Source organism: Lithobates pipiens, unplaced genomic scaffold (genome assembly GCF_037356315.1).
Source record: "Lithobates pipiens isolate NorthernLeopardFrog02 unplaced genomic scaffold, aLitPip1_a1.2 Scaffold_18, whole genome shotgun sequence".
In the NCBI taxonomy this organism is placed as follows: domain Eukaryota; kingdom Metazoa; phylum Chordata; class Amphibia; order Anura; family Ranidae; genus Lithobates; species Lithobates pipiens.
Genome location: NW_027507758.1, coordinates 156,389,219 through 156,677,576, shown reverse-complemented (window position 1 = coordinate 156,677,576; position 288,358 = coordinate 156,389,219). Strand labels below are relative to the sequence as shown.

The 288,358-nt window shown below is 42.1% G+C and overlaps 1 protein-coding gene across 1 annotated transcript; it reads right to left on the bottom strand.

Moving 5' to 3' along the window:
- Nucleotides 1–74,599: 74,599 nt before the first annotated feature.
- Nucleotides 74,600–260,971, bottom strand: OPRM1 (opioid receptor mu 1). Its single transcript, XM_077486290.1, has 3 exons — nt 260,574–260,971; nt 105,443–105,795; nt 74,600–80,214 (listed from the first exon to the last, which is right to left on the bottom strand). Exons 1-3 carry the CDS (start codon nt 260,858–260,860, stop codon nt 79,688–79,690), a joined length of 1,167 nt encoding a protein of 388 aa, XP_077342416.1. The 5' UTR covers nt 260,861–260,971; the 3' UTR covers nt 74,600–79,687.
- Between the last annotated feature and the right edge of the window lie 27,387 nt (nt 260,972–288,358).

Here is a 288,358-nt window from a genome sequence, read left to right as displayed (position 1 = left end):
AAAATATAAGAAGGTGTGAGGTCATAATGTCTTCAAGCCATTTGAGGTGTGGCTGAGGACAGGGGCAATTACAGTTATAAAGTGTGCCTTAAGGACAATCCAATACCCCTGCTTGGTTGCATTGTTGAATGTTGAATTGTTTTAATTAATGGTATTTCTTCATTTTTCTAATAAAAGGTCTGCTGTGGCCATTTAAACCCATGTCACGCATTGTGGTGTCTTCATTTAGCCCATGCCATTTTTTTATTTAAAATTTGGTGTCGAGTTCCCCCTCAAGATTCATTCCAAACACAGTGCCTGATATTGGCGGGGATCCAAGTCAGATCCCTGTACACCGAAGTCGGATGCATCTCTGACTTCAAGTCGCAGGGCAAAGTCAGATCCAAAGTAGGACGAGTGTTTTGTCACACCAGTGTGAACCCAACCTCATGGGAGCACAGACAGCAATACAATCTCTCAGGCCGCGTACACACGGGCGGACTGTTCGCCCAACCTTGTCCGCTGAACAGTGTTTGGGCGGACAGTCCGCTCGTGTGTGGGGCTTCAGCGGACAGTTTCAGCGGACAGTTGGACGAACAAGGTCTTACGGAAATTCCGAAAAACTGTCCGCTGAAACAAGGTTTCAGCGGACTGTTCGCTCGTGTGTAGGCTTGTTCGGCCAACTAAGTCTCGCGCATGCTCAGAAAGGATTTTCACGCCGAAAGCTATAATGCAGTGTATAGGACGTCGTATTTTTCGTCCCGTCGTACGTGGCGTTCACGTCATCGCGCACGGTTTCAGCAAACTGTTCGTCCGTCGTGTGTGGCCATGTCCGTCCATGCTAAGTTTGAGCGGACTGTTTGCCGAAACTGTTGGACGGACAAAGTTGGGCGAACAGTCCGCGCGTGTGTACGCGGCCTCAGGTGTTCTAATCTCTCTCCACTCCATCCTAATTTAAAAAAAAGAAAAAACTAAGTTTTGCCTTTAGTTACACTTAAAGTCAATGACAGACACATTTATGGCCAGCTTTATTTTCTTAACTACTTCCTTCTTCTTTAGAAAAAAAAAACCTTAATTCATATATAATATAGTAGTCATCTTGCAGCTTTTTGCTGTTTATCTCTTCATTTGTCCTTGCTGTAGGTAGTATCCAGATACTTGAAACTCTTCACCTTTCTCTTGCAATTTACTTTGATTGCTTATTGAGTGCTTTCTCCTGTCCTTACCAGTTATTTTAATTGTTGTTTTTTTGTTTTCTTGCTCCTGGCCGTGTTTCTCTTTTAATGTTTCTTTTCTCATTTGTCAAGGATTTCCTCTATGGGTTTTTGTGTGTTAACATCTTCAGAAAGGACCATCTAAGTGATGTGTAAAAGTCTCATTTACAAGGCCATCTGTAAATTTCCTGATCTGGTTTCACAGCTTTAGTTAATATAATTTATTAGCACTATGAACTGCAATGACAGTAGACAATGGGATTGATTTACTAAAGGCAAATCCATTCCACTACAAGTGCACTTGGAAGTGCAGTCATTGCAGATGTGAGGGGAAGATCTGAAATGAGAGGAAGCTCTGCTGATTTTATTATTCAATCATATACATGCAAAAATGATGTTTTTTATTTTCTTTGCATGTTCCCCTTGGATCTACTTGCAGTTCACTTGTAGTGCAAAGTGGATTTGCCTTTAGTAAATAAACCTTAATGTTTCCATTCCAGATGTTGTGAAATTAGAAACACTGGATTTTTTTATGTCATGTCTCTGGATACCTGAAATTAGGCCCTGAGTGATTCTTTTTCTTTTGATAAATTTCCAGAGCTCTTATACGAAGCTTACAGTGTATTAATATTTCTATTGTGTTCTACTACCTACTCTGAGGTTACCTGAATGAAAAAGATGAGGTCCCATGTCCGTAACATTTAAACCTGCATTGGTCCTTTCCTAGAGGCTGTCCTATTTTTTTCCTTGTGTCTGCTTTGTGGTGTTCTTGAGTAAATATTAACCAGTACACTGAGAAAGTAAAGACCACAGTGATTTTCACATTGTCTGCTGTCTACCTTTGATGCCTACACACACATACTATTGACTTGTCTCTGCTTGATTCGCAGTATACTACAATGTTCAATTTCAGATTCTCTCTCTTCTTCTCCTTTACCTTTTGTACAATGCACTGTGTTATTTCCTACTACAGAGCTAACAGAATATAAGTGCAGGTGATTGAAAGGTGGGAAGTAAGAGTAAAATAAAAAAAAATGGCTATTGCAGAACTAATAGAATAAAAGTGCAAGTGATTTAAAGGCTGAAAGGCAGAAAAAGAATAAGAGTAAAATATAAATGTCTAGATGTAATAACTAACCAATTTACCTCCTGTTCTGCAGACACAGTCCCTGTAAGTAACATTTTTGTAAAATAATAAATATTATTTTCTTATATATATTATTTTTTTCAGTGCATACAAAGCATCATGCAAATCCCTCACATTAGTGTATGCTCGTGTCAAACCACTGTACTACAGTTTTCTCCCTTTTCCCTTTATTTAAGTAAAATACAATACTGATATCTTGTCTTATTTGGAATAATTCCCTTGGCTCCTATTCAAGCTGAGGAAAGATATAAAAAGCACCCATAGATCTTGGTAATTTTGTTACTTTGAAGATTTTCTTTCTTGTGTTCTATTGCAGCATGTCTCTTTCTTTTCTACTTTATTTTACCACACTTTTATATACTTATCACATCAAAGACTAAAAGCAATCAAGCAATTCTGACACATGCTTGAGGCTTTCCCTGTAACTTATATTTTATTATGGTTTTACCTAAATATAGTTTTCCCCTATAACGGGGGAAAATGAAATAGTAACATTAATTGCAATTACTCTGTTTTATCTACCGTCTTACATTTAAAGATGTATTTATTAATCAGAAAGAGTACCATTAATTGTTATTATTTTTTCCACTGCTAATATTAAAGTGTTACATAACCTAGGACCCTGCATTCATTATATCTGGTCTCCCACAGTACATAGAACATGGAAATACAATCATTTTAGTAAATATAAACAGCTAAATACCTTTTCTCATCAGCATTTTGAACATTCTTCTGATTTCTATCAGTGTTCAACAGAGCACAGGTTAATGCTTGTAGGAGGAGTTTTCATTCTCCCCTGATTGTCCCATGAGGCTACAGGACCCCTGACCCCTGTCTAGGCAGTGCTGAGTGGCCCTATGCTGATGACATGCACACGCCCAAGAAAATAAGAAAAAACATGCAAAGACATACCTGCATGCAAAGTGCCTTAGGTATTACAGCTTTACTGGCTTTTCTAACACTCCAGGTTCCCTTTATGCCACCCCAGATTTAACATACTAGTTCTTTATCACCACCTTTGCTTAGCTGGATATAACCTTAGTTTGTCTTACTACTCCATGTTTCCTGGTGTGCCCAATCTGAGGAACCTGTTTGTTAAGACCAGATAGTCCAGTGTTTCCTGAGCACAAATGAATACTAACACATACATAAAAATGTATTAAAGCTTAAGTAAGCTGAACCAGCCATAACCTGGTCTAAACAGATGACCTGACTCTCCATTGTTTTTTAAAGCATTTTTTTTTTAAATAAGCATTTGTCCTATTGATATTTTGCATTAGAAATAGGTACATTTGCAAATTTGTAGAAAATCTAAAGAAAGTAAAACATGAGATTTACCAAATTATTCAGAGTCACCAAACTGTAAAAGGATTTAGTCAACTCACTAGAACATACTGTACATGGCCATGTTTGATATAAAGATGCAAATGAATGCTGCACTTTATTCATAAATATACAGGTAAATATAATACTAATATACATTTTTGAGCGCTCAGGTCAAACTATATACAGTATACAGTCATTCCCAATGGGTACCTAGCAGCTGGGTACTCCCAGGCAAGGCTCTTGGAAATGAATATATATATATATATATATATATATATATATATATATATATATATATATATATATATATATATATATATATATATATATATATATATGTATACCAGCACTCCATAAAGATAGTCCTCAACATAAAATACAATGTCTGAACATAAAATTCAAAGCAAAAAGCCCTATTATGAATAAATCAGTAATATGGAGCCTGATAAAACAACAAGTGGCTTTAAATCTTCCTTTCAATCTGTGCTCCTCCCCTTCACTCCTCTTATGGCAGCTACATAAAAGGTTATGTATGGAGGTAAGATGAGGGTGGGAGGGAGGCCTCTTCAGTACCCAGAATGGGTACCCTTTTTTTCAAAGGGAAAATGGGCAAAATTGAAAACTCATTACACATTGCATAAACTAGCTCACATTTCAATGGTAGAACATAACAGAAACTAGAAGCATCACCTCTGGCATTTTCCCTGTCCAGCCTAATTGATACAATCTAGAAATGCCTGGGGTTTCACACCTCTCCTCCTCCCCTCCCCCCTCTCCCACTCTACTCCTCTACCACTCTGCCCTTTCCCCCTTCCTTATCCTACTCTCTTCCATGTCACCTTCCCCTCATTTCTCCACGAGCTCCCCTTTTTTTCCCCTTTTCTGTATGTCCTACCTCCCTTTTTAGGTAGTTACCATCTTTTTAATCGCCTGTATCTTTAAACCTGCTGCCAGGTCAGACTCACAACGTTGCTAAGACTTACTTATCTGTTTATTCATTATTCTGTTCCACTGTAGTCTTGAAATGTAGAATGCATGATAAGTTACTAGATCTCTGGGTTTACACCCCTAGGTCAAATAACCGCTCTGTATCTCCCTGTGTACATAATCCTTTTATTGCTCATTGACACTGGCTATTCTACCATTTCTAATTCATGTTTAGTCCATACTTGGACCATTGTTTACCTACACTTTACCTTATAGTTTTTAATTAAATTGTTTGAACAAGAAAAACTATTGAAATTAAATGTTGGTTGTGTTGTCTTCCTCTCACGACGCAGTTTGTTCCCAGATAGGGTGTCTGGGGGTGTTGGACAATACTCCTTACCTTCTTAAATTTAGCTCTTGGAATAGATTACATTGTTCACGTATGTTTGTAATTACTGTTTTGTCATGTGTACCTATTCATGCAATCCTATTTCCTGATGTATGGCATATACTATTCACTTTTTTTTGTACATGCATGTTATTTGAGTATACTGTATCGTTTTCTAGTAATCTAGGGGAAAGTATCACAGGGGAATACAAAGTGCTGGACCTACCCACTGCACAGGCTATTCAGACAGCTGAGAAAGCCTAATGCCTCGTACACACGATCAAACAATCCAGCGTGGCCCCCCCACCCCAAAGCACCTTGTCCCCATGTTGATGAGGACAAGGGCCTCTTCCCGACAACCCTGGCCGTTGGTTGTCGGGGTCTGCGGGCGGGGGGCTTATCGGAATCTGGGAGCCCCCTTTAATAAGGAGGCCCCCGGATACCGGCCCCCCACCCTATGTGAATTAGTATTCTTTTGCCCCTACGCGGCATTAGACACCCAGAGCATATGCACAAGTGGTGACAACACAGGACATAGGTTATGCACATCATCCATGCTGCTCAGAGAGCAAAGTAAGCAGTAGACACCTGGAACACATGCACACTCAGTGCCAAGGAAGATAGAAGAGGGTAGAAGAGCCTGCAGATCATTACCATTGCCAACAAGTAGGAGGAAGTCACTGGAATAATTAACAAGTATTTTAATATAAAGCAAATGTAAAAAAAAAAAGTGACACATTTACTGTAGAGAAAATCAAGATTTTTTTTTTTTTTTTTGGAGGGAGGAAGGAGTTTACTGGCACCTTAAATATTTAAACAGCCATGGCATTTAAAACTGTAGAATTGGTTGTTTGGACAGGATTTTTGATTTCTCCAATTTTAGTCATCCATTAAAGAAAATGTTAATATGCTGTATATCTTCTGAAGGTTAAAGCTGATGATGATAATGAAGGCAATATTAATTTGCAGGTGTAACACCTTCTGTGTAAATGAACAAGGTCGTGGAAATGCTGTCACAAAAGGAGAGGAAGAATTTTGTTGTATTAACACTCCTGTCAATGCCATCACTCGTTCTGTCTTATACAATTTGGCAAGTCCATTCAAATGAAGGAAGATTTTCAACTACCCAAGGGCAAAATAAGAAAACGTAATGTATACGTTCAGCTTTTGTCATTGTTATAAATGAACTGTAAAGAAATGCCAGCCATGTTTTTTTTTTGTATTTCATGTTTTAGATTCAGATAATACATTTAATCACACGTTTTACATTTCAAACAATTTTTTTCTGAAAATATGTATACATTACCAAGTAGCAAATAGTGTGGCGCTAAATTTATATAGCAGAATCATACATAAAAAATTATGTGATTGTGAAAAAACTGAATATCGATATACAAAAATGTGACATAAAAATGTGAATACTGAAAACCATTAATAATTAAATTAGCGAGTCCCAGTGAACAAGTCCACATATATTAGGTGGTGCACAAATGTTGTGGTAGGTATTCCTCACAAACAAATCAGGGAATCCACAGATCAGGTGAAATCAAGTATGTCAACTTGTCTGAAGTGATATATAAGATAGGTAGAATACTCTTACCAGAGGAGATGGACTCATCAGTCTTACGACAGTTGAGTCAACAGCGCTTGGGGTCCAAACATGGAACCAAATGATGGATTGTGGGTAATCCAAATAGGTGCTGGGGAGGCTGGAGAAGTTATAAGCCCATGATACACGTCTCTCAAAGTGTCCCTCTGAATATCAGGATTGAATGTGTCGCATTTGGGGTTCCGACCCCAAATGTGGAAGGAGGTCCACAAAAAAATATAATAAAGGAAAAAGAAAGCTCCAAATGGTGCAGGTCAGAGAGTAACCATTGGGTTTTATTTAAAAAGTCATAAAAATAAACACAAATTATGACATGTGATCACAAAAAAAGTTCGAAGTAAAAGCAATGTTGGGTGCCAGATGCAAGCCCGACGCGTTTCGACAAAATGTGTCTTCAACAGGGGCATATTGGAACCCACCACATTGCTATCCAATTTATAAAATCCCCATAGCTGGCCCGCCTATAAAAGCGGCAGAGTCAGTAATCAAAGACAGAATGTGTGCGGAATGGTTGCCCAATGAAATTAAACAGTGGGTAGGTCACTCTAAACTTAACTGCCAATGAGCTTAGCCGATTCAGCACACACACGCCTATGTATTTATCAATCAACTAAATATATTGTCAAAATATCCATAAAAACATTCCAAAAATATGATAAAAAATTGCCCGTGTATATTTACTTATCACAAATAGACCATTGATCAATATGTCTAATGTTAATCATTCAATATACCTGAAGGGACTGATAAACATAATTAAGTCAACACCCAGATGGCTCTATTGCAGAGTGACAGAAAGTATGTTCATTAAGAAATCATTAGTATGAAAGTGAAGTATTCACATAACTAAGGTGGCAAACAGTTTTTCTAATAAACTAGTCAAGCAGCAAAGCAGTGATCGCTTGTATGCTTGATCAATAGTTGACCATTTATAAGACTGCAAGGTACTCACACTATGAGGGTAACTTTCATTTTCACAAATAAATCCACACGTGTAATCCTGGTCATTGAATAGACGGCATAGCGTCTATACATTCAAAAATCCCGGTTACCAGTTACCACTGCAACCGCTGGGACGCTGTATTGACTCCGCACTACGTTCAGGATCACGTGGCGTAGTCACGTCATCGCGAACGGTGCGTTACTAAGCCCTCGTCCTATCCCATGGCATACGTCGTACGTTGCCATGGTACCCGGACGAGGCATACTGTGCGCATTTGATAATTCGCGCCACAAGGCCCGCGGCCTTTCTAACTCTGTTTGATGTGACATCTAAATATGACATTAAAGGAATTGTAAGTGGTATTTCTGGGGGATTTTTTGAGGTTTTTGAAATTTGTTAGCACTGTATACTATATATTGAATGCGCTATACCGTGGGCTACATTGGTGCAGTTTATTTCTGCACTCATTGGCCCTGTGTACATAAGATGCGCTATATATCTTTTTTCCGTCTTCCTCCTGTCCGGATTTGTATATGTGGACACGAGCTACGGCCACACCCCCTGGGTAGTGATCACTTCCGGTTAACGTCTGTGTGTTTCTCTACCAGCGTCGCCACTGCTATCTTACATTTGGAGGAGGAGATGGGGCGCGTCACGCGAATTATCAAATGCGCACAGTATGCCTCGTCCGGGTACCCCCCCTTCTGAGCCATACCAGGCCGCGTGCCCTCAACATGGGGGGGTGCCTTGGGGAAGGGGGGACGTGCGGCCTTCCGTTCTTCCGCCGCCACCTTCCGTTCTTCTTCTTCTTCTTCTTCTCCTTCTTCTCCTGGAGATGTTGACTCAAAGCTCTCTCCGGCCGCAATGCCAGGGACGCGCTGCGTGGCAACTTATATAGGGACAAGGGGCGGGGTCATCGGTTGATGTCACATGTGTTGATGTCACATGGCGACAGTCCCAGCATCCTCCTGGACTGTGACATCGTAAGGGGGCGGGGTCACCATGCGACATCAACCGATGACCCCACCCCTTGTCCCTATATAAGTCGCAGCGCGTCCCTGGCATTGCGGCCGGAGAGAGCGTCGAGTCGACATCTTCAGGAGAAGAAGGAGAAGAAGAAGAAGAACGGAAGGCGGCGGCGGTGGCGACAGAAGACCGGGCCACCGCCTGTAAAAGAGCTATAAGAAGGCGCGGTGGCCCGGCAGAAGAACCGAAGAGGGGGACAAGACCCCCGAAGTTGGAAGAAGAGGCCACGGCGAGGAAGAAAGCCGGACTCCTCCGCTAGCAAAAGAGCTAGAAGAAGATAGTGGAGGAGTCCCGCGAGAAGACCCCCGAAGACGGAAGACCCCCGGAGCTGTGCAATAAACTATTTTATCTTGTGTGTTGTGTTTTTTTTGTACTTTATTTTACAGGTGAATGGGTATGGGTACATTGTACCCCATACTCATTCACATAGGGTGGGGGGGCCGGTATCCGGGGGCCCCCTTATTAAAGGGGCTCCCGGATTCCGATAATCCCCCGCCCGCAGACCCCGACAACCAACAGCCAGGGTTGTCGGGAAGAGGCCCTTGTCCTCATCAACATGGGGACAAAGTGCTTTGGGGTGGGGGGGAACGTGTCCCCCCTTCCCCAAGACACCCCCCATGTTGAGGGCACGCGGCCTGGTACGGCTCAGAGGGGGGCGCTCGCTCGTCCCCCCCTTTCCTGGCCGGCCGGGTAGCGTGCTCGGACAAGGGTCTGATGTGGACCTGGGGGGACCCCCACGCCAATTTTTTTCGGCGTTGGGGTTCCCCTTTAAGTCCATACCAGGTGGCGGGGCCTGCGATGTCTCCTTCGCGGGCCCCGCCTACCTGGAGACACGCTCGAAATGAGCGGACTTTCCTCCGCGTGTGTGGGCGAGTCCGTTCATTTCAAAAGTAGGGCGGATAGTACGACGGACTTAGTACACCGTATTAGTCCGCTGAAAAAGTGCCGTGTGTGGGCAAGTAGCTCGTTCGGAAAGTCCGACGGACAGTCTGGCGGGAAGTCCGCCAGACTAAGTCCGTCAGATAGTCGGCTACGTGTGTACGCGGCATAAGAGGGACTTCTGATTGTCCTTTTTGGAAAGACTGTACTAATATTCACCAAGGGACTCTAATTTTTGCATATTTTCTTCTTTTATGTACAGTGGTATGAAAAAGTGTTTGCAACCCTTCCTCATTTCCTGTTCCTTTGCATGTTTGTCACACTTAAGTGTTTCGGAACATCAAACCAATTTAAACAATAGTCAAGGACAACACAAGTAAACACAAAATGCAATTTGTAAATGAAGGTGTTTATTATTAAAGGTGAAAAAAAATCCAAACCATCATGGCCCTGTGTGAAAAAGTGATTGCCCCCCTTGTTAAAACATACTATAACTGTGGTTGTCCACACCTGAGTTCAATTTCTCTAGCCACACCCAGGCCTGATTATTGCCACACCTGTTCACAATCAAGGCATCACTTAAATAGGAGCTGCTTGACACAGTAAGGTCCACCAGAAGATCCTTAAAAGCTACACATCATGCCGAGACCCAAAGAAATTCAGGAACAATTGAGAAAGAAAGTAATTGAGATCTATCAGTCTGGAAAGGGTTATAAAGCCATTTCCAAAGCTTTGGGAATCCAGTGAACCACAGTGAGAGCCATTATCCACAAATGGCGAAGACATGGAACAGTGGTGAACCTTCCCAGGAGTGGCCGGCCGCCCAAAATTACCCCAAGAGCGCAGCGACGACTCATCCAAGAGGTCACAAAAGACCCCACAACAACGTCCAAGGAACTGCAGGCCTCACTTGCCTCAGTTAAGGTCAGCGTTCATGCCTCCACCATCAGGAAAAGACTGGGCAAAAATGGCCTGCATGGCAGAGTTCCAAGGAGAAAACCACTGCTGAGCAAAAAGAACATCAAAGCTCGTCTCAATTTCTCCACAACACATCTTGATGATCCCCAAGACTTTTGGGACAACATTCTGTGGACTGATGAGACAAAAGTGGAACTCTTTGGAAGGTGTGTGTCCAAGTATATCTGGCGTAGAAGGAACACTGCATTTCATAAAAAGAACATTATACCAACAGTAAAATATGGTGGTGGTAGTGAGATGGTCTGGGGCTGTTTTGCTGCTTCAGGACCTGGAAGACTTGCCGTGATAAAAGGAACCATGAATTCTGCTGTCTACCAAGAGATCCTGAAGGAGAATGTCCGACCATCTGTTCGTGTACTCAAGCTGAAACGAACTTGGGTTCTGCAGCAGGACAATGATCCTAAACACACCAGCAAGTCCACCACCGAATGGCTGAAGAAAAACAAAATGAAGACTTTGGAGTGGCCTAGCCAAAGTCCTGACCTGAATCCTATTGAGATGTTGTGGTATGACCTTAAAAAGGCCGTTCATGCTCGAAAACCCTCTAATGTAACTGAATTAGGACAATTCTGCAAAGATGAGTGGGCCAAAATTCCTCCAGGAAGCTGTAAAAGCCTCATTGCACGTTATCGCAAACGCTTGGTTGCAGTTGTTGCTGCTAAGGGTGGCCCAACCAGTTTCACACAGGGCCATGATGGTTTGGATTTTTTTTCACCTTTAATAATAAACACCTTCATTTACAAATTGCATTTTGTGTTTACTTGTGTTGTCCTTGACTATTGTTTAAATTGGTTTGATGTTCCGAAACACTTAAGTGTGACAAACATGCAAAGGAACAGGAAATGAGGAAGGGGGCAAACACTTTTTCACACCACTGTATATATGCACAATGGAAATGGTTTAATTATTATGTGGGTTGTATGTTGTTAATTCCATACTCACACAGGTTATACAGGAGACAGATACCACTCTGGATCTGTAAACATTTATTTTCAATCTTTAGCGCAACACTTTTTCTTATATACTGTTTGAACAAAAATATCCATGTTTAGTGTGTTAGCGGCTTGTTTGTTTAACCACTTTCAGACCGGACCATTTTGCTGGTAAATGACCAGAGGTCTTTTTACAATTTGGCACTGCGCTGCTTTAACTGGTAATTGCGCGGTCATGCAATGTTGTACCCAAACAAAATTTGCGTCCTTTTCTTCCCACAAATAGAGCTTTCTTTTGATGGTATTTGATTGCCTCTGCGATTTTTATTTTTTGCGATATAAACGTAAAAAGACCGCAAATTTTGAAAAAAAATGATATTTTCTACTTTTTGTTATTAGAAAAATCCAATAAACTCAATTTTAGTCATACATTTAGGCCAAAATGTATTCAGCCACATGTCTTTGGTAAAAAAAAAGTCAATAATTGTATATTTATTGGTTTGCGCAAAAGTTGTCACATCTACAAACTAAGGTACGTAGGTAGGTTCTGGAATTTACGCAGCTTTTAGTTTACGACTGCCTATCTCATTTCTTGAGGTGCTAAAATGGCAGGGCAGTACAAAACCCCCCCAAATGACCCCATTTTGGAAAGTAGACACCCTAAGGAAATTGATAAGTGGCATGTTGAGCCCATTGAATATTTTATTTTTTTGCCTCAAGCGATTGAATAATGACAAAAAAATTTTTTTTTTTTTTTTTTTACACAAAGTTGTCACTAAATGATATATTGCTCACACATGCTATGGGCATATGTGAAATGACACCCCTAAATTCTGCTGCTTCTCCTGAGTACGGGGATACCACATATGTGGGACTTTTTGGGAGCCTAGCCGCGTACGGGGCCCCGAAAACCAAGCACCGCCTTCAGGCTTTCTAAGGGCGTAAATGTTTGATTTCACTTCTCACTACCTATTACAGTTTTGAAGGCCATAAAATGCCAAGATGGCACAAAACCCCCACAAATGACCCCATTTTAGAAAGTAGACACCCCAAGCTATTTGCTGAGAGGCATTTTGAGTCCATGGAATATTTTATATTTTGCCACAAGTTGCGGGAAAATTACAAACTTTAATTTTTTTTTTTTTTTTTTCACAAAGTTGTCACTAAATGATATATTGCTCACACATGCTATGGGCATATGTGAAATGACACCCCAAAATAAATTTTGCTGCTTCTCCTGAGTACGGGGATACCACATATGTGGGACTTTTTGGGAGCTTAGCCGCGTACGGGGCCCCGAAAACCAAGAACCGCCTTCAGGTTTTCTAAGGGCGTAAATATTTGACTTCACTCCTCACTACCTATTACAGTTTTGAAGGCCATAAAATGCCAAGATGGCACAAAACCCCCACAAATGACCCCATTTTAGAAAGTAGACACCCCAAGCTATTTGCTGAGAGGCATTTTGAGTCCATGGAATATTTTATATTTTGCCACAAGTTGCGGGAAAATTACAAACTTTTTTTTTTTTTTCACAAAGTTGTCACTAAATGATATATTGCTCACGCATGCCATGGGCATATGTGAAATGACACCCCAAAATAAATTCTGCTGCTTCTCCTGAGTACGGAGATACCACATATGTGGGACTTTTTGGGAGCCTAGCCGCGTACGGGGCCCCGAAAACCAAGCACCGCCTTCAGGCTTTCTAAGGGCGTAAATGTTTGATTTCACTTCTCACTACCTATTACAGTTTTGAAGGCCATAAAATGCCAAGATGGCACAAAACCCCCACAAATGACCCCATTTTAGAAAGTAGACACCCCAAGCTATTTGCTGAGAGGCATTTTGAGTCCATGGAATATTTTATATTTTGCCACAAGTTGCGGGAAAATTACAAACTTTAATTTTTTTTAATTTTTTTTTCACAAAGTTGTCACTAAATGATATATTGCTCACACATGCTATGGGCATATGTGAAATGACACCCCAAAATAAATTCTGCTGCTTCTCCTGAGTACGGGGATACCACATATGTGGGACTTTTTGGGAGCCTAGCCGCGTATGGGGCCCCGAAAACCAAGCACCGCCTTCAGGATTTCTAAGGGCGTTACAGATTTGAAAGCCATAAAATGCCAAGATGGCACAAACCCCCCCCCCAAATGACCCCATTTTGGAAAGTAGACACCCCTAAATTTAGGGGTACACTAGTGAGACTAGGTAATAAATGGCGGGTGCCCTGAAACTATAAAAAAAAATAACTAACCAACCAGCGTCACCTGTAACAGTTATATGGTGATCACTGGTGAAAGGGTTAACTAGGGGGCAATCAGGGGGCTTTATGCGGTAGTATATGGGGGTCCCTGGCGCTATAAAAAGCTGCGGCAAACCTAAATACCTACCTGCCTAACTAGCGCCACCTGTGACACTAATACAGCGATCAGAAAAACGAACTGGGTTCACACTGGAGCGATGTGGGAACGCCACGAATGCGCGGCGGGTTCCCGCATCACATGCCTCCCGGCGGCAGTTCACACTGCCCTATGCGAACTGCTGGGAGTGTCAGTGAAATGTTAATGACACCCCCAGATCAGTTCGCATATCGCAGTGCGATCTGCAAACTCGGATCGCATGGTGTGAACACCCATGCGATCCGATTCTGCTGCGGACCAAAAAAAGGGTCCCGTGCGAGTTTGCGGCGGGTGCGGCGGGTGCGACACGAATTCAGCCATACTATCTGTATGGCTGAACTCGAATCGCACAGAGATCGGATGTGATTTGCACTGCAGTGCGGTGCGAATCACATCCGTTCTCATAAACCGCTGCAATGTGAACCCAGCCTTAGTGACACTGGCGACGGGGGGTGATCACGGGGTTAAACCTTTATTGGGGGGGTTAGGAGGGTACCTTAGAACTAAAGGGGGCTAACCCTAACTGCCCTAACAGTTATTACAGTCACAAATGACACCCGCCGGGTGATCAGGGGGTTAAACCTTTATTAGGTAATAAATGGCGGGTGCCCTGAAACTATAAAAAAAATAACTAACCAACCAGCGTCACCTGTAACAGTTATGTGGTGATCACTGGTGAAAGGGTTCACTAGGGGGAAATCAGGGGGCTTTATGCGGTAGTATATGGGGGTCCCTGGCGCTATAAAAAGCTGCGGCGAACCTAAATACCTACCTGCCTAACTAGCGTCACCTGTGACACTAATACAGCGATCAGAAAAATGATCGCTTATTAGGCTGGGTTCACACTGGAGCGATGCATGAAGGCCACGAATCCGCGGCGGGTTCCCGCATTGCATGCCTCCCGGCGGCAGTTCACACTGCCCTATGCGAACTGCTGGGAGTGTCAGTGAAATGTTAATGACACCCCCAGATCAGTTCGCATATCGCAGTGCGATCTGCAAACTCAGATCGCATGGTGTGAACACCCATGCGATCCGATTCTGCTGCGGGCCAAAAAAAGGGTCCCGTGCGAGTTTGCGGCGTGTGCGGCGGGTGCGGCGAGTGCGACACGAATTCAGCCATACTATCTGTATGGCTGAACTCGAATCGCACAGAGATCAGATGTGATTTGCACTGCAGTGCGGTGCGAATCACATTCGTTCTCATAAACCGCTGCAATGTGAACCCAGCCTTAGTGACACTGGCGACGGGGGGTGATTACGGGGTTAAACCTTTATTGGGGGGGTTAGGGGGGCACATTAGAACTAAAGGGGGCTAACCCTAACTGCCCTAACAGTTATTACAGTCACAAATGACACCAATGCAAAAAAAAAAAAAGCAATTGGTGTCACTGTGACTGGGGGGGCAGGGGTAATTGGGGGGTGATCGGGGGGTAAAGGGGGGGTGTGAGTGTGCCTGGCATGTTCTACTGTGTAGTGTAGTGCTTGTGCAACTCACCGATGCTCTCTCCTCGGTGCCGGAACGAAAAATACCGACACGGAGGAGAGAATACATCACTTCCTCTCCTGTGTTTACATTACAGGAGAGGAAGTGATGTCACCGGACATTTTCATTCGTCGGGAGCGATCGCGAGGGGGTGGCCATGAATGAATGGCCGTCCCCTCGTCCGGGATAGCTCCCGAACGAATACCGACCGCCGCAGGCACCGGGCGGGGGCCCGATCGGGCCCCCGACCCGCGGGCAGGCAAGGACGTACATGTAAGCCCTTATGCCTGCCCGTGCCATTCTGTCGACGTACATCGTCGTGCGGCGGTCGGCAAGTGGTTAAGATAGCGCAGTGTTTTAGGTTTTGTTTTATAATTTTCTGTCTGTGACCAATTATGGCTCTCTTTGCTGCCGGCGCTGTGATTGGCCAAGCATGGGGGTCACAGTGCATGCTTGGCCAATCATGAGCTAGCAATGCACTGCGATGGTGCAGTGCATTGTGGGCCGTCAGCACCACACAAATTTGGCGCAAATGGCCCATAACGTTCGATATTCGCCAAACGTGCGAACAGCCAATGTTCGAGTCGAACATACGTCGAACACCAAGCTCATCACTAGTGGTCAGTATAAATCCCCCTTTACATTGGTGGTCAGTAAGGATGGGCCGAACACCCCCCGGTTCGGTTCGCACCAGAACCTGCGAACAGACATAAACTTCTTGTGAACTTTAAAACCCTATTAAAGTCTAAGGGACTCGAACGTTCAAAATCTAAAGTGCTAATTTTAAAGGCTAATATGCAAGTTATTGTCCTAAAAAGTGTTTGGGGACCTGGGCCCTGCCCCAGGGGACATGTATCAATGCAAAAAAAAGTTTTAAAAACTGACATTTTTTCGGGAGCAGTGATTTTAATAATGCATAAAGTGACACAATAAAAGCATAGTATTTAATATAAGCAGGTTTCCGTTACATCAGAGGGGTGCGGGGTCACCCACACGTCAATGGGGAAGCTAGGCTTTCCCACTTGCGCCAGAGGGGGGCAGGGTCCTTATATAAGAAATGTCAGGCTGCCGGGATCCCCGCAGTGTCTCCGCCAGTGGAGACAGAGGATGGATGGACTGCGCTGCGCTGGAGGGAGAGATCATCCGTCGCTGGATCAGATTAGCCATCGCTGGACTCCGGAGAGATGATCATCCGTCGCTGGATAGCAAGAGTGAATTACCACCGCTGGAATCTTTTTTACATTTTTTTATTTTTAATAAAGGACTTTTTCAACGGCGTGTGTCTTTTTTAACATTCTTTTACACTTTCTTTGTGAAATGGTAGGGGTAGTTTTGTTCCCCTTTACCATTTCAAACAGGGAGAGCCGTGATCTGGGGGTCTCCTTGTTAAAGGTGCTTCCAGATTCTGATAAGCCCCCCACCTGCAGACCCCCACAACCACCAGCCAGGGTTGTGTGGATGAGGCCCTTGTCCTCGTCAACATGGGGATAAGGTGCTTTGAGGGGTCACAGACTCCCAAAGCATCCTCCCATTATTGAGAGCATGTGGCCTGGTTACGGTCCAGGAGGAGGGGGCGCTCTCTCGTCCTCCCTCCTTTCCTGCGGCCTGCCAGGTTGCGTGCTAGGATAAAGGGTCTGGTATGGATTTTTAGGGGGAACGCCATGCCATTTTTTTAAAATTTGGTGTGGAGTTCCCCTTAAAATCCATACCAGACCTGAAGGGTCTAATATGGATATTTAGGGGGAACCCCACGTAATTTTTTTTTTAAATTTGATGCAGGGTTCCCCTTAATAACCATACCAGACCTGAAGGGCCTGGTAATTGAATTTGGGGGAACCCCACGCTTTTTTTTTTTTTTTTATCAATGACTTTCAATGACTGTCCTCTGTATTACGGGGAGCCGACAATTCATTATTACAGAAATGACACTTTGTGCAGGGACAGTTCTAAGCACGGGAAACATGTGCCCCTTCACAGGCATACTATAGACACCCCCCAGGTACCAAATGTTAAGGAATATTACACTTTTATTGTTTTACTTTAAGCATTATTAACCACCTCAATACAGTGCAGTTACACCCCCTTCCTGACCAGACCAATTTTCAGCTTTCAGCGCTCTCACAGTTTGAATGACAATTACTTAGTCATGAAACACTGTACCCATATGAAACTTGCGTCCTTTTTTCCACACAAATGGAGCTTTCTTTTTAGTGGTATTTAATCACTAGTGAGTTTTTTATTTTTTGTGCTATAAATAAAATAAAACGTAAATTTTGTGGAAAAAATGCTTTTTTCTTTGTTTTTGTCATACATTTTTGCTAATTAGTAATTTTTCTTCATACATTTTGGCCAAAATTTATACTGCTACATAGCTTTGGTAAAAATAACCCACATTAGTATATATTATTTGGTTTTTGTGAAAGTTATAGAGTCTACAAACTATGGTGCCAATCGCTGAAAATTGATCACATCTGATCAGGCCTTCAGTACATCAGGTGAGTCTCATTTCTTGAGACACTAACAAGTCAGGAAAGTACAAATACCCCCCAAATGACCCCTTTTTACAAAGTAGACATTCCAAGGTATTAAGTAAGTAGCATGATGAGTTTTTTTAAGTTGTAATTTTTTCCCACAATTCTTTGCAAAATTAAGATTTTTTTTTATTATTTTTTTTTTTTTTTTACAAAATTGTCATATTATCAGGTTATTTCTCACACACAACATATGCATACAACAAATTACACCCCAAAATACATTCTGCTACTCTTCCCGAGTACGGTGATACCACATGTGTGAGACTTTTACACAGCCTGGCCACATACAGAGCACCAACATTGATGTAGTACCTTCAGACGTTCTACGAGCAAAAATGATGCATCTAATTTCTCAACCACCTATTACACTTTTGAAGGGCCTGGAGTACCAGGACAATGGAATTGCTCATAAAATTACCCCATTTTGGAAAGCAAACACCCCAACGTATAATCTGTGAGGCATAATGAGTCTTTTGAATGGTTAATTTTTTTCCAGAAGTTTTTGGAATATGTGGAAAAAAATTAAAATGCATTTTTTTTACACAAAATTGACAATTTATGAGATATTTCTAACACATAGCATGTATATAGCAAAAATTACACCCCAAAACACATTCTGCTACTCCTCCTGAGTATGGCGATACCACATGTGTAGGACTTTTACACAGCATGGCCACATAGAGAGGCCGAACATTGAAGTAGTACGTTCAGGCGTTCTAGGAGCATAAATGACACATCTCATTTCATTCCTACCTATCACACTTTTGAAGGTCCTGGACTACCAGGACAGTGCAATTACCCACAAAATGACCACATTTTGGAAAGCAAACATCCCAACGTATATTCTATGAGACATGGGCTGCAAATAGGTACTGGGATACTCTGATGGGCTGGAGATAGGTACTCTGGTACTCTGATGGCCTGGTGACAGGTACTCGGGTACTCTGATGGCCTGGTGACAGGTACTTGGGTACTCTGATGGCCTGGTGACAGGTACTCGGGTACTCTGATGGCTTGGTGACAGGTACTCGGGTACTCTGATGGCCTGGTAAAAGGTACTCGGGTACTTTGATGGCCTGGTGACAGGTACTCTGATGGCTTGGTGACTGGTATTTGGGTACTCTGAAGGGCAGTGACAGGTACTCATATGGACTGTGACAGGTACTCGGGTACTCAGATGAACTGTGACAGGTACTCAGATGAACTGTGACTGGTACTCGGGTACTCAGATGAACTGTGACAGGTACTTGGGTACTCAGATGAACTGTGACAGGTACTCGGGTACTCAGATGGACTGGGACAGGTACTCGGGTACTCAGATGGACTGGGACAGGTACTCGGGTACTCTGATGGGCTGTGACAGCTACTCGGGTACTCTGATGGGCTGTGACAGGTACTCGGGTACTTTGATGGGCTGTGACAGGTACTCGGGTACTTTTATGGGCTGTGACAGGTACTCGGGTACACTGTTAAACCGTGACAGGTACTCGGGTACCCTGATGGACTGTGACAGGTACTCGGGTACCCTGATGGACTGTGACAGGTACTCGGGTACCCTGATGGACTGTGACAGGTACTCGGGTACTCTGATGGACTGTGACAGGTACTCAGGTACTCTGATGGACTGTGACAGGTACTCGGGTACCCTGATGTGCTGTGACAGGTACTCGGGTACCCTGATGTGCTGTGACAGGTACTCGGGTACTCTGATGGCCCGTGATAGGTACTCAGGTACTCTGATGGGCCGTGACAGGTACTCGGGTACTCTGATGTGCCGTGACAGGTACTCGGGTACTCTGATGGGCTGGGACAGGTACTCGGGTACTCAGATGGACTCGGACAGGTACTCGGGTACTCTGATTGGCTGTGACAGGTACTCAAATACTCTGATGGACTGTGACAGGTACTCAAATACTCTGATGGAGTGTGACAGGTACTCTGATGGACTGTGATTGACAGGTACTATGAGGGGTGGTGACAGGTCCTCTTTATTGGGGAGGGGCGCAATCAGTGTGATTGGTGTACACTAGGCGGTAACGAGATGTTACCGCAGTCTCCTCCTCACACACGATCGGTGTGTGAGGAGGAGAACAACCCGGTAACATCTCGTTACCGCGGTTTGTTTACATTTTAGTGATCGACTGTGATCCTTTCACAGCCGATCACATGGGTAAACAGCCGGCCAATGGCTGTTTACCAGCATCGGTGATGAGCAGTGTTCCCGGGGAACACGCCGCCACCGACGTGCATGTGCAGCGCGCTCGCGATCGCGCGCATGCGCCGTGCACATCACGGCCGATCACGTGGTAAACATCTATAACCAATGGCTGTTCACCCCCTTCGTGATACGCCGCCACCGAAGAAACAGGGATGCGCGCGCCCGATCGCGCGCATTCCCTGTTTAAACAGGAGGCCGTCATATGATGGCCTCCCGCCCCAATAGGTGCGCCGCCTGGCCGTCATTTGACGGCCGGCGGTCAGCATCTAGTTAAAGTCACTGCTCCCGAAAAAACTGCAGTTTTTAAAACTTTTTTTTGCATTGATACATGCCCCCTGGGGCAGGACCCAGGTCCCCAAACACTTTTTAGGACAATAACTTGCATATTAGCCTTTAAAATGAGCACTTTAGATTTCTCCCATAGACTTGTACAGGGTGTTCCGCGGCTTTTCGAATTGGCTGCGAACACCCCAAATTGTTCACTGTTCGCTGAACAGGCGAACAGGCAATGTTCGAGTCGAACATGAGTTTGACTCGAACTGGAAGCTCATCCCTAGTGGTCAGTGCAGATGTATCACCTTACATTGGAGGTCAGTAAAAATCTTCTCCACAATGGTCGCTAGTGTAAATTCCCACTACGTAGAAGTCATTGTATATTCCCCCTTACACTGGGGGTTGGTGTAAATGTTCCTATTACATTGGTGTCAGTGTAAAAATCCCTCTTTATATTGGTGGGTTACATAAAATCCCTGTTACATGGTGGTCAATGCAAATTCCCCCTCATATTGGTGATCATTGTAAATTCCCTATTACATTGGTGGTCAGTGTAGAATTCCCTACTATATACTTGCCAAAGATTTCCAGCTTCACTCAACATGATTCACAATTTTCCACAGTGTACTGCCTCCTAAATAATCCCCTCCTCCCACCACTGCTACTGATACCATCAACCCCCCAGCATTTCCACCTCCCCCATGACTGGCACTTATCCCCGGAGTCCTAGGATCCCTAGGAGTTTTCTGTCTGTTGATGGGTCCCTTCACCTCCCCAGGCCACGAGGTGCAGGCAGTGAGGAGATGATGTGCAGTAACCTCTAGCAACCAGTCAATGAGCAGTAATAATGTGCAGTAACCTCTAGCAACCAATTTGTGAGTGGTAAGGATGTCCAGTAACCTCTGGAAACCAATCAGTGAACAGTATTTATGTACAGTAATCTCTGACAACCAATCAACAAGCAGAAGTCACATGCTGTAACCTCTAGCAAATAATCAGTGAGCTGTAATGTGTGCTGAAACCTCTAGCAGCCAGTCAATGAGCGGTAGTGATACCCTGTAACCTCTGGCAACCAATCGCAATCGCTATCTGATCTGATTGAGTAAACTGATTTTGTGTCTGGTTGCTATATATTGTATGTCTCAGAGCATGGGGAGAGAGAAATTGCATGGGGGGGAAGGGTCCAACAAAATGTTTTCCCAGGTTCCAGTCAATATTAAAGATGGCCCTGAGTGGAGCTATTCTTACCTGAAGAATAATTCCACTTTTATTGTGACAACAGCAATCCCCTCAGAGAAATAAATGTTTATTGCAAGGATTTTAACAAACATTGTTGCAGATTCCTACCCGTTTTCCCTTGGAAGGAAATAACAGTTTGTTCCTCTATGTCTTTTGGATACTGATTCTGTATGAGAGTGAATTTTTTCATTATTGATCAGCTGATGCACTTGCAGTGCTCTAATGAGGAAAGCTGAAAGGTCTGCCTTTAGAAGCGATTAACTCTTTAGGAGCATTCCACCAAAAGTATATTTTTGTTGCAGAAGATGCCTAAAATCTGATTTGTATTCTAATGCAGAATTCTGGGAAAATCAGTGAGCTAATCAAACAAACAGGAAATTATATTTCTGGAGGCATTCCACACACCAACTTTGTACAGAATGCTTCCAGGTTTCCATATTACATTTTACAGAAAATTACAGCACTGCAGTTTGGAAAAGAGAGGTAATGTTTAATAACTTTAAATTACAATGTGGCTTGTGTTGCAATTATACATGCTATATTATTATTATTTTTTTAACTTGCTATATGTTTTTTCCCACTAAAGTGGAGTTACCCTTCACAGCAGAAGTTCACAGCAGAAACAGTAAAGTCACCCAAGGCATACTTCCAGCAGCTAGACTCACCACTTAAAGGAGCGTTCCGACCAAGAAATTATTTTCTGTAGCTGCTGACTTTTAAAAAGGGCACTTACCTGTCCAGCGATCCTGCGATGCTGGCCCCCCCCAAGGCCGATTCGTCCATCAGATCGGCTGCTGGCGCCTCCATCTTAATGAAGGGAAACAGGCAGTGGAGTCTTGCGGCCTCCCCGGCCATTACCTACTGCGCATGCGCGAGTCGTGCGCCCCTTTGTGAATGGCCCTGTTGTTTTCTGGGACACACATTTGTAATTATTTTTTCATTTTTTTAAGATTATTAATGCTTTTTTTTTGAGTGGCCCTCCACTTTAATTACCTTTCAGTCTTTTAATCCCTAATGTACACAGGGAGTCAGTGTTCTTGGGGGAAAGTGTTGGGTCTGCTGAGCTGCCTAAAAAAATGAATATTCCAATTCAGATTAAATTGTTTCAGTGGGGTTGATTTACTAAAACTGGAGCGTTCAAAATCTGGATGAAAACCAATCAGCTTCCAGGTTTTTTGTCAAAGCATAATTGAACAAGCTGAAATTAGAAGCTGATTGACTACCAATCAGAAATGCACCAGATTTTAGACTCTCCAGTTTTAATAAATTGACCCCACAGTGTCTGCAGCTAAAAGTTGAGTAAAGGCTTATTTAAAGCTTATTCACTTCCTGTGAAGAATGTGTGAATACTTGAATGCTCATAGACTGGCTATTGGTTCACTTTAGAGCAAAGCCATGGTTTGCTCATATAATGCAATGGGTGAAGCCGCGTACACACGTAGCCGTCTGTCCGACGTACTTAGTCTGGCGGACTTCCCGCCAGACTGTCCGTCGGACTTTCCGAACGGGCTACTTGCCCACACACGGCACTTTTTGAGCGGACTAATACGGCGTACTAAGTCCGCCGTACTATCCGCCCTACTTTTGAAATGAATGGACTCGCCCACACACGCGGAGGAAAGTCCGCTCATTTCAAGCGGGTCTCCAGGTAGGCGGGGCCCGCGAAGGAGACGTTGCTGGCCCCGCCGCCTGGTATGGACTTAAAGGGGAACCCCAACGCTGAAAAAAATCGGCGTGGGGGTCCTCCCCAAGTCCACAACAGACCCTTGTCCGAGCACGCTACCCGGCCGCCCAGGAAAGGGGGGGATGAGTGAGCGCCCCCCCCTCCGAGCCGTACCAGGCCGCGTGCCCTCAACATGGGGGGTGCCTTGGGGAAGGGGTCACGCGGCCCCCCCACCCCAAAGCACCTTGTCCCCATGTTGATGAGGACAAGGGCCTCTTCCCGACAACCCTGGCCGTTGGTTGTCGGGGTCTGCGGGCGGGGGGCTTATCGGAATCCGGGAGCCCCCTTTAATAAGGGGGCCCCCGGATACCGGCCCCCCACCCTATGTGAATGAGTATGGGGTACAATGTACCCCTACCCATTCACCTGTAAAATAAAAGTACAAAAAAAACACAACACACAAGATAAAATACTTTATTGCACAGCTCCGTGGGTCTTCCGTCTTCGGGGGTCTTCTCGCCGGACTCCTCCGCTATCTTCTTGTAGCTCTTTTGCTAGCGGAGGAGTCCGGCTTTCTTCCTCGCCGCCGGCCTCTTCTTCCGACTTCGGGGGTCTTGTCCCCCTCTTCGGTTCTTCTGCCGGGCCACCGCGCCTTCTTATAGCTCTTTTACAGGCGGTGGCCCGGTCTTCTGTCGCCGCCGCTGCCTTCCGTTCTTCTGTTTTTCTCTTCTTCTTCTTCAGATGTTGCCTCGCCGAGTCCTCCGCTCACAATGACAGGGAACGGGCACGCGGCGACTTATATAGGGACAAGGGGTGGGGTCTTCGGTGGATGTCACATGGGTTCATGTCACATGGTGACCCCGCCCCTTACGATGTCACAGTCCCGGAGGATGCTGGGAGTGTCGCCATGTGACATCAACCCACTTCAATACAGGGCACTTTCGCCCCCTTCCTTCCCAGTCCAATTTTCAGCTTTCATCGCTCTAGCGCTTTCAGTGACAATTGCGCGGCCATGCTACACTGTACCCAAATAAAATTTTTTATCATTTTGTTTGCACAAATAGAGCTTTATTTTGGTGGTATTTATTCACGACTCCATTTTTTATTTTTTGCGATATAAGCGCAAAAAAAGCGGAAATTTGGAAAAAAAAACTATATTTTCTTTTTTCTATTTTAAAAGAAATCCAATAAAATCAAATTTTGTCATAAATTTAAGCCAAAATGTATTCTGCTACATGTTTTTGGTAAAAAAAATTCCGTTAAGTGTATAATAGTTGGTTTGTGTGATCACGGACATATGTACGCAAATGATCATGTACATATGTGTGCAGGTGATCACGTACATATGTGTGCAGATAATCATTGGGACATGTGATTTTAGTGGGACATATGTGGGGGACATGTTTTAATTATTAGGGACATGTGTATTTATTATTTGAGGACATGTATGTTTTGGGGACATGTGTGGGGACATTGTGTTTATACTGTGTGGTGTGTTTACACTGTGTGGTGATTTGTGTTTACACTAGACTGGTGATCAGTGAGTAAAAAGCTGTAAAAAACAGCTCATACTCACTGATCATCAGCCGGCTGCAGCGATCTGCTCTCCTCTCCTCAGCGATGACTTCTGTGTGAGGAGAGGAGGAGCCGATTGCCTAGCAACCGGCTGTTTGTTTACATCACATGACGGCCGTGATTGGACACGGCCGTCATGTGATCAGGAGGGCCAATCACAGAGCCCTCCTGCCGATCTGAGATGCGCCGTGTCTGGGTGACACTGGCGCATCGGGTTAGCGCCGCTGCACGGGCACGCGCGCGCGCGATCCCGCTCCTTCTGATGGACGTTCCTGAACGTCCTATCAGAAGTAGACGGCTCCCACCCGGCCGTATATGTGCATTGGTCGGGTGGGAAGTGGTTAAGCTTATCCCTAGTTGTGAGTTATTGCAATTTTTATGTGTTAAAAAAAATCTCTGCTTGAAAATGATTTAAATATTTTAGTAGATTACAGCCCAATTGTACTGCTTTAACAAAAAAAAATAATAATACTGACTATTATGTTTGATTTAAATTCATTGACCTATTGATTGTTGTTTCCTGCTGAGTGTTAGTTACAATATGGAGAACAAGCCATAAAATAGTTCACTAAGCAATTATGCATAGCAGCATGAGCTAGCAGGGCACACGACACAATCATACACCAATAACATCTTAAATAGTGATGGACGAACTTCCGACGGGACGTTTCGCGAAAGCGAAATGCGAACGGACTCAAACGTTCGCGAAACCGAACGTTCGCCGCGGGCCCCATTGACTTCAATGGGAGGCGAACTTTGCAAACCTTCATGTCGAATTTGCGGCCACGTGGTAATTATTAGGGGGTAAAACGTAGTCCCACCATCTGGACAATGACATAATACATGTATGAGGTGAATTTGGGATCGATAACTACAAGCATTTTTATTTTATTTGGGAAATTGTTCTAACAATTCAGGACTATGGAGCTAATGAAGGCAATGGAGGAGAGGGAAGGTCAGGGACCAGGGTAGGCAAAGAAGAGGGTGCAGGAGATGATCACCAGCAGCGTGACATACCGGAATGACACATGCACCGTGATAGAGGCATCTGACAGCAGCACCGTAATACAGAGCACTGACAGCAGCACCGTGACATACAGCGCTGACAGCAGCACCGTGACATACAGCGCTGACAGCAGCACCGTGACATACAGCGCTGACAGCAGCACCGTGACATACAGCGCTGACAGCAGCACCGTGACATACAGCGCTGACAGCAGCACCGTGACATACAGCGCTGACAGCAGCACCGTGACATACAGCGCTGACAGCAGCACCGTGACATACAGCGCTGACAGCAGCACCGTGACATACAGCGCTGACAGCAGCACCGTGACATACAGCACTGACAGCAGCACCGTAAGCAGCCCCAGGAGGAAGTCAGCACAGCACAGGGATGGTGTGATCCCCTCATAATAAGAACCCCCAGGAGGAAGTCAGCACAGCACAGGGATAGTGTGATCCCTTCATAATAAGAACCCCCAGGAGGAAGTCAGCACAGCACAGGGATATCATAAGCAGCCCCAGTAGAAATATGACACCGCTCAACCTCTTCAAAGAGGAGGGTAGGGGCATATAGTACGGTGTGCTTTTTTGGGTCAAGGAAGTGAGCCAAATGAATTAAGAAGGTCTGTGTGCTTGATTAAAAAAATAGTTTATAGACATATACATGGTCTACTGGTCACATGTGTTGAATTCCTCCGAGATCCATGCCTCATTCATTTTTAGAAATGTGAGGTAGTTAACACTGTCGTGAGCTAGGCGAGTACGCTTATCGGTCACAATCCCCCCTGCTGCGCTGAACGTCCTTTCGGACAGGACACTGGATGAGGGGCAAGCCAACAGTTCGATTGCAAATTGGGCAAGCTCTGGCCAGAGGTCAAGCCTGCCCACCCAGTAGTCTAGGGGTTCATCACTCCTCAGAGCGTCCACATCGGCCGTTAACCCAATGTAGTCGGACACCTGACGGTCTAGGCGTTCCCTGATGCTGGATCCGGATGACACCTGTCGATGGGTCGGCTGAAAGAATGACCTCATATCCGAAGTCACCAACACATCTTCAAACCGGCCTCTTCTTGCAGGCGCTGTTGGATTGGTACCCGCAAATCCTTCTCTGGGAGTGGGAATTGCTCCTCTGCCAGCGCACGCAAAAGCAGAATGCAGCATTTCTCGAAGCAAGGCCTGGAAGTGCTGCATTCTGACAGCCCTCTGCGACGGCGGTAACATTTCCGCCATTTTGTGTTTGTACCGGGGGTCTAAGTACGTTGCCACCCAGTACTGGTCCTTGACCCTCATGCTTTTTATACGGGGGTCCCTATTAAAACACTGGAGCATGAAGGCCCCCATTTGCACTAAAGTGGAAGCGGTGTGGTGGCCTGGCTCCTGCTCATCATCCAGGATAATGTCGTCCTCTTCATTCTCCTCTCCCCATCCTCGCACAACAGGGATCCCAGAAAGGTTTAAAGCATGCTCTTCTTGCTCCTGCTCATCCGCCCCGGCACCATCCTCCTCTGACTCCTCATCAGACTCCTGTTGTTGACTTGTCTCAGATAGAGTAGCCCCCCCTGGGAATTCATCCAGCATTGCGACTTCCTCATCTTCCCGCTCCTGCTCCTCCACAGCCTGATCAATGACACGACGCAATGCACGCTCCAGAAAGAAGGCATAAGGTACCATGTCACTGATGGCGCCATGGCTGCGACTGACCAGTTTGGTGATCTCCTCAAATGGCCGCAGAAGTCTGCATGTGTCGCGCATGAGCAGCCACTGGCGCGGTGAAAAAAAACCCAGCTCCCCAGAACCGTTTCTTTCGCAGAGTTCATACAGGTAGACGTTAACTGCACGTTTCTGCTGGAGCAGCCTATCAAGCATATAGAAGGTTGAGTTCCATCGCGTCGGGCAATCGCAAATAAGACGTCTGACCGGCAGATGGTGTCGCCGCTGAATGTCAGCAAGGCGAGCCATGGCCGTGTAAGATCTTCTGAAATGGGCCGAGATTTTCCTTGCCTGCCGCAAGATGTCCTGGACCCCAGGGTATTTGACAAGGAATCGCTGCACGACCAAGTTTAAGACGTGTGCCATGCACGGCACGTGCGTGATTTTGCCCTGTTTCAATGCGCTAAGCAGATTGGCACCGTTGTCACACACCACTTTACCAACTGTCAAATTGAGCGGTGTTAGCCACTCATCTGCCTGTGAACGCAAAGCTGAAAGGAGTGCCGGGCCAGTGTGGCTCTTTGCTTCCAGGCACAACAGACGCAGCACGGCATGGCAACGTCTCACCTGGCATGTGGAATAGGTTCTGGGGAGCTTGGGCGGTGCAGCGGAAGAGACGCTAGCAGCGGAAAAGGAGGAGGCAGCTGAGGAGGAGAGGGAGGAGGATGGAGTAGGAGGAGGAGAAGAAGAGTCAGGCCTGCATGCAATCCGTGGCGGTAAAACCAAATCTACACGGGTGCCACGGGTTACATGCTTGACGGCCGTCAGAAGGTTCACCCAGTGGGCAGTAAAACTGATATACCTTCCCTGCCCGTGTTTGCTAGACCACGTGTCTGTGGTCAGATGTATCTTGGCACCGACACTGTGTGCCAGAGATACATTCACTTGCCGCTGAACATGGCCATATAGCTCTGGGATGCCCTTCTCTGAGAAATACTTCCTTCCTGGGACCTTCCATTGTGGTGTTCCAATGGCCACAAATTTGCGAAAGGCCTCCGAGTCCACCAGTTTATATGGCAGTAGTTGGCGGGCTATGAGTTCTGACAAGCCAGCCGCCAACCGTTGGGCAAGAGGGTTATCCGGCGTCATCATTTTTTTACGCTCAAACATTAGGCCCACGGAAGCCTGCCTTTTTGCAGAAAAATGTGAGCTTGGCGTGATGGAAGGTGGAGTGGAGGACAATTGTGAGGAGAGAGGAGAAGGAGAAGTAGAAGACGAGGCTGGACGGTGAGAGCCTGCAGTGTGGCTTTGTGTGTTCCGTTGCTCCCACTGGGCTCGGTGATGGCTGCTCATGTGCCTTCTTAAGGCGGTCGTCCCTAGGTGAGTATTGGGCTTACCGCGACTAACGCGTTGACTGCAAAGATTGCAGATGGCAACGCTATTGTCAGCAGCGGACACGTTAAAAAAAGCCCACACTGCGGAGCCATGTGCCGGTGTCCTGGGAGCGCCAGATGTGACCGTACATGGTCGATGACTCGCTCCTGATACATTTGCAGTCTGCTTTGTCCCTCCTGTGCAATGTAAGTTATTCCTGCTTCTCCTCCCTATCTGCTGGTCCATATCTCCCTCTGAACTCCCCTCCTCTTCCTCTCTTGTGGGCACCCACGTGACATCACTAGACACGTCATCATCAACGTCACCTTCCCCACCGCTATAAGTAGAGATCTCGGAGTAGGCAGCAACACCGGGGACCAACCTCCTCCTTGGGCTGATCTGGGTACTGTCGTCAGACTGCTGAGTAGCGCTTGTTGCTACCTCCTCTTCCTGATCCAATACCAAGAGTGGCTGCGCATCAGAAATGTCCTCTTGATATGGATCGGAAAATAATTCCAGTGACTCAAGCGGAAGGTATGTGGTGGTGGTGGTGGTGGTCGTGTTGTTGGTGGTAGTGTCTTTGGGGGTGCACATAGCAGAGAGTGAAGAAGAGGGTGCAGATCGAGAGGATGAGGAGGGTGCAGAAGAGTAAGGCTGAGCGAGCCACTCAACCAAGTCTGGTGCATCCTTTAAAGTAATTGAACGCACCTTCTGCAACTTCCCACTTTGGCTCAAGCCTGTTGCTCCTGCCCTACCCCTACCACCCCTGCGGAAGGGCCTGCCTCTTCCTCTGCCTGTCATTTTTTAAATGACCCTGTGACAAAACTCTTAGTCCCTATACCGATGAAGGACTGCTGCAGTATAGGGCAGCAGTCAGCAGTGGTGCACGTCAACCCTATCTATTGTGGACCGATAGCGGTCCTTACAGAACAGCAGACTGTACCGCACTCAAGCCTATGTACCGTAGCACCCTATACCAAGTTACCAGTCCTTATAAGAACTTTTGTGGACCAAGCAGGTTGTGTATTAGTGTTTAGCAGACTGTACGTCAGTCCCTATACCGCTGAAGGACTGCTGCAGTATAGGGCAGCAGTCAGCAGTGGTGCACGTCAACCCTATCTATTGTGGACCGATAGCGGTCCTTACAGAACAGCAGACTGTACCGCACTCAAGCCTATGTACCGTAGCACCCTATACCAAGTTACCAGTCCTTATAAGAACTTTTGTGGACCAAGCAGGTTGTGTATTAGTGTTTAGCAGACTGTACGTCAGTCCCTATACCGCTGAAGGACTGCTGCAGTATAGGGCAGCGGTCAGCAGTGGTGCACGTCAACCCTATCTATTGTGGACCGATAGCGGTCCTTACAGAACAGCAGACTGTACCGCACTCAAGCCTATGTACCGTAGCACCCTATACCAAGTTACCAGTCCTTATAAGAACTTTTGTGGAACAAGCAGGTTGTGTGTTAGTGATTAGCAGACTGTACGTCAGTCCCTATACCGCTGAAGGACTGCTGCAGTATAGGTGAGCGGTCAGCAGTGGTGCACGTCAACCCTATCTATTGTGGACCTATAGCGGTCCTTACAGAACAGCAGACTGTACCGCACTCAAGCCTATGTACCGTAGCACCCTATACCAAGTTACCAGTCCTTATAAGAACTTTTGTGGACCAAGCAGGTTGTGTATTAGTGTTTAGCAGACTGTACGTCAGTCCCTATACCGCTGAAGGACTGCTGCAGTATAGGGCAGCGGTCAGCAGTGGTGCACGTCAACCCTATCTATTGTGGACCGATAGCGGTCCTTACAGAACAGCAGACTGTACCGCACTCAAGCCTATGTACCGTAGCACCCTATACCAAGTTACCAGTCCTTATAAGAACTTTTGTGGAACAAGTGAGTTGTGAATGTTTAGCAGACTGCAGCAGAAGGGCAGCAGTCAAGTATAATATCCTTTCTATATTTGGAAGAAAGAATATTATACATGTACAAGCCTATTACTGTACCACTGATACCAGTCCTGAAAAGAACCTTTGTGGAACTAATAATAACAGCAAGTCTTTAAAATTACCCTCACTGCCTGACAACACTGCTTCCTTCCTGTCCCTATACAAATTGGCAAAAAAAGAGAACGATTAGTGGTTACTGGAACAGCTCTTTTGTGGACCTTGATAGTAACAGCTAATGATGATGATGATGATGATGATGATGAAAGACTAATCTGGCTGTCCCTGTAGCATACACCGTCCTTTCCCTTTCTCTAAACTAACAAAAGACACTCAGGCTGCTGCAAGAATCAGCAGCACAGCAAACCTATCAACACCTAACACCTATACCAGTCCTGAAAAGAACTTTTGTGTACCAAATAGCTAGTGGTTTATCTCTCCCTACTCCACACAGGAACCTGTCCCTATCGTAACAGAAGAAAGAATGTAAAATGGCCACCGGATCGGGTGTATTTATAGGTTAGGGGGAATGTCCAAGTGTCCATGTGCTGTCATGTCTCAATTGGCTGTCCTGTATCACATGATAAACGTGTCACCAAAGGTTAAAGTTCTTGTATACATTAAACACGTAAGTCCGCCGCGGCGAACGACGGAAAAAGGCGTTCGAACGTGCGGACCGCGAATGTCGGAAATTCGCCGCGAAACGACCGCCGGGCGAAACGTTCGTCCATCACTAATCTTAAACAGATGAAAAATATGGATTTTTTAAAATTAACCTAAAATATATGTCATTAATTATTATCAAGATGGGGTTTGTTCTGTCTGATCCATTTGAAACGAATGTACTGTGCAATAAATTCATTTTAAAGGTCATTACTTTTACTTCCCTCCACTTGTGTAGGGAATAACATTTAGATTTTGCAAGATATGTCATTGCATGTCATGTTCTGTCTTCATTTATTCACAGTAAAGCATAACTGAATAAGAAAAACGTGAGATCAAAGCAATGAAGGATCAAGATATACTAAAATGTCACACTGACTCTGTTTGTTCTACCAGGAGGGTAGTGTACAGCAAGTCCTGCAGGCAACGGGTGTTATTTGCTTTACCTGTTTGATCAAGATCTTACTGTAAATAACATGCCAATAGTAATGTGCTACATTTAAAAGCTATTTACTACCTCTTTGCAACATTATGACATGTCCCGAGACCCAATTGGCCAAGAGGAGAAACAACCGTATTGGCTGGGCAGGGGGGAGGATACACAGGGAGATCCGGGAGATGGCCACTATCATCAAAGTGGTCTCTTGGTGCTCTGCATTGATGCCAGCACAGAGCCCTACCCTGTGAGTAGCACCCGTGGGGGGTAGGGTGGGGGGGGGGGTTTGGGCTGTTTCCCAGATAGCAAGCAATTCTGCTGCAAGTTTGAAAATTACTTGCTAAGCTATTGCTAGACTTGCCAGGCATCACAAGTTTGTTGCACAATTGCAGAAAGTCTGCCCCCATTAAACTTTCTTTGCATACACTCTGCATGTCTGATGCAAGTTCTGGTTCAGTTATGTTGTGTAATAGTCAAGGAGTGACTAACTTCAATATCCCATATGTGTAGCACAATTTGGAATGCTTTTGTTTTCCTTGTTTATATGCTAGCAGAAAATGTGTGTATTTAACAAGAGGTGGAAATAGAAAGCCCCGGTGCAGGAAACCTGGTAGTTCCACCACTGTATGAAGGACTACAAATCTCAGCAACACAGTAGCAATGCAGAATGCCATCAGCTGTAGGTGGTGTATATAGAGAGCCATGCGTTCTATATAGAGAGATGAGTGCACTGTACTGTGTTGTAAAGAGATCCATGTACTGTATTATATACAGAGAGATTCATGCATTCTGCTGTATACATAGAGACTCATTCATTATGCTGCATACAGAGAGAACAATGCATTGTACTGTATACAGAGAGATCCCTTTCATGGGAAATAGGAAAAGGTGGATACTGTTGTCACCATCTATACTAGGCTCACCTCAATCTACAGAGGTCTCAGGTCACACAAACTTTCTGGTCTAGGCATGCCTTTTATCCCTAATAGCTTCAACTCTTCTGGGAAGGCTGTCCACAAGGTTTAGGAGCGTGTCTGTGGGAATATTTGACCATTCTTCCAGAAGTGCTTTTGTGAGGCCAGGCACTGATGTGGACGAGAATGCCTGGCTCGTAGTCTCCAATCTAATTCATCCCAAATGTGTTGTAACAGGTTGAGGTCAGGACTTTATGCAGGCCAGTCAAGTTCCTCCACTCCAAACTCACTCATCCATGTCTTTATGAACCTTGCTTTGTGCACTGGTGCAAATCATTTAGTGGAGGGGGGATTATGGTGTGGGGTTGTTTTCAGGGGTTGGGCTTGGGCCCTTAGTTCCAACGAAGGGAATCAATATATCAAGACATTTTGGACAAGTCCATGCTCCCAACTTTGTGGGAACAGTTTGGGGATGGCCCCTTGCTGTTCCATATGACTGCGCATAGTGCACAAACAAGGTCCATAAATGGATGAGTGAGTTTGGGGTGAAGGAACTTGACTGGCCTGCACTCGGAGTCACAAGACAAAATCAGTTACAAGTAAACGTGTTACAAAATAACATTAGATTAGATGTGAAATACAATACAGTAATACCTTGGATTGTGAGCATAATTAGTTCCGGAAACATGCTTGTAATCCAAAGCACTCTTATATCAAAGAAAATTTCTCCATTACATTTAATGAAGGTACATTTAGCGAATCACATGGTGGATGATTAAAACAGGCATATCTAATTATGCAGGCATCCGGGGTAAAGCTGTCCACGTAGACTGTCCTGCGCACCACCGACTCTCACCAGGTGTTCGTTGTGCCACTACTTATATTGAAAAGGGGCGTGGTCACCGTAGCCCCACCCCTTGTGACGTCACCCCTCATCATGCCCCAAGCAGTGACTTCATAAGGGACGGGGGCTCTGGATGATGTCACACAGTGACCCCGCCCCATGCCAATATAAGTAATGGCACACGGAGCACCCAGCAGAGCAGGAGAGAGCGTTGAGTCAACATCGTAAGAAGAACAGAGGGAGAATACAGCAGAGAAGACTAGGCAAAAGAGTGAGCAAAAGAGCTTCAAGATAGCGGAGGAGACCCAGCAGAAAACAGACAAAGGGAGAGAACTGGAGAGAGAGTGGAGAAGACTGTAACTTTTACACCGCTCTTAATATCCCGCTAGTGGATGTACCTGATTGGTACAGCGACTGTGAAGCCGCGTACACAAGGGCGGACTGTATGGCCTACTTAGTCCGTCGAAACACATTTCAGCGGACAGTCCGCTCGTGTGTGGGCTTCAGCGGACTTTTTCAGCGTGCAGTCTGGCGTACTAAGTATTTCGGAATTTCCGTAATATTGTCCGTCATACTTTGGTTTCAGCGGACAATCCGCTCGTGAGTAGGCTATTTCGATGGACTAAGAATGGCGCATGCTCAGAAAGGATTTACACGGCGGAAGGTTGCATTGCTGTGTATTGGACTTCCTATTTCTAGTCCCGTCGTACGTGCTGTACACGTCATCGCGCAAGCTTTCGACGGACTGTTTGTGCATCCGTGTGTGGTCAAGTCCGTTCATTCGAAAGTATGACGGACTGTCCGTCGGATTGTATGACGGACTAAGTAGGCCATACAATCCGCCCGTGTGTACGCGGCTTAAGAGTGCAAGAATGTGGAATTCCCTTCCACAGGCGGTGGTCTCAGTGGGAGGCATTGATAGTTTCAAGAAACTATTAGATAAGTACCTGAACGACCACAACATACAGGGATATACAATGTAATACAATGTAATACTGACATTTAATCATACACATAGGTTGGACTTGATGGACTTTTTTCAACCTCACCTACTATATAAGACCCAGAGAGGGGAGATGAAATGGAGAGGACTAGAAGACATCAGCGGTGAAGACCCGGAGAGGGGACAAGAAGTCGGAAGAGACCCCGGAGCTGCCTTTATAAATTATTTAACATCCTGTGTGCTGTGTTTTATTTTTGACACTTTTTTTTCCAGGTGAATGGGTAGGGCTACAATGTACCCCATACTCATTCAAATATGGTGGGGGGCCGGGATTTGGAGGGCCCTTTGTTAAAGGGGGCTTCCAGATTCTGATAAGCCCGCAGACCCTGACAACAAACGGCCAGGGTTGTCGAGAAGAGGCAGTTGTCCTCATCAACATTGTCCTTTACTAATTACTTCACATGTCCTATTTTCGTCACTAGTATTGCAAATTCACGGTGGTACACTTCCACATTCCCGAGCGATGTTGCAGTGTGATGTTCCGGTGATTGTGTCGGCTGGTTTTCCCTGGTCCGGGGTCCACCCATTTTGGGGATGTTCTTTGCCTCAACCCCGTTTGAGACCGTATGTAGCCCAGACTACCACTAAATTTCACTCTAGGAGTTCTTTGATCCTATTCATTGGCGTCTAGTGAGTATTTTGGAAATTATATATCCCTTTTGACCTACCCCCTACCCAAATAGACTATTCCCTTTGTTATTAAATTAAAATGTATTTATTTCATCTCTCCCCAGCCCATATCTATATGCATCTGACTCCTGAAGATTGGTACAAAACCATGAAACGCGTAGAGTTAATATCCTATGGATGCGTCCAAATTATTTCCCTTCTCCCCTTTTTTTTTTTTTTTTTTTTTTGCACAACCTTCAATGTATTGCTTTGTTGATTCTCATTTTATATATACATGGCTGTACTAACCATATCAATTGCCTTCTGTATCCTCATCATTGGTATCACCTTGTCCAACGATCAATTGTATTAAATATTTTATACGAATTTTACTTTGGAAATCTTGTGATTACGGTATTATTATAAGTATTATTAAATTATTGACATAGCAGTGATTCTGTGGAATATGTTACCATATGACCTTACCATTCAGGCATCAGAAACAGCTAACTAATGATTGGCTTGCCTCATTTAAAGTCCCAGTTCCATTCTCTTCACATGTTTTACCTAATTTAGGGATGGGGGCAAGCCAATATTCAACTTAGAATTGGGTCAGGTCACAATTTCTTTCTAAATTTTGACCAAATATGGGTGGAAGACACCTACCTTGGACCTGACCCAATCCCACTTCGAAACAATTTCTATTAATGAATAGAAAAAGCAAAAAAAGTCAATTTACTATTGGCCAACATAATTAATATAATATAATTTTAAATATACTCATTAGTTGTTATTTTCATTTTTATTGTACCTATTTAATCAATATCGACCCAATTAATTTCATCAAAAAAAACATTCTTTTCATTTTTCTTTAAAACGTCTCCCCTTTCAATATTTTTTAACAAAATTATTTAATTTTTTATTTTTTTTTCCATATTATATTTTTTTTACCCCTTTGAGTGACGGTGGGACTGGTGCACTCTGGTTTCTATTTCGGGGTTGCGATGTGCCTAGTTCGCTTCCCCCGCCCATCTTTTTACTGATGGGGGTGGGACGTGACCTCGGCGCATCGGTGTCATGGCAACACGCTCTGCATGCAGCGTCATTTGACGCTGCATTGTAAGAGTTAGTGTTTTTTGTCAACATACGTCTTTGCGTCGGATGGGCGGGCATCCACCGCGATCATCAGCTCACGGAGGAAGAGTCCCCCCATCCCTGTACGCTGTTACGGCGTTTCATGACGCTGGCATGAACACGCCCCGGATCTGGGGTATATCAGTGGCGGGCTCTTTGGCCGGCTCAATCCCTGCACTATCGCCTCTGGGAATGTCCAATCGGCACAACTCTCTGCAACCTTAGGTAAATACATCTGTTACACTTCATTTATCCATATGTGGCACATAATGGTTAATCACATTTTCTAGCGATCATATTTACACTCAAGGCACCCACACACATAATTTAATTATATTTCTTTTATATATCCACAATGGCATTATTAGTTTACACATATACCTTATCAAATTGTCCTTTACTAATTACTTCACATTTCCTATTTTCGTCACTAGTATTGCAAATTCACGGTGGTACACTTGCACATTCCCGAGCGATGTTGCAGTGTGATGTTCCGGTGATTGTGTCGGCTGGTTTTCCCTGGTCCGGGGTCCACCCATTTTGGGGATGTTCTTTGCCTCAACCCCGTTTGAGACCGTATGTAGCCCAGACTACCACTAAATTTCACTCTAGGAGTTCTTTGATCCTATTCATTGGCGTCTAGTGAGTATTTTGGAAATTATATATCCCTTTTGACCTACCCCCTACCCAAATAGACTATTCCCTTTGTTATTAAATTAAAATGTATTTATTTCATCTCTCCCCAGCCCATATCTATATGCATCTGACTCCTGAAGATTGGTACAAAACCATGAAACGCGTAGAGTTAATATCCTATGGATGCGTCCAAATTATTTCCCTTCTCCCCTTTTTTTTTTTTTTTTTTTGCACAACCTTCAATGTATTGCTTTGTTGATTCTCATTTTATATATACATGGCTGTACTAACCATATCAATTGCCTTCTGTATCCTCATCATTGGTATCACCTTGTCCAACGATCAATTGTATTAAATATTTTATACGAATTTTACTTTGGAAATCTTGTGATTACGGTATTATTATAAGTATTATTAAATTATTGACATAGCAGTGATTCTGTGGAATATGTTACCATATGACCTTACCATTCAGGCATCAGAAACAGCTAACTAATGATTGGCTTGCCTCATTTAAAGTCCCAGTTCCATTCTCTTCACATGTTTGGGGGAGGGCAAAGGGCCCCCCTGCCCCAAAGCACTTACTCCCCCATCTTGAGGGCTTGTGGCCTGGTACAGTTTCCCATCCCCTTTTCTGACCTACCAGGCTGTGTGCTCAGATAAGGGTTCAGTTTGGATTTTGGGGGACCCCCCATCGTTTATTTCGACACGGGGGTTCCTCTTAAAATTCATACCAGACTGAAGGGCCTGGTATGCTCTTGGAGGGGGAACCCATGCCATTTTTTTTTTATTTGGCATGGAGTTCCCCTTCAAGATCATCAGAGCACAAGTCGCATGCCAAAGTCGGTTCAGTCAAGACGGCGATCCGACTTTGATCCAACTTCAATGATATTCAATGGACTGAAGTAGGATCAAAGTCAGACCAAAGTAGTGCAGGGAGCATTTTCAAAGTCGGACCGACTTGTGTCGGACCAGTTAAGATTTTCACACGTTATGTGACATGAGCTCCCAATGTCAGAGCATTTGTTGTACCAGTGTGAACTCTAAATGCCAGCACTCTTTATTCCACAGTGACTCACCTGGTCTTCATTTCCTGCTTAGCTAGCTATTTAAACTGCATGGATCAGATCTTCTGTGCCTTTGCCCTGGTCAACACATCCAGACTCTCTCTTCTGTGTTTTCCTGTGAAAGACTTTTTGCTTGGCTGACTTTCCTTTTGGTTCCTGATCCTGTTTGCTGTACCCAACTTTGCTGATCTCTGGACTCCTGTTTCTCTGGCTTCTTCTGACTACCTGTCCTGGTTGCCGAACTCTGACTATGTTTTGACTATGTTTGCTCTGTTTATACCATTTTACCATTTTATTAAATAGTGTGATTATTACTGCACCTCTGTCTCAGTCTGATTCATGGTGACTGGCACATGCCCTCTGTTCTCAGCTGCATAAGAGCTGGGGGGGAGAAGAAGCAGCAGTACACTGAGTATCCCAGTGAATGGCTGTGCAGCGGGTGAGTGTCAGGGCAAGTCTGATCATTGGAGGAGAGCACACTGAGTTCCCAGCATAGCTAGAGTACTGACCAAGCTGTGCTCTCTCGCTTGGTCGGTTTTTAATAGGAAAGCAGAGGGACTGGCAGGCACACCAGTGACTTCACATAATAGAAGCAAAGAGAACAGGATACTTTCTCATACAAGTACATGATACAGCAGACACATATCATGAATATGAAGTTTTGGGGTAACAAACACTTTAGATATTAAACTGAACAGGATATTTGATACTATAGCCTTTCTCCATTAGGGTTCCCTTGCAGGGTGCTCCAGGCTCCAGAAGTTCCCAATGGGTTCTCTAAAGAGTAATAATTGGTGGACTTTAATCTTTTAGGCCCCGTCGTTTTAGCTGCCGCTACCAGGGCAGTTTTAACCCCCACTAGTGGCCAAAAAAGGATTAAAACCGCCCACAAAGCGCTGCTGCAGCGGTGCTTTGCCGGCGGTATAGCCGCGCTGCCCCATTGATTTCAATGGGTAGGAGCGATTTAGGAGCGGTGAATACACCACTCCTTCACCGCTCCAAAGATGCTGCTAGCAGGACTTTTTTTTACCTTCCTGCTAGCGCACCGCTCCAGTGTGACAGCCCTCCAGCTTTCACACTGGAGTGAAAGGAGACGCTTTTTTCAGACGCTATACAGGTGCTATTTTTAGCGCTGTAGCACCTGAAAAATGCCTCAGTGTGAAAGGGGCCTTACCTACAGTGACAGTCAAAGTAAGGAAGACATTTTCCACTGATATTCAGGGGGGTCAAGCCTACAATGACCAGCAATGTAAGGGGCCCTTCTCCACTGGGCACTAGTGTAGAAGGACACTAGAATTGTCTCACATTATGCTTTTTTCTGGCTAACATTATTTTTCCTTTATTCATTTTTATTAAAAATAATTTTGGCCCACAGAGCTAATATACAATGAAATGTAGAGCTGAAAATTATGTCAAGGGTTCCTCTTGGACTGTAGTTCCCAACCTCAGTCCTCAAGTGTCTCCAACGGACCATCTTTTGGTGATTTTCCTTTGATACAATATCTGTCAAATACCAAACCATTGATAATGATTTAAAGCACCTGTGCAAAGTGAAAAAAATATTGAAAACGTGCCCTGTTGGGGGTACTTGAGGTTGGGAACCACTGCTCTAAGAAAAAAAAAAACATTGCGAAAAGACATTCTAGAGATACACCATCCCTGGCAAGTTGAAGATCAAAAGAGCATGACAATTTTGAAGACTATTTTAAAGGCAACAGGCTAATTAAAAAAATAAATGTATATTTCCAAATTTACAAATTATGACTGATAATCAACTTCCCCTTTCAAAAGGCTCGTCACATAAACCAGGAGAGGCTTCACCTAGAACAGTTAACAGGTTGGTTGAGATGTTGACAAGAGACAAATCACAGATACTGATGCATTTTGAGAGTGTTTCCTCTTCCTCAGAGCTCTCCGGATTTATGTGAGGAGCCTTTTATACATGTTTGTGAGTATAATTATTTATTCTTCCTTACAAAATAAACAATTCTTTGGATAATACACTGGCTGATGCACCCTTTCTGTCTTTTGTGCATGTAGCTTCTTTTTCACAACCCTGGTTGGTGGTTGTGGGGGGCTTATCAGAAAATATATTTAAGCTATAAATAAAAACACCCAAATGTTTTACAAGTCCTTCATTAAAAAGTAAAAATCCCCCAAAAGGTCCCTCATTGTAAACCCATAATCAATCACTATGCCTGCAGCCCTTGTAAAAAAAAGACTGACAGCACAACCAATTCTAAAGTAATGGTCAAGTGCAGCACTGTTAATGAAATATAGGTAAAGTGCTACAATCAATAAAAGACTGTATGCAATAACAAAGTATCTGTATAAATATATACTGTGATAATCCAAATAAATAAAGTATCTGTGTAAATAGAAACAGTGATAATCAAAATATGAATATAATTAAACAATAATCAAAAATGATATAGATTGTGCAAAGAATATAAAGTCCCATCTGTACACAGAAAATCCAAATAAGTGTTGTAAAAACTCAAGAAGTGGGTGGTGATACTAAAACTATCCACCGTAATAGAAGCAATGGTGCAAAAAAATAATAACATCCTATAAGTCCATGAAGAGTATAAAGAGTGCTGTAGATAGTGGAAAAACAAGTGATTTGTCTGAAGATAACCACCAGCTTAAGGAATGAGGCTTACCGGAAGCGATGAACCCAACTAGGCTTGGGCATCACTGAGTCATTAAGGCTTAACGGTGTAATCACACCTATGAATGTTATATCTCCGAACTTCCATACACATCAGACGTTTGAATTAGACTCTTCCATATGTGTATTGTAAAGGGATCTGAAATATAGTAGCCAGGTATACACTGTGAGTCTCTCCCAGGTTACATATACCAAAAAAGGAGAAAATGGAGCCACATAGTGTATTACTGTTATATAAAAAAAAGTTTATTTAATAGAAAATGGGTACTCACATGTGAGAAGACATTAAAGGCATATACATTAAAATTCTGGCAACGCAGTGGTGTCAGCAAACCTCACTCGACGCGTTTCACCTTAATAAGGCATCATCTGGGGATTCTTTTCTCTTACATTGGTGTATTTTAAACCGTTGTAGTCTACAGCTTTATATTTCACAGCACAAAGAATTCTGACACTACACAAATTGTTATCAGCTATAGAAAGACAGGGGTGCTAAAAGTGATGACATTATTGCTCAAATATAGCTAAGGCCATATTTAGGCAATGATGTAACTCTTTCCATTCCGTGCCCATTTTCTTACAAGGTCATGAATTCTCAGCCATGCAAGTGAATGGGCAAGGTGACATCAGCGGTTGGCAAGGATGCCGCCTTAGCAGCCAATGACAGGTGGAAGCTGTCAAGTTTGTCCATGCCAAAAACAATAAACTTTCAGTGTTTAGACCAACATCCAAACAGCAAGTGTTTGGTCAGAACTTATATTTGGATTTAACACTGAGCTCATTCCTCTTTGTGAATATTCAATTCAGTTGTTTATTCATGTGAAAAGCAGATTTTTGTTACTTAGGCTGCATTCACACTTCAGCATTTTGAATCGCGGGCAGATTTCCATGATTCTGTCTGTGATTTGAAAGCGCCTATGTGTGAATGACAAATCGCGGGACTCGCATTTGACATGGCATTCATATGAATGACACCTCAAATCACGGTGCGAATCTGCTGCGATTGACGCATGGTAAAATGATCTGCAATCGCGGCAACCCGCACCTCAGGGAGCATGTCGCCCAAAAGTAGCTCTTTTGCCCACAATTCAAAACAATGAAGTGTGAATGCAGCCTTAGGTTGTCTGTGCGGCTGGATAATTCAAGTGAATATTTACATCATTTATTAAGAGATAATTCTCAACTACTTTAGGAAACAGCCACAATGCCGCTTATCTCCTTTTTCTCTGGAAATTGTTACTGGTATTATTGCAATTCCTTCTAAGCTTGACATTATACTTTATCTTGCACGTGACTTGATATTGGGAGTGAACATGGTATTTATCATATTTCTAAAGCTTAATATAAAACAGCAAACAGATTCTCTATAACACTTCAGAGACCCCTAGGCATGTCTTATTGAACTCTCATTAAATCGAGCTTTCAGGACTCTCTCAAGCACTTTGCCTAGCATCTACAGAAAAACAATGACATACATTTCAATTGGCTTTGATAGATTAGTAATAAAACACATATTAAATGTGAAACACAAAAACATACAAGAGCCTGGAGCGAGTATGATTCATTTGGGGAAATTGGACATTTGATCATTTGTGACACTTAACTTGTGTATCCTATCAGAAACCTAATGCACTAAATAAAAAATAAATAAACAAATAGGACATACTGCCAATTACCCTTCTCCCTAAAACAGAAGTATTTTAAAGTCTTTCTAAACCCAGGACCCTGAATTCACTATATCTGGTCTCCCACAGTACAGAGAACATAGAAATGCAATTATTTTAGTAAATGTAAACTGCTGACTACGCTTCCTCATCAGCAGTATATAGCAGTCTTGTGAGCCAGTGGCATCGGCAGGGGTGCTGACTGGGGCTATACCCCCGAGTGGGCACCCAAAAATCCCCAGGTCTTGTATTTCTCTTTCAGAATTATTAGCCCCGAGTCCCAAGGCCTTCATAGTTTCATAGTTTCATAGTTAGTTAGGTTGAATAAAGACATCAGCCCATCCAGTTCAACCTGAGTGAGTGTCTACAATTGTCCCTATCCCTGTACATTGCACACTCACATTGGTCCCTACCCGCAAGGAGCCCACAGTCCAAGGTCCCCATTCATATACTAGGGCCAATTTTGGACAGAAGCCAATTAACCTACCTGCATGTGTTTGGATTGTGGGAGGAAACGGGAGTACCCGGAGGAAACCCACGCAGGCACAGGGAGAACATGCAAACTCCAGGCAGGTAGTATCATGATTGGTATTTGAACCAACAACCTTCTTACTGCTAGGTGAGAGTGCTAACCACTACACCACTGTGCTGTCGTGGGTTGGCCAGGAGGTTATACAGGGCCAGACTGCCCTGAGACCGCTTTGCAAGGCCACTAATGCCTCTGAAGGGAAGGGGGCAAGCGGCACCAGATTACACAGGTCTCCTGCTTACTCTGTGCCGCAAATTCCAGCTTCCTGTACTGGCTCCTATGATGGACATCACACTGGTCCAATGCTGTAGGAGCAGGTCCAGGAGGTGGGACTTTGTGTGACTGCTCTGTGCAAACATGGCTGCACTGGCAAGGCTGTGCTGATGGGCACTGGCAAGGCTGCGCTGATTGGCACTGACAAGGCTGTGCTGATGAGCACTAGGGACAGGCCGAACTTTCATTGTTCAGGTGTTCAGCAAACAGTCGATCAAACAGGTCGTTTAACCATTTTTCGCCCCTCCCCCCGAACCGACCGCACAATGCATTGTGGCACTGAACAGTGCATTGCAAGCCCTGATTGGCTGAAGCAGTGAAAGCTTAAGCCAATCAGGGCACAGATCACTGTCATCATGACTTTATCCAATCATGGCTCATTCCTGCCCCTCAGTAAAAAAGTATTCTTTTTAATGGCAGCCATTTTCAGTGTATTTTCAGTGTTCTATTTGCTATAAAAATGCACTGATCAATGTAAAAATGACACTGGCAGGGAAGGGGTTAACACCAGGAGGTGATCAAGGGGTTAACTGTGTTCCCTAGGTGTGTTCTAATGGAAGGGGGGATGGGCTGCCTGGGACATGGCAGAGACCACTGTTCCCTATCACTGGGAGCAGTAGATCTCTAACATGACCCCTGTCAGAATGGGGATCTGCCTTGTTTACAAAAGCCTCTCCTTACTGCGATCACGGCCTCCGGCAGACATGGAGTGCGCCCATCCCGTGGGTATGCTCCCACAGCGTGCAGTGGGCACGAGAGCACCGCCTGCGCGAGCCGACGTACAAGGAGGAGAGCTGACCTGCCGCAGTACAACTGAGGTGGGCGGTCGTTAAGTAGTTACAGTAAATAAATTGTGTAATAACTGTTTTTTTTTACATTTGCATTGGTACATGTCTCTCATTTTTGGTGCAAAGCTATCTATGCCTCTATCCCAAAAGTTTGCAAATTGGCCTTGAAAAAGCTAAAAAAATAACAAAATATGGGTCCTATAGACTTCATTGCGGTTTTAATGGTGATTGGGCTTCACATATTTTTTTCAATTGTTCAGTAAATGTGCAGTGAAGTGAACTTTGCACTGTTTGCTAATAACTACCAGTGACAATATTAGAGAATGCAATCACAAGACTCTCTGAAGCTCAGTTAGTTTGCAACTGGGTTCTCTGTGTCCACAAGTTTTGAATTAGGGGATTTCACAATCAGTGCAGTTGTAGTTTCATAATGGCAACATCATGTTTCTTCCAATTGTACCCTTATTTTTATTTTTTTTGTAAAAATGACTTTGACTATTTTAGTTCTATAGAAGGCATTGTACCGGTATCCCAGATTTGTCCAAATGTGCACTGGTTTCTTCCACTGAATAATTCATTTCTAATTAATATCACACTTCCATTTTACTACTCTCTTTCAAGTATTTCATTTTTCATAAATGATATTCATTACATGGCAAAGGATCAATTTTAACTCTCACATTTCTGAGTAATCCATAAAGAATATCATGAAAATGAAAATGTAAAATTTTGATCTTTGTTTCTTGCCCATCACATTTGTCTTTTATGTCCCTGAATTGGACTTGCAATCCCTAATATTAAAAAACTGCAGGAAGAAAAACGTGTAATTTTGCTTTTTGTCTACAGCTATTATTAAAATATGCTTTATTCTTATTCCTGCTAGACCTGTGTCATTTTATTGAGAACCGTACGCTAGATGTATTGAAATCATAACACAGATGTTTGGTGTATATATCCCTATAATAAGAAGAAACTGGTCGTAAGAAGCTAGATTTTCAAAATGCCACCATTGTACATTGTATATTAACAGGTGTAATACAAATTCATACTTATAGAAATCATGTGGTATGTAAATGCTATACATTTACATAATCTATACAGTAATTCCAAAACTGACTTTGTCTCAGTTGAAGACACAAATTGTCTTTCATTTATCGGTTATTCTATAGTCTAAATTTCTTTTAGGTGCACTTGGGTTTTTGGTCATTTAAAAAAACAAAACAAGAAAGGGCATTATTGGTTATCACAGTGGTCACATGTCCAGGAATAGGGATGAGCCGAACAGGCCCGGTTCGGTTCACAGCAGAACATGCGAACAGGCAAAGAATTTGTGCGAACACCATTAAAATTTATGGAACACAAACGTGAAAAATCAAATGTGTTCACTTTAAAGGCTTAGATGCAAGTTATTGCCATAAAAAGTGTTTGGGAACCTGCCCCAGGGGCATGAATCATTGCAAAAAAAAAGTAAAACTGCATGTTTTTTGGGAGCAGTGATTTTAATAATGCTTAAAGTGAAACAATAGCAAAATATTCCTCAAAGATGGGAATTTAAATGGACACCAGGCAGTAATGAGTATAAAAATTACAAAATGTATTGTGTGATACATTAATTACAACATACAAAACATGTATAACCAATGATGAAAACATGTGTATTGGAAATAAGTATGGAAACCAGCTGAAGGAAGGAAGGAGGCCCACAGACTGATGCCCGATGTGTTTCGATTACACATACAGCGTAGATCTTCCTCAGGGACCATACGGCCTTCAACACTTCAATTGCTGTGATTCTATGAGAATAGTAAAGTGCATGTGCATTCTAGAGTTGTGCATTCTAGAGTTACATTTAAATGTTATCAAATACCTCAAAACCTCATTTAAAAAGCTGATAATACTGACCTCAAATATAGCACAATTTTACCGGCAGTAGACAAACACTCAAATACTAAGATGGAAATATCCATCAGGGTCAGATTGGGAGCGCCAACCCGGACATCATGGATCCGTCTGTGTTCCCACATATCTCTTAATCATTTAGAAGGATTTACTACAGTAGATTGCATCACACTAAATGTGAAGACAAAGAGATTAAACTAGCATTCAAAAAACATGGATGAAAAAGAGGGGGGCAGTAAATGAATATCAATGCACTCTATATTCAATAGGTATAGCCATACCTTACTATGAAAAAAGTGTGGCTCATGGAGGGTGTAGCCAACCAGAGCAATGTTTCTGTACTGTGCAGTGGAACACTATCTGGACAGGATCACAATAGAAGCTGTCCTGTAATTTTGATCCTCATGGCCACTGTCTGAAAAAGCAACAACTAAATGATTACGATCCAAACAGAACAAAGGAACCAAAAAACATCCATGAGTGGAAATGGTAATGAATCTCTGAGGACCAACCTTGTTGTGGTCCAGAAATCACAGCATACAGTATTTGCAAAGCTATATTGCTAAAAGTAGTAAATTACTTGCTGTTGTGGGTGGAATGAAGGTGTAGAGTCTATCGAGTGCAATGCCGGAACGACTGACATGCTGTTAGCGTCAGCCTATTTATATACTGGTGCTTTCATTATTGATCAGTTTGAATCAGGTGGTCACCTGACCTCAAAAATGGTGCCAAAAGTAAGCCGATCCGGAAAAACTTCAGCATTACATAGTGGTATCAAGCATAACTATAGTTCTAAAATGGCAAATAGTGTGGCGCTGAATATATATAGCAAAACCATACAAAAAAAAATTATGTGATTGTGAAAAAACAAAATGTGAATATACAATGTGACATAAAAACTGTGAATACTGAAAAATATTAATAACTGAAAAGGGAGTCCCAGAGAAAAAGTTCACGTATATTAAGTGGTGCACCAATGTTATGGTAGGAATTCCTCACAGGGAAATCAAGGAGTCCACAGATCAGGTGAAACCAAGGGTATCAACTTGTCTGAAGTAATTAAAAAATATAGGTAGAATACTCTTACCAGAAAAGATGGACTCATCAGTCTTACGACAGTTGAGTCAACAGCGCTTGGGGTCCGAACATGGAACCAAATGATGAGTTGAGGGTAGTCCGAATGGATGCTGGGGAGGCTTCAGATGTTATAAAACCATGGTGAACGTCTCTCGAAGCGTCTCTCAGAATATCAGGATCGAATGTATCACATTTGGGGTTCCGACCCCAAATGAGGAAAGAGGTCCACAAAAATAATAAAAGAAAAAGAAAGCTCCAAATGGTGCAGGTCAGAGAGTAACCATTGGGTTTTATTTAAAAAGTCATAAAAATAAACAAAAGTTATGACATGTGATCACAGAAAAAATATTCGAAATAAAAGCAATGTGGGGTGCCAGATGCAAGCCCGACACGTTACGACAAAATATGTCTTCAACAGGGGCATATTGGAACCCTCCACATTGCTATCCAATTTATAAGATACCCCATAGCTGGCCTGCCTATAAAGGGGCGGAGTCAATAATCAAAGGCAGGATGTGTGCGGAATGGCCGCCCAATGAAATTAAACAGTGGGTGGATCACTCTAAACTCAACAACCAATGAGCATAGCCGATACAGCATACAAACGCCTGTATATTTAGCAACCAACCAAATGGATTATCAAAATGTTGATAAAAACATTCAAAAAATATAATCGAAGATCCCCCATATATATCCACTTGTCGCAGACAAACCACTGATTAGTATATCTAATATTAACAATTCAATCTGGTATGTGCTTAGAAAAATTAATAAACATAAATTGGTCAGCGCCTAGACAGTTACACAGCAGAGTGACAGAAAGTGTAATAATGGAAAATCATTTGCATGGATATAGGGTGCTCACAAACTTAAAATGGAGGACAGTTTCTCAGATAAGCCGATCAAGTAACAAAGCAGTGATCGCTTGCTTGATCGATCGATAGCTGACAATTTGTAAAGCTGTAAGATACTCACACTGTAAGAATGGCTTTCGTTTAATCCCATGAATCCACACATGAAACACTAGTCATTGAATAGATGACTTAGCGTCCATGCACTCAAAAGTCCCGGTTGCCGGTTGCCACGACAACCACTAGGACGCTGTACTGACCCCGCACTATGTTCGGGATCACGTGACACGGTCACGTCATCGCGAACGATGCGTCACTAGGCTCTCATCCTATCCCATGGCATACGCAGTACGTTGCCATGGTACCCGGACAGAGCGTGATGTGCGCATTTAGAAATTCACGCCACGAGGCCCGCGACGTACACACCGCGGGTCACGTGACGCGCCCCATCCACTCCTCTAAACACGTAATAGGAATGGCAGCGCTGTGTGTAATACACACAAACGCTGGCCGGAAATCGTCACTACCAGGGGGCGTGGTCGTAGTCCGTGTCCCCATGCAAAGAATCTGGACGGGAGGAAGGAGTGCAGTGCATCCTATGTACACAGGGCTGATAGGCGCAGTTGTAAATTGCACCGATTATAGCCCACAATAGAGCACATTGAGCATATAATGTACAGTGTTAACAAATCACAAAAAATTACAAAAATTACCCCAAAGATGCCACTCAGACTTCCTTCAATGTCGTATTTGGGTTTTGCATCACTCCATACAGAGTTAGAAAGGAATTTAACATATGAGGACGCCAAAGAAAAAATTTAATTTGGAAACAAAAAATAAATATAGAATTGAATGACACCACATATAAGGGATATGGTGATGTGCAAAAATTAGACGCAAAAATGGTTATATAGAGGGCAGAAACACACAATTTATATAATCTTAGTATTTGGACAAGTACGCAAACGGTCAAAACAGCAATGATCCGGGTCCAGATACACGTCAACACGGATCATTGCTAGTATGGAGAATCGACCAACAATCAATGTACTGTGTATCAACTACAGAGTCACAATAAGTTTGCAAGAAAAACATGATCCGTTGTTACATGCACAACGAGGGACTTGTAGATCCATGTTTCTTAGAAACCACAGAAATCATCTTAAGATAACAGTCAAATAAAGTCCCAATATAGCTATTAGGAGTTGTTTGGCCATATAAAATGGCAGATTTATGCTTGATTAATAAAGCAATTAATATCCCAATCAGTGTTCATGCCGTGCGGGGAGTAGCACCTCAATTCGTGTATCCAGAACGTTTCGAGTCGCGTCACACCCCGCAAGTATGAATCACCTCTCCAACTGGGAATGAATTTGTCTATAACTTGAAAATGCGTGCCTGTTGGATCTCTGTTATGTTGTTCCAAAAAATGTCTGGGGACTGTGTGTTTATCACAGCCCTTTTTTATTTTTGCAAGGTGTTCATTTACTCTGATGGAAAAATTTCTGATGGTACGACCAACATACTGCTTTTTACATGGACATGTAATAAGATAGACTATAAATCTAGTTGTACGGGTAGTAAAATGCTTCATAGAGTATACACGCTGCGTGGCCGTGGATGTGAAAGTGTCACTCTTCCGTTTACCCAATGCATTGTGCATGCAAACGTTGCATTTTCTACCAGGGAAAAAACCTTTACTTTGTGGAAAGAACTGAATAGGTTTGGGAATATCGATCGCATTTGGGGAAATATCGCTCTGAATAGAGCGAGCTCCTCTATAGATCACTCCTGCTCTTTCGGGGATAACACCTCCAAGGACTTTATCGCTACATAGTATTTTCCAATGTCTGTTGATGATTTTCTTTATTTCATTATGTTGGGTTGAAAAAGTGGTAAAGAATGACCATTTAAATTTGTCATTCTCTTTAGTTTTGGGTAGGGATGAGCCGAACACCCCCCGGTTCGGATCGCACCAGAACTTGCGAACGGCCCCCACGTTCGTTACGAACGTTAGAACCCCATTGAAGTCTATGGGACTCGAACGTTCGAAATGGAAAGTGCTAATTTTAACTGCTAATATGCAAGATACTGTCCTAAAAAGGGTTTGGGGACCTGACTCCTGCCTCAGGGGACATGGATCAATGCAAAAAAAAGTTTTAAGAACGGCCGTTTTGGCGGGAGCACTGATTTTAACCACTTGCCGACCGCCGCACGACGATATACGTCGGCAGAATGGCACGGGCAGGCATATGGGCGTATATATAAGTCCCTGCCTGCCCGCGGGTGGGGGGCCCGATCGGGCCCCCCCCCCGGTGCCTGCGGCGGTCGGCATTTCTTCGAGAGCGATCCGGGATGAGGGGGCGGCCATTCATTCATGGCCACCCCCTCGCGATCGCTCTCGACGAATGGAAATCCCCCGTGACATCACTTCCTCTCCTGTAATGTAAACACAGGAGAGGAAGTGATGTATTCTCTCCTCCGTGTCGGTATTTTCCGTTCCGACACGGAGGAGAGCGGATCGGTGAGTTGCACCAACACTCTACACGCACAGTAGAACATGCCAGGCACACTCACACCCCCCCTTTACCCCCCGAGCACCCCCCCAATTACCCCTGCCCCCCAGTCACAGTGACACCAATGTCATTTTTTTTTTTTTTTTTTTTTTTTTTGCATTGGTGTCATTTGTGACTGTAATAACTGTTAGGGCAGTTAGAGTTAGCCCCCTTTAGTTCTAATGTACCCCCCTAACCCCCCCAATAAAGGTTTAACCCCGTGATCACCCCCCGTCGCCAGTGTCACTAAGGCTGGGTTCACATTGCAGCGGTTTATGAGAACGAATGTGATTCGCACCGCACTGCAGTGCAAATCACATCCGATCTCTGTGCGATTCGAGTTCAGCCATTCGCCGCACCCGCCGCACCCGCCACACCCGCCGCACCCGCCGCAAATTCGCACGGGACCCTTTTTTTGGCCCGCAGCAGAATCGGATCGCATGGGTGTTCACACCATGCGATCCGAGTTTGCAGATCGCACTGCGATATGCGAACTGATCTGGGGGTGTCAGTAACATTTCACTGACACTCCCAGCAGTTCGCATAGGGCAGTGTGAACTGCCGCCGGGAGGCATGCGATGCGGGAACCCGCCGCGGATTCGCGGCGTTTCCGCATCGCTCCAGTGTGAACCCAGCCTAATAAGCGATCATTTTTCTGATCGCCGTATTAGTGTCACAGGTGACGCTAGTTAGGCAGGTAGGTATTTAGGTTCGCCGCAGCTTTTTATAGCGCCAGGGACCCCCATATACTACCGCATAAAGCCCCCTGATTGCCCCCTAGTTAACCCTTTCACCAGTGATCACCATATAACTGTTACAGGTGACGCTGGTTGGTTAGTTATTTTTTTATAGTTTCAGGGCACCCGCCATTTATTACCTAATAAAGGTTTAACCCCCTGATCACCCGGCGGGTGTCATTTGTGACTAATAACTGTTAGGGCAGTTAGGGTTAGCCCCCTTTAGTTCTAAGGTACCCCCCTAACCCCCCCAATAAAGGTTTAACCCCGTGATCACCCCCCGTCGCCAGTGTCACTAAGGCTGGGTTCAGATTGCAGCGGTTTGAGAACGGATGTGATTCGCACCGCACTGCAGTGCAAATCACATCCGATCTCTGTGCGATTCGAGTTCAGCCATTCGCCGCACCCGCCACACCCGCCGCACCCGCCGCAAATTCGCACGGGACCCTTTTTTTGGCCCGCAGCAGAATCGGATCGCATGGGTGTTCACACCATGCGATCCGAGTTTGCAGATCGCACTGCGATATGCGAACTGATCTGGGGGTGTCAGTAACATTTCACTGACACTCCCAGCAGTTCGCATAGGGCAGTGTGAACTGCCGCCGGGAGGCATGCGATGCGGGAACCCGCCGCGCATTCGTGGCGTTCCCGCATCGCTCCAGTGTGAACCCAGCCTAATAAGCGATCGTTTTTCTGATCGCTGTATTAGTGTCACAGGTGACGCTAGTTAGGCAGGTAGGTATTTAGGTTCGCCGCAGCTTTTTATAGTGCCAGGGACCCCCATATACTACCGCATAAAGCCCCCTGATTGCCCCCTAGTTAACCCTTTCACCAGTGATCACCATATAACTGTTACAGGTGACGCTGGTTGGTTAGTTATTTTTTTATAGTTTCAGGGCACCCGCCATTTATTACCTAGTCTCACTAGTGTACCCCTAAATTTAGGGGTGTCTACTTTCCAAAATGGGGTCATTTGGGGGGGGTTTGTGCCATCTTGGCATTTTATGGCCTTCAAAACTGTAACGCCCTTAGAAAGCCTGAAGGCGGTGCTTGGTTTTCGGGGCCCCGTACGCGGCTAGGCTCCCAAAAAGTCCCACATATGTGGTATCCCCGTACTCAGGAGAAGCAGCAGAATTTATTTTGGGGTGTCATTTCACATATGCCCATGGCATGCGTGAGCAATATATCATTTAGTGACAACTTTGTGAAAAAAAAAAAAAAAAAAAAAAGTTTGTAATTTTCCCGCAACTTGTGGCAAAATATAAAATATTCCATGGACTCAACATGCCTCTCAGCAAATAGCTTGGGGTGTCTACTTTCTAAAATGGGGTCATTTGTGGGGGTTTTGTGCCATCTTGGCATTTTATGGCCTTCAAAACTGTAATAGGTAGTGAGGAGTGAAGTCAAATATTTACGCCCTTAGAAAGCCTGAAGGCGGTGCTTGGTTTTCGGGGCCCCGTACGCGGCTAGGCTCCCAAAAAGTCCCACATATGTGGTATCCCCGTACTCAGGAGAAGCAGCAGAATTTATTTTGGGGTGTCATTTCACATATGCCCATGGCATGTGTGAGCAATATATCATTTAGTGACAACTTTGTGAAAAAAAAAAAAAAAAAAAAAAAGTTTGTAATTTTCCCGCAACTTGTGGCAAAATATAAAATATTCCATGAACTCAACATGCCTCTCAGCAAATAGCTTGGGGTGTCTACTTTCTAAAATGGGGTCATTTGTGGGGGTTTTGTGCCATCTTGGCATTTTATGGCCTTCAAAACTGTAATAGGTAGTGAGAAGTGAACTCAAAAATTTACGCCCTTAGAAAGCCTGAAGGCGGTGCTTGGTTTTCGGGGCCCCGTACGCGGCTAGGCTCCCAAAAAGTCCCACATATGTGGTATCCCCGTACTTAGGAGAAGCAGCAGAATTTATTTTGGGGTGTCATTTCACATACGCCCATAGCATGTGTGAGCAATATATCATTTAGTGACAACTTTGTGTAAAAAAAAAAAAAAAAAATTTTTTTTGTCATTATTCAATCGCTTGAGGCAAAAAAATAAAATATTCAATGGGCTCAACATGCCTCTTATCAATTTCCTTAGGGGGTCTACTTTCCAAAATGGGGTCATTTGGGGGGGTTTTGTACTGCCCTGCCATTTTAGCACCTCAAGAAATGAGATAGGCAGTCGTAAACTAAAAGCTGCGTAAATTCCAGAAAACGTACCTTAGTTTGTAGATGTGACAACTTTTGCGCAAACCAATAAATATACAATTATTGACTTTTTTTTTACCAAAGACATGTGGCTGAATACATTTTGGCCTAAATGTATGACTAAAATTGAGTTTATTGGATTTTTCTAATAACAAAAAGTAGAAAATATCATTTTTTTTCAAAATTTGCGGTCTTTTTACGTTTATATCGCAAAAAATAAAAATCGCAGAGGCAATCAAATACCATCAAAAGAAAGCTCTATTTGTGGGAAGAAAAGGACGCAAATTTTGTTTGGGTACAACATTGCATGACCGCGCAATTACCAGTTAAAGCAGCGCAGTGCCAAAGTGTAAAAAGACCTCTGGTCATTTACCAGCAAAATGGTCCGGTCTGAAAGTGGTTAATGACGATTAAAGTGAAAAAAAAAAAAGTGAAATATTACTTTAAATATGGTGCCTGGGGGGTGTCTGTAGTATGCCTGTGAAGTGCCACGTGTTTCCCGTGTTTAGAACAGTCCCTGCACAAAATGACATTTAACGGAAATAACACCATTTAAAACTGCTTGCGGTTTTAATGTTATATCTGGTTCCTGCAATATGGTTGAAAATCATTCAGAAAAATGGCATGGGTAGCCCTCCCTGCCCATTACCAGCCTATTTGGGTCTTGTACGCATATTAAGGGGAACCCTGTACCCATATTAAAAAAAGGAAATGCGTGTGGCCCCCAGGCCCTATATACTCAGAACAGCAGTATACAGGCGGTGCAAACAAGACAGGGACTGTGTAGGTTTGTTGTGTTAAGTTGAATCTGTTTGTAATTTTCAACTGGTACATTTTTAAAGTGTAGCTCCAGTCAAAAAAACTATTTTTAAGCTTTTTGGAAAACATAGGGAAGGGTTATCACCCCTGTATAATTTGTTTTGCCATCCGTCTTTTTTCATCTCACTTGCTGCTGTCTCCTTGCGTTTGCAAGTAGGAGTTGTTTGTAAGTTGGATGTTTGAAAGTAGGGGCCTGCCCTATATTTTAGCGGTATGTACTGGGTACAGAGCACGCAGACAGCAAGCACTATCTCCTAACACTACTGACTGCAAGCTCTATTATTAACCACTTAAACACCCTTAATAACCAGACCAATTTTCGGCTTTTGGTGCTCTCACATTTTGAATGACAATTACTCAGTCATGCAACACTGGACCTATATGAAATGTTTGTCCTTTTTTTCACACAAATAGAGCTTTCTTTTGGTGGTATTTAATCACCTCTCAGTTTTTTTTATTTTTTGTGCTATAAAAGAAAAAAGACCGGAAATTCTGCGAAAAAATGAATTTTTCTTTGTTTCTGTTATAAAATTTAGCAGATTAGTAATTTGGGGACATGGGCGCTTTAAAAAATTTTTTTTTTTTTTTATTGTTCATTTTACTTTATTTATTTTAGTTTGACATTTTTTTCCCCAAAAATATATTTTTGATCACTTTTATTCCTATTACAAGGAATGTAAACATCCCTTGTAATAGGAATATGGGGTGACAGGTCCTCTTTACAGTGAAATCTGGGGGTCAATATGACCCCACATCTCACCTCTAGCCTGGGAAGCCTGAAATAAAAAAAAAAAAAAAGATTCTGGCTTTGATCGTACTGGCGAGTTGGTAGAAGCACCGGAGGGCGGTGAGGGGTGGGGGGCGTCTATGGCTGGGTATTTCAGGGTATCACCGAGTATGGCTGGGTATCTCCGAGTATGGCTGGGTATGGCAATTTATGGCAGGGTATTGCAGAGTATTGGCGGGGTATTGGCGGGGTACTACAGAGTAATAGCAGGGTACTGCAGAGTATTGGGGAGTACTACAGAGTAATGGCAGGGTACTGCAGAGTAAAGGCAGGGTACTGCAGAGTAATGGGGGGTACTGCAGAGTAATGGCAGGGTACTGCAGAGTATGCACTGGTATTGCAGAGTATTGGCGGGGTATTGGCGGGGTACTACAGAGTAATAGCAGGGTACTGCAGAGTATTGGGGAGTACTACAGAGTAATGGCAGGGTACTGCAGAGTAAAGGCAGGGTACTGCAGAGTAATGGCAGGGTACTGCAGAGTAATGGCAGAGTACTGCACTGCAGAGTAATGGCGGGGTACTGCAGAGTAATGGCAGGGTACTGCACTGCAGAGTAATGGCAGGGTACTGCAGAGTAATGGCGGGTACTGCAGAGTATTGGGGGGTACTGCAGAGTAATGGCAGGGTACTGCAGAGTAATGGGGGTTACTGCAGAGTAATGGGGGGTACTGCAGAGTAAAGGCAGGGTACTGCAGAGTAATGGGGGGTACTGCAGAGTAATGGCAGGGTACTGCAGAGTATGCACTGGTATTGCAGAGTATTGGCAGGGAATTGAGGGGTTAAATTCGGTGAGCAGCGATGTGGGCACTGCAGATGCAGCCCACATCGCTGCTGACACCGATCTCTTTCCCCTCCGCTGTACCGATCGGTACAGAGAGGGGAGGGAGGAACCGGCATCATAACATGACGCCGGTTTGTTTACAAGTGATCACTCCGTCATTTGACGGAGCGATCACGTGGTAAACGGCTGCGACGAGCGGCCGTTTACCGTGATCCGTGATGCGCCGGGTCCTGTGGACCCGGCGGTCACGGATGCTCTCGAGTGCGCGCCCCAGGGGGCGCGCGAGAGCAGAATTCTGGGAGGCCGTTAATTAACGGCCTCTCAGAGTTAAACAACCGCCCTGAAGCCGTTAATCGGCAATGGGCGGTTGTTAAGTGGTTAAAGATAGATCACTAGCTAGCTATATAGGTGAGGTGAATATAGTGTAGTGGTGTATACTGCGGTCAGGGCACAGACAATAACCACTACACAAGAGCAAGATAGGAAATCAGCCAAAAACGATTGGTGTGTAACTGTGTTGAAGGTACACAGAACACCCACTGCTTCAGATGCCAACACACTACACGAGGCCGCCTCAAAGGCGGCCTTATATAGTGTGGGGCGTGCACTACACAGCCTGAGCTATGATTGGCCACAGGCAGGATGCCTGTGGCCAATCATGGCTCTCCTCGCTGCTGGCGCTGTGATTGGCCAAGCATGCGGGGTCACAGTGCATGCTTGGCCAATCATGAGCCAGCAATGCACTGCGCCATCGCAGTGCATTGTGGTCCGCGTGCGCCATACGAATTTTGACGCGAACGGACCAAGAGTTCGGATTTCGCCAAACGCCCGAACAGCCAATGTTCGAGTCGAACGTACGTTCGACTCGAACACGAAGCTCATCCCTAGTTTTGGGCTTCCTTTCGATAAGGGACAACCTATCGGCCCGCAACGCTGATTTTATGTCCGCGTCAAGAACATGAGGGTGATATCCCTTATCGATAAATCTCTGTCTGATGGTATAGGCTTGGGAGATGAAGTCACTGTCGTTGGTACTGTTACGCCGTAACCGAAGGAACTGGCCCCGTGGAACAAATTTTAGCCATTGGTGGTGATTGCAACTGTCCACGGGGATATACCCGTTCCTATGGGTCGGTTTAAAGAAGGTTTTAAGCTCAAGGCATTTCTGAACGACAGTGATCTCCAGGTCCAAGAAATGTATGTTGGTAGTACTAGCCTCAAAGTTCAAGACGATACCACGATCGTTATTATTGAGGGTTGCCATGAATGAGTCCAAAGATGGCCGAGTCCCTTTCCATAGGAGGAGGATGTCGTCTATATATCTAGCCCACAGGATCAATTCGGGCCTGTTTAGGGCATAGGTGACATCCTCCTCCCACTGGGCCATAAAAAGATTGGCCAGACTGGGAGCATATTTGGCACCCATGGCAACTCCCTTGATCTGTGTGTAGAAAGTGCCCTGGAACCAGAAGTAATTATGTGTGGTAGTAAACTGTAAAAGTTCCATAACAAAATTTCTGTGAATCAAAGAGAGCGTGGAGTCTCTTGAGAGGAAAGACTCCACTGCATTCAATCCTAAATGTTGTGGAATGCAGGTATACAGGGCAGATACATCAGCCGTAACTAAGATAAGGTCGTCATGGTATTGGACCTCCTCAAGTAGTCTAATCGTGTCACCTGTGTCTTGTAAGTAGGACGGAATGCGTCTGACCAGGGGTTGTAGATAAAAATCGATATATTTCCTGATTCGGGAGGTGACAGAGTCAATGCCACTAACTATCGGGCGACCCGGTGGGTTAACTGAGTCTTTGTGTATCTTGGGTAATTGGTATATGATAGGAATGCGAGGTGCTAATAGAATCATGAATTCCTTCTCTTTGTGGTTAAGTATATTGAGAGAAAAACCTTCATTTACAATTTGAATGAGTGCTTTTTTTGTATTTGAAAGTAGGATCTCCCGGTAATGGGCTGTAAGTGGTATGATCACCCAGCAATCTATTCATTTCTTGGATATATCGTACCTTATCCAAGATTACTTATCAGCAGGGCGGATAATAAGGTCCTTTCTTTCACAAAGAGATTTAAGACCAGTTTGTATGGCTGTATCTTGATGCACTCTTTTGTTGGGCAACCTATCCAGATCATCCAACACAAGATTTCGAAAAACACTAATGGAGGGAGCTAAAGTGCCTGGAGGGTTAAATAAAGAAGGATTGGCCAATCCTGAGTGTCTATCCAAATTGCGATCAGAGGTCATATTATTCCCAGTGGGTGTAGACAAGAAATGTCTCTGAATATTGAGTTTGCGAATACATTTTTGCACATCTATAAAGGTAGTAAATTTATTAAGCTTCCTGGGTGGGACAAATTTTAGGCCTTTATCTAGAATGCGTTTTTCACTCTCAGATAGGATCACCGTATTAAGGTTGAAAATACCCATTCCTATTCTGTCCGCTTTCTTTTTAGCACTTTAATTTCTTTGACCACCTTTTTAGATTGCATCACGCATGACATTTTGTTGTTTGTGTATTAACTGTTCTATTGATATATTTATATATATCTGATTTACTTGTTCTTAGATATATACACTTGAGCACCTTATCCTGGGGTTAGTCCCCTTTGTATTTGGCTACGTCACGCATGGCATTTTGTTGTTCGGGTATTAACTGTTCCATTAATATATTTATATATATATATATATCTGATTTACCTGTTCTTAGATATATACACTTGAGCACTTTATTCTGGGGCTAGTCCCCTGTGTATTTGGCTACTCCACGTGTTACAAGATCACATATATTCATTTTTGTGGGATACTTTTTTTGTTTTTCCATCGCTTCACTTTATTCTGGGAGCGCAGCACAATTTTTTTGATTCATTTAATGTAGTTGTTGCTTTTTCAGACAGTAGGCGCTCCCAATCTGGCCCCGATGGATATTTCCATCTTAGTACTTGAATTTTTGTCTACTGCCAGTGAAATTGTATAATGTTTGGGGTCAGTATTATCAGCTGTTTAACCTCTTGCTGTCCGCACTATAGCCGAATGACGGCGACAGCACGGACCTGAATTTCCTGGGAGGCTGTCATATGACGGGCACCCCTATGCATGCGCCCCATGTGCCCCCTGCAGGGCGCACGCGATGTGATCACCCGAGTCACCGAGACTCGGGTGATCACAGATCCGAGTAAGGGGCCAGTCCCGTCCCCTTACCACATGATCAGCTGTCAGCCAATGACAGCTGATCACATGATCTAAACAAAAGTTCGGTAATCATTTTTTTTCTCCTCACGCTGATGCCATGAGGAGAAAAAAAGCCAATCACCGGCTTATCTGCAAGGGACATGGGTCCTGAAGAGGAAGAGGCAATTCTGCCTCATCTGTGCCTCCAGTACCCTCTGCCAGTGCCACCTGCCATTGCCACCTGCCAGTGCCCACAGTGCCCACCAGTGTCACCTATCAATGCCCATGAGTGCCACCTATCAATGGTGGTGCCAGTCAGTGCGACCTAGCAGTGCTTGCCTATCAGTGTAACCAACCAATGCCGATCAGTGCCCATTATTGCCACCCATCAGTACCCATCACTGCCACCCATCAGTGCCCATCACTGCCACCTATTGGTTCCCATCACTGCCACCTCATCAGTGTACATCAATGAAGGAGAACAATTACCTGTTTGCAAAATTTTATCACAAAATATAAAAAATGTAAACATTTTTTTTTAATTCAGTCTTTTAAAAAAATAAAAATAAATAAAAGCCTCAGAGGTGATCAAATACCACACAAAGAAAGCTTTATTTGTGGGGAAAGAATTATAAAAACTTAATTTGGGTACAGTGTTGTATGACCACGCAATTATCATTCAAAGTGCATCAGTGCTGAAAGCTGGAAATTGGTCTGGACAGGAAGGGGATTTAAGTGCCCAGTAAGCAAGAGGTTAAATGAGTTTTTGATACAACTACTGCCTTTGATAAAGTTTAAATGTAACTCTAGAATGCACAATGATGCTTTTTGCAGGATCAGATGTTGCATACTTTACTATTCTCATAGAATCACAGCAATTGAATTGTTGAAGACCGCATGGTCCCTGAGGAAGATCTACACTGTATGTGTAATGAATTGTCGAGTCTCAGCAATATATATAAAACTCATTGAAAAAAATGGCATGCCCCCCCCCCCCCCAGTCCATTACCAGCCCCTTTGGGTCTGGCATGAATATTATCTCCTTGCTGACTGCCTCACGCAGATATACTGTGGCAGAAGGGCACGTACAGGCAAACTAACATACCTGTACGTTGCCTTTTAGGAGGCAGCCTGTGGGCGCATGCGTGCCCCCCGTGGCAAGCTCCATGAGTGGGGTCGCGGTCCTGAGGACTCAATGTCCACAGAGATACCCGCAATCGTCTCACGGAGAGGAAGAACGGGGAGATGCTAATATAAACATGCCATTCTGCCTAGTGACAGTGTCACTTATCTCTGCTACCTGTGATTCGGAGCAGAGATCAGTGACGTGCCACATGTAGCCACGCCCCCCACAGCTAGAATAGCTCCCCAGGACATACTTAACCCCTACACTTCCCCCTAGTGGTTAACCCCTTCACTGCCAGTTTCATTTACACAGGAATCAGTGCATTTGTATAGCACTGATTGCTGTATAAATGACAATGGTACCAAAAATGTGTCAAAAATGTCCGATGTGTCTGCCATAATGTCACAGTCACGATAAAAATCGCTGATCGCCGCCATTACCAGTAAAAAAAATATATTAATAAAAATGCCATAAACTATCTCCTATTTTGTAAACGCTATAACTTTTGCACAAACCAATCAATAAACGTTTATTGCGATTTTTTTACCAAAAATATGTAGAAGAATATGTATCAGCCTAAACTGAGGAAAAACATGTTTTTTATATATTTTTGGGGGATATTTATTATAGCAAAATGTAAAAAATAATGTGGTGTACGTGTGTAAGTAGGGCATTTACTTTCTAGTCTGGGTACCACCCTTGCATGCGTCACTCTTGGATCTCTCCATGTCCCTTCTCTTCCCGCTCCCCTCCATCTCCCCTGTTTCGTTGTTTGTTTGTTTTTTTCTTTGTTTTTCTGGTGTTTAGATATATGTGTATTCTCGGATAGCATTCACAGGGGAGTCGCTTGGGGTCCGTGACCGCACCCCCACACCTCTCCCGGCATGGTAATATGGCATAATTGCTACCAATTAAATCCCCAAGCTCCTGGGCATTAAAGTTTCCAGTCACCTTAAAACTTGACACATGAAGACCCATTGTTGAGTGTGTTACGCATGCTTTAGCACGTACTTTTCCTGTTTCGTTTTATCAACACGCATTGCTCAAATTTTCCTTATGTCGGTTCTTGACCTAGAGGAGCTTTTAGGTATACGGGGCAGTTTGTTCATGACCCTTGTCTCCTCTAAAGGTATTTGCCTTAACTTGTAGACATGTGTTTCGTTTCATATATTGTTCCTTGGTTACTAATCGACTTTGACATCACTGTGCTGTACTGCTCTGATGTGCTGATTTGTAAGTTTTATGCAACTTTTACAATAAAACTTTTCTTGAAAAAAAAAAAAAAATAATGTGTTTTTTTTTTCAAAATTGTCGCTCTTTTTTTGTTTATAGCACAAAAAATAAGGGATGATCAAATACCACCAAAAGAAAGCTCTTTTTGTGGGAAAAAAATGATGTCAATTTTGTTTGGGAGCCACGTCGCACAACTGCGCAATTGTCAGTTAAAGCGAAGCAGTGCCAAATCGCTAAAATGCTCTGGGCTTTGGCCAGCAAAATGGTGCGGGGCTTAAGTGGTTAAGGGGAACCCCGAATCAAATTTTAAAAAAATGCGTGGGGTCCCCCCAAAATCCATACCAGGCCCTTCAGGTCACCGGGCAGCCCCACCCTCAGCTATATAACAGCTGTCACCGAGAAGAAGCGCCACTCAGCGGGAGCCTCCCATGGAAGTGGAGCTGTTTCGGCTTTTTTTCTTTTCGATGTATTTTTTTATTTTTTGATAAAAGACTTGTCCCAAAGTGTCTTCTGTCTTTTTTACTATTTTGGACACTTTTTTGTGAACTGGTAGAGGTACAATGTACACATTACCAATTCATATAGGGGGGCCAGGATCTGGGGGTACCCTTGTTAAAGGGAACTTCCAGATTACAATAAGCCCCCCACTCGCAGACTCCCAAAACCACTGGGCAAGGGTTGTGGGGATGAACCCAAGATGTTTTGGGGGACCCTAAAGTATCCTTCCCATGTTGAGGGCCTGTGGCCTGGTACGGTTCAGGAGAGGGGATGCTCTCCCACCCCCTCTCTTTTCCTGCATCCTGTCAGGTTGTATGCTTGGATAAGGGTCTGGTATGGATTTTGGGGGGCCCCTATAGCATTGTTTTATTTTGGCGCAGGGTTCTCCTTAAAATCCATACCAGACCCTTCAGGTCTGGTATGGATTTCGGGGGGACCCCTACTCCATTTTTTTATTTGGCGCAGGGTTCCCCTTAATTTCCATCCCAGACTTCAAGTCTGGTATGGATTTTAGAGGGACCCCAGGCCATTTTTTTTAATTGGTACAGGGTTCCCCTTAATATCCATACCAGACCTGAAGGTCCTGGTATGGATTTTGGGGGGACCCCCACACAATTTTTTTTTTAATTTTGGTTTGGGTTTTCCTTTAATATTCATAACAGACCCAAAGGGCCAGGTAATGGACTGGGGGGAACCCATGCAGTTTTTCAGTGAGTTTATTCTATATTGCTGGGACCCGACAATTCATTACAGCTGCAACATTTTTCCTCTAGAAATGTCCTCTTGCTGTAGTATTGTTCTAAACATGGGAAAACTGTGCACCTTTACAGGCATACTATAGACACCCCCAGGCACAATATTTAAAGGAATATTTCATTTTTATTGTTTCACTTTAAGCATTATTAAAACCACTGCTCCTGAAAAAACATCAGTTATTAAAACTTTTTTTGCATTGATACATGTTCCCTGTGGTAGGAGCCGGGTCCTCAAACACTTTTTATGACAATAACTTGTATATAAGCCTTTAAAATTAGCTCTTTTGATTTTTCTAGTTCGTGTCCCATAGACTAACGGTGTTTGTGTGTTTGTCTGAATTCTTTGCGTGTTTGCAAGTTCTGATGCGAACCGAACCATGGGTGTTCCACTCAACCTTACTCTTCAGGGGCATATGCATGAATGGATAACAGTAAATATGAGACATGTGAAAGGCCTTGTCAGTCCACTGAGACAGCATGGTGGATGCACGCTGGTATCTACATGTAGGAGGTTCCCTTATCATGCTATCACAAAATTGGTGTCCACATATTTCACTGGCCAACATCTGTTCCCCTTATTGGGGAATGTGGTTTTATGCTCATTGTTTTCCTGTATGGACCCCTGCCTCAGTTCCCGGGAGCAACATCTTCAGCAGCCTCCTGCTATATCTGGATTTCACATGTCTCAGATTTACTGCTATCCATTCATGCATATACCCCTGAAGAGTGGTTGTAACCACAAAACGCGTCAGCCTTTCTGGATGCACTTATTTCCATCACCTCCTACAAACTTCCTTCAGCTCCCGGGAGGGACATCTTCAGCAGCCTCCTGGTGTATCTGGCTTTCACATGTCTCAGATTTACTTTTATATGAGTATCTAGTGGAGGGAAGTGTCCCTGTATATTTAAATTTTCCATCATATCTGTACAGCATTGGCTTATTTATATCCTTTTCTGTAGCCATTCATGCATATGTCCCTGAAAAGTGGTTGTAACCATGAAATGCATCCGTCTTTCTGGATGCACTTATTTACATCACTTCCTACAGACTATGGTTGTGTAATTTTAAATGTTTTTACATGGGGACATCAGTCCTTTACTACATCAGGGTTATGTTATTATGTACAAATTTTGATTGCTTTCACGCACACGTTTTTAACCTTGTGTGACTGTCAGTTTCAGGTCAAATGTCAAATGAATGTCCTGTATATATTTTTTTCTATGTTTGTAAATAAAAGCTATACAGTACTTCAACACGACTCATCCTTTAGCAACAATTTCCTAATTTAAAGTCCCAAATTCCTCCCTTTTTTGTCTTTGAATTCTTGGGACTCTCTAAACACTTTTCATGAAGTTCATGTTTAAGTGTACTGGTCATGGGTTCCCATTTCCTGGACCAAGAGTGACTCCATGCGTGCACGATAATCTTGTTCAGTGGCCCATTCTAGTATGGTGGAACTTGTGTTGTCCTCCAAAATCATGAAATAATTGCTTGGGCAGTAGATTGAGGTAGGGGATTCGAACATCTAATTCAGTTGGGCTTTAAATATGTTCAGGGAATGTTCTGTGAATTGTCAGGGATGGTAACATACACCTTTTTCTAAATGCCACATTTTATCTAGTGAATGTTGGGTAATTATGAGGCAAATATTGAGTGCATGCCATAGGGAATCTTTATAAACAGACCTTTTTGTGAAAGTTGGAACTAGGCCGCTAATCATGGGCGCATGGTGTTACATGTTAGGCAGCTGTTGGACATACCTGTTTTCATTACCCTGTGAGATGTGTTGAGAAATTAACCACTTGTTTACCGCCCTATAGTAATTTTACTACTACAGAGTGGCAGCTGTTGGCAAAATCTTGTACAGGCATACCTCACCTTTAAGTACAAAATGGGGTTTATTTACTAAAGCTAGAAAGTGAAAAACCAATGAGCTTCCAGGTTTTATTACCAAAGTTTAATTGAACAAGCTCGGGTTAGAAGCTCATTGCTTTCTATGCAGAAGGGAGCCTGATTTTGCACTTTCCAGCTTTAGTAAATAAACGCAATTGTGTACTTAAAAGTGGGGTATGCCTGTATATATGTAAACAAGGCATATTTCAGTTCTGACGGGAGGAGGAACAATCATGTGTCTCTGCAAAGCAGACTCTAGAATTGGTCTCTTCCCCTAGTGAAAGCACCACACTGTTTACACAAAAACACTTGCTAGGCACACAGTTAACCCTTTGATCGCCCTGGATGTTTAACCCCTTCCCAGTCAGTGTCATTAGTACAGTGACAGTGCATATTTTAGTGTCACTGGTTCCCGCAAAGTGTCAAAAGGGTCAGTTAGTGTCAGAATGTCCACCGCAATATAACAGTCTTGCTATAAGTAGCTGATTGCCAAAAAAAAAATCCATAAATATATCCCATAGTTTGTAGACGCTATAGCATACGTGTAAACCAATCAATATATGCTAATTGGGATTTTTTTTACCAAAAACATGTAGCAGAATACATATTGGCCTAAATTTATGAAGATATTCGATTTTTTTTTATTGGATATGTTTTATTGCAGAAAGTAAAAGATATATGTATATATATATATATATATATATATATATATATATATATATATGTATATATATATATATATTTTTTTTTTTTTTTTCACAATTGTCGCCTTTTTTTGTTTAAAAGTGTTTTTAGTTTATCCAAAAGCAGTTTATTTTCTTCATATGATTGCTATGAGATCCAGGAAATCATAATTTGATTGCATTTTTTCTTGGTTGAACTGAATTTAAAAACATATACTGTATGTATATATATATATATATATATATATATATATATATATATATATATATATTAGGGCTGTTACTGATTAAAATTTTTGTGTTCGATCAATCAATTTTTTTTAAATCGATTAATCAACTAATTTTGATTAATTATAACACACATACAGATCCAAATACTTTTAGCTGAACTCCCTGCATTGCAACACTGCATTAGTCAGTGGTAAATGTGGTATACACTATATACAATCACCCGACACTAGTTAGTTTCAACAATCCATGATTTAACTTCACAGTTCACACAAATCCGTTATAAATTCAAACTGTAGCACTGACGTAAGTAATTTTTTTTCCCACAGTAGCGTGACAATCCCTCCACCTCCAGTCTAACTAATCACTCTCACCTTATGGCATGGACCCCTGTGCAAACAGGTGGTCATGCAAGCAGGTATCAAAAGGGTTAACACGGACCATAAGATCTCAGCAAGGATGCCAGGTCATCCGTAGAAAGAAAAGATCTAAGTGCTCACCGCTTAAGTATAGGATTTAATTTTTGTGTTCAAACACAAGCTACGCACATAAAGATGATAAAAACACAGCATGTAAAGCCGACAATCACATTAGTTCCATAGGGCAGCAGCGGGTGACGTCATGCATAGCTCCTCCCCCGTACGTGTTACATTTAATCAGAACTTCCACGTCACCGGACTCCTCCCTCCTTCCCTTCATTGGCAGATAAAGGCACTTGGGGAAGGGGAGAGGAGTCTGGTGATGTTGATGTTCATGACGTCACCGGATCTCCGACGGAACTCCCTGAAGACCTGGAAGCCAGCGGAGAGGTGAGTACCGATCAAAAGCATTTTAATATATATATATATATATATATATATATATATATATATATATATATACTGTATAGTGTAGTCTCTAGAAAAGTCCTAAAAATATGGCTAACACATTTATTTGATGCCCAAATCCCAAATATATGAACCAACAAGTTAACACGAACAGAACTGGAAAGAAAAGGAAAAGAAAAAATGGTCTATATTAAAATAACTGAAGACACTAAAATCATTACACCTTAATGATTAGGAATAGTTTATTTAGTGCTTCACAACACAGTAGTGATTCATACAGTTACTATATATACAGTGATTTACATGGCCTGCATGGACACTTCAAACATACATTTTTTAATGCTTATATCATATTCATGAAATATTAATGAATGTCTTACAAGATGCACATATGGTGTACCAGCATGTTAAAGCTATTGCATGCACTTTTATTCTATACACACTATATGTTGTATAACACACAGTACTGTGGGGCCCTAGACCTCAGGCTGAAAATATCCCATTGTTTTTATAAATAGCTTTATATTTTTAAATAGGCTTACTTTATAATTTTTTATAGACATAAAACATTATTTACAATTTAGGTATTTGTCTTGGATTACATATCTACTTTCCGTTAACAGAAAATAGCATTATTTTTCATTCAAAAGTCATGAACAACTAATTTACAAAATCAAATATAATAATCAAAAAGATGAATTGAAAGTGAATTTGAATATACTGCACATATGCTTGACAATTAATGAAGAGACCATACTTATTTTTTATTATTACGTATTGTTGAAAATAGATAATTAGAAGTTTAAAGGCAAAACAAAAATATATACTGTACAGTATATATACATTTTATACACATTTTTCATGTAGCAAAATGTATCACACATGCAAATCTGTTGTTATTGAAAATGTATTGCTTAAAACATAAATATAATTATGCTGTTATTAATAAATTGTTATTGAGATGAAGAAATGTATGGTAAGAACTTATGGACAACCAGAATAGTTTAAAATAGATTAACTTTGCAGAAAATGTAGATACCTACTCATTATACTGCTGCAGCTTCTGTATATACATAACTGACATACATACTGTATATGTGAACTGTTTCTCCTGTCAATCAATTTGTTGTTCTATTTAGCAACTCTGGTTATCCATGCTGATTTTACAGACAGTATAGCCAGGTCTGTGACCTTTCCCTTCTCCAATGCAGTTAAGCAATATATCTTGGCCACTAACATAATGTCACAATGAAGGAACAACATTCCAGTAATAAGGTCATCCCTATACACTCTTCTCCATTTAGCTTTTTTTACTTCTTTTAGACCAACAGCAGTGTGGATAGCAGCAGAGCCTGGTTGCCTCTTTGTCCTACTCCTTCCACTCTCAGCCTTGCAGAGCAAATGCAGGAAGGTGATACATAAACAAATTCATATAAAATAGATGTATTTGATAATGAGTACATAACTGCATAAATTGGTGTTTTCTATACCTGTCATGCATAAAGAATGAATATTTAATATAGGCTTTAAATTATCACCATCATAATGTATATTTTGAGATAACTGTCATTACTTTAGCGCAAATTAACAATATGCATCTAGCATTGGTGAGCTATAACCCATGCAACCAGTAGCAGACATTCCATGTATGCTGAATATGTAGCTGTGGCTAAGGGCCATTCGAGATTTAGGGGTCCATTTACGCAAGATGTGGGTTAGGTGGGTATTGGAATCCACTGCACTATCACAAAAGACTTGGACATCATTCACTTCTAGGGCAGGTAAGAAGCAGCAGACATTCTTTATGATGCCCTAAACACGCTTCTCTATTTTTTTAGTACTGAAAGTAAAAGGGTTGGAACCCAGTGGAATATTATGGACCATGAGTGAGTTCAGAGCATCACAAATGCTGCTTTGTCTGCATCTATTAAGTTATACACAGTAAATAAGTATTGGTTCTTTCACAGTAATGTAGGAGGAAAACAAATTACCATATAGAAAAAATTCTAGCTCATAACCAGTGGCATGTGGTTGCCATCATCCCTTCTAATGAGTACAAATTTGAAAAGACCTCTGTTTGGTGGGATTGTAAAGGCAACAATACAAAAAAGGGGAATTATAAAATATATAAATGTATTAACATAATCAAAATAGTACATGATAGAGAAGAAAAAAGAGAAAAAGGGCAAACAATGCGTATTCTAAATTACATCTAAAAACAATTGTTGGTGAGTGAATGATACTATCCGCTTATAGGTTCCAGGACCTCCAGAAGCTGGTGGTAATGGAATAAGTGGGTCATCCAATTTGATTATGTTAATAAATTAATATATTTTATAATTCCCCTTTTTTGTATTGTTGCCTTTACAATCCCATCAAACAGAAGTCTTTTTGAATTTGAACAAATTGCCATATAGGGGCCATTGCTGACCATATCTACCACTATATGCAACCAACAACATTAGTAATTTAGTTCCATACAGAAAACATTTTTTATTGGCAGCGTGTAATTGCTTTTCATTAAAAAAACATTTATTTTTATAGCTAAAGTATTTTGTAATGTAATTTATAATATAAAATAATATAAGCATCTTTTTCCTTTTTTGAACTGTGTTTGATAAGGAAACAGTGATACAGAAAACAAAGTACTTTTGATTTTCTCAGTGGGGGTATTTGTTGCAACTTTTCTAATTTGTTGCAACTTTCCTAATTTGAATTAAAATATAACTAAAGTATAACTAAAGACAAAACTTTTTTTTGATATTTAGATGAGTGGTGATGGACTAGAACTCCTTTCAGGTTTGCACCACAGTCTGTGTTCCTGTTAGGAACTGATAACCAATAGCATGGAAAGAAAAATTTAGGATCCACAAACTTGAGTTCCTGCAAGAACCGGAATAAAGGAGACATTTTCTAGTTGAGATATTTGTTATCATAACTAAAAGTCAAGTTCCATCACATTGAAAAAATGTCTCTCCTCCTGTTGAGTCTTCTGGTCAGGAAGTAAAGGGTAATTTCTCTATGTGAGGCAGAGGTACAAAAAATGTTTTGAAAAAAAAAGCTGACAGCAGCTTATATCCTTATCTACCCAAAATGAAAAAAAGAAAATGGCTTTAGATAAGCATCAAGCACATTTTTTAAAAGATCCCTTCTATTACCCAATCATTGTCCTTATCAATAAACTCAATGTGAATTTGTTATCATTCTTTTTTCTTACAACACTAAGTTAAAAATTATTTTCCATCTATATTTCTTCCGTTTTTTCTCCAGTTTTTATGGATTTCTTAAGCAAACATTGGTTGTAATTATATATACAGTATATTACATCAACATGTAAGCAGTACTGAGAGTTTTAGCAATTATGTGATTATTTTATAAAATTCTGTTTTTCTATGAAGGTTTATCTAAATATATACTATTAATACTATTTTTGTTTCATAATACCATTTCATAATAAATATGGCAAAACAAAAGTACATACAAAATCCAAAATTATTTTGTACAATTATAAGTACAAAGTATTTTGTACTTTAGAAATCCAGAATATGTGTACAATTGTTTCTTGTTTATTTCTGGTGAAAAATATATATTCAACAATGTCATTTTGGATAAACATGGCTTTAAATATGTTGCACTAAAATGCCCCTTTTGAAAATGTGAACTTCTGCAGTACTGATTCAGAAACACAGGGTAGTGTTGATTGTAAAACTGCTTCGCTGAATACATTTCTCCAGTGTTGCTATATTTTGGCACTTTAGTTATTTGATAAAGCATTTATTAGATATCTCTCCCTTAATGTTCCCTTTAGTACAGCATCCTAATGTCTGAGTGCAAGATCCATTAACACTTACATAAATAACAACCAGACAAAAGGTTCAACTAATTGGAACACTATCCATAAAACCTTTTTATATCATACTTCTGGCCCCCTGTCTTTTTTTATCTGCAGTTCTGATCATCTTGTCTGCCACATACGTTTGGTTGCTTTTCTTTTTATACTAGCTGTGCCAACTAAAATGTGAGCTAATTTTGTTTTTACCTATAAGTGTTACATGTGTTACAGCATCACATTTTTAAAATAAAATTGGGGTCATTTAATATATGAAATTCCTGATCATTCTAAAATTAAAAGATCTGTATCAAACAGTTTAAAGAATATCTAAACCAAAAAGCAAATCTTTTGTATGTTGCACCATACCACTTCTAAAATGTACTGGCTTCATTCATTTAAATTTTTTCACCTGGTGATCCAGCCAGTAAATTTGTTAATTTTTCAATTTCCTTTAACATCCTAAACTGTCCAGTAATAGAGGATTGAGACAAATCATTGAATGCTGACAGAAGTGCTTACAATGGTTAGCTTTTATTCATTTATAAAACACCTTTAACCACTTAAGGACTGGAAGAATTTGCCCCCTTAATGACCAGTCCGTTTTTTACAAAACACCACTGTGTCGATTTAACTGACAATTGCGAGGTTGTGCCATGTTGTACCCAAACAAAATTGATGTCCTTTTTTTCCCACAAATAGAGCTTTCTTTAGGTGGTGTTTGATCACCTCTCACCTGCTATAAACAAAAAAGAGCAACAATTTTGGAAGAAAATACATATTTTTAAGTTTTTGCTATAATAAATAAATAAATAAAAATGTATAAAAAGTTATAGCATCTACAAACTATGAAATAGATTTATGGCATTTTTATCATTATTATCTTTTTTTTACTAGTAATGGCAGTAATCTGCGATTTTTAGTGGGACTGTGACATTGCAACAGACAGATCAGACATGTTTGACATTTTTTGTCACTGGCAGAGAAGTGGTTAACACTAGGGGGTGATCAAGGGCTTAAGTGTGTCCTAGGGAGGTGTTTATAACTGTATGTGGGCTAGGCTGACTGGAGGAGGAGAGAGATCATTGTTCCTAATCACTAGGAACAGACGATCTGTCTCTCCTCCCCTGACAGGACAGGGATCTGTTTGCTTACACTGACAGATCCCCGTTCTGCCTGTTTCTGGAGTGATTGTGGGTGGCTGCTAATGACCCACTGATCGACTCCCCGCTCCCTTAAAAATAATTCTCTATAGCTGGAATCCAGCGGGCAAATATATACTATAGCTTTTCTATTGCGAGCATCCTATTTTCAAAATTGTACTATGGCAAAATGTGCCTTCTATTAAAATGTGCCTCTATTTTCTGTGGGTGCCTTCTGTTTTTTGTTTATGGTTTGTTTTTTTCTTTGTTTCTTTTCTGGTTTTGTTTTGATTCATTTGTTACCGGTCAGCTGTGTCCTACTTGCACTCCAGGGCCGTCTCCTTGTATTATTGTCCTGGTGCGAACGGCTGAGTAACCGCAAGTGGACATCAGCGCAAACAGCCGGTAAATACAATTGTTGGATTGCACCGACTGTATCTGAAGACCCGCGTTAGACATCCACGTATGCTCTTAAGAAACTCGGGTCACGAGTGCAAAGCGTCAGCATGACGCCATTACACCTTCCGATGTGAGGGCATGGACTAAGCACCAATCAGACCACTCCCTCTGTGTCGTTCCACTTCCCTCTGGAGATTTTTCAAATACTTGTGAGACTCATGGACATATTCTAGCTGCCTGACAGTGATAACACATGGCACAGCTTGTTTGGCAGACACGCAGACTGTCAGACGAAAGTATCCCCCTACTTCTTATGGCTCAGACTTAGCCCAAGATGGCTGTACTACCTGCCCTGTACCAAGGATTTAGACGAGGTGGATCTAGGACAAACAAAGACATGATGAGATGTTTCTGAACACATTTGGAGTTATCCTTATACAAATACACTCACCTGTACCCGATAGAATCCATTAGTCTGTCCTCAGCTGTTACTGATAAGTGGGCAGCCTATGTATTCATCTGCTTCTTAGGGGGGCCATCTCACTGCAACTTAGTGCCCAAATAAAGTGGACTGCATTATTAAGAACATTACATCTTGCATTCTAAGTTGGCATCATTATCCACCTAGGTCATTGGACTGAAGTCTGAAACATTGATCCTGTATATCTACCAGCACTCAGCTAGGACCACTGAGTGGATTGCCCTGCTTTTTTCATGCTTCCTTCTAACTGTGTCTGAACTAGGACCCAATATAGAGATTCAGCTGTGTATGATATCAGAGAGGCTTTTATGTCTGTTTGTGGTAGCCACCTGTGTCTTTAAGACAATAGTCTAATTTTAGATGTATGTGGTGGAGGTTTGATATATTTATACATTTATAAACTGTCAGGCCGCGTACACACGCGCGGACTGTTCGCCCAACTTTGTCCGTCAAACAGTTTCGGCAAACAGTCCGCTCAAAATTAGCATGGACGGACATGGCCACACACGACGGACGAACAGTTTGCTGAAACCGTGCGCGATGACGTGAACGGCACGTACGACGGGACGAAAAATACGACGTCCTATACACTGCATTATAACTTTCGGCGTGTAAATCCTTTCTGAGCATGCGCGGAACTTAGTTTGACGAACAAGCCTACACACGAGCGGACTGTTCGCTGAAACAAGGTTTCAGCGGACAGTTTTTCGGAAATTCCGTAAAACCTTGTTCGTCAAACTGTCCGCTGAAACTGTCCGCTGAAAGCCCACACACGAGCGGACTGTCCGCCCAAACACTGTTCAGCGGACAAAGTTGGGCGAACAGTCCGCGCGTGTGTACGCGGCCTCAGTATTATGTGGATTTTTCATTAAAGAACTTTTTTACCTTTAAATACTGATAGTTCCTTTTTGAAGAATTCTTTGGGAACCTCTCCCCCCCCCCATTTTTGTTTGTCCACTCATAAATGGGTGCGTGCGAGCCCACAAATTGTTGTGCATGTGCCCAACATACAATAATGGTGATTCGTGCAGTTCGGTAATTAGTTAAACCTATGGAAAAAAAAATGCTGCCTAAAAAGTGTTAGATGGAGTTTGGCTTTAATTTGTGAATTAGAGTCCAGCTAATGTTTCTAGTGCACAGAACAGAAACTGTTTACGAACCTGGAGTCCCTAGGCTTTGTAGAGACATAGGAGGGATGAAGTCACCCATCTGGGTCCAGGATTTGTGAACAACCAGCCTACTAATTGGGCAAGTGTGTACAGGTTTTTTATTGGAGACCTGACTATGTTTCAAGGCTCCACCTTAGTGGACAGCGGAAGTCTCCAAAACCAAAAAACGTGCACATACCTACCCAATCCTCTTCAAAGCCCCTGGAATTCTAGTCCCAAACCAAGTTTTACAAAACACTAAGAAAAAAGAGAATACAGTTTATTCTGTGTGAATATAGCACTCTGGGACCCCTTAATCTGCCTGGATGAGAACTCTGGGTGATACAAACCCTTTTAACACAGTGGCAGAGTCCAGCACTGTCACAGTGTATTACAATATAAGATCTCACATCATGCCACAACCCTAGATCTTATCACGGGACTACAGAAAAACCTAATATTATTGAAGCAGTCACTTGAAAAGAAATTATGAAAATAAAAAAATCTACCAAAAATAAGCTCAAGGTAAATAGTGGCTCTGAACACGCAATAATATGAACAATACACATATATATTACACACCAAGTGAATAATAGTGCATAAAAAATAAACATAAAAATAAATAGTCCATAATAAATTATCTCCAAAACTGGATAAATATTCTGTGATAAAAATCAGTTGATTGAGTGACTTCACACCACGCCACATGATAGAAAAACATGTCTCCACTTCCCCAGTTGGATGTACACTCACGGACACTATTTTCCTCACACTCTCATGTTCGGCAAAAAGAGCATTGTACACCTTAGGGTTCTGGATATCCCATCAATTGATCCAAGCATCCAAGACCATTAGGAATCCATAATATGCAATGGGAAAATAACTCCAAATAGTGCAATAACATCAAGAAAATGTAATTTATTAAAACCACAAAGGCCTAATGGTAATACACTTACAAGAAGGCAAATAAAAAGCGCATTGGTATGGTAAACCACAAGCATATCCCAGTCACAGTGGACATGAGGATGGGCACTGTATCTCACCCGACCAACAAGCCAGTACACACGGAGCCTCACTTCCGGTGATGCGTAAATGTCACCTCAGGTTGCCGTACAGCCACGTCCCAATGAGTTTCATCATTAAGACTTCATCCTGGGAACTGATTTTCATAACGGAATATTTATCCAGTTTTGTACATCATTTGTTATGGACTATTCCTTTTTATGTTTATTTATTTTTTATATTTTATGCACTGTTATTCACTGGGTGTGTAATATATATGTGTATTGTTCATATTATTACGTGTTCAGCACCACTATTTACCTTGAGGTTATTTTTGGTAGATTTTGTTTACTGTCAGGCTCGGTTCACACAGGGGGCAACACGACTTGCCGCGCCGCGACCTCAGCGGCGACTTGCAAATGACTTCTGTATAGAAGTCAATGCAAGTCACCCAAGGTCGCCCAAAAGTAGTACAGGAACCTTTTTTCTAAGTCGGAGCGACTCGAGTCGCTCCTCTTAGAACGGTTCCGTAGTACAGAACGGGGGCGACTTGTCAGGTCGCGGCGCGGCAAGTCGCGTCGCCCCCTGTGTGAACCGAGCCTCACAGTGTATGTAATGTAACACATTACACCAAGGCGACTGTGGTCTTTTTGTTCTTCAGCTTTTCATTATATAATTAATGTGGAAATCATGATGATCTTCTGCACAGTGGCATTTGTGGGTATGATTGAAAAGCTATTATTTTGAATAGTAAACTCTCTGCTCCTTCTGTTAAAAAAAAGCTCTCTGCTAAAATTGAAAAAAATGTACTTTCCATTTGATTGTTTTTTTTTTAAATTAGAGTCCATTTAAGGGCTCATTCACATCAGCATTTCTTGGCTACATTGGCCAGCATTGTCCATTGTAGTCCTAATGCAAGAACAAGGCATCTTAGGCCTATTATCCTATGGCTTCAGTTCGCCCCATCATACTACATTGATGTGCGGTGAAAAAAAGTAGGACCATTTACATTTTTGCTAAGCACATTCTGACACACTGTAAAGCATCTAAAATGCTGCAGCTCATAAGAATTAAATACAAATAAAAAAATAAATAAACAAAAATGAAAAAGCACACCGGCATAAACTTGTTATGTGAACAATAGTACGAGCTATGAGATGGAAATAAACTCTGAACAAGTAAGCAAAATACAATTACTTTTTCTTACATCAGCTGTTAAAGTGGTTTTAAACACTCACATATACCCATTATAGTGAATAGCCACAGAGATTAAACAAATCCTCCTACATAAGTTTTACTTGTATCTCTGCTGTTTTGCCCTTTCTACACTCTTTGGAATGTGCAGATCATGTTAGAAATTTTTCTTCCTTTTTTTAGCAGCACCTAGGGGTGAGTGGGGATACTGGACTTACAATGTGTGAGAGCTGAATGGAGGAAAGGGACAAACCCCCCTCCTTATAGGCAGAGGAATGAAGGAGATGTATCCTGAATAGACAAGCTCCCTGCTAATCTCCCTCTAAGCTCCCTCCTGGACACAGATTTTCAACTACTGTTATCTCAAGTGTTGGAGAGCTTGTGAGAAGTGACTCATGCTGATAACAGAGGGATGGATCACCGGAGAGAAACAGCACTTAGAGCTTTGGAGAAAAATAAGTAAACACTGTAGATATATGTGCTTAGGTCACATTTCATGAATGGGATTTACAACCACTTTAACTACTTGCCGCCCACCCACCGTCAAATGACAGTAGGACACAGCGTGACCTCCGATCTCTGTAAAGAGACGCAGCCGCGGCTCTTTAACCATGTGATCAGCTGTGTCCATTTACAGTCCCTCACATATAAACACGGAAATGTGGTAATCAGCTCTCATTGCCTCACACTGACAGAGTGTGTGGCATGGAGAGCTGATCAGCAGAATCCCCTCACAGGGGACATCGGGACATGTAATTAGGGCACTGATCATCAGTGCCCTGATTACAATACAGCACCACCCATGCCAGCAGTCAGTGCTCATCAGTGCCACCCATCAATGTCCATCAGTGCCCGACAGTGCCACCCCATCAGTGCCCATTAGTGCTGCCTATCCATGCCACCTATCAGTGCCCACCAGTGCCTATCAGTGCCACCTATGAGTGAACACCAGTGCCATTTATCAGTGCCCACCAGTGCCACCCATCAGTGCCACCTATCAGTGCTCATCACTGCCACCTATCAGTGCGACCTATCAGTGCCCATACATGTGGCATAGTAGTGCCTCATCATAAGTGCCACCTAATCAGTGCCCATAAATGCTGCATCATCAGTGCCCATTAGTGCAGCCTATCATTGCCCATCAGTGCACATCAGTGAAGGAGAAAAATTACTTATTTAAAAAATTTACTGACACAAACTAAGAAAAATAAATGTTTTGCAAAATTTGCAGTCTTTTTTTTTTGTAAAAAAAAAACCCAGCAGCGATTAAATACCACCTTAAGAAAGCTCTATTTCTGAGAAAAAAATTATAAAAAATTCACATGGTTACAGTGTAGCATGACCGTGCAATTGTCATTTGAAATGTGATAGTGCTGAATGCTGAAAGTTTGTCTGGTCCAGTAGGCAGGCGGTTAATGTAGTGTATGCTTGGTAAGATTTGGGTACCTTAATATGGCTTCTACTTATCCAACGCTATGCATTAAGGCAGTGCAAGAAACACTGACAATGTACAAAGTATATTAACTCATAGCAGCCAAAGAGAAATATTTCAGCAATCTAAATTAATCACCGAATATTTGCCATGAATAATGCACATTGTGTTTTCCACTTTCTTTAAAGCCCTGTTATGTTACAGCTGTTAATAAATCAAATATATATTATTTTACATTTTTTTCCTGCTTATCTTACTTACAGACTGTGTAGTTCTGTTTTACATATAATAACTAATGATTTAGCTCTGTATAGCATAACGTTGCTATAACAGTAGATAGCATTAGTGTAAATTTGGCAAAAATATAATATAACATATGCTATTTTCCTTTACTGTAAGCATTTTTACACATAATACCTATACATTTTTAATTTCAAAGAATAATCATCACACTTTAATTTAAATTATACACATTTTTCATTAAGAAAATACACCTGGTCATATTTACAATGTACAATAAATAAGTTGTTCCATATAATAAGGCAATACACAGCATGGTTCATTTGTGCAACTGCATCAAGTCAAGAGTCAATAAAGCACAGTATTATGGATGTCAAACTGTACTTTTTCTTGGCATTAACTATTCTTTTACTTAACCGTTATGTATTGTGCTCATGATAAGCTAACATTTGAGTTTGATAATAAATAGCAAAGCATTACACCACAATTATAAGCACATGTGGTACAATGAAATAGAATAATTACAACAGATAACATTACTTTGTTGTTTAAAGAGACTGTCTTTTATTAACAAAAAATAATAAACTGCTAGTAGGTAGATAGCTTGGGCAACTAGAGGTGCCTGCAAATGCCTGCTGTCACAGTTCTAAACAGGCAAAGCATTTCTATTGGCCCACCACCATGAGATTAGCTGTATTAGCCAATAAGAAGATGTGTGCGGCAGGACAGGGAGGGCAAGTTGTGTCACTACCAGGAAGTGCTGCGGCTTTGTCTGTTTAGAACACCAGGGCACTTGGCTGTAGCAAAGGACAATAAGAGCTTTTGCAGACATATACCTGTATTCTATTTGTATTGTTTTTATACCTGCTAGAAGATTTCCTTTTTTAAGTGACATAGTCAATATTTTCTTTTTAAATGGCTGAATTTCCAGTCACATACAAAATATGAGCTGACAAGATTGGTTCTTATATTACTACAGGCTTTTAAAGATGTGAATATATGTTTATGGTTGAATTTTCAATTTATAGCAAATACATATATTGTGTGGACAAAATATTCTCTTACTAAAGACATTTCATCAAGAAATTTTAAGTGACAAATTCCTTTCTTTTGAACAGTTTACTTTAAACTATTGATTTAGCTGCAGCACTTTTAGAATGACCAAACCATACAGAATATTAACTAAGATAATGAAATATTTTTTTTTTATTTAAATAGTCAAGTCTGAAGTGAATTGTACAAATAATTCGTTTTTGCAAACCACTTATTTTGTGGTTAAAAGACCCTTTTAAGTGAAATAATTTTACTAGACTACCCTAGACAAAATGTTGATATAAAACATTTGTATTTGATTGTTTTTTTTTGTTTTTTTGTTTTTAGGTTATGGCTTTCAGGTGTTGAATTGATATGTTACTCTTTAAAGCATATCTAAACCCCAAATCAAAAACATAATATTGCAGCATACAACTCCTTAGATTTGGCATTTGTAAAGTAGAAATGGAGACATCCTAATCCATGATTAAGCCCTTTGTGTATTGAAACATATTGGAGCAGGAGGTGGAAAGGCAAGAATATATGTTGTGATTACTCTACTTATTATATTAAAGCTAGTTTTACACAGGTGATGGCATCAGTGTGTAGCTCATTCATTTTTGTTTGACAAGTTGAACAGCTGAGCGAGAATGAGCTCCTTGGTGTACACCTGATGAGAGATGAAGATATAGGGAAAGAGGCAAGTTTGAAGCAGCATAGCTATTACTGATTCCACAAACTTAGATGTGGTAGCTAGATTATGTTACTTTTTTAGGCTTTTTTTGCTTTAATTTTTACCTGGTAGTTTTGAGAATAAAACACTTGCTATCCCTAGGTGACTATGATCACTCCTTCATCTCCATTAGATCGGGGGTGATAGAATTAGCATCAGAAATAATATAACATTGGTTACTGCATTTCTGAAAAGATCAACGGGTATTTTCTTTATTTACTAAAATGTTCTGAAAAATGCAGCTACACCTCTAAGTACTTGTAAGCAGCATTTTATTACATTTTTGGCTGTTGGGTTTAGTAATTCTTTAAGCTCTCTGGGCAAAACAGTACTTGTAGTTAAAAAATAAGCGTTGTCCTGTTTTTTGGTTTGTTTTAACAGTATGGCTGTTCATTTTATAATTGTTATATACTTTCAAATTACTTGTTAATTAAAACACACTAATATTTACTTATTTGAGTGCACAATAGATTACTTCTCCTTGAAAAGTAGAGTATATTAATTATACAATGATTAATCAGAATTTATATTTGATACTTACTCTTGTCCAAAGATAGACTTAAAGAAGATGAAGAAAATAAACCATGTATCCACAAGATTTGTAGTTCTGCAAGCCTTTCTCTGTTTATAAAAAAATCCATACAACTTTTTGATCTCTATTATGACATTAATTTTTTATCTTAATCATGTCACCCTGTATGCTATTCAGTTAATTACGTTTGTAACACAATCATTTGTATATTAGATACAACATACAAGTGTTGCTGTGCCAGAGACAATATATACTGTGGGCAGTGACAAACCTTTATTAAAAAGTGCTTGGATACTATATAGACCCTACATAAATACAATCATAGACCTAAGTCTAATGTCATCAGTGAATTAAAGCCCTGTAGTTATCTGTGTAACTTCTGAAGTCATGTCATCTCCCGCAGGAACACCTGAATCCAGAGATGACATTTCCACGGCTAGTCATACCTGATGGTTAGTCCTATCCACTGTGTTGGCGGTGGACACATGGTCACGGGTATTGTGACGCAAACGGGTTGAGTTTTGCTGCTCGATGGTTGAAGTTGTTGGAATGCAAAATTCTCTGAAACACCGCTTAAAGTTTTCATCTAGAAAAGCATAAAGGACTGGATTAAGGCAGCTATTTGTGTAACCCAGAGCAATGCATACATGCCAGGTCACTGTCTGAAAGAGAGAAGGTGGGATATTGATCAAAGCTTTAATTATCACATAAATGTGGATAGGAGTCCAGCAGACTATGAACACTGCCACTACAACCAGCACCATCCTAGTGATTCTTCTGAGGTTTCTATCCTTCTCTTTGGAGCCAGACAACATACGGACACTCTTGAGTCTTAAGATCATCATTCCATAACATACGGTGATAATAAGGACAGGCATTATAAATGCAAAGATAAAGACACAGATTTTTAGAAGGTTGTCCCAGTACCACGATGGATGAGGAAAAATAAGAGCACAATCGGTAGATCCTAGAGAAAATTCAAAAGAAATATGTTAATAAATATATTTTAAATAAGGCTATTTATTATATAACTATGACAAAATTCATAATTGGCTAATGGATGTTTTTATTGTTTTCTTGTACTAACAAAAGTTATTGTTTTTTAAATATTATTAAGCATCTAGATTAAAACATGTACCTATGCGCCTATCTACTGTATTCAAAATATCATCATAAATTATAATGGTACTTAACAATTCTGATGCCAATGAATATTGAATATAAAGGAAACCAAAGAAACCAAAAAGGGGAGTGAAGATTATGAATTATTATGTTTCCACCTGATAGAGTCAAAATAAATGTAAAATTATTTGTTTATTTAATATGTTCATGTACCCAGGTAAATGTACACAACCCTCTGAAGTGTTTATACACCATGATAAATGTACACACTTTCTGCTGAAGATGTGACAGCCATCGTTTTATTCTTCTGGTCTGGTCTGACTGCTATACTTGTCCATGATCCCACAAGATATACAGGAGTAAGGAGTTGGTAAAGAATTACAGGAGGGTGATCGCACATTGATTTAAAGCATTTGCCCTATCAAGCATACACATGACAAAACATCTGAGGCAATAAAATACATTTTAAGAAATGCTGAACAAATTTGACATATAGGTTGTATAACCTTGCTTACTGCTTTGCCTATGGATACTTACTGATTGCATGCTTTACATTGCTCGTTCATGCTTGATACATGTATTTGATTTATGCTGTCTATTACTTTTACAGGTAAATCTGTGTTTGTTGCACCCATTTACATCAGCAAACTCAACTTGATTGCATATGAGCTCCATACTATGAAGAGGAACTATATTCTATTACATCATAACACTGACCAGATGGTCTATTTCAATTGAAACAATTAAAGTGTAATATAGACCAATGTTTGGGCATTAGTTCCCAGGCTATAAGTATCTCTTGGAGAAGATCTTTACAGACCATTGCCAAGCACTTAATGATTGATTTACGCCATTGTGGACATTAGTTGGCATGGTATCTTTCATTACCTATTTATTATATGAAGTTCTGATGGTTGCTTGCTATCATCTTTTTTTGCTGTCTCCTGTGACCAGCTTTTTGCTTCTTTCTACATGGTTGCCGTCCATTGCAAGTTTGGAATGTGAGATGGTAGAATGACATCTATTTAAATAAGCTACAGTATGTTTGATGTAGGAAGATTACAATTAATGGCTTTTTTTATCTGTGTACACACAGGTGACTATTATATTAATAATAGTTATTATAATAATAATTATTATTATTATAATAATAATAATAACAATAATAATATTATAAATATATACAGTACCTCATGCTATATGCTGGGAAAGAGAGATTTAAACAAATTGGTTGTCTTCCCTTCTGTTAGATAGCAGAGGACCAAGCCAGACATTTCAACTAAATGTTTAGTCTGTGTTTTGCTTTTTGTGTTGTGTTTTTCATATTAAAATTTTTTAGGGTGATATAACTTAATAAAGATAACAAATTATTTTTAGATTTATTCTTTTTTTTTGTTTTCAAAAAAGTTTATTAAAGCGATAAATAGAAAACAGCGTCAGCAAAAATGAACAGATGACATATACAGCATCAGCAGTTGGATGACAAGATTGCAATGAAGTGGTAAACAGACCGTAGGGCTCTACAGACCAAACAAAAGATTATAAACATTAGTGTAGATCTTACATCCAACAAAAGACCACAAAAAAGAGAAAAGATAAAACATTCAATGTGCTGACCAGCATATCTAAAATGTATAAGAATAGATCATACAGAGAAAGAGAGGAGAAAAAGTTCAGAAAGGAAATAAAAAAAAGAGAAAAAATTGCAGATAGCCAAGAGGAAAAAAAACTCAAGGTGCGATCATTTTAGTAAACGGAATAGGAACCATGGGTTCCACTTTAGGTCATATATGTGAGTCGTGTCCTGCAGAGTATGGAAAATCTTCTCAGTCAGCATTACTTGATCAATGCGTGACAGAACTTGAGACAAAGGGATCGACGGGGACTTCCAGTGAAGTGCTATAGTCCATAGCATAGAGACACATATGGAGTGAACGAGCCTTACAAAGTGTTTTGGGGTGTCAGGCGGGGTCTGGAAGAGTAGACAGTGGTGATAAGTGAGGGACAGCGCCCGGCCAGCGAGCTTGTCCATCAGCCTTAAAACCTCTTGCCAGACTGGGCGAATCAAACCACAGTCCCAAAAGATGTGAACAAAGGTGCCCAGGTGATTGCAACCTCTAAAACAGTTAGGGGATGTATGGGCATAGATCTGGTGCAAACGCACCGGGGTGTAGTACCATCTGGTGATTACTTTAATAGCCGTTTCCCTGATTGTTAAGGATCTAGTGCATTTACGCATATTGTTCCATCCCTCTTCCCAGTCTACCACACCGGTCTCCAGCGCCAACTCCTTCTCCCATTGTGATCTATACCGCAGAGTCTGACCCACAGCATGTCCTTCAAGAGTTTTGTAGATCAGGGAGATCAGGCCTTTTTGGCGTGGGAAGTTAAAACATAAATCCTCAAATATAGTGAGTTGGGTCTGGGACCGGAGTCTGTAATGGGAGAGAAAGAAGTGGCAGATTTGTAAGTATCTGAAACGTTCCCCGTCTGGGAGTTGGTGCTGGGTCTGTAATATCGAGAAGGGAACGAAGTCAGAACCCGTCACAAAGTCCCTCAACTGAGTAAGTTTACATTGAACCCACAATCCGAAAGATTCAGCATGGAGATAGGCTGGGGGGAACCTAGGATCACCCAGGAAAGAGGCTCCCATAGGGCTCTCCGAGATGAGGTTGTATTTGTGTTTGTAGCGGTGCCACAGTAGGAGACTGTCCGCAACTATAGTATTAAGCGTGTATAAAGTAGAGTGAGGTCGATGCGTCGACCACATAAGGCCAGGGAGATAAAAGGGTGTTATCGAATCACTCTCAAACCTCACCCAAGGGACTCTGGAGTTAGGGATCGACCACTGTGCTTGTTGCGTAAATCTGCGGGTAAGATAATACAACCAAATCTGAGGAACCCCCAGACCTCCACTTCTCATAGAGCTGTACAGGACCCCCCTAGCAAACCTGGGCGATCGATTATTCCAAATAAATCTGTTGAAATGTGATTGAAGGTTGAGGAGAAAAGATTTGGAGAGCTTAACCGGTAGGGAGCGAAACAGATATAACAGCCTGGGGAGGATGACCATTTTGAGCGCTGTGATCCTTCCTATAAAGGGGATATGTAAAGAGAGCCAGCTTTTAATAGTATTTTTAAGTTTACTAATCAATGGGGGGTAATTGACCCCAAAGAGATCGCGGAAATTCCCGGGCAGTCCTACTCCCAAGTAGGGAATGTGGGAAGTGGCCCAAGTAAAGGAGTAGTTTTGTTTAATAAGGGCCAAATCATTGGGAGCAAAACCTATAGGGAGGGCCACAGATTTGGAGACATTAATGGAAAGACCAGAGACCTTCGCAAAGTGCGACAGTGTTAGAAAAAGGTTGGGGAGTGAGACATGAGGATTTGTTATAAACATCAGCACATCATCAGCATACATGCAAAATTTGTACATTTCGTCACCCTTAGTGTAACCAGCAATGTCAGGATGTCTCAAGAGAACAATCGCGAGGGGTTCTAGGGCTAAAGCGAATATTAAGGGGGAAAGGGGACACCCTTGTCTAGTGCCTCTACCTATTGGGAAGAATTCGGAGCAACAGCCAGGAAGCTTAATGCGGGTCATAGGGTTATCGTAAAGGGCTTTAAAACCTACCAAGAATCTACCTTGAAAGCCCATGCGTGGTAGAAGTGTGTTGATGTAATCCCATGTAACACTGTCAAACGCCTTCTGTATGTCTAGGCTTAACAGGAGGAGCTTGCGGGAAAACAGGTTGGCGTCTTGGATAACGTCCGTTGCTAAGCGGATGTTGTCTGTTATGAAGCGATGTGGGATAAATCCCGATTGGAAGGGGGAAATCAAGGAGGGGATAAACTTTGCAAGTCTGTCAGCTAAAATTCTACTAAATATTTTAATATCGTTTTTTATAACCGAGATAGGCCTAAAATTTTGGGGTAAATTATGGTTCTTATTGGGTTTAGGGATTAGTGACATGTTGGCTAACAACATTTCTTCTGGGAAGCTATTGCCAAGTAAAATTGAGTTGAAAAGGTGTACCATTCTAGGGGCCAGGATCATGGAGTATTTTTTGTAATAAAGGGCCGAAAAGCCATCCGGGCCTGGGGCAGAACCCATTTTCAGTGATTTGATGACCCCTAAGAGTTCCGAGATTGTGATAGGGGCATTGAGTTCTTCAAGTTGTGAGGTGGAAAGTGTCGGGAGGGGGATGTCATACAGCCAGGACAGGTCTTCAGGGGAGGGGAGAGTGTGGGGGGGCTCTAAGAGCTTGGTATAGAATTGCTCAAAGACTTTGAGTACCTCCTTGGGATGTGAAGATACAAATCCGTCTCTATTAGACAGCCGGTATAAATGAGGAGGGCGAATCGAGTTAGACAATCTTCTAGCAAACATAGTCGATGCTGAGTTATTGAATAATAAACAGCGGGCTTTGGTCCAACGTAGCGTCTTTTCTACCTTGGACGACAACAGGGAGTCTAGTTCTAGGCGTTTCTGTTCAATGGAATGCCTGGTAGAATCCAAGTGTAACAAAGACGTATTTTTATATAATTGATCTAGTTCCCTGGTTAACTCCACTATTCTGAGTCTATTGGACTTGTTACGGGCAGCAGAAATACTAATAATTTTCCCTCTGATGACAGCTTTATGTGCCGTCCAGAGAAGTGAGGGCTGCATATCTGGGCGAGCATTCAGAGAAAAATATTCTTCCAGAGATTGGGCCACTTGGGAATCTACCGCTGCGTCAGAGAGAATGGACTCATTCAGTCTCCAAGAATGGGGCGTGGGGGCGAGCCTAATAAACTCTGTAGTGAAGGATGTAACCTGATGGTCTGACCATACACAGGGGTGGATGGAGGCCGCTAAAGAATTAGCAAGTATGACTGGAGAAGTGTATATGTAGTCTAATCTCGCATAACTGTTATGAGGATGGGAGAAAAAGGTGAACTCTCTGCAGCCTACGTTATGTGCCCTCCAGGTGTCAGTGAGTTGTAGATCCCGTAGGCCACCAGTAAGAGATTTCGGGAATGCTCTAGATGCGACCGTAGTCGACGAGCGGTCTAGAGTGGCGTTGGCTACTGAGTTAAAATCGCCACCTATGATCATATGAGGGGAGTGGTGTTGTGCCAATTTCTCAAAAAATTACCTAAAAAAGGTTGCTGAGCCTTCATTGGGTGCATAAACACTGGCAATAGTAAGTTCCCTGTTGTGGACAATCCCCTTTACAATCATATAACGACTTTCGGGGTCCCTGAATATTTGCTTAACCTCCATCGGGAGGGAAGAGTGAAGGAGTATGGCGGCACCCCTGGTCTTGGACGAGTGGAGCGAGTAAAAGGCTTGAGGGAAATCCTTATGGAAAAATTTGGGATGGAAGGAGCGGGAGAAATGCGTTTCTTGGAGAAGACGGATTTTAGCTCCAAGTTGTTTATAAAAGGTAAAGGCTTTGCGTCGTTTGGAAGGGGAGTTAAATCCCTTAACGTTATGTGAGATACATGTTATTGCCATGGTATATGAGAAAATACGTAGATAGTTGGGGGATCAGATCTGGTGGAGGGGGGGGGGGGGGTAGTCACAAAGGAACACTCGTCCATCAAGTCCAAGAATGTCAGGGGGACCCTCACAGCATCTCCTAGAATCCCCAGAAATAGAGTACAATACAGTAATGCCAAGTGTGAAATGAGATCACAGAACCCGAGTATACAAAAAACATATGCTGTAGAAGGATCATAGGATTTGAAAAATGATCGACCTATAGAAGAGAAAACCAAAAAACATAGCAAAAGAAAACTAACATTTGAAAAAACAATCCCAGCCTCTGACATAGGCCTGAGAAACAACATTAATGATAAATGTGGTAGCGTGTGGGAGAGAGTTCCCACACCGAAGGAAAAGTCGAATACCGAGACAACTAGGTCTCGCGCCCAGTAGGGTTGTGCAGTGGTAGGGAGCACCCACCAGAGAAGCAACCAACCACTGGAAAGGGGAGCCATAATACATCTCCTAGGGACTTGTAAAACTCCAGAGGAGTGGGTAGAAGACCGCTGAAAACATATGCTCCTCCTCCCTCTTCCCCCCCCCCCCCAAAAAAAAGTGGAGGGGAAGAGAGAGAGGGAAAAAAGAAGGAAATAAGAAACCAAAAAAAAAATTCTACTCTCGAAACAGCAAACAAAAACATAGTGTGTATGTCCTCTGGGAGTCAATGCTAACCGCATATAGAACCTCAAGGTGAGCCGGAGTAAGGTACCATTAACGAGGACTATCTTCCACCCGGTCCCCAACACCATACCGGATCCTACGTCTGTCTCTTCTGGTAGGTGGTGTTTGCCATATAGGTGTAGCTCTGGGAGTGGAGGGCAGTCTGCGAATCGCAGAGGCATCCAATAAGCCAAGTTTCACCAGGATCTCTTGACCTTCCAGGACGGAAGTGGCGGAGTACGTCATGCCATTATGGGGGATCACCAGACAAAACGGGAATCCCCACCGGTATCTGATACGAGCCGATTGCAAGACAGTGGTTATCTCCTTCAAGTTCCTTCTCCTCTCCAAAGTCGCCGGTGCAATATCAGGAAAAATCTGGATACAGTGATCATCAAGGGTTATCCTCTGTTTGTTGCGGGCTGCTCTCAATATTTCTTCCTTAACTAGAAAATCCTTCATGCAAAGGATGATATCCCTAGGTGGCTTGTCCTCCGGGGGTTTGGGGCGAAGAGCCCTATGAATACGATCACATTTGAACATGTTGGCATCATGGTCGGGGAGCAGGGATTTAAACAACCTAATCACCACTGGGATGAGCTCAGATTCGGACTCAGGAATTCCACGGATGCGCAGATTATTGCGCCTGTTTCTGTTGTCAAGGTCCTCAATCTGAGTCTGCAGTAGCTGGACCGTAGAGGACAGTGCTTCATGTTCTCTGCTAAGGTCATTATGAGCTATCGCCAACTCATCATGTTTAGTCTCTAACCTCTCTGTCCTAGCGCCCAGGGCAGAGATTTCTTGTGAAAGGGCATGTGAAGTATTTTGTAGTTCCGATTGGAATTTAGACGCCAATCTGTTGTACATGGATTCCAGACTGTCCTCTAGGTCCGCTTTAGAGAGGGCGCTAGGGCACTCACTATTCGACAATGGAGCAAGTGAGGATGGACCTGGCGAACGTGGAGAGGTGGCGGGACCCGGAGAGAGGCCTCCTCTGATAGCTCTGTCCCGCTCCATGCCAGATTGTTCCTGGGAACGGAGAAGATACTGTGTGAGGGTCTTTTGAGCTTTTTTTTTCTTCGCCGGCATGCACCAAGGTTCTGCAGGTTAAGGGGTGATGTAAGAAAAGAGAGCGAATCGTGGAGTGAACGGCCCTCGGGGATAGGCTGAAGTCCCGAACGGAGCAGATCTGGAAACTCAAACGTCCATCCTGTACCTAGCCGCGTATGCGGCCTCTGTGGAGGGGGATGAGTTGAATTAGATGTAGAAAGAAGGCTGCTGGCTTTCTATCTGTGGGCTTGCTGGGATGTGTTGTCCCACAGACTAGATCCGAGCTGGAAAGGACACAGGTCCCGTCGTGCCGGGTGGAGGGGGGCACTCCCCAAGATAAATGTACCAGTGGGAGTCAGGGTGCCAGACAGCAGTTGACAACAGAGGGGGGGAGCAGTGCTGTACTCACTGTGAGCCCAGGAGGTTGTGTGGTGTTGCTGTAGGCCAGGGACTCCGTTCTCCTCAACTTCGGGAGGTGATCTCCTGTTATGCTGCACATATGGCAGTGAGAAGCGGCGTCGGGAGACCCATCCGAGGGCCCCAAGATGGCGCCTGCTGACAATCCGAGCCTCGTGGCGGTGGGCTACTGCGAGAAGGGCTCTGGCTGCTCAAGCGACACCGGGGAATGCTGCTCTGCGTCTGCGGTTGTGGTCCCCTGAAGGATGGCACCTCAGGAGGTAGATCCAGGCTCCGGATCTGGAGAAGGAGTGTTGCGGCCGGCCCAGGGTGTACCAAGATGGCTGCCGGCGAACACCCTGGTTCCCTAGGCCTCGATCACTGTTCTGCCTGCCGCCGGCTAACCACAGTCCTCTGGCCTCAGGCGGAGATGTCCGCTGGTGTGTGCGATGGGTGGACGGCCCGCTGATGACTGCTATAGCGGTGTCCGGGAGCAATGGAGCGGAGGTAGGCCGCAAGATGGCGGCGACGGGTCTCTTGCTGTGTCCGCGGCCTCCAGTCGAACCGGAGCATGCAGAGGAGTCGAGGCTGAGCAAAAATGCCCGCAACATGTAGCGGGCAACAACAGCAACAAGGATGGGCTGGTTGGGAGCCTTTCAGCGAAGCCCTGATCGTGGATGGCGGCGGATAGATCGAGGTAGAGCTCTGCTCGGATGCGACCTTCCTCCTCGGCTTCCGGTAACGCCCCCTCTAGATTTATTCTTTAATGTATGAGATGCAAATAATATCTAAAGCCCCAATCTAAAGCCCCTTTTTGGTTTCTTTGGTTTGCTTGGTATGTATATATATATATATATATATATATATATATATATATATATATATATATATGTATACAGTATCTCACAAAAGTGAGTACACCCCTCACATTTTTGTAAATATTTTATTTTAACTTTTCATGTGGCAACACTGAAGAAATAAAACTTTGCTACAAAGTAAAGTAGTGAGTGTACAGCTTGTATAACAATGTAAATTTGCTATCCCCTTAAAATAACTCAACACACATCCATTAATGTCTAAAGCCTGGAAGACAGCCTTGTGTAGTGTGTTCCGGTGTGCTGATAGAAAGAGAGAGATAGACAGTGTCATTTCATTTCATTTGAGTTAGACAGAGCAGGCAGGAGGCGAGTCAGTTAGCTGCAGTGAGTGTATTGTGTATATATATGCATTCTAGGTGTTGTATATATATATATATATATATATATATATATATATATATATATATATATATATGTACACTGTATTCAGTTTAGCTAGAATTGTTCCTGTGTACTGTGTCCCTTGCACTGTGTGCACCTAAAGCTACCCTGATTGCTGGTGTTCTTCTGATCCTATACCGTAGGCAGCTGCAGTAATTACAGTTGGTGTACTGTATCAACAGCCTGCCTGTAGTATTATCAGTATGATAACACCAGCAATTGTCTTCAGGTAGCTTTATGTGCACACTGCAGAGAGCACAGTGTGCACTTAAAGCTACCCAAAGACAATTGTTGGTGTTCTCATACTAATAATACTACAGGCAGGCAGTTGATTCTGCTAGCTGCAGTATAATCAGTATATATACATCCCAGCTTTGTGCAGCTACATCTTCCTGCAGGCCATTAGTATGTCTGGAAGGCCAACAAGGAGAGGTAGACAGTCATGAGCCAATAAAAGAGGGCAAGCAGGCTCTGTGTCTAGAGGCACCAGTGCTGGTCGTGGACATGGTGCATCCTTATCAGCACATGGCCATGGGACACGCTTGTCCTTGTTTTCGGCAGCTGGCCGTGTTGAGCCGCAACATGCTGGAGACTTGGTAGAGTGGATGACCAAGCCGTCATCATCCTCCTCATCCTCTCTCACCCAGGTTCAGGGTACTTTGGCAAAGCAGCTGCCAACGCGGCCTCTTCCCTCTGCTCAATGGCATAAGTTACTCCTTCCCTAGCCCTAACCATGTACTCCTAGGTGTCCCCCAAACTGTTTGACCATAGTGTTGGGTACATGCTCCAGGAGCATGCCCAGCAATTTGAAGTCTCTGATTATGGTACCCAGCTAGAGGAAGGCAGTAGCGTGAGCCAAGAGAGAGGGGGTGCCCAAGAAGGACAGAAATCTAGCAGTCATGTTCCCCCAGCTGCAGAATACTGCCAGGTTTGCTCCAGTGATGAGGAGGGAGGGGTTGATGAGGTCACTGACTCCACATGGGTGCCTGATAGGAGAGAGGAGGAGGAGGAGGCACATCTCCAACGAGGCAGGATGGCCTCCAGGGGCCAGCTTAAGCTCAGTACACCAATTGCATCACTCTGAAGAGCTCCACATGTGCAGGGAGCTGCTTCTGCTCATTATTCCAAAAGTTCTGCTATTTGCAACATATGTCTCAAGCGTATCTCGCATGACCAAAACATCAGCCACTTGGGCACCACATGCTTGACCAGACATATGTCGACCTGCCATGCAGCTTGTTGGCAAGCGTACCTAAAAGACCACACCAAAGAACAAAGCGGACCTCTCCTTTCTCCTCATCAGCTGGGATCTCCAACTCCACTATTCCTTCAGTCCTCTCTGAAACCTGCACTGAGAGGAATGAAGGTGTAGAATTAGGTATGTCACAGCCAAGTACTTGCGGACAATCTGCTATCAGTACACCAATGTCCGATTGTACCAGGCAAATTTCCCGGCCCCAGCTGCTGCATCGCTGAAAAGTTCACTCCCAGCCATCCACATGCCCAGCGGTTGAATGCTAGCTTGGCTAAATTGCTGCACTTCAACTGCTGCCTTTTCAGTTGGTAGACTCTACCCCCTTCCGTGAGTTTGTGGAATGTGCAGTTCCTCAGTGGCAGGTTCCCAAACATCACTTTTTCGCACGGAAGGCAATTCTGACTCTCTACGGACATGTGGAAGGCAATGTCTTGGCCTCGCTGGACAGGGCAGTCAGCGGTAAGGTGCATATTACCGCTTGCTTATGGTCCCGCATGCATGGACAGGGACGTTATCACGGCACATTGAGTGACTCTTCTGGCAGCTGGGAAGGATGCAGGACAAGGTGCAGTAGTGCTAGAGGTTGTTCCGCCATCACGCCTCCAAAATGACCCATGTGCCCTGTTTTGCTCACGTCCTTAACTTGATGGTACGGCGGTTCTGGGGCAGGTACCCGGGCTTATAGGATGTCCTGAGGCAGGCCAGGAAAGTCTGTGTGCATTTTCGGTTATATAATGCCAGTGCTCGGCTGACTGACCTCCAAAAGGAATTTAACCTGCCCGAGGACCGCCTAATCTGTGACATGCCCACCAGGTGGAACTCAACATTGGCCATGCTGCAGCGGCTGCACATGCAACAGAGGGCCATCAATGAGTACCTGTGCGACCATGGCACCAGGACAGGGTCAGGGGAGCTTGGTTTTTTTCCCAAGCCAGTGGACCATGATCAGGGATGCATGCACTGTCCTGTCACCATTTGAGGAGGCCACGAGGATGGTGAACAGTGACAGTGCATGCATCAGTGATACTGTCCTTCTTGTCCACCTGTTGGAGCACACGCTGCGTGGAATAATGGACAGCACACGCTGCGTGGAATAATTGAGGCAGAAGAGACGCAGGAAGAGGAGGACTTCCTTACCTCTCAAGGCCCCCTTTATCCAGACAGTGTTCCTGCTGGCCTGCCGATCACACAGGAAGAGGAAGAGGAGGAGGAGGATTGTATAAGCATGGGGGTGGAGCCTGGCACTCAGCATCAGCAACAGTCTTTAAGGGATCATTTACAGTCCCAAGAAACACATGGACTTGTACGTGGCTGGGAGGAGGTAGTTGCAGATCATGTCATCCTTAGTGACCCAGAGGACTCCAGACCAAATGCCTCAGCTATCCTACACTGCATGGCCTCCCTGATCCTGCAAAGCCTGCAGAAGGATCCTCATATTTGTCGGATCAAGGAGGGGGATCATTACTTGCTGGCAATCCTCCTTGATCCATGTTACAAGGGTAAGGTTGCGGACCTCATCTTGCCATTGCAGAGGGAGCAGAGGATGAAATATCTTCGGGAGGCCTTGCAGAAAGGTCTGTACAATGCGTTTCCGGATACTGTGAGGTTACAAATTCCGCTTCCTGGACAACGTGTTACTGAGACTTCAGTCAGTCAATGAAGGAGTCATGGAAATGGTGGCCGTCTGACCGATGCGCTCAGACAATTTTTTAGTCTGCAGCCCCAAGGTATGATCGGTTCCAGCAACCATCGCCAGCATTTGTTTTACATGGTGCAGGAGACCTAGGGGCTAGATGAGATGTGGACACCTTTCCCACCGAAAATCCTCTGGGTTACTGGGTCTCGAGGATGGATCACTGGCCAGAGCTTGCACAGTATGCAATTGAGCTACTGGCCCGTCTTGCATCCAGCGTTCTTTTGGAACGCACATTCAGTGCTGCTGGAGGATTTGTAAACAATCACAGGGAGCGCCTGGCCACCGACTCGGTTGATCGACTGACCTTTATAAAAATAAATCAGTCTTGGATCACCACCAGCTATCAAGCACTTATTGCTGATGTAACTGAATATTTTTTTGGGAAATTTCAGATCCCTTAAAGACTGCCTATGCAGATGCTGAGTGACTATCCTGTTATGCTGAGTGACTATCCTCTTCCTCCTCAATGATCATGCTGATAGCTTGTAAGAACATTTTTGGTTCTGGGCACTGCCACCAGTGGCTAAGGCCCAATTTTTCAGCCCCTGTTTAACAGGGGCTTGTAATTACAATTTTTGATGCAATACTTTGCAGCAGGGCTCATTCCTGTCCTCCAACAAGAGTATCTGTGAGGGGTTGCAGTGTCGTGGCACTAGCACCAGTGCTTAAGACCCAATTTTTCATCCCCTGTTTAACAGGAGCGTGTAATTAAAATTTCTGATGCAATACTTCGCAGCAGGGCTCATTCCTGCGCTCCAACTAGAGTATCTGTGAGGGGTTGCAGTGTTGTGGCACCAGCACCAGTGCCTAAGGCCCAATTTTTCAGCCCCTGCTGGTGTAATTACAATTTTTTTTTTTTAAATGTATATTTATTGAAAAAAAAATTTCTGTAAACAGTACAAAAATGACATAAATACGGTACAGTAGTCAGTAACATTGGTTGGACATAGTATGGGCACCATATTGTAGGTTACAAACGAGTTAAGTGGTAGGATACACCATGAAGCTGTATACAATGGTGATAACATAACTGAAAAAGAAGGATAGAACGAACTAAGACATTCATTGGAAACCAGACGTATGGGTGTTCTTGGTCTGATACGGTATAATACAGTAAACAGAATATCAAATCCCCCTAAGGTCACTTAAGGAGGGGCCGGCAGAGGGGGTAGTCAAAGATTCTGGGTTGAATATGGAGGCATCCCATGGGTCCCATGTCTTGGAAAATTTGGGCAAGGAATCATGAGCTATTGCCGTCAAATGTTCCATCCTACGCATGTGAGCAATGGACGAGACTACATGTGCTTGTGTGGGGGGTATGGGAGATAGCCAATGAGCTGGAATTACTCTCTTGGCAGCCAGGAGTATGAAAGCCATTAGTTTCCTGGCATGTTTAGGGAGATCTAGGATCGGAAGGCCTAACAGGTAGTGTGTCGGAGTCAGTGGGATATCTCTCTTCAATATTGATTGGAGAATGGATTGGACCATAGACCAAAAAGATGTGATACGTGGACAATCCCAAAAGATATGAAGTTGTGTGCCAATATCCTGTAGGCACCGCCAGCATAAACGAGACAGTGAGGGATCATATTTATGTAAAACTTCGGGGGTCCTATACCAAAACATTAGTACTTTATAAGCAGTTTCTTTCTGCTCTACACATCTCGAGACTTTGGAAATGGAAGTCCAGATCTCCTGCCATTGAGAGAGAGAAACAGCAACGGGTAGGATTTTGGCCCATTTCCGCATATAGAGGTGAGAGTCTAGAGTGGGGGGTAGTGAGTCATGTAGAATCCTGTAAATAGCGGATATGAGACCCTTCTGGTGTGAACCCTGGGTGCATAACATTTCAAAGGCGTTAGGTTTCTCTAGGCTCATGGCAGGAGATACGGAGCAAAAGTAATGCTTAAATTGAAGGTAGGTGAAAATGGACCGTTGTGGAATGTCAAATTTATCCTGTAAGTCCGGAAAAGATAAAAGTTTGCGGGACACTGGGTGGACTAAGTGGCGGAGTTGGAAAATACCTGCTTGAGTCCACGGGGTCATAGCCATTGTGGACAAACTGTCAGGTATATCTGGGTTGTGAGTAACATTTAAAAGGGGTGGACAGGGGGAGGAAAGAGAGAACTTCTTGTGGCATTTTTTCCAAATATCCAAAGTAAATAGCATAGGAGCAAGGCAAATACGTCTGAGTTGAGATATAGAGGAGGAAAGGTCAGACCAGAGCATAGAACAAGGATGGACCGGGTCCGTGATACTCATTTCTATCTCCGCCCAACGACTCGTCGCAAAATAGGAGGACCAGGAGACCGTCGTAGATAGGTGGGTCGCGTAATAATATCGTATAATATCGGGAGCTCCCAGACCCCCATGTGAGCGCGGTGCAAAGACAACCGTATGGGCAATTCTATGTGCTTTGTCACCCCATATGAATTTAGTAAAGGCCCTTTGGATACTGCGGAGGTGGGACATGGGAAGGGCCACAGGTAAAGTTTCGAAGAGATACAAAAATTTAGGGAGTATTGCCATTTTAAGGACATTTATCCTACCTAAAAGGGACAAGGGACATTCCATCCATTTACGGAGTAGACTGTGCGTTTCTGAAATTAAATAGAGAAAGTTAGCCTGGTATAGTGTGCGATAGGATGCTGTTAGATGAATGCCCAAGTATTTGAGCGAGTCAGAACGCCACTGGTAGGGAAAGGTGTTGCGCAAAGCGGCGAGAAGTAGGGGAGGGATATGAATGGGAAGCGCTTCAGTTTTAGCTGTATTAACTTTATATCCTGATATATTACCGAACGTTTCTAGGAGGGCATGGAGGTTGGGGAGCGAGGTGTGAGGTTTAGTTAAAGTAAGCAATATGTCGTCAGCAAACAAGGACAGCTTGTATTCCTTCCGTCGTAAAGAGACTCCCCTGATATCTGAGTCTCCCCGAATGCGGGCTGCCAGGGGTTCAAGGCATAATATAAATAACAAGGGGGAAAGGGGGCAACCCTGTCTAGTTCCATTGCTATGTGTAAACGTTGGGGATTTGAAGGATGCCAATTGAACTTGTGAGGTGGGATGGGAATAAAGGGTACGAAGAGCCGATACAAAGGAGCCTGAAAAACCGTAGCGTGCAAGTGTGGCAAACATGTAAGGCCAGCCAAGCCTATCAAAAGCCTTTTGGGCATCTAGGCTGAGAATAAGAGCAGAGCGAGAGGTTTTATCAAGCATGTCAATTAGATCAATGGTGCGTCTGGTGTTATCGCCCGCTCGTCTACCTAGAACAAAACCCACTTGATCGTTGTGAACAAGGGCAGGGATTATGGAAGAAAGTCTATTGGCTAAAATTTTTGTAAAGATTTTATAGTCTGAGTTCAGTAGGGCGATGGGCCTGTAATTATCTGGCAGGGATGGGGATTTGCCCGGTTTCGGAAGGACCGTGATATGGGCGTGTAGGAATTGCGAATGTGGAGTGACCCCTTATTGTAAGGAGGAGTAAAGCTTTAATAAGTGAGGGCCAAGGATGGGAAGGAAAGTTTTATAATATTGATATGGTAGACCGTCAGGGCCAGGGGACTTATGTAAGGGCAGTTCTTTCACTACTGCTGCTAACTCTTCTGTCGAGATATCTGCATTAAGGGCAACTAGCTGTGACGGTGAAATTTTAGGCAACTTTAAAGGGGAGCAGAAAGTATCAAAAGCCTCTTGAGTGAAGAGGTGTTTAGGGTCAGAAGCTAAACAGTTGTACAATTTGTCATAAAACGAGCCAAAAACTTTGGACATCGCCAAAGGACAATGGGTCGGGGAGCCGTCATCCTGAAGGAGGAGATCAGGATAGGATTGAAAGGGACGCGGTTTAAGCTTATTTACTAGCATCCTGTGGGGTTTGTTGGCAAACTCATAAAATTTCTGCTTTGCCCAAATTAGGGCCTTAGAACATTTTTGCATATCTAGCGACCTCAAACGCTCACGAAGGGTCGTGACTGTGCGCAGACGGGTTACCGTAGGGGAAGCCAGGAGCAGATCTTCAGCCTTACGGAGCTGCAAGAGGGTTTCTTGCCTCAGGGCCGCCGAGTCCCGCTTTAAGCGGGCGCCGGCAGAAATACATGCACCTCTAAAAAACGCCTTGTGGGCTTCCCATAGGGTAGACACCTCTGCCACTGAACCCTCATTCAGTTGAAAAAATTCTGATAAAGTTTGGGACAGTTGAGCTTCGACAATGGGGTTACGGAGGAGAAAGTCATTGAGTCTCCAATGACAGGTTCTCGGCATGGAGCAGGCAAGGGCCAGGTCAAGCTGAAGCGAGGCGTGATCTGACCACGTTATGGGGTTCAGTTCTGAGGCCACCGCCGATGTCAGTAGAGGTGTTGATATAAAAAGGTGGTCAAGTCTGGAGTACATCTTATGTGGGGGGGAGAAAAATGAAAATTGTCTGCTAGTGGGGTGTTTGATTCTCCATATGTCCAACAGGTTATGGGTTCTAATTAGTTTACGAAATGTGGTGGACTGACGTTCCACTCTAGATGAGGTAGTGGAAGGAAAAAGCGTCTGTCTGTCTCTCTTTGGAGACATGACCATGTTGAAATCCCCCCCCCATGATCATGAAAGGTTGAGCATAGTTACCTAAGCTGTCCAGTAAGTCAGAAAGAAATTGGATTTGGCCCGAGTTAGGAGCATATACATTAATCACAGTAAGAGAGCGTGAGAGATATTCGCAGTCCAGGAGAATATATCTACCATGGGGATCTATAAATGAAGATTTCACCCTAATTGGGCAAGATTTCCTAATCAGGATTGCAACCCCTGCTTTGCCAGAGGGGTCAGAAGCCAGAAAAGAATTTGGAAAGTGTTTAGCAGCAAATTTGAGAGAACCCCCAGGGCGAAAATGAGTCTCCTGGACCAGGACTATGTCCGCAGCCGAAGATTTGAACTCTTTCAGAGCCAGTCAACGCTTATGAATAGAGTTCAAGCCTTTAACATTATAAGTAAGAACCCTTAAAGCCATCTTTATGGATTGGCATTAATGCAATGTAGGCAGAACAAACATGTATTAACCAAAAATACCCGTAAAAATTAACTAGGCAGTATAAACCATGGTGTATCCTGTGGAATAAAAGCAGATGTACGCATACAACATCGACTGTAAGGAAAAAAGCAACACAATACCTTGAACAATGTAGGTCAAAAAGAACCAATAGGCCAAAAAAAAGGCCCATAACAAGAAAAAAAAAGAAAGAAAAAAACAGAGAAAAAGAGCCTGGGGGGTAAAAACCACCCAGGAGTCCACGGCCAAGGCCGCGGAACAATCGAAGGCACACAAGGGGTTCCATCTCATCGGGAGTGGTTCCCCTCGCCACCTTCCGACAGCGTCTAGAAATAGCAAAAAACAATGTAACTTAGCTTGACTCCAGTCCAAAGGAGCAAAGAAAGACCCATAATTACGGGTATGACCAACCCCTTAACAGGGGAAACATGGTGACTTAGGGGCCGAAATCAATCCCAACCAGGGTTGGGGAAGGGGTCCATCTCAAGTAGGATGTCTGGCGAATGGCGAGCGTTGAGGAGTAGAAAAGTTCTTCTGCGACCTCTGCCGAGCGGGGGTCCAGAGTCGTCCTGGAATGGAAGTGGGTTTGGGTGTCACGGGAAGAGGAGTGGGGTCTTCATCTGGAATCGGTGGTAAACCAAGGCTACAGAGAAAAGCTTCACTTTCCTGTAAGTCTCTCATGGAGTATTGAATTCCGTCTTTTGAGGCAGACAGGCGAAAGGGGAAACCCCATCGGTATGGGAGTTGATGATTCTGTAGATGCGTAGTCACCGGGCGGAAGCTTCTGCGTTTGGCAAGGGTGATCGGAGATAAGTCACTGAAAATCTGTATCTTCGCCCCTTTAAACTCTAGGCGGGATTTGTTGCGGGTAGCCACTATTAAAGCCTCCTTACTGTCATAGTAATGAAAACGTACTATGATGTCCCTGGGGTTGGCACCCGCTGGGGGCTTGGGAGCCAGGGATCTGTGCGCCCTATCCAGTCTCCAGTCAATGTCCGGAATCCGAGGGGCCACCACATTGAACAAGCTGAGGAGATATGGTCTAATTTCTCCCTCGCTAACGGTCTCCGGCACGCCTCTGATACGTAAATTTTGACGGCGTTCCCTATTCTCCAAGTCTTCTTGCTGGGATTGAAGCTGGGAGATTGATTGTTTCAGGCCGACATTGTCTTCTTCCAATACGTGAACATATTGGATCAGATCATCAAACTTCGTTTCCAAGACATCGGTGCGTTCACCAATTTGAGCTATCTCTCCCCGTAGTTCGTGTGCAAGTTTTCCCATTTCTTTAGAGACGTTGCTAGTCAGGTCTTGCAGTAGGGCCTTAAGTTTGTCATCAAGAACTTCTACCGTGACAGGGGCGGCCATTGTTTCCGGTGAGGCGTCTGAGGAAAGCTGAGAAGCGTTGCGCGGCACCCCTTGAGAAGGCGTTTGTGTGGACAGGATGGCCGTCGAGGTTGGGGAAGGGGATGTAGGTCTGCTCAGAAAACGGTCAAGTGTTTGTGAGGGTCGCAGGTCTGGAGATTGAGACTGGGTGGGATGTTTTGGCCCGTACTTCACCATGAGGCGTTTGGACTAGAAGTCAGACAGTTGTGCTGTCCCCCGTTGTAGAGATGCTGATTATGCGTTGTAGGGGGAGTAGGAAGGCGGCTTAGGGCGACATTTAATGGTTACATGGTGGTCATCCTATGGGACCAAACATGTGGCCCCAACTGCAGAGAATGAAGCACATGAGCTACAAGGACCACACGGGTATAAAGGGTATCGCGGGGACCCGAAATGAGAAAGAGAATTCCAAGGGGGGATATTGTGCTGGTGAGGTGGAAGGATCTGGGGAGAATGGAGGAGCTGTGCTCACTGAGAGTGACTTGGGAGTCCCAATATGGCCGCCAGGTAGGCCAGAGCCTCAGTGTTCAGCTAAGGGCAGTGGTAGGGGGAGATGCAGAAGTCTGTTGCCCTGCCTGCGTGTGTACAGTGCAGAGCTAAGCCAGCAGGGGTAAGCACTTTAGTGGACTCCCAGGACTTCTCCTCACCTTAGGCCCGGGTGTACCAAGATGGCCGCCGGAGTACCTCGGGAGCCTGAAGGATCGCTGCTGCTTCTGGAAACCTCCAGGAATGTCGCTGTGGGTGTTCCGCCGTCCTCGCGGTCACCCTCCGGTGCGTGCGGCGGTTCTACGGTGGGCAGGTGCGTCTACCCGCTCGGTGGAGTCCGGAGCCTGCAGGGCCCGTCAGAGGAAGTAGGCCGCAAGATGGCGGCGGGACACACACCGCAGCGCCGGGCGCGCACTAGGCCGCAAACGGTGAGAGCGCCGGGGGACGGAAATATCGCCCGTAATCTGATCCGGGCGGCTTCCCCACTCAGGATGAGCTGTTTTGGGGCCTCGGCGGTCGATCCCGGGTACGGATTGAGGTGGATGTGATCGGGGATGCACGGAGCTCTCCTCCAGTGCGTCCGTCCACCTCGGCTTCCGGCCGTAATTACAATTTTTGATGCAAAACTTTGCAGCAGGGCTCATTCCTGTGCTCCAACTAGAGTTTCTGTGAAGTGTTGTAGTGTTGTGGCACCAGTGCCTAAGCCCACTTTTTCTTCCCCTGTTCAACAGGTGCATGTAATTACAATTCTTGGCATAATATTTCACAGCAGGGAAACTGTGAGAACTTACAGTGTTGTGGCACCAACACCACCACCACCAAAGGCCCAATTTTTCTACCACTGTTCAACAATGGCATGTAATTACAATTCTTGATATAATAGTTCTCAGCAGGGCGTTCCAGCGCCCACCAAGAGTAACTGTGAGGGCTTACAGTGTTATGGCAACACCAACACCTTAGGAACACATTTCTGCTGAGCATATAGGGCAGGCCCCTACTTTCAAACATTCTACTTACAAATGACTCCTACTTGCAAACGTAAGGAGACAACAGGAAGTGAGATGAAATCTACCCCAGGAAGGGAAATTCTCTCCTGTAAGAGTTAATATGGGAAAAACGTGTCTCCTCTACACTGATGCTTTAATACCAATCCTTGTTTCACTAAAAACCCAAATTTTTCTAAAAACATTTGTCACTGGGACAAAAAGTCAGGTGAAATCTGTTGAAGAGGTGCACAGACAGTAAAACAAATGTTACAGGGGTGATAACCCTTCCCTATATTTTCCAAAAAGCTTAAAAATAGATTTTTGGGCTGGAGCTACACTTTAAAAATGTACCAGTTCAAAATTACAAACAGATTCTACTTAACAACAAACCTACAGTCCCTGTCTTGTTTGCACTGCCTGTGTACTGCTGCTCAGAGTATATAGGGCCTTGGGGCCCCACGCCTTTACTTTTTTTAAATTTGGGTGCGGGTTTCCCCTTAATATCCATACAAGACCTAAAGGGCCTGGTAATGGACTGGGGGGTACCCATGCCATTTGTCTCACTGATTTTCAACCATATTGCAGCGACCAGATATTACATTAAAGCCACAAGCAATTTTAAATGACTTTTATTCCTTTAAAAATGTAATTTTGTGCAGGGACTGTTCTAAGCACGAGAAACACGTGCCACTTTACAGGCATACTATAGACACCCCCCAGGTACGATATTTAAAGGAATATTTCACTTTTTTTTCACTTTAAGCATCATTAATATCAGTGCTCCTGAAAAAATTCAATTTTTAAAACTTTTTTTGCATTGATACATATCCCCTGGGGCTGGACCCGGGTCCCCAAACCCTTTTTATGACAATAACTTGCATATTAGCCTTTAAAATTAGCACTTTTGATTTTGAACGTTTGAGTTCCATAGACTTTAACGGGTTCTAACGTTCATGCAAATTTTCAGAACGTTCGCAGGTTCTGGTGCGAACCAAACTGGGGGGTGTTCAGCTCATCCCTAGTGAAGAAGGGGATGCCCTTTAAATAGCTTAGGATTGTTAACTGTTACTGGATGTAACCAGTTCCTCAGCAATAAGATACGCAATGCTTTTTGGAGATTAGGAGATTTGCAGTTAGTACGATTGGTTGGGGAGAGATCATTAAAGAGGAATTTCTGCCCCCCCCCCCAAAAAAAATGAAAAGTCAGCAGCTATAGTATTTACTGTACTATAGCTGCTGACTTTTAACATAGGGACACTTACCTGTCCAGGGATTTAGCGATGTCCCCACCTGAGCAGATTCTTTAATTCGCTTTGGGTGCTGGCATTGGCATTGTAAGTAGGGGAAACTGATTTCCTACTGTGCAGTTGCTCTGCGCTTTCTGAATGGTCCTGCAGTCTTCTGGGACCTGTGATGTTTCCCAGAAGGCTGCCATGAAGGAGGGGGGGGGGGCAAATTTCCTGCTCAGATTGCTGCTGCAAATCAAACATTTGAATCTTTTAACCTCTGTAATCCACAGCAGTTTTGTTTCAAGTATGGGAAAGGAGGGCTTTTTTGCTCTTATAGAAGTGGAAATAAACAATAGCATTTATTGGATGGACTGGTGGTTTTGGTCCAAGAGTCTGGTGTGCACAGTTCAAGCGCCAGTTAGTATCCAGAATATTGGGGGCTAGAGGAATAAATAAGCCAAAAGATAGGCTTTTAGTCTGTATCATTTATTGACAGATGTTCCTGGGTGCCATTGGAGGGTATCCCTGGTTGCATGTAAGCTGCCTAACCATAGCCAGATGCAAATGTTCTGGCACCTTGTTCTATTCTGTGTGGAGAGAGGTGGTGAGGCTGGCTGCTTAGGAAACACTCCATGTGGGCCACAGCTCTGTGAGGAGGGTCGTGGGAACCTAAGGACTTCTGCATTCTGTTTTTTCCCATAGGGCTGGCCAACAAAATAGACAAATGGAACTTGATCCTCCCATGCTATTAGATACTGATGGTTGCTGATAGGGAGGAAAACAGACATGCAGTTAAAACCCCATATCAGACATCTGCTATGTTGGCATATAACTCACATTTTGGAGTTCACAAATTTGGTCTGGTGCTCCTTCTTTTGGTTTAATCTATTTTTTGTTTAAATAATGTTCCTGGGGTGCCTATTGGAAGGTATACCTGGTTGCATGTATTCTGCCTAACCAGAGCCAGAAATATTTTTGGATAAATGTTGACCTTCCCTTAACTACTCTGTATCAATAAGTATTAAAGTCCCAGTGCCTCTTGGATGTATCCGCTTCAAAGGTCAACTTTAGGTCAACTTTAGTTATATATAACACTGTAAGCTCAATTTACTCAGCTAACACATTAGGACAAGGATCTTTCTTCAGTCCAACGACATGCATTTAAACATTACAGTCACTCTGCTAAAATAGAGATCATTAATCAATGTGCTGGCTAAAACGTTTGTGAATTGTGCCTATTATTTTTGCCTGCTGATGCAGCACTGTGATGTTAGGTTCAAGGCCTCAGATGTGAAAGACACACCTGTTCACCTGCTGCAGAAAGAAAATTGGAGATTAATCAATAAGAGACTTGTTACCTGGCTTTAGAGGCAGCTGCTTCCTTATTTATTTATTTATTTTTTATCTGTAGCTTGCTCTGATCTTCACCATCACAGACTATTACTAAGTTTCTAAAGATGCCATGTGAAATGCACATGAAAATAGGGCTAAAACTACGACATGCACGGATGAATATTGACTGACTCATGTAATGTGCTCTCCGAAAAGCCTCAGCCTTACTTCACGTTGGTTTGAAAACAATATCTCCTGGCTGCTCAACTTACTAAAGTATATCTAAAGCAAAAATGTTTTGTATGGTCTATAATAAATTTTAATTATTTAATATATTTTCATACTGCAGTTGCTTGCATGCTTCTTCAAACCATACTATCTCATCAAAGCACCACCTCTAATTCCAAGTAATGAACAAATACGTATTTCCCTGAACATACCTTGATTTTCCTATTGCTCATTAGATTTTTGACTATCCAGGTCCCTACTGTGTCCTGTAGTGATATGAAGGTCAGATGAAGAAACCTCTGAGCACTGCAGGGAACACAACATTCCAGGAAGCAATAGAGGAGCATCAAATGAGCTGCATGTGGGGTAAGTATTTCCAGTCTTCTGTTCAGGTTACACATTTATTTATAATGTTATTTTGGCAACAGGGTCACTTTGCAGTGGTATACTTTGATGCTTATACCTGCAGAGCATCCCTGGAGTCCCCCAAAGTGCTTATGCAAATATAGATTTTTAAAGGATAGAGCAGAGTAATCCCCTAATTCCCATATGGTAATATCCAGGTCTGTTAAAGGACTGCTACTACACTAAGCTTTTTATTGTGGGCTGCTGGTTAATTGTACCTATGCTCTAACATGCATTACTTTCAGTATTTGCAGATAGGGACTTTGTAGGGACACAGTGAAAATAAATATGCTTGCTTTACCAAGATTTTTTTTTATAACTTCTTGCCTGAGTATTGGTTTCCAATAAGATGTTCCCATTGATATAAAATAAATACCAATACAATAATAACAATGTAAGTTCCTAAAGTACAAATATTTCATATAAATAAATAGAGTAGAGTATGCATTTTTCTATTTGCTAATTTTAGTCACAATAAATGTATTCATTAGCGAAAATAAATACCACTGCCATAAACATAATAAAAAATCTACCGAAAAAGAAACTGTGCAACTGTAAGTATGTTAAAACTGTAATTTCGATTTTAAATAGGATTTTTCAGAGTTTGCATTTTCATGCTATAGACGTCAATATTTAACAACACAAATATGAGTCTGGATGCCTTCTTGAGCTACATTGACTGTTCTAAATGTGCTATAGCTATGCAAATTGTTCCATTATATTCTGTTCTTGAAATAACTAGATGTCTGAAATATGTGATTCACGTCCAGAGGAATGATCTATGAAATTAACTGGGCAGCATGTTCTGCAAAATTTCATTTCATTTTCTGTTACAGCTCCACTTGTGTCTGTAAAATTGCACATTGAGGGCACTGAAATGAATCTTAGTGCACTGTAATTGATGACATACCATAATATGCTGCTTATTTGCTGTCAGATAACTGTTTGCCGTGTCTCATTCAGCCATTTATCACATTTACCATACACCTCATTCATAGCAATGTCCAAAACACTTTCACAATTATGTTATTTACATTATATATTATTATACTTTCAAATTCCAGACATTAGTTAGTGATTCAGTGTTATATTTTGTGCTCATTCTTTCCATAATTTTGTTCTAGCTTAACTATTTTCTCTTTTAGTTTACAAAAACAAACATAAATACTGTATATGATACATCTGAAACTCTGAATTTTACTATGTACAAGTGAAATAATATACTACATGGACAAAATAATGTGGACAACTATTCAAACAAGTTCAGGTATTTCCAACCTCGTGGCAACAGTTTTGGAAAGGTCCTTTTTTTGTGCCAGTACGACTCTGTTTTTGTGCACAAAACATGGTCCATAAAGATATGGTTGAATTACTTTTGTTTGAAGGAGCATGGTCATTGACTGCAACCCTAATCAAGACCTTTGAGATGCATTGGGTTGCTTATTTTGAGTCTTCTCCTAACCAACATCATTATCTGGCCTCATAAATGCTAACTGAATGCAGCCAGATTGCAACAGAAAAATTTCTAGACATACTTTGTAGAAGACTTTGTTCTGTTATATCTACAAAAGGGTGGGGTATGTGTGATAGTTTGGTGCCCATAAACTTTTAGCCATATGGCTATGTCACTACACATTGCCAGCACTTAAACTGGATTCTAAAGATCTATAGGACATTTCTATACTTTTACTCCCACCAACTAGGCATTCTTAAAGTGGAAGTAAACCCATGGATTTAAACAGTTAAAAAAAAAAGGCATGCCGGGAATGCTAACTGCACATTGGCTGTGCTCTCAACCAAACTATCAAACCATCCAATGGCTGGTGTCATAACGAATCACATGTGTAGCACCATAGCAGTTGAAGATTAAACAGAGGCAAAGATGGCAGCTTCCTTGGCTGAAAACAATAGGGGAGTTTACTTCCACTTTAAGGACCTTGTAGCTAAATCCATTCATCCCCACTATCAGGTGCAGAAGACAGGCACTGTTATCTGTATTCCTAGCCTCAACACTAGTATTATCTTATGCCACCAATCTGAGGAAGTAATCTCCTGACAGTAAAAAAAAAAGATTTTTTATTATTCTTTAAAAAAATCAAGTTGTAATTGGCTAAACATCTCACAAAACACATTTTGTACTCACCTCTGTCATGTTTTGTTGTTGCCATAAACATTACAGGTAAACCAATTGCCGATGACAGAATCCAATTACAGACGTTGACAATTTTGGCATTTCGTGGTGTTCTAAAATCTAGAGCTTTCACTGGATGGCAGACTGCTATGTATCGGTCAACACTCATTGTAGTTAGGGTAAAAATACTTGTGAACATATTATAGTAGTCTATCGATATAACAATTTTACACACAATATTTCCAAAAGGCCATGTACCCATGAGATAGTTCACACTTTGAAATGGCAGGGTACTTGTTGCAAGGGCATCTGCAAGGGCAAGATTGAAAATGTAGATATTGGTGGCCGTCTTCATTTTGGTGTACCTAGAATATAACATAAGATAAAACGGTTATTTTACATTTAGAATTATTAGGAGATTATCGATAATCACATGCAGAACATATTTGATGACATGTATGTTAGTTTTTCTGCATTGTCATCTACTTGCATGTATATGTGGCTTTCTAACCAATAACTTTCATCCAGGTTATGGTTTTCAGAAATAGACTATGATTTCTTCTAATACAGGCATACCCCACTTTTAAGTACACAATGGGGTTTATTTACTAAAGCTGGAAAGTGCAAAATCAGACTCACTTTTGCACAGAAACCAATGCGTTTCCAGGTTTTATTACCAAAGCTTAATTGAATAAGCTGGGGTTAGAAGCTCATTGGTTTCTATGCAGAAGTGAGCCTGATTTTGCACTTTCCAGCTTTAGTAAATAATCCCCATTTTGTACTTAAAAGTGGGGTATGCCTGTACTCTATAGAATTTGCAATGCAATTTCTCTTGTTAAAGGTTAATTCCTCAATGAGACATTTTAGAGTTTCCGAAATGGTTACTTATGACATCATTATTGTTTTTCTGGTGCCTCAAAAGTATGTTGTGTAAATGCATTTTTAGGAAAACTGAAAACCTTTGACCTGTCCATATATTAACACCTTAGGGTACCTTTCTGTAATTTACATATTTCACCTGCAATTGCATCTGCCTACATCTCCTTGATCAGATTCCAGATTTCTGAGAAAGAGTACTGTACACAATAGTGGGACTGTTCTTATATATATTTATATGGAAGAAGACATTGACTTTCGAGCTAGTCTTTTTTTCCAGATCTAATTTCATTATTATAGCAAACAATTGTGTAAAAGTCACCAATAGACTATACTGTTGTATACTGTATATATAGTGTATACTGTAGTAGCGTGAAATCTAGTATTGTCTCTACTTCTATATATGTAAGAAATTAGTTTACTAACAAAAAGGGATGGATTGGGTATCTGGGGCCCACTGCAGAAAGTTATGTTTGAGGAACCACCTTGCAAACATGAGAAAATATCAGCACTAGAGTCTACATCCAAAAACACTGCCTCTATTTTTGAAAACCTGACATAACCCAAAAGCATTTGAATTTGTATTATATTCATAATGTCTGATGTCTATCTTTTTGTGCTCAGTGAACAACATCCAATTATATTAGTAAAAAAACTGATTATGTTAAAATTTCATACACAGTAATTGGTCAGTCAAGTATCAAAACGTAGATGAGGATAATGACGGATGATACAGCACAGAAATTATTGCATGAAGCAATCATCAAGATGTTGACATTCACTAGACTTTAGTCATGTTTCTCTAGTGAAAGTAAAGGATAAAGAGCACATATAACAAGAATGGCACTACGAATATTATATTGCTACTAGTTATGTAGAAATTATGACACAATTGTTCGGTTGTAATCAGACAAATATTCCCATCTGATTTCTACATTATGTGCTCAGTGAACAACAGCCAGTAAAGAGATGACAAGAAAATTACAGTAACATGACATGCACAGTACTTGGTCAAACAAATTTTGCTAAGTATGATGTGGATACCCAGCATTTGCTCAATTAAGTGTCACTAAGTACAATGATGATTAACCAGTAGTGGAGGGCTGAAATTGTTTTATTAAGCAGTCTTCAAGATTTTGATATAAGTAGATATAAATCAAGTCTCTTTAGTCTGAGTGAAGCAGGAAGAGCACATGTAGTAAGGATGTTATTGTAAACTCATATTTAGTTGATATCCCTCTCAGTATTCAGCAAAGTAAGACATTCAGGAAGATCCTGTCCAAACAAATACCATAGTCTGTATATTTACAATTTTCTGTTTTGAAATAAAATCTCTTCTATTTTGAAAACAATCTCTTCTATTTTGAAAAAAGTCTCTAGTTTGAAAAAAATCAGTGCAGGAGTAAGACGTAATTTATAGAGGAATCCACCCGGCACGTTTCAACTAAGGAGTCATCATCCAAATGACGACTCCTTCGTTGAAACGCGTCAGTTGGATTCGTCTGCAGACACCCGTATTTCTATATTCATGTACATGTCGCTTTTTTGATACCAACAAAATGTGAGTTTTTTATCTTTAATTATTAAAATTTCTACGTGATAATATTACACTATGTCGGTTTCTACTTTCATCATTCCACGTATGAGATTATCATTCCATCTCGCATCGGACAGTAATGATTTTCTCATCTACTTTGATGTGGTTGTACAAGCTGAGTCCAAGGAATATCCATACTTATCGGATAGAGCCCATATACAAAGCCCACAAGACTTGGGAGATGTATGTCTCACTAAGTCCAAGTCCTCTGGTAAGCCTCCTCTATTCCCACGGTGGTGGCGGTGTTGCATGTTAGAAGAGCACGCATTGTTTCTGAAAGCAGCTTTTGGGAAAATTTACCTCTCTAAAAATTCACCATTGGACATTATATTTTTGGGACTTGTTTGGCACAAGCACTTTCTTCAGACTATTTGTCAATGATTATTTTTTCACTTATATATTTTCACATATATATTTTTTCACATATATGTATATTTAAATGTTTATCTAATTTTCCATATAAGGTTTTGGTTCCTATGTATAATCAATATTAAGGAATATGGTTCTTCTTGTTTGAATGATTTATATGGTGATCCGTATAATTTTATTTCTTTATCATAGCGCTACACATTTATTTTTCTTTTGTTATTCACGCTTTCTTGTCTAGAAGCTGTGTCAGCGGCTTGATAAAGTTTATCGCCACAGCGCAGTATATATTTAACCACAAGATGTAATTTATATACTGCCAAAAGGTTTGCATATGCAGCAGATGGAAAGTTATGGTCATACAAAATTATATAGCAAAAAGTGAGAACATTCTCAAATAATATGCAGTTGACATCAGTAAGATCTTCACTTTCAACAAAATCAGCATTTATATATTTTTAGGAAGGCACAGTTTCTTTAAAAGGTACTAATTTTCTTTGAAACCAAGAAATTCAACCTTATGTAGAACAATGTTTAAACTGGCTAAGCCATTGATGGCCTAGATAGGTATAAATAGGTACAAATACTATTACTAGTCCAGATGTAAGTGATTGACCTCTAAAAATGTATCCCATTCTTACGGTGAAACAGAGTATTTTTCTTTTTTTTTCTTTTAAGGCAGGCCTAGTCTAGGATGCTATGTAAATCTAGTTCTTGGCTCTTTCTGTAATCAGGGGAGAAGTAATAATTTGCCCTGGTCTGCACATGGTTACACAGGCTGAGAGTTTGATTGTTTACAACTGTCTCTTGGAGAAACTAGAAGGTGGCAGCTGTCCTGGGAACCTGTGAGTAAGAGACCCTGATTGATCCCTTTGACGATGCAGCACCACAAAAACTGTACTTGTTACCTATAGTGGTGTAGTTGTAAGGGGAACCAGATGTCAACAGACTTGCCTCATTGTCTTCAGCTTTGAGGTCTTAGACTGATCCAAGACTACCTCATGATCCCTAGCTGTGAGACTTTTATTCTGTGCTATATCCACAAGGAGAAGAGTGTTTCTGAGCATTTAGAAGTACCCCATGCCCCAATCCCTCTCCTATTATGTTCTGCAAGCAATAAATTACATAAAGACAAACCCATAGACAATTTATTTGAGCTGGAGTGAGGGGAATTGTTTGTTGGTGAACAGGCAGCCTCTACACAATTTTGGAAAAATTTGTTAACTTCAGAGAGTCCTACAGGGGTAGCACTACACACATAGGAGAGGTGGATGAATATTCGCCATTGTGCCATTGTATTCTGACAGCAGGACTCCTCGCTTATCAGAATACTCTGATCAGTGGCTGCAGCCAGTCGATAAAAATTTTACAACATTCCCTTTCGATAGAAGTTGATTGATAGAGATGGAATGAACATAGATGGATCAAAATATATTCCACCTATGATAAGCTTTAGTCTGTAAAGTTGGTAAAAAAAATTTACAGGTGATTTTCCAGGCATTTTTTCCTTGCCTTTCCTTCTATTTCTGAGGTTGATGGCTTTAAATTGCAGAGTTAATAGAATGCTTCTTAAAGGTGTTGCATTAATTTGTGACAAATTATAACACCATTGTAGTTAGGGTTGAAAATGAATCATTGAGTTACAATGTCTATCCTGTTTCAGTAGACAGATATGCATTTGCCAATGCTATAAGATTTCTTGTGTTCTCTGACACATGCAGGCTGCACTGGATGGCCTAAGTCAGGAGCATCCTTCAGTGGGTCACTACAACGTGGCCCAAAAACGTAAATAAAAAACACCTAGTAATACTGTCTTCTGTTGCACCTGCATGCTGCACACGCATACATGTGCTTTTTCAGCTTTTTACCCACTAATGAATAGATTTTGTCTTTTAGTATTGAAAGACAAACCGGCGAGACAGAACAATTTTCCTTGAATTGCGGGTATCATGATTGATGTGGATCTTCTTAGCTGAACAATATGATTGACTAACATTTTTTATTTATCTGTACCCAAACAAAGTTGACGTCCTTTTTTCCCACAAATAGAGCTTTCTTTTGGTGGTATTTGGTCACCTCTGAGGTTTTTATTTTTTGAGCTATAAACAAAAAAAGGCAGACAATTTTGAAAAAAAAACTATATTTTTTACTTTTTGCTATAATAAATATCCCCCCCAAAAATTTAAACAAAACACATTTCTTCCTCAGTTTAGGCCAATATGTATTCTTCTACATATTTTTAGTAAAAAATCCCAATTAGCGTATATTGATTGGTTTTGCACAAAAGTTATTGCTTCTACAAATAGGGGATAGATTTATGGCATTTTTATTTTTTTTATTTTTTTTACTAGTAATGGCAGGGATCTGCGATTTTTAGCGGGACTGTGACATTTGCGATGGACAGATACTTTTGACACTTTTTTGACACTTTTTTGGGACCAGTGACATTTATACTGTGATCAGTTCTATAAAAATGCACTGATTACTGTGTAAATGACACTGACAGTGAAAGGGTTAGCACCAGGGGTAATCAAAGGGTTAAATGTTTCCTAGGGTGGCTCTTTCTAACTGTGAGGGGGAGAGGACTAACAGGGAGTAGAGAGAGATCGCTGTTCCTGATCACTAGGAACAGACAATTTCACTCTACTCTCCTGACAGAATGGGGATCTGTTTGTTTACACTGGCAGATCCCCATTTTGCCTCTCTGTGGAGCGTTTGCGGGTGCCCGCTAATTGGCTCCCCTTCTTGCTAATGGGCACGCGTACACCCACAAAACACAGTGTACGTGCCCAACGTACAATGACTAAGATTCACGCAGGAGAGCCAACCTGCTGCAGTACAACTGCGGTGGATGGTAGTTAACCCCTTCCCGCCGAGCGTACGCAGATCTGCTTACTCGGCTTCCGGGGGGTATACCAGGATGATGCCTGCACCTGCTGTTATGCCGGAGGAGCGGGAGGGGACGTCCCCCCCTCCCGCCGCCTCCCGCCGCTGTTACCGGTGCTCCCGCTTGATCGGGAGCACCGATTCAAGATCCGGCGCCTCCGGCTGCTGGGGAGGAACTGGAACAAAGCCGTATCCTAATCGTAAACATGGAAGCGACGCCATGACGCCACTTTCCGTTTACTCGGCTGCCAATGGCGCCGGTTTAAAAAAAATATACGGTATTCAGAATCCCCGTTTTCGGCGATCTGAATACATTGAAGTGTAAAAGAGGGGTGGGGGGTCTTTTACACCCCCGATCCCTCCATAAAGAGTACCTGTCACCACCTATTACTGTCACAAGGGATGTTTACATTCCTTGTGACAGCAATAAAAGGGATCAATTTTTTATTTTTATTTTTTAAAACAATTTAGTCATTTTATTATAAATAAAATAAATAAAAAAATTAAATTTTTTTTTAAAGCTCCCACCGTCCCCGCGAGCTCGCGAAGCAAAGAAAACGCATACGGAAGTCGCGCCCGCATATGTAAACAGTGTTCAAATCACACATGTGAGGTATCGCCGCGATCGTCGGAGCGAGAGAAATAATTCTAGCACTAGACCTCCTCTGTAACGCTAACATGGTAACCGTAAAATTTTTTTAAAGCGTCGCCTATTGAGATTTTTTGGCACCGTACTTAGTTGTCAACCCACGAGTGCATGCAATTATAAAGTGTGACATGTTTGGTATCTATTTACTCGGCGTAACATTATCTTTCACATTATGCAAAAAAATTGGGCTAATTTTACTGTTTCATTTTTTTTTAATTCATGAAAGTGTCCCTTTTCCAAAAAAGTTGCGTTTAAAACACCGCTGCGCAAATACCGTGTGACATAAAATATTGCAACAATCGCCGTTTTATTCTCAAGAGTCTCTGCTAAAAAAATATATATAATGTTTGGGGGTTCCAAGTAATTTTCTAGCAAAAAATATGGATTTTAACTTGTAAACACCAAATGCCAAAAATAGGCTTAGTCATAAAAGGGTTAAATGACTTGTTACTAAAAATATATCTATTTTTGCAGTACTTATTTTAAATTCAAATGCTTTTTCTATTTGTGCTTGTTTTGTGTAGTGGTGGGTCAGTATCTTGAGACTTGTATGTTACAGTGTTTATCTGTATACAGATCTGATTTCTTATACTTTTTTATACATTTGAAGAACTATGCCAGCTAATGGGGACAGAGACACGCTTCAGCTGTGGTTTGACCTATTACAGAATAGCAATGCTTCCCATGGAAAACTTGTGGGTGGTAGTATCTTTGCTGGATGGCCCTGATGCATAATTCATCCAATACCTTGTATATATATATATATATATATATATAGTCAGGCTCAGAGGGGTAAACAGGATTATATATATTTATAATATATGATTGGTGAAAAATAAACCATATTTTAAGTTACTGAATTGTCTCCCCGAAGCCTGTTTACCCCTCTGAGCCTGCTATATATATATATATATATATATATATATATATATATATATATATATATATATATATATACTGTACATAATAAACTCAATAAACTGTCAAAACCCAGGATAACACACATGCTTACACTGTACTAATTGGAAGATTGATACACAAGGTCTTGCCGAGAGATGTCACGGCTACCTTTGATTGAAGCATCTGACATGTCATGGTCTTATTAGAGCTTTGATTAACATCATACTTCAATCAGTCATTGACTGCAAATGGCTAAAACTGTGCTTTCATGTTTATTATAGAGAAGGAATAGAAATGATAGCATGCAACGAAGTAGCTGTAGCATGCTCGTAAAATGCAAATGTTTATTTTCACTTGTTAACATTTATTTAACCAGTTCAGCTCCAGAGCAATTTTTTTTTTTTTTTTTTACCTGTCGCATACATGTAAAAACCTTCACTTTTGGCAATAATATTACCCCCAGAAAATGATATATTTTCTCAAAGCAGAGACCCTGTAGAATAAAAAAGTGATAGTTGCAAATTTTGTTTTACGTGATATTTGCGCAGCTGTTTATTGAATGCAAATTTTTAGGAAAAAATACAATAAAATACATTTTAGTACAAAACCACACAATACCCATTTTTCTGATTAAAATTTGAAAGTTGAGGTTGCATTGCGTAAATTGATACCAAACATTCCATGTCTTAAAACTCCTTGTGCCTGTAATATTGGCAAAAACGATGGCGCCTCAAAAATGAACATAGGTGATGCTTTAAAAGCCTTTACAGCTTACCAATATAAAGTTAACTAGGAGCTCTTGTGCTAGAATTATTGTTCTTACTCTGACATTCGCCATGGTATGTCACACATGTGGTGCGACCGTGGTTTACATACCTGTGCACACCCTGGGCTTGTGTTTTCGCCAACTTAAAAAAAAAATGACTATATTTATTATTTATTATTATTATTATTTTTTATTTTTATTTTTTTTTACTTGATTGCTATCACAAGGGGTTAATAAACTCCTATGTGATAGCATTGGGCAGATGACACATACTCTTTATGGAGACATTAGGGGGTCTAATAGACCCCAATGTCTCATCTGCCCTTCACACATGTGCTTCTTTAGATCTGTGCTTGGTTAGAAATGTCCCCTGGCTGTACTGGCCAGGAAAGGGTGCACATGAAACCAGAAGTGACATCACTTCTGGTTTCATTGTTTGCATGTGAGATTAAGGCATGGATTTGACTCAGTCTCATGGAAATCTCTCTCCTCCTGCTGGCAGTAGTGTACCCAGGCACTGGTAAGCACTGGTCATCCCGGGAAGCACAGGAGGGGGGGAGGCATTGCACTGCTAGCTGTGTGAAAGTGATCAGCATCACTTTCACTTTGAAACTGAGAGCTGCATAAACAAAACCCACACAAGCTAATGGCTGTTACTGCAGCCATCAGCTTGTGATTAAAGGCTCAATCTTTGAACTTACATAGAAACAAGTAGAGCAAAAAGGATGGGATTATAGCGGTGTAAGAATCAAACCAAGAAAAAATATTATGATAAAATCTTGTATCATGCTCTAAACATTATTTCCATGTACACTACTCCAGGTTTTAGCAGAGTAAGGGTTTGGGGCGCTATTTGATTTCAGGGAACTAGATTAAATTTGGTTTTGGGAGTATTTTTTTTACCAGCATTATAGTGAATACCATTTTAGTGCTAATTAGCATGATTAGTGCTAATTCATTTTATTAAGCGCTATGGTAAATTACCCCTATTGCATTCTGAATTGTATTCTGAATTGCATTCTGAAATTGATACACTGAGTTTTGAATAATGTCAGATGACTTTTTTCTTTGCTCTTTAGCCAGCTGAACTTCTATAGTGTTATGGGAGCTTGATCCCTGTGATCTAGGAGTAGATCTCTCTTTTGAGAAGGAGGAAGTTGCCAAAATAAGGATAGTTCATGCCTTTCCTTCTGATCAGGTTTTCTACTGCCAGTAAAGCTGGTGAAGACACAAGGGGAAATTCAGAGGCAAAACAGCAGTCATGTTACTTGTACATGGTCTGGGCCCACAGAAAAACAGAAGTACTTTTAAAAAGAGACTGCTATGGTATTGTGGAAATAGGCATTCCTTAAGTCTATGGAGACAAGCCTGTCACCTGGTTAGAATGTTTGTTGAATGGTGGAGAAAAGCATTTCCATCTTGAATTTTCTTTCAAGTTGACTTTGTTTAGATAACTCAAATCTATAACAGATCTACGACCTTCCATCTTCTTCCAAACCATGAAAATTGGGTAACACATGCCTTGGAACTTCTCATCTGCTGACACTGAAATTACTACCCTTTGTGATAGTACAATTTTGAAGTAGGTTAAGCGAATCTGTCTTTTGTAATTGGAGTAAAGAATTCCTGTTGGTGGAGGATGACTGAATTTCTAGATGTGACTTGAAAAGATTGTTCTAAGAGTTCATACATCCATGATTGAGCCTGCCAACACATATTAAAATAGAAGTAACCAGACACCTACATCACATTTCTGGATAGGCATCATCTCCAAAAGGTTTGGAAGCATCCAGGCTTCCTAGAGTGGAATCCTTTGCCAGCTTTTGAATTGAAGAGTGCCCTCTTTTCAGTCCTTTCTTAAAGTAGAACTATAGGCAAAACATCTACTGTATGTTTCATTGGGGAGACCATCACTTCCTGTCCCATAGCCAAAACAGGAAGTGAGAGGAAATCCCTGAAAATTAAGAGAATATTTTGGAGATTCCCATATCATTCCCGTATCATTCCCCATTGGAAAATGTCTCTATTATTTTTCTTGGGACAACCCAAAAGTTTTAATTTTCTTTCACTTTCACTTTCAATGATAATAATACACAGAACAAATAGAGAAGGCAATATTCCCTAAGGTGCACAGACAGCAATAAAAACCTAATATGTGTTATAAACCCTCTCCACTTCATCCAAGACTAAAACAAAAATGTTTTGGCTTTAGTTATACTTTAACTCCCAACCAGGTCAGTAGGTGAGGCTCTCTGGAGCAGTCTGGATTCCCTCTCTTTAACTGCAATATTCTCTGTCTCAATAGGCATCTGTTGTGAAACAGGATGTCAAAATTACAACCTAAGTGCCTAAGTATTACAGAAAAGGCGTGTCTAGAGGCTGGATCCACTATTCATGATCTGGACTGGTTGACTGGTTTGGGAGGAGAACTGGATGTTGTTAATGTAGATGGTCCCTGTGAGACAGGAAAAGCATTAGCAAGTAAAAAATACTGCCTGAACTTGTATGCTCAGCAACATAAAGGCAAAAAGGTAAAGAAGGACAAAGAAAGCTTGAAAATACAGAGCTTTGTAGCCACTATGGATGAGCTGAATGTACTTGGGTCTGGTTTAAGCATGTTTTACAGAACAAGACTGAAATTCAGGGGCTGAATTTGAACCCCCTTGAAGTCAATAAAGGACAAATGTTAAAAAACAGTAATGGCCATTTCCTAGATTAATAGGCAAGGGACTGCCAAACAAATGCCATGGGTGCTGGCTACCACAGCAAGGGAAATGTTTAAAAAATTCTAGCAGCAATATTAAAGCGGTGTTCCAGCCTTTTTTTTTTTTTAAGTCAGCAACTACAAACACTGTAGCTGCTGACTTTTAATAAGGGCAATTACCTGTCCAGCAAGCCAGCGATGTTGGCCCCAGAGGCCGATCCATCCATTGGATTGGTTGCTAGCACCACCATTGCAACTAAGGGAAACCATCAGTGGAGCTTTGTGGCTTCACTGCCCATTTTCCTACTGTGCATGCACGAGTCTCACGGCACTTAGTGAATGGCCCCATCATCTTCCGGGAGGCACACAGGTCCCAGAAGAAAACGGGGGAGCTCGCCGAAGAGGAAGTGACGGAACAGCTTTGACGACTAGGAAGAGGCAGATTAGGAAGACTGCCTAGCAACAGGGGTTTCTGCTAAGTAAAACATTTTTTTCTATGGTTTTTAATTTATTTCAAAGAAAATTTTAATGTATAAATGTTTTTTAGGGTGGACCTCCACTTTAATAATGCTAACAGGGCATACTTTAAAATAAAGGCCAAACTTTAAAATGCAAAAACTGTATTGTATTTATATGAGGAATTACTTTAAGATGACAGAGATAAAAATTCTAATTGGACCCACAGATAGTGGTCATTACCCTTAATAGTTGTTAATAAGAAAAAAGACAGATTTTTAGAATCAAAGAGAATTGGAAAGAAACCAATGAGTATATTAAACATGCATATTAAAAGAAAGCTTTGTTCAAGTGTAAGATAAAATAACCTTATGAAATATGCTTTTAATACACATTTTGGCATACAGCATAGACTAATAAAACAGGTTTATTTTTTTTTATTTTTTTTAGAAACATGGAAAAGTATTAAAGCGAAACCCTGTCTATGGGAAACATACACCTTTAGAAAAGCCCCTAGGTTAAGAGATCATATTACTCCAGGGGTTACGGAACAACCTATTAAACCTTAAGGTACTGTTTTGGATGTGAACGTTTTCTTTCGGAATGTCAGATGTAAAGGGTGTAAGTGGAGATGAAAGACAAAATAAAGACGATGATAGTAGAATTTTAAAATGGGAGAAAAGTAAAAATGCAACAATTTATTACACATGAAAGCAGATATGTGAAATATGCTTAAAGTTGTCTGCCTTGTGCAGGCAACTTTACATTGGCCACACTACGCACAGATTGAGAGGTTGAATTGATGAACACACCTGTAATACAGGAAAAAAAGAAAGAATCATACAATTCCATTAAAAAAAAAAAAAAGGTTTGTCAAAAGGCTGATCTTAAGGGGATGAAAATATGGGGGTTAGGAAAAATTTAAATTTTGATGTGCTAATTTGAGAAGGTAGTCTCAATAAGGTTAGACATTCTGGATTTATAAATTAAATACAATAATGCCAAACAGGATGATTGTAGATATGAATGTACAGTAGATATAGGCTCGTATTGTTTTATTGACTATACTTAAATACATTTTGGAAATCAATTTAGATAATTTTATGACCTTGGAAGCCAGGTTAGTACTTGAACGGGAGGCCACCTGGAAATACCAGGTGGCAGTTATATTGCAATATATGTGGGATCATCTATTTGTATGATTTTTATTTCATATTTTCAATATATGTGGGGTTATGTATAGTGTATATTGTATAGTGTATATTGTATGATATTTTAAATTATTAGATATGTGTTAGGTTTATATATACGATGGCGCTTCTTATGTGAATATAGATTGTGCATTGGATGGGTTAATATTAATTATACATTGTAAGGGTTATTTGTTAGGCTGTTTTAAAAAGTACAGGCATACCCCACTTTTAAGTACACAATGGGGTTTATTTACTAAAGCTGGAAAGTGCAAAATCAGGCTCACTTCTGCATAGAAACCAATGAGCTTCTAACCCCAGCTTGTTCAATTAAGCTTTGGTAATAAAACCTGGAAGCTCATTGGTTTCTATACAGAAGTGAGCCTGATTTTGCACTTTCCAGCTTTAGTAAATAAACCCCATTGTGTACTTAAAAGTGGGGTATGCCACGTTTTAGGCCGCACTATGCCTACTATAGCCAATAGATGAAACATGTCCGTCATGCTAGAGCTCGGTGTTTGTTACCATTTTTACTCTTTAAAAAAAAAAAAAATTAGTTATATTATGTTTTTTTTATTATTATTTATTTAAACTCGTGACTGTCTGGTATAGTTGAGGACAGGTTGAAAGTTTCAGGTTATTTATAGCTGTAATCTGGCTTAGCTTTTCTGTTCTGTTGTATAGTTCTAGAGTGACCAAAGAGCTAAAAGGAGGAAGAACAGCACAGGGTGATTGCTGATGCTACATGTGATTACCTAAAGCACTGAAGATTGGGAGGTTGTAACATAAGCGTTTATAGATCTACAGAAATACTGGGCTGTTCTCTCCCTTTTTGAAATTCTGAATCTGATGCATATATGTATGCAAATAAAAGTGCAGCTTTTGGAGTACTATTTTATTATCTGGTAACCCAAATGAAGGTGGATGAGCTGCATTTGGACATCAAACTGATATTTAATTCCTTCATGATCACGGTCAAAATAAACTCTAACACCCAAACCCAATTTTCCAACTTTGACATGTTAGTAAAACTGTACATATCATCATCGCAACTACTTAGTGAACCCAGGTGGATTATACCTTGTTTTTTTCAGGACAGATTGATTGGGCTTTCATTCAGTGATGAATGTTAATGGATATCTCCTGATTTTGTTTAAATGTGAAAGGAATTCTTTTTTTTTGTATATAGTGTATCGGTTGCCCTAGTATACTACTGGAACTTCTGGAACGTTGGATAATAACAAGCTAAATGTGGTGCTAATGTTAATGGCTTATTGGCTCAATTGGCTTATTGCTTAATTGAGTAGGCAAGGGAGGGAGAATGGAAGAGAGTGAAAAAAGGGAAGAAGTATGGAGAGGAATTTTATCAGTTTTTTTTCTCTTTTCCTCTTGTTTTTTTTTTTTTTTTTTTTGTATATGTGGATCTGGAAGGAAAAAAAATTCAAAGATAAAATCTAAATTAGAAAAAAAAGAAAGGAAAATTGGTCCAGAATAGTACAAAATCTCTGAGCCAGTATCTTAGTCCAGGGAGTAGATGCTGTCTCTGGATAATGTACATACTGTATAACAAATATGGCACTGGCCTTCTGATAAGAAATGCACATGAAGGTATTGTCAGTAGGAGCACTACTGTGTCCGTGAGTAGTAATAAACTCTTGTAAATATAAGTTACACATTACTTAATATGCATGCATGTAACATTAAATAATATCTCATGCTAGGCACACTTTAAGAAAAAAAGAACAGTTATACATTAATTTTAAACATATTGGGATTGATTTACTAAAACTGGAGAGTGCAAAATCTGGTGCCTCTGTGCATGGTGGCCAATCAGCTTCTAACTTTAGCTTGTCCAATTATGCTATCAAAAAAATCTGGAAGCTAATTGGTTCCTACACACGTAGCTGCACCAGATTCTGCACTCTCCAGGTTTGGTAAATCATTTCCATTTGCTGCTATTGAAAAAAAATATAATACTAGTGGCAGAAGCAATAATGATATTCCAATCTCACATCATCCTAAAATAAATAAGGACAGATAGCAAAATAAGTCCTACTAGCAACAAGTGTAGGAGTAGCATGCAATTTCTGAATATGTAGCAACAACAAAAAAAAAAACCAGCAAAGTATGAACATTAGACATGTAAATGCCATCGTTCTTTTTTATTTTAAATAGACAGTGTACAGTGCATATTATTGCAGGTAATTACTGCTAGTGATTGAAACCAAACCATATCTAACATTAAAGGCTCATTTAGACTTGCAGTTTGGGGTGTGGTGAGATGAGCTGTGTTTTTACTTACCACAAAGTCATCTGGATGTAGGTTGACACATGCCGCAGCTGCATCAAAAATGATCCCCCATCACTTTCAGCAATACTGCCACCAAACCTGACCCATTCAAATAAATGGGGCCATGCTGAAACTTCCCCACAAACACGTGCAATGTACATGGATACTGTGCTGTGGTGTGATATTTACGAGGTTAAAATAGGTGTTAAGGAGGCAACATATCACCTCTTTACCACCTGTCATTAATGGCATTAACACCTACATGTGCAACATGATTTACTGTCCCTACCTCTGACCGCATTCCAGGTGCCAGTACCTAACAGCAATAATTGCTGTCTGTTAAAGTATAATGTTGAGGCAAAGCCAAGTCACCTGTGGCACGCATACTTTTCTCTTTTACAGAAACTCCATGCCTTAACCTCATAGCTGTGTTAAATTGTTTTAAAAAAAGTTTTTAGTATCACCACGTACTAGAAAAAAGCATTTTTAGTTTGCAGGAAAATGTATGCTTTCTTGTAATATTCTCACATCTACTCATCAAACGTTTTTCCTAAACAGAATATTTTTTAAAAATTTGATGGCTTCACTTATTGGTCTGCCATGTTGAGCTCCATTTTCCTGTGCTCTTTAGGCTTGATTCACACCTATGCATTTTTTGTACTTTTTGCATTTTGCAGATTTGCACTACAGAACGTGTTCTATAGGAAACCATGTTAAATGGACTGTACTGCAAATCTGCAAAATGCAAAAAGCACTAAAAATGCATAGGTGTGAATCCAGCCTTAGGCCTGGTTCACCCCTATGCATGTTGCAGTTTGCATATTCCAAGTGCATTTTGCATTTTTCAATAAACTTTTTCGATCCATTGAAGTCTATGGAACCAAAAACCAGAAAAAAAGTCCGTGGCCCTTTCCATATAATGCACAGATGTGAACGACATCCATAGCAAACCATGTTAAATGGACTGTAGTGCATTTCTGCAAAACTGAAAAAGCACTAAAAAATGCATAGGTGTGAACCAGGCCTAAAAAGAACTTTAGCATTGGTTTTTCTATCTAGTCCAAGATGTTAGTGTTGCTAACTGAGAAATGACCTAAATGCCTTTTTCACACTTTTCCAGTAACTGTCTCATCTGAAAAAGAAAGAACCTAACTCTATGAAAGCCTTTCATTAGAAAATGTGTGATTTGCAGTAGCTTTTAACTCTGTGAAGCGGAAAAAAATGAACAGCTTCGGTAAATCATTGATGGAGCAGATTTTCACTTATGTCTAAGACATAACAACAATATTTTTTCTTACTCCTACCCTGATATGGAAAAAAACTGTTTACTGAATTTGGAAAGTATACAGCAGAAATATTTTTTTATATTTTAGCATCCGTTTGACTATGGCAGGTTCACACTAAAATACAGTGTGAGAAAGGTGTGTTCCAAGCACCTTTCCCAAACTAAACGTGAACATGCTGCCCTTATGAGACACATGGATGCTGATTCATTTGTTAATGGCACCCCAAACGCATCTTGAAAATGCAGTGTTTTTGTGGTCACCAAACTGCATGGTACTGCAGTACCATGCAGTTTGGTGCAGCATAATCTAATAAAAGTAGTACGTTTGACAGTCTATTGAAATGAATGGGCCGTAAAAACCAGAGCGTATGGTACTGCATGGGAACGTGCACGTTCCAGTTTTAAGTGACCTTTAGGCACTGTTGGAATAATATTTTTTCTTGCTACAGTCTATTATAAATTTTCCCCCACCCCCCCCGAAAAATGATACTGTATATATACAGGTTATAATTCTAATAAAAATAGACAAGTAAAAATTGGAGAAGATATAGGCAGAGTGGTGTAGGAGTAATGTTACATTAAATAACTGATGATTGTTGGAGAATGGAGATGAAATTTAAAAAGACACTAGACAAGAGAATTAAATTGTCAACACTTCAGTTTATAAGAACCAAGAAGTAACACTTTATCAAAGTCTATCCTTGTATGTTGTACAAATGTATCTGTAAACTAAAACAAGTGAAATAATTAAGAAAACATCCAGCTTGAATTACTGTTTTTTCATATATATATATATGAACAGATAATACACAAGTAGTACAAATGGAAAGTTGCTTCAGATACAAAATCATTTTAGACATGAACAGCATAGCTATCTTGTTGTACGACTACTAGTGTAAATCTTTCATTCTTAAAGCCGAGTTCTGTATATAAAAGAAAAATGTCAACGCCAACAGCTATAAATACTGTACCTGCTGACTTTTAATATAAGGACACTTACCTGTCCAGGTATCCTGTCGGTACCCCTAGCTGATTTGTCCATGGTGCAGGCACTGGCATCCTTACTAAGGGAAACAGGAAGTGAAGCCTTGCGGGTTCACAGCCTGTTTCCTACAGTACAGTACACAAGTAGCACTATGCTTTCTGAATATTCCCACTGTCATTTGGGACCTGTGTGTCTCCCAGAAGGCAGCGGGGGGAAGGAGGAGGGGCCAGAAATTTGGTAGATCGCCTCATCTTTGTCCGGCAATCTTACCTGAAAGTAGGAGCGTACCTGGTTTTGACAGGTATCTGCTCCCCCCAAAAAGTGCCAAATGTGGCAGTGGAGGGGGGATGGCGTGAACACGCGGAGCTTCTGCTTTTGGGTGGAGCTCCACTTTAACCACTTGCCTACTTAGCACTTTCACCCCCTTCTTGCCCAGGCCAATTTTCAGCTTCCAATGCTGTCACACTTGGAATGACAATTGCACGGTCATGTACAACACTGTACTTATATGAAATTTGTATAATTTTTTTTCACACAAATAGAGGTTCCTTTTGGTAGTATTTAACCACTTGACATCCACGATATGGCCGAATGACGGCCACAGCGCGGACCTGAATTCCCGGGAGGCGGTCATATGATTGCGCGCTGTGATCACCGAGTCAATGAGACTCGGGAAATCACGATCCAAGAAAGAGGCCGGTACCTGCCTCTTACCATGTGATCAGCTGTCAGCCAATGACAGCTGATCACATGATCAAAACAAAAGCCTGTGATCTTTTTTTTTCTCCTCACGCTGACAGCGGAGGAGAAAAAAAAAAGCTGATCACTGTCTTATCTTAAAGGGACATTGGTCACAAAAAGAAAGAGGAAATTATGCCTCATTTATGCCATCTAACAGTGCGCACAAGTGCCACCTATCAATGCCCACAAGTGACACCTATCAATGCCCACCAGTGGCGCCTATCAGTGCCACCTAGAATGCTGGCTATCAGTGTAACCGATCAGTGCCCATCATTGCCACCCATCAGTGCCCATCGCTGCCACCTATTGGTGCCCATCAGTGCCACCTCATCAGTGTACATCAATGACGGACAAAAATTACCAGTTTTAAAATTTTATAACAAAATAATTATTATTAGTGATGGACGAACGTTTCGCCCGGCGGTCGTTTCGCGGCGAATTTCCGACATTCGCGGTCCGCACGTTCGAACGCCTTTTTCCGTCGTTCGCCGCGGCGGACTTACGTGTTTAATGTATACAAGAACTTTAACCTTTGGTGACACGTTTATCATGTGATACAGGACAGCCAATTGAGACATGACAGCACATGGACACTTGGACATTCCCCCTAACCTATAAATACACCCGATCCGGTGGCCATTTTACATTCTTTCTTCTGTTACGATAGGGACAGGTTCCTGTGTGGAGTAGGGAGAGATAAACCACTAGCTATTTGGTACACAAAAGTTCTTTTCAGGACTGGTATAGGTGTTAGGTGTTGATAGGTTTGCTGTGCTGCTGATTCTTGCAGCAGCCTGAGTGTCTTTTGTTAGTTTAGAGAAAGGGAAAGGACGGTGTATGCTACAGGGACAGCCAGATTAGTCTTTCATCATCATCATCATCATCATCATCATTAGCTGTTACTATCAAGGTCCACAAAAGAGCTGTTCCAGTAACCACTAATCGTTCTCTTTTTTTGCCAATTTGTATAGGGACAGGAAGGAAGCAGTGTTGTCAGGCAGTGAGGGTAATTTTAAAGACTTGCTGTTATTATTAGTTCCACAAAGGTTCTTTTCAGGACTGGTATCAGTGGTACAGTAATAGGCTTGTACATGTATAATATTCTTTCTTCCAAATATAGAAAGGATATTATACTTGACTGCTGCCCTTCTGCTGCAGTCTGCTAAACATTCACAACTCACTTGTTCCACAAAAGTTCTTATAAGGACTGGTAACTTGGTATAGGGTGCTACGGTACATAGGCTTGAGTGCGGTACAGTCTGCTGTTCTGTAAGGACCGCTATCGGTCCACAATAGATAGGGTTGACGTGCACCACTGCTGACCGCTGCCCTATACTGCAGCAGTCCTTCAGCGGTATAGGGACTGACGTACAGTCTGCTAATCACTAACACACAACCTGCTTGTTCCACAAAAGTTCTTATAAGGACTGGTAACTTGGTATAGGGTGCTACGGTACATAGGCTTGAGTGCGGTACAGTCTGCTGTTCTGTAAGGACCGCTATCGGTCCACAATAGATAGGGTTGACGTGCACCACTGCTGACCGCTGCCCTATACTGCAGCAGTCCTTCAGCGGTATAGGGACTGACGTACAGTCTGCTAAACACTAATACACAACCTGCTTGGTCCACAAAAGTTCTTATAAGGACTGGTAACTTGGTATAGGGTGCTACGGTACATAGGCTTGAGTGCGGTACAGTCTGCTGTTCTGTAAGGACCGCTATCGGTCCACAATAGATAGGGTTGACGTGCACCACTGCTGACCGCTCACCTATACTGCAGCAGTCCTTCAGCGGTATAGGGACTGACGTACAGTCTGCTAATCACTAACACACAACCTGCTTGTTCCACAAAAGTTCTTATAAGGACTGGTAACTTGGTATAGGGTGCTACGGTACATAGGCTTGAGTGCGGTACAGTCTGCTGTTCTGTAAGGACCGCTATCGGTCCACAATAGATAGGGTTGACGTGCACCACTGCTGACCGCTGCCCTATACTGCAGCAGTCCTTCAGCGGTATAGGGACTGACGTACAGTCTGCTAAACACTAATACACAACCTGCTTGGTCCACAAAAGTTCTTATAAGGACTGGTAACTTGGTATAGGGTGCTACGGTACATAGGCTTGAGTGCGGTACAGTCTGCTGTTCTGTAAGGACCGCTATAGGTCCACAATAGATAGGGTTGACGTGCACCACTGCTGACCGCTCACCTATACTGCAGCAGTCCTTCAGCGGTATAGGGACTGACGTACAGTCTGCTAATCACTAACACACAACCTGCTTGTTCCACAAAAGTTCTTATAAGGACTGGTAACTTGGTATAGGGTGCTACGGTACATAGGCTTGAGTGCGGTACAGTCTGCTGTTCTGTAAGGACCGCTATCGGTCCACAATAGATAGGGTTGACGTGCACCACTGCTGACCGCTGCCCTATACTGCAGCAGTCCTTCAGCGGTATAGGGACTGACGTACAGTCTGCTAAACACTAATACACAACCTGCTTGGTCCACAAAAGTTCTTATAAGGACTGGTAACTTGGTATAGGGTGCTACGGTACATAGGCTTGAGTGCGGTACAGTCTGCTGTTCTGTAAGGACCGCTATAGGTCCACAATAGATAGGGTTGACGTGCACCACTGCTGACCGCTCACCTATACTGCAGCAGTCCTTCAGCGGTATAGGGACTGACGTACAGTCTGCTAATCACTAACACACAACCTGCTTGTTCCACAAAAGTTCTTATAAGGACTGGTAACTTGGTATAGGGTGCTACGGTACATAGGCTTGAGTGCGGTACAGTCTGCTGTTCTGTAAGGACCGCTATCGGTCCACAATAGATAGGGTTGACGTGCACCACTGCTGACCGCTGCCCTATACTGCAGCAGTCCTTCAGCGGTATAGGGACTGACGTACAGTCTGCTAAACACTAATACACAACCTGCTTGGTCCACAAAAGTTCTTATAAGGACTGGTAACTTGGTATAGGGTGCTACGGTACATAGGCTTGAGTGCGGTACAGTCTGCTGTTCTGTAAGGACCGCTATCGGTCCACAATAGATAGGGTTGACGTGCACCACTGCTGACCGCTCACCTATACTGCAGCAGTCCTTCAGCGGTATAGGGACTGACGTACAGTCTGCTAATCACTAACACACAACCTGCTTGTTCCACAAAAGTTCTTATAAGGACTGGTAACTTGGTATAGGGTGCTACGGTACATAGGCTTGAGTGCGGTACAGTCTGCTGTTCTGTAAGGACCGCTATCGGTCCACAATAGATAGGGTTGACGTGCACCACTGCTGACCGCTGCCCTATACTGCAGCAGTCCTTCAGCGGTATAGGGACTGACGTACAGTCTGCTAAACACTAATACACAACCTGCTTGGTCCACAAAAGTTCTTATAAGGACTGGTAACTTGGTATAGGGTGCTACGGTACATAGGCTTGAGTGCGGTACAGTCTGCTGTTCTGTAAGGACCGCTATAGGTCCACAATAGATAGGGTTGACGTGCACCACTGCTGACCGCTCACCTATACTGCAGCAGTCCTTCAGCGGTATAGGGACTGACGTACAGTCTGCTAATCACTAACACACAACCTGCTTGTTCCACAAAAGTTCTTATAAGGACTGGTAACTTGGTATAGGGTGCTACGGTACATAGGCTTGAGTGCGGTACAGTCTGCTGTTCTGTAAGGACCGCTATCGGTCCACAATAGATAGGGTTGACGTGCACCACTGCTGACCGCTGCCCTATACTGCAGCAGTCCTTCAGCGGTATAGGGACTGACGTACAGTCTGCTAAACACTAATACACAACCTGCTTGGTCCACAAAAGTTCTTATAAGGACTGGTAACTTGGTATAGGGTGCTACGGTACATAGGCTTGAGTGCGGTACAGTCTGCTGTTCTGTAAGGACCGCTATAGGTCCACAATAGATAGGGTTGACGTGCACCACTGCTGACCGCTCACCTATACTGCAGCAGTCCTTCAGCGGTATAGGGACTGACGTACAGTCTGCTAATCACTAACACACAACCTGCTTGTTCCACAAAAGTTCTTATAAGGACTGGTAACTTGGTATAGGGTGCTACGGTACATAGGCTTGAGTGCGGTACAGTCTGCTGTTCTGTAAGGACCGCTATCGGTCCACAATAGATAGGGTTGACGTGCACCACTGCTGACCGCTGCCCTATACTGCAGCAGTCCTTCAGCGGTATAGGGACTGACGTACAGTCTGCTAAACACTAATACACAACCTGCTTGGTCCACAAAAGTTCTTATAAGGACTGGCAACTTGGTATAGGGTGCTACGGTACATAGGCTTGAGTGCGGTACAGTCTGCTGTTCTGTAAGGACCGCTATCGGTCCACAATAGATAGGGTTGACGTGCACCACTGCTGACCGCTGCCCTATACTGCAGCAGTCCTTCATCGGTATAGGGACTAAGAGTTTTGTCACAGGGTCATTTAAAAAATGACAGGCAGAGGAAGAGGCAGGCCCTTCCGCAGGGGTGGTAGGGGTAGGGCAGGAGCAACAGGCTTGAGCCAAAGTGGGAAGTTGCAGAAGGTGCGTTCAATTACTTTAAAGGATGCACCAGACTTGGTTGAGTGGCTCGCTCAGCCTTACTCTTCTGCACCCTCCTCATCCTCTCGATCTGCACCCTCTTCTTCACTCTCTGCTATGTGCACCCCCAAAGACACTACCACCAACAACACGACCACCACCACCACCACCACATACCTTCCGCTTGAGTCACTGGAATTATTTTCCGATCCATATCAAGAGGACATTTCTGATGCGCAGCCACTCTTGGTATTGGATCAGGAAGAGGAGGTAGCAACAAGCGCTACTCAGCAGTCTGACGCCAGTACCCAGATCAGCCCAAGGAGGAGGTTGGTCCCCGGTGTTGCTGCCTACTCCGAGATCTCTACTTATAGCGGTGGGGAAGGTGACGTTGATGATGACGTGTCTAGTGATGTCACGTGGGTGCCCACAAGAGAGGAAGAGGAGGGGAGTTCAGAGGGAGATATGGACCAGCAGATAGGGAGGAGAAGCAGCAATGACTTACATTGCACAGCAGGGACAAAGCAGACTGCAAATGTATCAGGAGCGAGTCATCGACCATGTACGGTCACATCTGGCGCTCCCAGGACACCGGCACATGGCTCCGCAGTGTGGGCTTTTTTTAACGTGTCCGCTGCTGACAATAGCGTTGCCATCTGCAATCTTTGCAGTCAACGCGTTAGTCGCGGTAAGCCCAATACTCACCTAGGGACGACCGCCTTAAGAAGGCACATGAGCAGCCATCACCGAGCCCAGTGGGAGCAACGGAACACACAAAGCCACACTGCAGGCTCTCACCGTCCAGCCTCGTCTTCTACTTCTCCTTCTCCTCTCTCCTCACAATTGTCCTCCACTCCACCTTCCATCACGCCAAGCTCACATTTTTCTGCAAAAAGGCAGGCTTCCGTGGGCCTAATGTTTGAGCGTAAAAAAATGATGACGCCGGATAACCCTCTTGCCCAACGGTTGGCGGCTGGCTTGTCAGAACTCATAGCCCGCCAACTACTGCCATATAAACTGGTGGACTCGGAGGCCTTTCGCAAATTTGTGGCCATTGGAACACCACAATGGAAGGTCCCAGGAAGGAAGTATTTCTCAGAGAAGGGCATCCCAGAGCTATATGGCCATGTTCAGCGGCAAGTGAATGTATCTCTGGCACACAGTGTCGGTGCCAAGATACATCTGACCACAGACACGTGGTCTAGCAAACACGGGCAGGGAAGGTATATCAGTTTTACTGCCCACTGGGTGAACCTTCTGACGGCCGTCAAGCATGTAACCCGTGGCACCCGTGTAGATTTGGTTTTACCGCCACGGATTGCATGCAGGCCTGACTCTTCTTCTCCTCCTCCTACTCCATCCTCCTCCCTCTCCTCCTCAGCTGCCTCCTCCTTTTCCGCTGCTAGCGTCTCTTCCACTGCACCGCCCAAGCTCCCCAGAACCTATTCCACATGCCAGGTGAGACGTTGCCATGCCGTGCTGCGTCTGTTGTGCCTGGAAGCAAAGAGCCACACTGGCCCGGCACTCCTTTCAGCTTTGCGTTCACAGGCAGATGAGTGGCTAACACCGCTCAATTTGACAGTTGGTAAAGTGGTGTGTGACAACGGTGCCAATCTGCTTAGCGCATTGAAACAGGGCAAAATCACGCACGTGCCGTGCATGGCACACGTCTTAAACTTGGTCGTGCAGCGATTCCTTGTCAAATACCCTGGGGTCCAGGACATCTTGCGGCAGGCAAGGAAAATCTCGGCCCATTTCAGAAGATCTTACACGGCCATGGCTCGCCTTGCTGACATTCAGCGGCGACACCATCTGCCGGTCAGACGTCTTATTTGCGATTGCCCGACGCGATGGAACTCAACCTTCTATATGCTTGATAGGCTGCTCCAGCAGAAACGTGCAGTTAACGTCTACCTGTATGAACTCTGCGAAAGAAACGGTTCTGGGGAGCTGGGTTTTTTTCACCGCGCCAGTGGCTGCTCATGCGCGACACATGCAGACTTCTGCGGCCATTTGAGGAGATCACCAAACTGGTCAGTCGCAGCCATGGCGCCATCAGTGACATGGTACCTTATGCCTTCTTTCTGGAGCGTGCATTGCGTCGTGTCATTGATCAGGCTGTGGAGGAGCAGGAGCGGGAAGATGAGGAAGTCGCAATGCTGGATGAATTCCCAGGGGGGGCTACTCTATCTGAGACAAGTCAACAACAGGAGTCTGATGAGGAGTCAGAGGAGGATGGTGCCGGGGCGGATGAGCAGGAGCAAGAAGAGCATGCTTTAAACCTTTCTGGGATCCCTGTTGTGCGAGGATGGGGAGAATGAAGAGGACGACATTATCCTGGATGATGAGCAGGAGCCAGGCCACCACACCGCTTCCACTTTAGTGCAAATGGGGGCCTTCATGCTCCAGTGTTTTAATAGGGACCCCCGTATAAAAAGCATGAGGGTCAAGGACCAGTACTGGGTGGCAACGTACTTAGACCCCCGGTACAAACACAAAATGGCGGAAATGTTACCGCCGTCGCAGAGGGCTGTCAGAATGCAGCACTTCCAGGCCTTGCTTCGAGAAATGCTGCATTCTGCTTTTGCGTGCGCTGGCAGAGGAGCAATTCCCACTCCCAGAGAAGGATTTGCGGGTACCAATCCAACAGCGCCTGCAAGAAGAGGCCGGTTTGAAGATGTGTTGGTGACTTCGGATATGAGGTCATTCTTTCAGCCGACCCATCGACAGGTGTCATCCGGATCCAGCATCAGGGAACGCCTAGACCGTCAGGTGTCCGACTACATTGGGTTAACGGCCGATGTGGACGCTCTGAGGAGTGATGAACCCCTAGACTACTGGGTGGGCAGGCTTGACCTCTGGCCAGAGCTTGCCCAATTTGCAATCGAACTGTTGGCTTGCCCCTCATCCAGTGTCCTGTCCGAAAGGACGTTCAGCGCAGCAGGGGGGATTGTGACCGATAAGCGTACTCGCCTAGCTCACCACAGTGTTAACTACCTCACATTTCTAAAAATGAATGAGGCATGGATCTCGGAGGAATTCAACACATGTGACCAGTAGACCATGTATATGTCTATAAACTATTTTTTTAATCAAGCACACAGACCTTCTTAATTCATTTGGCTCACTTCCTTGACCCAAAAAAGCACACCGTACTATATGCCCCTACCCTCCTCTTTGAAGAGGTTGAGCGGTGTCATATTTCTACTGGGGCTGCTTATGATATCCCTGTGCTGTGCTGACTTCCTCCTGGGGGTTCTTATTATGAAGGGATCACACTATCCCTGTGCTGTGCTGACTTCCTCCTGGGGGTTCTTATTATGAGGGGATCACACCATCCCTGTGCTGTGCTGACTTCCTCCTGGGGCTGCTTACGGTGCTGCTGTCAGTGCTGTATGTCACGGTGCTGCTGTCAGCGCTGTATGTCACGGTGCTGCTGTCAGCGCTGTATGTCACGGTGCTGCTGTCAGCGCTGTATGTCACGGTGCTGCTGTCAGCGCTGTATGTCACGGTGCTGCTGTCAGCGCTGTATGTCACGGTGCTGCTGTCAGCGCTGTATGTCACGGTGCTGCTGTCAGCGCTGTATGTCACGGTGCTGCTGTCAGCGCTGTATGTCACGGTGCTGCTGTCAGCGCTGTATGTCACGGTGCTGCTGTCAGCGCTGTATGTCACGGTGCTGCTGTCAGTGCTCTGTATTACGGTGCTGCTGTCAGATGCCTCTATCACGGTGCATGTGTCATTCCGGTATGTCACGCTGCTGGTGATCATCTCCTGCACCCTCTTCTTTGCCTACCCTGGTCCCTGACCTTCCCTCTCCTCCATTGCCTTCATTAGCTCCATAGTCCTGAATTGTTAGAACAATTTCCCAAATAAAATAAAAATGCTTGTAGTTATCGATCCCAAATTCACCTCATACATGTATTATGTCATTGTCCAGATGGTGGGACTACGTTTTACCCCCTAATAATTACCACGTGGCCGCAAATTCGACATGAAGGTTTGCAAAGTTCGCCTCCCATTGAAGTCAATGGGGCCCGCGGCGAACGTTCGGTTTCGCGAACGTTTGGGTCCGTTCGCATTTCGCTTTCGCGAAACGTCCCGTCGGAAGTTCGTCCATCACTAATTATTATTATTTTTTTTATTTGGTCTTTTTAAATAATAAAAAAAAAATCGCACAGGTGACCAAATACCACCAAAAGAAAGCTCTATTTAGGGGGAAAAAATTATAAAAATGTCATTTGGTTACAGTGTTGTATGACTGCGCAATTGTTATTCAAATTGCATAAGCGCTGAAAGCTGAAAATTGGTCTGGATAGGAAGGGGGTTTAAGTGCCCAGTAAGCAATTGGTTAATTACCACTGTTTAATTTTTATTCTTTGCTAAAAAAACAAAAAAGGTCAAAAAATGTTTTTTTTTAAGTTTCTGTTATAAAATTTAGCAAATAGGTAAAGTGCACTGATGGACACTGATGAGGAGGCAATGATGGGCATGATGAGGTGGCACTGATGAGAAGGCACTGATAAGGCCTCCTTATCAGTGCCCATCTATCAGTGCCCATCAGTGCAGCATATCAGTATATGCAGCACTGATAGGAAGTACTGATAGGCGGCACTAATGGGCACTGATAAGCGGTACTGATGGGCACTGATAGGCGGCACTAATGGACACTGATAGGTGGCACTGATGGGCATTGATAAACGGCACTGATGGACACTGATAGGCAGCATTGATGGGGCTGCACTGATAATCAGGGCACTGATGATAAGTGTACTGATTATCTGTGTACTTGTCCCCTGTCACACTGGCCACTTACTGGCTCTCTTTTCCTCACGCTGTGACAGCGCGTGAGGAAAGTACTGCCAATAGCCTGGCAAGTCTGTGTACATTGTGACCCCAGGGGGAGCATGGGGGGCGCGGTTTCTGGAGGACTTCCTCCCAGAACAACAGAGCTGCGCTGTAGCCATCTTTTGGCGATGAGGTGTCTCTGAAGTGGTTAAACTATTATGACATGTTATGACTAGACTTGTGCACAATGGAAAATTTAGTTTCGTTTCGGTTCATTGTCATTCGTAAAATACATCATTTCGTTCTGTTATATTCGTTATGTTACTTTAATAAGTTTTCGAATAATTCGTTATTATTCGTAGAGTGCCGAATTCATTCGTTCATATTCGTTAAAATTCGCTATTTATGTATGTATAGACATTCGTGATAATGATTCGTAGTTTGAAAAGTCGTTTGTTTATTGAATCTTTTAACACACACAATGACAACGTCTCTTCTCCTCGGCTCAAATACAATACAACACCCTTCTCACTCAGTTCTCAGGAATGTACTTTGCCAGTAATCCATCCTCCGGCACAAAATTAATTAGCTGATTGGACTATAAGATTTACTTTGAGCTGACCTTTTGTTTCATTAGATCTTATATTTCTTTCGTATTCGTTGTAATTCGTTATTTTTTTATTCGGACATTCGGATGCATCCGAATGTCCGAACGATGCAAAATTCGGCCGAATTTCGATTCGTTACGAAACGAATTGCACAAGCCTAGTTATGACATGTTATGTTAAATGTGACTATTGGATAACACATACAGCATATGTAAAGATGTATCTTATTAAATAAAATACATATAAAAAAAATAACCAATATGTGTGTTGGAAGCTGGACAAGAGCATTGAGAACAAATAAGAGACAACAAATTGTATTTACTGCCTAACAATATTATTTAAAAAACATATACTGTACATGTAGTCAAAGCTGTTGAAGCAGACATGGTAAAAGATAAATGTACCCACTTTTTTTTTTTTTTTTTTGAAGAGATGGTTATAGCAGAGCCTCAGTTTTTTTTTACTGAACTACCATATACCTGTAAATCTCTAAATCTGCTCTATTATGTCGCTTTTTACATTTAAAATAAAGCAAACTGTTTTTTTTTTTTTTTTTAATATATAAAATTTTAGGTGATGCACATTTGTAAAGGTAAATCAATTTTCCAAAGTCTTCCAAAGCCTTATGTACATTCTACTTTGATGTATGTCCTTAATAAATATAATTTACAGAGATGGCACATTGCATTTACACATTTATCCCCTGTCTGCAATATGTTTGTTATGCTGTACTGCTAGTACTGTAAATGATTTCATTTTGGGAGCATGGCTTTTCAATTATTTAATATGCTGTATCTAATTTGTAACACTGCTATTCTTATTTGATAATGCATGTGTGCTGATAAGACAATCACCCCTTATTATGGCAGCTGGTTTTAAAAGAAAATGATCTAAGAACCTTTAATAAAAATTGTACTGTATGTACAGTATCTGCTTGTATTTTCCCCTGTTCTTCAACATATACCTCGTCTATACCTTCTGTGTCACTGAATCGCCTCCTCACACCCCACCCCTCCCATACTTACCTGAACCCCATCATGATCCAGCACTATGCAAGAGACTTTTGGCTCCCCTGGCTTGCCCCTCCTCCCTGGGCAGATCATTAGCAGTGGGATCCATTGGCTCCTGCCCCTGTCACTCCTCTCCATTTATATCATAGCTTTGAAGTTAAATACAGCTGTTATGGCAGCAGATAGCTTTAAAGGGATGATTTTTTTCATCTCTTAAAGGCTAAATTACTTTTTTTGTTTTTTGCTTTTAAGTGTAAATGTGAGATCTGAGGTCTTTTTGATGCCAGATCTTGCAATAAACAGGTCCTGTCATGCTTATTTATATTACAAGGGATTTTACATTCCTTGTAATAGAAATAAAAGTTATAAAAAAATAAATAATTAAAGGAACAGTTCAAAAATAAATAAATAAACAAAATAAATAATGATAAAAAAAAAAAAAAATTTGAAGTGCCCCGTCCCTCCGAGCTTGCACGCAGAAGCGAACTCATACGTAAGTCGCGCCCATGTAAACATTTTTCAAACCACACATGTGAGGTATCACCGTGATCACTAGACTGAGAGCTATAATTCTAGCACTAGATTCCCTCTGTAAGGTCCCTTTCACACTGCTGTCGCCCGGGCGTCAGCGGTAAAGCAGCGCTATCTTTAGCGTTCATTTACCATCATTTTAGCGCCGCTATTCAGCTGCTAACGGGGCAGTTTTAACCATCGCTAGCATCCGAGAAAGGGTTAAAAACCACCGCAAAGCACTGCTATAGCAGAGCTATGCCGGCGGTATAGCCGCGCTGCCCATTTCAATGGGCAGGAGCAGTTCCACCATTTCAAAAAGGCTGCAAGCACTGCTCCAGTGTGAAAGCCAGCTGGGCTTTCACATTGGAAAGACAGCAGCGGCTGTTTCAGGGAGCTTTGTAGGTGCTATTTTCAGCACTGTAGTGCCTGCAAAGTGCCCCAGTGTGAAAGGGGTCTAACTCTAAACAGGTAGCAGTCTAACTCTAAAGAGGTAGCGGCCTAACTCTAAACAGGTGTCCTGCAAAAAATAAATAAAGTGTTGCCTATGGAGAATTTTAAGTACTGTAGTTTGTTGCTATTCCACGAGTCTGTGCAATTTTAAAGCATAACATGTTAGGTATCTATTTACTCATAATCTTTCCCATTATACAAAAATTTGGGAAAACTTTACTGTTTTTTTTTTTTTTTTATCAAAAAAGTGTATCTTTTCCCAAAAAATTGCACTTGTAAGACACCACTGCTCTGTGCAACAAAATATTGCAACGATTGCCATTTTATTCTTTAGGGTCTCTGCTAAAAACTACATAATGTTTGGGGTTCTAAGTAATTTTCTAGTAAAAAATACTAATTTAAACTTGTAAGCAAAAAGTTCCAAAAAAGGCCTAATCTTAAAGTTACATTTTTAGCACAGAAATGGGACCTGATATCTGAAAACCTGTACGGTAGCTTTGGTAATCCAGTAACTAAACAAAATCAGACCTAATTACAGTAAAAAAGAGACAGGTACTGCAGAGACCTGGAACCAGGCATATGTTCCTGAGTGCCTGAGGAGTTCACATTGGTCACTGCTAACACTTAATTTTATGAATGCACAGTCCAGAGGAGTTGACTGCGAAAACTTTTTGGCAGAGCCCCACTGAGGTAAGAGAAGAACAGTCAACTTGGCAGTGAGAAATGAAAGTATATTGAGAAGACCATAAGGCTGCCCTGCAAATATTCTCTGATGCTCAAAGGGAAGCTGCTCAATACATCAAAATGCTGCAATAAGTAAAATGTGAGGACACCTCCTCTGGCACCAGTAAGGATTAATTTCTATAGGTCTGGTGAATCAATTAAAAGCCTCATACACATTGGGTATTTTTTCTGCTGCTCCTAGGTGTGTTTGGCATTTTTTTGTTATTGCTCTAAAAATGTGTTTCTGCCCTTTAAATGCCCCTACGTGTTAGTTTATGTGTTCATGTACATATAGTACATGAGAAGTTTAGTTGCAGGGGCATTTAGTGGCAGAAAAAAAACTCACCGACAATGCTTCTAGGAGAAGCAGAATTTTGGCAGAAAAATAAAACGTTGCGTGCATTTAGTACTTGAGGTTTAATTCATTTCAATGTCCAGAATAAATTATTACACTTGCCAATGAAATGAATTGATGCCCAAGTCCTTGATGTGCCTAAACTTTTACAGCAAACGCCGGATTCTACAGAGATTTGCCTGCTATTGCCTGCTAAATTTAATGAACATTACAGGGGTTTCTTGAACCAGCGTTAACTTTATTTTCAGCTGCAACCTGTCCAGTTTGCTCTGCAGCACTCTAAAGCAGGTTTTACAATTTCTTTGCTCACAGATGAGATCCTGACAAAGGTTTCCCCATGCTTGGAGCAAGACCAACTGTTAGGAAAATGGCCGTAGGAGAACTGGCAATAGGGCCAGTACTGCTAATGGATGCTTCTGCCACATTGGCATGCGCACTAGTGCAAGAAGTGCGAACGGGCATGCGCAGGTCCGCAGCGGTTCTAACATGCAAACGCGCATTTGCCGAATGCGAGTACGCACAATGTGACAGATGCGGCCAGTTACTCATTTTATTTCTTATCGCTGAATAGTGAGGGTATGCCCATAATCAATATAGCGCTACTAGCCGGATCCTATCGTCTCAGAATGAGGTCTGGTCTTTAAATGGTGGTGCGTCGCTGCGTTCCCCGTTCCCCATTGACAACGTCATCTATGACGAAACGCATCTGGGAAGGCACGCAGTGACGCCACCACGCCATACGCGGGGAGGACGGGCTTTTGGAAAAAATCCGGCTGGCTTTTTTGTCTGTTCCTATCCAAAGTGATTGATACAACTTGTGTTCGTAAGTGCAATTGAACGTATTTAATAAAATGTTTTAATGATTTTACACTATGGGAGGCTTGCCTTTTTTGAGTCACCATAGTGATATACCCAATAGAAGCATGGAGTCTGGGAGTCCATAGTGACGATTTAGAGGGTCCGTTCCAAGGTGATCTATAGTTCCTGATTAATTCTAAGGATGTGGAAGAAATATATTTAAACGCTCCCCATTGTTTGCTGTCTGGTAAGCACATCTACATCTCGGTGGTTGGGCATCTCCTTCTTTTCACCTGTATATGTGTGAATCACCATGGTGTTACAATAAAGAGTACCTGAGAGGATTGTTTTATTGCAATAACTTATTGCGAATTAACTATTGCAGTGTGGAAGTCATCTCCTGCAAATTTTATTAACCGATGGGGACATTGATATTGGAGATTATCGGCTATTAAAAACTTTGATTACATAATAATTATTGTATAAGGGTTTTATTTTTTGTAATTTTATTTTTGGCGCAGCTAGTTTTCATTTTTCTGAGATTTCTTGGTGTGTGTCCCACTTCTGGCTGCAGCCTGGTAATTTTTGTTTTGTTTTGTTGATTTTTTTTGTGTCTAGCGTGGTTTATTTTTTTCTACTTACTGGCCTATATAAGACTGCTGCTGAGCCCATCGCATTGCTGGATTGTTGTCAGCCTTCCCGTGTTCATGAGCCTCTGTACATATTTTACTTGGATTTCCTGTTGTGACTCGCTTGCTCCTGGCCTCTGCTCTCCTGGTTTGACCCCCCTGGCTTGCTTTACCAACTTTGCTTTATCTCCAGTGTCTGATCCCGGCTTGCATCACAGACTTTGCTACTGCTACCTGTTCCTGGCTTGCCTTCCTATATTTGACCTTGGCTTGACCCTGTTCCTCTTACCTGCCTCTTCTTCCTGTCAGATCTACAGCGTTTGACCCCTAGCCTAGCATCCACGACCGTCTCCTGCACACACCATTGCTAAGTGTTACTAAGGATTCCTAGAGACTTTGGCCCAGCTGTGTATCCTACATTATCCGGTATACTTCAGGTGACCACCGGCTTTACTCTCCTGTACCCATCTGGCAACCTGTGCTTCTTTGGGCACTATGCCTTCGGTACCATCTTCAGGGGTGTACTGCCCTTAGCCACAGGGGGAGCCCTCTCGGCACTTCAGCCTTTGACCAGGTACATGACACCAACTTTGTGGCAGCTATAGACTTGATATTTGATAATAATCGCAGTGCAACTGACACATTTATGTTATTGAGTTTGCACCAAAGGAAACCATCCATAGGTGATTATGCTGCCAAACTGGGGCACCTGTTAGGAGAGTTACATCCACTAATATTAAAAAAGTTCCTCTTCAATACCAAGATTTTTAAGAATGTATGTATTAAACATACTACTGTACAAATCAGTTATTGCAACATTGAGCACATGATTTTCTGTTAGAACTTTTGCCATAGGGTCCAATCTCGTTTTACTATATCCATTACTTTTCAGAATCAGAACTGTAAAGTTACATTTTAAAAACATTTCTACAAGAAAATCTGGTGAAAGGTTTTATCTGCCTTTTAACAACTCTTGCTTGAGTTCCTTTATTCTTTGTTGAAAAGAAAGATGAGAACCTTGCATTAAAGTGATTATAAACACCCACCTTGTAAAGAAACTCATGACTGGTGTATTGCAGACTTACCGGCTGCTGTGACCAACTTAATATTAACTCACCAACTTTAATACAAATAAGACACCAAACTTTAATGGGTTTTAAATGGCCATAGTAGCCTTTTATTAACAAGGCAAAAACATAAACCATACATAATATTCATAATAACTAACTGACTCTGTTAGAGCAGGTATTTGGAGGCAAGCATGGTCTACCAAATATGCTGTATCAAGCTACCTTTTCATACCATGGCCCTCAGCCACAAATACCCCGACTTGGGGACAATTTGTAACACATTACCAACCTGATACAGCCCCAATACTGTTCTTGTCTTACTGACGTCACTTAATTTGGGAAGGTACCCATACCAAAGATGAGCTCCTCCCACCATTCTCCACAGAAAAAATTTGACCATGCCCACCTTCAAAAACCCTGAGACCCCTGCCCGCTGCTATGACATCAACAACCCCCTCCCTTTCATTACCAAACAACTGAACAACAACACACACCCACACTACCCAGGACAACAAAAATTGTGAAGGCTATCAAGAGCAAAGTACAAAATGCAAACCGTGAACTTAAGGGAGGCAAAATTCACTTGCTCTGCCTGGCTCCAACTGACCCTAGTTGACTCCACGCTAACTCAGCTTGCTCCACCCTACCACACCTTACTATTCTCCAATGGCTGAGGACATAAATTATTTAAATATTTATTTTTCAAATCTGCCTAACTATAGTCTACCTTGCATACCCAGTCATGTAGGCCTTCCACTTAATGCTAGGCATATCATTCCAGGCCTGTTATTTCAGATTAAAATAGAAATGAAAGGCAAAACATTTGTATATAGATATTAAAAAAAAAACTTTGTAAATACCTCCTCTCTCCTATTTTTTTTTATAAATGATCATATTACCTCTGTTCTCAGCTGCATAAGGTAGGGTAGGAGAAGCAACAGCACACTGAGCTTCCCAGTGAAAGGCTGTGCAGGGGAGGGGGTGACTAGACAAGTCTGATCATTGGAGGAGAGCGGGATGAGTTGCCAGTATATTTCGAGAGTTTCACCACGGTGTGTTTTCCTGATTAGCGTGATCATTTGAGAGACTGAGAAAAGCTAAACTTTTCACTAATCTTGATCTTTAGGATGCATATACTTCTATTCATAACTGATTATGAGATGATTAGATGAATTGCATTAAGGAAGAGATATAGACATTATGAATCCTTAGTAATGCCTTTCGGACTTTGTAATGCACCTGCTATCTTACAACATTTCATAAATAATGTTTTCAGGGACTTGTTAGACCAATTTCTAGTGATGTACCTCAACAACATACTCATCTTTTCAAATACTCTACAGAAACACTGGGGCAATTTTTGCATGATTCTACAGTGGTTATGGCAGCATCAGTTGTACAGTATGTTATATTTGGAGGAATTTGAATTTAAACAGACTTTTGTACAGTTTTTGGTTTATGTAATCTTATTTGAATGGCTTGACATGGATCCCAGCAATGTTCAGGCTATCTACCCACAAAGAGACAATGGATTTGCAAAGATTTCTGGTACTTTTATCAGAGATCCATAAAAGTTCTTCACAAAATGTGGTCCCTCTCAATCAGCTGCCCCAGTGGCCATAGCGAAACACATCAGGGCTCGTGGCTGAAGCAGAGCTGGCTAAGGCCATACACCATGACATCATTGGGTCGATTTGAGAGTAAACTCATCTTTGGTATGCTTACACTTCTGGATTAGTGCACTTAAATGCCTGCTCCCGTGTTCTGAGCACTGGTGGCGAGATCCTGAGGCCTCCAGCTTGGAGCGGCACTACAAGCCCTTTGTGACCACGCTAACTAAAAAGGAACACATTTCCAATGCTCCACTGAGGCAGAGAATAGGTAAGCATAGGCATCGTCCTTCTACAGGGCAGTTAGAATAGGCATTAGATGGTGGGAGGCAGAGGAATTCTACTTTAAGAAATTTATAATACAAGTTTTTTTTCCATTCCAATTGACAAAAGGGAGAGAAAACTCTTTTGTGAAACAGGTAACATTCCAGCAGGGAGCTGAGTCGTGGACACCAGGGCCAAAACTAGGTGGGGGGCAGTGGGGGCACACACCCCGGGTGACGCATCTAGGGGGCGTCACAGCATATGACCATTTCAGCCTCTCCCACTGATGCTGCAATCACACCACACCCACAGTTATGGTGCAGCATCGTTTTATTGCCACATACCATTTTTCTTAGGGGGCGCAAAAAAATAATCAGCCCCGGGTGCCAGATGTGCTACCTACGCCACAGTACACAGTGGTAAACATTCATTTTGCTGATCTGCATTACATGAACACTATATGCCACACTAGTCCTGAGATTTCCTGCAGAGGCGTAGACCTAGAGTCTGGCTCACATCTATTCCCTGAAGTGAAGATGCAAGAGAATGCTTCAATAGAAGGATTAGCCAGGAAATATTAAAAAAAATGCATTTTTAACATTTTTTCAATGGATGCATCAATATCTTCACTATGGATACCGTTTTTAATTTTTTTTTTTAGGATTTACAAAGTCATACTGCTCTGCTGTTTTAAACTGCAGTTGAATACAGAACACAATGCACAATAGTCATGCATCAATTTTTGATGAATCACAGCCTCAAGCTTCTTTAAAAAAACATTAATGGATTTAATGAAAAAAATAAATCCTTTTGAGTCAAGTTCGGAGATGAGAGTGTTGAATAAGCAGAGTTAAAGTAATAAGTATCAATGGGTTATGCTCCTGCCTCATGAATACTTAAGCAGATGATTTCATTTTAATCGATTTTTTTTTTCTAAATTCTGTTGTTGCTTTCCTACTTTATTATTCAATGCCATGGACCATGTAACACGCATATTGAACAGGTCAAGACTGTGGTTAATATTAATGAGTAATTAAATCTTTGGTTCATAATTTTAGATTTTTATAAAATCCTACCAGGAGACGAAAAAATTATAGCAACTGAAGGCCTGGAAAGTGCAACCAAGACATTACATAAAGCAAAAACAGAGTAGTAAGGATAATAATGTTAATAATTTAACAATACTATAGGGAAATGGTTGTAATGGGTCAGATCACATTGCAAACATTTACATTACTGCATTCTTTTTCATAATTCTACCTTCGTTTTACATTATTTTTAAAATACTAATAATGCTTATATGAAATGTACTTTTTCATATTTCTCCCACTAGTTACAGCCGTGGGGTTATGCCATCATGTGGGTTTGACCCTTATTTACAAATTCTTTGATCTCTGAATAACATTCCACATTCAGATTTGACATGCAGTGAGTTGGTGGTGTATTTATTCTTCGCCGCCTGCTTTGCCACAATTGAGTATGTTGTGTGCAATTGGGGGTGGCAGTTGCAGCATGCCCCCATTCACTTGAATGGGCCATGTTTGTTGGGGCGGTTGTTCCCGTTGAGCACAACAGGGGATATGATTTCTTCTGAGGTCATTGCTTGTATACACCCCCAGCTGCTGCTTTTCCGGGTGAAGGGGAAGGGACTGAAGAGCAGTAAAAGCATGGCTCAACCGTGGGGTTTTACCATCCTGACAACCTTGTGTAAACAAGCCCTTTGTGTATTTTTGTACTATTTAAGGAAAGGAACGGTAGGGTGTCATACTTGTAATTAAATAAACCATACAATAATGGAACATTGATACTCATTCACTGTCAAATATACAGACAGGTCACAATCATACTTTTAATTAGGTAGATGTATTTTATTGAAGATTAAATTGGACATGTTTGGAAGTGTCAAATAGCAGAGGCAAATTGAGCACTTAAAAAGAGCAAAGCTTTAACCACTTGCCGACCATACATTTACTGCAAGCACTTGGCATTGGCAGGCTGGATGACGTGCATATACGTCATCCAGCCTGTTCTGGGTTAGGGACATGCAGTGCAGTCCTATTACCTGATGCTGTGATTGGTACCTGGGCCAATCACAGCACCCTGTACAATGTGATTAACTGTAACAAATCACAGATCACTAGTAATCACAGCAGATATGAATATAACCCATTATTGACAGAGCAAAACATGGCTGTTACAATGATCATAACTTTGATTATTGCAGCAAAGTATAATAAAAAATTCCTGATCCCCCTCCTGTAGATATACATCAGCAGAATTGCACAGCTGGCAAAGTAACGTACCATACGTTACTTTGAATTTACCGCCATGGACGCACGCTCCGCAAGCTCTGTGACCATGCCCACGGGACCTGCGGTCTCGATGTCCGCGATCATGTCTCGGAGCTGAAGAATGGGGAGATGCCGATGTAAACACAGCATCTCCACCATTCTGCCTAGTGACAGGACACCGATCGCCTGCTCCCTGTCATCGGGAGCAGCGATCAGTGTCATGTCACTGCTAGCCCATCTCCCAGACAGTTAGAAACACTCCCCAAGACACCCTTAACCCCTCCCCACCCCTAGTGGTTAACCTCTTCACTGCCAGTGACATTTGTACAGTAATCAATGCAATTTTAAAGCATTGATCGCTGTATTAATGCCAATGGTCCCAAAAATGTGTCAAAATTGTCCGATGTGTCTGCCATAATGTTGCAGTCACGATAAAAATCACTGATTGCCTCCATTACTAGTAAAAAAATATTAATAAAAATGCCATAAATCTATCCCCTATTTTGTAGACGCTATAACTTTTGCGCAAACCAATCAATAAACGCTTATTGTGATTTTTTAAATCAAAAATATGTTGAAAAATACGTATCGGCCTAAACTGAGGAAAAACACTTTTTTTTATATTTTTGGGGGATATTTATTATAGCAAACAGTAAAAAACAATGCGTTTTTAAAAAAATTGCCACTCTTTTTTTGTTTACAGCGCAAAAAAAACCCACAGAGGTGATAAAATACCACCAAAAGAAATATCTATTTGTGGGGAAAAAAATACATCAATTTTGTTTGGGTACAACATCGCACTACCGCACAATTGTCAGTTAAAGCAACGCAGTGCCAAATCACAAAAAGTGCTCTGGTCAGGAAGGGGGTAAATCTTTCTGGGGTTGAAGTGGTTAAAAAATGCAATTACATTTTTTTTTTTTTTTAGCTACTGTCACCAGTAGGGATGAGCCGAACACCCCCATGTTTGGTTCGCATCCAGAACATGCGAACAGGCAAAACATTCCTTCGAACGCGCAAAAAAATGGTAAAGTCAATGGACACGAACATGAATAATCAAAAGTGCTAGTTTTAAAGGCTTATATGCATGGTATTGTCATATAAAATGTTTGGGGACCTGGGTCCTGCCCCAGGGGACATGTATCAATGCAAAAAAAAGTTTTCAAAAACGGCAGTTTTTTCGGGAGCAGTGATTTTAATAATGCTTAAAGTGAAACAATAAAAGTGTAATATTCCTTTAAATTTCGTACCTGGGGAGTGTCTATAGTATGCCTGTAAAGGGGCGCATGTTTCCTGTGTTTAGAAGAATCTGACAGCAAAATTACATTTCTAAAGGAAAAAAGTCATTTAAAACTACTTGTCGGTCCCACAATACACATAACAGTTTATTGATAAAAACGGCATGGAATTTCCTCACAGGGGAACCCCAAACCAAAATGTAAAAAAAAATGCGTGGGGGTCCCCTAAATTCCATACCAGGCCCTTCAGGTTTGGTATGGATATTAAGCGGAACCCCACTCCAAAATTGTAAAAAAAATGGTGTGGGGTCCCCCTCAAAATACCTACCAGACCCTTCTCTGGTATGGATTTTAAGGGGAACCCCGTGCCAAATTTAAAAAAAAAATGGCATGGGGCCCCCCAAAAATCCATACCAGACCCTTATCCTAGCAGGCAACCTGTTCGCTCTAACATCCCCCATCCATATCACTCCTTTTTGGGAGCCAACCCATCCATTCAGGCCAGGAGAGGAGACATCAACTTTGCTGTACATGCGAACCTCTGATCTATGTTTGTGAGTGTAACCCTTGAATCTGCATTTTTGGCGTTAAACAATATCACACTAGGGTAGCCTTGCGCTCTCATCTCTTTGTACATGTCTCCTCACACTGCGGAGCCCACCTCTAGCTCTACCCACTTTACTCTACTGGGTCAGTTGACCCTTCCAATTTACGTCCCCCAATGACATGCCCCAGCTGCCTGCTGTTGGGTGGGTGGTCCCGCAGCAGTCACTATGGCAGTGAAAATACACTCATCCATTATTGCCTCTGAAGCAGCATCCCCCCACCCACCCACAGTGGCAGAACTACCAGAGCCCCATCGTGACCTTTGTGACCCTACTGGTTCCGCCACCTATTTAACCCCTTCCCACCCTTTTATAAAGTTCTGGACACTCAGACAGCAGGAAGATACACTCCACACTTCCTCTCTAGAGGTTCTTTATAAAGCTAAACTGAAAAGTTAAATATGTTCCTTGCAGTTCCCCCCCCCCCCATACTGCATGGGTTAAATGCTTATTTTATCTAGGAGGGACAGAATAAGTAGCTGTATTTATCATATTCCTTAGCCAGAACTCTTTTCCTCTCCCCAGATGTGGGTGGGCCCTCACTGTCTTCACGTACAATGCAGGACTGCTAGTTCTGCATCATAGCTCAGGATGTCAGCCTGCAAGCAGTGTGGCAGTGAAGGCAAGAGGTTTCAGGGGACTGATTGTGATGATGGGAGCGAGGAATAAATATAACTGCTTATTCTTTCACCCTTAGACTAAATGAATAACTAGGGATGAGCTTCGTGTTCGAGTCGAACATGCGTTCGACTCGAACATTGGCTGGCCAGCTTAGGGGCAGCACACCGACTGAATCACACCGCAGAGCTCCGCCTGTGCAGGGCACTGCCTCTAGGTGTTATTCTAAAAGTTCTTTGGTGTGGGCCTTTTTTGAGACGAGTGCATCAGATCGCACCGCTGCTATTTGCAACATATGTCTCAAGTGTATCTCGCGTGGCCAAAACATCAGCCGCTTGGGCACCACATGCTTGACCAGACATATGTTGACCTTCCATGCAGCTCGTTGGCAAGCGTACCTCAAAGACCCACACCAAAGAACAAAGCGGACCTCTCCTTGCTCCTCATCAGCTGGCATCTCCAACCCCACTAGACCTTCAGTCCTCTCTGAAACCTGCTCTGAGAGGAATGAAGGTGTAGAATTAGGTGTGTCACAGCCAAGTGCTTCCGGGCACTCTGCTAGCAGTACACCCACGTCCGATTATAGCAGGCAAATGTCCCTGCCCCAGCTGCTGGACCGGCAAAAGAAGTTCACTCCCAGCCATCCACATGCCCAGCGGTTGAATGCTAGCTTGGCTAAATTGCTAGCACTTCAACTGCTGCCTTTTCAGTTGGTAGAGTCGGCCCCCTTCCGTGAGTTTGTACAATGTGTGGTTCCTCAGTGGCAGGTCCCCAAACGCCACTTTTTCTCACGGAAGGCGATTCCGGCTCTCTACCGGCATGTGGAAAGCAATGTCCTTGCCTCGCTGGACAGGGCGGTCAGCGGTAAGGTGCATATTACCGCTGACTCATGGTCCAGCAGGCATGGACAGGGACGTTACCTGTCTTTCACGGCCCATTGGGTCACTCTTCTGGCAGCTGGGAAGGATGCAGGACAAGGTGCAGTAGTGTTGGAGGTTGTTCCGCCACCACGCCTCCAAAATGCTACTATTGGTTGTGACACACCTCTCTCCTCCACCCCCTCCTCTTCTTCTTCCTCCATGGCCTCTTCCAGTGCTCTGTCCTCAGAACCAGCGGTGCTCCGTAGGCGTTCCAGGGGCTACGCAAGTACGCAGGCAAAACGATGCCATGCCGTGCTTGCGCTGGTTTGTTTGGGGGACAGGAGCCACACTGGGGCGGATGTTTTGTCAGCTCTGCAGGGGCAGGCCGAGAGGTGGTTGACACGACGCCAGCTTAAGCCAGGAATGGTGGTTTGCGACAATGGCACCAACCTCCTCTCCGCCCTCCGACAGGGACAACTGACCCATGTGCCCTGTGTAGCTCACGTCCTTAACCTGGTGGTGCAGCGGTTCTTGGGCAGGTACCTGGGCTTACAGGATGTCCTGAAGCAGGCCAGGAAAGTCTGTGTGAATTTCCGCCGATCATTTAATGCCTGTGCTCGGCTGGCTGAGCTCCAAAAGGAGTTGAACCTGCCCAAGAACCACCGTATATGTGACATGCCCACCAGGTGGAACTCAACGTTGGCCATGCTGCAGCGGCTGCACACGCAGCAGAGGGCCATCAATGAGTACCTGTGAGACTACGGCACCAGGACAGGGTCAGGGGAGCTTGGTTTTTTCTCACCACGCCAGTGGGGCATGATCAGGGATGCATGCACTGTCCTGTCACCGTTTGAGGAGGCCACAAGGATGGTGAGCAGTGACAGTGCATGCATCAGTGACACTGTACCTCTTGTCCACCTCTTGGAGCATACGCTGCGTGGAATAATGGACAGGGCACTTGAGGCAGAACAGAGGCAGCAAGAGGAGGACTTCCTTGCCTCTCAAGGCCCCCTTTATCCAGACAGTGTTCCTGCTGTGCCACCCATCACACAGGAAGAGGATGAGGAGGAGGAAGAGGAGGAGGAGGATGATTGTGTCAGCATGGAGGTGGAGGCTGGCACTCAGCATCAGCAGCAGCAGCAGCAGCAGTCTTGTAGGGATGATTTACAGTCCCAATAACCCGTGGACTTGTACGTGGCTGGGAGGAGGTAGCTGCGGATCATGTTGTCCTTAGTGACCCAGAGGATTCCGGACCGAATGCCTCAGCTAACCTACTCTGCATGGCCTCCCTGATCCTGCAAAGCCTGCGGAAGGATCCTCGTATTCTTCGGATCAAGGAGAGGGACCATTACTGGCTGGCCACTCTCCTTGATCCACGGTACAAGGGTAAGGTTGCCGACCTTATCTTGCCATCGCAGAGGGAGCAGAGGATGAGACATCTCCGGGAGGCCTTGCAGAAAGGTCTGTGCAACACGTTCCCAGAGACTGGGAGGTTACAAACTCCTGGTTCTGGACAACGTGTTGCTGAGGCATCGGTCAGAAGGAGCGGTGGAGAAGGTGGCCGTCTGACTGATGCTTTCAGACAATTTTTTAGTCCACAGCCCCAAGGTATGATCGGTTCCAGCAACAATCGCCAGCGTCTGATTTACATGGTGCAGGAATACCTAGGGGCAAGGTCAGACTTGGACACCTTTCCCACCGAAAATCCTCTGGCTTACTGGGTCTTGAGGATGGATCACTGGCCAGAGCTTGCACAGTATGCAATTGAGCTACTGGCCTGTCCTGCATCCAGCGTTCTTTCGGAACGCACCTTCAGTGCTGCTGGTGGCTTTGTTACCGATCACAGGGTGTGCCTGTCTACCGAATCAGTTGATCGACTGACCTTCATCAAGATGAATCAGTCTTGGATCACCCACAGCTACCAAGCACCTGAAGCTGATGTAACCGAATAATTTTTTTTGAAATATCACATCCCTTCAAGACTGCCTATGCTGATGCTGAGTGACTGTCCTGTTATGTTGATTGTCTATCCTCTTCCTCCTCCACTGATATGTTGGAAGAACATTTCTGGTTCTGGGTGATGCCATCAGCCCAATTTTTCTGCCCCTGTTTAACAGGGGCGTTTAATTAAAATTTTTGATGCAATGCTTTGCAGCAGGGCTAATTCCTGCAATAAAAATAAAGTATATGGGAGAGGTTGCAGTGTCGTGGCACCAGCACCAGTGCCTAAGGCCCAATTTTTCTGCCCCTGTTTAACAGGGGTGTTTAATTACAATTTTTGATGCAATGCTTTGCAGCAAGGCTAATTCCTGCAATAAAAATAGAGTATATGGGAGAGGTTGCAGTGTCGTGGCACCAGCACCAGTGCCTAAGGCCCAATTTTTCTGCCCCTGTTTAACAGGGGCGTTTAATTACAATTTTTGATGCAATGCTTTGCAGCAGGGCTAATTCCTGCATTAAAACTAGAGTATATGGGAGAGGTTGCAGTGTCGTGGCACCAGCACCAGTGCCTAAGGCCCAATTTTTCTGCCCCTGTTTAACAGGGGCGTTTAATTACAATTTTTGATGCAATGCTTTGCAGCAGGGCTAATTCCTGCAATAAAACTAGAGTATATGGGAGAGGTTGCAGTGTGGTGGCACCAGCACCAGTGCCTAAGGCCCAATTTTCCTGCCCCTGTTTAACAGGGGCGTTTAATTACAATTCTTGATATAATATTTCACAGGAGGGCCCGTTCCTGTGCCCACCCAGAGTAACGGTGAGGACTTATAGTGTTGTGGCACCAGCACCACAACCACCAAAGGTGAATTTTTCTACCGCAAGCAGTTTTAAATGATGTTATTTCCGTTTAATGTCATTTTGTGCAGGGACTGTTCCAAACACGGGAAACACGTGGCACTTCACAGGCATACTGCAGACACCCCCAGGCACCATATTTAAAGGAATATTTCACTAACTTTTTTTTTCACTTTAATCGTCATTAAAATCAGTGCTCCCGCCAAAACGGCAATTTTTAAAAACATTTTAGGCATTGACCCATGTCCCCTGGGGCAGGAGCCAGGTCCCCAAACCCTTTTTAGGACAGTATCTTGCATATTAGCCGTTAAAATTAGCACTTTTAATTTCGAACGTTCGAGTCCCATAGACTTCAATGGGGTTCTAAAGTTCGTACGAATTTGGGGACCATTCGAAAGTTCTGGTGCGAACCGAATCGGGGGGTGTTCGGCTCATCCCTATGAATAACTAACCCTTGAAATTCAGGGAGCAGTCCCCCTAGGGAAGGGTATTTATTTTCAAATGCCTGGAGTTGGGTTTTCAAATTTTATTCCAGCATAAAAAGTAGAATTCAGTTATTGCCAACAATATTTGCTGGCAATCACTTTGCTTTATATATCACTATTGTAAGAAAAATGTTTGGACATAGTTCAGTATTGTACTATTGTTGAAAGATTATGCAGTTGTGCTGATAGATAATGGTAGATATTTCTTACAAAAGAGATGAAAAGAAACTTGGAAAACATGAAAAGTGTGGGCATTTTGCAAACCTCACTGTATTTTCTGTCTTCTGCAGGTAAAAGGCTGATATTTTATTTTATATCAGGGACGACTAACAAATTATCATCACCAAATACACAATATTCTATCTTCTATCCCTTGTATTACTACTATTTTCTTTTTTTTTAATTTATTTGTTAAGTGATTTTGAAAGATATTTTATTAAAAAATATATTACCTCATTAACCAAACAAATGTAGTAAAATGTCATGTAATGTAATGATATACATATTTCTAAATGTGTCATGGAATTAAAATTGCAACCACTATGCTGAATATAAGTGTTTATAATTAAAGGGCTTGTATAGAGTAAACTAAACTGTATTATGATTCTTACAAGACCCCCTGGGGTTGATTTACTAAAGGAGTAAAAGCTGTTGATTTAATAAAGTGAATGCTCACTAAGCTAAGTAAATGAAATAAAGCTATGTTTACAGTGAGTCCCTAATCATGTGCATTTTAGCTTACACATGATTGGATGATGAAATCAGCAGAGCTTCCACTCATTTCAGATCTACCCCTTAGATTTAGAGCGACTGCACTTCCAAGTGCATCTCTTTGACCTGTCTAATGTGGCAGAGTCTTTTTAAAGTGGAACTTCCCTCTCCTAATCAACATTGATTATTTTTAATCCTCATGCTGCTAGCATTAGTAAATAGATAGGAAAGTATATTATATTTACGTGTTTTAAACTTTTTTTTAAATCTTCAGTTACTTCCTGGTTTCCTGCCTAGGCAAATCATGTCATACATCCCAGATCTGTATTAGACATTGTAGCACTAGCTAAGTTAATGCTGCAGCATTGTGAAGGGTAATTTGCTAATCACTCAAAGTTAATATTTTAGTTGTGGGTGGATCTTTTTGGGCTAAATAATAAACTGGGTTATTGTGGATTCCAAGGGTGAGCACACCCCATTGTTGCTTTTGGTTTGATTTTCCCAACACATAGTCTTAACTTTAGCCTTAAAATAAAAAAAAAAAAAAAAAAAAAAAGGGGATTAACCCATTGGCAGTGACCTAAACCAGTGTTTCATAACTCCAGTCCTCAAGGTGCCCCAACAGGTCATATTTTCAGGATTTCCATTATTTTGCATAGGAGAATTGATCAGTTGCACTGCCTTAGCAATTACCACAGCTGTTTCATCTGAGGGAAATCCTGAAAACATGACCTGTTGGGGCGCCTTGAGGACTGGGGTTGAGAAACACTGACCTAAAACAGAAAGACTGATCTAGAAAGAGATATTCTATAGCTAGATTGCTCGAGCCATGCACATATGGTTAGTTGTTGTAGCTTAAATCAATTAGATTTTTGGTCTCCTCAGATATTCTCTGTAGCCTCCTCATACTGGTTCAAACCTATTTGACTAATCCTGTTTTTGTATTGCTGTGGAAAAAAAGGCAGGTGAACATGCATAAAATATGTTTTTCAGAAAAGGCTATGCATGATTAAAGTAATTGAGCATGCAGATTTGGTACTTGTTAAAAAAAACACAAGTGTCGTATTTGATTAAATGGCGGCCTAAAGGTGCCTGTACATGCCATGGAATATCATCTGGAGTATTACCGGCCTCTCTATTATTCAAAAACAATTTAAAAAAGAAAAGGAGAAGTGTTGATGTTAGTCCCTAAAGATAAATTCCAGGTTAGGATATTTTCACATCCAGCTTGGTTCAGTGTAAAAATGCATATTCCATACCTTGCAATCCTTCTGAAAGCTAGAAATAACTGTAGTAGGCACCATTGCTACAGTCACCTCCACTAGCTTCCATCTCCACTTGGTCCCATGCCAAGTGGCTACCCTGCTTCTTACTAAACACAGGTGATTTTTTGCTTGGCATGGCTGCTGTTCTGAAAGTGCTTTCCATTTTCTCGATGATTGAAAACAATTTCTGATTGTAACATCACCACCCTGCCTCTCAATCTGGTCAAATCATAGAAAACTTGTGACAATACAAAACAATCTCTTGTGTTAACAATGCAGTAAGGCAATGATCGGCATGGGACACTGATTTCCAGCTTCCGAGAGAATCCCACAGGAATGATATATGCCTAGTTACATTGGTATTAGCTGGACCAATGTAACTATATAAAATTGTCCATACATGGAATTGTTCTTTAAATAGGATGGGCAGCATCAGTGATCAACAGTGAAGCTCAAGGGAGACAGGCCAGCTGTGATGGACTAGAAATCCAATTCGGTCTCCCAGCTCAGTTTCAGGACCAGTTGACTAAACTTAAATTTGAAATGATCATAAAAATATTATTATTGTTCATTAAATGGTAGATATATAGGTGTTGATTTACTAAAGGCAAATAGGCTGGCTACTTTGCAAGAGAATTTTCCCTAGAGCTTAGTGAATATGGTGAAATCTCACTTTGTGAAGAATACAAGATCAAAAAAAGGTGTAGCGCTAATTACTGCAAACAATATATCAATGTACTCAAACAGGGATGATATGATAAAATGGTGAATACTGCAAAAAAAAAAAATGAAGTATCAATGTGCTCAGACAGTGACAATGTGTAAATAGTAGCAGTATATAAGCAATGCTTATCCCAGATCAGAAATCAGTGTATATAAACACATGTACGTGCATAAACTGTATAGGGGATGACCCACGATGGTATTAAAATAAAATAAAAAGTCCCACACAGTGAATTGTCCAATCAAGTGATCTGTGTTTCAATTGCCCAAAGTTGTGGTGATATAACAGAAAACCCCAGACAATGAATCGTCCAATCAAGTGATCAGTAACTCAATCGCCCAAAATTGTAGTCAGAGTGCGGAACTGGCGACGCACTGGCGTCCCACCGGCGCACCACCGGTGCGGCCAATAATCTCACCAGGCATAAGGGATAGTCCGCAAGAACATGGCGGAACTCACATGCCTGAATGAGGGCCCAAAGGGGTCCTCTGGCCACGTCGGGTACACATAAAGCTGGTGTAGAAATGAAACTAAAAAAGATGTATAGCCCAAATTTAAATTGATGCAAATCCAACAAGACAGGACGGACCAAGATAGAAAAAAGGAGAAAAGGCCCAACCTAACAAATAGCCAATTCAAATGTAAAAAATAATACATAGATATAAGGAAGGGGATGTGTGGATGACTCCAAGCCGCAAGCCCCACAAAATTGGGCTAAAGATGACAATACATATGTTGAAAAACAGGGGAACAGTTTCCAGGAGGTTTTCTAGTTCCATCTGTTTCTGGGATGTGGCACACTCAGTGTGCCTCTGTAAACAGCATACCAGCATGTAACTAGCATAATAGCATGTAAGTAAACAGCATACCTTGGGCAGGCAGGGAATGGGAGCCAAGAAAGGTAGCAACCTGCAGGGGCAAGGGTTATGCCAAGAAGCTTGCTGAAGGGTAAGGGGTGCACTTGTGACATCACTGGTTCCTGGGACGCCTGCAGTCGCAGCAACCAATGACTGCTGAGTGGTAGGGATCTGGCACTTCAGACTGGTGAAATGGCAGTCAAGACAGGAGCATTGCTCTGTCCGTGTCCGGACCACGGTCTGCCATTTAATGATAGCTGATCTAGAGTTTGGAAAAATTTCCTCCAATTTGCAAATATTGTGAAAAGAAATATTCTTTACCACATGCTACATAGATGAGGGCCATAATGAAAGCGTGAGTAGCTTTTCCCTCCAGAGTTCTCATTTCAGAAACACTTTCTGCTGCTTCTGGATCATCACAAAGTGTTTCTTCACCAGCAGCATCTTCAAGTAAGGAAGTGCTGCAAACCACGGCCTCCCAAAAATGCACAATACGTTCATTTATAGATAAAATGACACCTGAAAATCAGGAGAAAATTGTTTAAGCTCCTGCAAGAACAATATATGCTTCTGGATCAGCATTGTCAATAACTGAAAATGCATATTGGCAGGAAGCTTTTAAATTCTTATGAGTTAAAGGGGGATGTTGACCAGTTGTCATGTATAGTTAAAATGTTTTTAACGCATGCAGTCCTTTTTTTTCAATTTACTGAATAAGCTGTAATTTTATTTCAAGCATAATACCTTGATATACATTGCATTTCACCTTCCCGGTGTAACAAAATGACTTTCATTTTTTTTTTGAAAAAACATTTTTTCCAGAAAAAAATAGGAAAAAGTAAGATTTTATGGATTACTATGAACATTTCTGTTTTATCCTCTAAGCTACTAATGTTGGTAGTCCATTATGATGCCACATCCATTTGTACTGAAAATGTTCAAATGATCCCAGTATTGCTCAAGTGTGTTGGTATTTCATAATGTCCGTGTTTTTAATTACAGAATGATGTTCTGTAAAGAACCTTGGCATTAATGCCAAAAATAAGTAAGGTTGATATGTAGCACTCATATGGAATACATAATGGGCTGTTTTCTTACTTTAAATATATAATATATGTGCTTTATCTGTTGCTTATGAAACATGTCCATAGAAAGGCAAGGAATAAAACATTACTTGTATAAGGCACGGGATCTTTAATTCATAAATAGGTATATTACATGAATATAACCATGAAGCTTCCCTTTAATACACTTTTTTTAAAGCAAAAACCTATCCATGAAGCTGTACAAAATGATCTTAAATTAACATATTATGTATATAAATATAAGCATGACATCAGTGTTTCAATTTACATTCATATTACTATGATCTTAAGCTATCTATGATCTTCAGGGGGATATTTTGATGCATATATAACAACTGAGCCCTAGCTTGTTCTTAAAACAGACTTGACAATTTTTCTTTTCTTTAATGATATGTTTCATACAAGTAGGTTTACTCTGAACCCCCCACCACCACTACTGCCCCAAACCATCCCACTTAACCAGGAAGATTCTAAAAAAAATAATATAAGATGACCTAGATAAATCTGGTGGCCATATGGCCTATTACAAAATGCTTTTAAAGTGTTAAAAATGCAGTCAACTTGATTGCATGTAATATATTATTGATGCATCTGGAGAGAATGCAGGATTTTATAAGTCTCTTGAGGACATGTGAAGGACTTCACAAAATCCTCTATGTTTTGCTTGATGCCACAGGGCTGAAATATGTCTGGATAACCTTAACGTAATAAGTGCATAAGCAAAACAATTATACATTGTAGATTACAATCAGGCGTGGTGGACTGGTGGTTGCATTTGTTTACCTTTTTTAGGCTTTTTTACATAGAGGGAGCCACAGACTTTAGGCAAGTCCTTACCCCATCCACCAGACATAGACCCAGTAGGCCTACAACCCCAAGATCAACGACTTCAACGCTGCAGATCAGTATAAAAAAAACTTTCAACCCTCCTAGAAAGAGGATTAGTCACAACAGAAGCCAAAATAATGGGGGACATAAAATTGGACCTCCAGGATGGAGGCGATAAAAAACAAATTGGAGCTCGCTGCTGCAGTGTCTAACCAAAACACTGGAGAAAAACTTCTAAGCCTGACAATTATTTCACAGGAAGCAGAAATGGACACGTCCTCTGCCTCTACAGGATCCACTAAGAGGCCTCCAACCATGAGCCCCTCGATCCCCCTCGGTCAAAGATGAAAGTGAGAAGATCGGGGGACAATGTTACTCAGTTGTCTAACTGATTTTTGGATCTCCTGACAATTTACTCAGGACACCTGACAGGTGTGGGGCCCTGATCAATTTCCACACCTTTGTGGTCTGCAGCCATGGGTACTTTGTGGTTCAGTTTTACCCCCTTTTTTCTCCTCTACACCTTAGTTTGTTTTTTCACTTTATATTCTCAAGGTTTACACATGGACGCATTTGTCTCATAATACTGTGAAGATTTCATCACTCTGCTAAAATAAAATCTGGGCCCCAGACTATCTAGCCTCCCCTCCTCTCCCTCCCCCCCCCCCTTGTACCCTCTTCCCCGCTCCCACCCCCCCCCCCCCCCCCACAGTAATCCCCCCTTCCTCAGAGGAATGTTTATCTCCTCAAACATCACAGTAGCTTCCCTCCTTATGTAATAACCGACACTCTGAAAAGCAAGAAATCCCCCCTGTGTGAAATGTGAGAGTTCAAGCTAGCTGCAGTTAAGGTAAATTTTGTTCAGCTCTATACCCTCAATTTGTACAGGTACCCAGTTTTCTCTGTTTTATCTTAGTGTACCTTCCTGTTAACCCTACTTATATGCAAGCAATATAGTCAAATTATTATATTCTCTCTCCTTTTTGTATTGAGCACACTTTTGTATTGAGCGTCCTCCACACCAAACACCATTAACCTCCCTGGTGGTAATCCCGAGTCTGGCTCGGGCTGGAATTTCAGTACCATGAGCGGTAACCCCGAGCCAGGATCGGGATCGCATCGCTGGATACAGGGAGACTTACTTACCTTGTCCCCTGGATCCAGCGATGTCCCCCCGCTGTGTGTGCGAGCCATCCTCCGCTAGATTCACACAGTGCCCGAGTGCTGCCGAGCTCCATTCCCTGCGACGTTACGACGCACGGGAGCGGAGATCGGCGCCACATTCAAAAAAGTAAAAATACACATACAGTACTGTAATCTTACAGATTACAGTACTGTATAAAAAAAAATACACATGCCCTTTGTCTAGTGGTCTGTCCAGTGCCCTGCATGCACTTTTAGATTATAAATACTGTTTTTTCCTGCCTGGAATTTGGAGATTGCCCATAGCAACCAAAAAGTGTCCCTTTATGTCAAAAGTGATTTTAGACCAGCTAGAAAACAGCCATAATAAATTTGAATCACTTGCACAATTGAGCGATAGCGATTTGTGGGGAGATCCATCATCAAACACTAAATCTAATGACAGCGACAAATCTGCAAATGAGCAAATTTCAGTGTTTTTGGATTTGATTACATTATTGAATAATTTGTATTATTTTTTTTTATCATTATTTATAGTCATTTATTATATTATAAACTTTATCATACCCGGGATGTCTACTAGACTCTTGTTTGAACAGATTTAAGAGAGTTATTCCTAAGAATTGCAGGCCTACAATATAAAACGCCAAATTTCCTTGCAAAATAATTGTACCACTTTCAGCACCTAAAATTAGAAATAATCATGCCGCCAGGGAGGTTAAGGTCTCCTCTCACAATGTGCAAGGCTTAAACTCCTCTCTGAAACACAGGACAATTTTTAACTCATCTAAATCATTCAAACTAGATGTTATAATGATGCGGGAGACACACTTTCCGGTTCTGTACAGTCCTAAGTTCATACATGGGCACTTCCCTAAATTTTACCTTGCAAATGCAGAAAATAAAACCAAAGGAGTTTCCATCATTTTCTCAAAAATATGCAAATTTAACTGGACCTCAGAGTATAAAGACATGGAGGGCAGGTTCATTTTAGTCAAAGGCACATTGGAAGGACAAATGTACTCCCTAGTGTCGTATTATGCACCTAACAAAGGCCAAGCAGAGTTTTTTTCCCACCAATTTAATACTCTTAACCCCATGTTAGAGGGAACAGTTACCTTTGTAGGCTCCAATCAACCTTTGATCAAGGTATAGATAAATCAAAGCCTCCGGGTCAACAGTTAACAAGCCCTCTCAAGGTCAGACACAAAATAGCTAAATTGATACATGTACAGGGAATAACCAATGTCTGGAGAGAACTGAACCCCCCACAAGGGACTTCACACACAACACTTTTGCCAGAATCAATCACATCCTACTACACATGTATGCGATCCCTTTAGTAGCCCAATCACGAATCAGAGATACAATTTTGTCGGATCACGCGATAGTAAGCATGACCTTGCGCTTAACAGCTCCAAAATCAGTACAAAAACCCTGGAGACTAAATGAATCCCTTCTATCGGATCTAATCGCTATGCTTGAGAAGTAATTGCTAGAATATTTTAAATTTAACTAGACGGAGGATACTTCAATGGAAACTGTGTGGGTAGCCCACAAGGCTTTCATTTGGGGGGGGGATCATCCGAATGTCCACTCAAATAAAAAGGAAAAGAACTGCCGATATAAAGAGAATGGAAAGGGAATACACATCATTTAGAGCCCAACACAAAAAAAAACTAATAACATAGCCCAACTAGACAAAATCAAGCTGGAACTTAATCTAGCTCTCACAGCACAAGCAGAAAGAACCATACGATGGAGTAAAAACAAATGCTATACAAAGAAAGATAAGATTGGTTTTATGTTGGCAACCAAATTATCCCCCAGAATACAACTGAATATAATGCCCCAGATCAGAATCCCCGGACACGGCCTCACAGCTAACCAGTGAAAATCTTACATGCTTTTCAGACTTTTTACACAAAACTTTATACAGCCACACCCCCAAAAAAAAACTGGGTATATCAAGATGTTTCTCGATAATTTCATCCCACTCCTGTCCTTCGACCATAAAAATTCATTAGAAGCCCCTTTCACAGAAGAGGAGGTTTTAGGGGTTATCAAGGAACTAAAAAGTGGATCCGCTCCGGGTTTTTTTAAGTCCAATACCCGAGGTGATCCACTAGACTTACAGCTTTATTCCGCATTCATTGCAGTGATTCCCAAACTGGATAGAAATCCACAGGAAGTTGGAAACTATCCCCCGATATCCCTCACCAACTGTGATCTTAAAATCCTGACCAAAATCCTAGCCAACCGATTTGCATCTTTCATCACCAACTACATCCACAAAGACCAAGTGTGGTTCATTCAAGGACCAGACCAAATTAGGAGAGCAATTGACATGATCTCTATTCTCCAATCTATCTGGGAAGGGGGCCCCAAACAATCAGGTATGTTACTTTCTTTAGACTTAAAAAAAAAGCCTTTGACTCTGTATCCTGGCCATACATCTTTACACTATTGGAGAGGTGAGGTTTTGGTGACAGATTCATGGGGCTAATCTGAGCTCTCTACTCTCAACCTCAAGCAAGAATATGCCTCTAGGGACACTACTCGAACATCATTCACATCGCAAAAGGCACTACGCAAGGTTGCCCACTCTCCCCAGTAATCTTTGCCCTTGAAAACCCTTGCTATCGCAATCTGGCAGAACCTAAATATAAAAGGAGTTACATGTGGCACACAAACTCACAAGTGTGGGCTTTATGCTGACAACATCTTGTTATTCATCACCTCCCCCATTATGTCACTCCCAAACTTATGCCAGACCTTAGAGGAATTCTCAGGTACCTCAGGACTTCAAGTGAACTATTCCAAGTCCCTAGCTATGAATGTATCCAGGATAGAATAGAATCTCTCTACAATATCAATTATCCCCCTATGTTCCCGGAAACTAGAAACAGAAATCAAAGCATGGGCCAAACATAACCTTTCATGAATAGGAAAGATAAACTAAAGTTGACTCTACTCCCCAAACTCCTATACCTGTTTCGCTCGCTCCCAATCCCAATTAAAAGGGAACACATTAAAACCTTTCAGAGTAAGATTTTAGAATTCATTTGGAACAAAGGAGGCTACAGGATACCACAAAGCTCCTTCTACAGTCACAGGAAAAAGGGGGGCTTGGGACTCCCTAAATTACTCCAATACTTTTATGCAGCTAGACTAGCACAGATTTCAATCATATATTCCAGATACAAAAAATTGGACTGGGTCCAAATTGAAAGGCAGGCAGTATCCCACCACACTATAGACTTTTTAATTTGATGCCCTCCCCCCAAAAAAAATTTAATCTGCAGATAATGGCATCAACCATTTATCACTCCCTGGCTCTATGGGACCAGTTACTCAAGTATAAGGCCCTAACCTCAGCTAGCAAACCACTGTCCCATTTGTTCAATAACCCTGACTTCCCCAAGGTCAGAACATGTTGGCATTCAAATGGTGGTTGGATAAAGGACTGTATTGAATTAAACATTTCTACTCTCCTTCAGGCCCTCTCTACCTCAAGCATTGCATTAATAAGCTGGAGCTGCCCACAACAGAACACTTCAGATTTCAACAAATCTCTCACGTTTTGTACTCCTATATGGTTGGAAGAACCACTTCCGCCTAGGTACACGGCATATGAACCATGGCGTGGACAGGGCTTGGAGCAGAGGGGAGGGATCTTGATCATTTACTCGTCACTGGTACTCCAGGACTCCAAATCCCCTTTCATGACGGGATGGGAAGCAGTGCTACAATATAGTTGGGATCTTGAAGCCTGGCAATCTGCTTGCTTTAAATCCTTTAAAGGATGTCTTAAATACATCTCTCACAGAGACCAGTGTGAAAGTGATCTCTAGCTGGTACTACACTCCCTACAGATTAGCCTCTATGTATGCCTCTGCTGATCCCCTGTGCTTCAGAGAATACCAACTAATAGGAACAATGGTCCACATTTGGTGGGAATGCCCCAGAATATGCCCTTTTGGAGAAAAATCTTCACTATAGACAAACTTGCTGGTAGCCAGGTACCTAGATCTGCAACAATAGCTCTACTTAATGAACAGATCCCAAAGACCCCTTTATATACTCGTAGGCTAATTCATTTTATATTGGTGGGTGCTAAAATAACAGTAGCTAAAGCTTGGAAATAACCAACCAATTCCATCAAAGCTGCCCAAAGGAAAATATCATGGATAATGTCTCAAGAAAACTTTCTAGTATACTGTCAGTCACTCGCACTAAATTCTTAGCCCCATGGGAAACCTACACTAAGCATATGGGCATCTCCCTCCTTCCTAACAGTATACCAGACTGAGATTCTAATTAATCCCCCCCAAAAAATACTGACGTTAGACAATCTCAATCCATACCTTCTTCCTCCTCTCCTCTTCTTTTCTCCTTTATACCTTCTACACTGTCCTACCCTTTTCTCTCATTGCTCCCCATTTAAGTGGGATGACAGAAGAATACACAGAAGTTACCAGCTGTGAGTTTCAGTCACTTACAGGAACTCTCAAACTGTAGTTTGTCAACTCTTGGTCATGTGGTGGGAGAGTGGTAATGGCTTTAGGGTTGAGACCTCCACCCAACCCAGCTTGATCCCCATGGGGGTGCTGGGTGCAAAAGGAGACTCCCCTGGACCCTGATCTCACCAGAGTAAAGTTATAATGGTGTGTTCTTTGGATAAAAAAATTACATAAAGTGTGGCGCTGAAGAAAAAGTAAATAATGTGACCACATCTATAACCGAATACCATATATATATATATATACATATATATATATATATATATATATATATATATATATATATATATATATATATATATGTGGAAAATTGTGTGAATATATAGTGATTAATATACCATCAAATGTATATCATATTCGATTGAGAATAACATACCAATTCAATGTATACAGTACACTTATATGTGCCCAAACGGATTAAAATAATACATCAAAAAATAGAATTAGTGATAAAAATAAATATGAAACTATGTAAAGTCCTTTCAGAAAAAAAGGAAAACAAGTTGAATAATAAATATCGAACGGACCACCGAATCTCAGGATACAACATGCAGCCACCCGTGTGACGATACCACCACCTCTATAGATGTGGGCTTACCAGATGGTTAGGACCCAAAAGAACATATATTCCAAGGGTCACACACGCTTTATGATGACAACAGATGAATGAAAATCCCAGGCATTAGATTCCCAAGCTTACAGAAGGCTCTCTCCAAACATATAAAAAGCCAAACTCTAACCGATGGATATATGGAATTGAAGAATAAGGCCCTATAGCGTAATTTCGTATAATCAATATAATTTATTAAAAGTAGTATCAAACTTACATTTTAAAAGTAGTTTTCAAGTGCTTTCTACATAAAAATGGCTGCAGTGGAGTCCTCCCGACGCGTTTCACCCTCATAGACTTCGTCTGGGGTGTGCTTCCACTGCAGCCTGACTCACATTTAAAGACGATCAAGCCCAATTGCCAAGAAACCATCTCTCTGTGTCACCGCGGACAACTTCCGTTTTGCATCAAGATGGCCGCCAGGCTTGCGTTCCACGCCTCTTTTCAACTATACCAATTGCATTCCAACCATGTCTTCCGGTTCCTCCCCAAAATGTTCTTTGGATACACAATTTATCCTACAGCATGCATATTGTAAATGTAATGAGCTCCTTTAACTATGTTATGGTTATGCAGGGCACTGATTTAGCCGATTTAGTGCTTTCAATAATATATCGTTGATCTCTGTCTTGACTCAAGGAAATAATGCCTGTATTATTTCTCAAAGCTCATCCTATGTTATACCGATGTTAAACATGTTGATGTATGTTATATTGCAGTATTTATAAATTATATGGATTTTGGGATTAAAAGTACCATTTTAGTGTTTGCAGATGGCTAAGATGGCTAAGATGGCAATAAGTGGAATAACGTCCTTACAGGATGTCTCAAACTTACAAGACAATCTCAATTCAATTGGAAAACTATGTAGTAAATAAGGTTTAATGTTGATAAATGTAACAATATGTGCTTGGGAGCTAAAAACATGCATTCACGATACATTCTAGTAGGAGAAAAACTGGAAGAGTCAATGTTCTTTAAGATCAAAGGCTTAATGATAGCATGCAATAGCTATTATAATAGCAATGCCAAGCTGCAGTTTCTAAAGCATGCAAAATACTTTCTTTTTCTTTTTTTTTCTTCTATTAAAAGTATAGACTCCAGAGAGAAACATAAAGTTGCCCCTGTACAAAACCTTAGTAAGACCTCATCTGGAATGTGTAGTTTTGGGCACCAGTTCACAAAAAGCATATTGGGGAACTAGAGAAGGAGCAGAGAAGGGCAACCAAACTGATAAGAGTCCTGGAGGATCTCAGCTATAAGGAAACATAATCTGAACTGAATGTATCCTCTCCTAAGATAAGGTGGATTGGGGTGATATGATGACCACGTACAGTATAAATACACTGAGCAAAATTATAAACGCAACACTTTTGTGTTTGCCCCTATTTATCATGAGCTGAACTTAAAGATTTACGACTTTTTCTATGAACACAAAAGGCCTATTTCTCTCAAATATTGTTCACAAATCTGTCTAAATGTGTGTTAGTGAGCACTTCTCCTTTGACGAGATAATCCATCCACCTCACAGGTATGGCATATCAAGATGCTTATAGACAGCATGATTATTGCACAGGTGTGTCTTAGGCTGGCCATAATAAAAGGCCACTCTAAAATGTGCGGTTTTATCACACAGCACAATGCCACAGATGTCGCAAATTTTGAGGGAGTGTGCAATTGGCATGCTGACTGCAAGAATGTCCACCAGAGCTGTTGCCCTTGAATTGAATGTACATTTCTCTACCATAAGCCATTTCCAAAGGAGTTTCAGAGAATTGGGCTGTACAGCCAAGTGGCCTCACAACCGCAGACCATGTGTAACCACACCAGCCCAGGACCTCCACATCCAGCATCTGCACCTTCAAGATCATCTCAGGCCAGCCACCCAGACAGCTGCTGCAACAATTGATTTGCATAACCAAAGAATGTCTCCACAAATTTATAGAAACCATCTCAGGGAAACTCATCTGAATGCTCGTCGTCACATCGGGGTCTCAACCCGACTACAGTTCATTGCCGTGACCGATTTGAGTGGGCAAATGCTCACATTCAATGGCATCTGCCCCTTTGGAGAGGTGTTCTCTTCATGAATGAATACCAGTTTTCACTGTACAGGACAGATGGCAGACAGCATGTATGGTATTGTGTGGGTGAGTGGTTTCCTCATATCAATGTTGTGAATCCAATGGTGGTGGTGGGGTTAAGGTATGGGCAGGCATATGCTATGGACAATGAACACAGGTGCATATTATTAATGGCATTTTGAATGCACAGAGACAACGAGATATGGAGGCCCATTGTTGTGCCATTCATCCATAACCTCATGTTGCAGCATGATAATGTTGCAACATGTTGCAAGGATCTGTACACAATTCCTGGAAGCTGAAAACATGCCAGTTCTTCCATGGCCAGCATACTCACTGGACATGTCACCCATTGAGCATGTTTAGGATGCTCTGAATCGGCATATACGACAGTGTGTTCCAGTTCCTGCCAATATCCAGCAACTTCGCATAGCCATTGAAGAGAAATGGACCAACATTCCACAGGCCACAATCAACAATCTGATCAACTCTATGCGAAGGAGATGTGCTGCACTGCGTAAGGCAAATGGTGATCATATGAGATACTGACTGCTTTTAGAACCCGCCCAACCCCCTAGTACAGTAAAACTGCACATTTAAGGCTCGGTTCACACAGGGGCGACACGACTTCAGGACGACTTTGTGAGGCAACTTGGAGACAACTTGAACATGACTTTTAGACACGACCTGGGGCGACTTACAAGTCGCCCCAGGCCAGGCGACTTTTGCCGTGGCCAATGAGCTCTGAAGGGGGAACTCCACGCCAAATTTCTGAAAAAAATTTGCCGTGGGTTCCCCCACCGAGAGCATACCAGGCCCTTAGGTCTGGTATGGATTCCAAGGGGAATCCCCTACACCGAAAAAAACGGCGTGGGGGTCCCCCCAGATCCATACCAGACCCTTATCCGAGCACGCTACCCGGCCGGCCAGGAAAGGGGGTGGGGACGAGCGGACGCCCCCCCCCCTGAGCCGTACCAGGCCGCGTGCTCTCAACATGGGGGGGTGCCTTGGGGGAGGGGGGCGTGCGGCCCCCCCACCCCAAAGCACCTTGTCCCCATGTCAACCCTGGCCGTTGGTTGTCTGGGTCTACGGGCGGGGGGCTTATCGGAATCCGGGAGCCCCCTTTAATAAGGGGGCCCCCAGATACCGGCCCCCCACCCTATGTGAATGAGTATGGGGTACAATGTACCCCTACCCATTCACCTGTAAAATAAAGTACAAAAAAAAACACAACACACAAGATAAAATAGTTTATTGCACAGCTCCGGGGGTCTTCCGTCTTCGGGGGTCTTCTCGCCGGACTCCTCCGCTATCTTCTTGTAGCTCTTTTACTAGCGGAGGAGCCCAGCTTTCTTCCTCGCCGCCGCCCTCTTCTTCCGACTTCGGGGGTCTTGTCCCCCCCTTCCGGTCTTCTATCGCCGCCGCCGCCGCCTTCCGTTCTTCTTCTTCTTCTTCTTCTCCTGGAGATGTTGACTCGACGCTCTCTCCGGCCGCAATGCCAGGGACGCACTGCGTGGCGACTTATATAAGGACAAGGGGCGGGGTCATCGGTTGATGTCACATGGGTTGATGTCACATGGCGACAGTCCCAGCATCCTCCGGGACTGTGACATCGTAAGGGGGCGGGGTCACCATGTGACATCAACCCCATGTGACATCAACCGATGACCCCGCCCCTTGTCCCTATACAAGTCGCCGCGCAGCGCGCCCCTGGCATTGCGGCCGGAGAGAGCGTCGAGTCAACATCTCCAGGAGAAGAAGAAGAAGAAGAAGAACGGAAGGCGGCGGCGGCGATAGAAGACCGGCAGAAGAACCGAAGAGGGGGACAATTCCCCGAAGTCGGAAGAAGAGGGCGGCGGCGAGGAAGAAAGCCGGGCTCCTCCGCTAGTAAAAGAGCTACAAGAAGATAGCGGAGGAGTCCGGCGAGAAGACCCCCGAAGACGGAAGACCCCCGGATCTGTGCAATAAACTATTTTATCTTGTGTGTTGTGTTTTTTTTGTACTTTATTTTACAGGTGAATGGGTAGGGGTACATTGTACCCCATACTCATTCACATAGGGTGGGGGGCCGGTATCCAGGGGCCCCCTTATTAAAGGGGGCTCCCGGATTCCGATAAGCCCCCCGCCCGCAGACCCCGACAACCAACTGCCAGGGTTGTCGGGAAGAGGCCCTTGTCCTCATCAACATGGGGACAAGGTGCTTTGGGGTGGGGGGCCGCATGTCCCCACCCCCTTTCCTGGCCGGCCGGGTAGCGTGCTCGGATAAGGGTCTGGTGTGGATCTGGGGGGACCCCCACGCCGTTTTTTTCAGCGTAGGGGGTTCCCCTTGGAATCCATACCAGACCTAAGGGCCTGGTATGCTCTCGGAGGGGGAACCCACGCCAATTTTTTTTCAGAAATTTGGCGTGGAGTTCCCCCTTCAGAGCTAATAATTCTGTTAAAGTCGCCTCCGTATAGACAGAGATCCGACTTGGAGGCGACCTCCATTGAAATCAATGGGTACAAGTCGCCTACAAGTCGGATTGAAGTATTACAGGAACTTATTTTGAAGTCAGAGCGACTGTCAGTAGCGTGCATTAAGACGGCTCTCATTCACTTACATTGATTTTTAAATGTTGTCCGACCTGAGGCGACTAGGGGCGACCTGAAGTCGGATCGCAGTCGCCCCTGTGTGAACCGAGCCTTAGGCTGGGTTCACACTGCTGCGGGGGGAGATCCGGATGTGATTCGCACAGCAAATCACATCCGATCTCCGTAGCAATGCGAGTTCAGCCATACAGATAGTATGGCTGAATTCGCAGCGCTCCCGCAGCAAACTCGCACGGGACCCTTTTTTGGGTCCGCAACAGAATCGGATCGCATGGGGGTTCACACCATGCGATCCGATTCCTGTGCGAGTCGGCAGATCGCACTGCGATATGCCGACGGATCTGGGGGTGTCATTAACATAACATTGACACTCCCAGCCGTCCGCATAGGGCAGTGTGAACTGCCGGCGGGAGGTGTGCGATGCGGGAAAACGCCGCGGATTCGCGGCGTTCCCGCATCGCTATAGTGTGAACCCGGCCTTAGAGTTGCCTTTTATTGTGGCCAGCCTAAGGCACACCTGTGCATTAATCATGCTATCTAATCAGCACCTTAATATGTCACACCTGTGAGGTGGATAGCTTATCTTGGTGAAGGAAAAGTGCTCACTAACACATTTAGAAAGATTTGTGAACAATATTTAAGAGAAATATGCCTTTTGTGTACATAGAAAAAGTCGCAGATCTTTATGTTCAGCTCATGATAAATAGGGGCAAACACAAAAGTGTTGCGTTTATAATTTTGCTCAGTGTATATAAGTGGCCCATAGTGAACTTGGTGTAGTGTTTATCACTTTCGGGTAATTACATAGGTCAAAAGGGGCATTCTTTACATCTGGAGTAATAGAGATTAATAGAGATTTAACTTTCTTATACGAAACAGCTTCTTCACAGTAAGTGCTATGGAAATGTGGAATAGAACCTGTAGTTCTGGCCAGCTCAGTAGATTTTTTTTTTTTTTTAAAAGAGCTAAATGTATTTCTAAATCACAAAGTATAAATTAATATCAACATTTTTAGGTAAAAGCACCAGAAATTCTTGATCCAGGGAATATCTCTTTTGCCTCCTGAGCAGATTTTTTTGCCTTCTTCTGTATCAACTTTTGATATAGGATTGTGTATATATATTTTTTCTATTTATTTAATGTTTATGTAGGTTGAACTAGATTGTATTGTGTCTTGTCAGCCTCACTAACATCATGTAACATAATAAATAAATAAATAAATAAATACATAAATAAATAAATTGGCTTGCCATATACTTTTATGGTGTTAATTTGCAGTCATGTCTATGAGAGCCAGAACATGAGGCATATTGTAATATGTTTAATTTATACTGATTATCAGTGTTTACAATGTATTTATGGATGTTTGTTTATTGGTTTCAAAATTAAAGCGGTAGTAAACCCGCTATTTTTTTTTAACACCTGCAAAGCAAAAGGCATAATGAGCTAGTATGCACCGCATACTAGCTCATTATGAAATACTTACCTTAGAACGAGGCCCCGACATCTGGCACGATCCACGCCGAGGGAGCTGACATGCTCCCTCTGCGTTTCTTCCGGGTATCGCGGCTCCGGCGCTGTGAGTGGCCGGAGCCGCGATATCGTCACTCCTGCGCATGCGCGCGGGAGATTTCTTTCCGGCCGCTGGCCACTTCCGGATTTTCAGGCCGAGAATCCCCTCCTGCGCATGCCGGGGGGAATATCTCCTAAACCGTACAGGTTTAGGAGAAATTTTTTTTACCTACAGGTAAGCCTTATTATAGGCTTTCCTGTAGGTAAAAGTTACAAAAAAGGGTATACAACCACTTTAAACAGTAGGTATGCATAATGTAAAAGCTCTTGTTTTCATAAGATGCAATTATTAAAATGAATTAGATTCTTAAAAAGTAATTTAACCTGCTCCAATCATTTTAAATATACTTCCTGCTAATCTCTTAAGTAACTCTTTTCAAACAGTCATTTCTACTGTAACCAACATGTTCATAGCCAAATAATGTTCGCAGTGCTAAGACTCTCAAAAGGGTAGTTATACATTACATTTTTATGTGTGGTTATCATGCAGTTGTCAAGTGGTCTTTTCTCTGTGTGTTATCAGCAGCTCATCTGTACCACATTCCATAAATGTCATTAGGAACAAACTTTTTTGTACATTTATGTGTCATGTTAAGTATCATCTGTACCACATTCCATACATTTATGTGTCATGGCAAGTACCAAATAGACTACAGCTCTGTTAAAAATAGCATATTGACCGTTTGATGCTATTAGGCTATTTATTAATAAATAATGTAAATATTTACTTCACTTGTCCCATCATGCATAGGAGAAATAAGTGAACATGTATTTTCACTACAGCTCTAGAAGGATTTACCCCCTTTTTGACTGGGCCATTTTTTGTGATAAGGCACTGCGTTGCTTTAACTGACAATTGCGTGCTTGTGCTGCGATGTACCCAAACAAAATTGATGTATTTTTTTCCACACATATAGAGCTTTCGTTTGGCGGTATATGATTATCACCTGTGTGGTTTTTATTTTATTGCGCTATAAAAAAAAACAAAGCGTAAATTTTGAAAAAAAACTAAATGTTTTACTTTTTGCTATAATAAATATCCTAATTTAAAAAAACATAAAACAAATAACAAATGTCCTGCTCAGTTTAGGCTGATATATATTCTTCTACATATTTTTGTTTAAAAAAATCGCAATAAGTTTATATTGATTGATTTACGCAAAAATTATAGTGTCTACAAAATAGGGGATAGATTTATAGAATTTTTTTTTTTTTTTACTAGTAATGGCAGCGATTTGTGATTTTTATTGGGACTGCGACATTGCGGCAGACAGATCAGACACTTTGTTGGGACCGTTGACATTCATACAGTGATCAGAGCTAAAAATAGCCACTGATTATTGTATAAATGTCACTGGCAGGGAGGGGGTTAACACTAGGGGCAATCAAGGGGTTAAATGAGTTCCCTCAGTGTGTTCCAACTGTAGGGGGATGGGATTGATTGGGGAGGAGACCGATCGGTGTTCCTATATATTAGGAACACATGATCTGTCTCCTCTCCCCTGCCAGAACTTGGATTTGTGTGTTTATACACAGAGATTCTCGCTCTGGCCCTGTCAGGAGCGATCGCAGGTGCCCAGCCAACATCGTGGCCACTGGGCACACGCATTGGCTCCTAAGTGACGTGGCAGGCATATTTGCACTATTTATTGAGTGAAGATTCTTAAATTCTTCAGTAAATCAATCTCAATATACCATGTACATATCACAAAATTAACATCACAAATAAAATAAGGCATCATTCTCAAAATTATAATCCATGATTACTGTAAGTTCACTGCATCTGGAATGCAATTCATGACAACCTGAGAACAACTGTTTAGAGAACACTGACCTTGATTTACTAAAGCATCTGATCATACACTTACATTCAAACAGTACCGTCACAGAAATTTATCCGACATACAACATACAAGGATTTGTAAGTGCTGCAGCATACATACACAAAATGTACTGTGTGCTGTGCTAAAAAAACTAAAACTGGGAGGATAACCCTGACATGTGACCCAGGTTTGTTAAGCCAAGAAAACTCAGAGGGGCTTTACTGGCCATACACCATGGCTTAGTTTTCATGAATGGTATGGCTTATGTGAGTTTATTTACTAAAGGCAAATAGTCTGTTTACTTTTCAAGCAAATTTTTGCTTTCTAAGGGAATTTAGTGCTGAATTTAGTGTAGTGGTGAAAAATCACTTTGAAAAAAATATACAATCACGTGTAGGGAAAAGGAAAAAAAAAGATTTTTTGCTTGCAAAGGATTAGATTATGGAAGACAGCAAAGGCCCACAATTTTTTTTCTTTATGAACATAGGATATACTTGTTTTTTTACATTGCAAACATATTTCATTCCTTAGCAAGCAGGTCACATTCACAAAAATCTGATCACAAGGCTTTGTTGATAAATAAAGTATTAGGGTAAAGTAGGCCATAGATACCTTCGTTTTTTTGATCTTATCCAAGATGGATGGGGGGATCCTCCCTGTTGTGCCATTGTATTGTGACAGCGAGACTCCTCCGCAGTCAGAGTACATGCTGAATGCACTGCAATGCACCGTGCGCAGCACAGTGTATTCTAAGCCCTTACTGGGCAATGAGGGTACAGTGAATAGCTGGTAGTTTAGGAGCAGGACCATGAAGCTGGCCGCTGAGTCCTTAAAAACCGATGAGTCATCAGCTGTCAATGGGCTTCACTGCTGACAGCTGAATAAAAAAAATTAAAATCATTGCCGGCAATAAAAGAATGGAAAAAAAAGAGCAGGGTCCCCCCAGTCCATACCAGGCCCTTGGGTCAAAAACCTGTCTACTGTTTTTATTTATTTTTTACACTTTTTTTGTGAATGGGTAGGGTTACAATGTTCCCCATAGGCATTCACGTAGGGGGGCAGGATATGGGGGCCCCTTGCTGAAGGGGGCTTCCAGATTCTGATAAGCCCCTACCCACAGACCCCCTCAACCACAGCCCAGGGTTGTGGGGAAGAGACCCTTGTGCACATCAACACAGGGCAAGATGCTTTGGGGTGAGGGTGCATAGCCCCCTTTGACCCAAAATATTCACCCCCCCATGTTGAGGGCATGTGGCCTGGTATGGTTTAGGAGTGGGGATACTTACTTATCACCCTCCTTTCCTGTCCTATCAGGCTGTGTGCTCAGATAAGGGTCTGGTATGGATTTGGGGGCACGCCATTTTTTTTACATTTAGGCATGGGGTTCCCCTTAAAATCATGCCAGACCCAGAGAGCCTGGTAAGGACTGGATGGGACCCCATGCTCTTTTTTTCTTTCTTTTTTATTTTTTAGTAGCCAGGTGCCAGTAAATTGCAACCATAATTCAATTTAAATGTGATTTCATATGTCATTTTTGCTGCAGCATGTTCTATACATGCTACAGATGTGCCACTTTACAGGCAGACTAAGGGAACCTCAGGCACTATTTAAAAAAAAATGCCCAATTACTTGCACAAGAGTCTTCAAAATGGGCACTTTTGATTTCAATTGAGTTTTGGGCAGAGCTTTTCCACTGTTCGGGAGTTCTGTTGTGAACCAACACAGGGAGGTGTTTGGCCCATCTCTATTGGCTAACATGCACACGATTCTTTGTGCATCCATTTTTGCTAATATTCCCATATGTTTCTTCCACCAACTCCTACAGTGCTTAAGATTTGTAAAAGACTGTCGGCCTTGAGCTGTTATTGTATGATATCCATGTAAAAGTATAATCTGTAAAAACTTCAATTTTTACATTCAAAATTTACATTAGTTCAATCGTGCTACAGCGTACAGCGATAATAAAAACCTATTTTGCCGTAATACTATTTTAGTGGTTTGTCCTGTTTTCTAACAAACAATGGCCTTTAGTTGAAATATATTCCAGGTGCAAGGATGCTACCTTCAAGAAAAGTCCAAGATATAGTTTTTACAATTGTGCATATTTGTAAAACTAGAAATTCTCTACCCAGGATACATTATTTAAATAAAACACTGTTTCATCAAGTTACATAAAATAAGCTATTAACCATTGTTTACATGCCAGTAAGTTGATTGTGCTCAACCCAGGTACAGTATATGTTTTTGAACATATCCAAACCATATTAGGAAGCAAAATGTTCTTTCTTTGACTTCTATATGGTTTTAGTATATTTTCTCTCTTGTATATACAATATTGTTCAAATATTACTTTTTATACCTTTTATGTATTGTATGGACCCTCAATATCTTTCCCCATTGAAGTTTTAAGCTTATAAAGGAGATTTAGAACTTCAGAATTTATAGACTATACAGCAAAGGTCTACTGGACCTTCAAAATTTATAGACTATATAGCAAAGGTCTACTGGAAGGCTAATTATACCCTTTAATAAACACGTTTTCAACACCATTCCTACATTGTTGCCAATTTTTCAAGCTGTTAAAATCTATTTAGTAAGATATGATCATGGTAAATGTTTCTGTAGATCTTTGAAACAATTTTTCATTTTAATATCTCCTGGTTGGCAAGAAATTGCCTTGTAGTAAGAAATGAAAAATGATTGAATCAATAAACCAGGCTGACTAAAATATTGGTGTAGCTAAACATATTATACTTTGTCAGATAAGATCTCATTCTATACATCAAAGTGTTTTTTTTTTTCTTTTGATAAACTGAACACCTTTTTCTTTACACAGCTAAATATATAATATTTCTTTGAACTTACCTTTTTCTGTAAGGTTTTCTGCTGGCTCCGAAGGTGCTTTGCAGCAATATCTTAACAAAAGCTGCAGGACTCAGTGTGACGTGGCTTTTCTGTACAATTTTCTGCTGGCTTCAAAGGTGCTTTGCGGCAATATCTTAACACAAGCTGCAGAAGTCAGTGCGACGTGGATCCCACACTTTACTTTCTGTATGACGTGCTGTCTGCTGCTAGTGTAGCTGCTACATTACTATCAGTTACTACATGACTTACATATCATGATTATACTTTTTTTTGTTCTGACTTTACATATACAGTGTATGTATAAATATAAAGTAGTGAGTGGTAGTGAGTGTACAGTTTGTATAACAGTGTAAATTTGCTGTTCCTGCAAAATAACTCAACAAACAGCCATTAATGTCTAAACCACTGTCAACAAAAGTGAGTACACCCCTAAATGAAAATGTCCAATTAGCCATTTTCCCTCCCCGGTCATGGGACTCATTAGTGTTACAAGGTATCAGGTGTGAATGGGGAGCTGGTGTGTTAAATTTGGTGTTATCGCTCTCACTCTCTCATACTGGTCACTGGAAGTTCAACATGGCACCTCATGGCAAAGAACTCTCTAAGGATCTGAAAAAAGGAATTGTTGCTCTACATAAAGATGGTCTAGGCTATAAGAAGATTGCCAAGACCCTTAAAATGAGCTGCAGCATGATGGCCAAGACCATGTAATGGTTTAACAGGACAGGTTCCACTGTGAACAGGCCTCGCCATGGTTGACCAAAGAAGTTGAGTGCACGTACTCAACATCATATCCAGAGGATGTATTTGCAAAATAGATGTATGATTGCTGCAGAGGTTGAAGGGGTGGGGGTTCAGCCTGTCAGTGCTTAGACCATATGCCGCACTCTGCATCAAACTGGTCTGCATGGCTGTGGTCCTAGAAGGAAGCCTCTTCTAAAGATGATGCACAAGAAAGCCTGCAAACACTTTGCTGAAGACAAGCAGACTAAAGAACATGGATCACTGAAACCTGATGAGTGCTAACGGGACTGGGAAGCTACAGTTCATTGAGGGAACCACGAATGCCAACATGTATGGTCACATACTGAAGCAGAGCATGATCCCTTCCCTTCAGAGACTGGGCTGCAGAGCAGTATTCCAACATGATAAGGACCCCAAGCACACCTCCAAGACAACCACTGCTTTGATAAAGAAGATGAGGGGGTAAAGGTGAAAAAACTGGGAGCTGGGATGTAATGATCCATATTTGTTGATGACCTCTTGGTTGGATTACCCTCTCTATTGCCTAAATTTATCCTAGTTGCTGTAAGTACATTATTTTAGCTTTAATAAATATTTTTGTTAACGTATTATGCATAGAGTCTTCCCTATGTTTAAACCCCACACATGCACCAAGTGGAGAGCATCAAGCGAATCCAGGGCTGGGGAGCTAATTAGGAGGCTACTGGATTGATCCATCAAGGAGGTTGGGTTACATACAGGAGGAATCCGCATATCTGTTCACCTCATGCAATATATGATCTCTTATAACTTGGAGATCATTGTAATCTGGTAAGCAGCACATTTAATTATATTTGGAAAAACGGATTGAAAATATTATTTTACTGGAAGTGGTTCACTTGATTTTATAGAAAGATTTAAACATGGATTGAAATGAAAACACAAGGGTACTTTATATGTATTTGTTTATGAAGAAAAAATATAATTTTAATATTTTTTTTATCAATTTTTATTTTTTGAGGAATATTATTTTTTTGATTAATAATTTTCTGATGAATTTGGTTTCATATTATGTTATGTTTGTTTGCTCACATGGTGGTAATTTTTTTGTTTGTTCACAATACTTCACTTTATTGATTCACATGAGACAACGCATATCTTTTATATTTTGAGCACAGTAGTACAGGAGGGCAGAGCTGCCAAGAGAAAGTTCAGCACACTGCAGCACCAATCACTGTGCAGCCAAGCAGTCCTCAGAGCTCTCCCTATGCCAACTCGAATGGACCTGATTCAAGCAATGGTTAAGGTGAAGTGCTAAAATATATTTGTAGAACAAGCTGAGTTAAGCCAGCCATAGATGAATTAAATTTCAGACAGTTAAGCAGAGACCAGCTGAAATTTGAACCATCTATGAGCGGGCTGGTTATACCTTAGTCGATCAATTGATCTACTTGGGTACAACCAGCATTTTCGATTTTTACATGAGATCATTGCCAGTGGTTATAGCAGCTAGCAATAATCACCATGCTCTCCTGGCAGGGACAGCTCCCTGCACCCCACCATGAGAACAAAAATTGTTCCACTAAAGGAATCCCCCCATCAACACTAAGCCCTTGTACACACGGTCAGAGATTCCGACAACCAAATCCGTCGGATTTTGTCCGTCGGATTTTGTCCGACGGATCTTGTCTGAAACTGTTGCATACACACGGTCGGACAAAGTTGTCGGAAAATCCGATCTTTCAGAACGTGATGACGTAATTTCGTTACGATGGGACTACGTTCAGGCTAGTAGCCAATAGCTTTGATGTAGGAATTTGATCTGAGCATGCGTGGCACTTTGTCCGATCAGAATTCTCTACACATGATCGGAGTATGTCCGATCGGAGCAGTTTGTCGGAAAATATTTCCAGCAAGTTGGAAAATTTGGTCCGACGGATATTCCGACGGAAACAGTCCGATGCATACCACATACAGTCGGAATATCCGACAAAATGGTCCGATAGGACACATTCCGACGGAATCTCCGACCGTGTGTACTGTACAAGGGCTAAGTGTGTTGATGGGGTAATCAAGTGATTGCAGGAAAATATATTCAGCAAGTCGGATTGACCACAGAGCTGGACAGCTACATTACTTCTCAGGCTCATTAGAATCCTTTACCGTACTTTTACAGAAAGCTACATGTTTTGCTTGCAGTTACATATATTCTTTAATCTGAGTTACACATGTCTGAAAATCTCTGTGCAGTGCACCATAGTATAAATGATTTTGGGATATATATATATATATATATATAATATATTGCATTAGCTTTTAGGCTGACTATAGACACACAATTTAGCCCCAAAGCTCCCCTCATCCTCTGATAGCCACCCTCTTTCCCTCAAAACCAGACAGGGTTTCTAAAGTTGGGTGCACATGGATCATAAATTGGCTAATTCGGGAAGGACCAGCGAAATTCTGATCTGTATGTAGCCCCACCAGTTCAACAGGAACTGATCCTTATATTGGCTTCTGTGAAGCGGTCCTGTTGGAAAACCTCACTAGTTGAATGAAAAATAAAATTGTGTGTACCCAGCTTAGTTTAATGCACCCCACAGAGCCCCCATCCTCCTAGTTCTCCATTAATACCCCCACCACTACATTTATCCTCCTAAAGGTTGGTACAGACAGATTGAAATACAGCCAGTTCAGCAGGTACTAGCCAAATTTCAATCTGTGTGTGGTCCTCTCTGTTCGACATAAATTGATTGGTGGTTCTGTTGAACGGCCATGAGGAAAACTTTCATTCAAATGGCTGCAGACACTGATCAGTGTATTTTGATAGCAGGGGAATCCCACTGTTAGAATACAAAAGTGTAGTGGAGAGGATTCCTCCACCCCCCTTGCTTGTGTGGATGGGGGAATCAGTTTTTTTTTTCATTTCACCTACCTGCTAAACCATGTATGCTCAGCTATGACTCACACCACCGATGTAGGGACATTTTTTCCTACCAGTGACACAACTGATGCAGGGGCATCTTTTGCTTTTAGTGAAACCACCAACGTATATAAATTTTTTCCTCACACAGATGTTGAGGCATTTCTTTCTACATCACTGTGAGACTCATAGTTTACAGTGGGGTAGAATGTGTACCACTATTAAACTCAAATGTTACATACAGTATGTTTTGATGAGGCATGCTACATGCATCACTATTATATGTTTAGTGTGTGGGGGCATCTTCACCATGGGCACTGCATGACCTTGTAACACCACTGAGGAAAGTTTGTCTTCTCTATTTATATGGGTGGTTGTGTAACTGGGACTAAAATAAATGTTACAGTTGTTAAAAAAACTGAAAATCTTCCAAAAGGGACAATGGTACTGCTGATATCTGTCAAAGATTGGATCACTCTGGAGAGATTTCTACTTACTTTCTGTTGTGTCAAGAAGAGACAGAACAAGAAGTAAAGGGAGATCTTCAAAGTGGGATGCAGCAGTAGAAACATTAAAGTTATTAGTTTATTAGTAGTGAAGTGCAGTTTGCCTGGGGTTAAGACTTGGGGTAAAGTTGGCTATACACTTAGTTTCTCCTGTTTGGAAATCTTTGGGTGACACCTAAATGGCCAGGTAGGGACACATCAGCGGTTGTTAGAATACCTGCAACCCTCAGCTTTCTAACAACCAGGAACCCTGAGCATGGAGCTGTCAAATTTAGTAGAAGTAATCATAGTCCATAAACATTTTCATTTCCTACTACAGCCAGAAGCTTGGCTGAGATGAACAAATGTGTCAAACATGCAACTAACCAAATTCCGGTTAAAACCTCAGATTGAACTGCCAGCTCATCCCTTACTGTTAGATATAACTTTAGGCATATGTCCAGCAAAAACCTAGATCTTCATTTTGGATATTGTGGACAAGGGTTAGAATCCCTGAGGGGCTGCATGTTTTGCCAGTAAGGAAGTGAGGGGAACTCCCCATCAGCAGCAAAGTCAAAAATTAAAATGCTATTCTTATTAGTAGAGCAGAGGAAGATTGCTAGATTTCGAGTTCTGAGCCCCTGTTATGGATTTTTCCTCACTTCCTGTCTGGTGAAATCATTGTCTCATAGACACTGAGTGAATTTCTTTAAAAAGGGGCTTAGACAGAAGTAAAAATCTTACAAAGGTTCCCATGCTTCTCCAATGTGTCCAAAATGTAAAAATAGTTTTTGGCTTGGCATACATTTCAGTCCCAAGAAATACTCTAAACTAACCTGTCTTAAAATTAAAATGTCTTCATTGTAAAATTCAGCGAGTGACCTTATAGAAAAGTATTGAAAGAGCCCAAAATCTTTGACTTTTCAAGTAATAAAGGCAATTATGTATTAAATGTGGTGCCAAGTCATGAGTATGTGGGATGAAATTCATGCAAAGCCTAAATAAATAATGAACAAAAAAAAATCAGGAATCACTCTGAATAAGATGCATTTTAGTGCATAACACAAGAACACAGTAAACTTTACTCAAAATAAAAAAAAAGAAACGTGAAGCCATATGGATCGTATGTAAGCATTTGGTCTGCAGGTTTAAAGTCTTTTGATCAAAGGATTATGGCCTCTCTCTAGTGATGGCCGAATGGTTCGCCCAGCGGTCGTTTCACGGCGAATTTCGGCTGTTCGCGGTCCGCCCGTTCGGCGGACTATTGGCGCCGTTCGCCCGGCGGACTTCCGCATTTACTGTGTAAAAGAACTTTGACCTATGATGACACATCCATCATGGGGTACAGGACAGCCAATTGAGACATTACAGCACATGGATACTTGGACATTCCCCCTAACCTATAAATACACCTGATCCGGCGGCCATTTTACATTCTTTCTTCTGTCACTATAGGGAGAGGTTGCTGTGTGGGGCAGAGAGAGATTACAGGGACCCAAATCGCTAGCTATTTGGTACACAAAAGTTCTTTTCAGGACTGGTATAGGTGTTAGGTGTAGTTCAGGATAGGCAGTGCTGTGCTAGTGATTGTTGCAGCAGCCTGAGTGTCTTTTGTCAGTTTAGAGAAAGGGACAGAACGCTGTGTCTGCTGTAGGGACAGTCAGTTTAGTCATCATCAGTAGCTGTTACTATCAGGTCCACAAAAGTGCTATTCCAGTTATTGTTCCAGTAGCCTCTGTTTTGTCAGTTTATATAGGGACAGGCAGGAAGCAGTGTGTGAGGCAGTGAGGGTCAGTTTAATCAGTAGCTGTTACTATTAGTTCCACAAAGGTTCTTTTCAGGACTGGTATCATATGGTAATAGGCTTGTACACGTATAATATTCTTTCTTCCAAATATAGAAAGAATATTATACTTGACTGCTGCCCTTCTGCTGCAGTCTGCTAATCATTCACAACCCACTTGTTCCACAAAGCTCCTTATAAGGACTGGTAACTTGGTCTGTCTAGGGTGCTACAGTACATAGGGTTCAGTGAGGTACAGTCTGCCATTCTATAAGGACTGGTATCGGTCCACAATACATAGGGTTGAGGTGCACTACTGCTGACCGCTGCCCTATACTGCAGCAGTCTTTTATCGGTATAGGGACTGACGTACAGTCTGCTAATCACTCACACACAACCTACTTGGTCCACAAAAGTCCTTATAAGGACTGGTAAGGTATAGGGTGCTACAGTACATAGGGTTGAGTGAGGTACAGTCTGCCATTCTATAAGGACTGGTATAGGTCCATAATACATAGGGTTGAGGTGCACTACTGCTGACCGCTGCCCTATACTGCAGCAGTCCTTCATTGGTATAGGGACTGACGTACAGTCTGCTAATCACTCACACACAACCTACTTGGTCCACAAAAGTCCTTATAAGGACTGGTAACTTGGTCTGTCTAGGGTGCTACAGTACATAGGGTTGAGTGAGGTAGAGTCTGCCATTCTATAAGGACTGGTATCGGTCCACAATACATAGGGTTGAGGTGCACTACTGCTGACCGCTGCCCTATACTGCAGCAGTCCTTCATCGGTATAGGGACAGACGTACAGTCTGCTAATCACTCACACACGACCTACTTGGTCCACAAAAGTCCTTATAAGGACTGGTAAGGTATATGGTGCTACAGTACATAGGGTTGAGTGAGGTACAGTCTGCCATTCTATAAGGACTGGTGTAGGTCCACAATACATAGGGTTGAGGTGCACTACTGCTGACCGCTGCCCTATACTGCAGCAGTCCTTCATCGGTATAGGGACTGACGTACAGTCTGCTAATCACTCACACACAACCTACTTGGTCCACAAAAGTCCTTATAAGGACTGGTAACTTGGTCTGTCTAGGGTGCTACAGTACATAGGGTTGAGTGAGGTATAGTCTGCCATTCTATAAGGACTGGTATCAGTCCACAATACATAGGGTTGAGGTGCACTACTGCTGACCGCTGCCCTATACTGCAGCAGTCCTTCATCGGTATAGGGACTGACGTACAGTCTGCTAATCACTCACACACAACCTACTTGGTCCACAAAAGTCCTTATAAGGACTGGTAAGGTATAGGGTGCTACAGTACATAGGGTTGAGTGAGGTACAGTCTGCCATTCTATAAGGACTGGTATAGGTCCACAATACATAGGGTTGAGGTGCACTACTGCTGACTGCTGCCCTATACTGCAGCAGTCCTTCATCGGTATAGGGACTGACGTACAGTCTGCTAATCACTCACACACAACCTACTTGGTCCACAAAAGTCCTTATAAGGACTGGTAAGGTATAGGAGGCTACAGTACATAGGGTTGAGTGAGGTACAGTCTGCTACTCTATAAGGACTGGTATAGGTCCACAATACATAGGGTTGAGGTGCACTACTGCTGACTGCTGCCCTATACTGCAGCAGTCCTACATCGGTATAGGGACTGAGAGTTTTGTCACAGGGTCATTTAAAAAATGACAGGCAGAGGAAGAGGCAGGCCCTTCCGCAGTGGTGGTAGGGGTAGGGCAGCAGGCTTGAGCCAAAGTGGGATGTTGGAGAAGGTGCGTTCAATTACTTTAAAGGACGCACCAGACTTGGTTGAGTGGCTCGCTCAGCCTTACTCTTCTGCACCCTCCTCATCCTCTCGATCTGCACCCTCTTCTTCACTCTCTGCTATGTGCACCCCCAAAGACACTACCACCAACAACACCACCACCACCACCACCACCACCACCACATACCTTCCGCTTGAGTCACAGGAATTATTTTCCGATCCATATCAAGAGGACATTTCTGATGCGCAGCCACTCTTGGTATTGGATCAGGAAGAGGAGGTAGCAACAACCGCTACTCAGCAGTCTGACGACAGTACCCAGATCAGCCCAAGGAGGAGGTTGGTGCCCAGTGTTTCTGCCTACTCCGAGATCTCTACTTATAGCGGTGGGGAAGGTGACGTTGATGATGACGTGTCTAGTGATGTCATGTGAGTGCCCACAAGAGAGGAAGAGGAGGGGAGTTCAGAGGGAGATATGGACCAGCAGATAGGGATGAGAAGCAGGAATAACTTACATTGCACAGGAGGGACAAAGCAGACTGCAAAGGTATCAGGAGCGAGTCATCGACCATGTACGGTCACATCTGGCGCTCCCAGGACACCGGCACATGGCTCCGTAGTGTGGGCTTTTTTTAACGTGTCTGCTGCTGACAATAGCGTTGCCATCTGCAATCTTTGCAGTCAACGCATTAGTCGCGGTAAGCCCAACACTCACCTAGGGACGACCGCCTTAAGAAGGCACATGAGCAGCCATCACCGAGCTGAGTGAGAGCAACGGAACACACAAAGTCACACTGCAGGCTCTCACCGTCCAGCCTCATCTTCTACTTCTCCTTCTCCTCTCTCCTCACAATTATCCTCCACTCCACCTTCCATCACGCCAAGCTCACGTTTTTTTGCAAAAAGGCAGGCTTCCGTGGTCCTAATGTTCGGGCGTAAAAAAATGATGACGCCGGATAACCCTCTTGCCCAACGGTTGACGGCTGGCTTGTCAGAACTCATAGCCCGCCAACTACTGCCATATAAACTGGTGGACTCGGAGGCCTTTCGAAAATTTGTGGCCATTGGAACACCACAATGGAAGGTCCCAGGAAGGAAGTATTTCTCAGAGAAGGGCATCCCAGAGCTATATGGCCATGTTCAGCGGGAAGTGAATGTATCTCTGGCACAAAGTGTCGGTGCCAAGATACATCTGACCACAGACACATGGTCTAGCAAACACGGGCAGGGAAGGTATATCACTTTTACTGCCCACTGGGTGAACCTTCTGATGGCCGTCAAGCATGTAACCCGTGGCACCTGTGTAGATTTGGTTTTACTGCCACGGATTGCATGCAGGCCTGGCTCTTCTTCTCCTCCTCCTCCTACTCCATCCTCCTCCCTCTCCTCCTCAGCTGACTCCTCCTTTTCCGCTGCTAGCGTCTCTTCCGCTGCACCGCCCAAGCTCCCCAGAACCTATTCGACATGCCAGGTGAGACGTTGCCATGCCGTGCTGCGTCTGTTGTGCCTGGAAGCCAAGAGCCACACTGGCCCGGCACTCCTTTCAGCTTTGCGTTCACAGGCAGATCAGTGGCTAACACCCCTCAATTTGACAGTTGGTAAAGTGGTGTGTGACAACGGTGCCAATCTGCTTAGCGCATTGAAACAGGGCAAAATCACGCACATGCCATGCATGGCACACGTCTTAAACTTGGTCGTGCAGCGATTCCTTGTCAAATACCCTGGGGTCCAGGACATCTTGCGGCAGGCAAGGAAAATCTCGGCCCATTTCAGAAGATCTTACACGGCCATGGCTCGCCTTGCTGACATTCAGCTGCGACACAATCTGCCGGTCAGACGTCTTATTTGCAATTGCCCGACGCGATGGAAATCAACCTTCTATATGCTTGATAGGCTGCTCCAGCAGAAACGTGCAGTTAATGACTACCTGTACGAACTCTGCGGCAGAACCGGTTCTGGGGAGCTGGGTTTTTTTTCACCATGCCAGTGGCTGCTCATGCGCTACGCATGCAGACTTCTGCGCCCATTTGAGGAGATCACCAAACTGGTCAGTCGCAGCCATGGCGCCATCAGTGACATGGTACCTTATGCCTTCTTTATGGAGCGTGCATTTTGTCATGTCATTGATCAAGCTGTGGAGGAGCAGGAGCGGGAAGATGAGGAAGTCACAATGCTGGATGAATTCCCAGGGGGGGCTACTCTATCTGAGACAAGTCGACAACAGGAGTCTGAAGAGGAGTCAGAGGAGGATGGTGCCAGGGCGGATGAGGAGGAGCAAGAAGAGCATGCTTTAAAACTTTCTGGGATCCCTGTTGTGCGTGGATGGGGAGAGGAGAATGAAGAGGACGACATTATCCTGGATGATGAGCAGGAGCCAGGCCACCACACCGCTTCTACTTTAGTGCAAATGGGGGCCTTCATGCTCCAGTGTTTTAATAGGGACCCCCGTATAAAAAGCATAAGGGTCAAGGACCAGTACTGGGTGGCAACGTACTTAGACCCCCGGTACAAACACAAAATGGCGGAAATGTTACCGCTGTCACAGAGGGCTGTCAGAATGCAGCACTTCCAGGCCGAGAAATGCTGCATTCTGCTTTTGCGTGCGCTGGCAGAGGAGCAATTCCCACTCCCAGAGAAGGAGTTGCGGGTACCAATCCAACAGTGCCTGCAAGAAGAGGCCGGTTTGAAGATGTGTTGGTGACTTCGGATATGAGGTCATTCTTTCAGCCGACCCATCGACAGGTGTCATCCGCATCCAGCATCAGGGAACGCCTAGACCGTCAGGTGTCCGACTACATCGGGTTAACGGCCGATGTGGACGTTCTGAGGAGTGATGAACCCCTGGACTACTGGGTGGGCAGGCTTGACCTCTGGCCAGAGCTTGCCCAATTTGCAATCGAACTGTTGGCTTGCCCCTCATCCAGTGTCCTGTCCGAAAGGACGTTCAGCGCAGCAGGGGGGATCGTGACCGATAAGCGTACTCGCCTAGCTCACGACAGTGTTAACTACCTCACATTTCTAAAAATGAATGAGGCATGGATCTCAGAGGAATTCAACACATGTGACCAGTAGACCATGTATATGTCTATAAACAATTTTTTTAATCGAGCACAGAGACCTTATTTCTTCATTTGGCTCACTTCCTTGTCCAAAAAAAGCATGCCGTATTATATGCCCGTACCCTCCTCTTTGAAGAGGTTGAGCGGTGTCATATTTCTACTGGGGCTGCTTACTATGAGGGGCTCCCACCATCCCTGAGCTGTGCTGACTTCCTCCTGGGGCTGTACCTGTGCTGTGCATATTTTGAGGTGCTCCCACCATCCCTGTGCTATGCTCATTATGAGGGGCTCCCACCATCCCTGTGCTGTGCTGACTTCCTCCTGGGGCTGCTTATTATGAGGGGCTCCCACCATCCCTGTGCTATGCTGACATCCTCCTGGGGCTGCTTATTATGAGGGGCTCCCACCATCCCTGTGCTATGCTGACATCCTCCTGGGGCTGCTTATTATGAGCGGCTCCCACCATCCCTGTGCTATGCTCATTATGAGGGGCCCCTGCCCTCCCTGTGCTATGCTCATTATGAGGGGCTCCCACCATCCCTGTGCTATGCTGACTTCCTCCTGGGGCTGCTTACGGTGCAGGTGTCAGTGCTGTATATCACGGTGCTGATGTCAGTGCTCTCTATCACGGTGCTGCTGTCAGTGCTGTATATCACGGTGCTGGTGGGAGTGCTTTATGTCACGCTGCTGATGTCAGTGCTCTGTATCACGGTGCTGCTGTCAGTGCTGTATATCACGGTGCTGGTGTGAGTGCTTTATGTCACGCTGCTGATGTCAGTGCTCTCTATCACGGTGCTGCTGTCAGTGCTGTATATCACGGTGCTGGTATAAGTGCTTTATGTCACGCTGCTGATGTCAGTGCTCTCTATCACGGTGCTGCTGTCAGTGCTGTATATCACGGTGCTGGTGTGAGTGCTTTATGTCACGCTGCTGATGTCAGTGCTCTCTATCACGGTGCTGCTGTCAGTGCTGTATATCACGGTGCTGGTGTGAGTGCTTTATGTCACGCTGCTGATGTCAGTGCTCTCTATCATGGTGCTGCTGTCAGTGCTGTATATCACGGTGCTGGTGTGAGTGCTTTATGTCACGCTGCTGATGTCAGTGCTCTCTATCACGGTGCTGCTGTCAGTGCTGTATATCACGGTGCTGGGGTGTGAGTGCTTTATGTCACGCTGCTGATGTCAGTGCTCTCTATCACGGTGCTGTTGTCAGATCACTCTATCACGGTGCAGGTGTCATTGCTGTATGTCACGCTGCTGATGTCAGTGCTCTCTATCACGGTGCTGCTGTCAGATGACTCTATCACGGTGCAGGTGTCATTGCTGTATGTCACGCTGCTGGTGATCATCTCCTGCACCCTCTTCTTTGCCTACCCTGGTCCCTGACCTTCCCTCTCCTCCATTGCCTTCATGCGCTCCACAGTCCAATTCAATTCAATTTTTTTCAATTCAAAAAAGTCAATTTTCCATATAAAAAAAGAATGCTTGTAGTTGTCGATCCCAGATTCACCTCATACATGTGTTATGTCATTGGCCATGTGGTGGGACTATGTTTGCATAGCTATTAATTATTTTGTGGCTGCAAATTTGACCTGTAGGTTTGCGAAGTTCGCCTCCCATTGACGTCCATGGGGCCCGCCGCAAACGTTCCGGTTCACGAACTATCGCCGCGTCCGCGGTCCGCGTTCGCGAAACGTCCCGTCGGAAGTTCGTCCATCACTACCTCTCTCTGTTTGATTTTTTTAGGAATACGTCAGTCCAAGACAATGAACAATCATGTCAGTGCATGGTCTAAAGCTGCATTTATTAAAGCTAATGTCCAACAATAACTGTCACCAATTACAAAGCTGATATATAACATTAGAACAATTAGTTAATATGGAGATTGTTAAAATAGCATATAATCCAACCTATACTATTTAAAAGAGAATGCTTACTTGAAAAAAAAAAAAACCCTGACAATTTGCATTTAATTTTATTATGAAATAGTTATGGTACTTGTCAAAATAATTTTTCAGCACTGTGAAGATAAGTTATCAGAGCAGGCCAAAGTATCAACCATTTTTTAGTAGTGTGATTCTAACATCCAGTTCAATTACTTCTCATTTCTCACATGGCTTGGCGGCATGATTTCTCCGGATTTAAGCCCAAGTAGAAATGTTTAATGCATATCTAAACATTTTGTTTGTTTCCATGGCAACTCAATCCGATCTTATCCGCATGCCAGCTGCCCCATGTAAAACACTATCCACTTTTCTCCGGGCACTACAGACAGATGTGGGTGATTCTACTACAAAGTGTATCACATAATATGTTTTCTTGTGCAAACCCTTTCAGAAAGTCTGTTTTCAAGCTGAGCATCTGCACTAACACTATCATTTATTAAAGTCTAGCCAGGGTTCCAGAACTGGAGTAGAGTGTTATTTAATTTACAATTACTAGTAGTTTACATGTGTTGTGATTGTTTATGATGTAATTTGTCCAGACTTATTACATTGTCTTCATGAATCTTTCTTGGAAAACAGTTACACAATATTAAATAGATGTTTTTTTTTTTTTTTCAAATACAGGCAACACATAGAGAGGAGTAGCAGAGTGAAAAACAATGTATTTACTTTACAATTACATATACAATTTCATATATTTGCTGTTGATAATTTTTGGTCTGTGTTATCAAACCAGTGCGTTGTTTTATAAGCTCATTAAAATGTGGACTGACCAACACAATAGTCAAAATGGGGATTTACTAAAACTGGAGCAAGGATTTTTGACACCCTAGGCAAAACCTAATTTTGCCACCCTCCCCTTAGCTCCACCCCTGAATCCCCCCCCCTTTGTCCTTCCCATGTATACCCCACCTTTTTAATGAAGCACCCATCAAATGCAGCCCACCAGCGCCCATCAAATGCAGCCTCACCAGTGCCCACCAAAAGGCTTCAATATAACTTAGCAAATCCGGGGTAGCGCAGAGCCCAACATATAAAATGCAACAATAATGCAAAATGCACACAAAAAACACCAATAATAAAAGTATATATGTGTGAATGGTGCAAGGTAAACAAAGTAGGTGTTAAATGAACATAGACAGCACTATGTCAGTAAATAAATCCTGTAAAAACATATAAGTGAATATACAACAACCATGTGAACTTGATGGACAAAGACAGCGCTATATCTAAATGTGCAAAAAAAATTACAGTTCATGGAGTATCTATAAATTCCAGAAGGTGTTGATAATTCATATATATATATATATATATATATATATATATATATATATTAGAAAAGTGCAAAAAAAATACTAAATAATGAGAGTTGGAAACCCGAAAGGCTTCAGAATAACATAATGTTTAAATAAAATAATGTTGGGGTAATAGGAAACCCCGCATGAATAAATCAACGTTATATACCTCAAAATTACGCGGTGGACTTGGCCTCCCTAATTTGCAAGCTTATTATCAGGCAGCTCAAATAACACTGCTCTCATATACCACAGCCAGGGGGCCTCAGCCCCTTTGGGTGTCTATTGAAGCCCTTTCGTGCCACCCTCTTGCTATTGGCTCCTTGTTGTGGCTGCCAAGTCGCCTTCGCCCTCCTATCTTATGCCCCACCCTGTCTCACTCCCTTGAGGTTTGGGACAGGGTGCGCCATCGTAAACTGTTAGTGTCTTCGCATACTCCCTTGGCTCCGGTGTTCTGTAACCCAGAGTTTCCACCTGGCTTGACTTCACAAGTATTCCAGTGGTGGCTCAATAAAGGCCTCCTACGGATAGGTGACTATTTAGATGGAAACCGACCTCATTCCTTGCAGTACTTTATAGAGACAATACAGATGCCCCCTAGTGAACTGTTTCGGTATAATCAAATTGTATCCTTTATACGTTCTAAACTCGGTTTGCTAGATAGACCGTTTACTCTTACGAATTTTGAATTATCTTACCAATCACAGGACCTAGTACGGGGACGTATATCTACTATTTATGCTACTATTACGGACCCACTTACTAAACTCCCCTATATGACCCATTGGGAACGGGACTTGAATCTTACCTTTGACCTGCCTGATTGGCAAGATATAGCTTATGCTTTATCTAAAGTATCTGTTAATACTGCACTGATTGAGGCGAACTATAAAACTCTACTACGATGGTATTTAGTGCCAACCAGGATAGCTAAGATGCATCCGTCTGCATCCCCCATGTGCTTTAGACGGTGTTGTCAGATAGGTACAATGTGCCACATTTGGTGGCAATGCCCGATAATAGTCAGATTTTGGATTCGTATATTTAACCTCATATACACGGTTACTGGGGTTAATATTCGTAGAGCCCCAGAGGTAGCGCTTTTTCAAAAGCTCCCTGATGGGGTTCCCAAGAAATCTTTCAAACTGATAACATATATAATTCTGGCCGCTAGGATAACTATAGCTAGATATTGGAAGCAGTCGATGGTTCCTCTTGACTCTGTGAAACTTAAGCTTAACTGGATTATGGTCAATGATAGACTCACCTGGACCCTTCGTAATAATTCCAAGAAATTTAACGTGATTTGGGATCCGTGGATCAAATATGTCTCTCCACTGTGACTTGCCGGTGGTTGACCCTCCCTTTTTCTCTTTCCCCTCTTTTTTTTTTTTTCTCTCTCTTCTCTCTCTTTCCTCTTTTTCTTTCTTCTCTTTCTTTCTTTTCTTTCCCCCCTTTTTTTTTTTTATTCTTTTTTTTTTTTATTCTTTTCTTCTCTCTTTCTTTCTTCTCTATATTTACTGTCTAACAAGATATTTTTTATAATTTGAAAAAGGTCAGGCGCAACTCTGTGCGGTCATTCCTTGTGGAAGGGGGGTGTAGGGAAGTTCCCCCCCCCCCCCTCCCTGTTTTTTTTTTTTTTTTTTTTTTTTTTTTTCCCCTCTGCCCTGCTCTGTTTTCTGCTCTGTTATTATTCCTGACAATATAGACATAAAAGGTTCTCTGGACATGATCCAAATGGGTCTAACAGAGTGTGGGGCATGCTTGTGAATTTGATTGGTGAAGCACCATACTCTTTTGGGCTACTCTGTAATGTGTAGTCTATCATTATACTGATTACGTTTAGTCTATTTGACTTATGGTTTTTAGGAACTACACTCTCATGTTTTACTGTTGATTGACCCGGCTAATGTGTAGGGTAAGGGTCATATTTTTCAGATTTTACTTGTTCATTGACCGTATTACTTGTGATATTTTCTTACTGTCTCACCTTGCATTATAAATAAAAACATATTGAAAGTAAATAAAATAATGTTTAGCATATAATTAACATAATGTTAATGCGCTCTGCTGTGCTAACAAAATACCCTGCACAGCATTGCCACATTGAACAGTAAGGAGAGACATTCTAATAAAGTGAAAAGATTTTATGGGCCTTGTTATTGCACAACTAAAATATATTGCTAGAACACCAAAGAGGTTATTGCAAATCTCTTCCTTTTATTGCAAGATCACAAAATAATGCAAAGTTTCAGACCATGCAGGGCCCTTTCATAAGGAATGTGAAGATGGTTGATCAGGGTTCCTGCACAGCCTTAAAACCTTGCATTCTTATATTATCTTGCAATAAAAGTCAGAGCTATTCAATAAAGTCCTTGATGTATTGGAACATATTTACAGTACATTCTTCATTGATACCAGTTGCCATTTGTTACAAGAGCTTCAACCCCCATGGTCTAAACCAGTGTTTCTCAACTTTTTTTTCAGTCATGGCATCCTTTAAAATTATGGATAAATTATGGATAATCTCACCCGTTAAAATTATGGACAGCCTCAAGGCACCCCATTCTAAAATGTAAAAACTATTCTAATAATTTTACATTATGCAGCAGCATGCACACACGTAGGTCACCCAACATTAGAGGTGATTTATTCTTTCAAAGCAAATACATTTTTGTACCGACTAGTATTCCAGTGTTTCTCTCTATCACTCAGCTAACATGACCCCAATGTTGATGGAGAGGGGCAGAGGAAGGTCAAACAAAAATGCTGTGCAGGTGATCAACGCCCTTCTTATCAACGCGGATGACATCACTGTTTTTTAGGCTGCAGGTGGCTGGAAGGTTAAATTGATGCACAATAAAAAAAACTGTGCTTTTGTGTAACCAAAAGACAGGCTTGATCCTTCTGATGTCTTGTATACATTTTTGGGCAATTTTTTGGCATTTTACCAAGGCACCCCCTAAAGAAACCTCAAGGCATCCTGGTTGAAAATGACTGCTCTAAACCTCCATGGTGTGCAGTGGGAACATGGCTTTTAGTGATACTGCTTGGGTTCATAGCTCTTTAAATTATTCCTTATATATCTTATGGAGAAACAGTCGCATCAATGGACCTGTGTTCTGTGGGATGTACTCCAGGTCTCCTACCAGGTGCCATGAACATAGATCTAAACTGACCCTTATTCAGAGGGACTTTGGGATCTGATGTATGTACTTTAAATAAAAAAGCTGATGATAACAGGAGTATTTAAATTAAATACTTTTATCTTGTCTAAATGATTGCATTTCTTACCAGTATGAAGAAAAAGTAGCAGGGAAATACGAGCATATTATGTCCCCATCAATGCAATCTAGACTTGCAGGCATGTGTCCTTTGTCTATATACTTTTTGATCTAAGGCAATTGATTTACCAAAGGAGTAAAGACTGTTCAAATAGCAAAGTAAATGTTTACTTAGCAAAGTGAATGTTCACTGAGCTTAGGAAACAAGATGAAACTGTTTTCGCTTCAATCAACTAATTATGTGCTAACGAAAATCCTGTTTTTATAATTTATCTAATTTGCCTATTTTGGTATACCTTTATTTGCTATGTTGCTGATAAATGCAAAGGCAGAGCACACACTATCTTTTTGCCTCTTTATGCCCAGGCAGGCCTATGTTGTTCTCTATATACTGTAAATAGTCTGATGGCTATTATTAGAACCTTAGTGTTGAATGTTTTACAGTGCTGACTAATGACTACTTATCGAGAGCCCTTAAACTTTATCCATACTTTGCTTAAAGGGGAGTTCCACCCAAAAGTGGAACTTCTGCTCATTTGTTCCCCCTCCCCTCCGGTGCTACAATTGGCACCTTTTGGGGGGGGGGGGGGAGCATACCTGCGTTTGACAGGTATCCTGTTCCCACTTCTGGGAGCCACAGCTGTGGATATTTATGTCATGACTCAGCTCCCTCCTCTTCATGTCAACAGGGCCAGTAGGAGAGAGGAGCAGATTTTCGCACATGTGATTCCCAGCGTGAAGCCTTAAGGCTACACTGCTGGGCTCCCTTACTCTCAATGGTGGTGGCAGCACCCAACAGCTGATGGAAACATCAGCTGTGGTGCCGACATCGCTGGATTCCAGGACAGGTAAGTGTCCTATTATTAAAGGCAAGCATCTGCGTTTGTGTAGCTGCTGGTTTTACATTTTTGAAGCGGTGGGCGGACCTCCGCTTTAAGCCCACATATCAATGTTACCATTTGAACACTGAGATGGTACTCCAGGATCTACACTGGATCTTTTAGGATCCAAAAAATTGCACTGCTGGGACAGCTGCTAGGGTAAATTGTTCTATAAGGAGGGATAAATAGCTCCACTATAGTAGTTATTGGCTGTTATAAAGTTGTTGTGTAGTGAATATGTGTTGGCAGGAGTTCACTGTAGTGAAAGCCTGGGTTGCAAGATATATCCTAAAAAAAATTCAGGTAGGAACTCCATACATATATCATATTTACCTAAAACAAGGGTAGGAGTTTAAATTGGCAAATTGGCAAATGTATAGGTCTGTTTTTTTGAATCAACAAAATACCTTACAGTCACTGCCAGGGGTTCATGTGACAGCACTGAAGAAATTACACCTTGCTACAATGTAAAATAGTGAGTGTACAGCTTGTATAACAGTGTAAATTTGCTGTCACCTCAAAATAACTCAACACACAGCCATTAATGTCTAAACCACTGGCAACAAAAGCGAGTACACCCCTAAGTGAAAATATCCACAGTGGGCCCAAAGTGTCAATATTTTGTGTGGCCACCATTATTTTCCAGCACTGCCTTAACCCTCTTGGGCATGAAGTTCACCAGAGCTTCACAAGTTGCCACTGGAGTACTCTTCCACTCCTCCATGATGTCATCAAGGAGCTGGTGGATGTTAGAGACCTTGTGCTCCTCCACCTTTCATTTGAGGATGCCCCACAGATGCTCAATAGAATTTAGGTCTTGGCCAGTCCATTACCTTTACCCTCATCAACTTGGAGGTGTGTTTGGGGTCGTTATTGTATTGGAATACTGGCCTGTGGTCCAGTCTTCGAAGGGGGGGAGGGGGTCATGCTCTGCTTCAGTATGTCACAGTAGATGTTGGGATTCATGGTTCCCTCAATGAACTGAAGCTCACCAGTGGCGGCAGCACCCATACAGTCCCAGACCATGACACTCCCACCACCATGCTTGATTGTAGGCAAGACACACTTGTCTTTGTACTCCTCACCTGGTTGCCGCCACACACGCTTGACACCATCTGAACCAAATACGTTTATCTTGGGTTCATCAGACCACAGGACATGGTTCCACTAATCCATATCCCTAGTCTGCTTGTCTTCAGCAAACTGTTTGCGGGCTTTCTTGTGCATCATCTTTAGAAGAGGCTTTCTTCTGGGACGACAGCCATGCAGACCAATTTGATGTAGCATGCAGCTTATGGTCTAAGCACTGTCAGGCTGATCCCCCACCCTTTCAACTTCTGCAGCAATGCTGGCAGCACTCATACATCTATTTCCCAAAGACAACCTGGATATGACGCTGAGCATGTGCACCCAACTTCTTTGGTCGACCAAGGTGAGGACTGTTCTTAGTGGAACCTGTCCTGTTAAACAACTGTGTGGTCTTGGCCACCATGCTGTAGCTCAGTTTCAAGTTCTTGGCAATCTTTTTTATATGCTAGGCCATCTATATGTAGAGTGAAAATTCTTTTTTTTCAGATCCTCAGAGAGTTTCCTTTGCCATGTGGTGCCATGTTGAACTTCCAGTGATCAGTATGAGAGAGTGAGAGTGATAACACCAAATTTAATACACCTGCTCCCCATTCACACCTGAGAACTTATAACACAAAACGAGTCACATGACACCAGGGAGGGAAAATGGCTAATTGGGCCCAATTTGGAAATTTTCACTTAGGGGTGTACTTACTTTTTTTTTGGTAGCGGTTTAGACACTAATGACTGTGTGTTGAGTTATTTTGAGGGGACAGCAAATTTACACTGTTATACAAGCTCTTCATTGTTGTCACATGAAAAGATATAATAAAATATTTGCAAAAATGTGAGGGGTGTACTCATTTTTGTGAGGTACTGTATACTTTTATATGATGTATTTTTGACACAAATGTATAAATTTACTTAGTCAAATGATTTGGCTTAACTTCCACATTTATGTGCTTGGTGAGCAACATCTAATGCCCCGAACACACGAGCGGAATGTCCGAAAGAAAAAGTCAGATGGAAGCTTTTCATCGTATATTCCAATCGTGTGTATACCTCATTGGACTTTTTTATGAAAATTCTGACAGACCTAGAAATCCAATTCCTATTGGAAAAACCACATTCCTATTGGAAAAACATGAATGTTTATGCAAGTACCGGTATATACCTGACTACATCCACGTACAAGCATTCATGTCTATGGTTGGCTGTACACAGTACCTGGGCTTCCCAGGCAGGGAAATACATTGAAATTGACATTGCATAGGCCTCAGAGCCTATGTTTAAGAATCCTTAAAGAAGTTTTTTTTTATAGAACAGAAAAATAATATGCAAATGTATCAAGGATGTGATCATAAAATAAACTTCTGTCGATATCTCTCTCTGTTCAGTAAAATAAGGGTTTCCATAAAATCCTTATGTACTGACAAGGCAGGACATAGGGTGATGGGGGCCCCTGGGCTTGAGTCACTTTCGGGCCCTACCTTCTATACATTACCATATTTATCGGCGTATAACATGCACCCAAAATTTAGGAGGGAATTTTAAGGAAAAAAACTTTTAGGAGGGAAGTTTAAGGAAGAACACATTTAAATGCCCATCAATGCAGTCTTATCGATGCACATCTGCAGCCTTGTCCAGTGTCATTACAGCCTTGTCAGTGTCATTTGCAGCCTCGGCAGTGTAGCCTTGTCATTTGAAGCCTTGATCCAGTGTCATTTGCAGCCTTGTCATTGCAGTCTTAAAGTTTAAACATGACACTGCCAAGATACAGAGTCATGTGTATCTCGGCAGCTCGTGGGTCCTCTCGGCAGCTCTTGGGTCCTCTCGGTGGCTGTCGGGTCCTCTCGGCCGTTCTCGGCGGCTCTTGGTTCCTTTTGCAGTCCCGAGAGTAGCCAAGTGTACTTGGCTTGGCTCACAGTCACACCCAGTCCCTGTGTTATATCCATCATAGGGCGAAACTGGGCGTGACTGTGAGTGGAGCCGAGCTGAGTACACTCGAATATGTATCTCGGCGGGGCCCACGGGGCCCCCTATTGGGCGGGGCCCATGGGCTTGACCCCAGTCAAGCCCAGTGGTAAGTCCAGCCCTATGTACTGGTACAAAACAAGCCATGTGTTCTGCACTTCTAGGACCAGTTGGTTTCAGAGATATACTAGTGATATTATCAAGATAAAGGCACATTGTCCCATATTTTGGCTCTGTCCTCACATAAGTTATTGGGACTCCATTTGACAAATTTTAGAACAAGTCTTAGACATACGATTGCCTTTAAATCTGCTTTACTATCTTTTGGGCCTGCCCTTTTTAGGTATCGCCAAAAGATCTAAATAACTTATAGTATACATATTAACAGTAACTAGAAGGATTGATGCTCAACATTGGAGGTCTATTGAGACTCCTTTACATTTCTACCAATATGAATATTAGAGTGTTAGAACCAAGGCTCGAGTCCTGCAGGAATGCGTGGGAACAACGTTCCTGCACTTTTTTCACAGCAGGAATGTCAACAACCGCATCCTGCAGGACTGCGAGCTGTGGCAGGCAGTGTGAGTGTGCGGGAAGGGAGGGTGTCCATGTCAACGGGGTTCAATCCGACCCATCTGCCACACATTGGGGAGTGTCATTGTCATCCTCCTCCAGTGGCCCCTGTAACGAGGTTGACTGAGGGAGGGGAGAACGGGTGCACTGGGGTGACACCCCCCCTCCCCAATGTGTGGCACTCAGGCCGGACTGATCCCCAATTGGCACTGGTAAGGCTGCACTGATAGGAACACTGATCAGGCTGCATTGCTGGGGACACTCATTAGGCTGCACTGATCAGGCTGCACCACTGGGGACACTAATCAGGCTGTATTGCTGGGGACATTGATCAGGCTGTAATGCTGGAGACACTGATCAGGCTGCACTGATGGGGACATTGCTCGGGCTTCACTGATGGGGACACTGATCAGGCTGAACTGATGGGGACACTGATCGGATTGCACTGATGGGGACACAGATTGTGCTGCAATGATGGGGGCACTGATCGGGCTTCATTGCTGGGGGCATTGATCAGGCTGCACTGATAAGGACACTGATCAGGCTGGACCACTGGGGATACTGATCAGGCTGCATTGCTGGGGACACTGATGAGACTGCATGACTGGAGACACTGACCAGGCTGCACTGATGGGGACACTGATCAGGCTGCACTGATGGGGACACTGATCAGGCTGAACTGATGGGGACACTGATCGGGTTGCATGGATGGGGACATTGATCATGTTGCACTGATGGGGACACAGATCGGGCTGCACTGATGAGGGCAATGATCGGGCTGCTTTACTGGGGGCACTGATCAGGCTGCACTGCTGGGGGCACTGATAAGACTGCACTGCTGGGAGCACTGGTCAAGCTGCACTGCTGGGGGCACTGATCAGGCTGCATTGATGGGGACATTGATCAGACTGGGTTGTTGGGGACACTAATCAGGCTGCATGGCTGGGGACACTGATCAGGCTGCACTGATGGGGACACTGATCAGGCTTCACTGATGGGGACACTGATCAGGCTGCACTGATCGGGCTGCATTGATGGGGAGACACAGATCGGGCTCTATTGAGGGGGCACTGATCAGGGCTGCATTGCTGGGGGCTCTCATCAGGCTGCACTGCTGGGGGTACTGATCAGGCTGCACTGCTGTGAGCACTAATAAGGCTGCATTGCTGGGAGTACTGATCAGGCTGCACTGCTGGGAGTACTGATCAGGCTGCACTGCTGGGAGTACTGATCAGGCTGCATTGCTGGGACCACTGATCAGGCTGCATTTGATGGGCACTGAGGAATGAGCAGCCTGGAGCCTGGACCCCACTTTCATCAATCCACACAGGCGGCCTGTGGAAGTTGTGGGGTTGATTTACTAAAGGCAAATAGACTGTGCACTTTGCGAAGTGCAGTTGCACTCTGCAAGAACAGTTGCTCCAGAACTTAGTAAATGAGCAGAAGCTCTGCTGACTTCCATTCCCCAATCAGGTGCAAGCAAAATATTTTTTATTTTTATTTTCCTTACACGTGATTGGGTATTCTTTGCAAAGTGAAACTTTACTTCATTTACTAAGCTCTGGAGCAACTGCACTTTAGAAAGTGCACAGCTTAACTGACTAATCTTGGGTCAGGTCCCACACTTTTTTCCCCAGGATTTGACCCTTGGTTAGAACATCTGACTGTTGTAAATGGAGATAATCTGGAATCTTTTCATGCTATTTGGACCCCATAGGGCTGTTAATTTTTTGGCTCCCTAGACCCTACGACCACTGCACCTGACAACTTATCAGCAATAACAGCTACAGCCTATACCTGCCACTGGAGGGAGCCTTGTTACCCTCATTCTGTTTTCTCTTTACATGTACTTACTGTACATTCATACATATACAACCAAAGCTCCGCACTCTTATGTTGGTTCTGGCCCCTATTACATTGTCTTTATGTTTTGATAATACGTATTTTTGTTGTTGTACTTTTTTTTTTGTACATGATGTGCTAGTATGCAACTCTTCGACAAGAGTCCTCAGAATTAGCATGCTATTTTTTTGAAAATTATACTGTGATTACATGTACGTCATTATACAGTTCTTTTTTTTTGCAGTATAATTGATAAAATTTAATAAAAATTACAACAAAAAAATAAAGGATTGCAAAACATCCTGTTCAATCATGAACCTTAATTCGTTTTTTACACTTTTTTGGAAAAAAAAAAACTACTATTTTACAAGACACTTAAGTGCATCCGAGAACAGGAGTGAGAAGTGCTTTATATACTGCAAGAAGATTTGTACATAACAGACTGTAAGGTATGGTCATGCATAGCAACAAGTTAGATAGTTTGCTATGTGTTCCACATCAGTAACATGAACAATGAAATCATCAGTAAGATTTTGAGGAGGGCATAGTTTCTTTAGAACTAGATCATTTTCTTTGAAACTAAGAAGTGCAAACTTAAGTTGAACAATGTCACTTCACCCAACCACACTACAGTTTGCTAAAATGTGTTGATCTGACTAAACATGTGAGCCTGTTTGGGCCTAAATAGGACAGATCAAATTTTATGTCTTGAGAATTTTTCTTCAAGGCTAGTTATGGTTGGAACTCGATAGAAAATCCAATATTAAAAATCTGGCTTAAAAAAAAGGCACATTCTTTTTTTACTTGAGACCCTTTTCTAAGGTAAAAAGTTTTCAATAACTACATTCATAGAATGTTCCAGTAGGAGGCTTCCTACCTTTGTGATAAACGATTCCACCAGTGCAGCTGGGTTGAAAATGAATTCTTAAGCATCATAATTTGGTCTTTGGCAGTTTCTATTATTTGTCGGTCCTGTAAAGTAATTAAAGCTGGCCAAACATGATCGAAATCCAGCTGGTTCATCAGGAACTGGTAGAATTTCAGTCTGTGTGGCCACTGTGGATGAACAGAATTCAGTCTTTTGATCAATTTCAGTTTAACAATCCTATTGGTATTTTTTTCTCTTGATCCGCCTGCAGGCAATGGGCTACAGTGCTCATCAATGTATTATGATGACGGGGATGTATTATTATGATTCCCCATCCACCTGGACTCATGAATTGGATCTTTTTTTTTGGTTCAACCCTGTGGTTGAACAAAAAATTTGACTCATGTATGGCCAGCCTAACATGTTTGCAGATACTCTGAAACTGGACTAGAAAGATTTACATAAACAGGTATAAGATAAACAAGGTAAGCATGGAGCAGAATTATGGTCTCATTTACAGCTTTATTGTCAAACCTAGGGAATGTAGTAATGTATTCTAAACAGTACCATATAAAGGTATACCATTTCTTTGATTGGTCTACAATGTAACTAAAGATGGTAAACACAGTGTTTTTGGCTAACTTCGCCATCTAGTACCACAGATTTTCTTAAAGTGATTGTAAAGGATTGTTTTTTATTTTTTTTAAATAACAAACACTTACCTCCACCATGCAGCTCATTTTGTCACAGAGTGGCCCCGAACATCCTCTTTTGGGGTCCCCTGGCGGCTTTCGTGGCTCCTCCCTGCATCAGATAACCCCCCTAGGTAAAGCGCTCTCCCAAGGGGGTTACTGAGTCCAGCATTTGTATCCACAGACATGAATGCCGGACTCGGCCCTGCCCCCCAGCGCCCGCATCATTGGATTTAATTGACAGCAGCGGGAGCCATTGGCTGCGCTGCTTTCAATCTATCCAATCAAGAGCCGGGATCCCATGAAGAGAGGGACAGCATATCCCCACCGAGGAGATGAAGGGGCTCAGGTAAGTAAACGGGGTCTGGGGGGGGCAGTGACTGCCAGGTGTTTTTTCACCTTAATGCATAGGATGCATTAAGGTGAAAAAAACACGAGGATTCCAAAATGCTAAATACGCTTCTCCAGTTGTGCTAAAACAACGTAATATTAGATAAAATGTTTTTACTACAAATTCTACTTTACTGTCTGACTAAATTTAACATCTCTAACATTCTGCCTTGATTGTTTTGCTGGTTTGAGTGATCAATGAAAGTGTTGCTTAACAAAGTTACAACCACCACTTCCTTTACTATTGGGGTGATCTCCTATTATTTTACTACTCAGGGCCCAACCTCTTCTATATGCTTGTGATGAATGTTATCAAATTTGCTAAGAAGCAAAATAAGTTTCAGAAAATGACCATGATTTAATAAATTGTAAAATTGTTACATACATTTACGTAAAGTATGATCAGCTTAGTTCTGTATTCTGAAAGCAAGGTCTAGTTTGGCAATGCAGAGAATGAGCTCAGACCTTTCATGACTGGGAAGTACGAAATCCCAATGCTTATTTTTATATTAGACTGCAAAGTGAATATCTGTTTTCTGCAAACATATATGCATTATCTGCTGCCTCCATGCACTTTTTCAGATTTCACGGCTGTAAGGACCGCCTGATACCGTACTGTAGCCATACAAGTTGAGCAAAACAATCCTTGTGTGTTTGCAATTGAGTACTGTCTGTGATACTTTATAAAGTATAATTTCATAATTGTACTAGACATAGGATCCAGTGCCACAAATGTCTTATAGAACTTAAGCCTCATACACACTGTTTTCTTGGGTTAAACAAAAAAAATTACAGCATAGGCTGGAGCCACTGTATTAACTATCCAACATTAGTACAGTGATCTTCCCTGCTGTTCTATTGGGTTCTGGCTGGGGGACAGTGCCCCCACCAGAACACTCCGGTCAGCACTCTCAGTCAATGGCTGATCGGGAGTCGGTCGGCAGGCCTTCTTTGGTCATGACCCCTTGACAGAAGCCAGCCTAACTACCTGCCATACACATGGCCCGAATGCCGCCCAACATTTGGCCCATGTCTTCTAGGTTTAGATGGAGGAGACTTTTTAGAACATGTGGAAAACAATTTAGAAGATGTAGAAATCTCATCTTAAAGTGCAGCTGCAACTGATTTCAAACTCACAAAAGGAAAAGGCCTACCTGACCAGTAAATTACAGACTCTACAGATGCACAACAGAGCAGGACATTACAGATGTTTTAGAAGGAGAGCTTTAAGAAGGAATGTCTGCACAAACATTATCCTTTTCTACAGTTTTTGGAGGCTTATGGAATGTGAAGTATCAGGTTTATTACGTTAGGAATCAATCACACTCCCATGTCTCCCTGTGTCATCACCCATAATTTCCTTTAGGCTGGGTTCACACTGTTGCAAATTGGATGCTGGTTTCCCCAAATCCAATTCACATGTCAGGAGATTGTGACCGGCTCTCAGTGGAGCTGGTTCACGCATTTCCGGAGTGGCTCCAGATCGAATTGCACAGGAATCCTGTGCATCTTCTAGTCCTTTTCAGGTCTTAATTCAGCCAAAAATTTGGATTCAAATCAGACCTGAAATCGGACCCCTGCTGTGAGTGACTCCGTACTGCAGTGTGAACCCAGTCTTAAACATGCCTGTTCATTTACCAGGTCACTGATAGACAAACTAGACTCTGCAATTTGTGCTAAGATTGACATATTTAAAAAGTTTTTGCAATCACAATTTTTGCCGACCAGGAGCTGATCCTTTTTTAAATAGCCCTTTTTTGCCAGCCTGTAATCTCCTTTGTGAACAAGTTTTGCATTTGTTCCTTTTGCTGCACCTCCTCTTCCCTTTTCTGACCTTTTTTTTAGAAGATGTGAGCATCACCTATTGATAAAGCATAACATACTATTAATAAAAATACATATTAAAAAAATATATATGTAATTGTAGAATTCATTTTTGAAAATGTTGGTACTTACAAAGACTATGCTTTAACACTGTTAGATGGCAAGGGACTTTTCTCTGTGTTGTGCTTGGATTCCCTCCTGCTGACAGAATTTGGGTTTGTAAAAAAGAAAAAAAATTACATTAGTAGGCTTTTTAAAGCGTGAACATTTTGTGGGCTCAAGTTAGGAAATGTGGTATGCTTACCTCAAACAAAGGCTCCATGTTGTCAACGTTTGGAAGATATGTCTTACTACTTGTATGCCTGCTTGCAGCTGACTTAAATATGGCATTAGTAATAGGGTAATGCTGCTGGAGGACATCAATGTGTTATATGTTGCTTGGTAAGCCTTGACTTGGGGATGGCATCAGGAATAGGGCAGTGCTGCTGGGATGACTGGAGGACATCACTGTGTTACATGGTTGACATTTGTTGGCAGGGAAATGGGCTCAAGAATTATTCTGTTGCCATTTCTGATATTTCCAAATATTACGATACCTACTAGATTTTTAGACTTTGCAGATTTAGGTTTGCAAAACCTTGCAGAAAATAATGAACAGAAAACACTAACTGTGAACATGAAAGCGTAATACTTAACATAAATCATCCCCTACCCCACACTTGCTAAAAGTGGAACCCCGCAACAATTTTTTTAATACAAAATAAATAATAATTAAATTATTATTATGTGCATATATCCACTCACAGATATCATGGCTGTTGGGTTAACCCTATTATAGATATCTCAAATTGAACATAAATAATGACCATAAATATAAATGCAGCACTGTGCAACAATATAAAATTCAACAATACAAATAAAGTGCCAGTAAAGTGCAAATAACAAATAGACCAAGTGTCCAGTGTAAAAATGACACACACAACTATCCAATCAATTGTCAGTATCATCAAAAGTATTCACAAATCCTTGGAACTCCAATTCAGAGTGCTAATAAATGTAAAAACAGAATGTCTGTCTGTTGGGGAACAGTGGAACACAAATTCCCCAATGTGTCAGTATTGAAGAGTGTCTGGATGTTTGTTAGCACTGTGAATTGGAGTTTCAAGGACTTGTGAATATTTGTGATCACTGTGACTCTAGATTGGATAGTCACGTGTCTTCTGTATACTGGTTACTTGGGATGTTTGTTATTTGCATTTGCACTCTTTGCACATTATTCGTATTATTGATTTATATATGAATGCATATATATCATATATATGTATATGAATTCATATTTGGAGTTAAGATTTATATTTGATATGAATTCACCTTTAAGATATATACTGTGAATAGTTTTCATTTGCAGCCAGCAGGTGGAGTGTTTGCTACTTGTCTTAGTAGTTCCAAAATAAAAGAAATTCCTGTGCAAAAGGGTATGCTTTTTAATTTTTAGTTAATACTTAATAAAATGAGTTTGGTTTTTCTGGTTCATTTACTAAAGGTGACTGCCTAAATCAGACAATGACATATCCCAGCATTAGCAAAAACGAAGTGAATGATCTACACAATTATATCATTCTTACTGTGTCCTAGAATATGATATGTAAATTTTTCCTTAGTCAAACATTGACATTACTTTAGACTTTCCTGGTTCGCTTAGTAAAAATGGCCTCAAAAATCACACAAATCACAGCATTATCAATCTAGAAATGAGAAACTGACAACCCAAATAGGGTATATCATTCTTACTGTGCTCTAGCTCAGCATATAGGTTGTTAATCACTCAAATATTAATAATACTGTAGGATTTTCTAATTCACATACTAGAGAGATGCCCCCCATTCCCTGCAACCCCACCACATGTCCCCTTCTTAATGGATGGCTGGTTGGCCCATACAGCCAGCCAGCTCAGCTGCACAGTATCCTGCCGTTCCCTGTGCATGCCTGTGCTACCAACGTTTTATTCAGGAGAGAACGCATGAAAGGAACTCAGAAGTCAAGTGGTCGGCCTTAGTGACAAATGTAGCACTTATTCTCTAAGGAGCTGCTGAATTGTCGGGTTATCCTGCTGCTCCCAGTGGTTATCTGCCCTTGACTTGACCTGGCAACTTGTCAACACACCAGTAGAGATTAAAAGAGATTTACTGAAGCTGAAGCAAGCCCTAAAAAGAATTACTGGTTGAATTAATTTAACAATGGTGGGATTAGCCAAGTATCACATACTGGAGCAATTATAACTACAACAAAGTAAATGATGTTTGTTTCCCCAACGAAACACAAAAAGTTGCACAAATACAAATGGTGAAAATGTGTGTATAAAAACACCCTTGAAATGATTAATGTAATTTTATAAAAATAGTGATAAAAATGCAAAAAAAAGATTTGTGTGTAAAAATTCAAAAAATTCTATATAAAAATTGAAGGGACTATGTGAAATAAAAAAGTAAAGATGGGTCATATATATTGCATTTTGAAGCTTCTGAAGCACACCAACCTACAAACAAAAATAAATGATCAACAATTCAACACACAAGTCCATATGAAAATGTGTATATATGATGATAAAACCTCAAAAAAAGTCCAAAAACATACAAAAAATATAAATATAAATATAAAAAAATTACATATATAGGTATATAGAAAAAAAGTCCAGAGCGGGGAGATGAAAACATCTGGTGTGAGCCTACAGGCTCTGTGGCTGTATCAAATTCATCCTACACAGGTATATCAGACATTGCACATCAATCCCAGTGGGGGTCAAAGATGGCTTCTTACCAGATCTGATGGACTCCTAATTACGGGAGTCGTTCTCGCAAGAGTGACTGAAGGAATCAGCTTCTGGTCTCCAGCTCTTCAGTAATCTGCATGCACACCTGCTTGTGTTTCTCCTCAATCACGGGGCTTTTTTAATGGATGGTGAGCCACAGGTCACCATCCATTCACAGGTGAAAGGGAATGACTTTAATACACTAGTAACAGTTGTAGCTGAAGTGAGTACACTTGTAACGTAGGGTAATCCAAATCAAAGTATGAATATCAATGAGAACAACAGTGTGACCTAACTTGGCATTAGATTGTTCATATTCATGGTTTTCAAGGTGAGGGTATCTATAATCCACAAGCAAGAAATGGCAATTTAGTCCCCGCTGACAGAAGTCTGCTGGCACCGGCAAAACCTTCTTAACAGGAAACAAATTTTAAAGGGTTCAAAGTCCTCTTACCATACTGATTCTTCACAGATGCCTCACAAACTCTGTACATGGCATATAGTGCTTCAATGCATTCAAAAGCTGTGCAGATCCAACTGCTTTACTAACTTTAAAGCATTTGTTACCCCAACACTTCATATTCCTAAAATGTGCCTGCTGTACCATGTACTTGTATACAAAAGTATTCTGCCAGTCCCTCTGCTTTCCTACTAAGAACTGACCACACTAAGCAGAAGAGCACAACTTGGATAGTTCTCTAGCCATGCTTGGAACTCAGTGTGCTCTCCTCCAATGATCAGACTTGTCCTGACACGCCCACTCTGCACATCCATTCACTGAGAAGCTCGGTATTCTGCTGCTTCCCCTCCCACTAGTTATTATGCAGCAGAGAACAGAAGGAATGTGATCACTTATAAAATAGGGGAAAAAACATTTTTTAAATGTTTTTTTTTATCTATGCAAAATGGTTTTGCCTTTCTTTTCCATTTTAAACTGAATGGGTTGTTTTACAAGGTGATCGTTTACAGTCACTTTAAGTTATGAATAATTTTTGCATTAGGTCCTCTTACCCCAGGTTCACATTGATGCAATTTGGCATGCAATTTGACATGTAAAATTGCATGCCAAATGGGAAGCTACTGCTGGCAATGGCACTGTCCAAAAACTACTTTTGGGAATTGGTGCTGTGCCACAAAGTCGCACCGATTCCCCAAAGTAGTTTCTGTACTACTTTTGGTGACTTTGGGTGCGATTTCAATAGACATCTGTGCAGGAACCCACACAGATGTCTCTGAAATCACCCCCAAAGTCAGACTGACTTGCGGGTATGAAATTGTGCAAGTTCAGCTGAACTCGCACAATTTTAATCCCACAGCGGTTTAAACCTAGGCTTAAACTGTTAGTGATTAATTGCTTCTTCTGCACCACAGAGGTATTTCATTCTTCCAGGAAGTGGGAGGCTTGATCATCCAGGTCTCAAAGTCATCTTCTCCAGACAAATCTCAAATAGTGACAAAGGAAAGGATGGTCATCTGAATCAAGAAATCACCTTTGGCCACAAATGAAAGGAACTTACTTTCTTCTTAGTGTCTAGTATAACTAAATCAAGGTTGAAAAATGTAGGTGATTTAGCATTACATTTTATTGCATCCACTTGTAGTCTTATCAGCAGGGTGAAAACACAGGAGCAAAAAAGAGAGAAAGCTGCCACCTCATAACAGGACATGCCAAACAAGGTCTTTCTTGGCAGATTTAATATTTTAAAATGACTTTTTAACCACTTGCCTACCGGACACCTTTACCCCGTTCCTGCCCAGGCCAATTTTCAGCTTTCAGCACTTTCACACTTTGAATGACAATTGGGTGGTCATGCAACACTGTACCCATATAACATTTGTTTAGAATGTTTTACATTTTTTTTAATTTCACACAAATAGAGTTTTTGTTTGGTGGTATTTAATCCCCACTGGTATTTTTAATTTTTGCTAAATAAATTAAAGATGGAAAAGTTAGAAGAAGAAAAAAGTGTTCGTAGTTATAACATTTTGAAAACAGGTAATTTTTCTCCTTCACTGATATGAGCTGATGAGGCTGCTTTGATGGGCACTGATAGGCTGCACTGGTGAGCACTGACGAGGTGGCACTGATAGGCACTGATAGGCGGCACTGATGGGCACTGATGAGGATGCATTGATGAGGCTGCACTGACAGGCGGCACTGATAGATGGGACTGATGGGCACTGATAAGCAGCACTGATGGGCACTGATAGACAGCACTGATGGGGACTGATAGGTGACACTGATGAGGAGGCACTGATTGGCAGCACTGATGAGCACTGATTGGCAGCACTGATAGGCACTGATAGATAGCACTGATGTGGACTGATAGGTGACACTGATGAGGAGGCACTGATTGGCAGCACTGATGAGCACTGATTGGCAGCACTGGTGGGCACTGATTGGCACCATTGGTGGGAAAAGGGTGTCGTGATTTGCAGTGATTTGTGTGATTTGAAGATCCCTGCTGTCATACTGGGGATCGGGGGAGGGGGCAGGCGAGAGGGGGCCATACTGTTCATAAGATGTTACTTGTTACACCCTGAATATTGGTGTAAAATATTACAAAAGGTTAACTTATCTTTTAACTTTTCAAAGCTTATATGAGATTTTGGGTTTAAATCTACCTGAAAAAGTGTTTCTCTTTCTTATGCCACGTACACACAATCGGAATTCCGGCCAGAAAAAGACCAATGAGAGCTTTTCATCGGAAAATGCGACCGTGTGTATGCTCCATCAGAATTTAGCTGTCCGAATTTCCGCCAGCCAAAAATTTATAGCATGTTCTCAATTTTCTCGACGGAAAAACTTTCTATCGGTAATTCCGATTGTGTGTATGCAATTCCGACACGCCAAAAATCACGCATGCTCAGATTCAACTACGAGACAGAAGCTATTGGCTACTGGCTATTGAACTTCCTTTTTCTAGTCACGTCGTATGTGTTGTACGCCACCACGTTATAAATGATCGGAATTTGATGTGACCGTGTGTAGGCAAGACAGCTTGAGCCGAAGTCCATCGGAATTCCGTCGGGAAAACCATCAGAGCTTTTTCCGACGAGAATTCCGATCGTGTGTACGCAGCATTAGACCCTTCATTAGAAAGTGTTAGCAAACCGTATACTGTTTTATATGCACATATCAACCAAGGACATCTAGATGAAAAAGTATGTAAGTAACTGTGCTAGGTGGTTCACTATGTGCTCAATGTAGCATATAATAGATTTTGATGGGAACACACACATATTTGTAACAGACACTAACATATGTAACTTCTTGTTAAAGTGTTTACTAACAAGTGGCATTCAAGTCATTAACACAAAAAAAAAATGATTTCAATGTTGCTAACTGCAAAGCTAGCAATTAAAGAGCACTTTCCATTGCAAGAATCAGCAAATCTCTAAACGCATAATGTCTTGTGACTTCCCAATAATACATTAAGAGATTTGCCAGCACATCGCTGCCAAGATTGCTCAACTTTGTTCTTTTTAGGGCACCCAAGAGCATTCACACTTAAGGGATATTTCAATCACAAACCCCATATAAAAATACAATTGAATTATGTTTTATTCTGTTTTGCTGCATTCTATTTAGATGGTATTGCATATCATTCATTCATATTCATATAATGAATGTATCTATATTAACTTTGTGTCCAATGCTAGAATAGTATTCACATACTTTCCCAAATGACATAAATATCCATGGAAAGCACAACTAGAACATAGAAACTGTATTTTAAAATGATTTATAGATGATGTGAAAATAAATATACTGCATTGAATTAAAGTTGAATGCAAAGAAACTCCACATGCAGTGTATGTCCAGGCAATATGAATTTTTGAAGGGGTTCATGTTTTCTACTGCTTTCTAAGCTAGGCTTTGTAAAGCTGGTTATATATTATGCAATTTTCTTTTCCTTAACCTCAGGCTGAAGGAAAGAATATTACTTGATTCCCCCATCAACACAGTGTTGATGGGGGAATCCCTTCTGCTGCGCTATTGTATTCTGACAGCGGAAGGTTTCCCCGGCTGGCTATAGAAGACCCGACCGGCTGGTTGTACTGAAGTCAAACGATAGATTGATATCAGTACAATCAGCCTGCTCATATGTGGATCAAAATTCGACTGGTTCCTGCTGAACTGGATGGATTTTTATCCATCTATGGACAGCTTAAGTAAGATTTCTCTTCAGTTACTGTCAAGTTGACAATCATTTTATCAAATAAGAATTGAGGGAAACACAGGCAATGCACTGTTTTAGTAAATGAGCGGAGAGAACCCCTCAGCTTTTTATCACTGTCTCTCCATTTTTCATATTTTCCCTTACTTTCTGCCAGATAAAATGAGGATAGGACAGGGAATAAGAAGAGCTCAAACCATAGATATACAGAGAGTTGTGTCAAACCAAAACCAAACCAAGATAATTATTATTATTGGTAAACAAAGTCATAAAAAAGTATCCAATGTGTCTCTGGGCTCCATCCTTCATCAGGGCTCAACATAGGATTAAAGTCATTGTAAAGTGTAGTTTTTCCTTTTTTTTTTTTAATATCAAACATGTTGTCAGGGACCGATGTGACCAGAAATACGTGGGCTGTCACAGAAAATGCCAAGCACAGGTTCCGTATAAATAATGTAATTTATTAAAAGGTAAGTGAATACATAGAAATAAACATACCTCTAATATGGCAAACAGTGTAACAAACCAGCAACCAAAACCACAGCGACACACAACAAATGACTACCTAAACCAAATGTACATATAGGTGTGGAAGATAATCGTGATCATAACAAGCCAGGGTCATACATGGGAGATTTAGCAGAGCTGGGAGCAAGACAGGACATAGGGAGGGTAACAGGAGACAGAGAGAGCAGACGGGAAGGGATCCGGCTGCAGGGCAGGGGTCCAGGAACGGGTGCAGGGTTCAGGATACAGGCTTCTGGATACAGGATTCAGGAACACAGATCAGGGCACATAGATAAAATACCAATGGGAGGTGTGCTAGTAATCACCAGGTTTAAATATACTTCCTGCAATCAGTATCAGGTGATGCCTGATTTCAGGAGCTGATGTCAGTTCCTAACTGCCTAGATCCACCCACTGGTGGACCCCGGAACTGCAGCCCATAGGTCTGGGAGCCACAGTGCCACCAGTAGATGAAATCTTTTCTGACACATGTTATACTTACCTCCTATGTGCAGTGGTTTTGCACCGGGCAGCCTGGATCCTCCTCTTCTTGGGTCCCTTTTCACTGCTCCTGGCCCCTCCCTCCTGTCAAGTGCCCCCACAGCAAGCAGCTTACTATGGGGGCACCCAAGCCAAGCTGCAGCTCCGTGTGTCCATTTCAGACATGGAGCTGCCATTCAGCCCTGCCTACTCTCTCTCTTGATTGGTTAACTGACTTTGATTGACAGCTTCGGGAGCCAATGGTGCCTCTGCTGTGTCTCAGACAATCAGGAGGGAGAGTCCTGGGTGGTCGAGGGACTTGTGAAGATCGCTGGACAGAGATGGGGCTCAGGTAAGTTTTAGGGAGGCTGGGGAGGCTGCTACACATAGAAGGCTTTTTATCTTAATGCATAAAATGTATTAAGATAAAAAACCTTCTGAATTTACAACTCCTTTAAACTTGGATGGACTAAAAAAAACTTTGAATACAGATCTACTGTATACTGAAACCAGTCTTGAGCACTCCACATGGAGTTACAACTTGAAAGCAATCGATGCTCAGCATCCAAGTTTTATCTTGTGTTGAATCCTGATGAAGGGGGAGTGGAGGAGTTTTGGCTTCAAGTATTCTTTAATGTTTTAAAAGATGGTGGGTAACTAGCCAATACCAGTGCTGATGACAATGCACTGCGTCCACGACCACCACTGTTGTCTCTAGACACAGAGCCTGCTTGCCCTCTTTTATCGGCTCGCACCTGTCTGCCTCTCCTTGCTGGCCTTCCAGACATGGTAATGGCCTGAAGGCAGTTGGGTAAAACAGCAGTTGGGTAGTGTATATTGTGCTGGAGGCACACAACACCCACTAACTCCTGCAGATGCCTTTATTATAGAACACCAGCAATAAAGGGTAAATACAGATGTATACTGTGCTGTGCTGGAGGCACACACAACTTCCAATAACTCCTGCAGATGGCAGATGGCTCAAATAGAGAAGAGCTATGTAGGTGGATATAGCGGTGTGTACTGGGTACAGAGCACACAGACAGCACGCACAAGCTCCTAACACTGACTGCAAGCTCTATTATAAAAGATAGATATATCGCTAGCTATATAGGTGAATATAGCAGTGTATACTGCGGTCAGGGCACGCAGACAGCAACCACTACAGAAGAGCAAGATCGAAAAATCGGCCGATAACGATCGGTGTATACTGTGTTGAAGGTACACAGAACACCCACTAACTGCTTCAGACGCCAACACACTACACAAGGCCGCCGCGCTGGCGGCCTTATATAGTGTGGGGCGTGTACTACACAGCCTGAGCTATGATTGGCCACAGGCAGGATTGGCCAATCATGGCTCTCCTCGCTGCCGGCGCTGTGATTGGCCAAGCATGCGGGGTCACAGTGCATGCTTGGCCAATCATGAGCCAGCAATGCACTGCGCCATCACAGTGCATTGTGGGCCGTGAGCGCCACATGAATTTGGCGCGAACGGCCCATAATGTTCGGAATTCGCCGAACGGGCGAACAGCCGATGTTCGAGTCGAACGTATGTTCGACTCGAACATGAAGCTCATCCCTAATATGCAAGCTAACATGCTGTTTTTTATTTTTGTTAGACATGTGCAAAAGGAAAAAATTTGTTTAGTTTCGTTTCGTTTTAATTCGTTAATTCATTAATTTCGTTTAGTTATATTCGTTAACTTCCTTAAATTCGTTTTCGGATTTCGTTTAGTTTTCTACCGAATTCGAAAAATCGGCCACATTCGAAAATATTTCAACAAAATTCGAAAATATTTCTACCGGATTCGAAATGATTTCAACATGATTCGACATTATTTCAACCACATTCGAAAATATTTTGTAACCCGAATTTAGGGCCATGTATCTCGGGGTCACTTGGTGCTAGAAACTCCAAATTTGGATATGTTGTAGTGCTAGTACTATTGTGTTTGCATACCAACTTTGGGGTTTCTAGCTATAAGTGACCCCGAGATATGTGGCCCCAAAATCGGGTCGCAAAATGTTATTAGTTAATAGAGCAGAGAATGACATTTTGCGACCCGATTTTGGGGCCACATATCTCGGGGTCACTTATAGCTAGACACCCCAAAGTTGGTATGCAAACACAATGGTACAAGCACTACAACATATCCAAATTTGAAGTGTCTAGCACCAAGTGACCCCGAGATACATGGCCCTAAAGTCGGGTCACAAAATATTTTCGAATGCGGTTGAAATACTGTTGAATCATGTTGAAATCATTTCGAATGCATTCGAAATTATTTCAAAATGATTCAACATTATTTCAACCGCATTCGAAAATATTTTGTGACCCGAATTTAGGGCCATGTATCTCGGGGTCACATGGTGCTAGACACTTCAAATTTGGATATGTTGTAGTGCTTGTACCATTGTGTTTGCATACCAACTTTGGGGTGTCTAGCTATAAGTGACCCCGAGATATGTGGCCCCAAAATCGGGTCACAAAATGTCATTCTCTGCTCTAATAACTAATAACATTTTGCGACCCGATTTTGGGGCCACATATCTCAGGGTCACTTATAGCTAGAAACCCCAAATTTGGTATGCAAACACAATAATACTAGCAATACAACATATCCAAATTTGAAGTGTCTAGCACCGAGTGACCCCGAGATACATGGCCCTAAAGTCGGGTCACAAAATATTTTCGAATGCGGTTGAAATAATGTCGAATCATGTTGAAATCATTTCGAATGCAGTTGAAATAATGTCGAATCATGTTGAAATAATTTCGAATGCGGTTGAAATTATTTCGAATCATGTCGAATTCATTCGAATGCTTTCGATTTCATTCGTTATATTTCTTTCGTATTCGTTGTAATTTGTTATTTTTTTATTCGGACATTCGGATGCATCCGAATGTCCGAAAGATGCAAAATTCGGCCGAATTTCGATTCGTTACTTGGGTACAGTGTCGTACGACCACCCAATTGTCAGTTAAAGTAACACAATGCCGTATTGCATAAAAATGGCCTGGTCAGGAAGGAGGTAAATCTTCCAGAGGTCAAGAAAGGAAAGGAATTTGTCATTGGTAGTCTAGTGGGCAAAATTACCTCTTATGTCTTTATTTAAGTAGTATTATATGTGAAACATGAACTGCATTGTATATAAGCTATGCCCTAGATTGTAGTATTATATGATTTAAAACAAGGGTAATGGTAAAATCTATCACAAACAAACAAATATGACAAAGAAGCATAGATATTCTTTTAGCAGCAGAACACAATTCTGTCTTTATCAGTGTAGTACAGTCAGGAGAGTGAGATCATTTATGACAGGTTGATATGGGAACTTTGCACATTCGTATTTGTCAAATTAAATCAAGGTGTCGTGAATATTGTTAAAACTGTATTCAAACCTTTGAGCCTGTCTCACCCAAGAATAAAGGCTTCTCACACCAGCATTGTAAGAAAATTCAAATATAGAAACTGAAAAGGAAATAACAAGTCACCTTATTTTATGATAAAAAGATATTAGACTAAAAATGTGCATATCAGCCATTTTACTAACAAAGTAAAAAAAAATAAAAAATTATTCAGACATTTAATGTAACACGTGGCACTTTGATTAAACCTTGATAAACTGATCAGTGTTAATAATTCATATCATTATTTCCTACTGTATCCGTATACCAATCACATAGCTCTATATTTACACAAGAAGTAAAGTGTCAGAAACAAGTCTCTTTTGTTACAGTTGTTACAGTTAGACAAAAAAGGGCTAATAATATACCACTAGTTTAATGGATAATATATGATTTTATGTTTGGCTCCTTGCTTTGTGTGTTGTGTTATATATATGGTTTCATTGCCAGAAAACACTGACAAGAACTGAATGCAAGTTAATAAGAAACAGCAGGGAAACTTTGCTTTGAAGGTTTCAAGAGAAATACTTATTTTGACAAACAATAACATAGCTATTCATTCCCAAAGCCTTAGAATGTAACACCAACACTACAGTATGTTTCAGAGCGGTTACATTTTTTATAAAAAGAGCCATGCTGCTTGATACACTGTACAACAGGTGCTAATTAGCTTTTCTGTACATATTCTAGATTGAATGACATCACGCATACATATTGATTTCAATATTTTCTTATTAAAGTTTTGAGGAGAAGAGGTACCAAAGGATCCCATATTTATTTAGCTTATCAAATGAGGAACATGAATTGGCAGCCAACAAGCAGAAGACCGTTGCTTCATTCTGGAATTTGTATGCAGAGTTAGTAAGATTGTTTAAAAAAAATGCAGAAGGATGGTTATACATACACACATGTGTGTGTGTGTGTGTGTGTGTGTGTGTGTGTGTGTGTATATATATATATATATATATATATATATATATATATGTATATATACATATATTTATATATGTATATATATACACAGTGCCTTGCAAAAGTATTCACCCCCTTGGCATTTTTCATGTTTTGTTGCCTCACAGCCTGGAATTGACATGGATTGTTTGAGGATTTGCATAATTTAATTTAAAGAACATGCACACATTTTTAAAGATTTTTTTTAATCATTGTGAAGCAAACAACAAATAGGAGAAAATAACAAAAAAGTCAATGTGTATAACCATTCACCCCCCTAAAGTCAATACTTTGTAGAGCCACCTTTTGCGGCTATCACAGCTTCAAGTTGCTTTGGATAAGTCTCTATGAGCTTGGCACATCTTACCACTGGGATTTATTCCTCCTTGCAGAACTGCTCCAGCTCCTTCAAGTTGGATGATTTGTGCTTGCGAGCAGCAATCTTTAAGTCTGACCACAGATTTTCTATTGGATTGAGGTCTGGGCTTTGACTAGGCCATTCCAACACATACATGTTTCCGCTTAAACCATTCAAGTGTTGCAGTGTGTTTGGGGTCATTGTCCTGCTGGAAGGTGAACCTCCATCCTAGCATAAAATCACACACAGAGTGGTACAGGTTTTGCTCAAGAATATCCCTGTATTTATCACCATCCATCTTATCAACTCTGACCAGTTTTCCATTCCTGACTGCTGAAAAACCTCCCCAGAGCATGATGCTGCCACCACCATGATTCACTGTGGGGATGGTGTTCTTTGGGTGATGTGATGTGTTGGGTTTGAGCCAGACATAGCATTTTCTTTGATGGCCAAAAAGTTCAATTTTAGACTTATCAGCTCAGAGCACCTTCCTTCATACATTTTTGGAGTCTCCCACATGCCTTTTTGCAAACTAAAAAATTGCCATTTTGTTTTTTGCTGAAAGTATTTTCTTTTGTCTGGCCACTCTTCCATAAAGCCCAACTCTATGGCGCATACGGCTTATTGTCGTCCTATGTACAGATACTACAATCTCTGCTGTGGAATTCTGCAGCTCCTCAAGGGTTAACTTAGGTCTCTGTGCTGCCTCTCTGATTAATGCTCTCCTTGCCCTGTCTATGAGTTTTGGTGTTCGGCCATTTCTTGGCAGGTTTGCAGTTGTGCCATGTTCATTTTATTTGGTTATGATAGATTTGATGGTGCTCCTATGGATCATAAAAGATTGGTTTTTTTTTTTATAACCTACCCTGACTTGTACTTCTCAACAACATTGTCCCTTACTTGTTTGGAGAGTTCCTTGGTCTTCATGGCACTGTTTCGTTAGTGGTGCCTCTTGCTTAGGTGTTGCAGCCTCTGGGGCCTTTCAAAAAGGTGTGTATATGTAATAACAGATTGTTTGACACTTAGATTGCACACAGATGGACATCATTTCACAAATGATGTGACTTCTGAAGGTAATTGGTTGCACCAGAGCTTTTTATGGGCTTCATAACAATGAGGGTGAATACATTCGCACGTGCCAATTATCAGTTTTTATTCCTAAAAAATAGTTTTATGTATATATTTTTCTAATTTTACTTCACTGACTTAGACTATTGTGTTCTGATCCATCGCATATAATTCAGATTACAAAAAACATTGAACTAAAGGCTGTAATGTAACAAAATAGGTAAAATGCCAAGGGCGGTGACTACTTTTGCAAGGCACTGAATGTATAATAGAGCCATTGAAGGTTATTTACGAATGGCAAATCCACTTTGCACTACAAGTGCACTGCAACATGAAAGTGCACTTGGAAGTACAGTCACTGTAGATCTGAGGAGAAGATATGAAAAGAGGGGAAGATCTGCTGATTTTATCATCCAATCATGTGCAAGCTAAAATGTTGTTTTTTATTTTCCTTGCATGTCCCCCTCAGATCTACAGCAACTGCTATTCCAAGTGCGCTTTCAAGGGCACTTGCAGTGCACTTGTAGTGCAAAGTGGATTTTCCTTTTGGGGTACTTGAGGACAAGGTTCAGAACCACTGCTCTACTGCATCTGTGGACTCTATTTCTGTTAAAGTGGTTTAGAATGTTGAAGGTTTTTTTTTTATCTCAGGGCATTTTCTGCATTAAGGTAGATCTTCCCGGCCCCTCTTATACTTACCTAAACCCAACCTCGATCCAGATCTGTGCATGAGAGCAGCAGCTCTCTCCCTCCTCATAGGCTCAGAGACATTGGCTTCTGCTGCTGTCAATCACAGTCAGTGAAGAATGATCGGAGGGCAGGGCAGGGCTGAGCCATGCTTTGTGTGTCAATGGATACACAGAGTGCGGCACAGGAGGGAGCCCACGGGAGCGCCCTTATAGCAAGCGGTGGGGGGCCCCAGAAAAGGAGGATCGGAGCTGCTCTGTGCAAAATCATTGTACACAGCAAGTAAATATGACATGTTTGTTTTAAAAAAATATGAGTTATTAACCACCCATAATTAAAACCATCCAAATTGTTTTTCTTTGCATAAATTGTCATACTTAAGTTCATATTATATATGCTTATGCTTAATTTTTTTGCACTTGCCCCCATCACTCCACAATTGTTTAAATACTGATCAATATGGTCACTCCGACGGAAAATGTCCGATCGGACCGTTTTTTCGGATAATCCGACCGTGTGTAAGCTTCATCTGACTTTTTCCATCGGAATGTCCGATCAACAAAGTTTGAGAGCTGGATATAAAATTTTCCGACAACATGATCCAATCGGACTTTGTCTGATCGTTTGTAGAGAATTCCGATCGGACAAAGTGCCACGCATGCTCAGATCAAATTCCTAGACCAAAGCTATTGGCTACTAGCCTGAACGTAGTCCCGTCGTAACGAAATAATGTCATCATGTTACGAACGATTGGATTTTCCGACAAGTTTGTCCGACTGTGTGTATGCAACACCAGTTTCGGACAAAATCAAAACACAAGATTTTGTTGTCGGAATATCCGACCGTGTGTACGGGGGCTTACTGGACTAGTGTCTGTATTTCCTAATACAAAACTAATCCAAAGGGATTACTACCAAAGTAGAAGGTAAGAGCCAGGTTCTGGAGAGATGTCCCTCATACAATGTTCCAGATTTGTAAAGTAGAACTGTGGCCAGGCTATGGGCTCTTAAATATTTACAAACAGTATATGTGCTTTGAAACAAACCCTCACTCATCTCTGTAGCTGCAGAAATATTTGAGTAATTCATCTTCAGCGCTTCACAAGAAAAGCAATGAAGCCCTCCGAAATTGGTCTCAGCACTCAGCTGTCTCCCCTCTTCCTGCTGCTCTTTGTTTATATTAGTCTGCATTCACACCTGAGCAGAGCAACTTTCAGGCATTTTTAATTTGAGAGTTCTTGAGCAGTTTTGAAGTGTATTACAAGTGTTTTAGAAACGTATTACAAACGTTTAACAGCTTCAGGTGGTTAAGTTTAGCCGATAGAAATCACTGGGGCGGGTGTCGGAGATTAGGGGTTGAGAACTGCTGTTTGAGCAGAAAATGCACAAAAAATAGCTTGTGAAATGCTCATGTTGTACATTTTCAGGCATTTCCACTGAAGTCTTTGAGCCCAATCTGCCTCCAATCTGCCAAAAAGAAGCTTGTACTTTTTTAAGAGACAGGAATTTTGCTTCAGGTGACAGAATGCTCAGATGTTAACAGGGGCCATTGAAATGAATGGGATTTGGTTTGTTGAGCGCTTCAGAGCTACAAGATTCAAGCGGAAAATCTCAAAAAGTAATAGAAAGTTAGAAATTCTTATCTGTATTCTTATTTCAGAGTAGCAGTTCAGGGAACAAAATATTGAGCAATTTGTTTTAAGCAGAAGCAACAAACTTATATCTAGAATATTGTTCCTGAACATCTTTTTTTTTGTTTATTGTAAAACAAGATGTGTAATAAAAAAGTGCTGCTTTATATTTTAATAGATTAAAGCCATTTTTCATTTTGTTAAATAGAGCTCACATCTCAATTTTATAGTATTTTTGCTTTGCTAGACTTTTCAGTGGCTTTCATTATTAGTACTTCACATTTGCAAAACACAGTAGTTTATTTGCCGTTCTTGCCTATTGTTTACAAAAATTAAAATTCATATAAAGTCTGCATTTTCTAAAGTGTTTAATTCAATACGTGAATATGCACAGTCAGTGCCAAAATACTTGCTACATCTACATTATGCAATAAATTATGAAAAGCTATTACTCACAGGTTTTGTAGAGACACTGCAGGGAAATAGGTGCCTCATCTGACTTCTCCCAAACGTACTGTATACTTCATTTGAAACAGCAAAAGACAAAGCATGCTTCCAATACAAATAGCCTGATATTTACTAATATTGTTTGTAAGAAAAGCATACAGTGTATATATATATATATATATATATATATATATATATATATATATATATATATATATATATATATATATATATATATATATATATATATATATATATATATATATATATATATATACAGTATCTCACAAAAGCGAGTACACCCCTCACATTTTTGTTAATATTTTATTATACCTTTTCAAATGACAACACTGAAGAAAATACACTTTGCTACAATGTAAAGTAGTGAGTGTACAGCTTGTATAACAGTGAAATTTGCTGTCCCCTCAAATAACACAGCCATTAATGTCTAAACCGCTGGCAACAAAAGTGAATACACCCCTAAGTGAAAATGTCCCATTAGCCATTTTCCCTCCCAAGTGTTATGTGACTCCTTAGTGTTACAAGATCTTAGGTGTGAATGGGGAGCAGGTGTGTTAAATCTGGTGTTATCTCTCTCACTCTCTCATACTGGTCACTGGAAGTTCAATATGGCACCTCATGGCAAAGAACTCTATGAGGATCTGAAAAAAAAAATTGTTGCTTTACATAAAGATGGCCTAGGCTATAAGAAGATTGCCAAGACCCTGAAACTGAGCTGTAGCACAATGGCCAAGACCACACATCAGTTTAACAGGACAGGTTCCACTGAGAACAGACCTCGCCATGGTCAACCAAAGAAGTTGAGTGCATGTGATCGGCGTTATATCCAAAGGTTGTCTTTGGGAAATAGAAGTATTAATGCGGTCAGTGTTTCTGCAGAGGTTGGAGAGGTGGGGGGTCAGCCTGTCAGTACTCAGACCATATGCCGCACACTGCATCAAATTGGTCTGCATGGCTGTCGTCCCAAAAGGAAGTCTCTTCTAAAGATGATACAGAAGAAAGCTTGAAGTTTGTTGAAGACAAGCAGACTAAGGACATGGATTATATCTCTCAGAAGGTGAAAAAAGCAAACCTACCACTTACAATGCAAAAAACACCTTGTGGCGCTACAAAAACTACACACTGTTAAATAGCAGTGTACTATGATAACCAAAACTACACAACGTGAAAATTATAAACACATGTGCATAAATAAATATAATCAACAATAAAATAAATTGTGATTAAATAACGAAAAAATGCAATCAAAAAAATATAATCGCACAAAAGTGATACAGTGAATATGTGACAAAGCATAAATATAAGAAATGAACACAATGACAAATAGTGCTCTAATGGAAATGTGCAGTTCCAAAATAAATTAGATTGAGCTTCAATCAAAAACAATTATTGAGGAGCAATAACTGTAATGATGGCAATAGTTCAAAAAAGAAGAATTCATATTCAAGTGAACATTCTGTACCCAAGTGTCCATCAAACGCAGAGCCTCCACCGCACCCTTGGTGTTAGTGCCCCCCTTGTTTAGAACACTCACCAGCAGTATTGCCCAGCACTCTCGTGTCGGGCAAAAAAACGCTTATAGTGTATACAGATGATGACTATTTCTCCAGCCACTTCTTGTGAAAACTTCGCAGCAGAGGATAATCACTTAATATCTCAGAGTTACCTCAGGGAGACAAAAGAAACTTCCCATAGTGCAACATTGCAAAACTATTTTTAATCTCAATAAAACGTTCAATTAAAATCACACTCACATGGATCCAATTAAAAACAGGCACTTCAAATAGACAATCCACTGGTCAATTCAAAGATCCTTCACTCATAGGCATTGGTGAGTACACTGGAAGCAAGCTAAGTTCATATCAAATAGCACCGTCTCTACACAAGGTATCTGTGTGGTACCTGACAGCAGACAACCCAATTTGAAAACAGCGCCAGATAGTGATATCCAGTCCTTCAACTTGTGTGTTCTCCTTCCTCCGCCTTCTTTCTAGTCTTTTACTGTGTGTGCTGGTCGCCATATAGCCACGCCCCCCGACATGTTTCGTCCAATGGACTTCCTCATGGGTTTGGCTATCCAGCTGTAACAACCCCCCTTTTATTTGCAATCTCAGGCGACCAGTCCCTCCCAGTCCAGGTGACCCCTCCCCCCTATGTCCTCCAATGGATTGATAGGCTCTTGCGGTGGGTGGTTCATAATTCGTTCCTCCCCCAACCCCTCCCCATCTCTGTGTGTAAAAACACTCCCAACTCCCCCACACATTGCTCTCATCACGATCAGGAGAATATAACACCACACATATTAAGGAAGGCCCATCAACCTACCCTCCTAAATGGCTTCCTAGTCACTCCGTAGCAATAGATGGTTTTATTTCGTCGGCACGCATGCGCGGACTTCCGGGGAAGCTCGTATACTTCGTCAGCTGATTGGCTCAGTCTAGGCGCCGCCGTCATCACGCTTACCCTAGCGTACCTCCCCGGACCGCCCACTCCACCCGCGCCATCATGCTACACCCAGGTATCACTCGTGAGCTGCGCACGCGCCAATCACTGCACCTAGTACTAGCGTCCTTCCCACAGACCTCCCCCTCCACCCACGCCATCTTGCTGCACCCAGGAGTCACTACTAAATAAACTGCGCAGGCGCCAAACACTATGCAGTGTCTTGGCGAGAAGAATATAATTTCTTCATCATCAGCGCCCCACTCCTGTCAAGATAACCAATAAATCAAACAGGGGAAGTGCCATAATCACAACCAATCCTGTTTCATAGCAAAGTACTTCAGGAATCCCAAAAATAAACGCTCTAAATGTACACACCATTAAGCCACACACAACACCCTAACGAACCCCTCAACCCCAACAAGCGGTCCTAAACAATGTGTATATGTAGCAGAATAAGTGTGTCCACAGACTTTTAGCGTCTAGAGGGACCAGCAGTACCTATACCATACAATAATAAAATAACGAACTAATAAAAATCGGGCAGAGGAGGAGAACATACAGAGAATTTTCAAACAATGTATATTTAACCCCACTACTCAAAATAGGATGCTAAATGTCACCCTTATTATTGAACAACTTGCTTGTGCGACCAATGCCCAAGAGTTCACATAATGGTAAAAAACAATATAAAAAAGTGTATATATAAAGGTATACCATCTCCTAATCTATAGATACACTCTTTACAAAATATACATAAAAATAAAAATAAAAATACAAATAAAAATACTAGCTATCATAAACACTAATTTCCTCAAACCCATCTACTCATTTCAACATGAGATACATGATCAAAAATCTAATCCTACAAAGAATCATTTTGAAACAAGCAAATAGAGGTAAACAGAAAAATAAATAAAATACAACTATTCCCCAAGATGCGTGCGGGCAATATCTTCCTAGTTTAAATACAAATAATAGGGAAACACAGGAAAGCGAGGTGGCCAACCCCCCAGCAAAAAATATTGTCAGGAGTTATTGATGAAGCTATTGACATCCAGCTCGATATTCATACCCACTGGTGCCAAGCTCCTCATCAAAAAAATCCACCTAGTTTCCCTTTGTGACAAATCCCTAATCCGGTTTGAACCCCTCCAAGAATGGTGAACATGGTCAATGCCGCAGAACTGCAGAAGGGATGGATCCTGCTGGTGATGCTCTTTAAAGTGCATCGACACACTATGGTACTTATACCCCTTCCGTATATTAGCAAGATGCTCCGAAATGCGTACCTTCAATTGCCTTTTAGTGCGTCCCACATAATAGAGCTTACATGGACACCACAGCAGATATACTACAAAAGTCGTGTTGCAGGTCATGAACTCCTCTATTTGAAAGGACTCACCAACCCCGTTGGTCACTGAAATTGTGCCCCTATTGATCTTTGAAACCGTCCTGCAGCAAACACATTTCCTACATGAAAAAAATCCTTTTAAATCTCCAGAGATGGTGATTTTCAACGGCGGATCTAATACCTTCTTGACGATCCTATCACCAATATTAGGAGCTCTTCTGTAGATAAATCTGGGAGCAGTTGGTAAAACCGTGCCCAGGTATCTATCCTTCCCCAAAATATGCCAATGCTTAGCAAAAATAGATTCTATGTCCCTATACTGGTGATGAAAACCTGACAAGAATTTGAACTGATGTTGTGTCCGATCACTGCTTTTCAACCGGTCTTGCAAACATACATCCCTAGGGATATTCCCCACTTCCTCTATTATTTTCTCAAGGCGGGTACAATTATACCCCTTCTGCAAAAATCTCTCCTTCAATATACCAGATTGGGACACAAAGTCCATATCTGTGGTGCAGTTGCGGCGGACTCGCAAAAACTGGCCTTTTGGGATATTCCTTATCCACGAGGGGTGATGTCCACTCCTCGTGGACAGGTAACTATTCCGGTCCGTAGCCTTAAAATAAACTATCGTACTCAAATGATCCCCATCTCTTTTTATAGTAAGATCCAAAAAATTAACGGAAATGGGACTGATATTGAAGTCCAATCTTATATCATTTAGATTGGAGTTCAATTCTTCTGCAAACATTTTGACAGTGAGCTCAGTGCCCAACCAGATAATCAAGATATCATCAATAAATCTCCGGTAGAAGATCAACTGTTGTGGTCTATTTGAGAAGACAGCCCTATCTTCCCATTCTGCCATAAAAAGGTTGGCAAGGCTTGGGGCATACTTAGCGCCCATTGCCACGCCAACCTTCTGCGAGTAGAAGACTCCCTTATACCAAAAGTAATTGTGGGACATGCAGAAATCCAAAGCATGGCCCACAAACACCTTTTGAGCATGAGGGATGAAGTACTTTGCTATGAAACAGGATTGGTTGTGATTATGGCACTTCCCCTGTTTGATTTATTGGTTATCTTGACAGGAGTGGGGCGCTGATGATGAAGAAATTATATTCTTTTCGCCAAGACACTGCATAGTGTTTGGCGCCTGCGCAGTTTATTTAGTAGTGACTCCTGGGTGCAGCAAGATGGCGTGGGTGGAGGGGGAGGTCTGTGGGAAGGACGCTAGTACTAGGTGCAGTGATTGGCGCGTGCGCAGCTCACGAGTGATACCTGGGTGTAGCATGATGGCGCGGGTGGAGTGGGCGGTCCGGGGAGGTACGCTAGGGTAAGCGTGATGATGGCGGCGCCTAGACTAAGCCAATCAGCTGACGAAGTATACGAGCTTCCCCGGAAGTCCGCGCATGCGTGCCGACGAAATAAAACCATCTATTGCTACGGAGTAACTAGGAATCCATTTAGGAGGGTAGGTTGATGGGCCTTCCTTAATATGTGTGGTGTTATATTCTCCTGATCGTGATGAGAGCAATGTGTGGGGAAGTTGGGAGTGTTTTTACACACAGAGATGGGGAGGGGTTGGGGGAGGAACGAATTATGAACCACCCACCGCAAGAGCCTATCAACCAATTGGAGGACATAGGGGGGAGGGGTCACCTGGACTGGGAGGGACTGGTCGCCTGAGATTGCAAATAAAAGGGGGGTTGTTACAGCTGGATAGCCAAACCCATGAGGAAGTCCATTGGACAAAACATGTCGGGGGCGTGGCTATATGGCGACCAGCACACACAGTAAAAAACTAGAAAGAAGGCGGAGGAAGGAAAACACACAAGTTGAAGGACTGGATATCACTATCTGGCGCTGTTTTCAAATTGGGTTGTCTGCTGTCAGGTACCACACAGATACCTTGTGTAGAGACGGTGCTATTTGATATGAACTTAGCTTGCTTCCAGTGTACTCACCAATGCCTATGAGTGAAGGATCTTTGAATTGACCAGTGGATTGTCTATTTGAAGTGCCTGTTTTTAATTGGATCCATGTGAGTGTGATTTTAATTGAACGTTTTATTGAGATTAAAAATAGTTTTGCAATGTTGCACTATGGGAAGTTTCTTTTGTCTCCCTGAGGTAACTCTGAGATATTAAGTGATTATCCTCTGCTGCGAAGTTTTCACAAGAAGTGGCTGGAGAAATAGTCATCATCTGTATACACTATAAGCGTTTTTTTGCCCGACACGAGAGTGCTGGGCAATACTGCTGGTGAGTGTTCTAAACAAGGGGGGCACTAACACCAAGGGTGCGGTGGAGGCTCTGCGTTTGATGGACACTTGGGTACAGAATGTTCACTTGAATATGAATTCTTCTTTTTTGAACTATTGCCATCATTACAGTTATTGCTCCTCAATAATTTTTTTTGATTGAAGCTCAATCTAATTTATTTTGGAACTGCACATTTCCATTAGAGCACTATTTGTCATTGTGTTCATTTCTTATATTTATGCTTTGTCACATATTCACTGTATCACTTTTGTGCGATTATATTTTTTTGATTGCATTTTTTCGTTATTTAATCACAATTTATTTTATTGTTGATTATATTTATTTATGCACATGTGTTTATAATTTTCACGTTGTGTAGTTTTGGTTATCATAGTACACTGCTATTTAACAGTGTGTAGTTTTTGTAGCGCCACAAGGTGTTTTTTGCATTGTAAGTGGTAGGTTTGCTTTTTTCACCTTCTGAGAGATATATTTAATTTTTTAAGTGGCAGCTGGGGGGAGGGGGAGTTTGAGCGCTGGGATGATATACTAATCGGGAGGTCATTGATAGTGTATCTTGAGTTTTTTTTAAGGACATGGATTACTGGAATATGTCCTGTGGTCTGATAATACCAAGATAAACATATTTGGTTCAGATGGTGTCAAGCATGTGTGGCGGGAACCAGGTGAGTAGTACAAAGAAAAATGTGTCTTGCCTACAGTCAAGCATGGTGGTAGGAGTGTCATGGTCTAGGGCTGCATTAGTGCTGCTGACATTGGTGAGCTACAGTTCATTGAAGGAACCATGAATGCCAACATGTACTGTGACATACTGAAGCAGAGCATTGTCCCCTCCCTTCAAAGACTGGGCCGTAGGGAAGTATTCCAACGATGTGACCACTGCCTTGCTAAAGAAGCTGAGGGTAACTATGATGGACTGGCCAAGCATGTCTCCAGACCTAAACCCTATAGAGCATCTGTGGGGCATCCTCAAACAGAAGGTGGAGGAGCGCAAGGTCTCTAAATCCACCAGCTCAGTGAAGTTGTGATGGAGGAGTGGCAGAGGACTCCAGTGGCAACCTCTGAACCTCTGATAAACTCCATCCCCAAGAGGGTTAAGTCTGTGCTGGTGTCCACACAAAATATTGACACTTTTGACCTTATTTGAACATTTTCACTTATGGATGTACTCACTTTTGTTGCCAGTGGTTTAGACATTAATGGCTGTGTGTTGAGTTATTTTGAGGGGACAGAAAATGTACACTGTTATACAAGCTGTACACTCACTACATTGTAGCAAAGTGTAATTTATTCAGTGTTATCACATGAAAAGATATAATAAAATATTTTCAAAAATGTGAAGGCTTTTGTGAGATACTGTATAATATATATATATATATATATATATATATATATATGTATGTATGTATGTATATATATATATATATATATATATATATATGTATATATGTATGTATGTATGTATATATATATATATATATATATATATATATATATATATATATATATACACATACACACACACACATTTACTTTCTACATATTACACAGATATATATTTCCGTAGCTATTACTTGGGAATTTCAGGATTACTTAAAAATATCTGTTTACAATTTTCCACACATGCAATATGACTTAATGGGTGTTACTGTATGCTGTGCACATGGTCCTTGCAGGTTGGTTTAGGTATTCTTTTTTAAATTGTATTTTTATTGAGGTTTTGACAATATAACAAGACATCAATAGAAGGTAAATGGTACAACCAAATGTCTACATAGAGCCATTAATTTGCTATTACATCTAGTAAACAAAAAATATGCAGTAAAGCCATGTAGGTGTGGCTTAGGAACTGAAAAAGTTATCATACCATAGATATCATACCATAGATATCATGGGGTAAAAACATATTTTTACGCAAGGATACAGCTGGGATACAGCCAAAATATATATTATAAAAGAATAAGAATACATTCAAGGAACAACAGATCCTAAAAGATTTGTTAGGAACAGAAAGTGAATGTTAACCACTATAAAGATATTCCCATCAATGAGATAGAAAATATGGATTTTCCAAAAGAACTTGGCTCTAGTAAAGTCAGTAGGAATAATAGAGGACTAATGCATTAAGACTCTTATCTTGACATAAACATGTCCCATGGGTCCCATATTTGATTGAATTTACCTATAGTTTATTACTGGAGGGCAGGTGCTCCATTCTTTTAATTTCTGCAATGGTGTTCAGAAGTTGGGTTCTAGATGGTTGCGTAGAGAATCCCCAGTTAAGAGAAATAAGCCTTCAAGCCACAGTTAAGATGTATAGAATTTATTGTTTGCCTGAAAGGCCAGGGAAGGGTAGGCCCAGCAAACAGTTAAGGGGGGTCTTAAGGGAATAAGATTCTAAAGAGGTTTTAAAAGTTCCAGCACTGCTTTCCAAAAGGGAATCAATGTGGGGCAGCTCCAAAAAAAATTAGAACTAGCATGCCCACTTCTGACTTGAATCTCCAACAATATCCTGATATTTAAAATTTAAAAGAATGGAGCACATCAGGGGTCCAACACCAATAGCAAAACATTAACATTTTATAAATATTGGCCTTATAGACCACACATTGGGAAGACCTAGCTGCCAATTTCCAAATTGTATCCCAATGAGGTGTATTAAAAGGAGTGTTGGAATATTGTTTTTCATTTCCGCATATAAAAATGTGAGTCCTCAGGTAGTTGGGAAGCCGCTTGCAACAGTTTATATAAGGTAGACATCAAATGAAGATTAAAGGGGCCCTGGGCTTCAAAGACAGTAGGTCTATCTAGTGGTTCAGATATTTTTACATAGCTGCCATAAGTATATGGATTCTGTCTTGATACCAGCCAACCAGATGCTGTCACCTGATAAAAAATGGAAAAGTGACACTACTGCATTCCTGGACCTGAACAAAAAAAAGAGTGGCGTTACCCTTCTGACTGTGCTGTCAAGGGTGTAATAACAGATCTGTAAATTATTTGGCACATAGGCTGAAGTTAAGCTTTAACTGGAGTTGTCAGATTTTACGATGCAGTGATAGCAATGGTTACTTATACTGTATTTTTGGCCGAAAAACTGATAACACAAATCAGCAAAGTACACTGTTCTGTGTCTAATAATTCCCAGTTTATTGACACACATTTTGCTTTCCTAAGGTGGAAAACACGGAAAGTAAACTATGCCAGCAGACACCACTTACTGTTACTGCTCAAAAACTCCAGAGATAGTGATACAAGAAGTACAAAAATTGTTTGTTACCAACCACCTAACTGTGAAATAAATATGTGGTTTTGTGCAGGTGCAGAAAAGATTTAAATGTAATGCGATTTATTTTAGCAATTTTATTGGCAGAATGGAAGATCCTTTTTGTATGAATACAGTCTGCAGGAATGTTTCTTTTGTATTTACTTTTTACACTTTAATAAAGAAAAAAAATACAATGGCAGCATTTAAAAACCTAAAATTTCCAATAAAAATCTATATTTTTTTTTAAAATATTATTACAAATAAAAGCTGTAAAAAATATATATATATTTTTACCACAGTACATTCAATTATTAATTTAATGTTAATTTAATGATTTCATTGTAATACAAAATACCACATGCTAAGAAATGATCATAAACATCTTTTAAATATATACTGTGTAGGAGTGTGTAGTAATGATGAATAAAGATTATGAATATGGATGAAGATTATGAATATGTAGTTCGTTTGTTTGATAGTATTGATAGGTCTAAATATCCAAATATGAAATAAATAGCAACATAACAATCACAATTATTAATTTTTAAACCACCAATATAATCTTTAAGGCAGTAACAAGTATCAAATGCAAAAAATATCACTTTATTACTACAAAAAAAGCTTCCCTATTTTAATTCTGCCCTAGTGGCAGGTCATACTTCCCATGGATTTGATCAATAGAAGATCAGAAAATACCACAATCTGCATTATAATGCCCTATAGAATTTGTATCCACTAAATGCAATTAATATAATTGGGTCAAGTCGCAAAAATGCAATGTAACAATGGATGTAACTATTGTTATTCCTTCTTATGAATAAAAGTTCTTTATTTATTATTCAAGTGTAGTAGCAAGAATGAAAGGTTATATGGCAATTACATAATTTTACAATTTTTGCAACATGTACTGATTACTGAAAGTCTTACACTCAGCATGGTGTAAATAAGTCAGTGAATTGCTAGCTTTTAAAAAATAAATAAATAAATAAATAAATAATCCATTAGCCATGAACAGTGATTTTTATTTTTTAAAGCACTGACAGTTACAAAGGAAAATTGGTTTGAAACTACCAACAAATTACTTTTTTCTTACGGCTTCTATTTTAAAAAAATATAATCGAGTAATTATAATGGTGCACAGACCCCTCTAAAGAACCCCCCCCCCCCCAAAAAAAAATAGACCTTTAGAGTGGTCTGTGTCCAGATTTTTTATTTTATTTTTATTTAAGAAGTCGGCAATGAAATGTCATTTTTCTGCAATTTCAATCTTTTTGTTCTGTAAATGTTTACTTTTTGCTGTAGTACATCCTACAACAAGACTGAAAAAATAAATAAAATTGTGTAGCATCCCTCCAAAATGCAAATAGACCCTTTCCATCTGGTATGGATTTTAAGGGGGTACCTAACACAAAAACAAAACAAAAGGAATAAAGACACACAAACTAAATGTCATTGCTCCTTTTCTTAACTGGCCATGGATTCACAGCCATGTAACAGTGACAGTGACAGTTTCTAGGGAGGCAGCAGATGCCATCACCCACTGCTTCCTTAGGAAATAATTACACTGGGAATCTGCCCCTTTCTATATATGATCCTCAGCTCTCACCAAACAGGGGGCCAAATTGGGCAAAAGGTTCAGGATTTTGGCCAAAAGTTGTCCAAACGTAGAAACAATACCTCATCCCTAAACTACACCTCCTTATAGGGACAGCTGATGACCTCCCACAATTTCAATGACCAGTCTTATGCTGACAACAACCAAATCTATCTTTCCATACATCTACGCATAATTCCCCCCAAGATTTCTCCATCAGAATCAATGGTACAATAAGTCCCTCTCTTTATGCCAGGGTGCAAGGTGTAATCCTATACTCTGGCCTCTCCTTTCATCCCCAATCACTGTCCAAATTTTGCTGCCTTATCCTCAGTAACATCTCCAAAATATGCCTCTTTTTAAATAATGACACCACAAACCTAGTAATTCCCTCCCTGGTTATCCCTCACCCTGACCATTGTAACTCTCTCCTTGTTGGGCAGACTCATCCACCTTGCTATCTGTTCAGTGATGGCTATTCCTCTCTGCAAATCCTCCCCTCAACTTCCACTCACCTGACAAATGCAATTCAGAATATTAACAACAACCTAGAAAAACCATACACAACTGCCCCAGACTACATCAACAATCTCATCTCAAAACACCAACCAAACTGTACTCTTTCTTCTTCTCCTGCCCCAGATCCCTTGTTACCTCCTACTATGCTCATATCAAGGACTTTTCCAGAGCCTCCTCCAGAACTCCTTACCTCAATCTGCCCAACTATCTCCAACTCTGTCCACTTTAAGCGATCCCTAAAATCACATCTCTTAAGTAAGGTGATCCTTTCTAACTTATAAACTGAACTTTTTTCTTTCTCAATAAGTTATTTACTTTCTGTAGTTATTACCTTTTGTATCATTTGACCCTCCCTTAGATTGTAAGTTCTAAGAAGCAAGCCCTCTGATCCCTCTTGTATTGAACATTGTGTAAATGTACTGTCTCCCTCCATTTTGTAAAGTGTTGTGCAAACTGATGGCACTATATAAATCTTGCAGAATAATAATATTAATAAAGATTATGACTCTATATAAGACCACTTCAACAAGTTTAATAGGCTTAGATGAGAGACAAGTCAAAAATACTACGAAGTAAGGCTGCCCCATCCCCGATCACTCACAAAAAGCAATTGTTATTCATGAAGTTTGGCAAGTGTTCCTATATTTACCTTAAAGTGGATGTAAACCCTCACATATACCCAGTGAAGTGAACAGTCTCAGATGATGCACAGGGATGAAACAAATCTCCCTACATAAGTTTTACATGCATATCTGCTGTGTTCAGCTTTATATATTCTTTAGAAAGTGCACATCGTGTTAGAGATTTTCTCTTCCTGTTCAGCACTGGGAGTGGATTCTTGGAATACAGCCAAGACAGCTGATTGGAGGAAAGGCACACACCCCCAATCCACATAGGCAAAGAAAGGAAGGAATGTGCAGAGATGTGCGGTGACTAATCTATTCCATTTATAGCAACCTCCCACAACACACATTTCAGGCTGGTTTTATCTTCGTTGACGGAGAACTTGTCAGAAGCTATCATGCTGATAACAGAGCAATGAAACAGTAGAAAGACAGGGACTTTGGAGAGAGATAAGAAAATACTACAGATATAATGTATGTGCTTAGGTCAAATTTCATGGATCAGGTTTACATCAACTTTAACATAAACATTTCAGTAATTATGCCCATTAACCTAAAAAAAATGGAATGTGATGGGACATACAGTAGGTATGTATTACATTGGCAAGGGATTATCTGAGGTATCTTAAAACAAAAATCCCATTTGACATTAAGCGAATCTGTGAATCTAACTTTACCAGTTTTATAGTGAATATGCAGAGTTCTCTCTTTTAAACACCTTAAAAACCATCTGCTCAAACGACATTTATATCACATCATTCAGTTTATTTAGCTCTTCTTTGGAAAGCAGAAATTAGTTAAAATGCAAGGACTTCCATCTAGAACTGCAGTGTTTTAGCCCACCAACAGGCTCTTTTTTGTCAAGATTGGAGGATAAAAACCTGTTGGGGGCTTAAAATGTTGCGTTTTTAAAGGGAGGTCTTTGCATTTATATTCATTGATGCCTATTTTATGCTTCAATAAAGATCTAAGTGGACTGAATTATGTATTATGAAAGTTCTTTGTGTAGACTGCTTTTGAGATATTTGAGACTGGATTGCAGTGGCGGTGCGTCCACAAGGGTGCACGGGCGAAGCCTCCTCTCTCCAGCCACCCCCTCTATCACCAATAGATAGATTCATGCATTGCATGAATCTATCCATGGCCACTGCTGCCACCCCCTATTGAGGCGCCTGTCCCCTATTTGGGCGGTGGCGCCTGAACTAAAGTGGTGGGGGGTGTTTTTGAAGCACCTGATTAGAGCCATAGGCTCTAATAGGCGTCAAAAAAGGTATGCTTGGCCCTCGCAGTTCACCCGCTGTGTTAGAAAAGCAAATTAATATTTGCTTTCCTAACACTGAACCGCATTTGCACCAATCAGGTGCTTGGGTCTGTTACTTGTCACCTGATTGGCTGAAACAACAGGCGCTGTGATTGGATGCCTATCAAGCATACAATCATAGGAGAGGACGGGAGAAGACACCAAGGACATGGAGGAGCATGGAGGACACCACCCGCCGCCATCACCTGCTGCCCCAGGAGACAGGGTAAGTGCCAGGCAGACAGCGGATGGGGGAGTCCAGTGGCAGCATTTGATGGGTACAGTGGCAGCATTTGATGGCACAGTGGGAACATTTGATGGGCACAGTGGCAGCATTTGATGGCACAGTGGGAGCATATGATGGCACAGTGGGAGCATTTGATGGGCACAGTGGCAGCATTTGATGGGAACAATGGGAGCATTTGATGGCACAGTGGGAGCTTTTGATGGACACACTTGCAGCATTTGATGGCACAGTGGCAGCATTTGAGGGGCACAGTGGCAGCATTTAATGGGCACAGTGGGAGCATTTGATAGCACAGTGGCAGCATTTGATGGGCACAGTGGCAGCGTTTGATGGCACAGTGGCAGTGTTTGATGGGCACAGTGGCAGCATTTGAGGGGCACAGTGGCGGCATTTGTTGGCATAGTGGCTGCGTTTGATGGCACAGTGTCTGCGTTTGATGGGCTCAGTGAGGCTGCAATTGATGTTTGTTTTTTTTCAGAGTTTTTCAGTTTGTTTGCGCCCCCCCAAAAAATTTTGAGCACCAGCCACCTCTGCTGGATTGGCTTAATTTATTCCATTAGATTGTCCTTCTTGTGCACAAGGCATTTGAAAAGGAATGAACTGGAGTGTGCTTCATTAAAACAATTTCAGAATCTTTTAGGTTAGAAACATTTGCCTTTAAAACAAAAGTAATGGCAGCATTTTTTAATTCAGCTATTTTAACCACTTCAATACTGGGCACCCCCTTCATGCCCAGGCCAATTTTCAGCTTTTAGTGCTGTCGCACTTTGAATGACAGTTGCACGGTCATGCAACACTATTCCCAAATAATCTTTTTTTAGACAGCTTTCTTTTGGTGGTATTTAATCACCACTGAATTTTTATTTTTATTTTTTGCTAAACAGCAACATTTTGCAAATAAGTATTTTTTCTTCTTCACGGATGTGCGCTGATAGGCACTGATGAGGCTGCACTTATGGGCACTAATGAGGCTGCACGGATAATCTACACTGATGGACACTAATGAGGGACACTGATGAGGCTGCACTGATAAGCTGCATTGATGGGCACTAATGGACACTGAAGAGGAGGCACTTATGAGGCAGGATTGATGGACACTAGGGATGAGCTGAACACTCCCCAGTTCGGTTTGTACCAGAACATACCGAACAGGCAAAAAATGTGTAAGAACACACAAACACCGTTAAAGTCTATGGAACTATATGCAAGTTATTGTTATAAAAAGTGTTTGGGGATCCGGCTCCTCCCCCAGGGGACATGCATCAATGCAATTTTTTTTTTTTAAACTGACTTTTTTTCAGGAGCAGTGATTTTTTTAATGCTTAAAGTGAAACAATAAAAATGAAATATTCCTTTAAATATTGTGCCGGGGGGGGTGGTGTCTATAGTATGTCTGTAAAGTGGCGCATTTTTCCCATGTTTAAAACAGTACCACAGCAAAATTAAATTTCTAAAGGAAAAATTGTCATTTAACCACTTAAACCACTTAAGCCCCGGACCATTTTGCTGGCCAAAGACCAGAGCACTTTTTGCGATTCGGCACTGCATCTATTTAACTGACAATTTCGCGGTTGTGTGACGTGGCTCCCAAACAAAATTGACGTCCTTTTTTTCCCACAAATAGAGCTTTCTTTTGGTGGCATTTGATCACCCCTGCGGTTTTTATTTTTTGCGCTATAAACCAAAAAAGAGCGACAATTTTGAAAAAAAATCATTATTTTTTACATTTTGCTATAATAAATATCCTCCAAAAATATATAAAAAATGTTTTTTTTACTCAGTTTAGGCCGATACGTATTCTTCTACATATTTTTGGTAAAAAAAAAGCGTTTACAAAATAGGGGATATATTTGTGGCATTTTTATTATTACTGATTGTTGCTGTAATGAATTGTCAGGTCTCGGGAATATACAGTAGATAAAACTCATTGAAAAAAAAAAGCATGGGTCCCCCCCTCCCCAGTCCATTACCAGGCCCTTTGGGTGTGGTATGAATATTAAGGGAAACCTCAAACCAAAATTTAAAAAAAAATGCATGGGGGTCCCCCTAAAATCCATATACAGGCCCTTGAGGTCTGATATGGAAATTTTTTTTTTTAAGAAAAGCACCTTGTCCCCATGTTGATGGGGACACGAGCCTCATCCCAACAATCCGGGTGGTTGTGGGGGTATGCGGGTGGGAGGCTTATCGGAATCTGGAAGCCCCCTTTAACAAGGGGACTCCCAGATCCTGCCCCCCCATGTGAATTGGTAATGGGGTACCCCTACCATTTCACAAAAAAGTGTCAAAAATGGTAAAAAAGACAAAAGAGACAGCTTGGGAAGTCCTTTATTAAAAAAATTAAAAAAATAAAAATGTCCAGCGATTTCCATTCATCTTCTATCATGCCGCCCAATGGACCAAAAAAGAAAAAAAAGCTGTAACCGCTCCGCCTCTGTGGGAGGCTCCCAACAACGAACGCTTCTTCTCTGTGACAGTTCTTATACAGCCGAGGGTGGGGCCACAGGGTCCATCTGGTGGTGTGAATTTACATTGCAGGACATTTTTATTTTTTTTAATAAAGGACTTGTCCCGAGCTGCCTATTGTCTTTTTTACATTTTTTTTGTGAAACAGTAGGGGTACAATGTACCCCATTACCAATTCACATAGGAGGGAGACTGGATCTGGGGGTCCCATTGCTAAATGGGGCTTCCAGATTCTGATAAGCCTACATACCCCCACAACCACTGGGCAAGGGTTGTGGGGATGAGGCCCTTGTCCCCATCAACATGGGGACAAGGTGCTTTGGGGTCAGATCCCAAAGCACACTTCCCATTTTGAGGGCATGTGGCCTGGTATGGTTCAGGGGGGAGCTCTCTCTCATCCCTCACTCTTTTCTGCAGCTTATCAGGTTGCATACTTGGATAAGGGTCTGGTATGGATTTTGGGGGGACCCCTACGCCATTTTTAAAAAAAATGCGAAGGGTTCCCCTTAATTTCCATATCAGACCTGAAGGGCCTTGTATGGATTTTAGGAGGACCCTCACACAATTTTTTTTTACATTTTGGTTTGGGGTTCCCAGACCTAAAGGGCCTGGTAATGAGCTGAGGGCAGGGGAGAACCTATGCTCTTTTTTTTCAATGAGTTTTATCTATATTGCTGAGACCCGACAATTCATTACAGCCGCAATCAATTTTAAATGACAATTTTTCCTTTAGAAATTTAATTTTGCTGTGGTACTGTTCTAAACATGGGAAAATGCGCCACTTTACAGGCATACTATAGACATCCCCCAGGCACGATATTTAAAGGAATATTTCATTTTTATTGTTTCACTTAATCGCTTGCCGACAGGTTCATGCCGATATACGTTAGCAGAAGAGCACATACAGGTATATTAACGTACCTGTACATTGCCCTTTAAGAAGCGACTCATGGAGCTCGCGGGTTCCATGGACTTAATGTCCATGGGGATACTTGAGATTGTCTCACAGAGAGGAAGAATGGGGAAATGTTGATGTAAACAAGCATTTCCCTGTTCTGTCTAGTGACACTGACACTGATCACAGCTTCCTGTAATCAGGAGTGGTAATCAGTGTGGTGTCACACCTAGGACCCACTTAACCCCTACAGTGCCACCTAGTGGTTAACCCCTTCACTGCCAGTCACATTTACACAGTAATCAATGTATTTTTAATTGCACTGATTGCTGTATAAATGTGAATGGTCCCAAAATAGCGCCAAAAGTGTCATCTGTCGGCCATAATATCGCAGTCATGATAAAAATTGCTGATCGCCGCCATTACTAGTATAAAAAATTATTAAAAAACAAACTATGCCCTATTTTGTAGACACTATAACATTTGCGCAAACCAATCAATAAACACTTATTGCGATTTTTTTAACCAAAATATGTAGAAGAATACGTATCAGCCTAAACTGAGGAAAAAAAATGTTTTTTATATATTTTTGGGGGATATTTATTATACCAAAATGGAAAATAAATGCTTAATTGTCAAAATTGTCGCAATTTTTTTGTTTATAGCAAAAAAATAAAAACCACAGAGGTGATCAAATATCACCAAAAGAAAGCTCTATTTGTGGGGAAAAAGGGACGTCAATTTTGTTTGGGAGCCATGTCGCACGACCGCGCAATTGTCAGCTAAAGCGACACAGTGCCAAATTGCAAAAAGTGCTCTGGTCTTTGGGCAGCCAACTGGTACCAGGGCTTAAGTGGTTAGGCATTAAAAAAATCACTGCTCCTGAAAAAAACTTCAGTTTAAAAAAAAAATTGCATTGATACATGTCCCCTGGGGCAGGATTCAGGTCCCCAAACATTTTTTAGGATAATAACTTGCATATAAGCTTTTAAATGAGCACTTTTGATTTTTCATGTTAGTGTCCCATAGACTTTAGCGGTGTTCTGATGGCTTTTGAATTTGCCGCAAACACTGCATATTTTTCGCTGTTTGGCGAACAGGCAAACACCCGATGTTCGAGTCGAACGTAAGTATTATCGGGCTCGTCCCTAATGGGCACTGATTGGCAGCACTGATGACCAATGGTGGGGCTGCATCAGTATAAAGAATGTACTAACAGCCGCGCTTGGTTATCGGCTCTCCTTTCTTCACACAGACACAGCGTGTGAGGAAAGGACTGACGTTAACCGGCAAGTCTGTTTATATGCGAACAGCTGTGATTGGACACAGCTGATCACATGGTAAAGAGCCACTGTGATTGACCCTTTACCGCAATCTGTGATCAGCTGTGTCTATGGACGCCCTCCCAGAACTTGAAGCCCACACTGTAGCAGTCTTCTAGCATGTAATAGTTAAAGTATACCACATAGATCACTAAAATGCAAGGTTTTCTTAATAAATCAGGCCTCACCCCATCTCAGATTGCTGCATTTAAGAGGAAAATAAAAGCAAATGTAGAAAGAAAGTTAGGAAATAGGGTCTTAAAATTTGTAAAAAAGATGCTCTGGAACAATGTATGTTAGGATATTCAGTACTCACCTGCATCTCACCAGAAAAATTGTCACTTTACCCTGTCCAGTGCAGAAACCAGGGGATAAAATAAGTATATATTTTTATCCACAGGTTTTTTTTTTTCCAGTTTAAAGAAGAAATTTACCATGGGGACCTTTTAATGCAAAGCCCATTTTATGTCTAAATACCAAAAAATACCAAAAACATGACAAGGTCATGGTCAAATATGGGAAATGCCCATATTTGGGAAATTACTTGAGTCACTGGATAGGCAAAGTCTGCCGGGAAGCTGAGAGACTGGTTTTCTATCATGTCCACCTTATTTTTGATTGACAGCACACTACAGTGGACCAATTAGAAAGCCTTTATTGGATTGAATATAAGCTATGGATCCATTTTACCGATGTTTGCTCTCAATCAACAAAGACTGACCTTATGGGGACCTAGTGTATTAGTTCCCCATCAGACTCTCCCTACACTTCTAACAAAATTTATTGGACATGTGGCGCAACAAGTGCATTTGCAGAAATGGAGTACATTGAGGAAGGAGTGTCCAGTATGAAGGCTCTGACCCCAGGACCAGATACTGACAGATTTGTGTATTTGTCCGTGACAAGTACAGTATATGAATCAGCCATAAGCACCAATAATTTTGGTGCTGGTCATGATGGGGTTTCTACATGTATTAGTACAGCCACAATTATGCTACAAGTTGATATGCTGGTGTTAAGCACCTTATTAAAGTGATTCTAAAGCTTGTATTTTTTTTTTTAAATAACGAACATGTTATACTTATCTCCTCTGTGCAATGGTTTTGTACAGAGCAGCTCTGATCCTCTTCTTTCTGGATCCTCCCTGGTGGTTCTGGCTCCTCCACCTGCCAATTGCCCTGACAGCAAGTCTCTTGCTATGGGGGCATTCAAGCAGGCTTGCTTCTGGACATTGTCCATTCATACACAGAGTGCATCTCCCCCCCCCCCACTCTCTCCTCATTAGCTCACTGGCTGTGATTGACAGCAGAAGGAGCCAATGGCTCCTACTGCTGTGTGAGCAAAAGAGGAGAGCCAGACCCAGGAGAGCCACTGCTCTCATGCACTTCACTGGGTCGAGATGGGGCTTGGGGTGGAGCTGCACCCAGAAGGTTTTTTTACCTTAAAGCGGGAGTCCACCGGGACTCCGCGTTTTTTTTTTTTTTTAAAAGCCAGCAGCTACCAATACTGCAGCTGCTGGCTTTTAAAATAGTGACACTTACCTGTCCAGCGCGCCCGCGATGTCGGCACCCGAAGCCGATCGCTAGGTCGTCTGTCGGGTCCTGCCGCCGCCATCTTGGGTATGGGAATCAGGAAATGGAGCCTTACGGCTTCATTTCCCGGTTCCCTACTGCGCATGCGCGAGCCGCGCTGCGCAATGAGGACGGTCCCCGCTGCCTCTGGGAGCTGTGTGTTTCCCAGCAGGCAGCGGGGCACTTGCTGAAGGGGGCGGGCGCTTGCGGAAAGGGGCGTAACGTACGCCCCTTTCCGCAGAGAGCTAGCCCGGAAGTGGGTGCAGTTACCTGGATTATCCAGGTAACTGCACCCCCCTCCCCCCTGAAAGGTGCCAATTGTGGCGCCGGAGGGGGGGAGGAATCCGATGAGCGGAAGGTCCATTTTAGGGTGGACCTCCGCTTTAATGCATAGAACACATTAAGGTGTAAAACCTTCAGACTTTAAAACCACTTTAAAACCAAGGGTGCCCATCTTAATATTTTACTGATAAATTTGCAATATCATCATGATCATTTATTCTCACTTCAAAATATTTACACAAAAGGAGATTTGGCTTTCATCATACTTCTCTTGATTAGGATGTAATAGTTAAATGTAAATTTAGGATTTTTTTTGTCATTCGAATTAGAATATGTGTTAGGTTTTTAGAAGAAAGGTTTATTTCAAAGTATTTTTTTGCTTTAATACAACCAGTAACCTACAGGTGCAGATTATTCCATTGTAATTCTACACTTTCTTTTCAGTAACAGAATCATGACATTGAGGGTCTTCTATAATAAAGGTGTGACACACACAATTATGTTAAGACAAACCGTTGTTATAAAAATGCATTGTAATTTCTATTATTTGTTAAAGAAGTAAAATGATTGCTATCCTAATTAAATATAATCTATGCAGATGTACTTCATGTTTAAACAATAAACTGACAGAAAATTGCTTTGGTTATGAAAAAGAATTGAAGGATAGAATGTTATGTCTATCTAATGCATAAATGGGAAATTTGATTTTCATCTTGTACAATAAAAAACAGAAAATGGAGAAAAGTTTGTCTTTTATTTCATAGGTGGATTGATTCTCCATTATACACATAACAAAACACAGTGAGTTTTATTAATGTGCCAAATAACTGACAATTCACTTGCATGCATCTGTTACAAGAGAGGTATTATTTCTTCTTTGTACACATAGGGGCATGAGATTCATTAACCACTTGCCTACAGGGCACTTTCACCCCCTTCCTGCCCAGGCCAATTTTCAGCTTTCAGTGCTTTCACACAATTCTCAGCTTTCAGTGCTCTCACACAAATGACAATTGAACAGTCATGCAAGCTGTACCAAAACAAAATATTTATATATTTTTTGAGACAACTAGAGCTTTCTTTTGGTGGTATTTAATCACCACTGGGTTTTTAATTTTTTGCTACACAAATGAAAAATGGCCACAATTTTTGAAAAAATATTTTTCTTAATTTCTGTTATAAAATTTTGTAATTTTGATGGGTACTGGGGAGGCTGCACTGATGGGCACTAATATTCAGTACTGATGGGCACTGATAGACAGCACTGATCGGCACTGATAGGCAGCACTGGTTGGCACTGATAGGCAGCACTGATGGGCACTTTTAGCCCTTGTACACACGGTCGGACATTCTGCCAACCAAATCCGTTGGATTTTGACCGAAGGATTTTGTCCGACGGATTGTGTCCGAAACTGTTGCATACACATGGTTGGACCAAGTTGTCGGAAAATCCGATCGTTCAGAACGTGATGACGTTATTTCGTTACGACGGGACTACGTTCACCCTAGTAGCCAATAGCTTTGGTGTAGGAATTTGATCTGAGCATGCGTGGCACTTTGTCCGATCAAAATTCTCTACACATGATCGGAGTATGTCCGATTGGACCAGTTTGTCTGAAAATATTTCCAACAAGTTGGAAAATTGGGTCCGACGGATATTCCGACGGAAACAGTCCGATGCATACCATACACAGTCGGATTATCCGACAAAATGGTCCGATAGGACACATTCCGTCGGAATCTCCGACCGTGTGTACAAGGGCATAGGCAGCATGGGTAGACGGCACTGATGAGCACTAATAGGTGGCACTGATGGGGAGGCACTGACAGTCATCACTGATGGGCACTGAAAGGCGGCACTGATGGCAACTGACAGGCATCACTTATCGCATATTGGAGATAAAACTTAATAATATACAAATACATATAGCAGCACAATATATAAATATGTAGAATTACCAGTTATTACTGATAAATTCCACATACATATAGCAAGACCATAATAAGGAAATTACTCATCAGGAATACCCATACAAAAATATATGATATAAAGTATCTGTCATTATATTATTAATACTATAATTGATCTAGATACCGTATATACTCGAGTATAAGCCGAGATTTTCAGCCTCTTTTTTGAGGCTGAAAGTGCCCCCCTCGGCTTATACTCGAGTCATCGCCGTCTGACTGCTCGATCAGCGTATCGAGCAGACAGACGGCGGACATACTACAATTTGAAAGCCGCGCCTCCTTCTCCGCCTCCGCCTGTGATAGGCGGAACACTGAATTTCCCAGCAGCCTGTGTTCCGCCTATCACGGACATCGTCTCATCCTCGTCCGTAGTACGAGGATGAGACGATATCGGTGATAGGCGGAACACAGGCTGCTGGGAAATTCAGTGTTCCGCCTATCACAGGCGGAGGCGGAGGCGGGGCTTTTGAATTTTAGAATGGCCGCCGAGGCGATCCTGGCAAGGCACGGGACGGAGGCAAGGCAAGGCAAGGCACGACACGGGACGGAGGCAAGGAGGCAAGGCACGGCACGGCACGGGACGGAGGCAAGGAGGCAAGGCACGGCACGGGACGGAGGCAAGGAGGCAAGGCACGGGATGGAGGCTCGGGACACAGGTAGGCTGGACACACACACACACACACACACACACACACACACACACACACACACACACACGGACACACACACATGGACACACACACACAGGGATGGATGGATGGAGACACACACACACAGGGATGGATGGATGGATGGAGACACAAACACACAGGGATGGATGGATGGATGGAGACACACACACAGGGATGGATGGATGGAGACACACACACACAGGGATGGATGGATGGATGGACACACACACACACAGGGATGGATGGATGGATGGACACACACACACACAGGGATGGATGGATGGATGGACACACACACACACAGGGATGGACGGACACACAGGGACGGACACACACACAGGGATGGACAGGCATGTCTCACCCTCGGCTTATACACGAGTCAATAAGTTTGCCAGTTTTTTTGGGGGTAAATTGGGGGCCTCGGCTTATATTCGGGTCGGCCTATACTCGAGTATATACGGTACCAATATTTCCCATAATCAAAAGAACAACAGAAGTGTGTGCGATTCACAGATGCTCCACTTTAGTCAGGGGTGTGCGAATCACATACGCTCCACTTTAGTCAGCGGTGTCCACACAAACCGTGGCACAAAAGAAAAAACATATATATACGTGCCAGCGATCAAATCTTTTAATATGGCCAAAACTTGCACCTTATATTAAAGTAAAAAGAAATTACTAATAATAACTAATAAAGCAATTTAAGTTTAAGAGATCTATATTCATTCCATTCGGACTTAAGGTATTAGTCAAAAAAATCCACTCAGTCTCACGTTTTGACAGCTCACATAATATATTACTGCCTCTCCAAGAGGGGTAAATTTTTTCGATCCCCCAAAATTTCAGGCCACTCGGGTCCCTACCATGCTTTTGTATAAAATGGAGGGACACACTATGGTCCTTAAAGCCTATTAGAATATTATAAATATGTTCAGAGACCCTCTTAGCCCTTGTACACATGGTCGGAGATTCCGACGGAATGTTTCCTATCGGACCGTTTTGTCGGATATTCCGACTGTGTGGTCTCCATCGGACTGTTTCCGTCGGAGTATCCGACGGACCCAGTTTTCCAACTTGTTGGTAAAATTTTCCGACAAAATGCTCCGATCGGACATACTCCAATCATGTGTAGAGAATTCCGATCGGACAAAGTGCCACGCATGCTCAGATCAAATTCCTACATCAAAGCTATTGGCTACTAGCCTGATGGTAGTCCCGCCGTAATGAAATAACGTCATCACGTTCTGAACGATCGGATTTTCCGACAACTTTGTCCGACCGTGTGTATGCAACAGTTTCAGACAAAATCCCTCAGATAAAATTCGGAGGATTTGGTGGTCGGAATGTTTGACCATGAGTACAAGGGCTTAGTGAGCGTTGTTTTGGTTCTACCAATATACATTAACCCACATGGGCACTCTAAAGCGTACACAACGTGGGTAGACATTCATGAGAAACTCTTTTATCTCAAATTCCCTTGCATTATGTAAAACTTGCCATCATACCAAAAGTAATTGTGTGAGAGACAAAATTCCAGAGCCATTCTAAGGAACTTTTTTTGGATGAACGGAATATCGTCTCTCTGACAAAAAGCCCAATTAAAGGCTAATAATGCGTCATCATGCTGAATGATCGTATATAAAGAAGACACGTCAGCAGTGACCAGAAAATCTATGCATCTTCTGGAAATGTGACTTCCTTCAACAGTTGTAAAAAAATTGTTGTATCCTTTAAGTAGGCCCTTGTATGGGTGACACTCATTTGGAGGAAATGGTCAAAGTATTGTCCAATCCTAGAGGTGACAGAATTAATTCCATTCACAATAGGCCTCGCTGGAGGCTCTGTTGGATTTTTAGGGACTTTTGGTAATATATATATGGTCGGGATCCTGTTAAAACTAGGCATTAGGAACAGTTTTTCTTTTTAAGTAAGAACCCTCATATAATAACCATAATCAATTAGGTTGAATAGGTCAGCCCTATACCCCACAATGGGGTCCCTCTCCAATTGTACATCAGCAAGCATAGTGGTTAGCTGAGAATGGTAAAAACTGTTATCTAAAATAACAACCCCTTGTCAGCAGGGCGAATTATCATATTTTTCCTTTATTCAAGCAATTTTATCACTTCTTTGATATATTTGGCACATAAACATTTCTTGGGAGGTAAATCACCCAAGTCATTAAAATTTTTTCTCACATATATGTGTATGTCAATATATACGTTCAATTTATTTATAGGCTTCTGGGAGGTACATTTAAGACCAGCATTAAGAATGTTGGTCTCTTTTTGAGATAAAACAGCCTGCCTCAAATTATAAATTCCACTTAATCGGTTTCCCTTCTTCTTCTTTTTTCTGGACCCTCCATCCAGCTCTACAGCCCCTTCTCGAAGGGACCTTAAAGGCCTGTTTGGCTGTGCAGCATTTCCCATTCTGGGGGGCTCCACCATTCCTGTACATTGTATGGGGCCCGGGGCTCTCTGCTGCCCTCTCCTGCCCCTTTCTAAAAAAGGACGTTGATCAGGATACTGTGGATAATAATTTTTCTTTACATTATTTAAAGGCCCAAAACGATTATGTGTACTAATAGAGTAGGGATTCTGATGCCCATACTCAGACCGACTTCCGGACTGTATGTATCCTCTACTCTGGCCTCTTGGCTGTTGATTCCTTCCTCCTCCTTCATTGGCCCTTGGGGCCAATGCTGGTCTAAAGATCTTCTTAACAGTTGGGGTGGCCTTGGGTATAGCCAGATCTGACCCAGAACAACCATTCATAGGTTGATTAGAACTGGGTAACCTGGCATCATCCACTGTCGTCCCAATGTCAGATAAACCGTTTACATCCTGCCAGACATATATATAGTATTTTTCTTAAAGTCACCGATATCACGTCAAAATTTTTGATTGAATTTTGGGTATCCTTGTCTACCTTTTCCAATCTTTTCCTAATGTCATTATTAAAATTAATCAATTGAGATGTGCCCTTAATAGGAGCTACTGTCACGAGGAGCCTTCTGTTCTATGGAACCCAGTGGAAGAATTACTTAATAACCGTCAGCATGTCTGGGGCAGGGCTCTGGGACTGATGGAAAGAGCCCTGAGACCAGTGAGTCGGGGGGGGGGGGGGGGGCCTTCATGGCTTTTTGCACTGGAGCCTTGAAGGTTTTAGTTATGCCTCTGATATCACCTAAACCTAAACAGGCAATTAATCCTTACAGTGCAGGTGCAATCTCACTGCAAGGGATCCTTCTTAAGTTTCCTTCTTAAGTTTCCCAATGCAAGTGCAACAATAGAAAACATTTAGTTTAGAACCTACGTTTTTGACTAACTTAATCATTCTAGTTGTCTGTACTCAGTATCCTTATCTTCTGTTTGACTGTAAATGTAAGCCTGCATGTGTCAGTGTATGCGTTGCGTTCAGAACTGATTTTTGTCTAACCCAGGCATGGTCAAAGTCTGGCCCGTGGGCCATTTGCGGCCCACGGTCCGGTTTTATACGGCCCCCACTCACAGTTTGCTTTTATCACCTTTGTGGCCCCGACCTCCACACAATGTATGAGATAAGTACTCTGTAATAAAGAGAATATGTAAATATATATAATATATATATATATATATATATATATATATATATATAATTAAAAAAAAAATAAGCTCATCCTTATGGGGGCAGAGAGAATATAAAAAATCTAGCTTATCCTTGCCCTGATGGGAGCCTGTGGCCACAGAAGAGATAAGGGCAAATTACAAGTGGGGCCCGGAGAGAAAATAAATGTTTAGTAAAAGCTGAGCACATCCTTACCCTGATTGGAGCTCTGGGATGTGTTGGGGGCAAAAGAGGATATATATATATATATATATATATATATATATATATATATATATATATATCCGAATAAAAGCTCATCCTCAGACTCTTCACCACACAGCCACAAAAGGTAGGAGAATTCTTGTTGGGCAGTGTATTTGTGTATCCGATAAACACACTTAGACCAAAACCTCTGGCACTGCACTCACATGACCCCTTCCCCTTCTTGTAAATTTCTAAAATGGGCACTGTAAACAAGAGAAGGAAAGTTTACAGTTAGGGACGCGGGTTCCAGGACAAGTGGAAAGCAGCATATTTCTTCACTGAAATACGGAATCATTGTGTCTGATATGCCAAGAAACTGTGGCTGTTTATAAGGAATTTAATGTCAAGAGACACTACCAGTTAGAGACACTACCAGTCAGAGACACTACCAGTCACGACATAGAACATACGACAAGCTAACAGGGAGTGACCGCAGTGAAAAGTTGAAGCAACTTGAAGCTGTTTTAATGTGGCAACAGCGATTTTTCACAAAAGCCCGTGAGTCAAATTAACATTGCCACAAAGGCGAGCTATGAGGTGGCAACGTTAATTGCTAAAAATTGCAAATCTTTTGCTGAAGGTAACTTTATCAATGAATACGTTATGAAAATGGTGGAGAATTTCTGTTCAAAGAAGAAGCAAGAATTTGCCAACATCTGCCTGGTTTGTAACACTGTAGCATGGAGAATTGAAGAGATTTCATCAGATATTAAGACACAGTTGACATCCAAAGGAGTGGATTTGGACTTCTTTTCAATAGCCTCTGATGAAAGCACAGACCTACAGTATCTGACACAGCTCAGTTGCTGATTTTTATGAGAGGGGTGGACGATGAAATGAATGTAACTGAAGAGCTACTTGACCTCCAGAGGTTTACGGACCAAGCAAGAGGAAAAGATTTGTTTCTGTTAGTTCCGCCATAGAAGACATGAAACTGTGTTGGCTGATGAACGAAGTGGATTAGCAACCCTAATCTGTAACAAGGTGATTGAAGAAGGAGGCAAAGCTATTAAACTCCATTGTATTATTCATCAACAAGTTCTCTGTGCTAAACATCTCAAATATGACCATGTTATGAAACTGGTGGTAAAGACTATTAATTTTATTTGCTCTAAAGCCATGTGTCACCACCAGTTTAAACAGTTTCTACTGGACATCCAGGCTGAATATGAAGATGTTTTATATATCACAACGATATAAAATGGCTCAGTTGGGGGTCTGCACTGCAGCGTTTCTACACTCTCAGAAAGGAAATCTGAGAATTCTTGGAAACAAAGGGACAACCAATACGAGGACTATCCGATCCGATTTGGCTGGCTGATTTGGGGATTCTAGTTGACATAACAAAGCATCTCAATGTACTGAACGCGAGTCTTCAGGGGAAAGATGCAGCAGTGAACCAGCTATATTCACACCTCAAAGCCTTTGGAACCAAGCTGCAACTTTTAATAAAGCAGTTGTCACAAACACAGCCTGATACTATACATTTTTAAGCATTGCAGGAAATGAACAGTTTGCCACAGAACAATATCAGTGTGCAAACGAGCAGGTATGCAGCAGACCTCATCTCTGACTTGGGAGTTTGAACGCCGCTTTCAGGATTTTGCAGATTTTGAAAAGGAGATCAGACTTTTCTCCTCTCCATTCTCTGCTGACCCCAATAATGCTCCAGATGGGCTGCATTGTGACAGCGAGATACACAGTCATCACCAACAGCTCTCTCTTGTGATTTTTTACTGCCAACTGGATAAGAGCCGTTTTCAAGAGATTCGAACACTGGCTAAGAAAATGCTGAGCTTGTTTGGCTCAACATATATGTATGAGAAGACTTTCTCTGCTATGAACTTTAACAAAAACCGCGTGAGGACAAGACTCAGCGACTCTCACCTGCGTAACATTTTGCACATTAAAACCACTGCCTTTGACCCAGACCTAGCCTATATGCTGCAGTCCACATTAGTGCAGGCAATTTTTTTTTTTTTCAATTAAGATGAATATATTGTAAAATCTCAGTTAATGTCAGTTGGTCTAAATCAGTTATGAACATATTTAGACACAAGATGTATACTTGGTGTTATGTTCCTGTTCATATTTTGTTAACTTAAAAGTTGACAGACAACCTTTATTATAATATGTAATGTACTTTACAATGTTCCTGACATATCTTTCAGCTTCCTGGATTTTTTTATTCTTTTTCACCTGGCCTTCAGATATGAAAGGCAGAGTGATTTAGCACCTGTTTGGATTTGTCATCCATTTGACGAAATGAAAAGTATGCAGTTTGCAATAAACCTTGCATACAATGTTTAATTTGCCTTTCATTTTAATGGTTCAAAGAAAGTCAGGCAAAATGGTCGGCCCTCACGCATGTTCACTTGATGAAATCTGGCCCTCTTTGAAAAAAGTTTGGACACCCCTGGTCTAACCCTACTGCAGCTATGACTGCACAGATTGCCTCATGGATAAGTATCACAGCACACAACCAAGTGAAAAATGGCTGTAGAAAAGCCCAAGAGATTTTTATACATTTTCAAGCATTTTTAGTGGGGGTAAGATGCATAAAAGTGAGGAAATCCCTGTTTGTCAATGTGGCCCTTTTCCAGCAGTGCATTAAAGTATGTTGAAAACAGTTTCTGCATGCTGACTTACATTTTGAAATGAATGTCATTTGAAATGAGGGCCTTAAAGTAAACATGTAAAAGTAAAAAAAAAACAAAATCCGTCTGGTTGTTTTTTGACCTCAGTCATTGATTTAGACCAAGTACGCAGCTAGGAAAATTAAATGAAAGGCAGAACTCCTATCTGCATACTTGTTCACAGCTAGTGACTAAAGACTTCATATTGGCATAATAGCCAGGCAACTAGCATTTTTAGAAAAAGAATGTTCATTAGTGATAGCTGATTTATACATCACGTTTCCATTAAAACCCAATACCACACACCTGAGATGCACATCAATTTACCTTTAAGTATCAACGTATGCATTCCAATGTTCACAAGCCCTCAACATGCTTGTAGTTGTTCTTTAAAGATACATCAAAGATATTTTAGAATGCAGAACCCTTGGTTCTATGTTTTTCATTATGTCATCCATTTGTTAACATCCATTCATTTGCTAACAGCAAATGGGTAATCTGTGATTAGAAAAAGTAAGAGAAGCAAATGACAGCTGAAGATTCATGCTTCAATGCTGGAAGTTATGGTAACCCATAAAAATAAATGGCAAATTAATTAACCTGGCCACAATGCCAACTGATCTATCATGATAGTAAAGAACACTTTCTGTCAAATGTTATTAGCCTACAGATAGCTTTATAATTTACTTGAAAGCGGCATGGTCATTAGTATGGGCAGTCACTTTAACATGGACAGTAGTTCTAACATAGAAATCTCTTGTTTAGCAGTGTCCCCGAAGAGCACTCTTATCTAAACATCAGGGCTCCTAACCTAGCAGTCTCTCACACATGGCAGATTTTTTGTCATCCAAACAGGGATACATATGATTTTGTAACAATATTATGTATATGATGTATGAGGTGAAGAGGGAAACTGTATAGGTGGGTATTGGCATTAGAGCAGCTTGATTAAATATCTGTCTTAGGATCATGAAAAATAATTGTATGTATGTCTAGACAAAACATTTTTTTCAGTTTTTTACTCCCTTTTAATATTTTGAATATTACAAATATAAATAAAAGATATATCTATTTTTAGTAAAGACTTTACAGGTTATGATTCTGAGTAGAACCTGAAAATTTGCAATCAATGGTGGCAGCTCCATTAGGGGCACAGCCCCCCTAATCCATGCCCTGGCCCCTAATCTACATGCAGCGCACCAGACGCATGGATATCATTTTTTTTTTTTTTTTTTTTAGCACACGATTAGAGCCTGGAGCTCTAGTTGGCTTCAAATAGGGTGGGCTCAGGGCACAGAGCTCTGAGCCCTGAGCCCACCCACTTGTGTAACAATAGCAAATGAATATTCGCTATTGTGTTCCTGCTTCTGCTATCAGGCAATCAGGAAGTGGGTCTTAAGCAGGCGAAAGGAGAAGCAAACGTATTGGCTACGGGAAGCAGAAGCAGAGGGAAGCCACCGAAGCTGTCTGCCACCTGGATGGTGTAAGTGTGGGGCTGGTGGGTGGACGGGGGTTTGTCCACAGATCGGCCAAGCAACAGAGGGTGGGGGGTTGATCGATTAACTGACCCACCGAAGGGGAGGTTGGTTTGTTTATTTGCCACCCCCCCCCCCCAAAAAAAAAGGAGTACCGGCCACCACTGGTCCCAGTGTTTCATTTTTCTATATAAAAGTTTCTAATTTGATACTTTTAACAATTCTCTCTAACGTGATCTCTCTAGCATAGCAGTATCTTAAATATAAAAGACAGAAGTCAAAGAGAACTGGACAGTATAGAACTGTGGTCCTCAAATTGTGGCCTAGGGGCCGGATGTGGCCCTTTGCTTGCCTTTATCTTGCCCATGGGGTACTAGTCCATCCACTAACACCAACAATGGGGCATTATTCCACTCACTAACACCATCAAATGGGCACAAATCCTCCCACTGATACCAATGATGTGGCACAATTCCTTCCATTGACATCAAGGATGGGGCACAACTCCTTCCAAACCAACGAATGGCCACTATTCCTCTCACTGACTCCAACAGTGGGGCATTATTTCTTCCACTGACACCAACAAAAGGCACAATGCCTCCAACTGACACCAATGATCGGACACTATTTCTTCCACTGACACCAATGATGAGGCACTATTCCTCCACTGACATATGGAATTGGTTACTCCCACTGGATGCGTGGACATTTTCTACTCCTACTGGTCCTAGTCCAGCTCCCTAAAGTCTGAAGGGCAATAAACTGACCCTTTGTTTAGAAATGTTGAAGACTGGTGTAAAACAGAATTTACATATTTTCTTTGCACACAATAAGATAGTTGAAGCATAACATTTTCTTTCCTTCCATTATGAGCAGAAGGAAAGAAAATTGCTTGATTCCCCAATGTCACTAATCGTTCAAGAAAAACCTGATGGGCTGGTTATACACAAGTCAATTCATAGATCGACGAAATTTAGCCAGTCCCTGTTGAACCAGACAAATTTTGACCCATGTATGGTTGGCTTAAGTAAAAATGTACTCGTATTTTTGCAATTCAACCGGAATATGCAGAGATGCAACTTTAAAAAACAAAACAAAAAAGTAAATAGTAACGTTTGCCTATTTAACCACTTGCCAACCGACGCACGTTGATTTATTTCGGCAGAATGTCACGGGCAGGCAAAATGGCATACCTGTGAGTTTGCCGCCTAGTAGGGGCACGTGCTGCAGGAGCTTGCTCACGGGTCCCACGAGCTTGATGTTCACCGGCGGCCCGCAATTGTGGTGAGGAGAGGCAGAACGGGGAGATGTAAACAAGGCATTTCCCTGTTCTGCCTAGCAACATGACAGGGATCTACTGCTCCCTGTCATCGGGAGCAGTGATCTCTGTCATCGGGAGCAGTGATCTCTGTCATCGGGAGCAGTGATCTCTGTCATGTTGTAGTGAGCCCATCCCCCCTACAGTTAGAACACATCCAGGGAACACACTTAACCCCTTGATGGGCCCCTAGTGTTTAACCCCTTCCCTGACAGTGTCATTTATACAGTTATCAGTGGCTATTTGTAGCTCTGATCGCTGTATAAATGTCAAGAAAGCTCTTGTGGGAAAAAAAAGGACATCAATTTTGTTTGGGTACAATGTCGCATGACCAGGCAATTTGTCAGCTAAAGCATCGCAGTGCCGAATCGCAAAAAATGCTCTGGTCAGGAAAGGGATAAATTCTTCTGGGGCTGAAGTGGTTAGAACTTGACATAAAAAGAACTCATAAGGCCTTCACCAAATCAGAGAGAAATGAAACTGAGAGCACATATATGTAGTCTGATTTTTTTAAATAAACTTAAGAATTTATTCTGCACACACCATGCATGTGGGATGAGCATAATAGTGGCAGCATAACATGTAGCTAATTTATTAACAAATGATTTGCTATGTAGTGCACACTCCACTGACCAAGCATACTCCAGCTAAGTATGTAGCTTCCCACTTGTCCTTATTTGGAATCTCCCTCTTGGAACCAAATCCAGCTGCCCTCTTTCCTCCTCAGTCCCCCCATTTAAATGTCTAGAGTCCCACTTCAATTCTCCTTGCTCTATCTTAGGCTGCATTCACACCTATGCATTTTTGGAGCTTTTTGCATTTTGCAGATTTGTACTACAGAACGTGTTCCATAGGAAACCATGGTACATGGACTGTAGTACAAATCTGCAAATTGCAAAAAGCACTAAAACTGCATAGGTGTTAATCCAGTCCAACTGGCAGCTTGCCAGAAATGTGTTCTTTATCTACATACATTATTCTTCATTCCTATTGCAGAAAGTTGAGCGGTATGGTGTACCTATATTACAAGCAGGATTTTCTCAACTATTTTAGAGTTTCTTATACTGTATCTCTTAGCTATTTTGCATTTGGGTTTCATATGGGAATGATACAGCATGAAGTGCACACTAAAAACAATATGATGACCATGTAAAATCACTGACAGTAAAAAAAAGCAATAGTACATACTTTGTAGGTACAACAATGCGCATGCACAGAAGTCTTAACTGTGTCAGTGAAAAACACATGATTTCATATCCTGCTACTTCTGAATGCATGTAGCAAAAATACCTGTACATGTAGAAGGGTGCTTTCTAAAGAGCTGCTACCTTTCTGTGCCTTATTCTTTATGTTTTGTCTTTATGATATTGTGTATTGTGATTGCCTTGTAACTGTCTTTAATGAGTGCTGCACTCTAGTTAGGAGGGGTTTAAGTGCTTGTGGTTGCAGACTCCCTGGTGTTCATAATGCAATCACCTTATTATGGCTTATAAATACCAAGGGAAGTCTGCCCAGAGAGAGAGAGAGATCAGTCCATCTGTGGAAAGTGAAAAGAGCACCTCTGTCAGCACATGAAAGGACTTTGCTCTTTCGCCACCCCTTGGAACTCAGTTGGGGTTCCAGAAAATGGACCTGTGTTATATCATTGGACTTTAGCAACCATGGTATGGACCAGATAATGGGGCAGAATACCAGGGGCATCAGGTACAGCACCACCAGCTTGTGTTAAATATGGAGATTTAATATTCTGTAGTGTGAGAAGATGTTCTGCAATAAAGATTCCCATTGATTAAGAATATTTGCCTAAGTAGTTGACTACATTAAAAACAAGTACCCAAATGTGTGGCTGAGTTAACACTTGCGGGTGATGTTGCCGCCAATGGTACACAAAGAGACAAGTGTTGAATGGATAGCAGCCAGTTGGCTGGAGAGTGGATGTCTTGGAGGGAATCACAGATGTCCCCAGTAGTGAAGAGATCCATGTGCTTGGATTCCTTACCTAGTGGTTGGTACTAGACATGTGCGATTAGATTCGTACGAATCTCAAATTTGTACGAATTTCCCTAAATTTGTACGTTCGGGAGGATCTGAAATATAAATTGCCATGCGTCCGAATTTTGTATGAAATACAAACTTTTGTTTACGAATTTTCGGATCAGTCGTCGCTGCGTCGACGACTCATTATGCTTATTATGAGGGGCTCCCACCATCCCTGTGCTATGCTGACATTCTCCTGGGGCTGTACCCAAATTCCTGTGCTGTGCTGACATACTGAGCACAGCAGGGGTACAGCCCCAGGAGGAAGTCAGCACAGCACAAGGATGATGGGAGCCCCTCATCTAATGAAAATTCGTATTTCGGATAGGAAATTCTTCAACGGAGTTTCGTATTTCAGATAAAAACCAAACTTCCATCAGCATCGACTGTCATATTGTGGTATATTTTTGCCTTTAAATTCATCGTAAAGAACGTTTGTACAAGTTAACGAACCTAACAACAATTCATATTTCATACCAATTGAAATAGATTTTCAGACACGAAATACGAAGTTCGAATTAATTCTAATATTAATTATAAGGGAATGAAACAAATTTATTGACGGTGCCCATGTCTAGTTGGTTCCCCAACTTAGGTCCGGCTGTGGTATGGGGTATCCTAGGAATCTGGCCTGAATATAATGGGAGTAAGACCTTAAGAGGGAGATGCACAGTGTAAGATTCCCATGAGCCTGAGGAAAATGTCATGGAGTATGCAGCAAGTGAATGTTAACTGGGCCACTGAAGAGATTGATGGAATTTAGGCCGGTGAAGTCTAATGCCGCGTACACACGAGCGGACTTTTCAACATCCAAAGTCCGACGGACTGAGTCCGTCAGACTATTCGATCGTGTGTGGGCTGCAACGGACTTTTGACTCGCCAAAGTCCGAAGGACTTTAGAATATGGAACATGCTTCAAATTTTTCCGAAGGAACTCCGCCGGACCCGGTCCCTTCGAAAAATTCGCTCGTGTGTATGCTACTCCGACAGACTAAAACCGACGCTAGTGCAGCTATTGGCTACTGGCTATGAACTTCCTTATTCGAATCCAGTCGTACGTCATCACGTTCGAATCCGTCGGAGTTTAGTGTGATCGTGTGTGGCCAAGTCCGCTCAGCCGAAAAGTCTGTCAGAACTCCGTCGGAATTCCAGCAGAACTCCGACGGAACTCCTTCGGAAGTCTGTCGGACATAAGTCCTCTCGTGTGTACGGGGCTTAATACATGCCTTATGTTGCCGAGTCAGAAATGCTACACAGTTTATTAACCACTTGACAACTGGGCACTTAAACCCCCTTCCTAAGCAGACCAATTTTCAGCTTTCGGTGCTCTCACACTTTGAATGACAATTACTCAGTCATGCAACACCTGTCCCCAAATGAATTTTTTGTCCTTTTTTTATGCAAATAGAGCTTTCTTTTGGTGGTATTTAATCACCGCTGGGTTTTTAATTTTTTGTACTATAAATCAAAAAAGACTGAAAATCCGGTAAAAAAAAAAAAAAAAAATAGTTTCTGTTAAAATTTATTGCAGAGTATTGGTGAGTATTGGTGAGTATTGGCAGAGTATTGGCGAGTATTGACAGAGTAATGGCAAGTGTTGGCATAATATTGCAGAGTATTACAGAGTATTACAGAGTATGGCAGAGGATTGGAGAGTATTGCAGAGTATTGGCAGAGTATTGCAGAGTATTGGCAGAGTATTGGCAGAGTACTGCAGAGTATTGCAGAGTATGGGCACTGAGCAGCGCTGTGGGCACTACAGATCCAGCCCACAGCGTTGCTGCAAATGATCTCTCCCCTCACCCCCTCTCCCCTCGCACTGAACAGATTGGTGCAGAGAGGGGAGGGAGGAACTGGTTTGTTTACAAGTGATTGCTCCGTCATTTGACAGAGCAATCGTGTGGTAAATGGTCGCTACCAGTGGCCATTTACCATGATCCGTGATGCGCTGGGTCTTCCGGACCCGGCGGTCACGGATATTTCCAGGAGCATGCCCCAGGGGGTGCGCGAGAGCAAGATTCTGGGAGGAAGTCCATGGATGCTCTCCCAGAATAAGCCAACCGCCCTGCAGCCGTCTTTTGGCTATGGTCTGGTCAGCAAGTGGTTAATGGGCTGAAGTGAAGGTTCTTGGCCAGAGAGTCACAAAGAGAGAAATTGAGAGAGAATAATTGAGAGTGCTGCCTTAACGTGGCTTTGTGTATTTCTAGGCAATTCTTCCTTAGGGGGTGAAAGTAAAAACATCATGGCCTTCCCTGTCTAAAGGTTGTTTTACTAAAACTTAAGAGTGCAAAATCTAGTGCAGAAACAGCTTCCAGGTATTTTGTCAAAACTTAAGACTCCATGCACACGGAAGCTCAAAAAATCTTTTTCTGGATGCCAGATTGCTGGAAGAAAACGCTGGTTGAAAAACGTGCTATTAACAGTGTTTTGTACTAGCGTTTATGAGCGTTTATTAGCGTTAACGTTTATGGGCGTTTTCAATAAAAATACACAGAGGACACTCCAAAAATCCCACAGTACATTCCAAACTCCCACAATGCATTGAAAAAATAGAATGACTAATTAACGCGTGTTTATGAGCGTTTATAAGCGTTTATGAGCATTTATCGGCGTTTGTCCTTTTTTGGAGGTGAAAAACTGCATTTTGAAAGCAAATTTCTGGCGTTCAGAAAACAGACCATAAACTCCACTGCTCATTAAAGCTAAAAAACGTCCATGTGTGCATGGACACATAGGCTAACATAGAGTGGAGTTTATGGGCTTTTAAAAAAAACGCCCAAACTCCACTAAACTGCAGTTTATGAGCTCCAGTGTGCATGGAGCCTAATTGAACAAGCTGAAGTTAGATGCTGATTGGCTACCATACCCAGCTGCATCATATTTTGCACTCTCAAGTTTTAGTAAATCAACCCTATAGGCTTTATTATTTGCTTTCAGAGCACAGCACTATGGTGCATATGCCTGGAGATTCATGCTTCTATACTGGAAATTATGGAAACCCATAAAATTAAATGGCAAAACAATTATCCTGGCCACAATACCAACCTATCATGATGGTAAACAATATTTTCCATCCAATTTATTTTTATTAGTCTACAGATAACTTTATAATTCATTTGAAAATGACATGGTCATTAATATGGGCAGCCACTTTAACATGGACAGTATTTCTAACTGTAACATATGCACGGAGTATGATAGAAAAGTTTGGCATACGTAAATATAATGATAATTTTGTTGGGTGCACGATGTTCAATAGTCTCATGTGAACCTACACGAGAAGCATGGCAATCATATTCATAGAGATTTCTCCCTGCTCATTTACATTTCCTTCTTCTATATAATGAGGTTCATTAAAGCAGACCTTGCAGTAAAATGATTTTATCACAGCATACAAATAGCTGAAAATTGCAGCTGTAAAAAAAAAATAAAAAAAAAAACATAGTTACCTTACACTATCATCCCTGTTGAATGGCCAAATTTCAAACCAGTAATCCATTCATGGACAAGGCAAATATCTGTTTGCTACTTTATTTGCCATGCATGTGACTGAGTGTTCAAAATGAACACATCTTAACTACTAAATGTGTGCATTCTCTTGTACTTACACAAATTAATTCTTCTGTTAAAAACAGATAATCCCATTTCACTTTGTTGAAATAGATAAATACATGCAATACTGTTCCTTATAGAAGTCGATTGCTTAATTGCAATCACAGCAAGAATAATTAACATGAGGAACCCAGCAACACAGAGAATCCATATAATGTACACATTCACTATGCTGAGATGAGAAAGAGGGACACCATTTAGCACCAAGTATGTAGACAAAGGACACAGTCCTGGATTCCCCTAGCTATCCAAACCATGAGGGAATCAAACAGAACTCCAGCCAAAAATTACAAGATAAAAAATAATAGCCCATTAAAAAATAAAAAAATAAACTTTTTGTGTTGCAATATTCACTTTCAATCGGGAGCTCTCCCCTGCGGTACTTTTTTCCATCACCAGATGAAGCCCAGTTCTGAGCCCAGTTTGTCCTGAACTTATCAGTAGTTTTGTGACTTCTATCAGTGTCCGGTTTTCATTTTCCTCTGACTATCCTATGAGGCTGCATGACCCCTGACACTCTGTCTGGACAGCACTGATTGGCCCTGTGCTGATCACAAGCACCCTCCCAAAAAAAAAAAAAAAAACTCTCTAGCAATACAGACCAAACTGAACATGTGCAGAGTGCCTCGAAGGCTCCATACTATCAGGAGATCGATTAGGGACTGTAAAAGAAGGAGAGGATCAGAGAAGACAGGATCAAACAGCCTTTTTTACACAATGCAGAGAATTAACCTCTTAGGTTCCACAGTGACTATAACAAGCACGCTGTACTGCATATACAGACTGCTTTTTACTGTTGTAGGTTTAGTAACACTTTAAAGGGATTGTAAAGTAATTTTTTTTATTTTTTTTAAATAACAAACATGTTATACTTACCGCCACTGTGCAGCTCGTTTTGCACAGAGTGGCCCCGAACCTGCTCTTCTAGGGTCCCTCGGCGGCTGTCTCTGCTTCTTCCCGCAGGTACTTCTCACGTTCATGAGAGCTCCCTCGCATGGTGAGAAGCACCTGCGGGCGTGTTCCCGTAATACAGCCGGCGGCTGTAGCCGCTTGCTGTATCACACGGCCCTGCCCCCCCGGCTCGCCGTGTCATTGGATGTGATTGACAGCAGTGCGAGCCAATGGCTGCGCTGCCTTCAATCCATCCACTCCAGCCAATCAGCGGCCAGGCTGAGCGGCGAAGAGGGCGGTGGGGGGGAGCGCGGGACTTTCGGTTGGTGAGGTAAGTAAAACGGGGGGGGCTGGGGGCGCAGGCACTGTCAGATGTTTTTTTCACCTTAATGCATAGAATGCATTAAGGTGAAAAAACATTTACCTTTACAACCCCTTTAAGCTTTACTACAAAATAGGATTGGTTAAACCCACAAAGTGATTTGTTTTCACTATATTTGATTTATACTATTTTTTTCAAAGTAACAAAGGGCAATAATGTACACATTGTACAGGGTTTGCTGTAATATAACGCTTTGGGTAGATAAACTGTGCACATTATAGAGGTCTATATATCAGACAAAAGGGGGAAAATTGAAAACATAAGAGTGACAGAAGGATTAGGTTCTGAAGAGAGACAATCCCTTCAAAGGAACGGCATTGATAGTGTTTCGGACACCATGCATACTGATCTACGTTGAATGATAATCCATACAGACAACAACAGAGCAGCCAGCAATGTTGGGCTACTGACAGACAGTAAAGTTTGTAGAAAAACAGAAATCATCTTGATAAATAGGTAGAAAAAAAAATTCAGTTTCATTCATGCGTATAGTTCATCATTTAGCAGCGATCTTGAAATCATTCTATAGCAAAGGTTCAATGGACAGGTTAAAAGCTGATAATGCACGCATTACAAGTAAGCAGAGTGTGCTATGTAATCTAACAATGCCAGCATTGCTATTTTATAATAGAATGTTCCACAAAATTGAATCATAAGGAGAAGAACCATGTGGGAATACTTCCTCCTGATCTGGATGTTATTTTGGAATAAAAAAATCCTCTGTTTCGCTTACAGCGTTCTGTTTTGAAGAATATTGTTCCAAGTACAGAAATCAGCTACTGTATGTTGTTTGCTCATTTTTCATACCACAAATGTGTGTTATTTGTTGCTTCTGTTGTTTTCTGTTCTGCTGCCAATTACATTTGGAAATCCAATGTCCTTTAGATGGCAGCCTTTACACATCCACTGTGCTAAATGGAATTCTAGAGATTTGCTTTCCTGCTCTGTTGTAGTCAAAACATATGTTTTCTTTCTTTTCTTTATTTTTTTTTTTTTTTTGTAATTTGGTTTTATCCTAATCATATAGGGGTCTGCTGAAGTGAAATAACTGATTTTTATTTTGCTCAAGTTGCCCAATTAAAAAAAAAAAATCTATTATATAAAATGTGAAAAATGTGAAAATGAACTGGTGTACAAAAAAAATTAATAAAAAATAAACAACAAAAATGAAACAAGTAAACAACAACAAAAATGAAAAAAATATGCATTCAATTCTTGATTTAGTTACCCTCCACCAGGTGATGTAACAGTTCAGACAACAAGTAGCCAGGGAAATATGTATACGATGGCAACATGAACAAAATGGTTTTTGCTGGATTATTTAAATTGTTTGAAAAAATATGGGAAGACAAGCAGATGGATTGCCTGAAAGAGATTTTTAAAGTGACAATGTCATTAGAATAACCAACTTTATCTAAAGTCAGCAAAAGTACAGCTTGTTTACTTACCCTTCCAGGGGTAAAGCCTGAAATTAAATTATTGGAAAGTGTGTGTTAAAACTCTGCCATAAAGCTGATCCCCAGCTGCTGCAAGCATCCTGCACACTCAGGGGTTAAAACAATTGCTCCCGACACCAGTGGCGGCCTGTCCATAAGGGCTTCCCTAACCCTTGCACTTGGCCCCTAATCTACATGCAGAGTGCCGGACGCATGGATTTCAATGTTTTTTTTTTTTTATGCACATGATTAGAGCCTGGGGCTCTAATTGGCTTAAAAAAAGGGTGGGCTCGGGGCTCAGATCACTGCGCCCTGAGCACACCCAGTTGTGTGACAATAGTGAATTAATATTCGCTATTCTCTTCCGGATTCTCCTCCCGGCCAATTAGGAAGCGGATCCTAAGACCCGATTGGCTGAGAGGATAAGCGATCATATTGGCCACCGAGGTGGAAGCGATGCCGTCGTGAAGCTGCCAAGGAGGAGGTGCAGGGTGAAGCTGCCAGGGACGAGAAGACACTGGAGGGAGCCTACGCTGCCCGCGACCTAGATGGGGTAAGTGCGAGGCTGATGGGTGGACGAATGAGCAACGGGGGATGGGGGTTTGACTGTTTTGACTGATCGACTGACCGAGCAGGGGTGGTGGCTTTTGTTTTGTTTGTCGTCCCAGCCCCCCCAAAAAATGGAGCACCAACCATCACTGACCGACAACCTACACTGGAATTCCTCCTGCCGGCTCCTACACCACTTTAGTATGCACAAGCTAGTGGGAGGAAAAGCGTGCAGTGAGGGAATCAACACACCTGGAAGTAGCATACTCACAGCACCCAGGGATCAGCAAGGATTTATAACACATGGGCTGCCAGAAAGATAATTATTTGGGTTGTCCTCTTCTTTTACTAGATTGCTTTAATTAAAGAGAAGCTCCAGGCTCCCCCCCCCCCCCAAAAAAAAATGAACAGTCAGCAGCTACAAATACTGTAGCTGCTGACTTTTAATATAGGGACACTTACCTGTCCAGGAATACAGTGATGTCCTCACCCGAGCCAATTCTTCAGTCGGCGTTGGATGCAGGTGCCAGCATTGCAAGTAAAGGAAACAGGAAGTAAAGTGCTTGTAAATGGTCCCAGAAGACAGGCGGGGGCAGGAGGGGCAGAACTTCCGGCTCAGACTGCCTGTCAAAACCAGGTACCCATTCCCAAAAAGTGCCAAATGTGGCAATGGAGGGGAGTGCAAGAAAGTGGAGAAGTTCCACTTTTGGGTGGAGCTCTGCTTTAATGTTGGTAACCCTAACAACAGCACCATTTTAATTGAGCAAAATCAGATGCAAGATTTTCCATGCGCTAAATTACACAATTGGGGGAATTTACTAAAACTGGAGCACTCAGAATTTGGCACAGCTGTGCATTGTAGTCAATCAGCTTTTTCAGCTAAGCTTTGGCAAAAAAAAACTGAAAGCTGATTGGTTTCTATACAGAACCGCACCCGATTTTGCACTCTCCAGTTTTAGTAAATAGCCTCCAATATTTATTGCAGCCTTTCTACAAATAGGTCTCTATACATAAATAATGTATTAGTGCATTTCCATGTGTAAATAGAAAGCATTTATTATTGTTTTGTATCTATTAATAATAGAGTAAAGGCTTATTAAACCCAAAAGCAAACATTTATTATATTGTAACTTACCGAAGTGTGAGCTGGAGTTTGGCTTTGATTTGTTAGTGTATTTAAATTCACTAGTCCATCTAACACTCCCCTCCTCCCAGACTGACAATGCTGCTGTCTAAAGGTTCCCCCTGTGCTACTTCCTCCAGAGTGGGGCGGTACTCTAATACAGGAGGTGTGTTACTGGTCAGATCACCAGGTGAAAACAGAGGGAAACAAAGCCTAAAAAGAAAACTAATGCAGCCACAACTTCTAATGATTGGTAAGCTGCAATATATTATATTTTTGGTTTTGGGTTTAATACTTCTTTAAATATGGACAGACCTATCAATGCATTTGGAGATCAGTTTATTAGTACCAAGCAATTTACTAATATGTATAAATTACTAGTGAAGCTGTTCTATTACTCATAACGTGAGGACCTAACGTAATAACTTCTAGTATTAGTGTAGAGTCGTTAGAAAAAAATACTAATGTTTGGTGGATTGTTGTTGCTATTATTATTCTTTTTGTACCACTTTTTTTTTTATTAAAAAAACTGGGTTCATTAATGGTAGCGCCACCTTCACAATTCTAAAGGCTATGTCCACCCAAAGTGTTATTTTAGTTTTTGGTGGATACCGGTGTGTTAAATAACCAGATTCTTCCATCTCTTGGAGGTTCACCTATAGTAATTTGTATACATGCCTTACCATAGCAAAGGTATCACTCTCTTATAGCTGGACTCCTAGAACATCCCTATATTCAACAGTAAGTAAAATCCTTCAGAGAAGGAACCATCCTTTGGCTGGACCATAGCAGTTGGTTGGGCTGTCATGCCACTGGAGTCCCCAAGAGATATAAGATGCAGAAGGGTTATTTTTTGGCATCTATGCAAAACTGAATCGCCCCCCCTTACACAGTTTTGGGATACCAAACCCAACTTCACGTTTTTCTACAATCAAACCCACTTAAAGTAAAATAAAAATAATGAGCCCGACATATAGAGCAGTGAAAAAAAACAAAAAAACAGGCTTACTAGAAGGGCAAAATGAAATACAAAAATACAGTACCCCAAAGAGAACAATCAGAATTGATCTACTGCATTTTGCACATCAATATTTCTCTCAAAGATTCAATATTAATTAAAATTAAACAAAATAACCGCTACCAGGTTTGCGTACGCATTTCATTTTGTTAATACTTGAAATGATATACATTAACAGCGTATGGGCAATGTTTCTTCATTAGATAAGAAGTCATTTTCCAGCCCTCTAAACATAATTACGCCAGACCAGTTAGTCAAATTAAGGGTTGCAAAAAGCGACTATTGCTTGCTTAGAAAGCCTGACATGGTTGAGGAAGAGAGTGTGTAATGCAGGTTATCAGTCATGAGCTAGTCCTCCTGTTCTCCTTCTGGGGGGGGGTCTGCTGTGTATTACGTCCTTGTCTTTACTACCATTATATGACATGAAAAAAACAAAAACAAAAAAACAATGTAGCCTCAGACAATTCCAGGCTCCTTGTCATGTCCCCATAAGTCACTGTCTTGTGTTGGTTGTGTGATCAGCAGGAGGTTAATTTAGTCTCTCTGTACATTTCCTTTTCCTCAAGCAGCACAGTGCTTATTGACCAATCTCACGCAAGCAATATCAAAGAAGAAACACATAGTAATTTCTGAGTTTACATGGAGAGAGGTGAAGAGAGGAGACAGGAGTCTTCTGTATGAGTATCTCAACCCATGTCCGCCAAGCTGCAACCTGGCATGGCTAGGTCAAATCACAATGCCCTAAGTGAAGGAAGGAAACGTATGGGGCAAATAATGTGAATAACGATTGCGCCTGTTTTTTTTTTTTCACACAATCAATAAAAAATAATGTATTCCCTTCCTTTTACACAAGTTAATAAGCTTATACTCTATGGCAATAGGTAATTAGATCAAGCTGACAGAGCCAGTTCCTTCTCTAGCTTTACCCATTCCTAATTATAAGTCACTTAACCTGAATTTCTCACTTCTATCATTTCTTTCAGTGAACCCTTCACTAACACTTCTTTCTATGGAACGCTTCATTTCTCCTTTCAAATATCACTCCTCTACACCTCGCTGCCTCATAATAATTCTCCTCCCAGCACTTAACTCTTTCACCGCCATCCCCCTAGCTTACCAGCTCTCTCAACTCTTCTTTAGATCGCAACAACCCCACCATGCCCACATTGGGTTCTTGCCCACATGGTGTTCTTATCTACTTTATTGACTTGTGGCTTCTCATTCTTCAACTCTCCACATGCCAAATATTACTAACAACTGCTAATTACTTGGAGTATGGGAAGAAAACAGAGATAAGTCTGAGGTTCTAAAGTTCCCCAGAGTGCAAGGTACCAGCTGAAATGTTTTGAAGGGATAAAGGAAGGCAGGCATGCTGATGGCCAAGGGATGAGGGCATCAATCTGCTTACCTGACAATGACATACATGACCAGAACGTTTCCAAAGAGCCCAACCACACAAATCATGGAGTAGAGAGCAGTGATGATGATTGCTATGATGATGGAGTTGGTGTCCTCAGGGGGGATGTCTCGTCCATTACATAGAAAGGACTGGTTCCCATCCAGTCTGGTCATGTTCCCCAGGACACCAAACGGACATCGCATGGCAGACAGGGTGGCATTAACACCTAGAGCGCCTGCGGTAGTGTTGAGCTGACTGTCAGCAGGTGGCAAGGAGCTGTTCAAGGTAATGTCCATTTTGACAGTAGCAAGCGATACTTCAGAGGTAAGACAGGCTAGGATGTGACTGCTGTATGTATCCACAATCCCTTCAGTCTCTCTCACATCTTCCTCCTCCTCTTTTGCTACTTCCCCCTTCTCCTCTCCCCCTCCTCTTTACAGTCACAGAGAGAAACCTTTCAGCCTGCAAGTAACTAGGCAATGACAGAGAAGAGGAAACAAGCCTATGCTCTGGCTGCAGCTTTAAAGCTGAATAGTATGCTCTCTATAGCTGCGTTCAGTGTCCAAGGGTAGACTTGTGCACTAAGCTGCTACTTGCTGCATCCACATTGCATCCTCTTTGAACTCATCATCACAAATCTTCCTAAGCATCTCTCACATGCTTTGCCATCCTGTATATACAGAATCGTGTTAGTAATGCTTGTTGGCACTTCTATTATGCTCAGTGACAAATAAAAAAAAAATGAACGATAACCTTGGACCATTGCACTTCACCTAATATCATACAGTATCAGTGTTTCCAATGACCCTGAGAGATGTGCACAATCTCCTGACTCTGATCATCTGAGCAACAGATATGAAATACCTCAATCCTCAAGTCATGTTAGTGTAACAGCTGCCAGGGTGGCAGTAGGCTTCCAATCAATAAACCTTGTGGAAGCCCATGTAATGCCGAGATAAGGTTGTCAGCTCTCCCTGCATACACAGCCTTTCATTTACCTTGGCTATCATGACTGAAGTAGAGAGCTGAAGGGGACTCATGGAAACAAGCGTTCATTCCCACTGCACACATTATAGGCATCAAATGGAAAGCGTAGCTTTTCCGCACCGTTACTTTCTCACAGTGCCACATTTCTCAATACTGAAAGAAGTAGAACACTACTAGCTACTTTAGGATGGTAAATGTATAAGTTAAACTTGATTTTTTTTTTCCTCTAGCAGCATTTAGTTAGAAAAGGATTACATTAAAAAAAATCTGAAATATTAAATACTTACAACATGTCCATTCAATAAATTATTTTAAAATAAATATTATAAATACATGTGAGCACTGAGCAGCCACTGCTAACCCACTTACTATTGCACGGGATCCCTGGATTCAGTAATGTTTGAGTTACTGACTGAGGACAAGTATGCATATCTGGAGTCAATTCAGGTGTCCTTAGTTGCATACTTAAAGTGTAACTTCACTTTCATGTGAAAAAAATATTATAGCATATACAATTGTGACACAAGCCATATAGCAATTCAATGTTATTAAAAATAACCTTTCCTTTTCAATCTGCAGCTCTGTCATTTTCTGTAAAATGCAATATGGCAACCTGGAGACGTTCTGTACACAGTTGTCACGTGAAATGTCACGTCCTGCTTGTGTGATTGGCTTACTGATTTTCTCAGAAGCAGTGGTGGCTGGTGCTTTTTTTGGCGTGGCGGCAAACAACACCCCCCAGCTGCCAGCAGCACCTCAAACACCCCCAGCCCCCCCTGCATGCTTGCTGTCTTGCCCCATCTATGTGCCAGGCATAGGCAGCGGGATCAGGCATCGCCAGCGGGATTGGGCATCAGGCAGTGGTAGCGGGGATCTCCTCCATTCCTCCATCTCGGTGGCCGTGCGTCTCCTCCCCTCCTCCTAGGCATCCAATAGGATCGCCTGTCCTTTCAGCCAATAGAGTGATGGGTCTCACAACCCACTTCCTTATTGGCAGGGAGGAGGGTCAGGGTTTCAATAGTGAATATTTATTCGTTATTGTAACAAACCTGGGTGGCCTGGTTTGCATTCTCTGTTCCCTGAGCCCACCCTATTTTGAAGCCTCTGGCTCTAATCTGGTGCTTCAAAAAAATACCCCCCCCCCACATTGGAATCCATGTATCCAGTGTCCTGAAAGGGGGCAGACGAATGGATGGGGGGGAGGAGCGGTGCCCGTGCGCCCTTGATGGATGGGCTACCCTTGCTCAGATGTCTGCTAAAGCCTAAAACAAAAATTTCATTACTTCCAAAGGGTTATTCACTTCTAAATTGATGCAGACCCTGCACTGTCTCTCATTAGAACCCTGCAAGTACAGTAGCTGAGGGATAATTATGAAATCACTCCCATTTACATTCACTTTGTACATTGACACAGAGAAACAAACAGCTATTTCTTCAGAATAACAAAAGGTAGGAATCTGTGTAAAAATTTGTTAAAATCCCTGCACGGTATGTAGATCACCCAGAGGGGAATGTTTTTTTTCCTCAACAACAGTGGAGTTACTCTTTAAGCTGGCCATAGATGAATTGGAATTTACTCAGTTCATACAGGGATTGACTTTTCTTGAAGCAACTTCTTATATAATTTTCCTTCAATTAGTATTGCAGAGCAGTCAGAATACAATAAAACACCGGGGAGGATTCCTCCATCCACTTTACTTGAATGGGGGATTCCTCCCTGGGGCTGATCGAACAAAAATGATCCATGTTTGGCCAGGCTTATTCTATTAAGAGAAGCACAGTGTTGAAGCAAGAGGATAAACATGATACCCAAGAAACTAGCACTCACAGAATAAGTAGCAGCAATTATAACCTCTATGCCTCTTTTAGGAAAGGTTTCGCTTAACCACTTCCATACCGGGCCAATTCTGGCACTCCTCTTCTACATGTAAAAAATCATTGTTTTTTGATAGAAAATTACTCAGAACCCCCAAAGATTATATATATATATTTTTTTTTTAAGCAAATATCCTAGGGAATAAAATGGTGGCCGTTGCAACTTTTTATTTCACACAATATTTACACAGCAATTTTTCAAACACATCTTTTTCATGGAAAAAAAAAACAAAAAAAAAATCTGAAGTAAGCCAATTTTATTTTGTATAGTGTAAATGATGAGGTTATGCTGAGTAAATAGATACCAAACATGCCCCCCTTTAAAATTGCGCACACTGTTGGAATGGTGCCAAAGTTCGGGACTTAAAAATATACAATGTGTATGTGTGCATGACATATAGAGCAGTGTAAAAAAACAGGCTTACTAGAAGGGCAAAATAAAATATAAAAATACAGTAACCCAAATAAAACAATCAGAATTGATCTACTGCATTTTGCACATCAATATTTCTCTCAAGGATTCAATATTAATTAAAATTAAATGAATAACAGCTACCAGGGTGCATATGCATTTAATTTTCTTAATACTTGAAATTATATAAATTAACAGCGTATGGGCAATGTTTCTTGATTAGATAAGAAGTCATTTTCCAGCCCTCTAAACATAATTAAGCCAGACCAGTTAGTCAAATTAAGGGTTGCAAAAAGCGACTATTGCTTGCTTAGAAAGACTGACATGGTTGAGGAAGAGAGTGCGTAATGCAGGTTATCAATCATAAGCTAGTACTCCTGTTCTCCTTCGGGGGGGGGGGGGGGGGGGGGGTCTGCTGTGTATTACGTCCTTGTCTTTACTACCATTATATGACATGAAAAAAACAAATAAATGTAGCCTCAGACAATTCCAGGTTCCTTGTCATGTCCCCATAAGTCACTGTCTTGTGTTGGTTGTGTGATCAGCAGGAGGTTAATTTAGTCTCTCTGTACATTTCCTTTTCCTCAACCAGCACAGTGCTTATTGACCAATCTCACGCAAGCAATATCAAAGAAGAAACACATAGTAATTTCTGAGTTTACATGGAGAGAGGTAAAGAGAGGAGACAGGAGTCTTCTGTATGAGTATCTCAACCCATGTCCGCCAAGCTGCAACCTGGCATGGCTAGGTCAAATCTCAATGCCCTAAGTAAAGGAAAGTAATGCAGGGGCAAATAATGCACACAATGTTTGTGCTTGGTCTTTTTATGCCTCGTAAATAGAATACCTAACTTGTAACGCTTTAAAATTGCGCACACTGGTGGAATGGCACCAAACATCGGTACTTAAAAATCTCCATAGGCAACGCTTTAAATCACACAAGCGAGCCGCTAGAAGCACCAGAGGGCGGCGGGTGGGGACGTTGTAATTATGCCTGTTGTGTTTGAGAAATAACTTTAAATTACAACTTTGTGAAAAAAAAAATATTTCTTGTTTTTTCAAAAACTTGCATCAAAAAAATTATAACTTAAAAAAAATCATCACGCCTCTTCCAAAATTACTTGGACTGTATATTTTAAAAAAAGGAAAGGGGCCCATTGGGGATGTTTGTACTGTCCTGCCATTTTAGACCCTCGAGAAATGTAAAAGGTAGTGAGAACATCAGGACTGATCATTTTTCATCTACATACTGTATACTGTATATACCATAGCTTGCAGACTAAATAATATACTCTAATTTGGGTTATTCTTACTAAAGTAATAAAGCAGAATACATCCTGGCCTAAATGTATGAAGAAATATGTTTTATTTGAAAAGTTATAAGAGGAATAAGAATTATTTAAAAGAAAAATTTAATTTATATAGCAAAAACTAAAAAATCCAGCTCTATTTTTTGGGGGTGGGGGCAGCCAGCAAACTACCCGACCTCCCCCCCGTTAGTTTGGTCAGTCAAACCTGCCACTCCCCCGTCACTCGCTAGTCTGCCCATAAGCCCCACACTTACCCCATCCAGGTCGTGGGCAGCTTCAGCGGCTTCCCCCTGCATCTCCTCCTTGGCGCCTCTCCCCCTACTCCCGGCCAATACAGTCACTTCTCCTCTTGGCCAATCAGGTCTTAACACCAGCTTCTTGATTGGCCAGAAGGAGAAGCAGGAAGACATTGCTATTGCCCCACAACTGGGTGGGCTCAGGGCGCAGCTCTCTGCGCCCACCCTTTTTTTAAGCCAATTAGAGCCTAATGCTCTAATCACGTGCTTCAGAAAAAAAAAAAAAAACATTGAAATCCATGCATCTGGCACCCTGCATGTAGATTATGGGCTGGGCGCATGGATTAAGGGTCTCTAATGGAGTGCCCACCACTGACCAAAAGAAAACTCTATCTGTCTCAGAAAATGATAAAAATTCTTTTTGGAAATAAATGAAAGGGACGGTAGGTAGACCTGGGTAGGAAGGGGTGAAAATGTCCGAACTTGAGATGGTTAACGATTTTAAAATGTTAAAAATTACTTTTGCAATTACAGTGGTGTGAAAAAGTGTTTGCCCCCTTCCTCATTTCCTGTTCCTTTGCATGTTTGTCACACTTAAGTGTTTCGGAACATCAAACCAAATTAAACAATAGTCAAGGACAACACAAGTAAACACAAAATGCAATTTGTAAATGAAGGTGTTTATTATTAACCGCTTCCTGCCCGCCCTATAGCCGAATGACGGCCTTAGGGCGGGCGGCTTCCCGTGCCTGGCCGTCCCTGGACGGCCTGGTGTTTACTTCCGCAATGCGCGCCGCCGCGGGCGCGCATCGCGGAAGTTCTGTGTTTGCCGTGTCCCCCGGGGACAGGCAAACACAGATCGCTGTAAACGGCCAATCACAGCGGCCGTTTACAGCGTGATCGGCGTGTCCAATGGGAGATGATCTCATATGTAAACATATGAGATCATCTCTCAGCGCCGCTCTCCCTCCTCACACAGACAGCGTGTGAGAGGGGAGAGAAGAACGGCTGCAGCAGCCGTCAGTGTAAAAAAGAAAAAAAAAAAAAAAAAAAGTAAAAAAAAAGTTTAATAAAAAGTGCCATCCTCCCCCAGAGCCATCCTCCCCCAGTGCCACCCCCCCCAGTGCCATGCCCCCCCCAGTGCCATCCTGCCCCAGTGCCATCCTGCCCCAGTGCCATCCTGCCCCAGTGCCATCCGCCCCAGTGCCATCCGCCCCAGTGCCATCCTGCCCCAGTGCCATCCGCCCCAGTGCCATCCGCCCCAGTGCCATCCACCCCAGTGCAATCCACCCCACCCCAGTGCCACCTGCCCGCAGTGCTATCTGTCCCCAGTGCCACCTGTTGTCAGTGCCATTTGTCCCCAGTGCCATCTGTCATCAGTGCCACGTATAAGTGGCATCTGTCATCAGTGCCACGTGTTATTAGTGCCACATAGTGCCATCTGTCATCAGTGCCACGTATTAGTGCCATCTGTCATCAGTGCCACGTATCAGTGCCATTTGTCATCAGTGCCACCTGTCAGTGTCACGTGCCATCTGTTGTCAGTGTCACGTGTCATCAATGCCACTTATCAGTGCCATCTGTCATCAGTGTCACGTGTCATTGGTGCCACGTATTAGTGCCATCTGTCACCGGTGGCACGTATTAGTGCCACGTATTAGTGCCACATGTCATCAGTGCCACGTATTAGTGCCACGTGTCATCAGTGCCACATATTAGTGCCACGTGTCATCAGTGCCACGTATTAGTGCCACGTGTCATCAGTGCCACGTATTAGTGCCACGTGTCATCAGTGCCACATATTAGTGTCATCTGTCATCAGTGCCACGTGTCATCAGTGCCACGTATAAGTGTCATCATTGCCACGTATCAGTGCCATCTGTCATCAGTGTCACGTGTCATTGTCCTGGTATTTCAAAAGTGTAATAAGTAGTCAACAAGTTAGATGTGTAATTTATGCTCCTAGAACACGTGATGGCGCTCCCTGCATGTTGGGCCTCTCTATGTGGCCAGGCTGCGAAAAAGTCCCACACATGTGGTATTGTAATACTCAGGAGGAGTAGCAGAATTTTTTGGGGGGTGTCATTTGTGGTATACACATGCCACGTGAGAGAAATAACCTATTACAATGACAATTTTGTGGAGAAAAATAAAGAAAATGAAAAATCTTCATTTTGCAAAGAATTGTGGGAAAAAAATGACAACATCAAAAAGCTCACCATGCCTCTTACTAAATACCTTGGAATGTCTACTTTCCAAAAAGGGGTCATTTGGGGGGTATTTGTACTTTCCTGACTTGTTTGGGTCACAAGAAGCGAGATAGGCCACCAGTACATCAGATGTGATCAATTTTGTGCGATTCGCACCACAGCTTGTAGACTCTCTAACTTTCACAAAGACCAAATAATATCCACTAATTTGGGTTATTTTTACCAAAGATATGTAGTAGTATAAATTGTGGCCAAAATTTATGAAGAAAAATTAATAATTTGCATAATTCTGTCACAGAAACAAAGAAATATGCGTTTTTTTTCAAAATTTTCGGTCTTTTTTCATTTATAGCGCAAAAAATAAAAACCCCAGAGGTGATCAAATACCACCAAAAGAAAGCTCTATTTGTGGGAAAAAAAGGACACAAAATTCATTTGGGTACAGTGTTGCATGACTGAGTAATTGTCATTCAAAGTGTGAGAGCACCGAAAGCTGAAAATTGGTCTGGGCAGGAAGGGTGTTTAAGTGCCCAGTAAGCAAGTGGTTAAAGATGAAAAAAAATCCAAACCATCATGGCCCTGTGTGAAAAAGTGATTGCCCCCCTTGTTAAAACATACTATAACTGTGGTTGTCCACACCTGAGTTCAATTTCTCTAGCCACACCCAGGCCTGATTATTGCCACACCTGTTCACAATCAAGGCATCACTTAAATAGGAGCTGCTTGACACAGTAAGGTCCACCAGAAGATCCTTAAAAGCTACACATCATGCCGAGACCCAAAGAAATTCAGGAACAATTGAGAAAGAAAGTAATTGAGATCTATCAGTCTGGAAAGGGTTATAAAGCCATTTCCAAAGCTTTGGGAATCCAGCGAACCACAGTGAGAGCCATTATCCACAAATGGCGAAGACATGGAACAGTGGTGAACCTTCCCAGGAGTGGCCGGCCGCCCAAAATTACCTCAAGAGCGCAGCGACGATTCATCCAAGAGGTCACAAAAGACCCCCACAACAACGTCCAAGGAACTGCAGGCCTCACTTGCCTCAGTTAAGGTCAGCGTTCATGCCTCCACCATCAGGAAAAGACTGGGCAAAAATGGCCTGCATGGCAGAGTTCCAAGGAGAAAACCACTGCTGAGCAAAAAGAACATCAAAGCTCGTCTCAATTTCTCCACAACACATCTTGATGATCCCCAAGACTTTTGGGACAACATTCTGTGGACCGATGAGACAAAAGTGGAACTCTTTGGAAGGTGTGTGTCCAAGTATATCTGGCGTAGAAGGAACACTGCATTTCATAAAAAGAACATTATACCAACAGTAAAATATGGTGGTGGTAGTGTGATGGTCTGGGGCTGTTTTGCTGCTTCAGGACCTGGAAGACTTGCCGTGATAAAAGGAACTATGAATTCTGCTGTCTACCAAGAGATCCTGAAGGAGAATGTCCGACCATCTGTTCGTGTACTCAAGCTGAAACGAACTTGGGTTCTGCAGCAGGACAATGATCCTAAACACACCAGCAAGTCCACCACCGAATGGCTGAAGACTTTGGAGTGGCCTAGCCAAAGTCCTGACCTGAATCCTATTGAGATGTTGTGGTATGACCTTAAAAAGGCCGTTCATGCTCGAAAACCCTCTAATGTAACTGAATTAGGACAATTCTGCAAAGATGAGTGGGCCAAAATTCCTCCAGGACGCTGTAAAAGCCTCATTGCACGTTATCGCAAACGCTTGGTTGCAGTTGTTGCTGCTAAGGGTGGCCCAACCAGTTATTAGGTTTAGGGGGCAATCACTTTTTCACACAGGGCCATGATGGTTTGGATTTTTTTTCACCTTTAATAATAAACACCTTCATTTACAAATTGCATTTTGTGTTTACTTGTGTTGTCCTTGACTATTGTTTAAATTGGTTTGATGTTCCGAAACACTTAAGTGTGACAAACATGCAAAGGAACAGGAAATGAGGAAGGGGGCAAACACTTTTTCACACCACTGTACATAGACATTTCAGACCTTATATGAGATTGTACTGATTGGGTTTACTTATGCATTAAAAGATCTAGTCCTATGTATTTGTAAACCTTGATTTTGACAATATTGAGATAACTAAAAGTTTTAATAAACAGTGGATGACAGTTTCTTTGTCAAGCCATTTTTTCCTTGTATTAAAAGACCATTTGATGGGTCTGATGTACTACAAAAACAAAACAAAAGGAGAGATAAATACGTATGGAACACTAGCATTGTAGGATCACATGAGCGTGAAAAAAGTATATGTACATAGCGAATCTATTGTATGTGTGTGTGTGTATAGCAAATACATGTCTGCACAGCAAATTTGACCATTGAACCTATCAAGCACATTGTATACTGATATTCAATGTACAATGGTCCTAGTTCTCTCTGTGCATTAAACATCCTTATAATGTTGGGGCCACAAGTAATATGCAGTGGTACACAAACTACAAACACCTAGCACCCCTTGTTAAAAAGAATTAAGACCTGTTTTAATAGTTAATAGGGTCTTTGTACTGGCAGTTTCTTGGCTCTCCTTATGTCAGTTTCAGGTATCCCATTGCTGTATTCAGTCAGGATTTCAGCTACCAACAGTTGCTAGGCAGATCAGCTATTTCTTTTTCACCCTTTGATTGGCTATGGACTTTCTAAAGGAAAACCTGTCATCCAACTGGGATTCACGCTTACGTTAGATCTTCAATCAAGACAAGCTGCCCAGCCCTCCCTTTGTCACGGCTATCGTTTTTTGGTGGTATTGTGGCCCTCTACTGTGGTTGGACAGTGTGGTTAAATACTTTATTGGATGGTCACATTCAGCTTGAGTCATTGTGACCGAGCTTTGGTATTTGATATTCATTCCAAAATAATATTTATAATTATTTATTAGTTTGTTTATATGTTTGGTTATATAGTTTAACTGCTTAACTGCTCGCCACATTACATTTACTGTGGCAGGTCAGCTCGTACATGCACAATCACATACCTGTACGTTTCAGCTTTCTTTAGGGTCTGCTTGTGCATGTGATGATTTATGGCCAGGACCCACTGATCAGCTTAGCAAATGACATAAGAGAGCCCTGTGTTAGTAAACAACACAGGGCTCTTTTCATACAGCATCAATGTGCCGTTTTGTGCTCCTTGCAAAGCAGGGAGTAAAATTTGCCACATTGCTTAGTAAAACGCCACGCACTAAACAAAGTTGGGCACACATTTAACCTCTTGATTGCCCTAGATGTTAACTTCTTCCTTGTCATTAGTACAGTGACATTGTATATTTTTAGCACTGATCACTGTATTAGTGCCACTGGAGATGTCAGTGGTGGTTAGTCAGTTCCCTCCCAGCTCCAGTTAGTGTCAGAAAGGGATGAGCCAAACACCCCCGGTTCAGTTTGCATCCAGAATATGCAAACGGACCGAAATTTCCCACGAACATTCGAACACTGTTAAAGTCTATGGGACTCGAACGTGAGAGAAATCAAAAGTGCGAATTTTAAAGGCTAATATGGAAGTTATTGTCCTAAAAAGGGTTTGGGGACCCAGGTTCTGCCCCAGGGGACATGTATCAATGCAAAAAAAAGTTTTATAAACGGCCGTTATTTAGGGAGCAGTGATTTTTATGATGCTTAAAGTGAAAAAATGAAAGTGAAATATTCCTTTAAATATTGTACCTGAGGGATGTCTATAGTATACCTGTAAAGTGGCAAGTGTTTCCCGTGTATAGAACAGTCCCTGCACAAAATGACTTTTCTAAAGGAATAAAAGTAATTTAAAACTGCTTGCGGTTGTAATGTAATGTTGGGTCCCGACAATGTGGATGAAAATTAATGAGAAAAACAGTATGAGTAGCCCCCCAACCCATTACCAGGCCCATTGGGTCTTGTATGGATATTAACCACTTAAGCCTCAGACCATTTTGCTGGCTTAGGACCAGAGCACTTTTTGAGATTCAGCACTGCGACTCTTTAACTGACAATTGCGTGGTTGTGCGATGTGGCTCCCAAACAAAATTGATGTCCTTTTTTTCCCACAAATAGAGCTTTCTTTGGGTGGTATTTGATCACCTCTGCGGTTTTTATTTTTTGCGCTATAAACAAAAACATTTTGAAAAAAAAAGCATTATTTTTTACTTTTTGCTATAATAAATATCCCCAAAAAATATATAAAAAAACATTGTTTTTCTTAGTTTAGGACGATACGTATTCTTCTACATATTTTTGGTAAAAAAACGCAATAAGCGATTATTGATTGGTTGGCGCAAAAGTTATAACGTTTACAAAATAGGGGTTCGTTTTATGGCATTTTTATTAATATTTTTTTTTTTTACTAGTAATGGCAGCGATCAGCAATTTTTATTGTGACTGCGACATTATGGCGGACACATCGGACATTTTTGACACATTTTTGGCTATACAAATGCACTGATTCCTGTGTAAATAACATTGGCAGTGAAGAGGTTAACCAGAACGTGGCAGTGTAGAGGTTAACCAGGAAGTGGCAATGTAGGGGGCGTGGCTGTGATTTACAGATCACTGATCTCTGCTCCAATCACAGGGAGCAGAGATCAGTGTCACTTGTTGCTAGGTAGAATGGGGAGATGCTGTTTACATCGGCCTCTCCCCATTCTGCCTCCCCTTGAGACAATCTTGGGTGTCTCTGCAGCAATCGAGTCTGCGGGACCTGCGGTTAGACTCACGGGGGACCTATATACTCTGAACAGCAGTATACAGGGGGTCCCCGGGTTACAAACAAGATAGGGACTGTAGGTTTATTCTTAAGTTGAAGCTGTTTGTAATTTGGAACAGGTACATTTTTAAAGGGTAGCTCCAGCCAAAAAATCTACTTTTAACCTTTTAGGATAACATAGGGAAGGGTTATCATCCCCCCCTGTAACATTTGTTTTGCTGTCTGTGCCCCTGTTCAGAAGATTTCACCTCACTTTCTGTCCCAATGACAATTGGATTTTGAAAAATTGGGGTTATTAGGTAAACAAGGATTGGTGATAAAGCATCAGTGGAGACACTTTTTTCCCTTATTAACTCTTACAGGAGAGAATTTCCCTTCCTAGCGGTAGATTTCCTCTCACTTCCTGTTGTCTCCCTCCATTTGTAAGTAGGAGTCATTTGTAAGTCGGATGTTTGAAAGTAGGGGGCCGCCTGTATATACTATAAAGCCTGCCCTATATACTCTTCAGAAATTTGGGCCTTAGGTGTTGGTGGTACCAGAACACTTTAAGCCCTCACAGTTACGCTTGGTGGGCACTGGAACGGTCCCTGCTGTGAAATATTTTATCAAGAATTGTAATTACATGCCCATGTTGAGCAGGGTCATAAAAATTGGGCCTTTGGTGGTGGTGAGGTGGTGTTGCCATTACACTGTAAGCCTTCACAGATACTCTTGTTGGGTGCAGGAATGGGCCCTGCTGCGAAATATTACAGCAAAAATTGTAATTACATGCCCCTGTTGAACAGGGGCAGAAAAATTGGGCCTTTGGTGGTGGTGGTGGTGCCACAACACTGTAAGCCCTCACAGTTTCTCTTGGTGGGCACTGAAACAGGCCTTGCTGTGAAATATTATAGCAAGAATTGCAATTACATGCCCATGTTGAGTAGGGTCATAAAAATTGGGCCTTTGGTGGTGGTGAGGTGGTGTTGCCATTACACTGTAAGCCTTCACAGATACTCTTGTTGGGTGCAGGAATGGGCCCTGCTGCGAAATATTACAGCAAAAATTGTAATTACATGCCCCTGTTAAACAGGGGCAGAAACATTGGGCTTTAGGCACTGGTGCTGGTGCCCAGAACCAAAAATGTTCTTTGAAGCTATCAACATGAACATTGAGGAGTAATAGGATAGTCACTCAGAATAAAAGGATAGTCACTCAGCATCAGCATAGGCAGTCTTCAAGGGATCTCACATTCATAAAAAAATGTATTGGTTGCATCAGCATCAGGTGCTTGGTAGCTGGTGATCCAAGACTGATTCATTTTTATGAAGGTGAGCCAATCAACCGTTTCAGTCCCAGCAACCCAGTTGATTTTTGGTTGGAAAGATCTCCACGTCTGTTCTTGCACCAAGGTATTCCTGCACCATGTAAATCAGACGCTGGCAATGGTTGCTTGAACCAATCAGACCCTGGAGCTGTGGACTAAAAAATTGTCTGAACACATCGGTCAGATGGCCACCTTCTCCACCGCTCTTTCTGTGACTGACTAAAGCCTCAGCAACACTTTGTCCAGGAGGATCAGGAAGTTGCAACCTCCCAGGCTCTAGAAACACATTGCACAAACCTTTCTGCAAGGCCTCCCAAAGATGTTTCATCCTCTGCTCCCTCTGCAAAGGCTGGATAAGTTCCGCGACCTTACCTTTGTAATGTGGATCAAGAAGGGTTGCCAGCCATTACAGATCCCTCTCCTTGATACCGCGAATCCGAGGATCCTTTCGCAGGTAAGGACGACATGAACCGCAGCCACCTCCTCCCAGCCACGAACAAGTATATGGGTTTCTGGGGACTGAAAACAATCCCTTGAAGACTGCTGCTGATGCTGAGTGCCAGGCTCCACCTCCATGCTGACACAATCTTCCTCCTCCTCCTCTTCCTGTGTGATAGGTGGGCCTGCAGGAATACTGTCTGGATAAAGGGGGCCTTGAGAGGTAAGGAAGTCCTCCTCCTTCATCCCTCTGTTCTGCCTCAATTGCCCTGTCCATTATTCCATGCAGTGTGTGCTCCAACAGGAAGACAAGAGGGACAGTATCACTGATGCATGCACTGTCACTGCTCACCATCCTCATGGCCTCCTAAAATTGTGACAGAACAGTGCATGCATCCTTGATCATTAGCCACTGGCGTGGCAAAAAAAAGCCAAGCTCCCCTGACCCTATCCTGGTGCCATACTCGCACAGGTACTCATTGATGGCCCTCTGCTGTATGTACAGCCGCTGCAGCATTGCCAACATTAAGTTCCACCTGGTGGGCATCCAGCCGAGCACTGGCATTATATGACTGGTAGAAATGCCCACAGACTTTCCTGGCCTGCCTCAGGAGAACCTGTAAGCCTGGGTACCTGCACAAGAACCGCTGCACCACCAAATTAAGTATGTGAGCCAAACAGGGAACATGGGTTAAGTGTCCCTGTCGGAGGGTGTAGAGGAGGTTGGGGCCACTGTCGCAAACCACCATTCCTGGCTGAAGCTGGTGTGCCGTCAACCACCTCTGAACCTGACCCTGCAGAGCTGCCAGAATCTCTGCCCCAGTGTGGCTCCTCTCCCCTAAGCCGACCAACTCAAGCACCGCATGGCATCTTTCTGCCTGTGTGCTTGCATAGCTCCTAGAACGCCACTGGTTCAGAGGACAAATCTGCACAGAAAGAGGCCATAGAGGAAGAAGAAGAGGAGGGGTGGAGGAGAGAGGGGTGGCAGAATCACCACTACCAGCTTTTTGGAGGCATGGTGGCGGAACAAGCTCTAACATTACTGCACCATGTCCTGCATCCTCCCCAGCTGCCAGCAGGGTTACCCAGTGCACCGTGAAAGAAAGATAACATCCCTGACCATGCCTGCTGGATAGTGATGGACGAACTTCCGATGGGACGTTTCACGAACGCGGCCGATAGTTCACGAACCGGAAAGTTCGCGGCGGGCCCCATTGACTTCAATGGGAGGCGAACTTCGCAAACCTACAGGTCAAATTTGCAGCCACAAAATAATTAATAGCTGTGCAAACATAGTCCCACCACATGGCCAATGACATAACACATGTATGAGGTGAATCTGGGATCGACAACTACAAGCATTCTTTTTTTATATGGGAAATTGTTGTGACAATTCAGGACTGTGGAGTGCATGAAGGCAATGGAGGAGAGGGAAGGTCAGGGTAGGCAAAGAGGGTGCAGGAGATGATCACCAGCAGCGTGACATACAGCAATGACACCTGCACCGTGATAGAGTCATCTGACAACAGCACCGTGATAGAGAGCACTGACATCAGCAGCGTGACATAAAGCACTAACACCAGCACCGTGATATACAGCACTGACAGCAGCACCGTGATAAAGAGTACTGACATAAGCACCGTGATATACAGCACTGACACCTGCACCGTAAGCAGCCCCAGGAGGAAGTCAGAATAGCACAGGGATGGCGGGAGCCCCTCATAATGAGCATAGCACAAGGATGGTGGGAGCCCCTCATAATGAGCATACCACAGGGATGGTGGGAGCCCCTCATAATAAGCAGCCCCAGGAGGATGTCAGCATAGCACAGGGATGGTGGGAGCCCCTCATAATGAGCATAGCACAGGGATGGTGGGAGCACCTCAAAATATGCACAGCAGAGGTACAGCCCCAGGAGGAAGTCAGCACAGCACAGGGATAGTGGGAACCCCTCATAATATGCACAGCAGAGGTACAGCCCCAGGAGGATGTCAGCACAGCAAAGGGATGGTGGGAGCCCCTCATAAAAAGCAGCCCCAGTAGAAATATGACAACCTCTTCAAAGAGGAGGGTACGGGCATATGGTACGGTGTGCTTTTTTTGGACAAGGAAGTGAGCCAAATGAAGAAAGAAGGTCTCTGTGCTCGATTAAAACAATTGTTTATAGACATATACATGGTCTACTGGTCACATGTGTTGAATTCCTCCGAGATCCATGCCTCATTTATTTTTAGAAATGTGAGGTAGTTAACACTGTCGTGAGCTAGGCGAGTACGCTTATCGGTCACGATCCCCCCTGCTGCGCTGAACGTCCTTTTGGACAGGACACTGGATGAGGGGCAAGCCAACAGTTCGATTGCAAATTGGGCAAGCTCTGGCCAGAGGTCAAGCCTGCCCACCCAGTATGGTTGCTTCTGTTTGTTAATAAAGTTTCCCAGGATTTTAATAGGCTCCATCTATAAGATAAGTATGAATGTTAATGAGGGATCCTACACAAAGAAAATGCATAAGGTTCCCATTTCAAATTCATATCAGTCCCTTACCTTTGATGAGAAATAAATAAAAGAAAAAATGTGGAGTCCCCCCCAAAATCCACATCTGATGCTTTACATGTATCCTGGTTGGCCAGAAAAGGGTAGGACAAGTATACGTGCCCCCCCCCGGCCACACTGGACCACATACCTTAAACATGGGGGCGAGAACTTTTAAGAGGGGACCACCCTGGTAAAGAACCTTGTTTCCATCTTCATAATGGCCACTTTCTCACAAACCTGGCTTGGTGATAATCAGGGCCATCTTTAATATTGATTGGACCATGGGCAAAAAACTTTTCTTGGGCCCCCCTATGCAGTTTTGCTATCCACCTGCTCTGACATACAATAAATAGCAGTCAGACTCAAAATCAGTTTACTGAATCAGATCAGGCAGCTATTGCAATTGGTTGCCAGAGGTTACAGTATCATTACCGCTCACTGACTGGTTGCTAGAGGTAACAGCACACATTATGGCTCACTGATTAGTTGCTAGAGGTTACAGCACATGATTTCTGCTTGTTGATTGGTTGCTAGAGATTACTGTGGATATGACCTCAGGGGGGCATGATATACATATCAATGTGGCTGGCTGCCCCTATTTACATATGAATGCCGGTAATTTACATGTAAACACAGGATCTGAAGGTGAGTCATCTGTACACAATAGGGCATAGCTGGGCAGCATTAGTAGCAGCACTTCACACTGAGATATTGGGACACAGCACAGGACTAAAACCTCAAGGAATGAGGGAATTTAAACTGGGATAGTTGGCAAGTATGAGGCAGCAGCTTTGGGCCCCACAACAATGACAGGGCCCAGGGCAGCTGCCCCTTTTGCCCTGCCTTAAAAACGGCCCTGGTGATAATGGGAGTCTGAGGGCAGGGATCTTAACAGAATTTTGAGTCTCTTTAACCCCTTGTCTACTAAGGTACAGTGCCTTAAAAAAAGTATTCACACCCCTTGAGATTTTCTACATTTTGTCATATTACAACCAACACTGTAAATTTATTGTATTTGGATTTTATGTGATAGGCTAACACAAAGTGGCACATAATTGTGAAGAGGAAGGAAAATGATAAATGTTTTTCAACATTTTTTACAAATAAATACCTGAAAAGTGTTGCATGCATTTGTATTCAGCCCCCCTGAGTCAATACTTTGTAGAACCGCCTTTCACTACAATTACAGCTGCAAGTATTTTTTGGGTATGTCTCCACCAGCTTTGCACATCTAGAGTGACATTTATGCCCATTTTTTGCAAAATAGCTCAAGCTCTGTCAGATTGGCTGGAGATCATCTGTAAACAACAATTTTCAAGTCTTGCCACATATTCTTAAATTGATCTGGACTTTGACTGGCAGCTCTGGCAGCTCTGGCGGTATGTTTAGGGTTGTTTCCCTGCTGAAAGGTGAAACTCCGCCCCAGTCTCAAGTCTTTTGCAGACTTTAACGGGTTTTCTTCTAAGGTTGTCTTGTATTTGGCTCCACCCATCATCCTATCAACTCTGACTAGCTTCCCTGTATCTGCTGAAGAAAAGCATCCCCACAACATGATGCTACCACCACCGTGTTTCACAGAGAGGATGGTCTGTTCAGGATAATATGCAGTGTTAGTTTTCCACCACACATAGGGTTTTGTTTTTAGGCCAAAAAGTTCAATTTTGGTCTCATCTGACCAGAGCACATTCTTCCACATGTTTGGTGTCCCCCCCACATGGCTTCTTGCAAACTGCAAACAGGACTTCTTGTTTCTTTTTTTGAACATAGACATTCTTCTTGCCACTCTTCCATAAAGGCCAGATTTGTGGAGGGCAAGACTAATAGCTGTCCCATGCACAGAGTCTCCCACCTGAGCTGTGAATCTCTGGAGCTCCTCCAGAGTTACCATGGGCCTCTTGGCTGCTTCTCTGATTAATGCTCTCCTTGCCCGGCCTGTCAGTTTAGGTGGACAGCCATGTCGTGGTAGGTTTGCAGTTGTGCCATACTCTTCCAATTTTCAGATAATGGATTATACAGTGCTACGTGACATGTTCAAAAAAATTTTTTTTCATAACCGAGCCCTGCTTTAAAGTTATCCACAACTTTATTCCTGACCTGTCGGTGTTCCTTGGCTTTCAGATGCTGTTTGTTCCCTGAGGTTATCTAACAAACCCACTGAGGAACAGAACAACTGTATTTATACTGAGATAAAAGGCCACACAGTTGGACGCTATATACAAATGACATGGCTTCTGAAAGCAATTGGTTCCACTAGATTTTAGTTAGGGGTATCAGAGTAAGGGAGGCTGAATACAAATGCATGTCACACCTTTCAGCTATTTATTTGTAAAACATTTTTAAAACCATTTATCATTTTCCTTCTACTTCATAATTATGTGCCACTTTGTGTTAGTCTATCACATTTAATCCCAAATAAATACATTTACGTTTTTGGTTGTAACATGACAAAATGTGGAACATTTCAAGGGGTATGAATACTTTTTAAAGGCACTGTATATAAAGGTCCTGGAATTAATGAGGTTAAAACCATCTGTTGGCTGCTGCAGCTGTCATTGTGTTATTGCTTTATACAGTTGGCAAAGGTGTTTCAGCTAAAAAGAATCCAGGTGGCTCTAAAGCCACCAAATCATTTGTATAGGGCTTTGAAGGTGCCCTCCCTCCCTATTGTTGGTTCCTATGGTGGTACTCAGGCTGTACCATTCCTTCAAGAAGCCCAGGACAGCAGTAAAGAGTTGTAATATTGAGAGCAGGAGGTGATTAAGGAAAATCCAATCCAGCTACCCCATGCAACTAATAAACCTGGAAGCTTTGTATATTACTGTATTTATTGGAGTATAACACTCACTTTTTCACCATGAAAATTGGGTGCAAATAGCAAGTGCATGTTATATGCCAATACAAAAATTTACGTTTTTTACTGAAACTTCCCTCTTAAAATGAATGTGCGTGTTATACGCCTGTGCGTGTTATACGCCGATAAATACGGTATGTCACTTCCAGATTTGGACTTAGTTAGCTGCAATGGAGGTCAAGGGAGACATTGGGGGTCTAATAGACCCGTGATAACTTTGTAAAGAGAACCTGTCGCCTGCACAATCCTATCACATAGGGGTTTATTAGCTTCCTTGTAATAGCATAAAGTTCAATAGATATTCCAAAGTAAAAAAAGTTTAAAAAAAGTAATATATAATAAAATAAAAATTAAAAGCACCCTATCATTCACATACTCACACAAATGTAACGAGCAGCGTAGAGTGCACAGGAGTATGTGAACATAAATTGTGACACCACAATTGTCAGAGTGACAACAATAATTATAGGGCCATAAATAATTTTTAACTCTAAACTGATAACCTGTCAAAACTTTTAAAGCACCGCATATAAAGAATTTTTGGTACCCTAGTTTCTTTTGTGATTTCATGGATGCATGCAATAATAAAGCATGACAGGTTGGTATCTGTTTACTCAATGCAACCTCATCTTTTATATTTTGTGAAAAATGTGGTTATAAAATTGTGTTTCTTGGCAATAAAATAAATGTTAGTATATTTGTTCCTGAAAATAAATAATTAAATATTGGAGCTACATGAAAAATTGCAACTGCCAAAAAAAGAAAAGAAAATGCAGACTTTAACTTGTGAGGAAATAAAAATAAAAAAAGCCTGGTAGACAAGTGGTTAACATGAGTGTGCCCCAGATACTGTTCCTCTCCTATGAGAATGAGTAAGGGGTACTATGTACCCCTAATCATTCACAAACAAATTATAAACAGGAAATAATGACACCACGTCCCAGAGCTCTGCTTTAAAGTGGTAGCAAATACGTTTGTTTATCTTTTGCCTAAGAGTAAGCCTATAATAAGGTTTACCTGTAGGTCTTGTAAATATCTCCTAAACATGCACCATTTAGGAGATATATCCTTGTGATTCCACAGGTGATGTCACCAGCGCATGTGCTCTAATGGAACAGCATACCTGCGCCGTTCCTTCAGAGCTCTGTGCCATAAGCAGTGACTGCCGTAGGCTTGAGGAGGAGTGATGTCATCAGGGCTTATCCATTCAAAGAACTAGAACCCGCAAACCAGGAAGGAAGACGGTGTGATGATGGAAACCATGTCAACACTGACAGCGCGCTGCTGGAGGGCTTCATTTTAAGGTAAGTTTCACATAATGTGCTAATATGTGATGCATACAAGCACAATTATACCATCACCTTTCAGGAAGATTTTTTTGTTTCCCAGTTTACTACTGCTTTAACTGATTCTTTACCTCCCTTTTTGCTGTCCATAATTTTAAAGGATTATAAAGGATTAAATAGATGCTATAAGCCTTACATTTGTGTGTGATACACTTGTTTTCATGAAAACACTTCTATCCAGGAGAGATGCAATTGGCAATGGTCTCTTGATTGCTTTATCTTGTTATCTGGTTGCAGTTCCTTTCGGATTGCATTAGAAATCCCCTGATTCCTTTATTTTGTTGCCTGAGGATATGGTACTTTCTAAATATTATTATCAGTTCCCTGATTGCTTAGTCTTGTAGCCTGTATTTGTTCTTTATTGCTAATAAAGAGCAGTTGTGGAGCTCCAGTTTACACATATTATAGGATATACGTAAAAGCACAACATGACTTGTGACCCAACAATTAAAGCAGATCCCTAGAGCATTGGCCATAATATGCACAGAATAATATGACAGATATATTTAGGTAGGCTACACATGCTCTGCAGGTAGTAACCACAAAGCAAAGATTTGCTAGCAGATTGGTAAATTAGGTATTTGGCAGAGATATGATTTTCTACCTTTGCTTATTCAGTTCAGTTGCTAAAGCATTTTTATTAGACTTGGCATCAACCCCATACCTTTAAAACCACAACTATATTTTACTACACTGATTATCTGCTGCAGATTGAGTTTCACACAGACACATTTCATAGTCCTTCTACATACCTCGCAACTTTTTGAGATGGGAATGAGTGACACCTATTAGCAAAAGTATGTAGGCATAGGAAACACCCTCTGCCATGCCCCCTTAATCAAGGACAGTCCTTTGAAATCTGGGACAGTTGGAAGCTATGCCTCTAGGTCTTTTAGGGCCCTGTCAATGTTGCATAGACACCTGGACCTTCGTTCCCAGATAGACATGAATAGGGTGCATCTCTCAGGCATCTCCTCTGGCACTCTTATTTTTACAATAGTGCTGCATAGGAGAAGGGGTTTTGTGAGTTCTCTCCATCTTCACGTTAGATCATCAAAGATTCTTGAGAAGAAATATTGTTATGTTATACCAGATGCAATTACCATAGCTTGGTATATTTGTACCTGCTGTCCAATCATACCTCCAATTAGCAAGATGCTGTGCTCCAGGTTAAGAGGTAGTTGGTGCTCTATTGAATTCAGGTGCTGTGTCTGAAGATTAGTGATGAGCTGAACACATTTGGGTTTGGTTTGAGCAGGGTTTGGAGAACATGACTAAACTTTGGGCCCCATATCTGAACCCCATTGATGGCAATGAAACTCAAATTCCAGCCTTTGTCTAGGCTAATTGACAAGGGATTGTCAAACAAATGACATTGGGGGCTGGGCACTGTCATGAGTAAGCTAAATTTAGCTAAAAAAAAAAAAAAATGGAAAATCAGCACCAAGTACATACAGTAACTTAAAGTCAGTAGGACTTGTCCCTTGTGCTGAATCCTCTTCAATTATTAGAAATATCCTTCTGTTCATGCCCCTCTACCATAAACCATCTGGTGCGACGGTTAACACAACTAAGGGGCTGTTACAGGCTCTCATCAAGAGAACCTGACTATACCCAACCTTTCCACCCAGCTGCTCAATTAATAGTCCATACTACAGCTTCTATGATTGGAATGCAAACTATGAATGGTGGATGGACAGGTGATTGAAAGGTCTTCCCCCTCCATTTGAAGAGTTTGTTTCAGTAGTATAGCTTCTATGAATGGAGCAGCTGGGTAGAAAGGGCAGGCATAGTTGAGATCTCTTGATGATCCTCTATGACAGCTGCTTAGTTGCCCCAGGCAAAGTTCATAAAGGACAAAGGTCTCTTCCCTACAACCCTGTCCAGTTGGTTGTGAGGGTCTCAGGGTGGGGGTGGAATTTGAAAGATCCTTTTAACAATAAAAGGGACTCCCAGATACCCCCCCCCCCCCCCCATGTACAGTAAATGAGTAAGGGGTACATAGTAGCAAAAAAAAAAAAGAAAACCTTAAAAACACACACACACACAATTTTGACAAAGCCTTTAATTTAAAAAAATAAATAAAATCCACGGATGCCCTACAATGCTCAAGACGTCATTGACCAAACATGGTCATGTCCATATTTGGTCAACGGTGTCACCCAGGAGAACCCACTCCTTTGTATTTTTGAGCTGTAATTCTCCTGACTGAACATGAAAAGTGAAGCAACTAGTAGACAAGTGCATTAGAGCAAGGTGTTTTGCTCTTTTAACAGGCAACAGGCATTATCATTGACGTGGATCATTGCAATAATGAGATGAATGAAGGATGTACATTGTGGGACCTTTTTTTTTTATTAAAACGGTGAACAATTACAGTAATCAGAATTATCATTAGGCAATGTCTTGAATGAGTTTACATCTCATCAATTTAGGTTAACTGTAAATAAGGGACCTACATTTATTTATTTCAGGGTGTATGTGGCAATGCTTCACATGCCCTATGCACATTTTTGTATTTGTATGTGTGCACAAGGCAATGGGGGTGCTTTTAAATGTGTTTGGAACTTTTATTTATTTAATTTACCTTTTAAAAAATGTTCCCCCTTTCTTTATAAGTGATCACATTCGCTCTGTTTCCTCTGTTCTCAGCTGCATTTGTGCTGGGTGGAGGAGACGCAACAGCACATTGAACTTTCCAGGCTGTGCGGAGAGAGTGTGTCAGGATAAATCTAATCATTGGAGGAGAGCAGGCTGAATTCCCAAAATAGCTAGAGAACTGGCCATGATGTGTTCTCATTCCTAGTGTGGTCAGTTTTTTTTTATAGGAAAGCAAAGGGACTGGCAGGATTTTCCCCGAAAGGAAGCAATACAAAGAGAACAGGATACGTTTTCATACATGGTACAGCAGGCATATATCAGGAATATGAAATGTTGGGTTTACATACTCTTTAAATTTATTGTGATCTTGTAGGATCAACAAGCCCCCTAGGTGATAGCAGATGACATCTACTCCTTATTAGGGATGAGCGCGATGTTTGAGTCGAACGTATGTTCAATTTGAACATCGCATGTTCGCCTGTTCGCTGAACAGTAAAACATTATGCAGTGTTTGCAGCAAATTTGAAAGCCACGGAACACTGTTAAAGTGTATGGAACACTAACATGAAAAATCAAAAGTGCTAATTTTAAAGGCTTATATGCAAGTTACTGCCATAAAAAGTGTATGGAGACCTGGGTCCTGCCCCAGGGGACATGTATCAATGCAAAAATATTTTTTTTTTAAATGACAATTTTTTCAGAAGCAATTATTTTAATAATGCTTAAAGTGAAACAATAAAAATTAAATATTCATTTTAATATTGTGCCCAAGGGGTGTCCTTAGTAAGCCAGTAAAGTAGCACTTCTTTCCCATATTTAAATCACTACCACAGCAAAACGACATTTCTAAAGGAAAAAAATCTCATTTAAAACTGCTCGTGGCTGTAATTAATTGTCGGATCCCAGCAATATAGATAAAAATCATTTAAAAAAACAGCATGGGGACCTGGGTCCTGCCCGAGGGGATATGTATCAATGCAAAAAAAAAGTTTTAAAAACGGCTGTTTTTTCAGGAGCAGTGATTTTAATAATGCTTAAAGTAAAACAATAAAAAATAAATATTCCTTTAAATATTGTGCCTGGGGAGTGTCCTTAGTATGCCTGTAAAATAGTGATTTTTTCCTGTGTTTAGAACCATACCACAGCTAAATTACATTTCTAAAGGAAAAAAAAGTCACTTAAAACTGCTCACAGCTGTAATGAATTGTCGGATCCCTGCCAATATAGATAAAAATCATTGAAAAAAACTGCATGGGTTCCCCCTCAGCTCATTACTAGGCCCTTTGGGTCTAGTATGAATATCAAGGGGAACCTGCTGACTGAAGACTCTTCGCGATGACAGCTGTTATATAGCTGAGGGTGGGACCACCCGCTGACATAAACTGGTGACCCCACCCCCATGATGCCACGTGACGTCAGAGGAAGGCTGGGTCATCTTTTTACATCACTGAGTGGCCCCGCTTTCCTCTGATATTGTGTGGCAAAGGAGGTGGAGTCACCAGTTTACATCGCCGGGTGGCCCCGTCCTCAGCAATATAACAGCTGTCATCACAAAGAGGCTTCAGTCAGTGGGAGGAGGCGTTGTTGCATTTTTTATTGTTTTTTTTCTCAGGTCATCAGATGCTGTATCGAAGATGAATGGACATTGTGGGACAGTTTTATTTTTTAATAAAGAACTTGTCCCAAACTGTCTACTGTGATGGTCAATGTGTAGGGATACAATGTACCCGATACCCGGCCCTGGCCCCCTTGTTAAACGAGGCTTTTAGATTCTGATAAGCCCCCCTGCCCACAGACCCCCACAACCATCGGGCAAGGGTTTTGGGGATGAGGCCCTTCTCCTCATCAACATGGGGACAAGGTGCTTTGAGAGGGACCCCAAAGCATCCTCCCCATGTTAAGGGCATGTGGCCTGGTACAGTTCTTTCACCCCCCCTTTCCTGTGGCCTGCCAGATTGTGTGTTCGAATAAGGGTCTGGTATGGATTCTGTGGGGACCCCTACAACATTTTCTTTTACATTTTGGCACAGGGTTCCCCTTAAAATAAATACCAGACCTGAAGGGTCTGGTATGGATTTTGGGGGGACCCCTACACCATTGAAAAAAAAGGCACAGGGTTCCCCTTAATATCCATACCAGACCTGAAGGGCCTGGTATGGATTTTGGGGGGACACCCACGCATTGTTTTTTTAATTGTGGTGCGGGATTCCCCTTAATATTCATAGCAGCCCAAAGGACCTGGTAATGGACTTGGGTGGAACCCATGCCATTTTTTCAATGGTTTTTATCTATATTGGCCGGGATCTGACAATTAATTACAGCTGTAAGCAGTTTTAAATGACTTTTTGTCCTTTCGAAATGACATTTTGCTGTGGTATTGTTCTAAACACAGGAAAAATGTGCTACTTTACAGGCATACTACGGACACCCCCAGGCACAATATTTAACCACTTGGCACCCATACTACGTCTATTGACGTCATGGGCTTTCGGTGGTTATATCTGAATGATGCCCGAGGCCACAGACATCATACAGATATCAGCGTTTTAAGCCAGCGATTCCCTGCACCATAAGAATGATCATAGAGGCTGTTCCGCCGCTTAATCATTCTTACGGGCGGCGGGAGGGGCCGCCCTCCGGTGCTTGTACCGACTCACCGCTTCCATCAGGTGAGTCGGTCACAGGATCCGCCGGCCCCCGCAAGTTACCATAGAGATTTCCGGTGGACCAGATCGTCCCCGGAGTCTCTATGATCGTTCGGAGGCCGGGCGCGATGTTATGACGTCACGCCCGGCCTCTGTATTCAAATTAATGGCGCCGATTTGGCTAGGAAGCCAGGATCGTTTTTTATTTTTTTTTATTTTATTCTTCCCAACCTAGAGGTGATATATGGGGTCTTATTGACCCCATATCTCACTGTAAATATGTCCGATCGTGCCATATTCCTATTACAAGGGATGTTTACATTCCTTGTAATAGGAATAAAAGTCATGAATTTTTATTTATTTTTTTAAGTGTCAAACTAAAAAAATAAAAATAAAATTAACAATAAAAAAAATAAATATGTAAAGCGCCCCTGTCCCCGTGAGCTCATACACAGAAGCGACCGCATACGTAAGTCCTATGAAAACGGTGTTCAAACCACACATGTGAGGTATCCCCGCAAACGTTAGAGCGAGAGCAATAGTTCTAGCTCTAGACCTCCTCTGTAACCCAAAACATGTAACCAGTAAAAAAAATTAAAGCGTCGTCTTTGGGGATTTTTAAATACCAAAGTTTGGCGCCATTCCCTGAGTGTGTGCAATTTTGAAACGTGACATGTTGGGTATCTATTTACTCGGCGTATCCTCCTCTTTCACATTATGCAAAAAATTGGGCTAACTTTACTGTTTTTTTTTTTTTTAAGCATGAAACTGTTTTTTTCTGAAAAAAACGTGTTTGAAAAATTGCTGCGCAAATACCGTGCGAGATAAAAAGTTGCAATGACCGCCATTGTATTCTCTAGGGTCTTTGCTAAAAAAACATATATAATGTTTGGGGGTTCTATGTAATTTTCTAGCAAAAAAATTAGGAATTTTACATGTAGGAGAGAAATGTCAGAATTGGCCTGGGCGCAAAGTGGTTAAAGGCATATTTCATTGTTATTCTTTCACTTTAAAGCGGGGTTCCACCCTAAAGTGGAACCTCCGCTGATCGGAACCCTCCCCCCCTCCGGTGTCACAATTGGCACCTTTCAGGGGGGAGGGGGGTGGAGATACCTGTCAAAGACAGGTATTTACACCCACTTCCGGGCATAGACTTCTGTGGGAGTCTACGCCATTTCCTGTCCTGCTGCGCTGTCTGCTGGGACACACACGGGTCCCAGTGACAGCGCGGAGAATTCCTATTGCGCTGAGCGACTCGCGCATGCGCAGTAGGGAACCGGGAAGTGAAGCCGATTCGCTTCACTTCCTGATTCCCTCACCTAGAATGGTGACGGCAGCAGCCGAGAGCCAAGCGATCGATCGGCCTTGGCTGCCGGCATCGCTGGAACCCAGGACAGGTGAGTGTCCAATTATTAAAAGTCAGCAGCTGTAGTATTTATAGCTGCTGGCTTTTAATATATTTTTTTTTTTTGGTGGAATCCCTCTTTAAGCATTATTAAAATCACTACTCCTGAAAAAACTTCTGTTTTTAATTTTATGTTTGCATTGATACATGTCCCCTGGGGCAGGACGCAGGTCCCCATACACTTTTTATGGCAATAACTTGCATATAAGCTTTTAAAATGAGCACTTTTGATTTTTCATGTTCGTGTCCCATAGACTTTAACGGTGTTCACTTGTTTGTACAAATTTTTTGCCTGTTCGCATGTTCTGGTGCGAACTGAGCCAGGAGTGTGTGACTCCTCCCTAATCCTTATATAGAAAAATATATAAAAGTACTGGGAACCACAATGTGGAGTACATAAGTACTACTGAAAACTCATCCACTCACTGTCCAAAGGAAATGGGGCTGTGTAACAAAAGGGACTGCATAAAATGAGGGTAGGACTATACCAGAGGGGTGACAGTCAAAGGTGCCACAAGAATGAGCCATATGGATATAGTAATCAAATAATAAATAGAAAACAAAATTATCCTAAATAGTAGCAAAATGTATTAATAAAAAGGCATGGCAAAGACAATAAAGGTAATCATCCACCTTCCACCATCTAAAAAAACAACATTGTTTATATCAAAAACAATCTAGGTGCCATCCATGCATCCACATACCCACACATCGAATCATAGATCATATAACTATGGGGTGGAAAACTGGGGTAGACTAGCCAATGCTAGCAAAGTGGCCCTATGAATCCAGTAGACAGTGCAGTGAGTAGCAGTCAATAAATGCAATAGATCAATTGAGGGCTAAAGGCCAAGGCTGGATCAAATGGACATCATGATTGCAAAACAGTCTCATAAGTACTGCCGTGATGAATATATGCTGGTGTCGACGACTGTGCGAG

Bases quoted from the DNA above. Each gene is read 5' to 3' on its own strand.
- OPRM1 (XM_077486290.1), bottom strand. From the start codon at position 260,860: ATGGACATTACCTTGAACAGCTCCTTGCCACCTGCTGACAGTCAGCTC. The intron at 105,796-260,573 runs GTAAGCAGATTG...GTTATATTCTAG, and splicing joins GTCATGTATGTCATTGTCAG to GTACACCAAAATGAAGACGG. The intron at 80,215-105,442 runs GTGAGTACAAAA...AATTTTCTCTAG, and splicing joins AACAACAAAACATGACAGAG to GATCTACCGATTGTGCTCTT.